This window comes from Callithrix jacchus, chromosome 11, assembly GCF_049354715.1.
Source record: "Callithrix jacchus isolate 240 chromosome 11, calJac240_pri, whole genome shotgun sequence".
Taxonomy (NCBI): domain Eukaryota; kingdom Metazoa; phylum Chordata; class Mammalia; order Primates; family Cebidae; genus Callithrix; species Callithrix jacchus.
Window position 1 is genome coordinate 97,826,608 of NC_133512.1, and position 239,243 is coordinate 98,065,850.

General features: G+C 53.8%; 10 protein-coding genes, 2 long non-coding RNA genes and 1 pseudogene across 81 annotated transcripts; 5 read left to right on the top strand and 8 right to left on the bottom strand.

Moving 5' to 3' along the window:
* Positions 1 to 335: 335 nt before the first annotated feature.
* LOC100895615 (uncharacterized) lies at positions 336 to 33,506 on the bottom strand. 11 transcript variants are annotated; one of them, XM_054237567.2, is made up of 4 exons: positions 33,401 to 33,506; positions 24,869 to 24,948; positions 4,988 to 5,892; positions 336 to 2,697 (listed from the first exon to the last, which is right to left on the bottom strand). In XM_054237567.2, the coding sequence occupies exon 3, from the start codon at positions 5,862 to 5,864 to the stop codon at positions 5,253 to 5,255; it is 612 nt and encodes a 203-aa protein (XP_054093542.1). In that variant the 5' UTR covers positions 5,865 to 5,892; positions 24,869 to 24,948; positions 33,401 to 33,506; the 3' UTR covers positions 336 to 2,697; positions 4,988 to 5,252. The 11 variants fall into 11 exon arrangements, with proteins under 11 accessions (XP_054093542.1, XP_078199615.1, XP_078199614.1 ...); XM_078343489.1 differs by lacking the exon at positions 33,401 to 33,506 and adding an exon at positions 32,877 to 33,161; XM_078343488.1 differs by lacking the exon at positions 33,401 to 33,506 and adding an exon at positions 30,028 to 30,137.
* ZNF775 (zinc finger protein 775) lies at positions 14,164 to 33,506 on the bottom strand. Of its 5 annotated transcripts, XM_078343485.1 has the most exons (4): positions 33,401 to 33,506; positions 26,916 to 27,011; positions 24,869 to 24,948; positions 14,164 to 16,228 (listed from the first exon to the last, which is right to left on the bottom strand). In XM_078343485.1, exons 3-4 carry the CDS (start codon positions 24,897 to 24,899, stop codon positions 14,646 to 14,648), a joined length of 1,614 nt encoding a protein of 537 aa, XP_078199611.1. In that variant the 5' UTR covers positions 24,900 to 24,948; positions 26,916 to 27,011; positions 33,401 to 33,506; the 3' UTR covers positions 14,164 to 14,645. The 5 variants fall into 5 exon arrangements, with proteins under 5 accessions (XP_078199611.1, XP_009001094.2, XP_009001096.2 ...); XM_009002846.5 differs by lacking the exon at positions 26,916 to 27,011; XM_009002848.5 differs by lacking the exon at positions 26,916 to 27,011 and having other exon boundaries at positions 32,877 to 33,506.
* Positions 33,507 to 37,771: 4,265 nt separating this feature from the next.
* Positions 37,772 to 43,690, bottom strand: REPIN1 (replication initiator 1). 6 transcript variants are annotated; one of them, XM_078343479.1, is made up of 3 exons: positions 43,491 to 43,690; positions 41,953 to 42,150; positions 37,772 to 40,604 (listed from the first exon to the last, which is right to left on the bottom strand). In XM_078343479.1, exons 2-3 carry the CDS (start codon positions 42,107 to 42,109, stop codon positions 38,887 to 38,889), a joined length of 1,875 nt encoding a protein of 624 aa, XP_078199605.1. In that variant the 5' UTR covers positions 42,110 to 42,150; positions 43,491 to 43,690; the 3' UTR covers positions 37,772 to 38,886. The 6 variants fall into 6 exon arrangements, with proteins under 6 accessions (XP_078199605.1, XP_078199604.1, XP_035110299.1 ...); XM_078343478.1 differs by having other exon boundaries at positions 43,151 to 43,690; XM_035254408.2 differs by lacking the exon at positions 43,491 to 43,690 and adding an exon at positions 42,866 to 42,985 and having other exon boundaries at positions 41,953 to 42,079.
* Positions 42,515 to 43,711, top strand: LOC144578413 (uncharacterized). The gene is made up of 2 exons (XM_078343487.1): positions 42,515 to 43,052; positions 43,585 to 43,711. Exons 1-2 carry the CDS (start codon positions 42,526 to 42,528, stop codon positions 43,589 to 43,591), a joined length of 534 nt encoding a protein of 177 aa, XP_078199613.1. The 5' UTR covers positions 42,515 to 42,525; the 3' UTR covers positions 43,592 to 43,711.
* Positions 43,712 to 63,841: 20,130 nt separating this feature from the next.
* On the top strand, positions 63,842 to 67,156 carry RARRES2 (retinoic acid receptor responder 2). 3 transcript variants are annotated; one of them, XM_035254413.3, is made up of 6 exons: positions 63,842 to 63,899; positions 65,045 to 65,238; positions 65,462 to 65,566; positions 66,396 to 66,491; positions 66,768 to 66,883; positions 67,040 to 67,156. In XM_035254413.3, coding segments are annotated over exons 2-6 (492 nt in total). In that variant the 5' UTR covers positions 63,842 to 63,899; positions 65,045 to 65,064; the 3' UTR covers positions 67,041 to 67,156. The 3 variants fall into 3 exon arrangements, with proteins under 3 accessions (XP_035110304.1, XP_002751938.2, XP_035110305.1); XM_002751892.6 differs by lacking the exon at positions 63,842 to 63,899 and adding an exon at positions 64,068 to 64,151; XM_035254414.3 differs by lacking the exon at positions 63,842 to 63,899 and adding an exon at positions 64,108 to 64,322.
* Positions 67,157 to 67,315: 159 nt separating this feature from the next.
* On the bottom strand, positions 67,316 to 86,693 carry LRRC61 (leucine rich repeat containing 61). 2 transcript variants are annotated; one of them, XM_002751855.6, is made up of 3 exons: positions 86,443 to 86,693; positions 84,013 to 84,182; positions 67,316 to 68,755 (listed from the first exon to the last, which is right to left on the bottom strand). In XM_002751855.6, the coding sequence occupies exon 3, from the start codon at positions 68,595 to 68,597 to the stop codon at positions 67,818 to 67,820; it is 780 nt and encodes a 259-aa protein (XP_002751901.2). In that variant the 5' UTR covers positions 68,598 to 68,755; positions 84,013 to 84,182; positions 86,443 to 86,693; the 3' UTR covers positions 67,316 to 67,817. The 2 variants fall into 2 exon arrangements, with proteins under 2 accessions (XP_002751901.2, XP_078199601.1); XM_078343475.1 differs by lacking the exon at positions 67,316 to 68,755 and adding an exon at positions 73,007 to 77,619.
* Positions 86,694 to 101,234: 14,541 nt separating this feature from the next.
* LOC100407218 (V-type proton ATPase subunit e 2) lies at positions 101,235 to 107,737 on the bottom strand. The gene is made up of 4 exons (XM_009002854.5): positions 107,538 to 107,737; positions 105,830 to 105,877; positions 102,937 to 103,047; positions 101,235 to 102,572 (listed from the first exon to the last, which is right to left on the bottom strand). Exons 1-3 carry the CDS (start codon positions 107,729 to 107,731, stop codon positions 102,954 to 102,956), a joined length of 336 nt encoding a protein of 111 aa, XP_009001102.1. The 5' UTR covers positions 107,732 to 107,737; the 3' UTR covers positions 101,235 to 102,572; positions 102,937 to 102,953.
* On the bottom strand, positions 102,180 to 107,727 carry LOC144578414 (uncharacterized; annotated as a pseudogene). The gene is made up of 3 exons (XR_013524154.1): positions 107,538 to 107,727; positions 102,937 to 103,047; positions 102,180 to 102,572 (listed from the first exon to the last, which is right to left on the bottom strand). The product of XR_013524154.1 is annotated as an uncharacterized LOC144578414 (transcript).
* A 1,301-nt stretch (positions 107,738 to 109,038) lies between the features above and the next one.
* Positions 109,039 to 144,290, bottom strand: ZNF862 (zinc finger protein 862). 9 transcript variants are annotated; one of them, XM_078343474.1, is made up of 10 exons: positions 144,101 to 144,290; positions 142,672 to 142,857; positions 137,775 to 137,886; positions 136,260 to 136,364; positions 133,856 to 134,553; positions 131,933 to 132,110; positions 123,289 to 123,393; positions 120,361 to 122,475; positions 118,581 to 118,675; positions 114,852 to 117,700 (listed from the first exon to the last, which is right to left on the bottom strand). In XM_078343474.1, the coding sequence occupies exons 5-10, from the start codon at positions 134,531 to 134,533 to the stop codon at positions 117,686 to 117,688; spliced, it is 3,186 nt and encodes a 1,061-aa protein (XP_078199600.1). In that variant the 5' UTR covers positions 134,534 to 134,553; positions 136,260 to 136,364; positions 137,775 to 137,886; positions 142,672 to 142,857; positions 144,101 to 144,290; the 3' UTR covers positions 114,852 to 117,685. The 9 variants fall into 9 exon arrangements, 8 of the variants coding, with proteins under 8 accessions (XP_078199597.1, XP_078199600.1, XP_035110310.3 ...); XR_013524153.1 differs by lacking the exons at positions 114,852 to 117,700; positions 118,581 to 118,675; positions 142,672 to 142,857 and adding exons at positions 111,139 to 111,275; positions 112,228 to 112,474; XM_035254419.3 differs by lacking the exon at positions 142,672 to 142,857.
* LOC144578415 (uncharacterized) lies at positions 143,833 to 155,540 on the top strand. The gene is made up of 3 exons (XR_013524155.1): positions 143,833 to 143,908; positions 149,975 to 150,162; positions 155,281 to 155,540. It is a non-coding gene; the product is annotated as an uncharacterized LOC144578415 (long non-coding RNA).
* SSPOP (SCO-spondin) lies at positions 148,952 to 207,163 on the bottom strand. Of its 26 annotated transcripts, XM_078341968.1 has the most exons (104): positions 205,417 to 205,593; positions 204,978 to 205,160; positions 204,551 to 204,633; positions 204,205 to 204,384; positions 203,718 to 203,962; positions 203,526 to 203,625; positions 202,643 to 202,801; positions 202,476 to 202,555; positions 201,255 to 201,407; positions 200,813 to 200,984; positions 200,491 to 200,731; positions 200,050 to 200,194; positions 198,478 to 198,595; positions 197,777 to 197,952; positions 197,466 to 197,693; positions 197,122 to 197,287; positions 196,679 to 196,913; positions 195,763 to 195,952; positions 195,554 to 195,648; positions 195,039 to 195,295; positions 194,568 to 194,702; positions 193,293 to 193,489; positions 193,063 to 193,190; positions 192,870 to 192,979; positions 192,372 to 192,521; positions 192,182 to 192,275; positions 191,918 to 192,087; positions 191,461 to 191,694; positions 191,017 to 191,238; positions 190,313 to 190,549; positions 189,640 to 189,768; positions 189,451 to 189,542; positions 189,138 to 189,369; positions 188,876 to 189,028; positions 188,640 to 188,780; positions 188,363 to 188,545; positions 188,115 to 188,265; positions 187,388 to 187,541; positions 187,231 to 187,285; positions 186,064 to 186,165; positions 185,536 to 185,754; positions 185,308 to 185,435; positions 184,449 to 184,593; positions 184,218 to 184,368; positions 183,620 to 183,692; positions 182,805 to 182,859; positions 181,159 to 181,329; positions 180,734 to 180,877; positions 178,969 to 179,139; positions 178,720 to 178,884; positions 177,813 to 177,992; positions 177,610 to 177,732; positions 177,356 to 177,485; positions 177,146 to 177,271; positions 176,874 to 176,965; positions 175,498 to 175,671; positions 175,036 to 175,200; positions 173,574 to 173,826; positions 172,416 to 172,462; positions 172,089 to 172,259; positions 171,592 to 171,723; positions 171,233 to 171,378; positions 169,729 to 169,823; positions 169,080 to 169,132; positions 168,680 to 168,886; positions 168,364 to 168,534; positions 168,161 to 168,240; positions 166,954 to 167,123; positions 166,356 to 166,402; positions 166,082 to 166,273; positions 165,791 to 165,961; positions 165,361 to 165,561; positions 164,941 to 165,037; positions 164,637 to 164,836; positions 164,189 to 164,355; positions 162,957 to 163,087; positions 162,579 to 162,802; positions 162,233 to 162,274; positions 161,930 to 162,085; positions 161,245 to 161,454; positions 160,882 to 161,049; positions 159,953 to 160,084; positions 159,612 to 159,858; positions 159,182 to 159,334; positions 159,060 to 159,106; positions 158,537 to 158,881; positions 158,062 to 158,229; positions 157,299 to 157,429; positions 156,930 to 157,054; positions 156,684 to 156,730; positions 156,147 to 156,425; positions 155,722 to 155,880; positions 155,458 to 155,574; positions 154,908 to 155,046; positions 154,570 to 154,772; positions 154,273 to 154,400; positions 154,028 to 154,170; positions 153,875 to 153,921; positions 152,864 to 153,081; positions 152,490 to 152,585; positions 152,116 to 152,176; positions 151,586 to 151,716; positions 150,021 to 150,171; positions 148,954 to 149,126 (listed from the first exon to the last, which is right to left on the bottom strand). In XM_078341968.1, exons 1-104 carry the CDS (start codon positions 205,488 to 205,490, stop codon positions 149,104 to 149,106), a joined length of 15,582 nt encoding a protein of 5,193 aa, XP_078198094.1. In that variant the 5' UTR covers positions 205,491 to 205,593; the 3' UTR covers positions 148,954 to 149,103.
* On the top strand, positions 158,802 to 170,187 carry LOC128928444 (uncharacterized). The gene is made up of 2 exons (XR_008473444.2): positions 158,802 to 158,897; positions 169,313 to 170,187. It is a non-coding gene; the product is annotated as an uncharacterized LOC128928444 (long non-coding RNA).
* A 1,155-nt stretch (positions 207,164 to 208,318) lies between the features above and the next one.
* On the top strand, positions 208,319 to 217,394 carry ZNF467 (zinc finger protein 467). 14 transcript variants are annotated; one of them, XM_035254427.2, is made up of 6 exons: positions 208,629 to 208,764; positions 210,386 to 210,496; positions 210,793 to 210,865; positions 211,281 to 211,397; positions 212,621 to 212,731; positions 215,517 to 217,394. In XM_035254427.2, exons 3-6 carry the CDS (start codon positions 210,832 to 210,834, stop codon positions 217,043 to 217,045), a joined length of 1,791 nt encoding a protein of 596 aa, XP_035110318.1. In that variant the 5' UTR covers positions 208,629 to 208,764; positions 210,386 to 210,496; positions 210,793 to 210,831; the 3' UTR covers positions 217,046 to 217,394. The 14 variants fall into 14 exon arrangements, with proteins under 14 accessions (XP_035110321.1, XP_035110318.1, XP_078199606.1 ...); XM_078343480.1 differs by lacking the exon at positions 210,386 to 210,496 and adding an exon at positions 211,114 to 211,173; XM_035254426.3 differs by lacking the exon at positions 208,629 to 208,764 and adding an exon at positions 209,184 to 209,288.
* Positions 217,395 to 239,243: the final 21,849 nt, after the last annotated feature.

Below are 239,243 nucleotides of genomic sequence, written 5' to 3' on the forward strand. Positions count from 1 at the left end.
CATGGGGGTCCAGTCTCTGACTCCAGCACTCTTAGCTGCCCACTGCTAGGGCACTGAGGGAACCCTCTCGAAGCTTCTCCGCAAGTCTGGCCGCACCATGGGCTGAGCAGGCAGCAGGGACTGCAGCTTCTATATCTGTTAGTCAGATGCGAAGAGCAGTCACTATAGGGGCCGGAAGCCAACATTAGCTCATCACTGTGGCTTTGACATATGTCTTCGAGGCTTTGGCCACTAGGTAATCTTGAAGCATAATTCTTCAAGAGATGATGAAGGCAGAAATAGAGGCCACCACCCTGCTCCCCACTAAGCCCCAAATGACCACTCCTTACACCAGCTGATGTCAGAAACATTTATTCAACTCGGTCAGCTCCCACAGGTGTCAACAACCTGTAGAAACGTCCACTCTGGACAACCACTTCCGTGCAGTCCTGCAGACCAGGGGGTCCCTGCTGCTCCCACCGCCCCAAGGAGGTAAGAGCTTGAGGCCTCCAACATCCACTTTTGACTCAGGGGAGCCAGCCCACAGCCCAGTAAAAGGCACCCTCGAGTGAACTCACACAGCCTCTCCCCACACGCACTGCCCATTACCGTCCACCCTACAAGCTCCAGCACTGGAGGCACCAGTCAGCTGACAAGTGTTTCCTGAGAGTTAGGAGCCCAACCCTGTGCTAGACTTTGGTAGGGCTCAAGAGGAAATGACAGTCCCTTGCCCTCAGGGAGCTCACTGTCTTGTTGGGGGCTCAAGACACACACAGAGACTGGAGCATTCAGTGGCGCAGCACGCGGTTGCGGGGTGGGAGCTCACACAGGACCTGTTCGACAGGGAAGGAGGAATGTGGGCTGGGTGGTTTGGGAAACCAGGCCCTCTGGATCAGAAGGGCTTAGTAGGGTAGAGGAGGGGAAAGGGGTCATGTTCGAGCAATATAGGGAAGGCACAGAGGCAGGAATGAGCGCAGCACAGTGACGGGCAGAGGGGGACACAAACTGCACCATTAGCAGAGAAGGGGTGTGTGGAGGCTTCCTCTGGGTTGGCCAAGGATCAGAGCCAGAGTGGAAGCTGCCGGGGCTGGGATCCCCCCCAAGCCCTGTACTATCCCAGGGCGAGGCATACAGTAGGAGGTAAGAACAAATGACCCAAAGTGCATCAAAGACAACAAGACTCCAGGGCAGGAATCCACAGGCTGCCCTCCAACCACCTTGACCCAAACCCATCCCAGCCCTGGTCAGTTTCGCCTTTTCTGGGGAAGCAGGTGAGAACTTGTGGGTTCCCCAGGAGGCGGAGGTTGTGGTGAGCTGAGATCGCGCCATTGCACTCCAGCCTGGGCAATAAGAGCGTAACTCCATCTCAAAAAAAAAAAAAAGAGAGCTGTGGATTCCAGGCTGACCAGTTAAGTTATGAAGATGGGAGGTGTCCTTGCCCTGCTGCCAGCCTGGGCCCTGTTCCCTTCAACTGCACTGCTGCACACTCAGAGAACACACAGAAAGCTCCTCTACCGACCTCTCCCCCTGCCCAGAGCTACAGGGACCAGGAGTGAGACCCTCATCCTCTTCCTCCCCAGCCCGCTGGGCTGAACACTTAGCTAGGTGGGAGGCACCGCTGACTGGGCTTGGTTGGTGGAAGCAGGATTCTTTCTTCCTGGGATAGACTCAGACCAAATTGAAGCTCCCACAGGCGTCCACAGCAGTCCAGCTTCCCCTGAGACCACACAATGAAATCAGAGCCCAGCAAGGAGCAAAGGGCTCCTTTGTGGAAGCCAGTGACCAGTCAGGCAGAACAAGAAACAAAAAATCAGAGAAAAAAATCTAGCCCAGGGGACCTCTGCCAACATCTACGGAAGGGAAATGAGGTTCCAGAAACCTGATGCATCACTCGCTAGGTCTGGGAGAAGGGACTGACTACAAAGGTCCCCTCCTTGGAATTCTCTATTCCTGAACAAGAGAAGGAGGCTTGGTCAGGGGAGCGAGGGGCACTACTTGCACAGTGGCCTTGACTCGGGGCTTAGTGTGTGACAGGTAATGAACGGGCAGCAGGTGAAGCCCCTGGGGCTGAGAGTCTTAGCCTGGAGTCCAGGGGTGGGTTTCATTCAGGGAGTCCGTGGCTCCTGAAATTGCTTAGGGTTTTTGAGTCTACGTGAGTTGTCTGTTTTTCAAGAGAAGGTCCGTAACCTTCCTCAGATTTTCCAAGGGCTTCGTGTCCCCAGAGGGCTAAGAAGCCCTGCTCAGAAAGGAAAAGGAAGCTGCAGGTTTCCTTTACATCCGGCAGGTTTTGCCTCTAGAACCACATCTGCCACCAACTTGCTGTGTCAGCTTAGACCAGTCACTTCCCGTCTCTGAACTCTAGCCAAGTGGCGGGCCAGGCAGGAACAGAGAAGCCAGCTCTCCACACAGCCGTCGAACTACCACCAGTGGCAGAGAGTGGCCTGTGGCCAGGCAGCCAGGATGAGGTCGGCCCCAGATGTGGCTCCCACCAGGCCTGGGGAGTTTGTCCACCAGAGCTTGGGATCTGCCTCCAATTCCAGGCTCCAACCAGTCACCTCCACTGGTCACCACAGGGCAGCCCTCCAAGCAGGTCTTCTTAGTGGATGTGTCCTCATGCGGGGGTGCAGTGCCAGCCAGGCCCCCGTGGAACCCCATTCCTGGTCTCCATGTCCAGATGGGCCCTGCATCTACTGGTCATAAGGTCCTCCCACTCCGCATCTGTCCACAGAAACAAAGACATCAGGATCAGGTGTGGTGCCACCACATGGCCCTGCCCAGCCACCCCTATGGGGCTAGGAGGGAATGATCAGCTGGCCTACCCTGAGTCTGTCCTAGGGTTTGAATTAATCCTCTTTGTCCGTCACTAAGCACTGCAAGGATTATTAATCCCATTTACAGATGACACACCTTGGGTTCGGGGCATTTTGGTGACTGACTCCAGGTGTCCCCAGCCCCTGTTTAATTTCTTCATCTTTGCATCAGTGCTAGTCTACAGCACCTGGAAGTGGTAGGCAAAGAAAAACAGCCTCCCAGGAGCCACAGCCACACAGCACTGAGGAAGGGCAGAGGGGTAGTGGGGAGGGACGAGTCTCCAGCACTCGGTACAGGACTGAACATGGGTTAGGCTCTGAGAGTGCAGGTCCCCCGAAGCCCCAGCTCCCTTCCTCCCAAACCACTCCCAAGGATGCCATGTCCCCTCCAAACACCCTTATCAACCCAAACCCCCTGCCCCAGCTCCTATCACATGGCCCCACATCCTCCCAGCTCCATCGCCCATGTTTCAGCAGTGGAGCTAAAAGGTCCTGGGATCCACCCATTGTACCACTAAGTACCAACTGTGGTGTAGGCAAGCTTGGCAAACCTGCTTCCTCATCTGCCAAAAGGCTGAAGAGACCAATGCCTCTGAGCGCCAGCTTGGAAGCAGAGATCCTGGAGCAGAGTCCTGGCCGCCCCCTTTCTCACTACCAGACCTTGGCCAGGGCTCTTAGCTGGGGGCCTCATGTTCTCTTGCCCAGATGACCCAAGCATCTCGAGGCTCTAGCTCTTCCCACGTCAGTCTGCCCTCACAATGCCTCTGGTTCTCCTTCTAAAGTATAAGTCTGAGATCAGAGCACTCATCTCATTAAAAATCTCAGTGTCAGCCGGGCGCAGTGGCTCAGGCCTGTAATCCCAGCACTTTGGGAGGCCGAGGCGGGAGGATCACGAGGTCAAGAGATTGAGACCATCCTGGTCAACATGGTGAAACCCTGACTCTACTAAAAATACAAAAATTAGCTGGGCGTGGTGGCGCACGTCTGTAATCCCAGCTACTCGGGAGGCTGAGGCAGGAGAATTGCCTGAACCCAGGAGGCGGAGGCTGCGGTGAGCCGAGATCGCGCCATTGCACTCCAGCCTGGGTAACAAGAGTAAAACTCCGTCTAAAAAAAAAAAAAATCTCAGTGTCCCAGGCCAGGTGCAGTGGCTCACGCCTGTAATCCCAGCACTTTCGGAGGCCAAGGTGGGCGGATCACAAGGTTAGGAGTTTGACACCAGCCTGGCCAATATGGTGAAACCCCGTCTCTACTAAAAATACAAAAATTAGCCAGGAGTGATGGCACACCCCTGTAGTCCCAGCTACTCTGGAGGCTGAAGCAGGAGAACTGCTTGAACCCAGGAGGTGGAGGTTGCAGTGAGCCGAGATTGTGCCATTGCACTCCAGCCTGGGCAACAAAGCGAGACTCCATCTCAAAAAAATAAAAATAAAAAAACCTCAGTATTCTTGCCCCCTGACCATGAAGTCTTTGTAGGGCAAACCTCCCCTTAGGACACCTGGAGTCACTCACCAAACTATCAGGAACCCCCCACAAAAAACACCCTTCTACACAATTGCTCTTCCTAGAACAATTTTATTTGTCCCCAAGACCTGGTTCAAAGCCATCAAACTCCCCTGGGTGACACAGAGAAGCCAGTCACCATCCTCCGTCTTTTGCCAGAGCGCTTTGTAGGCTGGCCCCAACTATCGTCCACATCACACACCAAGTGTGAACAGCCAGTGACACGGCCTGCGGTCCTCATCTGTCTCTGGGAGAGCCCAGCGCGGGGCAGTCAGTGGCACATGGAGTGGCAGAATCCACTAAGGCTCTGTGCAACAGTGACCTCATCCTCTCTCATCCAATAGCTGCAATTACAATCCTAACATCCCAGCGAAGAGGCGCCCCTCATCTATATCCGCACCTTACAGATGAGCAAACTGAGACATGAAGTGAAATGACATCTCAAGGACAGCAGAGAGTGTGGACAGGAGCCAGGAGGCCTGGGGGCGGAGGGTGGGCGTGGGGATTGTGGAAAGTGGCCCTCTCCAAGTTTCCTTCAACTCTGACATTCTGGGGATGAAGATCCAGTAAGCAGCTCATTACAGAGAGACCTACAGACCGGTGCCCCCATAACTCCACCTGCCCTCAAGGATCAACACCACCTCACCCCACAACCAGCCCTGAAAGGGACTCTGGCCAGCCCCCGCAGGTCTCACCTGCTCTAGGCCGGATGGGCCAGGGAAGGAGAACCATGGCAGGAGCCCGAAGCAGCTGAGTGCAGCCAGCTGGAGGGTCCCGAGGGAGGAACGCAAGGGGGCGGCCGGAGCCTAGGGGCGGCCCACACCATCAAGAGCCCAAGCCAGCCCTGCCCCTGCACCAGGATCCCATCCAGAGAGGGGGCTGCAGCCCAGGACCATCTCCAGGGGTCGGGGACGCACGTGAGGGACAGGAAGCAGCAGTCGGCAGCAGGCTCTGGACGCATCATAGCACGCGGCCTAAGTGCGAGGCCTGGCCCTCCGGCCCGTGGCCGTGGCTGCGCTGGTGGGTCTTGAGCGAGCCCTCGCGCGCGAAGCTCTTGCCGCAGCGGGGGCAGAAGTAGGGCCGCCGCTCCCCAAAGACGCCGGGGCGGCGTGGGTGCGGCGCGGGCATGCGCGCGTGGGTGCGCTGGTGGTTGAGCAGGAAGCGCGGCTCGCGGAAGCAGCGGCCGCACTGGGCGCACTGGTGCGGCTTCTCGCCGCTGTGGATGCGCTGGTGCGTGAGCAGGTTCTGCTTGAGGCTGAAGCAGCGGCCGCACTCGGGGCAGGGGAAGGGCCGCTCTCCGGTGTGCGTGCGCTGGTGCACCTCGAGGTTGTGCTTGACGCTGAAGGCCTTGCCACACTCGGGGCACACGAAGGCGGCCGCGCGGCCCGCCCCGGCGTGCGCCTTCTGGTGCCGCACTAGGCTGGGCTGCTGCGAGAAGGTCTGGCCGCACAGTGGGCAGCTGTAGGGCTGCTCCTCCGCCGGGTGGTGGATGACCAGGCCTCGCTCGTCCCCTAGACCCTCCTCCCCGTCCCCGGCAGGGGACCCGCCCCCGGAGGACGCCAGCTCGGTCATGGGCACTTCCAGCTGCAATCACCAGTCCCTAGGGAGACAGAAGCGGAGAGAAGGGTTGAGGGACCCGAGGGTTAGCCAACCCCCAGCCTGGCGGGGGACACTTGTCTCCCACAACTTCACCTTTTGCCCCGTTTTGTTCAAGCTCAAGTTCCCCTGCTGGGAATCGGTGTTTTTCCTCCATTGCCCTTTACTCACAGCCTATACTCCTTCCAGGCCCTTCTCAAGGGCACCTCCTCCTGGAAGCCTTCCCCGACCCTTCCATCCCAGTCTTACACCGTGTGACACAACCCTGTGGCCCTCACTCAACCCGCTGCACAATAGTCAGTCATGTCACCTTTGACCCCCAACTCCCAGCACCTTAAGGACAGAGCTGCCTTCTTTTAACCCCAGCATCAAGCACCACGCCAGCCACACGAAACACTGGATAGATGCCGATGCGTAATATTCGGGGAATCCTAGGATTTTCAGTTACCTTCCTCTAAATATCTCTTATCCCTCAACCAGATTCTCAAGGACGGGGGAGGTAGGTAAGTGCATCCCAAACTTGGAGAGAAGGGTGGGACTATCGGTGATTTAAAGATATTTTTGCGAAGCTTCAAACTAGAAACAAAAACACAACCCTGTAAACCCGAAAGTGACCTCAGTCAAACATTAAAGGCAGCAGCTCTTTGTTTATCAAAACGAGGCATGTGTTCAAAAGGTTTCCAAGTCATTGAAGCAGGTGTGAGCTCCCAGGGGGACTGGTCTCAGCATGATTCCTCCTGGTATCCTCAGAGCAAAGCCAGGCCCCAAACCCGGCTCACTTCATGCTGGTTCTTCTAAGATTCCTCTTAAATTGTTTCCCATTGTCCTCATAAAAGCCCCGAAAAAGAGGCAGAACAGAGTTATGGAGCCCCACTTGAAGATGGGGAAACCGAGGCTCAGTGAGGTCAACATACTTGCCAAGGTCACAGAGCAAGGTGAGCCTGGACTAGGCCTTAAGTCTCCTGCCTCACTGTTGAAAGCTCTATTCAATGTACTAGCTGCTCAACAACTAAACACTCCCCAAAACACACACACACGCACACACACACACATACACACACGCACACACCCCACTGCCACCATCCCAGGTCACAGAGCCATGCACTCCAAAGGGCCACTTCTCCTGTGGGGGCACACACACACACACACACCCCACTGCCACCATCCCAGGTCACAGAGCCATGCACTCCAAAGGGCCACTTCTCCTGTGGGGGCCAGGAGTCTACTGCTACCACTCCCATGACCCCCCAAAAATTGGGCTCCTGCAGGGCCCTGAGGCCTGCTTCATCCGTTCTCCCCAACCCCATCAGGGAGGCCGGCTGGATGTTCCACTGGACCTCCCCGAAGGCCTATCTTCACTTACAGCCTCAGTCAACCTATCTGCAGAGTGGGGTCTCAGGGCCACCTCCCCTGTTTTCCCTACCCTCGAGGCCAGGGTGGAACTGATACCCTGGGGAAGGAGACAAGTCCTACTTGCAAAAGACCCCACCCACAAATCTTTTCCACAGGCAGCTGCACTGACATCTGCAAAGACAGATCATCAAAGTCCCCTTGGCCAATCTCAGCCTGGCCCTGTCACTGGGCAGCCTCCTCAATCTTCCCTGCTGTACCTCTGACCGAGGCCCCGCCTGCATGCCGAGAGGCCCCCAGTCTCTCCCCCAAGTTCTTCCATCCCATGCCACACTCACAGCCCAGCTGAGCCCCTGCTCCTCCGGTCTCCGGTGGCAGCTCTTTGCTCTACAGTCTGCGCTGCTCAACGCAAATACGGTAACTCTCCCGCAGCGACTCCCGCGCCCCTTCTCCCCGCCCCCATAAAGACGGCAAGCCTCCCGCGACGTTGCTCTTATCAAATAGCTGCATTAATCAGAAGAGCTGACCCCACCCCACCCGACCCTACGCACAACCTTGCCAACTTCGGCGGCCGCAGCAACCCCAGAGAAATATGGTAAACTCTGCGTCGCAACCCCACCCCCACGAAAATACGTAGGCCTCCACCCTGCTGCCGCAACCCACCCCGCCAGGCTGCAAGCCCCAGCTCCCAGAGGGAATGAATGCAGCCCACTCCCCGCGGCCGCAGCTCCCCCCGCGGAACCACGCAATCCTGGATAAATACGTAATTAAGTCGCGGCGCTCGCACTCCCGGAAAGGACCTGCGCGGCTCCGGACAAATACGGTAGCGCGCCCGCAGTGACCCGCCCCCAAGGGTCTGCCTCCGGCCTCGGTAAATACGGTAACCTCCAGCCGCGGCCCCAGCACGGCCCCAGCGCGGCCCCGCGCGGACTCACGTGGCGCCGCCTCCCCAGCCCTTCGTCTCCGCCGCAGCGCCGCAGTCGCCGGCGTCGCCGCAGCCGCACAGCAGCCCCGTGAGGCTGGGAGGTCTAACTCGCCGGCAGCCCGGCTGGCGGAAAAGGGGGCTGCGAGCTCTGCGCCCGCCCGGGCCGGAGCGGCGACTGTGCGGGGGCCGGTTCCGGGTCCTGAATATCCCACGGGCGGGTCTCCCCAAGCCCCTAGATTCGCCAACCCAGACATTTCCCGTTTCAGGGTTTCCCGAGGCCCACATTCGGCCGTTATAGCACCATCCCTATTTCCCTAATCCCAAGGCCAGGCCCACAAACCGCCCACAGCGACCAGGAAAGAGGGTCGGACGGAGGCGCTGGCCTTTCCCTGGGTGAAGTGGGATGAGCGCAGGAGCCGGCGGCGGAGCGGCCCTGGGCGAGGGTTTCAGGGCTGGAGACAACAGTCAAAGGGGCCGAATCCGGGAGCTGCCCTCGCTAACAGTTTTCCCAGAGTCCGCCTGACTATGTGGCCTGGGTTATATCACTAGAGTGACCAGAGGGAAAGGAAGAAGACATCGGGCCCTGATTGATCCCACCTCCTCGGAACGGAGCCCACAGTCAAGCCAAAGATATCCCATAAAAGAGCAGCTTATAACGTCTGGAGTAGCAGCTGGCATGAGAGGGCAGAGCCAAATTACAGCTTCCAGCTGCCGTTTAATGATCATGCCCCTACTCGGACATGACTTCGCCTTGCACAAAGCCCTTTTGCATGTATGATCTCGTGGGAACCTTCCAATAACCAGGTGCAGCCTAGCTTGTGCAGGTATTATTAATATCCCATTTTACAGATGGGAAAATAAAATGGAAACAGAGTGGCTTCCTCCAACACCCACAGCTCTAAGTAGCAGAGCCCAGATGGGTACAGGCACTGTGACCCAGCTTGCACCACTCTGGGACTGAGACCCTCAGACATAAATAGGGTGTGACAACAAGGAAATAAAAACCTGACCCCAGTGAGAAAGTGCCTGAGGGCGTACATTTGACAGACAAAGAAACGGGGGCCTGAGAGGAAAAGTGATTTTAAAAGTCACAACAGGTAGAAGAACATTAAATAGGCTTTTTTCTCTGTGGCCTCTCTGTAGCTACCAGGTGGAGAAATGAGATTCTCGCCCCAAGGCCCAGGCAGGGATCCTTGCAGCAGTGGATGTGGCAGTTGGGGCAGCACTGTCCCTGATGGAGGGCGTTGGGAGACTCAGGCCTCCCGATATCATGAGGGTCCTCCCCGCAGCTCTGCAGGTGCCCACTGTGCCTTCTGAAGCCTGGGAACTGAAGAATTCCAGGGGGGAGCCCCTACGCTGTAAAATAAGTCCCTTCCTCCCAACACCAGGCCCGGAGGTCAGGCCTGCCTGCTTTCACAGCTCACTTGGAGGACCAGTCTGTCCCAGCAGGCCCCACCCAGCTTGCCCATGGCCTCTGGGGCACCCACTCCTACCCCAGGCCCCACCCCATCCCTTCACTGCCCCTGGAGACACTCGCTGCTGGATGTGGGACTTGAGGAGTTCCACATCCCAAGAAACTTGGTATTTTAAAATAGAGACCACAGGAAGGGAATACTGGGAAGACAAAGAAACGAGTCCACAAGACAGACGTTGAATTCCCCTGCATCAAGACCAGCACCCCAGGCACTGATGACCACCCTACCCGCGCCTCCACTCTCCAGCCCCTGCCGTCACCTGCCCAGGCACCCAGCGTTTACCTCCTCTGCAGACCATAAGAGAAATGGGGACACTTGGTGAAGACCACATTTTCAAAAGCAAAATCAATAATATGCCTGAGGATGTCTCCCATATTTTTAGCAGCATTTTCTAGGTAAGATGAACCAAAATAGAAAGGAAAAGAACATAGCTAGGGGATGGGGGTGCACACAGACACAGGAAATACCACCTCAAACCTGCCCTGCCTCAGCGGGGAAGCCAAGGCCCAGGGGCTCACGGAGGCTATTCTCTGCTCTGCCACAGTGGTTTGGGCTTCACTTCTCTAGTTTCATGCACATACACCCCTGCCCTGTCTCCCCTCACCCCATTGGTAGGTGCTGCGGTGAGCACAATAGAGTGCCAGTGTGGAAACACCTGCAAACACAGCCATGCTTCATGCTTCCTCATACAGGCAGCACAGCTGCTGGCACAGGAATCACCAGTCCTGACAGGTCCATGTGGCAGCTGGCCTCTGGACCCTAACAAAGGCCTGGACTGCCTGCTACCAAGGCGTCCTGGAAAACAGCAGACCATGGCTCCCATGTGGGTAGACTTGTAGCTCAGGTGAACTCTGTCCAGACCCTGCACTGTAGTTACCCTGAACAGGGGGACAAACAGATCAACCCCTGTCCCTCCTTGGGGGCAGCTGCAGACCCTGATCCCCACATCCTCCAGCACCTCCTGTGGGGCTGGCCTACATCAATTCAAACACCTTTACACTTGCAGCAGGCCTGCTTCACACTGGAGTTGGTTAATTCTTTATGTGGGTTAAGCTAAACAAGGGAAAACCCTTTCTTTCCCTTTCCATAGGCACAATTGCTCTGCAAGTAGCCACTCAGGTTTATTAAAACAACAATAGCTACCATTTACTGAGTGCTTGCTGTGTGCCAGGCACTATACCATATACTTTACATAAGTTACTTGTCCAAGGACCTGTGGTTTAAATGACAAAGCCAGAATTTAACCCCAGAACTGTCTGGCTCTTACCGGGATGGTGAGCAGAGGGAAGAAAGTGAAGGGAAAAGAAACAATGTTTCTAGCTTCTTATCAATAGTAGCTTCATCCTGTCACCCCTGGGGCTGTGCTGTTCAGTAGCCCTGTGAGGCTATTTAATTAAAATTGAATAAAGTTCAGTTCCTCAGCCCCACCAGCCACATTTAAATACTCAATAGCCACATGTGGCTAATGGCTATGGAATGGACAGCGCAGATAGAGAGTGCTGTCATCATCAGGAAATGTTCTTTGTTGAACAGCCTGTCTAGGACACCTCCTTCAAACCCAAGCAACCCAAGAGAGGCTGTTTTCTTTTTAGCCTAAGGGAGTTCATTCATTTCCCTCTCTCAGTGCCCCTGCCATGATCCAGGAAGACCAGAACACACTATTTTTGGCCCCAATATTCCTCCTCCTGCCAAAAGGTCAAAGATGTTTCTTTACCAAATTCAAACCATTTAAAATTTAATAGCAAAAGGTTTCAGGGGCATCCCCCACTCCCGCCAGTTTCTCTCTGCCAAGTCCCCGAGGGGTCTGCCCTCTCCCTCGGCCTGTGCTATCTCAGGGCTGAGTGGCAGCTTCTGGTCACTGCAGTCTACCTTCCGTCAGGCAGCTCCCCTGGGGCTGGGCAGTGGGACACCAAACCCTCCCAAAGAGTTTGCTACTTAGAGCTGTGGGTGTTGGAGGAAGCCATTCTGTTTAAATTTTATTTTCCTATCTGTAAAATGGGATATTAATGAGGCTGACAGCCTTACCGGACAACTTGAAGCTCCTGTCCCTTGCCAAAAAAACAACCATTTTTCAAGAACCTATACCATTTTTCTTAGCTCCAGCCTTGCTCCTAACAAAGAAATCCAAGGATGATGCAGGCAGTTCCAGAAGCCCCAACACCACCAAGCTGGTTCCAGAAGCCCCAACACCACTCACCTGGCTCCCCATGCCAGCCACTGCACCACCTGAACAAAGCAGCAGGCTACATCTGCGGGATGTTTCCACATCTGTGGCCACGTGGCCACAGATCCCCACTGCAGAGCTGCACTTACCTGGCCTTGGACAGGCTTCAAAGGTCTGCACTTACCTGGCCATAGACCCCACAGAAATCTTTAAAGTCTTGATTTACCCATGGCTGTTTTCTGTTCCCTTTGCACGCTCCAGAGTATTCTGGATTGTAAACCACGAGGATAACAAATCTGACCTCTGTCTTGGACTTAATGACAATGCCTCTTCCTAAACATTCTCTGACCCAGGTTTATCGTTTTTAAAGGAAAGAAAATGAAAACAGGTTGACAGTGCCACCCCATCCTTGCAGAAGGCTGCGATGTGACAGGAGAAGCAGCTTGGCCTAACAGGAGGCCTGAGATCTGCTGTCAATTTGCAACAGGACCTCGTGGACAAGTCACATTACCCCACTCCCACCCTCCTTTCCCATGTGTTACTGCCATGCCTGACTCATAGTGAGATTAAAAGAGATAATGAATTAGAAAGTCTTGCTAAGACAGCTGGAAATAGGAACTGTTTTTTTAAAGAATTGAACATATAGATGGTCCCAAGCCCTGTGTGTAACAAAATGATTTTCCATGAACGTCCTTGAGCGTCTCAAAAGTAGGGGTTGTCTTGGGTAGCATCCCAGCATGATGCCTGACCCACTGCAGGCTTGTTTAGTGAATCAATGCCAGGCAGTCCCGACCTGGTCAGTGGGTCATACATTCTTTGCTCTGAGGGATTTGACCGTGTTCCCTTGGTGACCCAAAGCACCCATTTGTGGGAGGGAGTCTCAGTCACCTGGGGTCAGTGAGCAGACATTCTCATGAATTGGTGCTGGAGAAAAAAGCTGCAATTAGGCCTCATTTTTTAACCCCAAGTCCTACCAGCATAGCTATTTGACCGATTTGATCATTAAACAGGCCACTTACGGAAAATAACACGTTCTGTTGTAAAGATGCTCCTGCAGGACTGCTCTGTCAGCGTCTGCCAGCCCTGCACCCTCAGGCACCTGAATCACAGGACCCAGGGTTTCCACAGCTCTCTCCTTGCAGGCGCTGTCTCTCTAACCCAGGAATGAAAGACGGGACTCAGTGAGGCCTAAAGTGGATGGGCTTGCTCAACTTGATTTCAGAACGTGGCAAAGGCACTCGGCTCTCCCTGGGGCAGTGCAGGGTGGAACAGCAGTTCCAGGAGAGTGGCAGGAGTCAGGGGAGCACCTAGGGCTGGTGTCCGGTGGAGAGTGCCCAGGAAAACCCTTCTGGTTTGGTTTCCTGTGGTCCTAAGCACTGAATGCACAAGTAGGTGGTAGCAGCCCTGGCTCACATCACCCCATGTAATCACACTGCATGGTTTGTGATCAGAGAACTGGACCAGGACGCAGCAGCCCTGCTGAGTGCTAACCATCATCAGCACTGTTACCCGGGTAAGCCGTAACAGTCAGGGCAGTCCTCCTTGTCCACCCATCACCTTCAGATGTCCTTCTACAGATCTACAACTGGAGCTTTCTCCAGATACAGAGGATTAAAGAACAGTGACCAAAAGCCAGGCTGAACCGCAGCAGCTCCCAGAAGGTAACACTTCTCTGCATACAGAGAAGGATGTGGGCCTGGGAGAAGTGGGCAAGTACACGTCTTCCTTCTCCAGAGCCACGTTGGGGTCCTTTCTTCCTCCTACCTCCCAGCTACCCAACACTGGCACCCCAATACCCATCTCTCCACCCTCTCCAGTTCCCTCCTCTCCTCGGGGAAGATACCATTGAGGTCACAGCCTAGCCTGGAGCCCTGGGTTCTTTTTCAGCACCAGGGACGCAGCCAACCCTGCTTTGGAAGGGCATGACGGGTGCCATCTTGGGGAAAGGAGGCTGAGGAGCGTATGTGGGAAGAAACACTAAATTGACTTGAAGGAGAGGGAAAGAGAGAAAACACCCACAGCAAGAACTGGGCATGGGGAGTGTGTGCTCCTAGCCTGGGGCAAATCGATCTCTGAGCACACGCAGACCCAGGCTTCAGTGAAGGTGGTTCGGAAAGGACAGTGAGACCACATGGAATATTCTGTCCATGTTCTCTTCTGCAACGCCAGACTGATAAGGATCCAAGCCAGTCAAGTCAGCCAGCCCACTTCAGACATGCCCCAGACAGGAGTAGGAGCAGTGTGCTTGGTTCTCTCCTGCACAGCCACCTCCTCAGGTAGCCAAGCCTGAGTGGAGCCCACCCTGCTTGTGCCCATCTGACCATCACAAACATACCAGTGAGAAGGATATCAAACCACTCATTCCTTCCAAAAATATTTATTGGATGCCTACGACGTGCCAGCACTGGCCCTGGTGCTGGGAATATGCTTGGCTCTCCCTTGCCACGGCCTCTGGCTTCCATCCTTGGTATCACCGAGTCTGTGGCGATTCTCCCACAGGGGCAACCCCCGGCCATCCTGCAGCCTGGGTGGGGCGGTGCCACAGCTGACCAGTCCAGACCCGAGCCACTTCACACCAGGAGCCTCTCCCCGTGTTCCCAACAGAACCTTCACTCGGTGCTTGAAGCCTGAGGTCCAACCTCTGAAGAGGGTGGTCATATCCAGGCCTGCAGTGGGAAACTCGGATCTTCCCTCCTCCTTCAACCCACACTGGACCTTTCCCGGCACCCTTTGGGATGCTTCTGGAACTGTTCTGAGGCCTTGAGAGCTTTGAGGAATTCACCAGTCCCGCTGTGGCATCCCCCGCCACCACCACCACCACCGGTCCGCGGGGGTCCTGCCCACTAGCGCGCCTCTTCCTTGGCGCTGGGCGCAGGGGCCGCGCGGTGCACGCGCTGGTGCTTGACCAGGTGCTGCTTCTGGCTGAAGCCACGGCCGCAGGCGGGACACAGATAGGGCCGCTCGCCCGTGTGGTTACGCCGGTGCCGCGTCAGGTTGGGCTTCTGGCTGAAGCGGCGGCCGCACTCGGGGCACGGGTAGGGCCGCTCGCCCGTGTGGATGCGCTGGTGGATGGTGAGCGCCGACCACCACGAGAAGCTCTTGCCGCACTCATTGCAGATGAACTGGCGCGGCTCGCCAGGCCCAGCCAGGGCTGCGCGTCCCCGGCCCCACAGTGCGTCCCGGGCTCCCGGGGGCCGTTGGGGGCTCCGCGGCTGCGTGGCTAAGCCCGGGATGACCTCGGCTTGCGGCTGGTCGCCCATTTCCCCGGCTGGGACGGCGGGCTGGGCGGTGGCATGGGCGCGCTGGTGGGCGCGCAGCGCTGCGCGGCTGCGGCAGCTCTTACCACAGCTGGGGCAGGGCGCTGCCTGGGCGCCCGGCAGGTGCGTGCGCAGGTGCTTGAGCAGGTGCTGCTTCTGGCGGAAGCCGCGGCCGCAGTGCGGGCAGGGGTGCGGGCGCTCGCCGGTGTGGTTGCGCAGGTGCCGCGTCAGGTTGGGCTTCTGGCTGAAGCAGCGGCCGCACTCTGGGCACGCATAGGGCCGCTCCCCCGTGTGGATGCGCTGGTGGATGTTCAGTGACGACCACCAGGTGAAGCTCTTGCCACATTCGTTGCAAATGAACTGGCGCGGCTCGCCCGGCCCTGAGGGGCGGGAGACCGCAGTCCCGGCCCCGGGCTGGCCCCACCAGCCCTGGCAGAGTCCTAGCCAGGCCCACTCGGGGCGCCCCCGCGGCGGCCCAGGCCGCAGGCGACAGGCCCGGTGCGACGCCGCATCCCGGAGCAGCTCGTGCAGGCCGGCGCGAGTACCCTGGCGGTCCCGGGCATGCGCGCGCTGGTGGATGCGGAGGCCCACCTGGTGGCGGAAGCAGCGCTCGCACTCGGGGCACGAGTGGGTGGCGGGCCGGGAGTGGGTTTTCTGGTGCTTGAGCAGGTGCTGCTTCTGGCTGAAGCGCCGCGCGCACTCGGGGCAGCAGAAGGGCCGCTCGCCCGTGTGGTGCCGCTGGTGGCGCGCCAGGTTTGGCTTCTGGCTGAAGCTCTTGCCGCACTTGCCGCAGAGGTACGGCTTCTCCCCGGTGTGGGTGCGCTGGTGGATCTTCAGGGACGACCACCAGCTGAACCTCTTCCCGCAGTCCAGGCACACGAAATGACCCTCACTGGCGGAAAGCGCGGGGCTCAGAGGGCCAGAGGCTGCCCCGGGAGCCCGGCCTGCCAGCCCCGCATCCTGCTCAGCCGGAGGGGCCCACCTGGGACTCCCAGACTCCTCCTGTGCCCCTAGGGCTCGAGACCACCCCAAGGTCTGGCGTGGAGGGAGGCCCGGGTGCTGCTGGAAGATGTTCTCCTTGTCCTTCTCCGCAAGCATGGCCTGCGGCACCAGCGTCTGCAGCAGCCACTCCGGCTTCTCCTGCTTGACCTTCATCACCAGCCCGGCTCCTGCCAGAGGCAAGCGGGAGAGAGGTCACCACTGCTCTGCGTGCTTGTCGGATGGAGAGAAGGGGCAAGAGAGAGGGACGGGGTGCAGGAGGGCAGTGAAGGGATGAAAAGCGGGCACGACTAAAGGCAGAAGGAAGATTTTTAAACGAACAGAAGAAAACGGGGTCAAGAGAAGAAAAAAGGGTAGGGCAGGCAGAAAGGACAAGGGCAGGTTAAGATATGGAAAGAAGTGAAGGAGAAAAATACAAGAAAGAAACCATAAGTGAATCACTCGGCTGCCGAGGCCACAGGATCCCCAAGGCACAGGCTGCTCTGCCTTCTCCACCCTGAGGCCCAGGAGATGCAGAGGTTGAAGAAACCAATCCAGTGCAATTCGCTGGCCCAGTGGACAGCTGCGAAATATACAATTCTTTTTATAAGAGCATCAGCGTGCTGGGAGCTTTCTAAGTAAAGGCATGCCCAGTCCCTCAGCGGTCAGAGAGACCAACCCCTGGGTCACTGCAGCACCGTCTGTATTGGTGGGGTCCCTGCTCCAAGGCAGAAACCATGGTGGCAGAACACTTCACCCGCTGGGATCTTGGCTGTTTGGCAACTCAGCTTCCTTCAACAAAATCAAGGACAAGAAAGTAGGCGGGAAAGGCCACAGCACCCAAAAGAGGTGTTGCCTCGCCTAACCCACTTTACTCATGATCGTCCCACACCCACTGCTCCCAGCCCACACCTTGTGCCATACACAAGTCTACAGAGGCACTTTGTTTTCCCAGCTCACAGAATAGAAGCCATAATAGAAACCATCTGCCACAGACACTAAAGAATGCATACTGTGTGATTCCATTTATGTGAAGAGGAGAAGCTGGCAAAACGAACCCATGAGTTAGAAGTCAGGATAATGGCCCTATTACAGGGGCACTGTGGGTGGAAGGCAGCATGGGGTCCAAGGTTCTGCTCATGTTTCCATTGATGTGGGTGCTGGTTACAGGAGAATGTTTGCTGTGTAAGAATTTATAGTTTATGATCTATGCACCTTTCCAAAAACGTTTACACGTAATAAAAAGTAGGTGGAATAAAATAGCTGTGAACAAAGAAAAGAGAAAAATCTTTAAACAGATGTCGACGTTACAAACACAACAAAATAAACCCAGGAAGAAGAAGAAGAGTACTAACGAAGATAAAAACAGATTATAGATAAGGGACATGTAGCTGCAAAAAGGATTCTGAAAATCCCCAAATACTGTACATGGACTTTATATACATAAAGTTGAAAACTTATATAAAATAGAAAATTTTGCATAAAATGTAAATTAAAACTGACCCAAGAATAGGTAGAAAATCTGACTACATTAACAACTAAAAGAAATGAGAAGAACATCTTGGTCTACCTCAAAAATGAGTGACAGGCTATATAACTGTATGAACAGGTGCCACTAAAACCTCAAGGGAAGGACTATTTCCACCTTATATACGCAATTGCAGTGAATAGGAGCAAAGGGAAAGAGAAGTCTACAAGGTTAGCATAACTCCAATTTCAAAATAAGAACGGAGGTGGGAAAAAGGTTTATTATTCTTTGAACACAGACACAAACATTAGCAAAGCAAGTTCAGTGGAATTAAAACAATAACATACCCTAACCTTGCTGAGATTTCCCCAGGAAAGCAAAGACGGCCCAATACAATTTATAGCATTACCTCATTAAAAGTGAAAAAACTCAGGGGGCCGTGGTGGCTCTGGCCAGTTGTCCTGGCGCTTGAGGAGGCGAGTCCATGAGTTCAAGGCCAACCTGAGCAACGTTACAAGCTCTCATTGATTGACAAAAAAAAAAAAAAAAAAAAAAAAACCCACAAAAAAAAAAAAACCTACAAAAAAAAAAAGTGAAAAAACTCATAAGAGATGTGAAAAAGTCATATGATAAAATTCAACATTATTTCTGGAGGGAGGGATCAAAAGGAGAAGGGAGGGAGAGAGAGAAGAAATCTCCTAGCAAACAAAGAATAGAGAAACGAAGTGCACAAAGAATGTACTCTAGAAATTACAGCAAACATTATAACCAAAGCAAAGATTAGAAGACCATTACAATTAGCAACAAAACCCGATGCTCACCATTCCTAAAATCAGTCAGCTATCCTTGACGAACTAGCCAAGACATAGGGGAAAACAAAGAGAAACGCGTGAACATTGGAAAGGAGAGGAAGCTGCCATTTGCTTATGATTATTAACCACCTGGAATGTGCAAGAGAATCCACTGATACATATAAGCAAGAGCTCAGCCACACTGCCCAGTACAAAAACATACAAAAATAACATTTTAAAAGACGGCAATACAAGTAACTAGGAATACACCTAATAAACATGCAACACTTATATACAGAAAACTATTAACCTTACTAAAGAGCTAAAGGTAAATAAAAGGACCAAGGTACCATATTCTTAGATGAGGAGCCAAAGATGTGCTTCACTCTGAAATAACGTTGAAACTCAGTGTCATCCTATTTAAGTAAATTTTAAAATGTATCATGTATACAAATTGCCCAGAAAAATCCTAAAAATGAACAAAGAAGAATTTGGCTTATATGACATTAAAGCAAAAATGCTACCACTGTACACATATGAATGGCTAGAATCTGCTGGGAGTGGTGGCTTACGCCTGTAATCCCAGCACTTTGGGAGGCCAAGGTGGGTGGATCAACTGAGGTCAGGAGTACGAAACCAGCAGGTCCAACAGCGTGAAACCCCATCTCCACTAAAAATACAAAAAATTAGCCAGGCATGGTGGCAGGCACCTGTAATCCTAGCTACTGGGAAGCTGAGGCAGGAGAATTGCTTAAACCCAGGAGCGGGAGGCTGCAGCAAGCCAAGATCACAGCGTTGTACTCTAGCCTGGGTAACAAGAGCAAAACTCTGTCTCAAAAACAAACAAACAAAAAAAAGAGTGGCTAGAATCCAGATGGCTGCCATGTGCACAGTGAGGCTGAGCAGCAATGGGGACTCTCCTTGCTGGTGGAAATGCGAAGTGGTGCCACCACTCTGGAAGGTGATTCAGCAGTTTCTTACAAAGCTAAATACAGGCTTGCCATCCAATCCAGCAGTCACTCGACTAGGTATTTACCCAAAAGAGTTGAAAACCTTTGTCACACAAAAAAACCACACGTGGATTTTTATAGCTTTATTCCCAACTGCCAGAACTTGACAGCAAACAAGATGTCCTTCAGTGGGTGAATAGATAACTCTGCATGATGGAATATTAGCCATAAAAAGAGATAAGCTATGAAGTCACAAAAAGCCAGGGAGTTACCTTACATGCAGACTTCTGGGTGAATGATACCAACGTAAAAGGCTACACACTGTATGACTCCAACTATATGACATTCTGAAAAGGGCAAAACTGCAGAGATAACTGAAGGTGGTTGCCAGGAGTTGGGGGGTAGGGGGAGATAAACAGGTGGAGCACAGTGGATTTGGGGGGAGTGAAATATTCTGTATGATACTGTAATAGTGATACCAGACATTATGCCTTTGTCAAAACCCAGATAAGGTACAAGACCAAGAGAGAACCCTAATGTCAACTATAGACTTTAGGTAATAAAAATGTACCTATATGGGTTCATCAATTATAACAAACGTGCCACATGAATGCAAAATGTTAATAATAAAAGAAGCTGGAGCTGAGGTATAGGGGACTCTGCTTTCTTCACAATTTTTCTGTAAACCTAAAAGTGCTGTAAAATATAAAGTCTAAGTCAGGCACAGTGGCTCATGCCCGTAATCCCAGCACTTTGGGAGGCTAAGGTAGGAGGACCATTTGCCCAGGAGTTGAAGACCAGCCTAAGCAACAGAGCAACACCCTGTGTGTACCAGCACACCTGTAGTCCCAGCTACTCTGGAGGCTGAGGTAAGAGGATTGCTTAAACCCACGACACTCCAGCCTAGGTTAGAGAGTGTGACTGTGTCGAGGACGAGGACGGGCGGGCAGGGGTGGGGAGGGAGGGAGGGAGAGAGAGAGAGAGATCCATTTGAGAAAAAAAAGAAAAGAAAACCCAACTCTTGACTGACAACAGCCTAGGTTAGAGAGTGTGACTGTGTTGAGGACGAGGACAGGTGGCGGGCAGGGGTGGGGAGGGAGGGAGGGAGGGAGGGAGGGAGGGAGGGAGGGAGGGAGAGAGATCCATTTGGGAAAAAAAAGAAAAGAAAACCCAACTCTTGACTGACACAGTTGTTATTGGCATGGCTGTTCCATGGTGGGCCTGGTGACATATGGCTGCGAGTCAGATTCCCTTTCACAAAATAGATAAATACATAAATAAAAGTAAAAAAGCTAAATACAAGTATTACAATAACGTACAGTACACAAAATGGACATAGGCCAATGGAACAGAATCATATGAAACATGATACAAAAGACATTTCAAGTCAATGGAAAAGGCTATTCATCAGCTTAGAACCAACTCTCTCTTTGGAGAAAATATTTAAGTTAGATTCCTAGTGCAAACTGTTTATAAAAATCAGTTCCAGATGGACTTAAGCACCAGCTTTAAAAAAAGAAGTATTAGAATAATTAAGAGAATCTGCTTAGAATCCAGAGGTAATTAAAAGCCCTCTTAAATAAGAAACAAAAGATAAAAACTAAATTTAAAACATCTGTATGACAAAAGATACTATAAAAATAAGTCCAATAGAAATGGGAATTTAGGCCAAGTGCAGTGGCTCATGCCAGTAATCCCAGCACTTTGGGAGGCCAAAGCGGGAGGATCACCTGAGGTCAGGAGTTTAAGACCAGCCTGGCCAACATGGTGAAACCCTGTCTCTACTAAAAATACAAAAAAATTAGCCAGGCGTGGTGGGGCATGCCTGCAATCCCAGCTACTCAGGAGGCTGAGGTAGGAGAATCACTTGAACCAGGGAGGCAGAGGTTGCAGTGAGCCAACATCACACACTAATATCCAGCCTGGGCAACAAAAGCAAAAACAAGAAAAGAAGGGGAGGAGAGAGGAGAGGAGGGGAGGGCAGGGCAGGGGAGGGCAGGGCAGGGCAGGGCAGGGGAGGGGAGAGTTAGAGTGAATTTACAGCAGCATTTTCCCATAGAACTTTCTCCAATAGTGAAAACGGTTTACATCCGAGCTCTCAAGCCACATATGGTTACTGAACACTTGAAATATGACTAGGACAATTAAGAAATGACATTCTTAATTGTATTTAAGAAATTAATTTTTATTTATTTATTTTTGAGACACAGTCTTTCTCAGTCACCCAGGCTGGAGTACAGTGGTACGATCTCAGCTCACTGCAGCCTCTGCCTCCGGGGTTCAAGTAATTCTTCTGCCTCAGCTCCAGGAGTAGCTGGAATTATAGGCACCTGCCACCATGCCCAGCTAATTTTGTATTTTTAGTAGAGATGGGGTTTCACCATGTTGGCCAGGCTAGTCTCAAACTCCTGACCTCAGGTGATCCTCCCACCTCAGCCTCCCAAAGTTCTGTGGGATTACAGGAATGAGCCACCTCGCCTGGCCATACTTTAATTTAAATCTAAACTTCAAGTAGAAGAGTCCTATGTGGCTAGGCCACATGCTGGACAGTGCAGGTCTAGGAAAAAATATGTGCAGATATAGAATAGGCAAACGCTTAGTATCCAGACTATAAAACAGACTCCTATACATATGATAAAAAGAGGTTCAACCCCACTAGTCATCAACAAAATGTAAACTAAAAGTGTAGCATCTTTCAATCCCTCATACAAGCAAAAATTTTAAAAATCAATAATACCTCTACAATATGTGTGGATACTACATAGGAGAACAGGTATACACATGGGTATTCTGAGAGCATAAACTGAGGCAGAATTTCTGAAGAACAATCCGACAGTGTTTATTAAAGTTAGAAGTGTAGAGAGCCTTCTGACCCTTTCCAGCCAGCAAGTCCATTCCACATGTTCACCTAAGAAATATTGACATATGAGTATAAAGAAAAATGTCCAAGAATGTTCACTGAAGTGCTCTTTGTAATTAGCACACAATGGAAAATAACTAAATTATCCTAAAAATAGTTTAAGAAAAGGATCGCTCCCTTTGTAATATGGAATACTATGCATTAAATAAAAAGAATGGAAAAGAACTATGTATGCCAATATGAAAAGATTCTCAACACATTTTTAAAATAAGCTGAAAAACTGTGTGAATCATCTGATTAAATTCATTAGAAATGTTATGTCTCAGCCGAGCTCGGTGGCTCAAGCCTGTAATCCCAGCACTTTGGGAGGCCGAGGCGGGTGGATGAGGAGGTCAAGAGATCGAGACCTTCCTGGTTAACAAGATGAAACCCCGTCTCTACTAAAAATACAAAAATTAGCTGGGCATGGTGGTGCGTGCCTGTAGTCCCTGCTACTCGGGAGGCTGAGGTGGGAGAACTGCTTGAACCCAGGAGGCGGAGGTTGCGGTGAGCTGAAAACGCACCATTGCACTCCAGTCTGGGTAACAAGAGCGAAACTCCGTCTCAAAAAAAAAAAAAAATTATGTCTCTATGTATATAGACATGCATGATCTAGGATGAGTCACACCAATCCGAGACCGATGGTTGTGCCGTGTCCATCAGGTGGCTGATGGCTGGTCCCCTCTCAGCCCTCCCAGCCAGAAAGATGACTATAGGCCAGAAAGCCCCAGGATGCCGAGACAGTGCTGTCACATCTGCCTGCCGAAGGGCACCTGGCGGATTTAAATGACTGGGTTGGGTGGGGTGCTAAGCCCAGCACTCATGTCCCTGGAGGCCCTGGAGTTGAGGTGGAGTGTGCTGGAGCTCCAGCAGCCCCAGGCACACTCCCATTTTTTGAGCTCCCGTAGCCTCTGTCATTGTTCCATTCTTTGACATGGCTGTCCCCAGCCCTGGTCCCCACCCTGAAATTCTGCATCAGTGGGATGTACCAGTTACTGGCTGAAGGCACTGGCTCACACCTGGCTTCAGAAAAGATAAAGGCATGCAGCCCAAGCAGAGGAGACCTTGGCTCCATATGAGGAGCGCAGGCCACTGGCCGCCCGTAGAGAGTCCTGAAATAACAGCTCCACTCCTCAGTCATCATGAAAAGGATCATGTTTTAGGTTTTAATTGTTCAGATAAAATTAAAAGGTGCAAAGTACAGATTATTGCTTAACAAGTAGAGTTTCCCAGGTGATGAAAATGTTCTGGAAATAGATGGGGCGGTGATGGCTACACAACACTGTGAATGTACTGAGGCCACTAAATCATACACTTAAAAATGGTTACAATGGTAAATGTTCTGTTATGTGTATTTTGCCACAATAAAAAAACACACACAAATAAAAATTAAAAGTTGCTTAAAAGAGGTAAGCTGTCAATTGTCTGAAAAATGGGGACCTCCAGATGAGCGGTTCCCTCAGTCTAGCCAGAGGCCAGTCCCATGTGCCTCCATGTCTCCAGGAGTCTCGGCTGGAGAGTTTTTCACACTTTTCCCTAAAACCACAGGGTTCCCCAGAAGCTACCATAGGGAGGAGAGAGGGCCCCAGCAGACCCCACAGCTGACATCAACCAGAGCTACCTCACAGTAACTCGGGATCCTAGGTATGAGTCTATCTGGAACAAGGGCCTCTGTAACATGCTGTGCGCATGCGCTCTGGTTCCACTGGAATTTCCAAAACAAACATGCAGCTAGGGCGCTTCTGCCACCCCCCTGGCTCCGTGGACAGAGGTGCAGCTGCACAACTAGGCTCCCTGAGGGTCTGTGTCCACACACCACACGCCATGCTTTGCACTGGCCACGTTTCTCTTTCACCCTGCTGCCTGATTTTTGTCTGTCTTGGGTCTGCTGACATGATTTTCCTGGGAGGGGAGGCAGCTCTTCCCCAGCGGCAATGAGGCAGAGGCCCTGGGGTCTATGGGGCAACTCCCCTGGGAGGGGAGAGGGAGGTAAAGAAACCCGAGTCACACTGTGCTGAAGGTTGGACTCCCAAGGGTGCTGGGCGTGCTCTGGACTCAACTCCACCGAGGGGCCTAGAGCCCTTCTGCAGCCGGACCATTGGCCACAGGCCACATGCGCCAGGCGCCAGGAAGGGCTGCAAGTGCTGCTCCCGGACGCCAGGGGCCGCTCCACCCCAGGCTCAGGGATGCTGGGCAGGGGTTCCAGCCAAGAGCACATGATCATGCCGGGAAACTGTCCACCGGCAGCCAGTATTTCATCACAACCAGCTCTAAGCGGCTTAGCTAATAAGGACCCTGAACTTTGAGTGACCCCAGAAAGTGTTAGTTGTCTGAACTGAATACAGCGTCCTAACGGATGAGCCATGGGGTTTGTTCCAACCAACTGTCCTACCTAGAGTGCTAGTTTTCCATGTCTAATTAATATGACCCCACAAAATCCCTATTCCAGCACATAAATAACCCTCAGTTTCCTCAAGGCATGGGTGCGCATGTGTCCCCTTGCTGAACAAGTTAAGGGACCGGGCTTTGCCGTTTTTGAGCTTCCATAGCCTCTGTCACTGTTCCATTCTTCGACATGGCTGTTCAAGCCCTGAATTCTGCATCTGTGGGATGTACCAGCTACTGCTGAAGGCACTGGCTCGCACCTGGCTTCAGAAAAGGTAAAGGCGCGCGGCCTGGGTGGCGGGAACCCCTGCTGTCCTGCCTCCTCTCTTCTTCCTTACCTGTGCCATCGCCAGCCAGGCCACTCTCCATCCCTGGAGACCTCCGAGCATCAGCGCCAGCTGCATCCCTTCCCTGCCATCTGTCAGAAATAAAAGCAGAAGAAAGAGAATGTGCCTGTGGGACAAGGACAAAACTCAGGGTCCCCAGCCCCCCTCCCATCCCAGAGAATACTGTCTTGTCCAAAGAATTTTGCTATCCATGGCCACACTGGAAATGGGCAGAGGCTCTTTATGTACGCATACCTGCTGAGCCATAATTCCCATTTTACCAAAGAGGAAACTGAAGCCACAGAGGGTCCCTGAGGTGCCCCAAGTCATGGAGGTGATGAATGGCAGAGCTGGACAAAAACCCAGGTCTAACTCCCACACCAGAGCCTCACACCCCACACCTTCAACATCCGCAGGGCAGCGAGTGACAGACCCACACCTAAAAAGCAGGAGCCTCAAGTAAGGTTAGAGACATGTCTGTGACACCACGGTCAGGAATGCACCTGGAAGGCAGAACGGCCCTACACGTTTCCTCAGTCACCGCCACCCCCTCTCAAAGCCCCCATCCATGTTCTAGCACAAACCCTTCCAGAGAGCTTTGGGGCCAGCGTCTCCATACAAGAGCCCATGCCCAGTTCACTGAACTGGGATTCATCTTTTTTTGTTTTTATGCCCAAGTCTTCTGAGCTTTTCCTGACATGCCTGGAATATGAGCGGGATTGATCACACTGCTATGTGGATGCCCCAGGCCTTTGCCCTGGCTGTCCCTTTGTCCCAGATCCCCGTCTGGCTCACCAGCTCACCATCTTGCTTCTGTCAGCTCTTGGCATAAATGTCCCTTTCTCAGAGTGGGCATCCCTGGCACTTCTTTTTTGAGATGGAGTCTTGCTGTCGCCAGGCTGAAGTGCAGTGGCACAATCTTGGCCCACTGCAACCTCCACCTCCTAGGTTCAAGTGATTCTCCTGCCTCAGCTTCCCACGTGGCTGGGACTACAGGCGTGCGCCACCACACCCAGCTAATTTTTGTATTTTTAGTAGAGACGGGTTTCACCGTATTGGCCAAGCTGATCTCAAACTACTGACCTTGTGATCCACCCACCTCGGCCTCCCAAAGTGCTGGGATTACAGGCGTGAGCTATCGCGCCCGGACCCTGGCTCACCAGCCTAACCACCTCCCATTTCCTCTTGAACATTTTAGCCACCTGACATGATCTTGTCTGTTCCCCACCACGGCAAGGCCAGGCACACTTCACGCTTGCCGCCAGATCCCCAGGGCCCAGAGCAGAGCCAGGCATACAGAGGGCCAGTAACAAACATGGGTGGCAGGAGTATGCTGCTCCAACTGGCCAGGAGCTTGCAGCCTGAAGACTCAGCTCGTCCTCACAGGGGATGCCCGTCTCCTAAGGACAGGGATGTGGTCCCACGCGCCTGTACCCGCTAGCAGAGCAAAAGCATGGCTGCCCACGGAGATGCACGGCTCACACTTCCTGCTGCCTCAAGGGAGGGGCTCTTCCAGGTTTTAGTCAGCCCGTCCTCCCAGGTACCATGGCTCGGCCACCCTCACAGAAACAGCCACCCCAGGCCCTCAGAGCCTCGCAGAGACCCAGCCTCCCTCCCCCACAACTCCTTCAGAGCCCAGACACTGGGGGCACACGCAGACTGGGAACTTGGAGCCTGACGAGAGGCAGAGAAGGAGTGACTATGAATCTAGAAAACGCAAAAAATCATTTTTCCTGGTGCAAAGAGGGGAAGAGAAGAAACACCCCCTTTTTTCCAGAGCATTTTGTTTAGAAACTTCTAATTAATAAGCTCTATCTCTGTCTTTTTGAGATGTATGTAAATCTTCTTTTATTTTTTATTTTTGCAGTAAATGTTCCTCAAGTAGAAATAAATGTTTTCAAAAGCTAAATAAGGCCAGGCAAGGTGGGTAATCCCAGCATTTCGGGAGGCTAAGTGGGTAGATCATCTGAGGTCAGGAATTCGAGACCAGCCTGGCCAACATGGGGAAACCCTGTCTCTACTAAAAATATAAAAATTACCCAGGCGTGGTGGCACACACCTGTAATTGCAGCTACTCGGGAGGCTGAGGCAGGATAATCACTGGAACCTGGGAGGTGGAGGTTGCAGTCAGCCAAGACTGGGACATAGTGAGACTCTGTCTCAAAAGAAAAAAAAAAAGCAGCAAAATAAGCCTCTGCCAGCGTTACAACTCAGGACTGTCTTTCCCACGGTCCTGGGGGCCATATCTTTGAAATTTAAACATTAAGGAAGACTCCACCCCTACTTCCCAGTCTCCACAGGAGGGTAGGGGTCTAACTTCAGCAGGCACCTGGCTCCAAATCACAAACCCATCTCCTATCATAAAAATAGGAGAAGTTTATTTTTCCTGTGGGTAAAGGCAATTAGCTAACACAGGCAGTCACACCAATTACCAGGTGAATTTAGGACGACCTGCATGTGACAAATGGTGCTGCCCCGTCCTCTTGCTGGAAGCTGGTTGCTGTTCATCCTGAGAGCATGTCTGAGTGAGCCACACCTGCCTGGCTCTAGCAGGCAGAGACACTGGTCTTTGATCTCTCGGGATTGCCCGTGATATGTTTCACATTCCGGTTTCACACACATTCAATTTTTTAAAAGCTTTTTTCTTTTCTACTTTTGCAAAGAGCTTTTCTGGGTTAGCAAGAGATTTTGTTTTCAATTCTATTTCCCCAACAGGGGTCTATAAGCACGCCTACTACAGTTTCTTACAGATACTCTAACCTGGTTGTGGTTCAGAGAAAATGTGAGCGGTGGAGGAGGCGCAGGTGGGCCCTGGTGGGGCTCTGATAGGTGCTGGGGGTGTTCTCCCTCCATGCCACCCTCCTCCCTCTGGGCCACTCTGTGAGCTTCCGCATGCCACACCTTGGGAAACCTCTCACCAACTGGACTTAACCTCTAACTAAAAAGGCACAGAGGGGCTGGCGGACAGAGAAGCCACCTTGAGGAAGAAACTCAGACTGAGGCGGGCAGAGCCTGGGCCAGAAATCCAGGAGGACAGAGGGATGGGCCTGGGTTTATACAACGTGTGAGACACCCCCCAAGCCAAATCAAAGACAGTCCTACTGCATCCACCCTGCCTCCCAAGAGGTATTAAAACCTAACAGCCACCCCGCAGTAGCAGGCCTTCCACTGTCCAGCTCCTCCCTCGAGCCTTGGGGCCTGTCTCAGGCCCCACACCAGGGTTCGAGGGGAAGCAGCCTGTGGTTTTTGTAAGAACAGAAGCAGAGACGGAAGGAAGAGGACCTCTGAGAGCCCAAGAGGAAGGAGTGAGAAATTCAAGGGGGAGACAGAGGACAGCAGTAAGGGGAAGCCAAGTCTTTGGGGACTTGCCTCTACTGGTATGCTCCGGTGGGCTATGTCTGGGAAACCGCACAGCAGGTTTCCTACAGACAAAATCCAGGAAAACCCTCCACGTGACACATTCCAGCCTGGCCCACCCTAAGCTTCTCTCCTATTCTGCCTCTCACTCTGTGAGAGTTAGGTCCCCTCCTAACTCACCATCCTAACACATCCTTGGCCACCTGGAAACACCCAGAAGCCAGATGAGCAGGCTGCCCAGCAAACTGCCCTGGCCAGAAGACAGGCGTCAAGGGGTAGATGTGCCATCTGCCACCAGTGCCCACATTGAGTCTTGGAAGGCCACTTTGTCTATTGTACAAGTAGACCCCGACCGATACTGGACCACCTTTCCTCTCCGCGGTTCCTCGGGCTCTGAGGAGAGCAGGATACACAGAGGTCCCCTTTCCACGCCTGGCTCTGGCCTGGCCCTCCCCACAAAGGGTCAGGCTGCAGTTCAGTAAGAGCCCCCCGTGGGCAGGCCTCAGCCTGTGCCCAGCTGCCATGACAACTGCGGACCAACCGCACAAAGAGGGGATTGAGCTAGCAGCAGGTGGAGAGGCCAGGGCAGGGGAAGGCAACAAAGGAGCTTTGCTTGTGGCAGAAACTTGGGGGTGGGGAGGCCAGGCAGCAGCTGGGGTAGGAGGAAGGCCACAAGCCAGAAAGAGGCACCTTGGGGACCTGTGCTGCTCTCCATGCCAGGAGAGGTCCTCCCCATCTCTGCCCTGGAACCTCCCACCAGCCCAGCACAGCTCTCAGACCCAGTACCCCAGGTCAGACAGTCAGCATCAGACCATGCCGCAGATATCACCTGCTGCAGATATAACCTGCTGCCAGTGGAGCAGAAGCAGGATCCACCACCAGGCACTAAGGCTTTCGGTGGTGGGGGCAGCTCCCCAAACCCCAGCCAAAGGCCCAGCATCAGGCCCTCTCAGCCCTGAGGTCCCAGCAGGTCCTCACTTGCCGGGCACTGCTCAGCTGCTCTTCCGTAGGAGAACCCCGAAGAAACTGGCCTCCCCAGGCCCAGCCCATGCCCAGCCAATGCCTCCACGCCCATGCTGCCCCTCTCTACAGCCTCATCCTTCCCAACTCCACCTGGTCCCCAGAGCAATCCTGCCCTCTCCCGGAGCCCACACCTGACTGCTATGTCCTCAACTAGTTCTGTCTCCCTGCGAGACCCCTCATTCAGGTTAGCCCCAGGGAGCGGGGACTTGGTCCCGTGCCTGCCTGCCCCTCACAGGCAGAAGGTGTGTAATGTGTATTGAATGAATGAGTGAATGAAACAATGGAGGACTCAAGAGCTGGCTCCTCAGGCTCCAGTCTTCTGTCACTATCAACAGATCCCTCAGGACCAGCCAGTGGTATTCTCTGCCTCTGATTTCAGTTAATAGCAGTAAATGTTTTTAAATTAAATATATGATCATAGGGACATGAGAAAGTGATGTAAATGCTAAACCACACACGAACACACCCAGACACAATCATATCAAAATATAGCTAAGTAAACAAAAGTTCAAAGACACAAAATTAAATGAGAACACCTGCAAAACTGTCTATGCAAATATTAATAATGTGAGATGGTTTTTTAAACTCAGACACACCTACAGATCCACAGACACACACACAAATGTGCCACTGTGAACCAGGTCAGCACAAATCACTGCACAGCATACTTAGGAACAGAGAAACGCAAAGCCACCCATGACACAAGTATCCTTGCACACCCGCGGCCATCCCATCGGGCCCACTTGCTCCAAGGGAAAGAACTCAGAGAGGCAGAAACAGAAGCAACATACCCTCACCGAGCCAGGAAGCTGGGGGCCATGAGTCACCGTTGGATGACCTGCACTGGGGTGGCATAGGTCAGCAGGAGCTGCAGCTGGCTGGAGAGAAGGCAGAGCAAGACACAAAGCCCTAGAAAGACAATGAGCCTGTGTCCAGCAAGCCTGGTACAGCCTGAGATCCTCCAGGGCCTGGCCTGTGCGCTCTGGCCCAACGGGATGCAGCAGGCCTCTCCTCTTCAGCCAGCTTTGGGTGACCCTGGGCCGCCACCTGGCTGGCTCCTTACCCTAGTCTCCCCCTAGAAGCCTACTGCCTGAGACTGGCAGGGATGTCCTTCTCAAGGCCACCCTTCCTGGTCCCTCCCCTCAGGACCCTGTGTCTTAATCAGGAGCCCCAAGTCCCAGCCCACCTGTCACTCCCCCGCTGCTAGTCCCTGGCTAATCTCTGCGGCACTGTGGGCTCAGGTTCCTGATGGCGCAGGTGAACGGCTACCTGCTTCCCGAGTTTGGGAGCATCACCGGCGGCAAGCCTAAGCCGGGTGCGCCAGGCATTGTCTGTATGAGCCTCTGCCAGTGGTCCTGCTGCCACTCGCTCTTCCTAAGCTATCACTCCTTCCAGCCACTTGGGAATCTCAGAGGCCCCCAGCACCACACAGGTGCCTCCACACTCCACCTCGCAGGAGAAGTAGGGTTTGCCATGGCTCTGGTTGTGGCACTGTCTGCAGAGGCCTCCATTTACCAGGGCAGTTCTGCCCGCCCCTCCTAGAGCTCCCAGCCCAGACCAAGTACGCATCCCCTCCTGGACCTGGAGGCCTCCATCCCTACACCCAGTATCAGGCACCCTGCACCCTCCCACAGTGCCCCATTCCAACCCCATGACCCTGTTCCTCTCCAACTTCCCAGATCCCCTCAGCACAAGACCACCCCACTGTGACCTGTCTCCAGCCCTGACCCTTTCCCTCTTCCTAACCACCATCTTCAGACCTCAGTCTCCCAAACACCCCAGTCCTCAATCTGGCTAGGGGGCAGAGGAGGGGAGGCAGGGGTAAGGGCAGGACACTGTCCCACCCAAAGAGCAGGCCACAGTGGAAAAAGCTGTCGAGAGGCCCCCACACAGGGACTGGGATTAGGTTTGCTTCTGGTTAGCCACTTGATCCCAGGCAAACCACTTTCCTTCTCTGGGCCTCAGTCACCCCACCTGCAAATGGAAATAAAGCTTGCTCGTGGTATAGAATTGTTATATCGAGGGGTGGGAACAAGAACCACGTGAGAGGACTCTGAGAGATATTCCCAGAGCTCAAGACAAATTCTATTTAGGTCACTGCTGTTGCCATCACCTGCTCCCCACGCAGGGTTATAAGAACTGTACCTCGGGGGATGAACAGCCAGCCTAGTTTCAAGGCTTCAGTGTGCTCCCAACATTCCCAGACCTGATCCGAATCCAGCCAGGTCACTTGCCTTACTTCCAGAGGTCCCAATTCCACCCCAGCCATGATCCTGAGGTACCTCCTTCCAAGACTTCCTTCACGGGCCGGAGGTGCACACCCTTACTGGAACTGTCCACCCGCACCTCCCATGCCCCATACCCATGGCCCCCTCCTTGAAGCCTCTGCTTACCCACCTTCGGAGGTGGGAGCTGTCCTCGGCCCCAAGTCTAACACTCAGGAACCTGTCAGGGCCCAGATCTGAGCTGAAGGCCAAGGACTAACCCAGCTACTAACGATCTTTAATCAGGTGTCACAGTTTAATTAATAAACACTTTTCCATCCCTTGCTGCCTTCAAAGGACCTTGGGAAAGGAAAGTGAAGTGGAGCAAGGATCCATTCAGGGACCTGCTGCACCCTCCGAATCATGAAAATAAAGGAAAATCTTGAGTTCTCTCCAGGGAAATTCCAGGCACCTAGCTGGTCCTGAAAAGTAAAGGAGCAACCTGATAAGGTAATCATAGCGAAAACAGCAGGGAAGTCAGACCGTAGGAGACTAGGAGACGTGTGGTTGCCTATAGAAACCAAAGACAACATCTCAGCATACGGCCCTGAGTTGTTTTTCAGAAACTCAGACCCCCACCAAATGGACATGCTGGCACACAGACCTCAGATAAGGGGGAACTGAGAACTCAGCTCTGCTGATCACTCCCCACTGCACCCTGACATGCCCCACCCTCTCACAGCTCCTGAAGGTGCCATGTTCTGGCACCGTGTGACCAATCTTGGAAGACCCTTGCTCAACTCTCCCCTTCCCAGCCCGATCAGGGATCACTTTGACCAGGAAGCCTTTTTGGAGATGCCAGGCTCGGCCAGGAACCTCTTCTCTGTTTCACCTGTGCACCCAGGACCATCAACATGGAATCATCATCATCAATATTTTGTCAGTCTGTGACAAGACTACATGCATCTTAACACAGGCTCCCTCTCTCTCTCCTGCACCCAGTACAGTACCCACACACAGTAATCCATTACTAAAAACTATCATAAGGGAACATTTAAATAAAAGAAATTTCAGTACAAAAAAGATTTGAAGCTCAGAAGCATGAAACCTTCAAGCTGAAAGGAGACAACTGCCATCTAATCTCTTCATTTATGGATGAACATGGCAACAGTTAGCTGTGAAGCCTCGGACTGTCCTCCACCTTTAGCCCCACACCCAGCCCCAGCTCAGATCAACTCGCTCAAAGGGCTGAAGGAGGCCCCATTTCCACACCTTCCACAGGTAGACATCCCTCTACATTCTTCACAGAGGGGATGCCCCCACCCCACCCCACTGAGTTCGCGGTTGCTGTGCCCATCACACAAGTGTGTGCGTGTTCTCCACCACACCCTACACGCACACACTTCGAACTTCTGCGGTGCTTCCCTCTCACTCACCTCCACCACCAACCCTTATCCCGGCTCGTTTAATCACACATTTATTGAGCACCTACGATGTGTCTGTCACTCTGCAGCGAACACTGGGGGTCCTGCCCCCAGAAGCTGATCTATCAGGGAGGCTGACAGGGACAGGGAACTCGGAAGAACGGGACAGCCCAGGAGGGGCTGCGCGCGGGCGACCCTCTATTCGTCACCGCATCCTCCCTCCGTCCTCACTAGCCTCCCTCCTGACCTCGCTGCCTTGGCCTGGGGCCCTCCCCACCCCGGCCGCGCCCCCTTCCCCTCCATTGTGTGGGGGCAGGGGGAACGCTTGAGACCCGGGGCTCGGGGGTCGCGCGGGCTCGAGGGGGGCGCGCGGGGCTCAGGGCAGCCCAGGCCCCCGCCCTATCCCTCAGTCCCAGCCCGGGCTGGGCGGAGGCAGCTCGGGAAGAGCGGGGCCGGGCGCTAGTCCTTCCCTCGCACCGCCCCTCCCCGCCCAAAATGCAGAGGGACTCCGAGGGAGGCGACAGGGAAATAAATACCTTTGACTTTGTGGCTAAGGTTAACGGGAACTGCCACCCCGAGGGCGACTTGGGCACCGGGCTCCAGGCCCTGGCCATTCCCGGGGCAGGCGGGGCGGGCACGAGTGTCTGATTGGCTGGCGGGCCTGGCCATCCCTGGGGCCGCCCAGCCGCCCCATTGGCTGCGCCGCTCAGATGACCTGCCCGGCCCTATCGGAGCAGCCCGCGGGGCGGCCCCTTTGTTCTCTGGAGCCAATAGCCGAGGGAGGAGGGCTGACCTCGCCCCCGCGGGCGAGCAGGGCCCGGGCGCGGTGAACGCGCTCGCAGCCGGCCGCCGGGCCGCTGGGAGGAGACCTGGAGAGTCCGGGCCCCGGATGGCCGATGGGGTCCCGGCACCCCTGCCAGGCCCGCGCGCCCGTTGTTACGCTTGCACTAAGTGCAGGCTCGCCGAGCAACACAGCTCTCCGGGGGCTGTTTCTCCCTACTGCGGACCCCTAAGGGCCCGGACAGAAACCCCGGCTGAGTCTGTGGCTGCTCTCAAGCCGCGACAGCCCCACCGTGGGATGCGATAACTTTTAGGGTTCACTGCGAGGGACCTTAGAAATCGCTACACTCGACCTCTTCGTTTTCTGTTTCGGGGAGGGGGTCTCGCTCTGTTCCCAGTGGCGCGATCATGGCTTAGTGCAGCCTCGAACCCCTGGCTCAAGCAATCCTCCCGCCAAGCTAACTTTTTTAATTTTTTGCAGAGACGGGGGTCTCGCTGGGTTGTCAGGCTGGTGTCGAACTCTTGAGCTTAAATGACCTCCCGCCTCGGGCCTCCCAAAGTGTTGGGATTACAGGCCGGTGCCCGGCCCAATCGCTTTGTTTTCTAGCTGAGGAACCGCTGTGAGGTTACGTTACTAGGTCGGGTTACTAGGTAGGGCTCCCAGGAGCGGAATCATCCCCTCCCAGCTGCTAACCCGGTCCAGACTGTGAAGGGGAGACCTTCAGGAAGGAGTATCTTCTCAACTACCCACCCCGATTGTAAGGAAATGCCTCACGCTTCTCCCTTAAAGGGGGCGCAGCTGGGTCAACTCCCACTGGCAGGATCCTCTCCAGAGCTGCTGGAAGCTGCGTTTGAGGCATGAGGAAGATACAGAAGATGGACCTCTCGGACTTTCTACAAACCGTTGCTGTTTGGCAGGCGGACCTTGTTTTCTTCCGTCAACAGCTGATTAAACATTTGCCACAGGCCCAGCTGCGATTTAGCCTCAGTAGCACAGCAGGAACTGGGGACTGAGTTTCGATTTTGTCACTAACTTCATGTGTACTTTTTATAAAAGATCCTTTTCTGTTTCTGGACTTTGACTTATTCATGTATAAAACAGGGTTAATAATTTTCTAGTTGCCTGCATACCTTACTGAGTTGTTACCGTTATTTTGGTTATATTATCTATAGAATAATCTGTAAAATACAAAATCATACACACCCTATAAAGAGACCACACATCACTAGCTATGGACACTTTAGAGTCTCATTCTCGTTTATTTTTTTTTTTTAGTCACCCATTCAATGCACGAAAATAAAGAAACATTTGAGTCCCTTCAAGGGAAATTCCAGGCACCTAGCAAGCCCTGCACCCAGCAGTTAGGGAAGTGAATGAACGGCCTGGTAAGCAAGAAAGTGATAATAATTAGCTTAAGTCACCCGAAACAGAGTCACCAGTGTTAGCTTCCTCACAGAAACTGAGATAACATCTTGACATACGTCCTTGAGTTGTTTTTCAGAAATCAGGACCCCCACCAGTGGGCATCACTTCCACTCTCTGGGCCTGTTTCCTCCTTACAGGGGAGGCTTCCTCCAGACTGGCATCCCATGGCCAAGGGTATTTCAGAGGTAGAAAAAATGGAGAACCTCTGGGATCCTATCCATTAAGCAAAAAGGGGGGTGGGGCAGGAAGACTGCATATGCACGTTCTCAAATACACAGGAAAAAATGTTAGAATACTCCTCAAACTCTTCCCGGTTTGAGGGGTAGAAAGGATTTGGGGGGCGGGATGGGGAATGAAAGGGGACTCACATTAAATAGATCTGAATTATTTACTTTTAAAGATAATTTAATACTTTTGTAATTACAGAAGAAAACAAATAAAAACTGTGGATTCTTCAGAAAAGAAGGGCAGCTCCTGCCAGCAGACCCCTCCAACCCAGGCAGTCCTCCCCAAGGATGCTGTGGCGATGAACCAGGCAGAGCAAAGGCCGGAGAACCACCGGGCCACCCACCAAGGGACTTGGGAAGGAACCTGTACAAGTTCACTCTGTTTCTGCTTTACCAGCCCTCTCAAGGCCACTCGTGTGACCTTTCTGTCCTTTGGACCTCTTTCCCATCCCCTCAACAAGCAGTGGGCAGTGAAGCACTAAGGACACCCACACCCCACTCTCCCCATACCCTAGACTATTTCCTTTAAACAGGATTTTCCAAAAGGTAAGGACCCCTGGTCAGACCTGCTCTCACCCTCATCCTTGCCTCCAGTGCCTCTAATACTAACCTAGATGCCCACCCAAGGACCTGCCCCTGCTCCCTGACCATCATTCCCAGACATCCACCTACTCTTTCCTGGCCATCTCCCCTTCCCTGGAAAACCTGTGTTCCCTCCAAGAGAAAAAATGTGACTGGGGCTTTGAGACCACGCCCTCTGCTTCCAGGCTTTGACAGATAATTTGCCATCAATTACACAGGTTTTTAAGTGGCCCCATAACCCTATAAACCAAAATGAAGCTTGGAAGCTGTTCTTTCCATCCTACACACTTTAAGCCCCACCCACGCAGTTAGCATTTAATACTTTCTTTACCAAGAACTACAGCACCAGCATTCATCCACTAAGCACACAGCAGTCGCCAAGAGCACAGGTTTCAGGAGTTTGGATTTGAATTTGCCTCTGGTGATTGCCAGCTACAGGACGGTGCCTCCCGCACAAGGCCACATGAGATGATTTAGGTAAACTTCATCAGGTGCCACGCATGTAAACAAATTGTGGTTATCTATGTGCTTTGTGCTAAATGCAGCAGATATATGCAGAAATTACTAAGCAGCAAGAAAAGAGCTTATTCATGCCTTGTAAAAATAGGCACTCAAATTTATATGAAACCACCAACTCAGGGGCATGTACCTAATGACGGCTCACAGAGTCTGGGGGTCCTGCAGCAGGCCAGCCAGGAGGCACTGCAGGACAGAATCAACTCAGCCCCACTTTCCTGCCTAGTAAATGGCACCTGAAAAGTCTGACGTGACCCCGAGATGGAGCAGAGACCCCTCTTAGGAGCCTGCTGGGTTCTGCCCCCACTTGAAAAGCATGAGAATAAACAAAAATGTGAGTCCCTTCAAGGGAAATTCTAGGCACCTAGCTAGCTCAACCAGCAACTGGGGATATCAGTGAATAACCTGCTAAGCAAGAAAGTAATAATAGGTTAAACAATGGTCACTCAAGTCAGAGTCACAGAATGTTAGTTTCTGCATAGAAACTAAAGATAACATCTTGACATATGTCCTTGTTTTTCAGAAGCCAGGACCCCCACCAGATGGACAATGCCAGCACGTAGACCTCAGACATACTGGAACCAGAAAATGAATAAGGAAGTTCCAGAAATTCTTCAGCCCCTAACTCACTTTGGAACAACCCCCCACCCCCACCACCCCTCTCACCCCACCACCCTCCTCCCCACATCCCGCCTTAAAAACCCTTGCTTATATGCCTTCAGGGAGCTTGAGCCTTAGCTGCCCATTCTCCTCACCTGGCGCTCTACAAAAACCCCTTGCTTTCTCTAGCTGCAAATCTCACTGTTGACATTAGGCTTTGCAAACACTGGGCAAGTGAACCCAGGTTGGGTTTGACAACTTCAAAGAAGGCTGACCCCCTGGGGTGTGGAGTGTGGAAGCTGAGTGCTGTCTTAGCTGCTCGAACCACCTTCCCTCCCAGAGGCTCCTTCATCTGTCCAGCCTCTGAAGGGCTACTGGAGGCAGAGTCCAGGTATAACCAAAGTCTATTTAACACCCAGCACCCCTCAAAAGAACTCACAGTGCTAGCTGGAGTTTCATGAAGGCCCAGATGATTAGGTGTCCCTTGGACCACCTAAGAGGTCAAGTGGCCAGGAAGAGAAATCTTGGTAACAAGCTGAGCACCTCCCACCCACCACAGTTCTCTAGAGCCTCGGCCCACCACCCAGAGAATTAGCCCAACTGTCTGGTTGTGCTCAGGAAGAGCTGAGGCAGGGTGCCAGAGCTCAGCAAACTGGGCATGAGGCCTGTGGCCAGAGCCCCACCCACAGCCCCCTGTCCTTCTAGGGAGGAGAGCATGCTGCTCCTCCTCACATGTCACAGCTCCCCAGGAAAAAGGAACACTCCCCAGCCACCAGTTCTAAAACCAAATCTTTATTCTCTAGTTTGAAAAGGGGGGTAAATGGTTGTTCTGTTTAGTTCCAGAGAACAGAACAAGGCCCAATAGGTAGAAATTATAGGAAAGCAGAATTCATTCATTATCAGGAAGGATTTCTAACAATTAGAATGTCTAACAATTAGAATCATCCAGGGCCTTAGGAGGTGAGGAAGTCCCTGTGACCTAAGTGCTCAAGCAGAGCCCACGTGTCCATATGCTAGAAATGGTGAAAAGGAAATTCATCGGAAACTTCCCTTCAGCTGGCCCTCCACCACCAATGGGGCAGTCCTTTCCACAACATGCTGAGCTCTGGAAGGAGTGGAGGGGCTGGGGTGTTCAGACACGAGTCTGAGCCTGGACACAGCGCCACAGACTGCCAGGGGAGGCTCTCAGCGCTGGGAGGGGCAACAGATATAGCAAGACAGACCAAGGAGGAAACGCCTTGGGGGTTTGCTCTTTGGGAAGGAAGAGGATGGAAGTGCTAACAGCAGATGGTTCTCTCCAAGTCTGAGTGCCTATGCAGGAGGCAGGAGGGAGGGGATGGGAGAGGTAAGAGTGGCTCGGCTTCACTTCTTGCTGCTGGCAAAGGCCCAAGTGCTGTCTAACAAGGCCAGCAGGTTCTCCAAGCTGTCTGTAGCCCAGAGCATTCATATACCAATGCTCTGGTACAGGACTGTACCAAGCCTACTTCCAAAAATGATCTGAAGTAACTTACAGTAAAAGACAGGGAAATTAAGGCGTTAACACCAGAGGATGGAGGGTCTTCCTTTCCACTGGGGGCTCCTCTAGCCAGAAGGCTCTAAGGGGCAGATGCTATTGCTACTTTTCCAGGGCACAGGGCAGTCAAGAAGGAACCTTAGCACACACACACCAGATGGAGGGCGGCATCCCTGAACTTGGAAGTGGGTTCCCTGGCTACCAGGACTGACCTCTCTGGCTAACAGGGCCCACCCAGCTCACTCCTCGCCCCTTCTATTCCCTCTGGGATTCCCACTGTACCCTAACCCAGCAGGAGGCAGGTATCCCCAGCCCACTGTGACTCCCGCCACGAGGAACCCCAGGCCTCTCTCAGCCTCCCCGGCCCCGCCCACCGTCTCAGACATCGTGCTTCTTCTGGTGGGCCAGAAGCCTTTCCTCATCATCGAAGGTCTGGCCACAGATGGCACAGCAGAAGGCGCCGTCCCGGATGTGGCTCTTGCGGTGGGTGATGAGGTTGGACTTCTGGCTGAAGCTGCGGTCGCAGTCGGGGCAAGCGTAGGGCCGCTCGCCCGTGTGGATTCGTCGGTGAGACACCAGGTTGGACTTCTGGCTGAAGGCTTTGCCACAGTCGGGGCAGACGTAAGGCTTCTCACCGGTGTGGATGCGCCGGTGCGCCGCCAGGTAGGGCTTGTGGCGGAAGGCCTTGCCGCAGTCGGGGCACACGAAGGGCCGGTCGGGGGCGTGGTCGCGCCGGTGCGCCGCCAGGTGGCTGCCCTGGGAGAAGCGGCGGCCGCACTCCTCGCAGGCGAAGGGCCGCTCGCCCGAGTGCACGCGCGAGTGCGCCACCAGGTGCGTCTTCTTGCCGAAGTTCTTCCCGCACTCGGCGCAGGCGAAGGGCCGCTCCCCGGTGTGCTGCCGCTGGTGGGCCCGCAGGAAGCGCTCCAGCCGGAAGCTCCTGCCGCAGTCGTCACAGCTGTAGAGGGACGGGGCCGCCTCGGCCCGGTCCTGCGCGGGCTCTGGCGGGGCCGCCGGCGGCGCCTCCTGGACGGGTTTCAGCGGGGCCTCTGGGGTGGGCCTGGCTGCGCACTCCTGGGGGCCGGCTGGCCGCTGGGGGCTCCCCGGGCCCGGGCCGGCCTGGGCCGACCCCTCGGATCGCTTGTGAATCTTGCTGTGAGACAGCAGGTTGGGTTTGTGCCGGAAGCGGCGGCCGCACTCCTTGCATGGGTAGGGCTTCTCGCCGGTGTGGATGCGCCGGTGGGAAGTCAGGTAGGGCTTATTGGTGAAGCGCTTCCCGCACTCGGGGCACTGGTGGGGCCGCTCGCCCGTGTGCACGCGGCGGTGGGCGATCAAGTTGGGCTTGTGCCGGAAGCGCTTGCCACAGCAGGCACACTGGAAGGGGCGGTCGACCGCATCTCCACCGGGCCGGGGGGCGGTCACTGCGGGGCGGCCCCTGGGCCGGGGCCCCAGAGCCTTGGCTGCAGCCTCCTCCAGCGCCTCGGCTACATGCACCCGCTTGTGGGCAACTAGCTGGTCCCACTGGGCGAAGCTCCGGCCACAGTTGCCACATATGAAGGGCCGGGCCTCCGGGGCAGGAGGGTGGCATCGCCGCAGATGAGCTCGAAGCTGCTTTCGTCGCCAGAAGCGTCTCTCGCATTTGGGACAAGCGATGGGCCGCTTTGCAGCCGAATGGGCCTGCAGATGCAGAACCAGGGCCACCCAGCCTCGGAAGCTCTGCCCACAGAGATGGCAGGCGAAGCCCAGGTCTGGGGTGGCAGCAGCATGGACCTGGTGGTGCAGTGCTAAGAAGGGGGCATGGCGGAAGCGACGGCCACACTCAGGGCAGGGCAAGGGCAGCCGGGCCTGGCACCGGCGGGCGTGAAGCCACAGAGCCACCCAGCCAGGGAAGTGCCTTCGACAGTGGGCACAGCGATGGGCCCTGCCCGGGGCTTGGGCACCAGACTGGGCCACTGATATGCCTTGTAGCCTCAGCCTGCGGGGCTCCTTCTCCAGGGTCTGGAGTGACTCCTGGGAGGGCCCAGAAAGGAGTCGGGGCTGGGCCAGGCCCATGGCCAGGGGGCCCCTGCAACGACGTTCCAGCATCGGTTCTTCCTCGGCTGAGGGTGGAAAAGCACAGTCACTCCAGAGACCAACTCACCGTACCCCGATCCTGCCCATTCCTCCCCTCCCAACCTCAGCCCCAGACGGGAACTGCCATCTGTGAATCCCTAGAGCCCTGGGCATGCAGCTGCACTACTCTCCGATTTCTTTATGTGATATGTATTATTTCAATTTTGGGTTTTTAGATAACATTTCAAGGATATTTGTCTTATGTCTTTATTGCCCTGGAAACTTCCAGAAGGGAGAGACTCTGAGACTAGAATCCCCCCCATGGCAGCTACCCCAATGTCGGACAAAGTAAATGCTCCAGTGCTGAATGCACACGCATTCCTGCCGCAGGACTCACCAGAAAAACGTTGCCACTGCTCCCTACAGTGCCTTATGCTTTTCCAAGTGCGTTCCTGCTGCCCTCTCCCTGTGTCTGCTATTTCCTATACCACACTGAGCTGCACAGCAACTCTGTGAAGCTGGACAAGCAGACACTGAGCTCCCTGTTTCACAGGTGAAGCAACTGTAAGGCATCAAAAGAGGACAAGACCTGCCCGAGGTGACATGGTAAGCCAACAGCAGAACCAAGACTAGGGAACAGGTCTCTAAACTCCAGGCCAGTGTTCTTTCCTCTAAAACACCTGGGTTTGCAAAGATCTCAGAAAAAAAAAAAAAAGTTTCTAGAGCCTTTCATTCATAGCTCTAGTGTCTCTACCTGCAGTCTCTGTAAGAGCCTGGAGGACAAGTAAGAACAGTCCTTCTCCGGGAACAGGAGGGGGCCCTGGGTGCTACTCCCAGCAGTCTAATGCCAGACCACTGCCTGTCCAGACTGTGCCCACACTCTGCCCGTCTGCCCTCTTCAACCCACACAAATTAGGACACTGCAGGAAGGAATGCTATCCCTGAATCCAAGGAACACCCACAGCCTGCTGCCCTCAGGGCCTGATCACTGGCTCTGCCTCCCTTGGGGTGCTAGAGATTACTGGGGCAAGAGAAGGGGAGGGAAGATGAGATTGTAATCTCAGTCCCCTGCCTGGTCCTGCCCCGTGTTCATCTGTTCCACAGCTCAGGGGAGCCCAGATTCCTGCACAGGAGCCTCCTCCGTGGGAAAGCAGGCTGCTAGGCTCCTAAGGGCCCTTCTGTGCCTGCTCACCAGGTCCGGACACATCCTTCTAAATTCCCTAGAGCCCACTCTCTTCTCAGGGAACACAGAGGTCACTCATTCCCAGTGTCAGACTGTGCACAGGGAAGACCCCCCCAGGATGTGAGAAAGGGCCCTTTCCTTCCGCGGAATAAGGACGCCTGTGCACCCCAGTTGTGGAGTGGTTTGCGAGCACAGCAAAGGCCAGACTCTACCCTGGAGACTGCAGAGCTGGGGATCAGGCTTTCTCCAGCTCCTCCTGGGGATGTTCCTGGGGATACTCCTGCGGCTGCAGCGCCTGCTTCGGCCCACACTCCGGCAGCCCCCAGGTGTCAGAGAAAACTGCAGCAACAAAGACACCCCTACCCCCATGGCAGAGCTCAGACCTCTGACTGCGGAGAGGCCAGCCTTACCTGTGGGGAGGGGAGAGAAAACAGGAGTGAGGCTCTGAGCTCCTCTAGGGCAGGAAGCTTTGTGTCCTCACGAGCCACAACCCCTCCCCCCACAAAGCCACACGCTCCAGCGTAAGCCCCACACCCTGCCTGGCAGAGTGACCCTAATGGACACTGGATTAATAAATGAATGTGCCCCTTCAACAAGGAAGCACACTGCTGTCTTTGGGGATCACTTCCTTCCCTGGTAAGGTCACAGAACGAATTCTCCATTCTGTGGCCAGGGTCTGGGCTTTCCCTGACGGCCAAAGGCCGGCCTATGGCAGGAACTCTGGAATCCCTGCTGGCTCCCCTTCCCCCACCCTCCTCCCGACAGGAATTCCAGGCCTATTTCCCATGGGGCTGCGCAGGGCCAGCTGGTGTGACCAGGACTCGGTCAGAACCCCCTTCCGCATCGTGGCTGGCCGCGGGTGGGAGAAGCCCCACACCGCCCTTTTGTACTGGTGCGTGTCCTCCGTCCACGCTCCCGGCCACACGGGTCCCGCTCCCGCGAGTGAGCCATTTCGGGTCCCGCGTACGGCGCAGCTCACAGATCCTGTGCGCAGGTGCGCTCCCCCACCCCCGCAGATCCAGCAGCGTCCCCCCACCACACCGCGCACTCACACACGGTCGCGCACACTCACGGTCACGCGCCCCGCAGGTGGAACGCCCCCCCGCGCCCCTGCCCTGGCCGTACCTCTGCGGCGGGCTGTGCAGGGGCGCGGCGCCCGTCCATGGAGCCCGAAGGCCGGCCTCCGCGGCCCGCTACCGCTCCCCGCCCCGCCGCGGCGACAGCGGCAGGTTCGAGTTCACAACTGCCAGGCCCGTCCCCAACCTCCCCCCGCCGGGTTCCCAGCGCCACGTGACTACAGGAGCTGCGGAGGGTCAGTCGCCGGCTCCCGCGGCCGCGGTCTGGGGGCGGGGCGGGGTGGGACAGCCAGGGCCAGGGTGCAGGCCCTCCCCCCAGAGCGGGCCGGGTCACCTTCGCAGCTGCAGCGCCTGGGCGGCCGGCCCAGAAGGCCCTACTCAGTTGCCATGGCTACCACCAGCCTGGGTCTCTGGGGACCGGTCGGAGCTCAAGTTTCCCGACCCTTTGTCCCTGCGGAGGATGCGCGTCCCCAGGCGACCGCGTGGCCGGCCTCTGGTCACCGGGGCTGGTCGGTCGTTGTTGGCTTATGAGAGGCTCAGAGCCCGTCGGGAGACTTCAAAGAGGGCGCCAGCTGCCCCGGGAGCGTCGTGCCCGGGGCCTTTCCCAGGCCGCGCACCCGGGCCGCAGTGGGGACGCTCTCAGGCGCTGCAGGCCCGGGACGGCAGTGGCGCACCTGGAAGTCTCTAGCTTCCGATTTGTTCCAAAGTGGAGCACGAAAAGGCCCGATCCTGCGAACTTTGAAAAGGCCTCTCTTCCCTCTTTTCCAGAAATTAAGAAAGAGCAGAAGTTGCCGGACTTCCTCCGGCTACGGGCCAGGCGGAGCCACGGCTGAGGTGGCCGTTGGCGCACGTGGGGCATTTCGCTTGGAAACGCGCAGCAGCCTGTGTGGCGTCTGCGGTGGCAGGTGCGAGCCTGTGCCCGTGACTCACCCACTAGCAGGTGGCCCTGGCTTTCCAAACTAAACACTTCCTGGGGTTTCCAGAGTAGTACAATTAATTTCATGTACTTTCATGCTTTTCAACACAGGCAATTTTTGAATTGTCGTAAAACACTTTTTTAAATCTGTTGCATAAATGGGATATAGGAGAACATAAAACTCAGTTTTACCTCCCAGAGTCAATTACAGTTAATATTTTGGTATGTTGCCTGCCGTGTTTCTCTCTGCATACCATGGCATGGCTAGCATAATTGGAATAATGCCCAGCAAAACTGTATTCTGCCTTCTTCACTTAAGATCTTGTGAATTTTCTTCTATTTTATTAGATATTCTTCTATAACATGATTCTTTGTGGCTATATAAAAGTAGACTGTTTACAAATATTCTATGTGTGCCCTTATAGGTTCATCTTTCATTGCACATGCCTGCGTTAAAAATTCTGGAAGTGGGAAGCTGATGTATCAAAGGCAAAGCATATTTTTTAAAGGTTTTCTCAATTATCTTCCAGGAAAACTTATTAGTTTTCCATTTTTTAAATGGAAATTTTTTAAAAAACAGTCTGTGATGTCAAGTATATGAAAAATAACCGGCCGGGCACGGTGGCTCACGTCTATAATCCCAGCACTTTGGGAGGCTGAGGCGGGTGGATCACGAAGTCAAGAGATCGAGACCATCCTGGTCAACATGGTGAAACCCCGTCTCTACTAAAAATACAAAAAATGAGCTGGGCACGGTGGCGCGTGCCTGTAATCCCAGCTACTCAGGAGGCTGAGGCAGGAGAATTGCTTGAACCCAGAAGGCAGAGGTTGCAGTGAGCCGAGATCGCGCCATTGCACTCCAGCCTGGGTAACAAGAGCGAAACTCCGTCTCAAAAAAAAAAAAAAAAGAAAAATGACCATTTCCATATACTTGACATCACAGACTGTTTTTTAAAAAAAATTTAGTTTAAAATGGTTATTTCTCATCTTCTGTACTTTGTTAGAGGACTAGTTAGCTGGATTGTTTTTTCACATGATTATTTTTTGCCAGTTTTATTTTCTGTTGATTTGTTTATATCCATTTGCCCACTTTTCTATTTGCCCATTTTAAAAGTTGGGGAGTTGGTTTTATTGTTTGAGAGGCACTCATCAAGTACAGGTATGAAAGACTTGTCATGTTTGTTGCAGACGTGTTTCCTCCATGTGTGCTTTAACTTGGTAACTTTTTTTTTTTTTTTTTTTGAGACAGGGTCTCACTCTGTTGCCCTAGCTGGAGTGCAGTAGCACAATCATGGCTCACTGAAGCCTGGACTTCCTGAGCGTAAGCAATCCTCCCTACCTCGGCCTCTGAGTAACGGGGACTACCAGGTCACACTACCACATCCAGCTAATTATTTTTTTTTTTTTTCTTTTGGAGAGATGGTGTCTCACAATGTTGCCCAGGCTGGTCTCAAATTCCTGGGCTCCACTGATCCTCCCGCTTCAGCCTCCCAAAGTGTTGGGATTACAGATGTGAGCCTCTGCCTTTTCAATTGTAGGTGTGAGATCGTTTTGTTTTAGCATATGTGCTGCTGAAGTGAGCATGAGAACGTTTTGTTTGAATGTGCCGAAACTGACCAGTTTTCCTTTACAGTTTTTGCCTGTAGTTATGTTTAGAGAGGCCACCCCCAACCTAAAACTACATTGAATGTTTGTAGTTTTATCACAGGAAAGAAATTTTGGTAGCTAGTAATGTAAGTATTTCCCCTACACACAGACTCTGGGTTTTTTGGTTCATTGTAACTTCTTAGCTAGAATCACTTCATTTATTCTTCCAAATGGATGTGGAACAGCTGTCCCTCTCCGAGGCCTGCAGGAAGTGGGTAGGGGGCAAGCATGGAAATAAAGGAAAATCTTGAATTCCCTCAAGGGAAATTCCAGGCACCCGGCTAGCAGCCTAATAAACAAGAAGGTAACCATAGCTTAAAACAAGGAAGTTAGAGTCACAAAATGTTTGGTTCCCTATAGATACTAACGATAATATCTTTTTTTTTTTTTTCTGAGGCAGTCTCACTCTGTCGCCAGGCACCGGGCTACAGTGACTGCAGCCTTCACCTCCCAGGTTCAAGCAATTCTCCTGCCTCAGCCTCTTGAGTAGCTGGGACTACAGGCACGTACCACCATGCCCAGATAATTTTTGTATTTTTTTTTGTAGTACAGATGGAGTTTCACCATGTTGGCCAGGATAGTCTTGATCTCTTGACCTCGTGATCCGCCAGCCTCAGCCTCCCAAAGTGCTGGGATTACAGGCATGAGCCACCGCACCCAGCCCACATATGACCTTTAAGTCTCTTCCTTTATCCCACCCTTTAAGGCCAGACCAGTGCATCACCTTTGTGTATCAATTCATGATATTGCCCATAACTTCTCCTTTCCTGGAATTTACCCCTGCCTTTAAAAATTCTTGCTCATAAGCCATTGAGGAGGTCAGGTCTTAAGTATGAGCCGCCCTGGCTGGGCGCGGTGGCTCAAGCCTGTAATCCCAGCACTTTGGGAGGCCGAGGCGGGTGGATCACAGGGTCAAGAGATCGAGACCATCCTGGTCAACATGGTGAAACCCCGTCTCTACTAAAAATACAAAAAATTAGCTGGACAAGGTGGCGCGTGCCTGTAATCCCAGCTACTCAGGAGGCTGAGGCAGGAGAATTGCCTGAACCCAAGAGGCAGAGGTTGCGGTGAGCCGAGATCTCGCCATTGCACTCCAGCCTAGGTAACAAGAGCGAAACTCCGTCTCAAACAAAAAAAAAGTGTGAGCTGCCCCATTCTCCTTGCCTGGTGCCCTGCAAATAAATGCGCTCTTTTCTCCAGACGCAAAATCTCAGTGTTGGAGTTTCCTCTTAACTGCACTGGGCAGGTAGACCTCACTTCAGTTTTGTGACAAAATTAACTTTAGAATTTCTTGTCAATGTTTTAAAAACCTGATTGTCTTTCAGATTCTTGTCTCTTCACTCTATTTATTCAGGTCTTATTTTACCTATCCCAGTCAAGTTGACTAATTTGTACATTCACTACTTAACTTTTCTACTTTTTTTTTTTTTGAGACAGTGTCTCACTCTGTCACCCAGGCTGGAGTGCAATGAATGACGTGATATCGGCTCACTGCAACCTCCACCTCCCAGGTTCGAGGGATTCTCCTGCCTCAGCCTCCTCAATAGCTGGGATTACAGACACGCACCACCATGCCTGGCTAATTTTTGTATTTTTAGTCAAGCCAGGGTTTCACCATGTTGGCCAGGCTAGTCTCGAACTCCTGACCTCAGGTGATCGACCCACCTCAGCCTCCCAAAGTGCTGGGATTACAGATGTGAGCCACCGCACCCGGCCCAACTCTTATATTTTATAAAATAAAATTCACAAATATGAGAAAAACTTTGTCATATCATGTAGTTTGTGGGTTCTGAAAATATGGTCAAAGCATATCATAGGATATAGGCCAAGTTTAGTGGTTACAGAGGAATGATTTTTTTTCTACCAATGGTGTGATAAGAAGATGCTCCAGTTTTTACCTACTCAGTAATAATAGCTAACATTTAGGGAGGCTTCACTTTGTGTCAGGCTTGGTGATAAACTCTTCACAGACATATCTCATTTAATGCACTCAACAACCCTATGCAATATTCTTCTGATCCTTATCTTACAAATGAAACAACCGAGCCTCCGAAATGTTCAAGAACCTACCCAAGGCCACTCAGCTGGATAGTGGCTGATCTGAACCCAGTAGCGCCCCTCTGCCCTCACTGTTAACCTCTAAAGTTGCACGTATGCTGGCCCAGGCACAGAGGGGCCGTGGGGTCCCCGGGGTTAGTGAGTGAGTTTGGACTTGATCCCTAACTTCCTGCAAGAGCCTTGAAAGGAGAATTCCCTCATAGACTCACAAAGCATCTTCTTTTCTATAATCTGTCTTTCATAGCAGAAAGATTCTTCATTGAAACAAGGCCCTAACCTCCCTCACTCCCCAGCCTCCAGTAGAAGAAGTGTCTCTTCTCCCAGTCAGGAGTTAACCACCTGCCGTAACTTCCTCTTTAGGCATAGCTAGAGGAAACTGAGTATGACTGTGCCTTAGCACTACAGAAAGAAAATGAGTGGCAGAGGAGCTGTGGAGGGATTCCTGAGCCTTCATGCCAGCTGGAAACTTAAGGCCTTGGTATTCGGGACTTCACCCTTCAAAATATCTTAGAGGGTGGCCCAGCAACCAGCCAAATGGCCCAGTGGCCTGGCCCAGTGGAGACGGTCTCAGCTTTCGACAAGCCAGCTGGAGAAAGGGCTGGACAGGAAGGGGCTCACAGACAACAGATATTGATAGGGCGCCCTGGGAAGATCCAGTTTCCCTCCAACAGTGCCTGGCTCCCATTATCAGATTAGATGCAAAGTAGGCTGGCCTGCCAGGGGGTGAGGGGAGCAGTGTCTCCAGAAATCCTCTGTGAAGACAGCCAAGTATTGTTTAGAAGTGCCCCTGTATCTGGAAGATGGAAAACTGCACCCACTGCTTGTAGGCATACCGTTCCAGTTCTCCCCACAGGACTTGCTCATACATCCAGCAAATATTTAATCAGTGCCCACCATCTGCCACTATGCCGGGTGCCGGGCCTCTTCATGAGTCAGGCAGAGGTGGTCCCTGTAGTTTTTCCACAATGTGAGAGAGTGTTGAGAAGACTTTTAACTCTCATTTCACTATGGAACTATCTCTTGGTTTAGTACCTACCACAAAATAAAACCAAGCGTTTGTTGATGATTGCTGAATGGATGATTGTGGAAAAGCCGGAGAAGACTGGGGATCAAGCAGGAGAGATGGAATAATGAACCTTCCCTTAACTATCATCACTGCTACCTCCTGCCTCTGACAGCATCCCTACGGCAAACATGCAAGACTCACACAGCTCTTTTCCAGGGGGTTGCAGCTTGTGGGGGAAGCAGAAAGCACATCCCTCACTGACCCTGATGGGGGCAGATTCGCTGGCAGCAGTCACAAGTACGTGCTGTACACACCCCCGGGCCTTTGACCCTTCCTAGCTGGAGGGCACCAAGATAACCAGTGTTGGGGGCAGTATGAAGGGCTGTTGAGCTGAAGGCAGTGAGAAACTGAACGGAAGGAAGCTCTCTGCACTCCACCTGCCTATGCAGCATATAATTTAGAAGGATAAAAGATGTCCGCTCCCTCTCTCTCCCAGGGAAAACAGGTTAACCACTGAAGACAACCTTAGACTGCCATGGGCCTGGAGCTGGAACCAGAGGAATCGACACGAACGTGCTTTACTAACTGTTTATCTGCCAGTTAATTACCTTTCTACAAGTTCCCCGCTTTAGATACTCAAAGTCCTTTTCCTTTGTCTGTCACTTCTCTAAAACTTGGCTTTTCTTTGTTGAAGGTGCTGTGCAAGCTGGAATTCAAAGCTACCTCTCTGAGAACTACTCAGTTCCTGTGTGTCTCCCATGCAGATGTGAAATATACATGTGAATAAACTTCCACTGGTTTTTCTCTTGTTAATCTGTCTTTTGTAGCAGGAGTTCGTTCCAGCCACAAACCTAGGGGTGTGAGGAAAAACCCCTACAGTGACCTTGGCATGTACTGAAGAAGGCCCCCTCACTTTCCAAGCTTTCCCATCTCAGGTGGAAGGAGGCTGCTAAGTCATGTGGCAATTCTTCAGGAAAAGATCAGAGTGCTTCTACTTCTGCAGTTCTAAAAATATCTTTAAGTGCATGAAAACATCCATAATGCATGGCAGGGACACAGGCTGTAAGAGAAGCCCTGGGCTGAGATCAAATGTCAGTCCCCAAATTCCACCACAAAAGATGGTTTCCTGCTGCAAAGCTGCTTCCCAGAGTCTCCAGCTAAAAGAAAAAGAATCCAGCTGGTAAAATGAGCATCAGGTAGAAGGCTCAGATTTCCTGCAGAGGAAACTGGTATATATGCATGCCCCATAACAGTAGAGCCTGCTTCCCACCCTTATCCCCTTACCCATCCCTGCACCGTGGTCTCCCTCACCAGGATGCTGCAGCAGTGGCCAGCCCCTCCTCACCCCTGCACCGTGGTCTCCCTCACCGGGACGCTGCAGCAGTGGCCAGCCCATCCTCCTGCCTCGGCTCTGGCTCCATAAAGTCCTGTCGCCACTTAACCAGCTTGACCCTTTAAACATGAATCAGATCAAGCAACTCCCTTGCTGGGGAACTCCAGGGCCTCCCACTGACATTTGGACTAACATCCCAGCCGTTCCTCCAGACTTCGATGCACCTGCCAGACACTGCCCCAGCGGCCGTCACTCATTTCCACCTTAGGAACTTTGAAGTTGCTGCTGCATCTGCCTGCAGGACCCTGCTCCAGGACTGCATGGGCTTCCATTCTGCCCTGTATTCAGATTTTGGCTCAAGTCTCCTCTTCTCAAAACACACTTCCCAACGAACCCCTCTAAAGCAGCTTCGCACCTAGATGAGATTCCTAGGACTGCTCTAACAAATGACCCCCAGCTCCACCTGAAACAACTGGTATTTATTCTCTTTCAGGGCTGGAAGTCAGAAGCCCAGAATGTTTCCATGGGCCAAGTCGAGGTGTCGGCAGGGCCCTATTCTCACCAAAGCCTGTAGGGGAGAATCCTTCCTTGCCAGTTCTGGTTCCGGCTGGAAGAGCTGCTTCCCTGGCATTCCCGGGCTCAAGGCCCCTCCCCCGTCTCCCAAGCCTGCAGGGTAGCATCTTGTCACTTGTCACTTTGCCAGCTTGTGCTGCAGCCGAATCTCCCCCTGCACCCCAACCAACGCAAAGACACGTGCCATTACCCAGATAGCCAGGAGATTTGTAAGAGTAAATACAAATCAAAAACAAGAAAAATAGGTTTTCTTTCTCCCTGGTGAAAAAAGGCAGAGACGCTCCTCACCAACACCCACTTTCCTGGGCACACTTACATTAGAAAACTCGTGATTATGAATTTTTCTCTGCCCTTGTGAGATGCATGTAAATCTTTGTTTTATTTCATATTTTTATTTTTTAAAGACAGAGTCTTAGTCTGCCACCCAGGCTGGAGTACAGTGATGCTTGCTGCAGCCTCGAACTCCTGGGTTCAAGTGGTTCTCCTACTTCAGCCTCCCGAGTGGCGGGGAATACAAGCGTGCACCACCACACCTGGCTAATTTTTAAAAAGCTTTTTGTAGAGACAAGGTCTCGTTATGCTGCCCAGGATAGTCTCAAACTCCTGGCTTCAAGTGATCCTCCTGCCTTGACCTCCCAAAGTACTGGGATTATAGGCGTGAGCCACCACACTGGGCAGAGATATACATAAATGTTTTCTAAAGCTAAGAAAAAACCTTTTGCCAGCTAGCTCTGCAACTCAGAACTGTTTTTCTCTAGGACCTCTCTCAAAGAAGAGCCATCTCTTTGAAATGTAAACATCAGTAATCCAGCACTTTGGGAGGCTGAGATGGGAGAATTGCTTAAGGCCAGGAGTTCGAGGCCAGTCTGGGCAACACAGTGAGATCCCATCTCTACAAAAAAATAAAAATAAAAATAAATAAATTAGCCAGGCATGGTGGTGCACACCTATAATCCCAGCTACTCAGGAGACTTTGGTGGGAGGATTGCCTAAGCCCGGGGGTTTGAGGTTACAGATAGCCATAATTGTGTCACTGCACTCCAGCCTGGGCAACAGAATAAGACCCTGTCTCATATATATATATATATATATATATATATATATATATATATATATAAATGTAAACATCAAGGACTGTCTCCCAGTCTCCATGGGAGGGAGAGGGTTAGTCTCCTAATTTTGGCTCTAAATTACAAACCTATTTTCTGTCATATGAGCAATTAGAAAGCATAGGTGGTTACCCCAATTACTAAGTGAATTTAGAACAAACTATGTGTGACAAATAGTATGTTCCAGTCCACTCACTGAGGGTGAGTCACTTATCTTTGTGTGTGTGGTGTTTGTGTGTGTGTGATGTTTGTGTGTCTGTGCATGATGGGTTGTGTGTGTGTGGTGTTTATGTGTCTGTGTGTGGTGAGTTGTATGTGTGTGTGGTGGGTTGTGTGTGTGTGGTGTTTGTGTGTCTGTGTGTGGTGGGTTGTGTGTGTGTGGTGTTTGTGTGTCTGTGTGTGGTGAGTTGTATGTGTATGTGGTGGGTTGTGTGTGGTGTTTGTATGTGTGTGGTGTTTGTGTGTGTGTGATGGGTTGTGTGGTGGGTTGTGTGTGGTGGGTTGTGTGTGGTGTTTGTGTGTCTGTGTGTGGTGGGTTGTGTGTGTGATGGGTTGTGTGGTGGACTGTGTGTGTGGTGGGTTGTGTGTATGTGTGGTGTTTGTGTGTGGTGAGTTGTATGTGTCTGTGGTGGGTTGTGTGTGGTGGGGGTGTGTGTGGTGGGTTGTGTGTGTGATGGGTGTGTGCAGTGGGTTGTGTGGTGTTTGTGTGTGTGTGGTGTTTGTGTGTGTATGTGGTGTTTGTGTGTCTGTGTGTGATGGGGTGTGTGGTGAGTTGTGTGTGTGATGGGTGTGTGCAGTGGGTTGTGTGGTGTTTGTGTGTGTATGTGGTGTTTGTGTGTCTGTGTGTGATGGGTTGTGTGTGTGATGGGGGTGTGTGGTGAGTTGTGTGTGATGGGTTGTGTGTATGGTGGGGTGTGTGGTGGGTTGTGTGTGTGATGGGTGTGTGCAGTGGGTTGTGTGGTGTTTGTGTGTGTGTGGTGTTTGTGTGTGTATGTGGTGTTTGTGTGTCTGTGTGTGATGGGTTGTGTGTGTGATGGGGGTGTGTGGTGAGTTGTGTGTGATGGGTTGTGTGTGTGGTGGGGTGTGTGGTGGGTTGTGTGTGTGATGGGTGTGTGCAGTGGGTTGTGTGGTGTTTGTGTGTGTATGTGGTGTTTGTGTGTCTGTGTGTGATGGGTTGTGTGTGTGATGGGGGTGTGTGGTGAGTTGTGTGTGATGGGTTGTGTGTGTGGTGGGTTGTGTGTGTGATGGGTGTGTGCAGTGGGTTGTGTGTGGTGTTTGTGTGTGTGTGTTTGTGGGTCTGTGTGTGATGGGTTGTGTGTGTGGTGAGTTGTATGTGTGTGTGGTGGGTTGTGTGTGGTGTTCGTGTGTCTGTGTGTGGTGGGTTGTGTGTGTGGTGTTCGTGTGTCTGTGTGTGGTGAGTTGTATGTGTGTGTGGTGGGTTGTATGTGTGTGTGGTGTTTGTGTGTCTGTGTGATGGGTTGTGTGTGTGGTGGGGGGTGTGTGGTGGGTGGTTGTATAAAAGAGTTTCTTTTCATCTTTGCCATCTCTTAGTGGGTTTCCTGTAATGTGCATCTCATTCTGGTTTAATGCTTATTCCAGAATAAAACTTTAATATCTCTTCTACTTTTGTGCAGAGGTTTTCTGGCTTAACAGGAGATTTTGTTTTTCATTATATTTCCCCAGCGTAATATCCATACCTCAAAATCCTTAGCTTAATCACATCTGCAAAGTGCATTTTGCCATGCAGGGTTAGGTTCACAAGTTCCAGAGATTAGGACCCAGATATCTGGGAGCCTCTGTTGAGCCTATGAAGCCCCTTTGCTTACCCCATCACCTTCCAGCCCCTACTCAGCTGTATTCATAGCATTCTCACCTACCTGAAATTAGCGATCTTTTATTCACTTGGACAGTTTTTGTCTAGTTCCCACCACAATAGAAGCCACATGAAGGCAGGGATTCGGCCTGTCTTTTCACTACTATACAGCCAGTCTCTAGAAAGGTGTCTGGGCCGTGGTATGTATTCAGTGTTTGAGGTTAAAATGAATGAGCAAATGTAAGCACAATCTCATGGTCAAGCTAATTTGATTAGACCACACTGAATTGTCAATGCAGTATGCAGTGTGTGAAACACTTTTTTTTAAGAGACAGGGTCTCACAATGTTGCCTGGGCTGGACTTAACCTTTTGGGCTCAAGCAATCCTCCAGCCTCAGCCTCCTGAGTAGCTGGGAATACAGGCAAGGGTCCCCCCATACCCGGTATGTGAATCAATTGTTAGCAGTAAATTTCCAACTGTTTTCAGTTGGCTGCTGCTTGGCAAGCAGGTGGTGAGAGTCTGCTAGAACCTGCAGTGAGAGAAAATACCACCTCTTCTTAGAGAACGATTTAAATCAGCTCATTAGTGAGGCAAAGAACAGGATCTTGGAAGAAAGGTTGTTTATAATTCTCTTCCTTGAAGGACTGACTATAGGTAGCAAGACCTTAAATATACTCTTTTTTGGGGGAACATATTCCGGTTAGGATAACTGGGATGCAAGAATCTTTAGGGCACTTCTCACTACAAGGAGGACAGGACATGACCAGAGTCACCCACTGGTGTGAGGAAGGCGCTCCGCTCCTGGCTGACCACACTTCCCACTGTACCTCTTGGTGATTTGGTCTTGGAGACCGAACATTGCCAGCAACAATCTGCAGCAGATCACCTTGGTGCCTCCGTCAAGACAGAACGTGCCCCACTTTATTTTTATTTTTTAAATTTTAATTAATTAATTTGAGATGGAGTCTTGCTCAGCAGCCCAGGCTGGAGTGCAATGGTGCGTTCTTGGCTCACTGCAACCTCCACTTCTCAGGTTCAAGCAATTATCCTGCCTCAGCCTCCTGAGGAGCTGGGATTACAGGTGTGCACCACTGCATCTGGCTAATTTTTTTGTATTTTTAGTAGAGACAGGGTTTCACCATGTGGGCCCAGCTGGTCTCAAACTCCTGACCTCAGATGATCCGCCCACCTCGGCCTCCGAAAGTGCTGGGATTACAGGCGTGAGCCACCACTCCTGGCCCACACTCCACTTTAATCAGAAATCTGCTCTGTTACTCTTTCAAGGTCAAATCTCATTTATGATTACAATTCTGTGTCTCTCTACTCCAAACTGATATCAGGTTTTATCTTCAACTTAATTCAGCACATGAATTTAGAGCCCAGGTATACCTGTTCTTGGGTTTACTGTCTGCTAAAATCCAAGCTTGATTTGGAAATTCAAGGAGATTCTGAACAGACTCTGCGAAGTCTGTGATGTGGCAGAAGCAAGTGTATCGTCAAGTGTTAGTTGCCTGTGGTTGTCATGTGCGGCGGTTTATGAGCCATCTGTGCATATTTACCAAATCGCTGAAATACCACTGTTAACCTCAGCTCACTCCTGCCCAGACCCCTTTCACATGAAACCACTCAGTGACTTGGAGGAATGAGTGTAGACCTGGCTTCAACTCTCTACCCTCTGATCTGCTTCCAAGACCAAATCTGGGTCATGGTTAAACTTGATGCCTTCAGAGTTGTCCAGGAAAGTCCCAGATGCCTCATAACTGGGTTGCCTTCACTTTCTGAAGACAAGAGAAGAGAATATCCTCTTAACGGGATTTAAGAGGGCTTATTTTTGGAAATTAGCACAATGTAACATGTTTACTACATACATTTTTTTTTTTTTTTTTTTTTTTTTGAGACAGAATCTTGCTCAGCTGCCTAGGCTGGAGCACAGTGGCTCAATCTCGTCTCGCTGCAACCGCCATTTCCCGAGTTCAAGCCATTCTCCCGTCTCAGCCTCCCAAGTAGCTGGGATTACAGGCACCCATCATCATGCCTGGCTAATTTTTGTATTTTAGTAGAGATGGGGTTTCCCCATGTTGGCCAAGCTAGTCGTGAACTTTTACCTCAGGTGATCCGCCTGCCTCAGCCTCCCAAAGTACTAGGATTACAGGCGTGAGCCACCATGCCCAGCCACGTGTTTACTACATAACAACGTTCTATTAAATTACCATATTCTAGAAATAATATACTAAAATTAAATTTTAATATAATAAATCTTAGCATATTATTACATATACTATATTATGTGTAATAGTATAATATACAATATATTATCGATATATTCAGTGATAGATTTAAATTAATTTAAAAAGAACACTCAAAAAGTATTTAATTTCACAGCATCTAAACTACCCTAAATGCCTCCCACTGGCTGAAATGCCACTCACTTTCTATGCCCTGAGCTGGTTTACGGTTCTAACAGATACGTATATGGCATATAAAATCGGTGCAACAGATTGGCATGATTTCTGGTTAGAATGAAATTAGAAGTTCTTTTTACTTTTAAATAATTTTTAAAGCCAGTCAAATTTAGCAGTGGAGGGTTGTATACCAACTTTAGTGACACTAATGTGAATCAGTCCTGGTAACTCACTACCAGCCAAGAAGTGCTGAGGATGAGACCACAAATCAATAGGGGATGATGTAATTAGGTAAGAAAAATAACTCCACAGCCTGTTTACTTGAAAATCTATAGAACCCCTTAAGTTTAAAGAGTAATGGACATAGGTTGTGCTCAGCGTCTCCATCTAGTGGTAGTTTTTTTGTTGGTTTTTTTTTTTTTTTTTTTTTTTTTTTGAGACAGTCTCTCTTGCCTTGCCCTGGGGTGCAGTGGTGCAATCATAGCTCACTGTAGCCTCCAACTCCTGGGCTGGAATCCTCCTGCCTCAGCCTCCCAAGTAGCATGCACCACTATGCCCAGATAAGCTTTTTTTTTTTTTCTCCCCAGAGATGGAGGTCTCACTATGTTGCCAAGGCTGGTCTCGAACTCCTGGTCTCAAGTAATCCTCTCGCCTCCACCTCCCAAAGTGCTGGGATTACAGGTATGAGCCACAGGCCCTGTTTATAGCAGTGTTCATCCATTCATGAGGGCAGAGTCCTCATGACCTAAACACCTCCCATTAGGCCCCAACTCCCAACACAGTTGCATTGGGAATTAAATGTCCAACATATGAATTTTAGAGGACACAGACCATAGCTGGGTTTAAACATATGAATTTGGGAAGGATATAGTTATGGGCTAAATTATGTCCTCCCCCCAAAAATTGTGTGTGTGTGTGTGTGTGTGTGTATATATATATACATGTATGTATTTTAAGGTAGTATTTGTCTTTCTTCCTCCTGGGTGGCACACGCCTGCCTGCATCCAACCCCACTGTTGGCTGTTTTCCCCTGCAGTGCCCCCCTTACTATCTGCTTTCCTGTTGATTACTTTTCTCTTCTCTAAGTAAGACAAAGTACAACACACCACTGTCTTAGCCCATTTGTGTTGCCACAACAGAATACCTGAGACTGGGTAGTTTATAATGAGCAGAAGGGTATTTCTCTTGGTTCTGGAGGCTGGGAAGTCCAAGGCTGAAGGTCTAACATCTGGTGAGGGTCTTCTTGCTGCGTTACCCCATGGTGTAAGGGCAAAGAGAGAGCAAGACAGAGAAAGAGATTGAACTTGCAGCCTCAAACCCTTTTTATTTATTTATTTATTCATCCTTTTTTTTTTTTTTTTTTTTGAGACAGGGTCTTACTTTGTCACCCAGGCTGGAGTGCAGTGGCGTGATCTCAGCTCACTAAGCCTTGAGCTCCTGAGGGTCAAGGGATCCTCTTGCCCCAGCCCCCCATGTAGCTGGGACTACCACTATGCCCAGCTAGTGTTTTTGTATTTTTTGTAGAGATGGGGTTTCATCATGTTGCCCAGGGTGGTCTCAAACTCCTAGGTTCAAGTGATTTGCCTGCCTTGCTTCTCAAAGTGCTGGGATTACAGGCATGAGCCACTGCTTTATAATAGAATTAATCCAGTCATGAGCAGGGAGCCCTTGTGATCTAAACACCTCCCACTAGGCCCCACCTCCCAACACTGCTGCACTGGGGATTAACTTTCCAAAACATAGGCCAGGAACACTGGCTCATGTCTGTAATCCCAGCACTTTGGGAGGCCAAGGCAGACGGATCACTTGAGGCCAGGAGACAAGCCTGGTCAACATGGTGAAACCCTAACTCTACTAAAAATACGAAGATTAGCTGGGCATGGTGGTGTGTGCCTATAATCCCAGCTACTGGAGAGGCTGAGGCAGGAGAATTGCTTGCACCTGGGAGACAAAGGTTGCAGTGAACCAAGATCACACCACCAGTGCACTCCAGCCTGGGTGACAACACAGGACTTTGCCTCAGAAATAAAATGAAATAAAATAAAAAAGTTTCCAAAGCATGCTTTCTGGGGAGCACATGGAAACCACAGCACTCCCCCTGGCCCTGGCTTCTCCCCGGACCAACCTACTCTAACTTCTTCCTTCTTTCCCTCTGCCCTCTGTCTGCTTCTACATTCACTCCACACTGAGACAGTTCTTGCTAAAGTCACCCCTGGCCTCGCTAGTTTCAGTGCTTCCTGGTGTCACCTTCCTAAACCTCTGGCCACACACATTGCCAGCCCTGCCTCCTCCTCCCAACATCTCCTCCCCCACCTCTGTGACACCACATGCTCCTGACTTGCCACTGAGTGCCTATCAGCTCATCTTCATCCACTCACCCCTCTTACTCCGTACTGGATCCCCTCCCAGTGAGACCCTAGCCTCTTCCCTCCTCACTCTCCTGCCCAGGGCCAGCTACTTCCTGCTCCAATCCCCAGTCTCATCTCTGCTCTGATTCACCCTGCATGCAGAGAACACAGTTTCCCATCTGCAGCCAGACCACCACGAGCCCTGCTCACTCAGCATCTCCACTTGCATGTCCCACAGACACCTCACACTTCCCTCCTCACTGCCCTCCTGAGTCTCCCCTCCCTGAGGATCATCACCATATCTACAGCTGTTCAAGCCAGAAACCTGGGATTCACTCATGCTACCCCTCTCTGTGAACCTCGACCCCAACATTGACCAATAACCAAACTCTGGTGCTTTAGTCCTGACTCTTTTCCTCATCTTCACTGCCCCCAGTTTTGTCCCAGCCACATCTCTCTCAGCTGGACAATTACAGTTGTCTCCTGCTGAGATCTGTTCCCTCTTATCCACTCTCCACACCACAGCCAGAGTGAGCTTTCAGAAATGTTTTTGGGACCAGGCACAGTGGCTCACACCTATAATCCCAGCAGTTTGGAAGGCCGAGGTAGGAGGATCACTTGAGCTCAGAAGTTCAAGACCAGCCTGGGCAAACTATGAGTGGGAGACCCCACAGGTCCCGAGGCAGGAGTCAGAAGCCTCAGCCTGTTCCCATATAAATAATGAAGAAGAAAATAACTAGAGATATAACCATAGTAGTTATTCATAAGTCATCATTAAGATACATACACACACACTCAGCGTAATCTTTTACTAATGCCTCTCAGGTTGCAAAGTGTGAACCTAAGGTGACCCTGTGAAAGAAGTGACCCTAAGACAAGATGCTTTAAGCCCTCTGTCACGCCCGCGTAAGGGCTGCTGGAGGACACTTCGGCTATGTGGCAGCGCCAGCACTGGGAAAGCGCCTGCCGTTTAGCAAGCTGTGGAAGGAGATGTGGGAGATGTCTCCTTCCCTGAGGAGTGAGGAGAAAATTCCGATACCCCAAGCTCTTGCGGTGGGCCTGATGGCTGTCAGGGAGGCCCGCAGACATCTGGGGAGTTAATTGTCTCTATGTGGGACTGTGCTTCAGCGGTCACGTTCCATGTCTACTTTCATGTTCCACTTCTGCACCTGGTTCCTCTTTTTCTTAGAAGATGGAATCAGTAAAAGTAACATAAATCTTAATGTCTTTGTTCTGTCTTGACAAGTGTGGAAAAGTGCTGACGCAGTATCGCCTTCCCTCATCTCGGCTTGAAAGTCCTGGGCCCCCATTCCTATGACACGTGATGCACTTGACCCTATCACTGACCACCAATGCCTCACCCTGTCTACCCTGCCCCCGCTTTGTGCTCAATAAGTCAGAGTGTGCGGACACTCGGGGCTACCACCGGACTCTGCGCTTTGGCTGGCAGCAGACCCCTGGGCCCAAACTCTCTTTCTTTTGATCTCGGTGTCTTGCGTCTTTATTTCCACAGTTTCTCATCTCTGCACCAGTAGAGAGGGGCTCACAGGACCCTGTAAGGCGGGACCCTACCAGCAACATAACAAGACCTCCTCTCCTTGAGCATAAAAAAACCTAGCTGGGTGAGTGGTCCTGTAGTCTTAGCTACCGGGAGGCTGAGGGAGGAGGATCAGTTGAGCCAAGAAGACAGAGGCTGCAGTGAGCTCTGATTGTGCCACTGCACTCCAGCCTAGGCAACAAAGTAAGACTTTGTCAAAAAAAAAAAAAAAAAGAAAGAAAGAAAGAAGAGAAGAGAAAAGAAAATGCTATTGGCTTGTTTTCTGATTTTAAAAGTTTTAAGGCCAGGCAAGGTGGCTCAAGCCTGTAATTGCAGTACTTTCAGAGTCCAAGGTGGGTGGATTGCTGAACCCAGAACAAGCTTGAGACCAGTCTGGGCAATGTGACAAAATCCTGTCTCTCCAAAAAAAAAAAAAAAACTTAGCCTAGGATGGTGGCATGCACCTGTGGTCTAAGCTACTTGGGAGGCTGAGGTGGGAGGATTGCTTGAGCACAGGAGGTCAAGGCTGCAATGAGCCAGATAGTGCCACTGCTCTCCAGCCTGAGTGACAGAGCAAGACCCTGTCTCAAAAAAAATTTTTTTAATCATTTTTATGTTTTAATAGACAAATTATCCACAAGTTATAAAAAATGTAAAAGTACAAAGGGAATACAGTTTCCTGCCTGTTTTCCCCAGCTGGAAAGATCCTCTCCTCGAGGGCACTGTTACAGGCTTTCTGCTTTTCCCTTCTGGAAATATTCCATGCATTTACAAACACATACATTTGTTCATTTTTGGTTTTAGCTTTACTCACATAATTGGTAACACACGCTCTACCTGCACTATCCAGTATGGTAGCCCCAGCCACAGGCTTAGGAATGAATACTTGCCACGTGGCTGGTGTGACTGACATACTTACTGGAATGCTGAAAGAGGAAATTGACCCTTCCCGTATTGCCTTATTTCACTTCAGGGCACCTATGGAAGATATTCGTGCTCAATTTTATGAAATTAACTCTATTACAAGTCTCATGACTACAGCTGTTAAAACTAATTCAGTATTTAAGTGGAAATGCTATGAGTCATTGCTGGCTTTATGGAACCGTTGAAAGCCATGAAAGGTAATGAACTTAATGTCTTTTCTTGGTCAAAGCTCATTGCCGGGGTTGTGGAAGAGTTATTCTAAGATCTACTGTACTTTTAACTAACTCCAAGATTTTCCTGAAACAGGAGCCATGATTGCCAAATATACAATAGTAAGTATTATTATTATTTGTTTTGTGGACAAGGTCTTGCTCTGTGGCCAAGGCTGAGAGTGGTGACTTGAGCCTATAATCCCAGCACTTTGGGAGGCCGAGATGGGAGGGTCATGCAGTGTGTGATCATAACTCAGTGCAACCTTGACTTCCTGGACTCAAGCAATCCTCCCACCCCAGCCTCCTGAGTAGCTGAGACCACAGACTTGTGCCACCACACTCAGCTAATTTTTTAAACTTTTTTTGTAAAGATAGGATCTCTCTATGTTGCCCAGGCTGGTCTTGAACTCCTGGGCTCAGTGATCTACCCACCTTGGACTCCCAAAGTGGTGGGATTATGGGCATGAGTCACTACTTTCAGCCCAAATACTTAATAATTAAAAACAAAAAGATCAGTGTTTTCTCACCAATATCACACTACATATAACTGGGCTAAACTTTAATCTCCAAGGAAGGGAAATTTCATTGTGACCTAGCCAGAAAACATAAGTGTTTCAAATTAAATATTTTCATAATAGTAACAAATAATTACAATTTACATACTTTTGTCACAAGAATCAACATAGAGGTTTTAATTACACAGCATTATGTAAATTGGCTATATTTCAAGAAAAATTTGAAGAATACTTAGTTGATGTTGATAAATTTAGAGTGGCTTTTGAATTTATGCAATATCCATCTTCAGTTTGTGTTAATGGTACCAAAATGGCACAAGTTGGCAAACGCACTTGACTTGGACAGGTGTCGTTTTGCAACTGATATGCTCTTGCTTCAAAGTCAAATCACTTCTTCCAAAAGAAATAAACTACTTTTGTCAATGTGTTTGCAAATATTAAAGGACAATGTTTTTTGGTACTCAGTTCAGTTACTGGAAAACTAAACTTGGAACAACTTGGATATGTGAGTCTCCATTTTTAGCTGTGATGACTGGGAAGATCATTAACCATCATTAAATGGTTAAATCCTGTTGTTGCTCCCCTGGACCAGGACGTGTTACCTGGAGCTGAGCTCATGAATATGCTTAAGTAGTCCTTTCACACGTCTACACTCGTGAGTGCTCTGCAGTAGGACTCTCCACCTCCTTGGGGTGTACCTCACATACCTACACCCACAGTGAATTTTGTGTGGCCACTGAAGTACAGCCAGACTGGCTCCTCCCTCACCATCTCCCACCAACCTGCTCCCAACCTAACCTCCCCACCTCAACCACCTCACCTCCCCTGCAATAGGTGTGATGCAACTTTCCCCCCAGCCCCCAGGCAGGATGACCTGCTTTGCTCAGCTCAAGTCCCACCTTGTCTTGGAAGATTTCTCTCCTCACCCATCCTCAGGACGTCCCCCAATATCGGTCTGTGGGGAGCAAAGGAAAACTTCCCCTTTGCCTTCTGAAGCTTTGCTGAAAAATCAACTGATGAAAGGCAGATTAATAAATTATTTATATTTTAGAGACAGGGTCTTGTTCTGTCCAGACAGGCTGAAGTACAGTTTCCCAATCATAGCTGACTGCACCCTTGAACTCCTGGGCTCAAGGGATCCTCCTGCCTCAGCTTTAATAGGAAATATTCATTGACATGCATGAGAAAGAACCACAGAGTGATTACCCCAACCCCTCAATGGGATACAGAAGCTTATTCGCCATCTTGAGTTTATACAAAGATGGGGACTTAAATAGTGGCAAGACAGGTTATGGATGGGAGGGAAGACAAAGCCTGGTTAGCAAAGGCAGTCTTGTTATGTAACGACACCTCATAGGTAGCAGTCCTTGGAAAGAAGGGACAGTAAATGTTTCTTTCAGACCTGAAAAGGTGTCAGACTCTCAGTTCATCTTTCCTAGAACCAGACAAGGAAGGGCCTCAGAGAAAGCGTAGCTACATCAATGCAGATTTCCTCTATAGATGCCGATCTCTCCACAAATCAGCTTTTGGTTATTCTATTTCCAGCCATTCTGAACAGCCACCTTGAAATGTGTCAAATAAGTATATTTTGGGGTGAAATACTTTGGTTTTCTTCAAGTTCTTGGGCTGGGAAACGTCTTTCGGTGCATCTCTTCTCTCTAACCCCATCTAAAGCTTTCAGTGAACATGGATCCCCTCTCTTATCTCTGCTTAAGGACAGCCGAGGAGCTCATAGCTGGGGAGTGAAATGTCAGTGGTGGTATTTCAGGCACCCGGAAGTGGCTAATGGAAGCCGAGTTTCCTTCTGGTGCGCCCAGAGCATGCTGTAAAGGAAGCTCTCAGCTCTAAGTGGAGAATCCTGGCCGGGAGTGCGTAAGGAGGGGACAAAAGCCTGTGCCCCACACTGGGCACCAGTTGCTTTTCATGTTTTCTCATTTAATCCTCAAAACAACTCCTCAAGACAGAGTTTCTGATGCCCATCTTACAGATAAAGAATCAGAAGCTCAGAGAGAGCCTTGAAGTTACATGAGCTCCTCTACTGGAGGCCATCAGTGCAGTGTGGGAACTAGAGGCATGGTGGTGGTGGTTACTGACGTGCAAAGTCCCAGAGCTTCCTCGTCCTTGCTCCAGCGTACCAGGGAATCAAGCCGGTATTAGGACAGTTTTCCCTGAGTTTCCGTTTACCTTATGAATTCCATCATGCCGCTCTGCCACACGCAAAAGCTCCCCGACTCCCCATGAGAGTCTATCCCACGGAAAATGGGACACAGGAAAGGTCAGGAAAGACAGATGCGGGATCCACACTGGACATCTTTGCTGTCGATCAAGGCTGCAGGCAACAGAGTCTTCCCTAAAGGAGAGACCTTCCCTCTCAGTGTGGCTCAAGGAGTGGGAGGTGGGAACAGGGGGAGGGACCTCTTCGAGGTCTCCTTTAGTTTGAGGATGTCTGTATTTCGGGAAAGAATTCCCAGGATGAGTGTCTCAGGGACGCTACGGAATGGTCCCCCATAAAGGACCCAAGATAGGGCAGCCCTGCCTGGGCAGGAGTGGGGTGCAGAAAGCCCTTGAGGGAGCACGGCCGCAGAGAAGAGGCCCAGGCCGGCCAAGACCGCGGAATGCGGGACCCGAGCCAGGGGGAGGTGGGACCGAGGACTGCGCGCCCTGCCGAGCCGCCTGCAGCCTCGGCCAGGTTCAGGGTCATGAGGGGAGGGAGGCGGGTGGGATGGGGAAGGAGGGCGCGGGAGGGCGCGGGAGGGCTTCCCGCCCCGAGGAGGCCAGTCCACGTCGGGTGGGGAGGAGCCGGAGTTGCTGGAGGGGGCCCAGGAGGTGGGGGTGGGAGGAGGTGGGGACCGCCCGCGAGAAGAGCGGGAAGAGGCGGACAGCGAGGCCAAAATTTCAGCTGCGGGACGGCCAGGGGAGACCTCCAGACACAAGGAAGGACGTGAGAAGGGGAAGTGGGCTGGGGCGGCCGCCGGGCAGAGGGGCAGCTGCGCGGGTGGAATGAGGAACGCCTTTGCACTAAGGCAACGACCCTGGCAGCTCTTCACTGAGGGACCTCGGTTTCCACATCTGTGGCCTTCGGGTCCCAGGACGGACGGGGCTCTCCAGGATGGTCAGCCCCTCCGGGTGGCCTCAGTCATGCATCAGGGAACGGATCAGAAAGGCTGGGAGAGGGGTCGTAGGGAAGGCCCAGAAAAAAGAGAAAGGAGGGAAGATTTTGCCTGAAGCGGGAAAGCTAAGGGCCGGGGGGATGGGGGGTGGGGGTGGTCTAACCACCCCCACCCCCATTCCTAAGGACTGGGGTAGGCTGGTGGCCACGGCAGCCCTGGCGCCGGAGGGTTAGGACTCCAGCGGCCTCCACCCAGCCGGGCCCTCCCACGTGTTTGGGTCCAGGCTCTTGCCCTTTCCCCACCGCTGTCTAGGCCGGGAGAATGGGGCACCCCATGGGAGCAGGGGGATTCTAGAGGGGGGAGAAGCTGAGCCGGGAAAGCAGAAAGGGGGTCCGGGGACTGCAGGGAGGAGAGGGGGTCGTGCCGGAGACCCAGGGAGAGACAGTGAGCCAGATGAGGAGTGGAGGGTGGGAGTGGGCAGAGGATTGATTCCAGGCGTGGCAGGGAACTTTGCTAAAACTGCAGGCCCCAGGGAACAGCGCAGGCAGGGTGGGAGGGAATAGAGAGGACCAGGCAGACCCCAAGGCCAATTTGGACAAAGAGCCATTTCCCAGCTCCTTCGCCTCCGCCCAGGGTTCTGCTGGCCTGGCTCTCCGGGGCAGGGCGTGGGAGGAGGCGGCTTGGGCTGGCTCCGAGAACTGAGGGGCGCACACCCGCTCCGCAGGACCGGGGTGACACGGAAGCATGCGACGACTGCTGATCCCGCTGGCCCTGTGGCTGGGTGCGGTGGGCGCGAGCAGCACCGGGCTCACAGAAGCCCAGCAGCGGGGCCTGCAGGTGGCCCTGGAGGAATTCCATAAGCACCCGCCCGTGCAGTGGACCTTCCAGAAGATCTGCGTGTACAGCGCCGAGGACACGGTGAGTAGCATGGCCCCTGCAGAAGGGGAGGGTCGCACCAGGGAGACAGGCCCATTCCCAGAAGCAGGACAGAAATGCATGGGCTCTGAGCGCGGGGCCCTCTGGAGAAAGGCCCCAGGATAGTCTGCTGAGATGTGACTGTGTGAGGGAGGCACGGGTCACACCAGGGCTTGCTCTGGACACTCAGCTGGCCACTAGCCATCCTCTGCCTGCCTGTCCACAGCCCTTCCCAGCTGGAATATTTGTGAGGCTGGAATTTAAGCTCCAGCAGACAGACTGCCGGAAGGAGGACTGGAAGAAACCCCACTGCAAAGTCAAGCCCAATGGGGTGAGTGAAGGGGTATGAGTGATGAGCCTCCTAAGAGGTGGAATGGCTCAGCCTGAGCCCCAGGCTGTGAGGGTGGTCGAGCTGGGGCCTGGCAGGCAGGGAAAGGGTTTGGTTACCCCTGGACTTACCTTCATCATAGCAGGGCTCACCTGAGTTCCTCTCTCAAGCTTCAGGGCCTGGGTGGAAGGAGCCCGCTGTGTAAGGGTGTGTCTGGTGCCCTTGTAGACTAGCCAGGCTCCAGTCATCAGCCACGGTGGGGGCAAACCCACCACCATGGGGGCGATGCCTGGGCAGGGACTGCAGTGACTGTGTTCTAGTTCCTGCCCTGTGAGCACCACCTGGGCTCTGTATTACAGGTTCTGTAAAGGCCCCAGTTCTCTGTCGGCTAAAGGAGGGTGCTGGATTATAGCAATGATTCACCAACCTCAAATCAAATCTTACAAGAAAATGTAAATAGAATAGGTGACAGTTGAGCTGCTCTGGAGGAGTTGGGTGGGAAGAGCCCATCGGAGGAGGATTCTTGCCTTTGCAGAGCACAGGCACACCCATCCCCCACACTCCTGCACACAAACCACAGACAACCTATCTGGGAAGGACTCCTGCCTGCACACACACGAAATTTCCATAGTTTGAAAGCTGCATGGTCCCGGCTTCCAACATTCTGGGGTGGGCTGTGCCTGAAACCCGCTGGCCTGCATGACTCCTTACCCCTGGGCTCGAGGGCCTAGCTGGGAGCTGGTCCCATAATAGGCAGCCTTGGCTCCCACCCTCATGATGCCCAGGCCTCCCTCACCCCTTTCCTCTGCTCATTCTTTGCTCCCCTCCCCAGAGGAAGCGGAAATGCCTGGCCTGCATCAAACTGGGCTCTGAGAATGAGGTTCTGGGCCGGATGATCCACTGCCCCACAAAGACACAGGTTCTGCGGGTAAGAAGGGGCAAAGCTGCAGAGAGGCTGGGACGGGTCTGGGAAGACAGATGGAATCTTGACCTATGCGCCAGTCACGAGACCGAAGCTTGGCTGGATGGGGAGAGGGGGAAGTGGGGGCTAGAAGGTGCTGTGCCTGGTCCGGACAGTCTCCAGGGGATATAGAGGTGGTCCCTGCCCAGGATGCTGGCAACCCTCCACCAGCACTGCCTGCCCCACTCCCCTGGACACAGCCCACCCCTCCCACACTGCCTGAACAGTTGTGGGCACTGGCAGGAGCCTAAGGAGTACCAGGAGAACCAGTGCATCAAGGTGCAGCGGGCTGGCGAGGACCCCAACAGCCTCGGCTTCCCTGGAAATGCTGCTCTTCTCCAAGGGCTTGGCCGGCACTGGTAGGCATCAGGGGCAGGGGGCACTGTGTGGATGGGGCCAGCCCTGGGAATGCTGGGGGGCTGCGCTGGGCTGGGCTTCGGGAGCCTGGGAGGAAAGCTGGGACTGGGGCCAAGGCAGCCTCCCTCACCCTCAAACCCACTTCCCCTTTTGTCTAGAGCTGTATGCCGCCTCCAGGACCGCTGCCGGTGCTAAACAGTGGAAGACCCCAGCTCCCAGAGAGAAGACCCCATTCTATCCCCAGCTATGATAATAAAGCTGCTCTCCCAGCTGTCTCTTGGCTCCTTGCATTACATACCTTCCTCCTTGGAGGCAGCCAGAGAAGGCAGAGGGACAGGACCCTTCCCGTGAGACCCCAGGAAGCCACAGGCAGGGTGATCAGAGCCTCCTGTGCTCCAGAGGCAGAGATGCCCCCATGAAATGCCAGGCAGGGATGCAAATGAAAACAGAAGCATTTAATAGATGTGCGGGTGAGAACGGGCAGAGAAGGTGCCCAGGAAATACAGGACCAGCCTGGATAGGCATATTTGCAAGGCAGGAGAGTTCTGCTTCCAGGAATGCTCTGGCCACTCAGCCTGCCTACTCTCCCAGCAGCTGGGAGTGGCGGCTGGCCCATCCCTGCCTTTCTCGCCTGTAGCCTCAGGAGGAAGTAATTCCCTCCACTAAGTCTCAGGCTGGAGCAGCCCCGAGTGGCAGCAGCAGTGGACACAGACTCACAGGCGGTGGGAGCCTTTACACCTTTCAAGGCCCCTCTGTGCATCCTTGCAGCACATGGAGGGAGGGTGGGGAGGGGCTTTCCTCAAGACAGGGATAAAGGAATAGCCCAGTAGGCAGGGCCAGTGGCCAGTGTGAAGAAACCAAGACAAGTGTGGAGGCAGGAAGGGGAGCTGTGGGCAGCAAGGTCACCTGCCAGTCTGTCCTGGGTCACAGCTGCGTTCAGAAGACTAAAGAAGAGGTGGGGCCCACGGAGCCAAGTGCCTGCTCGGCCTGGGCCAAGCTGTCGCTGGCCTGGCGGTCCAGGTCCCGGCACTCCTGCAGCGTGTCCTGGAACTGCCTGCAGGCCTCTTCCAGGATGGAGCCGCTCCGGCTGGGCCAGGACTCCCAGTAGCCCGGCTCCACCCAGGGCTGGGCCTCGGTGGCTCTGGGGCCTGGACTGGAGCTGGAACGTAAGGAGCTGTCCAGGTCTCGGCACAGCTGGTAGAATTCACTACCCCGCCCCATCACACGCTCACCATCGATGACTTTCAGGCCAGGCAGCAGCTCCCGGACTGCAGCCCAGTAGGAAGGGCTGGCACAGAGCGGGTTGCTGAGCCGGGTCAGAGGGTCTCGGAGCCGCAGGTACTCAAGGCACTGCAGCCCAGCCAGACACTGCAGCTGGTCCGGGGTGGCCAGTAGGTTGCCCGAGGCATTGAGACTCTGCAGGTTCTCACAGGCAGCCAGTGGCTCCAGGCCCGTCAGCCGATTGTTAGAGACATTGAGCACGGCCAGCTGGCGCAAGGAGGCCAGCGGGCCCAGGTGGGTGAGCGCGTTCCCTGATAGGTCCAGCCACTCCAGGCCCAGGCACTCTCCCAGGCACCCCAGGTCCGCCAGCCCCAAGCCACGCAGCTTCAGCAGCAGGATGGACTCCAGGGAGAACTCCCCTGTGCGTGACTTCAGCAGCTGGGGTGTGATTTGCAGCCCGCCAGCCTCTCCTGGCTTCTCCCCTGAAGGCTCCATGAGATGGAAGTCGGTTGGGATGGCCTGGGCCCTGGCAGGACTGTCAGGGTTCCACTGGGGATCAGCTGGTGCTCGCCCCGAAGCAGGCACCTTCCACTCTCCCCGGGGGCAGTGCCAGGAGACCTGGTTCTGATGCCCTGCTCAAAGCCAGCCAGTCCCTGAAGAGAGAAAAACAGTCAGCAGGCAGCACTTTGTGTCCCACGCAGCAGGTGACCGCAGGGAGTCTGACCCTGCTTTTACCATGAGAACCAACAATCTCAGCCAGGCAAGACCTAAAGACCAAGGTCTGGGACACAGATCACAAAAGCCAACCCAAGGGGGGCAGCCCAGACTGGCACCAGCTGGTCAGGGCCATGCTGGATGGATTCAGGCCTAATGTTACCAATTCTTTCTGTCAAATGCAGAGTAGGGGCAAAACATCATGATTTTACTTTTTCAGTAACACTCACAATGTCTCCTTATTAATTTTGCGGTGTTTCTTTTTTAAACAGTTATTTTTGAATAGACAATAGGTAACCAACATCACGAGTCTCTTTTGTATTCTTCATGGGATAACCAATGTATATGCAATACAAAGAAGAGTACACAGTGCCTTGTCTGAGTCACTCAGTATTACTGCAATTCTTTCTAACAGCAATGAGTTCAAACTTGTTTCCAGATTATTTGGGCCAACTGGTGCCTCTTGCTGGAGCTGTAGACCCTAAGAAGTTGACCTTTAGTCCTAAAGGATGAAACTGAGGTCAAGGTAGCAAATGGACAGGGAAGGCTGGGGTAAGTGGCCTGGCCAGGCCCCACACCACCTCACTGCCCGCCAAAGCAAGCTCTTCTGCTCTGGCCTCAACTGGACAGAGATCAACAAACAACAGCATGGTGCCAGCTGCAAATACAACATAAATTCCCCAAAGGGCAGCCCATCTCAGAGGGAGGAGACGGTGGCTCCAGAAAGCCAGGGGAGGGGCACATCAAATAGCCAGGGGCTGCAGGAGTGTGGCGCCAAGCAGAGGTGGCCTAGTAGAGGGACCTCAAGATTTAAGCAGTGAGAAAAACAACAGACGTCTCTCAAGCACAGCTTTCCCAGCCTGGCAGCCTTTGGCCAAGCCCAGCCCCGGGAGTCTCACCCAGGCTGGTGGGGTGACGCCTGCCCTGCAAATCCATGGATACAGGGTGGATACAGGGTGTCGGAGACTCCGGAGTCGGGAGTTTACATGTCAGCACTTGCATTTTCCCTCTCCAAGGAAACCAGGCCCAGAGCCTGGTCTACTTAGCTCCTCCTCCCACCCCGTCAACAAAGATATTTACTGTGTTCCCAGCCAGGGAGCTGTTGAGGATGTAAATGGGTCTTGCCATCCTTATGCCCTCTCCACCCCACCTAGGAAGTGGGTCCTTGTGCTTGTGGTCCCCATTTCCTTATCTAGCTCCCCTCTAGTCTGCAAGACTCCAGTTCATTCTTTTTTTTTTTTTTTTGAGATGGAGTTTTGCTCTTGTTACCCAGACTGGAGTACAATGGCACGATCTCGGCTCACCACAACCTCTGCCTTCTGGGTTCAAGCAATTCTCCTGCCTCAGCCTCCTGAGTAGCTGGGATTACAGGCATGCGCCACCATGCCCAGCTAATTTTTATATTTTTAGTAGAGACGGGGTTTCACCTTGTTGACCAGGATGGTCTCGATCTCTTGACCTCGTGATCCACCTGCCTCGGCCTCCCAAAGTGCTAGGATTACAGGCTTGAGCCAGCGCGCCCGGCCTAGTTCATTCTCCTTATACCTCATTTCTTTTCAAAAGGGACTGGAAGCATCTGCTGAGAAGTGTGGATTCCCACAATGGGAATGGAATCTTCTGGGGTTTGTAAACAGGGAGTGATGCAATCGACTTTGCATTTAATTAAAGCTGCTCTGCTGCTCTGGCCCCTAGGGTTGGTGGGGGGGTGGTGCAGGAGGAGCACCAGGCGCTAGATACCTGTCTGCTATGAAAACAAGCAAAAGATACAGGCCCTAAGGAGGGCAGGAAGTGATAGGGAGGAGAAAAAAGAGCCTAGGACAACTGGGGATGGGGCTGGGTGACCGTATGCAAGGGGCTCCCCCTTTTTTTTTTTTATTGAAACAGAGTTTCACTCTTGCTCCCCAGGCTGGAGTGCAATGGAGTGATCTCAGCTCACCGCAACCTCTGCCTCCCAGGTTCAAGCAATTCTGCCTCAGCCTCCCAGGTAGCTGCGATTGTAGGCATGGGCCACCATGCCCAGCTAATTTTTGTATTTTTAGTAGAGACAGGGTTTCACTATGTTGGTCAGGCTGGTCTCGAACTCCTGACCTCAGGTTATCCGCCCGTCTTGGCCTCCCAAAGTGCTGGGATTACAGGTGTAAGCCACTGTACCCGGCCTGAGGCTTCCTTCTCAGATATGTGAAATGCAGGTGGGACAGGTTGGAGACAAGAAGACATCTTGCTACACAGCACTGAGCTTGATTGACAGTGTGGCACAGGGCTCAGGAGGCAGCTGGAGCTCTAGGCTAGAGGGATGCAGGCACCATCAGCAGGGTGATGGCAGTTGGCATCAAGAAGGGCATGCAGCACATGGGGCCACCGTGCTGGGGATACAAAGCTAAGAACCCAAAGGCCTCTCTCTAGGAGCAGGCACCCCTCCCATATACCTGCTACTTCAGGAGTGAATGTAGAAGGTGCCCTGTGCACAGTGAGCAGCAGAGGTGCAGGCTGACCTATGAGGCTGAACGAATGAGTCCATGAAGGATCCTGCCAAGCAGCCAGAGGAAGGAGAACACGGGAGACTTTTAAGGAGCGAGACCAATACTGCTAGGACACCCCACTGGACTCAGATGAGATGAGGCCTCAAACACAGCCACTGGATGAGCAGTCCTGGGCACAGGTGAGGCCAGAGCAGGACGGCAGAGGTTAAGAAGTGAATGCTCTGAGGGTCAGTGCCTTTTTAGATGGAGATGATGGCTCAGCAAAGGGAGAGACCAGAGGAGCAGGCAGACAGGGGCAGACAGGCGGACAACTGTGCATGCTCACATCAGGAACATGGATCACAGAAGAGGAAACAGAGTGGAAAGACCCCACCGGGACAGAAATTGGCCCTTTCCTGCTGCCCTCCAGCACACAGTCCTGCACCAGTGTGGCCCCGTCCTGCCCTCACCACGATGCAGGCCGCCTGGGTCTTGCTAATGGGTCATACAACACCCTCATTCTCTTGGGGGTCAGTGACCTCTGCTGTGTTCCTGGTCCATCATCTGCACACTGTAAGCAGGTGGCCTGGGAGGACTGAGAACCAGCTGGTGCCCACCTGCGCAGACTCAACTAACGTCAGGCCGCCCACAGCCACAAGGAGGATGGCTTTCCACACGTCCGCCTGCTTCGGCACTCCTCTACAATGGGAGCCATTCTTGTCCGAACTGTGGAAATACAGGGAACAGAGACTTCCTGGCCCAGCAAGAGTCTGGAAAGAGGACTGGTGACAAGGATGACACTTGGGCCCCTTCAGAGGGAGGCTGACTGAGAACCAGGGAAGATGGTCCCAGGCCTTGTTGAGTGTCATCTACCTGGGAAATGATGCCTGCAGGGCACAGCTAAGTCTAGGGGGAGGAACACTTCAATCCAGAGCAGACTCGGGTGGACTGGAGGCTCTAACTAGCGCTCCAGAAGAGGTCTTCTCAACCCTGGCGTTACTGCCACCTGGGTGGGCTAAGCCTCGGTGTGGAGGCCGTCCTGTGCATTGGAGAGTGCTGAGCAGCAACCCTGGCCTTTGTCCACTAGACACCAACAGAACCATTCCCCTTACCCCACTTGGAACAACTACAAACGCCTCCGACATTGTCAGTGTCCACTGTGGGACACACTGCCCCTAGATCACAGTGAAGGCTCTAGAGTCCAAGCCCCGCAGCTCAGTGCCATCAAGCTCTCTCCCCCTCTTCTTTCACCCCCCCACCCAATCCTCTCACGTGTTTCCCCCGAGCCTCGCTGCCTCACCGTCCTAGGCCTCCCAGTCCTCTCCTGGAACACAAGCCCACTCGGTGATGCCGACAGCAGAGGGACGACACCATTTCCAAGAACAGCTCAGACTGCTCAAGGATGGCAGCACAGATATGCCAGCCAACCTGAGGATGCATCACATCCCCAGATCCTCTCCGCCCTGACAAGTGAACCAGGATCCTGGGGGCGAGGTGCAGGACACTGCAGGGAGATCCAGCAAGCCCTGCCCCTACTATCCAAATGCTGGCTTCAGAGCCAGGGACAGCAGTGAGGCCCCTCCCAGACAAACCTGGCCTCCTACCACCCAGGAGCCTGTGAATTTGTCTTCACCATCCCACTCCCACACCGAGTGTTACAGGTAGGGGAGTGATCTAAGCAATTTGGAGGCCAGACTTTCATCCAAATCATGCTACTCCAGACATTAAAAATGATGCTCACAAAGCTTTATTTAAAAGGTGCAACTATTATGCTGTGAAAACGAAAATACTGCATACTAAATAGTATCTAGGGTATCATCTCAATGTAAAAAAGAGAAAAATGTCAAACTATTGACAGAGGCCATCTCTGAATGAAAGGAATATAATTTTTCCTGCTTTTACATCTTCAGCAGTGTGCAAATGTCATAATGAATTGGTCACAGTGAAACACAGGGCCGACAACCCGTCCAGGAGAGGTGAGGGAACAGGCTCCTGGGGCTGCCAGCCAGTGAGGGGAAGTCTGTCCCCTCACCCCAAGGCCAGTGACATGCTCCAAGTTAGGCCTGGAGCCTTCCCCTGCCTCTTCCAACCTGCATCTCAGCAGCCACCGTGCCCAGTGACCAGGAACCCTCAGGCTACCTGGATACAAGTCTTGTGGGGGTAACGAGCCTCTCCCCATCCTCCTTTTCCTGTCCAGTCCCACTGGTCCCTGGATCCCAGGTCCTCAGCTCTACCCTAAAGGAACTCTGAGCAATCCAGGATGAGTGTGTGCTACACACATCGTTTCTCTTCTTCAATAAGGGACCTTTAAAAATGGCCCAGGACAAGCAGGGGCAAGGGTGATGGCCGGCAGGGTGTACAGCCACCAGGAGCCCAGGAAAGAGACTGAGGCTGCTGTTACTGGAGGGAGAAACCCCAAGGTTTCCAGTAGTCTGGAAATAGACTATTGGTAAGCAGGCCATTTGAGGATTGGTATCTCAGCTCTCCTGGCTAGCTGGCCACTCTGAAATTCCCAAAAAGACTGGTGTATGGGGCTATGTGTGCACTTCCCTCTGGAAATGGCTATTCTACCTTGGGATTTCCTTCCCCTACAGTGAAAGCCTCAGAAAGCGCTGCAATAGCTCACCCAGGTCCCCAGAGGCTGAGGATATATCCCACCTGCCAGGAAATGCCCATTCCACGTCCTTGGCCACTGAGAAAAGCAAGCCTCTCAAGGGCACCTATCCACTTACCTGCACAGGTAAGGTGTATGCAAGGTCCTTCACACCCACTTATGTTTTAACAAAGCATCACATGTACAAAGCCATGCAGTACAAAATTCAGTCACCTACGAAGAGAGTAAGCCTCTTCTCGGCACATACCACTAGACATCAAGGAGGCAATGGGGAGATGGAAAATGACATCTCCCAGGAAAAAAAATATGGCTATCCATCAAGAAGTGAGAAACTGACCCATTCTTACCACATAGGTTAAAGATTCTGGCCATCAGCATGTGACATTCAGGATGCAACACGCTGCTCTCTGCTTTGACCTACTAAAGGCAGGGGATCTCTAGGAGTTCATGGCAGGGTGGGCACTGGCACCCGCCATGTCTGCCATCCTACCCTGAGCAGACTGCAGACTCTGCCCCCCCCTCGGCTAGGTCACCACCGGAGCAGACAAGGGGAGGCGGGGTGTAGTTTGGGAAGTACTCCAGGTTGGTCTTCAGAAAGAGGAGATGCTCAATGGCTTCCACCTCGAGAGAAGAGTTTTGTTCTACAAGGGTGGGGCTGTTCAGGGAGGCAAAGACGCTTTCAGAGAAGGCTCTTGTCGGGGGGCAAGACAGATAGATGGTGGCCAGTCTGGCCAGGGCTGGCCAGGCTTCTCGCTTCTTCTCCCAGTAACCCAGGGGGTCATCCTGGGCTCCAATGGTCTCATTCTCCCGCAGGTACTTCTTGACGATGACGCTGGCCAAGTGGTTCTCAGTGGACAGTGAGCCCCCGCTGCTCTTGGAGGCCAGCAGCCCCACGCTCTCCAGTCGCTCCAGCAAGCCCTTCTCCCTCTGAGCCAGCAGAAAGGCCCCAGAGCGGCCGCTGCTCTGTAGATGCTCTCCCTGGCTCTTCCCTGCCACCTTGGGGCTCTTGGCTACCCTGGGGCTTTGCAAGGGGCTTGGGGTGGTCAAAGAGTATTCAGACACCATCATCTCCTTCACCTTGTACACGAGGACATGCTTCCAGTGGTCAATGTCGGCCCCCACAGGCAGGATGGCCTCAATCTTGCCCTTGAAGCGGGGATCCAGCAAGGTGGCCAGCACGAACTCCTCGCGGTAGAAGAGCTCATTGAGCTGACAGTCAGTGCAGAGCTGCAGGGCCAGCCCCTCAGCCAGCCGGACAGCTGTGCCCGCCTCCCCGACACTCTGCTCCTGAAAGTGTCCCTGAACCTGCTCCAGGAAGATGTGCAGGTAGCGCAGCTGGGGCAGTACCTGGCTCAGAGACGCCTGCGCCGCACTCGCCTCACAGACCGCCATCTGGAAGGGCTGCAGAAGCTTGACAAGACTGTCTGCCAGGCTCCAGAATGTAGCCGACAAGGCAGTACCAGCCTCCCCTAGCTGGTGCCTGCCCTCGTACTCTTGAAGGGGCTGTTGCTGCTCCACCAGCCACTCCAGCAGGTGGCAGGCTGAGGCCCAGTGATCCGAGAGCTCCTCAAAGGGCTGGTGGGCTGGGAGGCCACACTGACGCTGGAGCTGGGTGAGGAGCCCCCGGGCCTCTGCGGAGCCCTGGAAATGGCTGCAGATGGTCCTGGCAGTGTCCAGGATGATCTGGACACTGTGGTGGTGACACAGAAAGTTTCTCACCAGGGAGTCAAGGCAGTGGGCGAAACAAGGAATGTGAGTATAGCCCTCGTCCCTGGCCGCCCGCTCCAGGCTGGGGCAGCCACTCGATACCAGGAAGCCTGCCCGCAGGGAGCCACGACCAAGCCACAGGCCGGCCTGCTCCAGCACCTCCAGCTGCTGGTCCTCCACGGTTCCCTCCAGGGGCAGGCTGCGCACCAAGAGCACGGCTCGCTTTCGCAGTTCCCCTGCCAGCCCGCTGCCCGGTGGTGCTACCCCCCAGTGGGCAGTGATGGTCATGTACTTCACAAGGGAGTCCCGGGCCACCATGGTGATGGCGAGGTGCACACGGCCCCCCTCGGCCCACTGCATCTCCTGAAGCACCTGCTCGCCCACAGCGTCGTGCAGCAGAGGCAAGGCTTTGCAGGAGAAGAAGGCTGGAGAGGGCAGGCAGTAGCAAGGATCCACCTGGGCCATAAACCTCCTGAAGGGCCGGGACGAAACAACAGAGAGCGGCAAGGCCAGGCTGCAGAGCAGCTCTGTGATGCTATGGTTCCAGGCCTGTGCGCCGGGCTGCCTAGGGGTACAGGTGCCACCTCCGTTGTCCCCGACTGCTGTGGGGGAAGCAGGCAGGGGCGGTGGGGCCAGCAACAGCTGCTCTGGCCTGCCCGGGGCCGGCTCCCTGTCACTGCCTTCTGGGCAGTGTCTTGGAGACGGGAGGCCCCCCAGGGCAAGGCTGGTGGGATCCATGGACAAGCCCTTCTGCTGCATCTCCTGTGCCCTCCTCGTGCCCTCCCCTTGGCTGGCAGGGGTTGCCCTTCTCGCCCACTCTAGCCCATGCTTACTTGCCAAGTGGCGGATGAGGCCCAAGGTTTGGGACCGCCGCTTCGTTTTGCCCTGTCTGACACTGGCATGACACAAAGTGCAGATGGCACGGCCCACATTCTTGCAGTCGGTAGTAAAGAACTGCCCCATGTCCTGTGGGGCCTGTGATTCTGCAGCATGCAGAGAGCCTGGGAAACGCTGGGTGGGACTCAGGCCTTGGGGCTCAGCCTTTACAGCTCTGGCCAACTTTTCCAACCAGGGGGACTTCCAGAGGCTGGGCTGGGGCCCTGACTTCTCCCGCACGCCTGGAAGCAAATGCTTTTTCTTCCACTTCTGGAGGTGTCGCGCCTCTCTGGCCAAACAAGCTGTCAGGATGTCCACCTGCTTCACTCTCTCACTCTCACTGGACTGGTTCCCCTCCAACCTGTCAAGACTGGGCATCTGGTGGGGGCCTGAGAGGGTGTGGGCCAGGGTTGGAAGAGAAGGGGCCTGGCCAGAGCCAAGTGACAGGGACCTCCGCTTCTTTCCTGTCTGCTTCCCTTCCTTTCTCCATCCCCGTGGCTTCTGCCGGTGTACCTTCTTCTTCTCAGGCGGCACAGGGGGCTCCTGCTCACACACAGGTTTGAGGCCGCAGACTCCAGGGTCTCGGCTTGGCTTATTTGGCCCAGGGATGGACCTGCGCTCTGCACGGGAGGTGGGCGGGTGAAGCCTAGGCCTCCCCATGGAGCGGGTTTTTCTCTTTTCACTGCAAACAGGTGGGCCAAGAACACTTTCTACCTGCTTTTCCAGGAAAACTTGGTCCAGGTTAGGCGAAAGGATTGATGTGCCACTGGGTAGGGGGCAGGGGCTGCTCCTTTGCAGGGACAGGACCCTGTTCAGCTCCTTTCGGGAGCCAGAGGGTCTGATTTTCCTCCTACGGTCACTACCAATCTTCTTTCTGTCTACAAGCTTAAGTTTGGCCTCAGTCTTTGGCAGTCCCTCCCTGGTCGCCCACTCAAGTCCTTGAGATGTGCTGGTAGCTTTGGTGCTGAGCTCAGGGGCGGGACAAGCCAGGGTGGCAGCTGAACTCTTGGGCCTGGTCACAGGGGAGTCGGCACACACAAGGGGCTCCTGGCCCACTGATCCTGAGGGAGGCAGTCTTTTGGGGGTCTTTTTTATTTCTTCCACTTCCACCATGCTTGGGAACTTGGGGAAATGAGATGGACCCACGCTGCAAAGCAAGATGAAAAGAATGGCTCTCAGCTGCCCTACTGAGATCTGTGGAACATGGAGGGGAAGGAGAGGACCAGCTGGGAAAGGAGAGAGGAGGTGTAAGGTGCAGCAAGATAACATAAAGTCAGCCCCAGGACAGAGCTCTCCAGACCCAATCTCCCTGGTGGTGCCTTTCACTCCCACAGCTGAATGGGGCAGCCCCCCAACAGGATCCCCACAGCCCTCTGCACAGGAGTAGTTTCTGAGGGTGTCTTCTTTGCCAAACTGACTGATTTTTCTCTTTCAAGGTTTATTGTAAACCTAGGACACGTGGCACCTTTTCTGTGTGTCGTGGAAGTCACTGCCAAGTAGGCAAGGACCCTGTGTCCACATGGCCTTGGGCTGGTGGGAGATAGATGAAAATAAAGAATCCACATTTACACAAAGAACTAAAGCCACGGTGAAGCTGCAGGGAGGGGACTGACCTCACCACGATGTCACCAAGGTTTCCCAAGAGAGAGGTCAGTGCTGGCTGCTGTGGGTGCTGGCCAGGAAGGAGTGGAGCACCTCCATCACTGTGTCCTGAGTACCTGGGCTGCATCTGGCACCTGTCAGCTGCTTTCAGAGAACACAGGAAGGGGCAGCCCCCTAACTGCATCCCCACAGGCCCCCAGGATCCTCTCACTTTCCATTCTGTGGCACAGGGAAATTCCTGGAAGGGCTCAGACATTCTCACCTCCTATTCCCCTCAAAACCCACTCTTCTATGGCTCCTGCAAAGGCCCCCAGTGACCACTCTGTCACTCAAATAGACTTTTCTCCATCACCTGAAGGCCCTGCCTCTCCCTCCCTTTGAGAGCTCTCTTCCCCGGCCAGGATGCCACTTGCCTGGATCTCCCCTCACCTCTGCTCCTTTCCAGTCTCTTCTGGCCCCTTTCACCCTGCCTGCCCCTCAACTGATGCTCCTTGGGCTGCCTTCCCAAGGCCCTTTGCCCTCATCCAACCCAGTCTCCAATGACTTCCCTTCTCCCTCGGCTTGATCACCACCTGCATCCTGACCACTGCCAGGCCACACTCGGCTCTCCCACCAGTTCTTCTCAGTCAACTCAAGCTGGGGAAGTGGGATGCCCTTCCACCCGGGTGCTCAAGCCCCAAACCTAGGATAACCCTTAATTCCTTTCCCCATAATTCATTTCCCAGAGATTAGGTTAAATTCAGGGCTCTAAAGAGAACAGAGACACAGAGAAGCCAGAAGAAAAATAGAGGGAAGAAGAGAAAATGATAGGAAAGGAAAAATCCAGTGAACTAGGATGTGCTTCCTTGGCAGAGAGAAGACTCAGAGGAAGATGACTTAATAATCCTTCCACAAACATCTGAAAGGAAGCAGACTCCATCCCTTCAAATCAGGAAGATGCAGATGGAAAACCTGGCCCTCCTGCCTCTGCACTTCTCTGGCCAACAGCTGTTGACCAAGGGCCTGGGGTTGCAGGCTCCGCCCAAGAACATGGGCTCTGGGTCCCACCAGCAGGTTGCAGGTGGCTGTGCCAAGGCAGCAGAGGACAGGCAGCGAGCGAGTTGCAGCTGTGGCACAATGCTGGCACCTGCATGGGGTTTAATGTGTGCATAAGGTTGGGCATCCTGCCCATGACTGCCAGCACCGGGGCTGCACTCACACCTGATGGATGTCTTTGTGCACCAGAGCAAGCTGCACACAGAGGGCTTCTGGAACCTGATGGAGGGTGAGGCAGTGGGGCTCACCTTGAAGAAGTCCACCCAGGGCCTGGCAGGGTGTTCTGCATTGAGAGTGAGAGGCAGTCACAGGGGAAGAACATGCAGGAGTGCAGATTACGGGGAGACAGCGCTACAGCTGGAAAGGCCTAGACCGTCACAAGCTGCCATCCCAGCCCTAGAAGCTCCCCTTCTGCCAGAGTTTCAGCCACCTGGTGGCCTCATGTCCACTGAAGGCCCAGGCAGCTCCCAGTGCACAGGAAAAGCCAACCCATTTCTGGAAGGAAGAAGAGATCCGCAGCCCTGTCCCACTCCTGGAGGCCAAGACTTGAGTCACAGGGCTGTGGGCTATTCCTCTGCTACCATGAAGTTTCAAGGAGCAGGCATCTGTCAGTAGAGTGGAGAAAGTGGGGCTGGGGTGGGTTGGGGCTGGCTGGCACTACCTACCATGTATCTCAGGCCAGGGTTCACAGCACCAGCCCTTCTACCCTCTTGGTTGGGGAATTGGGAAGGCAAAGGAACTCCAACTGAGCTCTATCCAAATGCAAAGGAGGGGAGCTAGGGGAAATTGCCCTGGAGCCTACATGCTTTGTCTGAGGCACCGCCTCTAGAATCTCCAGCTTTCAAAAGTGGCCTGGTCAGAGAAGTTGTTTTCCCTTTTAAGAAGGATGGGTAGGCCAGGAACTGGGGCTCACGTTTATAATCCCAGCACTTTGGAAGCCCAAAGCAGATGGATCACGAGGTCAAGAGATCGAGACCATCCTGGTTAACATGATGAAACCCCATCTCTACTAAAAATACAAAATATTAGCTGGGCATGGTGGCACGCGCCTGTAGTCCCAGCTACTCGCAAGGCTGAGGCAGGAGAATTGCTTGAACCCAGGAGGCGGAGATTGCACTCCAGCCTGGGTAACAAGAGCAAAACTGTCTCCAAAAAAAAAAGGATGGGTAATCATAATATTTCCCATGCCAGAGTGAAATGGTCAAGCATGAGACCAGATTAATTAATTAACTAACGGACCTGACCCACAGCCACTACCTTCTGAGGGGGATCCCTCATGGCAGGCAGGCTTTATTCACATCTTGTTTCCTTACAGCCCACTCTTGGGAAAGGGTCCTGGGAACGGTCCCAAGCAGTGGGTGGCAGAGACAGGCAGATAGGGTGGCTGGGGGACCCACCGAAGACCTGCTGCTCCCACAGTCACCCCACCCCGCTCCGGGCCAGCGCGATGGGACTGATTCACTCCTTTGGATGCTGTACCTCGGTCCCGTCTCCTGGGTGCTCAGAGCGCCAGCTGTGCTACTGATGTATCCTGCGCATCTCAGCGTCTATTCCCTTTAGTGTTCTGTTGCTATTGTTGTCTGTTTTAATCTAGGACTCTCATTCCTGCACTGTTCTCAGGTACTGAGCAACCTCAGGGATAAGTCGGCAGCAGCTCCAGGTCCGCACAGCTGGAATACTTTCAGTTATTTTTCTCACCACGAAGAGCAACTATGTGGAGAACCCAGCCTATTGAACTACCTCATTCCTGCCAATGAGAGCCGGCTTTTCTGCCAATGTCCTCCTGAAGCCCCCTCCACCTTGAAAACGTTTCACGGGAGACTAGGTTCAACTGGATTGCCCAAGACTTGATCTCTGGTTACTGGAAGATTGAAAATTAGACTAAGGTACAGAGACACCAAGGGACACCAAGGTTAGACAGGGGTTTCCTAATCCTAGGGCATGGGACTTGCTTCACACACCAGATCCATCCTTCACTGGATTGGGCTGGGCCTACCATCCATAACGGGGTATGCGTGTGTATTTGTAAACAGGTGACTTGGTAAGGCTAAGTTTTAAGACCAGTGCCTTGTACTCATCCTGTGCGGTCCAGAGGATAAATGAGGCAAGGACTACCATTCTTAACCTTTCTAAACTCTTGGGTTCAAGGGAGGGCCTCCCCATGTGGTACGCATAGCCAGCGACCTGCCCTGCTGCAGCATGAATTCAGTATGACAGTAACTCAGGGGAAAAGGGAGCTTCATTTACATGCTGTAGGATCACTGCAAACCTCCCTTGCTGGACTGAGACAAGCGCGACAGAACGTGTTTGGGGGTGCACATCTGACCCTGGGTTTGTTTCTCCTGATGCTGCCCCCTTGATTCCTGTTATTTGTCTGGACTTTGTAGGACTTCACTGTGTCTCAGCTGGTGACTGCTAGGTGGCCTAGTCTGTGTAAATATAATGTGTTGGTCTTTCTCCACGTTCTTTTGGGGTTTCCTGCTTACAAACTTTTTTGTATTGAGAAAAATGGCCAAAGCATCTTTACAGAAGGTTCTGAACCAGGCAAAAGGGATCTGAAACATTAGTGTGGGGACCTCTTCCTGAAGCAGGGATCTTGAACTATCCTTTCTTTGGTTCCCCTACCTCTATTTCCTGTTTTGGACCAGATCTTCTAAAACTTGACTTCTACTCTCCCCTCTTCTCCATTCACCTCCCCCAAAAGAAAACCTACATACCCACAAACGCGTGTATTTAATTCTCAGGTTGTCTCTGCAACTCTTAAATGATTTATGCAAACACCCTGAAGAAGTCCAGAGCCCTCCACCTTTTGTTCCCAACCGGAGTCAACGTGGTTCACCCAAACACTCACGACACTGCTTTATGTGGATGGATTAGACTGATTTAATCTATAATCTCAAAGGAAAGAGAAGCAACTGGGGGCCTTCCACCTACAAGTGGGGTCAGGAGACCAGGCAAAGGAATATGAGTATATACAAGTCACTTAGGAACTTTTATGCGGGTACAAGAAACTTTTTTTTTTTTTTGAGACAAGGTCTTGCTCTGTCGCCCAGACTGGAGTGTAGGGGTACAATCTTGGCTCACTGCAGCCTCAATCCTCCAGGCTTAAGTGATCCTCCCACCTCAGCCTCCCAAGTAGTTGGAACTACAGGTGTGTACCAACACGCCTGACTAATTCTTTTTATTTTTGTGTAGAGACAAGGTCTCAAACTCCTGGGCTCAAGCAATCTTCTTCCCCTGGCCTCTTAAAGTGCTGGGATTACAGGCATGAGCCACCACACCTGGCCCAGTGCAACAACTTATGCCAAAGTGGCCACAAGATTGTTTACAAGGAGACAGATGAATATAACCTCCATGTTTACTGCTAGAAACCAAAGCTGTATGTAAAATCTTGAATGTAGGGGCAGGGAGGGAGGGTAGAAAGGCTTGTACCTTCCCTGATCCCTTCCCCTCATTCCTGAATTGCAGGAGGCCAAGGCCCCTTGGGCTTTGGTGACCCCCCTCTGCGGTGCATCTATTGGATGGTTGATTTTTCTGTACCAGGTACTTCCTTTCCCTTTGTAACACACATGCTGACCCTTTTCACTTCCCTTCTCCTTTCCCTGGAAAGAGACAAATAAATGAAGACTTACTGGTATTGAAACTCAAAAAAGATAAAAAAGATCTGACAATGAGTGATGTTAAACATTACTCACCAGGCTAATGTTTCAAAAGGGTCACCAGAGATAGCAGGGCTGCCTCTAACAGGTGACAAGATGGCTAAGGAGGCTCAAGCAAGACTATGGCCAGAAAGCGGAGCTCCTTCCAGTCAGAAGAGCCTCAGAAAGGTTAAGTGGCAACAGCTTCAGGCCCATCTTGCAAGAACTTTCAGCCACTAATAAATCCAAGAACTGAAGGCCTATTGCGAGACGGCACTTGTGGGGGGCTCGGTAAAGCTGCAGAGGAAACACAGGCTACGATCTTGGGCCCACAACTGCTCTCGGATGTCACACTGGAGGGGACTTAACTCAGCTCTCACTTCATGACTGAGGAAACTGCAATCCCAGAGTATGAACATCCAGGCCTTCACAGGCCGTCTGCAGAACAGGGTCACACTCCAAAATCTTTTTTCTTTTTTTTTGCCAGTCAATGAGAACTTGTAAGGTTGCTCAGGTTGGCCTTGAACTCATGGCCTCGCCTCCGCAAGTGCCACAACATCTGGCCAGAGCCACTGGGCCCCCCCACCTTTATTTTTTTTTTTTAGATCTAGTCTTGCTCTGTCACCCAGGCTGGAGTGCAATGGCATGATCTTAGCTTGTGGCAACCTCTGCCTCCTGGGCTCAAGTAATCCTCCCACCTCAGTCACCCAAGTAGCTGGGACTACAGGCATGCACCACCCAGCTAACTTTTGTATTTTTTGTAGAGACGGGATTTTGCCATGTTGCCCAAGCTGGTCTTGAACTCCTGGGCTCAAGTGATCCCCCTGCCTCAGCCTCCCGAAGTGCTGGGATTAAAGGTGAGCCACTGCGCCCAGCACACCCCAACATCTTCATCTTAAGACCTACCCAGTTACTCCAGAACACCAATCTTGTTCTGTCTCCCAGTTAGCCTTGTCTTATCATAAATGCTATACTCTGTAGATACTCTTGATTCACTCAATCATTTAACAGAAATTCATCAAATGTCTACTATGAGCCAGCACTGTGCCTTCAAGATATGAATAGAGGACAGTAGCTGCCTGGCTGGCACGTAAGACTCAGGGTGAGATGACAGCCTGGAAAAGGGTTCATCACGAGACCAGGGGAAAGTGGGGTACGGTGCTGAGGTGGGGAGGTATCCCTGGGGGGGCCCTCAGGCTGACCTACTGAGGAACAGGGTCTATTGCATTGAAGAGCTTGGACCTGTCTTTCAAGGGTTTTTTTACCTTAGGCTATTGCTGCACGATCTTCAGTCCCCAACAGACCCGTCAGGTGGGTCTGGGATCTTGTGTATCACCAGCACAACAGGAGCACCATCACGTTCTCTTCCACAGGAGTATTTCAGGATGACAGTGCAGCTGACACTGCTGAGAGCCAACTTTGAATCCGAATGAATCTAAAATGTAAATTTTAAAAAGAAAGTCATTGACAAGCCCTAGTACTTTATTACTAAGAAGTTACTTGTGGCCGGGTGTGGTGGCTCACACCTGTAATCCTAGCTCTTTGGAAAGCCAAGGTGGGTAGATTACTTTGAACTCAGGAGGTTGAGACCAACCAGCCTGGGCAACATGGCGAATCTTGTCTCTACAAAAAATACAAAAAAATCAGCCGGGTATGATGGTTCGTGCCTGTGGTCCCAGCTTCTTGGCAGGCTGAGGCTAGAAGATGGCTTGAGCAGGGAAGAGGAGGTTGCAGTGAGCCGAGACTGCACCACTGCATGACAGCCTGAGCGATAGAGTAAGACTGTTTCAAAAGAAAGAGAAATTACTTGTGACACACATCACCACAGCTGACAACACACACTGGAGGCCTACAACCACGGCAAGACAAGATTCCAAGGGCTTCGAAGCTGAGGCACGGCCTTTTGGGCTGCACACCTGCCCACAGTCAACCACAAGGGCAGCAGTTGGGAAAGTGCCCTGGCCAGGCCACACGGGAAAAAGGCACATAACTGGGAGGCAAAAGGGAAAGAGGGCCAGGGCCGGGTAACGGCAGAGCGAGTGGAGATGGTTCGGAGAGCTGTTCATGGGGTAGCCCATGCCTGAGTGGAAGAGAAGGAACGCTAGACAGACTCCATACTGATCCTCTTTACTCCATACAGGTCCATTTGGGCTATTTTGGGACAAATCTTCAGGCAAGTTTCTAGAGAAACTGAGGGAAAACACAAGAAGGGGGTTGCCCAGGTAACACTGACAATAAGGGGAGGTGAAAGGATAAGCAGATCTCAAAGGTGACTGAGAGGCAGAGGGGAGAGACAAAGAAAAACCAAAGTAAAGTGAAGTTAGGGAAACCAAGAAAAGATTTTCCAGAAAGCAGTCGTTCATGGAGTCAAAGTTCCCTTCGGTGGGTGGTACAGCAGGAAGTGGGGGAGAAGCAGGATCGGGGAATGCTGGAGGTGGGGATAAGAGGGAAAAGACTTGGTTTCGTCCCTAAACAGAAAGAGGGTGCCATTGGAAGACGGGGGAGGCTAACTACACAGGGAAGAGAAGCTTCCTGGAGAAAGGGATCCAGGGCACAGGAGGCAGAAGAGATCAGCCTCCGAGACCAGGAAGGAACCTTATTTTTCCTGGCAGAGGAAGTAGGATGGGTCTGGTGGCAGGCAAGTCCTAGAGTGCAGTACAGGAGGGAAGTGAGGCAGTTTATGCTTGAGAGCCAGGTTGTCGATTCCTGATGGGGAGCCGTACATCTGTAAAGGCAGCCAGCGGCTGACTGAGTGATCTGGCTTAGCCTGGGATGGGAAGCATCTCCGCACAAACTTATACTGGCTCAAGAAATTAGAGACGTTCTTCTCACTACTCATATCAGGCCTTTTCCCAAGTGCATGCCCAGAAGGACAGGGGCCACTTTTCTACTTCTCTAGTGCCTACAAGAGAAGTAGAATCCCACCCTGGGTATACCATGATTAAGCCAGGCCTTTCTCACCCTCACTCCGTCCAGGTCCAACAGTCCCTCTGCTCTCACTCCAGCACTGCGGGAAGAGGGAGTGTCTACTCCACCCCCAACCAGGTAGGGGATTTTAAGCACCTGCTGGGGCCGCAAGTGTCACCTTCCCCCACAACATCCGTGAGAAGACTGAAAGGTAGTGAGAGAAAGGGATTGGAAGAGAGGAACGTGTGAAAGGAAAAGAGGAGAGCAAGCTATCCCATCTTTTGGGGTTTTGTCCCATATGCAAATTTGCCTTCTTATAAAGCCTAAGCAAGATGTTTTAAATAATCATGCATCATTAGTTTTCATACTGTGCACAAGAGACGCAAAGTGAGATCTGTTTCAAACTACACAACAGCACTCTGCTCTTTTCTGGAAGCTTAGGGCTAAAAATAGACTCAGAACGTGGCATCCAGAGCCCCTCTCCGCGCAAGGCCGTGATGGTGCTCGGCTTCCTCGTCTACACCGTGAGAGCAGTAACAGCACCCGCCTCATGAGATTGTTAGGGTTAAACGAGTTAATTAATATAACAGTATTTCAGGGCAGTTCTTGGCACAGAGGGAGCGATGGTTAAGGGCCGGCTGTTCCGAAAGATCTTGGCCTCGCCCAGTGTTTGGGCGCGGCGGCAAGGGTAGAGAGGCGCGGCTTGGCCTAGGAGGGGGCCCCCGGGGTCGGCACGGTCCCAGCAGCCGCCCCTTCCCCTGAACCTCTGCGGCCCAGTCCCCTCTTACCTGAAAGGGTGGGGCCTGCAGCCCGCGGAAACCACGCAGGCCAAGCTGGGAAGAGGCCCGCTGCCCACCGGACCCTGACCCCAGCGCCCACCACCCGAGAAAGCCAACGTGCTCCCCAGCGCCAAGGAGCTGGCAAAAGTCCGGGGTGGGCTTCCGGAACGCGACAAGTTGCTGGCAAAAGTCCGGGGTGGGCGCTCTGGATTCCGGGACGCACCAGGGGTCACTTCCGGGAGCGCAGCCCGCGTCTCCTCGCGCACCCCTGCCCCACAGTTGGTACGTTCCTCCTGCAGGCAGCGCCTGAGTGCGCAGGCGCGGGCCACGCGGCGCGATGAGGAGGGGCCATGAGGTAAACAGTTGGTAATCGTTTATCTGTGTGGCCTTAGATGAAGGACTTCCAAGTCCTTATTGAATTACATGTTGGGTGGTGGTCACATGTGCCGGCCTTCGGGCACGTGGCGGCCTAGATTTCCTCCCCGACTCCGTGGCACCCAAGGCCCCTTGCACGCCGGCGCTGCGCATGCCAGACTGACAGTTCGAGTGCGGCCCGGGCCTCCTCTGCACCACAGGCAATAAGGATCCAGGTCTCCCCACGTGGAAGGCTCATCTATCGGTTCAGGAAACCCACCCAGGGTGGCTCCTGGTGTTACCATAAAGGGGTCCCGATCCAGGCCCCAAGAGAGGGTTCTTGGATCTCATGCAAGAAAGAACTCAGGGCAAGTCCATAGAGTAAAGTGAAAGCAAGTTTATTTATTTTGAGACGGAGTTTCGCTCTTGTTACCCAGGCTGGAGTGCAGTGGCGCGATCTTGAGTCACCACAACCTCCGCCTCCTGGGTTCAAGCAATTCTCCTGCCTCAGCCTCCCGAGTAGCTGGGACTACAGGCGCGCGCCACCATGCCCAGCTAATTTTTGTATTTTTAGTAGAGACGGGGTTTCACCATGTTGACCATGATGGTCTCCATCTCTTGACCTTGTGATCCACCTACCTCGGCCTCCCAAAGTGCTGGGATTACAGGTGTGAGCCACCACGCCCAGGCCAAAGCAAGTTTATTAAGAAAGCAAAGGAATAAAAGGATGGCTAAACAAGGGTTGGATTATTCATGAGTTTTAGAGAAAGGGGTGGGCAATTCCCGGAACTGAGGGTTCCTCCCCTTTTTAGACCACATAGGGTGTTTCATGACGTTGCCATGGCATCTGTAAACTGTCATAGTGCTGGTGGGAGTGTCTTTTAGCATACTACTGTATTATAATTAGTGCATAATAAGCAGTGAGGATGAGCAGAGGTCCCTCCCACCGCCATCTTGGTTTTGGTGGGTTTTAGCCAGCTTCTTTACTGCAAACTGTTTCATCAGCAAGGGCTTAATGACCTATATCTTGTGCCAACCTTCTATCTCATCCTGTGACTTAGAATTCGTAACCTCCTGTGAACGCAAACCAGTGGGTCTTAGCCTCATTTTACCCAGCCCTTATTCAAGATGGAGTCACTCTGGTTTAAACATCTCCGACACTGGGGCAAATGCCTGCTATCTAATGACTCCCAGAAGTCCTTACACCCAACCCAGAGAACATCTGGGCCTGCATCCACTGGGGTGCTCTGCCACTCCTGCAGACTACAAATTGTGCAGCAGTCAAAGAAGCTGCGTTCCCTGGGTGAGAGCAGAATGCCTCTTTCTCCCGTGTTGGATCCACATGTGCATCAAAGTGAACAACTTTTGTCTCCCTGGGTACCTTGAGCTTCTTTCCACCTGCTGAGTTGGACATATTCAAGGGCCTGGCCTGGGGGCAGGCTTCCCTATTCTTCCCAGGGGCAGCCTCAGCTTTGCCCATCTCTTTCAGGTGACCCTTCTCCTGCCCCAAGCAAATTAACTCCAAGCTAGTCTAGTTCTCCAGCTTGGGCCACAGCTGGGACCCCTGCCCAAGAATGGTGATTTTTATCTTTACACTTTAAGTTTTTTATTTTAATTTTTTTGAGATGGAGTCTCCATTGCCCAGGCTGGAGTGCAGTGGTGCAATCTCAGCTCATTGCAACCTTCTCCTCCTGGATTCAAGTGATTCTCCTGTCTCAGCCTCCCAAGTAGCTGGGACTACAGGCATAAACCACCACACCTGGCTAATTTTTGTATTTTTAGTACAGACAGGGTTTCACCATATTGGCCAGGATGGTCTTGAACTCCTGACCTCAAGTGATCTGCCTGCCTTGGCCTCCCAAAGTGCTGGGATTACAGGTGTGAGCCACCCTGCCCAGCCATACTTTTAATCTCACTTGATCTTTTCCATGCCTCAGAGATGGAGGTATTAGTTTTTCCCATTATACAGATGAGAAAATTGAGATTCACACAGCATGTTACAGTGGGAAATGGGACTAAAAGAAAAATTATTCAAACAATTATTAAAGAAGGTAAGAGACTTTATTCAAGAAGAGCTGCAATGGGGGTTTTGCAGCAGGGGCGAAAGATCAGGCTTAACATCAAATACCAGAACAGGTGGAGATTTATAGTCAAGCAACAGGGTGGAGGTCAGTAGATGGAAAATTACTTAGAGGACACATAAAGGCTAGGGGGATGTTTGCTGAGCGTGAGCCAAGATGATCAGATACCAAGTGTAGGGGATTTTTGCCAAACTGACTCAGCAGGATTCTTGCTAAAACTGAACTAAGTAAGCTAAGGACAAGCCCAAGGTCAGAGCCTAGTCCAAAAGAGGACTGAGAGGAGCCTGACTCAAGTGTCGTCAAGGAGTGAGTCCTTTTCTTGAGCCGCCAATGATTTGAGGTGTATTGTCAGAGGCCTCCTAACCAGAGTGACTCCATCTTAAAGAAATGCTGGAGAAAGCAAGACCTGCTGGGCTGCACTCCCAGAAAGTTAGCTCTCTTGATCACAAAATATTTATGGTTGAGGAAACAAGTTAACTGAAAAAGGTGTTCTCGTTTTTGTTTTGGAGATGGAGTCTTGCTCTGTTGCCCAGGCTGGAGTGCAGTGCCACCATCTTGGCTCACTGCAACCTCTGCTTCCCAGATTCAAGTGATTCTTGTGCCTCAGCTTCCCAAGTAGCTGGAATTACAGGTGTGCGCCACTGCACCTGGCTAATTTTTCTATTTTTAGTAGAGATGGGTTTTTGCCATGTTGGCCAGGCTGGTCTCAAACTCCTGACCTCAAGTGATCTGCCCGCCTCAGCCTCCCAAAGGGCTGTGATTACAGGTGTGAGCCATGGTGGCTGGCCTGGAAAAAGGTATTCTTAATTTAAAATATGTTTTGCTCTGAAGATAATAGACCACTCATAAATTCTTGCTGAAATTAGTTGCACAAGATAATGATAATACAAATAGTTTGTCATGAGCTGATCACAAGCCTTTATGGTAAAATATACTATTCTTATTCCAATGTCTTACACAAGCAAGTATTGCATTTGAAGTAGGGGTTCCCCCTCTTGCTTTCTGAGGACACCCTACTCTAATAGATTAGGTTCTAACAAACCATCTTAACTTTACTCAGCCACTCACCCTAAATTCTTTGCTGTGCAAGATCCAAGAATCTGTCCTTGGGGTCTGGGACAACACCCCTTTTCTGGTAATAGTATTGTTACATAGGATCCACATATGGGCTCAGAGCTGGTCCCTTTCCAGCGTTAATCCAGAAACACTCCAAAACAAGTTTCTTACGCAAAAGAGGGCGAAAGACCAGTCAGGGATGGATTGGGAGAGAAAGGATGGAAGGAAATTCTGATCTTCCTGTAGGTGCAAAACTTGTCCCTGCAGCCAAGCCAAATTTCAGGAGGGTGTACCTAATACCATCTTCTCGTTTTGGCAGGTGTTTTACAAAAGGATAAGTCGGACTGGCTCCTGCCCCTAGAGCTTTCAGATACAGCATCCCTGTTTGCCTTGTTTGCAGGGGTAACAGAAAGTGGGAATTAGCTACATTAGTTGCTAACTGTCTCGGTACAGGGGAGAGGCTGGTGGGGTTAGCCCCAACAGTGTTTTAAAATGCAGAGTAGGCCGGCGGTGGCTCAAGCCTGTAATCCCAGCACTTTGGGAGGCCGAGGCGGGTGGATCACGAGGTCAAGAGATCGAGACTATCCTGGTCAACATGGTGAAACCCTGTCTCTACTAAAAATACAAAAATTAGCTGGGCATGGTGGCGCGTGCCTGTGATCCCAGCTACTCAGGAGGCTGAGGCAGGAGAATTGCCCGAACCCAGGAGGCAGAGGTTGAGGTGAGCCTAGATCGCGCCATTGCACTCCGGCCTGGGTAACAAGAGCAAAACTCCGCCTGAAAACAAAAATGCAGAGTAATTGTTAAGACTGGAGTCAAGGCGAACAAGCAAACAATAAATGTAAAGTAATTGGATGGACAAAGTGCTTTGCCTCCATCTCCCCAAAGTCAAAGGCATCTGAATTTGCTATCCTGTCCTAATGCTTCCTGGACCATTTCATAGCCTTGTGGAATGTCAGAGCTTCACTCTTGTTACCCAGGCTGGAGTGCAATGGCGCCATCTCAGCTCACCACAACCTTCACCTCCCAGGTTCAAGTGATTCTCCTGCCTTAGCCTCCCGAGAAGCTGGGATTACAGGCATGTGCCACCACACCTGGCTAATTTTGTATTTTTCGTAGAGAGGAGGTTTCTTCATGTTGGTCAGGCTGGTCTTGAACTTCTGACCTCAGGTGACCTGCCCTCCTGAGGCTCCTAAAGTGCTGTGATTACAGGGGTAGCCCACCACCCCCGGCCTGGACAGACGCTTAAGAATTCTATTCTACTCTCCCAATTATACAAATACTGTGCAGTGAATAAGTGTCAAGAGTCACTCAACTGGAACCGGGGATTTTCCCACTAGAGCGTATACTTTAACTCTTAAATTGCCTAAATTGACAAGACTTGCTCAGTAATAGACCAGGTGAAGATTAAATCCAAATTTTTGTCTACAGCCCAGGTATCTTCCTACTTCAGCGGTGGTTTGGGATGTAGAAGAACCTGGGAAACTTGTTTGAAAATGCAGAATCCAGGGCCCACACCCATTTTGTGGGGCTGGAAGGAGCCCAGAAAATGACTTAAACTCCCAAGGGAGTGAAATACCTCAGAATCACATGGTATATGCACACTTTTGAAAAACACTGACCTAGGCCAGGCGTGGTGGTTCACACCTGTAATCCCAGCACTATGGGAGGCTGAGGTGGGCAGATCACAAGGTCAGAAGTTTGAAACCAGCCTGGCCAATATGGCAAAATCCTGTCTCTACTAAAAATACAAAAGTTAGGTGGGTGTGGTGGCGTGCGCCTATTATTTCCAGCTACTTGGGAGGCTGAGGCAGGATAATTGCTTGAACCTGGGAGGCAGAGTTTGCAGTCAGCCGAGATCGTGCCACTACACTCCAGCCTGCGCCACAGAGCAAGACTCCATCTCAAAAAAACAAAAAAAGAAAAGAAAAACACTGATCTAAAGTGAATTTTTGGGCTCACAGACCCCCTGAAACAATCTTGAAAAACTCTGTACATTTTAAAGTTGACATCTGTATTAGTACTAGTTTTACAGGACTACGGTGAGAAAATACCACAGTGTAGCCTAAAACAGCAGAAACGTATTGTCTCTTGGTTCTGGAGGGTAGAATCCGAAATCAAGGTCTTGCCAGGGCTGGACTCTGAAAGCTCTAGGAAAGAATCTGTTCCGTGTCTTTGTCTTAGCTTGTGGTGCTCTCAGAAATCTTTTGTGTCTTTTGACAGAAATAAGACCACTCCATAATGATGTCTGAGCACACACAGAACAAGAACATTATCCAAACCACAGGAGGCCTACCTATCCTGGATGATACAAATGACGACTGCTTTTTACATCATAGCTTTGGCCTCTCTCTATTCTTCGAGTCTTTTCGAAGATACACAATCACAGAATTACCCACACTTGCTGACATCATCCCATTGAGAGGAAATCCCCACTTTTTGTACCCTCCCCCAAATCTACTAAAGCAAGCCCTGTCCTATAAAAAGTCCTTCTTAACACCCTCTTGTGAGACACCCCATAGTTCCTCTTGGTTGACGTTCTTCCTCCTTGCAAGGAACCAATAACCCCAACCCCATTCAACTGCAGGTGTATTGTTGGTGGCCACAGATTTAAGGAGAAAAGTCATAATCCATTTCCTCGGCTGCTGGAATGGATTCAACAAAATTCAGTATCCCTTCTGGATAATAATTAGATTGTAGTGAAATATAAATAATCTCTATTTCCTTAGCATGATCAAATATATCCACCCCAACCTCAAAGGTAGTCTAATGCTTAAATGGAAAACATGAAATGTATTCCTGTTGAAGTCAAGAATAAGAAATCACATATACTATTACCAGTATCATTTAACATCGTTCTGGTGGTTTTAATCGACACCACTAGATAACAGAGAGAAATTAGAGGCTTATTAACTGGAAAACAAGAGGTAAAATTATCATCACTTCGGGTGACCTGACTACATAAATGAGAAACACAAGATAATTAACTGACAAAAATTACTACAAATAATAAAATAATTCAGTAAGGTGGCTGGGTTTAATATTAATAAATGGAAATAAAAAGCCACCATCTATGCAAGCAACAACCAGCTAGAAAATATAAAGGAAGGCCGGGCGTGGTGGCCTACGCCTGTAATCCCAGCACTTCGGAAGGCCAAGGCAGGCAGATCACTTGAGCCTAGGCGTTTGAAACCAGCCTGGCCAACTTGGAGAAACTCTGTCTCTGCTAAAAATACAAAAAATTAGCTGGGCATGATGGTGTGTACCTGTAATCCCAGCTACTTGGGAGGCTGAGACACAAGAATCACTTGAGCCCAGGAGGCAGAGGTTGCTAGAATAGCTAGAAAATTTCAGATAAAGAATAGTAATGACTGGGGGTTGGTAGGAACAAGACTTGCCACAGATCAACATCTATTTAAAATCACTACAGTCGAAACACTAGGTATTTGTGCAATGTGTTGACAGCCAGATTAATGGAATGGAATGAAAAGTCTAAAAACAGGTCCAATGTATTGCTTACAGACAGCATGGTGGCCAGCCGTGGTGGCTCATGCCTTGTAATCCCAGCACTTTGGGAGCCCGAGGCGGGCGGATCACCTGAGGTCAGGAATTTGAGAACAGCCTGACCAACATGGTAAAACCCTGTCTCTACTAAAAGTACAAAATTAGCTGGGGGTGGTGGTGCATGCCTGGAATTCCAGCTACTCGGGAGGCTGAGGCAGGAGAATTGCTTGAACCTGGGAGGTGGAGGTTGCAGTGAGCCAAGATCGTACCATTATACTCCAGCCTGGGCAACAAGAGTGAAACTCCATCTAAAAAAAAAAAAGAATGCATAATATTCCATACCATATCATGATATGGAATATTATGCATTCATTTAAAAAAATAAGAAAACTGTACTGATAGGGGCTGACTTTTCAAGATACATCGTTAAGTGAAAAAAAAAAAGTAAAATGTGGGGAGTGTTTGTGTCTGTGTTTTAGAAAGGGGCAAATACATGTACGTATGAATATACATAAGCATATATATGTTTACTTCTACAGGCTAGAGTCTCTGGAAAAGGCATACAATAACTTGTAACAGTGATCCAGGGAGGGGAAGGGGAACTGTGTTGCTGACGAGAAAGAGGGCATTTTCACTGTGAGCTCCTTTGCACCTTTTGAATTTTATTCCATAGGAATGCTTCCTATTCAAAAACTGCAATAAAATATGTTGAATGCTAACAAGGAATTAGTATATAAAATGTACAACATATTTTCCTTATGATTTTTTACTCCTTGAGCATCTATTTATTTTTTATTTTTTTTTTGAGATGGAGTTTTGCTCGTTGCCCAGGTTGGAGTGCAATGGCGCAATCTTGGCTCATTGCAAACTCTGCCTTCCGGTTTCAGCAATTCTCCTGTCTCAGCCTCCCAAGTAGCTTGGATTACAGGTGCGTGCCACTGTGCCCAGCTAATTTTTGTATTTTTAGTATTTTGCTTTTTTTAAAAAAAGCTAAGCATTCTATTTTTTTAGTTCTCACTATGTTGGCACATGCAGTTCCAGTTCATCATTTTAATTATCTTATAATATAGTACTCCCTTGTGTGAATAAACCACCGTTTGTCATCCATCTTCCTATGAAGGAGCCATTACATTGTTTTCATTTATTTTGCTACACAAATATCATTGTCTATGTCTCCTCACACATCTGTACAAGAAGTGTTCTAGGATAGACACCTAGAAGTGAAGCTGCTTGTCTTTGGGTCTGAGGTGTTCACCTTGGTGAGCTATTGCTAAATTCTTTTTCCAAACTGGTTCCCTCCATTCGCACCCCTACTTACATTTCCCCTATTCTCCCAGACTTTCGTGCTAGCAGACATAACTTTTGCCCATCTGATGAGTTGAAATGATGTCTCATTGTGACCGTAATGTGCATTTCCCTGATTACTAATGGGGCTAAGTACATTTTTCACCTACCAATTGGCCACTCAAGTTTCCTCCTTGTGAGTTACTGGGAATATACATGTCAATTTTTCCATTGTATTTTTTGGATTAATTTGTCAGTGTTGTATATATAATCTGGATGCTAATCTTTCATAGGTAGTATGTACCACAACTATGTTTTCCCAGCCTTATTTAGAAAATTATTCCCTTTACCGATGTCAGAAAGTCATTCTCTTATGATTTACTTTAAACACTTTGACGTTTTGCTCTTTGGGGTTAGGTCTTTGACGTTACTGTACTTTATTTTTGGCTAGTATGTCTCTGCATTAGCTGGGATGTATTAGTCTCTTTTCACACTGCTGATAAAAACACACCTGAATCTGGGAAAAAAGAGATTTTATCGGACTTACAGTTCCACAAGGTTGGGGAGGCATCAGAATCATGGCAGGGGGGAAAAGGCACTTCTTACATGGTGGCAGCAAGAGAAAAACGGCAGGAGGCAAAAGGCACTTCTTACGTGGCAGCAGCAAGAGAAGCAGCAAAAGCAGATGCTCCTGATAAACCCATCAGATCTCTTGAGACTTAGTCACTGTCATGAGAATAGCATGGGAAAGACTGGCCCCCATGATTCAGTTGCCTCCCCCTGGGTCCCTCCCACAACATGGGGGAATTCTGGGAAATATAATTCAAGTTGAGATTTGAGTGGGGACACAGCCAAACCATATCATGGGGTTTGGCCAATCTAGCCTAGGGTTGGCTTGACTTGGCTCAGGTCATTTTGTGATTATTGTGCTCCTCATGTTTCACCTGCTCTGAGGCCAGTAGGCCACCCAGGACATGTGCAAGCCAGCGACACTACAGGCAGCTCTGGGAACCAGTTTATATACCAAATCCTGATGGCCTGTCCAGCCTGCTGCCCAGGAACGAAGCCAGTGCTGGCAGCTGGAAGGCACCTGGTATGCATGGGAGCATGAAGAGCATGGGGAGATGCACCACAGCAGCCACCACAGACTCCCCTACTATGGTCTGTTCTCACAGTCTTGCTCTCTGATAATATGGTAGGTAACAAGGAGGTTACATTGCTGATTGTTTTGTTTTGTTTTGAGATGGAATCTGGCTCTTGTTGCTCAGGCTGCAGTGCAATGGTGTGATCTCAGCTCACCAGAACCTCCGCCTCCCAGGTTCAAGCAATTCTCCTGCCTAAGTCTCCCCAGTAGCTGGGATTACAGGCATGTGCCACCACGCCGGCTAATTTTGTATTTTTTTAGTAGAGACGGGGTTTCCCCATGTTGGTCAGGCTGGTCTCGAATTCCCGACCTCAGATGATCCACCTGCCTCAGCCTCCCAAAGTGCTGGGATTACAGGCGTGAGCCACCACGCCCAACCACATTGCTGTTTTAATTTGCTTTCCTTGATGAAATTATGTTTAACATCTCTTGATGCTCAAAAGTCTTTCCTATGTCTCTGTGAATTATTTTGCGTCGTTTGCTCATTTATCTACTTGTGTGCTTTTTGCCTTGAAGAAAATGCAAATTTTAACTTAGTTAAATGTATAAAGGTTTATCTTCGTGGCCTCTGGATTTCTTTTTTTCTTTCCCTGAGATAGACCTTCCCTATAACATGATAAATTTTAAAAATTCTCCAGTGTTTTTTTCTAGTACATTTATGGTTTGCTTCCATCTGTATTTGTTTTGTTGCTGGGACTCTGGACACTGTTCATTCCCCTACTCATCTCTTCCTTATGGATCTGGTTTGCCATGTTTATCATATTTTTTTGTTGAGCCAGTCTCGCTCTGTCTCCAGGCCAGAGTGCAGGAGCACAGTCTCTACTCACCGCAGCCTCAACCTCCTGGGCTCAAGTATTCCTCCTACCTCACCTTGCTGAGTTGCTGGGACTAAATAATCCAGGCTCACACCTCCACGCTTGGATAATTTTTGTATTTTTAGTGGAGACAGAGTTCCACTATGATGCCCAGCCTGGTCTGGAACTCCTGGGCTCAAGGGATCCACCCACCTTGGCCTCCCAAAGTGCTGGGATTACAGGTGTGAGATGCTGTGTCTGGCTGTTTAATTCCTGATTGTAAATTTAAGTTTATTTCTGTACTCACTTTTTCCCATTGAGTTGTCTGTGTGTTCATGTGCCAACCCCACTGTTTTCATTTCTCTAGCCTTGCAAATTGTATCTTTATCTTAGTCTTTTTAGTATCTGGAAGTGCCAGTGTCCCTCTCAATGCTCTGCTTTTCCAGGAATATCTCGGTTATTTCTTCCATGTTTGTTTTTCCCAGAGGGCTTTTGTAACAGCATGACCATTCTAGTAGCCACTTCCTCCAAAAGCATTGGTGTTTTTACTGAGCAGATGCTACATTTCTGCATTAAAGCCATTGACAGGAAACAGAAATAAAGCTACATATTTTTTGTAAAAAAAAGACACTTATTTGTCAGCTCTATCTCACATATATAAGCACGCAGGGCACTTGCCACCTCCTCTTCCACAAAGTGCATCAGTGTGGTGACCATGACGGCAACAGGAAAGGGGAAGGAAGCTGAGATCCTGGCAGAATAAAATGTGGCATGTAATTAAATAGTTAATATGTAAATATAACGAAATTAATAGCTAGCATTTATCGACCAGATAAGCACTTTAGTCTGTTATCTCAGTTCATAGTCACAACTTCTCGGAGGCAGGTGCTACTAATATTATCCTGATTCATCAATAAAAATGAAGCTCAGAAAGATTAAGTCACTTTCACTCAACTAATCCTCAGTAGAGCTGGAATTTGATCCAGCTGTACACTCTGCACTCTGAATGTCCAGGCTGAGCTGAGCTGCTAAGAGAAGGTAATCTGCTTCTAGGAGGCTGGATAGAGAAAAACAGAGAAATATGTTTGTTCAATCAATTGCTGCTGACCAAGGGCAAGGCCTTTGCACCTGGCATCACAGCTGATTGAAGCAGTAGAATCCACAGGAATTCAGAGCCGAGGGCTCCTGCTGTATAGGACACAGAATGAGAAGATGAAGTCACCACCCTGTATGTCCCAGGTCTTTGTCACAGGATGAAACCCTGACATTTCAGGAGGGAGGAAGACCCTTGCTGCTATCATGGCCCTTAATCCTGAGGTTAGGGAGACAAGATGGGGTTCCTGTAGGGGTCTGAGAATATCCAGCCCAACCATGTCCACCCACCCTGCTCAGGAAGCCTCCTGGAGGGAAAGCACAAAGTTCAGCTGGGCTCGGGGCAGTGCCAGGGCTCCCTGCCCCCGGCCTCCCGGGAAGCACCAGCTCGCAGAGAGACCAGCTCATGCCTGCTCTGACACCTGGTAGTCCCTGGCAGCTTGGGGGCTTCCTTCTTTCTGGGGTGTGGTCTCCTGGTCAGAAGTTCCAGTCCTGCTGGGGAAGCCAGGTGAAGGCTCCCGGCTCCCCTCAGGGCCTCCCAGCCTCCTTTCCCGAGGGTCTGGGTTGATAACTAAGTTTGGAAATCCCTTGAGGGGTTGAGGTTCTAGAGTAGTGGTTTCAATGGTAGGGGTGCTTCCCTAGGGAGTATTTCCAAATGGCTGCAGACATTTATAGTTGTCATGGCCAGGAGCAGGGAGAGGGGTTCTGCCAGTATCTGGTGGGCAAAGGGAAGGGTGCTGCCAAGCATCGTAGGATGCACAGAACAGTGCCCTCCCTTGCTCCCCCTCCCCCACAAAAACCCCAAAGAATTATCTAGCCCAAATTGGCAGCGGTGCCAAGGCTTGGACATCCTGTCCTCGAGGGCTTCAGTTAGCATCGAAACCCTTGGGAGCTGGTTTAAAATGTGAAGTCTAGAACCTCCCATGTGACACTAAACCCACTGGGTGAAGTGTGGGACCCAGGAACTGAGGTCCCACACTTCAAGCCTTCCAGATTATTCTATGACAGGAGACCGTACTCCACATTGAGAAGTAGCACTGCAGGCTGCACCCAGAGCATGAAGCCCGAACGCTGGTCCTGGGTGGGTCTGCCTGCGGGAGAGGCACCTGGAGAGTTGGCAGAAGTCTCAGCCTCCTTCACCCCTGGAAATTCTGTCATAATAGACATGGCTTCCATCCCAGTATTCCATGGGTTGTTTGGTTTGGTTTGAGTGATTCTTTTTTTTTTCCAATTATTTTTAAGTTGACAAAAATTGCACACATGTAGGTATAGAACACGTTTTGGAAATGTATGTGGAATGGCTAAATTCAGCTAACAATAGATGCGTTACCTCCCTTTTCATTTTGTGAAATCAACTCTCATCGATTTCCAAGCATAAATACACTGTTGTGCGCGTTGTCACCATGGGTTGCACATTACATTTGTTGGATTTATTCTTCTTGTGTAACTGAAATTCTCTTACCTTTTGACCAATATCTCCCCAAAGAGATTCGCATTTAGATTTGCTAATCCAGTGTGTGGCCTGAATCTACACAGGACTCTGGCCATCTGCCCTCACATTCCCGTGTTACAGGTCAAGCAAAACTGTGGTGGCCACCAAGTGATTCCAATCCTGGAAGCCCAGAGGTTTGTCCACAGGTCACTTCCAGCACACAGATAAGGCCATTAGCCACTCGTCTCATTCCACCTCTGGCTCCTCACTTTTCCAGAATTATCAACTACCCTATTTCTGTTCAATGCAGCCAAAATTAACTGAGGGCTGTTTTCTGGGGGCTTCGGCAGGGAGCGTGGACCCCATGGTCAGCAGGACCTCCCTCCCCGCAGCAAGAATCTGTGGCGTCCCTGTGATGGAATGTGCTAGATCTCTCAGGGGTGTTGAGGTAGGAAACAGTTCGGGAAGATGGAACCAGAAGACGGTTCCAGAAGCCTGGGATTGGAGTGGAGAATGGCCGGGCTCTTGGCATGGCCCTTTGGTTTCCGAAGCAGCACCTGGCACCTGTAACTGCTCAGTGCTCGTAGCCATTGCCACTATGAAATATTCCTGAAGGGCGTTTCCTCCAGCCTGCATTATTGTCTGGAGAATTACTGTGGCTCCCTGCCCAAGCCTATGGCTCTAGGACCACCATCTCTGACTCAGCACCATCCACCCCCAGCGATGCCTAAATTGGACAAGGTCTTGCTGGAGACTTCATCCTGCACACAGGTGCTGCCCTCTATCGGCCACACACCGTGTGTAGCTTCATTTTTCTTGGCTACCTTCACTTTTTGTTCTCAGTGGCTTTGTCCTCTGTCCCAGGGTGGCCTCCACAGCCACTTCCCGCTCTGCCACTTAGTATGGTTCAGGGTGGCCCTACTCTCAGTTACGGCCCATTTCCAGAGCTGGCATCGTGTAGGTTCATGGTCATCTGTGTCAGAGGCTGACATTTACTGATGTGTCTCCCATATTGGGGGTGGTGTCGGGCGGGTGGGGTTTGAAACTGAGAACTGTAAAAGAAGTTGGGTACATAGTGACTGTGTCCAAACCCCAGCACCAAGAGAATGGACCAACCCTAGCACAGCTTCTGGCAGCCAAAGCGGCATCCCTGGACCTCTCCAACTCTGCATCCTGCAGCCTCCTCTTCCCCCTGACCATCCACCCCACCCATTGAACCACTACCAACACTTCTACTGGGTGTCCTGGACACACACGACTCAGCAGGAAGCAAAGGGAAACCTAGCTCCTGCACCTGCTCAGACCTGCCCCTGCCGCGCTCCCTACCACTGTGCAGCCTCGGTCTCTGGGTCACGACCATGTAGCTCCCTCACTTCTCTGTCCTCACCACATCCACCAGGGAACCTAATAAAGATGTCAAACCAGCCTGCCATCCACTGTGCAGCTTGTAGAGATCATGCTAGAGATCCAGCTGGCCATGTCACGGCCCTGCTTTAAATCTCTTTCATGGCCTCCATGGCCCTTGGGATCCATCCAAGCTCCTCAGCTGGCTTTCGGCCCTCAGTGATCGGGAGCCTCCACTGTGCGCCTCCCAGTCCCGCCCCATCCTCCAGTCCCTCCTGGGAAGTTCTTCCAGCTCTGCCCATGAGCTGCAGACTGGGCTGGAGTGCTGGGCTCCCTCTGCCCACCTCCCCACTGACCCTGCAGGCACATCCCAGCCCTAGGATATTTAATGAGGCAGGCCTTGGAGCCACTGGGGACCTGCTTCACTGCAGAGCCCCAGGAGTCCTGCACTCTATCCTCTGGGGCCCAGATAAGTGGTGCTCTAAGCTGCACTTGAACAAGTCCTCTGTCTTCCTGCCAGGCCTGCTTGGTTCTCTGCCAAATCTGGGCAGTCAGCAGGGGCCCAAATTTTCCTCCAGATCCCAGGAGAGTAGACCGGCAGCTGCTGGAACACTTTCCTGCTCCCCATACCCACCCACCGAAGAAACAAGAATCAGGTGGGGGTGGGGGCGGCGGCACACAGGCAGAGGCCAGGGCTTTGTCACCAAACAGTAATCTTTTCATCACTGTTATTTATTAGACATGAACCAGGTTTATCAGCACAAGTCACACTGAGCACCGTCACCCCAACAGGAGTGGCTACAGAGGCCAGGAGAGGGAGTTTTGGGGGAGGATGTCAAATGGGTGGCCCTAGCCTGAGCCCTGAGCAGCTGGCCAGCCTGGACCCAGGATGAGTGAGATGCATCCTCTTCTCCTCCTGCTCCAAAGACAATGCCCGCTAAACAGGATGGCAGGCCTCATCAGCAGTCCATACAGAAGTGAGGCTGGTGTTTCTTCCCCTGGAGCGGCAGTGAGGACAGGCCCCCGGTGGGGGGTGAACTCTTTGTTAACCACACCAGGACCTTAGGTAAGCATGAGGGCAAGGCTGGAGAGGCCCGGGACCCCTGCGTGCTGCTTCCCACTCCTGCCAGGCTGGTACGCCCCCATTCTTTACCATCCCTGGCACAGAGCCCAGGGCTGGGGGGGCAGAGGGTGGGGCTGGCTCAGGAGCAGGGCTAGGCAGCCCTGCAGAGCTGCTCACACTGCCCCTTCCCCGTCTCTCATCCCAGCTCTGGTCACTTAGCTGCTGCCATGAGGCTCTGAAATCCACCCCTGCTGCAACCCGAGGCCGAGGCCGAGCCCAAACCTGCACAGACTGACAAGCTAGGGTCAGGGAGGGGAGAGATCTACCAAGGGGAGGCCCAGGTGGGAGGAGGCGGGACAGGATATTCTAAGGAGAGGCAGCAAAGGACGCCACATCTAGGGCTGAGGCCATCTGGACCCACATGACTATGTTGCTTTTGTGTGCGAATGTTTCTCTACTTCAACATTTGTAAAAATTTCACATCTAGATGTGTCAGAAAATCAACAAATAATTCCATGCCAGAGGAAAGGCATTGCCTTTAACCCAGTAGAGGCCCCCAGTGCCCAGCAGGCTGGTGGCAGAGCTGCTGACTGGGCACTGACTCCCTGGCCTGGGCTGGAGCACCCTCTCCATGAGGACACATGTCCTCCTCAGGCTGGGCCGAGTCTTGGCATCTGCCCCATCTGTAAAGGGAAAGACCCCACCCCTACCAGCTCCCCAGCAGCATCTCCTCGGGAGAGAGGGCAAACCCCAGAGCAGTGTGGGTATTGGAGCAGGACGTCCCCTCAGCCGCTGCTGTGCGCAGGGCTCCCCAGGGCCCAGGCTGGCTGGGAAGACTGGTAAGACTTCCAAGAACCAGGCAGACCCTGCAGGCCGGGCCCCTGGGTGCCAGCAGGAGGGAGCTGAAGACCAGACACAGCTGTGCGAGGGAGGGTCCAGACGAAGGGTCAGTCAGGGACAGTGGAGCCACGGTCATGCCGAGAGCTTGCACCTGGAAAGCACATCACATGGAAGGGTCCTGGCCTCGCTGTGGAGACCCCGCTCCCCTCGCCCCTCCCTGGAGAGCACCCACGCCCCTGCCCGGAGAGTCCTCAGCTTACCCTCTCCCTCCATCCAGGTTAGGGCCCAGGTTAGGGCCTCGCCTTGGGGTGAAGCACTGTGAGGATGGGGGGCTCTGGGAGTGTGGTCCCCATTTCATTCCTGGCAGCCAATGCAGTGCCAAGCAGGAAGGGAGTCGATGCTCAGTCCCCTCCCCGCCATTTTTCCCACAAAATAGATGCCTGAACTCCAACAAGAACTCACACCACAGCCTTGTCTTTCCCCTTACCCACCCACACCCCTCACCCAAACGGTACCTGGGTTGGGTGGCAGGTCACTCCCACAGGAAGCGGACATACCAGATGGTCTCATTCTTCAGCTGGGGCCCGAACAGGGGGTTCAGCTGTGCCAGGATGGCAATGAGCCAGCTGCCGGGGACAGTAAAGCACAGTGAGCCCAGCACAGGAGGGTCCTCCCTTACCCACAGGGCAGGCCTCAGTCTCACTCTTTTGGATGCGACCAGCCCAGCGGATGGCAGGGCCTGTGTTCTCAGGGCAGAGGGACCCAGGGAACCATCCACACTCTGGCAGGTGCGTGGGGGTGGTATGGCACTGTGGGTTTGGTTTGATGTGATGTTCAGTAGATCTGTAGGTCAGCCCTGAGCTGAGGCTGGACCTGGAATTAGGGAAGAGGGGAGGCAGCTTCGGGGACACTTTGGGAGAGACTCCCAGCTATGCCCTCAGACATCTCCGTCCAGGTCCCCAGACTCCACAAACCAGGGAGTGATCAGGGCGGGCCTGGCAGGCAGCACATCAGAATCACCTTCTCTTAGGAGGGAGGTGAAGGAACTATCCCAAGACATGAGGAGCTGAAGGGTCAGGGGCCTCCTGCCCAGGCTGCTGCCAGGCCACCTCTGTTCTTCAGGCCAGGAAACCCTCAGGGACTTGACCTCCCTGTCACCACTGCTGGACATCTGGGTGGCTGTCTGGCCCCGTCATTCATGACAAACCTCCCAACTTCATTTACCACAGTAGTTAGTACATCTCCACGCTCTGCCAGTGCCTGACTTGGAAGGGCCCCTAAGACCACATTCACACGGCTTTGTCTGTTTCTGTAGGAAGGGTTGATATTTTTCCCTTTGAATCCCCCACAGTAGCTAGGAGGGCCTATTGCCCAGGAAGCCATCAGAATCATGACCTGCTTTACATCAGCATTCTCTCCAAGTTTATGTTTTGGAAATACAATTTCTAGGCGTGACGTTTTCTTAGGATGGCCCACCTTTCTACCTGTACGCATCCAATTCGCAGCATGGTTTCTGTTTCCCATATGTTGATTTGGTTGGTATTTGGAATTACCCCACATCTTGTGTAGACCCTGTCTCCCCCACCCTCCCAGCCACCAAACCCAAGCGCCCCTGAGGCCTGGCCATGGGCAGATGAGGAGATTTTGTCAACCTCTGAAGGACCTAGAAATAGCATTAGAGAAAGGGCCTTAGAGATGCTCTGTCCAGGGGGAGCTTTGAACAAACCATGTGTTTAAGTTAAACCATGTTTTAAGCGTCATCATTATTTCTCACACATTTGGTTTTTGTCGGTAGGAGGTATTATACATTTCTGGGTGCAGTGGCATGTGCCTGGAATCCTAGCTACTCAGGAGGCCGAGGCGGAAGGATCCGTTACACCAAGGAGTTCAAGTACAGCCTTAGCAACATGGCAAGACCCTGTCCCTATAGAAAATGTAAAAATCAGCCAGGCGTGGTGGCGCACGGCTATGGTCAGAGCTAGGCTGAGATGGGAGGATGGCTTGAGCCCAGAAGGTTGAGGCTGCAGTGAGCTGTGATCCCACCACTGCACTCCAGGCTGGGCAACAGGGCAAGACCCTGTTGACTAATTAATTAACAGCCAGGTGCAGTTGATAGACCTATCATCCCAGCTACTTGGGGAGGCTGAGGCAGAGGATCATTTGAGCCCAGGAGTTGGAAACCATACTAGCCTCATCGCAAGACCCCATTTCAATCAATCAATCAACGAAACATAAGGTAAAATAAGAGAATTGATTAATAGGAATAAAGAATCCATGACCTAATCAGATAAAAGTTTTAACTATAATATGCATCAAATTTGAAATCAATCAAGTAAAGTTTTTAAAAGTGGGTTTTGTCTATGCATTTTGAAAAATTTGGCAGCTCTAAGAAATATTCCAGTTGCTTTCAAAATAATCTGTTACCTCTTAAAGAATCAGCATCTCATCACTTTACCTGGCCTGTTTTGATTGTTCTGAATTAAGAACACCCAACCACGCCAAGCTTAACCCATAAAAATAACGTACAAGACATAGGAAGATGGGATACCCCACAGCCTTAATGAAGCTTGATTAATCACAAGACAGGCGTCCCCACAAATTAGAACTTGAAATTATCTCTTGGTTGGCAACCAGGATCATCCAATCACGGAGCAGTGTGACAGCAGAATTGGGATGGATGTGGGGGCAGTTTTTTTTTTTTTTTTTGAGACAGAGTCTTGCTCTGTTGCCAGGCTGCAGTGCAGTGGTATGATCTTGGCTCACTGCAACCTCTGCCTCCTGGGTTCAAGAGAGTTTCCTGCCTCAGCCTCCAGAGTAGCTGGGACTACAGGTGGGTGCCACCATGCCCAGCTAATTTTTGTATTTTTAGTAGAGACAGGATTTCACCATGTTGGCCAGGCTGGTCTCAAACTCCTGACCTTGCGATCCACCCACTTCGGCTTCCCAAGGTGCTGGGATTACAGGCATGAGCCAGCGTACCCGGCCTCTCACCTAGTGGTTCTAAGCTGGCTGCACTCCAGTCAACTGAGGCCATTCATGAACAGGAATTCCCCAGTACAGATCTCAAGAGTTGTAATTTCATGGGTCTAGGGTGCAGCCTGAAAACTGTGTTTGAACAATCACTTCAGGGACCCAGTCAGGCACAGACTCCTTCCTTGCCCAGGTGAGAAAACTGCAGCCCATGGGGGCCAGAACACTGGGGTAGGGCCAGATCCAGAGCCCAGGGTTCATGACTGCTGACCTGCTCTCTTTCCCATTCCACACTACCTCCACTCCTGTTGTTTTATAGGTTCAGCCTTTCAAGAGGCGTTCACTATCAGGACAGATGGAAGAGCAGGCTAGGGTGAGGAGGAAAGGAGGGAGGACAAAGGAACTGGCTGATTTTGAGCTGGAGAGAGTAGTACTTACAAGAGGTAACAGCAGACGGCGGTGGCGACCAGCATGGTGATGATCACTCTGTAGCAGAAGAGGACACGGGTCAGGGCAGATGCTGACAGCACCCTCACAAGGCCTGGCCAGGGCCAGGGCCAGAGCTCCTGGTGTCAGCTCTTCTCCATTGGCCTTCCTGATGCCTCCTGGACACAGGAGGCTGAATTCTACTCAGGGTAAGAATGGCAAGCCAGAAAATAAAAACTGAAAAGTGTCAACTCATGGAGAGGCCAACCTTGACCACATCCAAGTTGCCTGAAGAGTCCTTCCCTCCAGCCAGGTGTGATGTCTCATGCCTCTAATCCCAACACTTTGGGAGGCCGAGGCGGGCATATCACGAGGTCAAGAGATCGACACCATTCTGCCCAACATGGTGAAACCCTGTCTCTACTAAAAATACAAAAATTAGCCAGGCCATGTGGCACACACCTGTAATCCCAGCTACTTGGAGGCTGAGGCAGGAGAATCGCTTGAACCTGGGAGGCAGAGGTTGCAATGAGCCGAGATCCCGCCATTGCACTCTAGCCTGGTGACACAGTGAGACTCCATCTCAAAAAAAAAGAGTCCTTCCTTTCATCTCCCTTCTCCACCACCTACTGTTTCTCCATCTTAACGCAGACATACAGCAGAAAGGCACTGCAGAGCTGCGTTTGTAATGACCCACCGGGAGTGGTCTGTGGAATTCAAAATCCATGGGGCAAGGAGAAAAAAAAAGGCTAGAATACAGAGCGAAAAGCAGGGAGACTGTGAGCCACTTCTGAGGCACAGTAAGTTGTTACAAAGAGAACAGGGACTAGCCACTTTGTGTCTACTCAAAGAAGACCAGAGACAGAAGCTTCTTCAAGTGCAGCAAGAGAAATTTCAGTCAAACGGAAGCAAGAACTCACCAAGATTAGCAGGAGAGGAAACACAGGAAAATGTTTCACAAAGTGAAGCTGTGGGATGCCAAGCCCTGCATGTCTTTAAGAACAAAGGCAGCACTCATATGTCCAAGCAGCCTTTGGGCAACGCGAACTCTAATCCAAACCAGGCCCTTGATTTCTGATCTAAAGCCCTGCAAGCTGCTGCTGGAGACGGGGGCACTCGATCCCTTTTTCAACATTACTAAGCAGCTTGTGCCAGTCCTGGCTGGGCACTGGGTAGACAATGGTGAATTGGACAAACTCCAGCCTCCGATAAGCAGAAACTGAAGAATGGCGTAGCTATCTGCTAGAGGACCTTCGAAAAATAACGCCAGCTAAACTATGTGCGATGCACTCCTAGGTGTTTTAAATCGTTACCGCAGGTCATCCTCATAGCAGCCTTTTAAGGCAGGGGTCGACATTATCTCCTTTTACCCATGAAAAAACTCAGGCTTGATATTGGCTCCAGGTCACGCAGCTAGCAAGGCGTGAAGAAACGGCGTCAGTGCCTACGCATGCCCTTTACTGGCTGCAGGAGAGGTGACAGTCATTTCCAATGTCACTCTCCTCTTTACCTTCTGTATCTGCCCTCTCGCCCCACCTCCTGCGTGTTTCCGGCTGTCTGAGACCCAGGTGCAGAGACCTCAGAGGAGGCGTCCGGGATCCTGGCATCCCTCCTGCGGATGCTCGCTGCAGAGCAGGAAGCCAGCGCACCAAGGCAGAGGGGCAAGTCTGGCCAGGGGCCCGGGATAGAGAGGTCTCCAGGGCCTGCGAGCCTTCCTTACCCGCGGTTGGGTCCCTTCGGCACGAACCAGGGCCCAGCGATGCCGATGAGGCCCCAGAACGTGGTGAAGATGATGACCGGGAGGGCGAAGGAGTGTGCCGTCATGGCCGGGCGCGGGATGCCCAGGCGGGATGCAGGGCCGAGCGGCGGGCGCTGCAGATTCTCTGGTCCGCGGCTGGGCAGGGCGCTGCGCATGCGCACAGGAGTCGCGCCCCCAAGGTCGTCAGCCGGGCCGGTCTGCGCACGCGCACCTCCTCACCCAGCCCGCGGAGCTGTCACTCATGGCCTGCCTAGGAGCCCACTCGCTGATTGGCGGAGCTGGGCCACCGACCAAGAGAAATGCAGAGGTTGAGGGGCGCGGCCTTCGCGAGTCTGCGATGTTGTTCTATGGTCCCCGTCGGTCCCGCGCCCGCATTGCCAACGTCACGCAGCGTTATTTTCAAAGGCCCCTGTAGCTTGGGGTCCCACCCTAGAGGTCCTCCGGGGCGCCCTCTGCCCGTCACGCGCCGCGCCGCTTGGCCCGAAGCGCCCTGGGTACCCGGAGCCTGGGCCGCTTCGAACTTGACGGCCCCATGGGGGTCGGACGCGGGAGGAAAGGCCTCGCCCTTGGAGACGCAGCAGGAGGGCCGTCCCCGCCGTCTCTCTGGCCGGGTCCTGAGCCCGAGTTCTCCTCACACCGGGGACTGGCGGGGCGGCGGGCGGCGCAGCCGGAAAGGCGCGAACGCGCGGAGACGTTTGGGGGAAGGCGGGACTTCGCCGGGACCGGAGGGTCTCGGTGGCTGGAAGGGGAATGAGGTTGGGCCGACCGCGCCGGCGTTCAGAGCCCCGGCGGGAGGCAAGAGTGCTGGCGTCCTCGCGGACATCCATGTGCAGCGAACCCGCAGAGGCTTTGGGATTAGATCCCTGCCTCCTTGGGTCAGTAGCTACAGTTTGTTTAACTGTAAAAATGGGATGGTCGTTCTTTTTTTTTTTTTGGAGACGGAGTTTCGCTCTTGTTACCCAGGCTGGAGTGCAATGGCGCGATCTCGGCTCACCGCAACCTCCGCCTCCTGGGTTCAGGCAATTCTCCTGCCTCAGCCTCCTGAGTAGCTGGGATTACAGGCACACGCCACCATGCCCAGCTAATTTTTGTATTTTTAGTAGAGACTGGGTTTCACCATGTTGACCACGTTGGTCTCGATCTCTTGATCTCGTGATCCACCCGCCTCGGCCTCCCAAAGTGCTGGGATTACAGGCTGGTCGTTCTCACAAGGTTGCTGAGGGGTTACATGAATAGGCATGTGGAAAGCACCTGGCATAATAAGGCTCGGTAGTTTCTTCCATCAGGGCTGGAAGAGACCTCGGAGCCTGGATTCCTTCTTGGGCGTTTGGATCTCACATATCCCTTTGAGATAGGAGCCGGTACAGGGACACACGGCCACAGACCTAGGCACCGACATCTTGCAGTGACCTAGGTGCAGCCATCTCAGAGTAAGACCCTGAAACAACAACCTAGGCGCAACTGTAATTCTCAGAAGTGTAATTTTCCATTGCTTCTATTTCCCCATAAACCGCTGACCTTGGCTTCTGTACAGACCGCCTGCTTGCATAACCCCCATGCTCCTGGAAACAGGATGTGGGTTTTCAGCTTAAAAACCCTGCTCCCCCTGAGTATGGGGCCACGGGTTGGAGAGACCTGAGTCCTCCGTGGTCGCCGGCAATAAAGACCCTGTAATTGATTAGGCCCTCTTTTGTCTTGGGGGTGATTTCTTGCTCACTCGGTTACAACACCTTCTTCTGTGGCAATCAAAAATCTCCATCTTCTGTAGAGATCTCTTTTACACATCAGTGGCCTCCAGGCAGCATCTCTAGCAGGAAGTGCTACCCCAAGCAGCCGGCCACACATATTCCCTGGCTTAATGACATGGGAAGGAGCAGCCCCCACGTGATGTAGAAGGGAAATCTGCCTGTCCTTGCACTGACCCTGTCAGAGATGTGTGCTCCTGGCTGTTTTCTGAAAGCAAGAACCAGTCACATCTGCCCTTCCCTGCTCCCTAGCTGAGACCTCCGAATCTATCCTTTCAACATTCATGCAAGTTGGAGCCGGGTGTGGGGTGACACCAAAATATTAGGTATAAAATACCATCCTAGACTTCAAGGGGTTTCTGAAGTAGTTGAGGAGTGATATATTCCGGTAAAATCGTAATGCTGGCCAGCTCATTTCTAAGAGCCCTGTGATCAAAGTAGCCAAATGCCCATTATGAGAATTCAGAGGGTGGAGAAATCAGGGAAGACTCCCTAGAGGAGGTGAGATTTTAGCTGGATTGTAAACAATGGTTATCACTGTCATCCAGAGTGTGCCTTGTTGAGAACACTGGCCTAGGATAAGGTGCACTTGGCATCCAGGAGATAGAGTTAACAGGATGTCCACACAGGCCTTCAAAAAATCACCACAAAAGTTCGTAGTTCAAAAAAGATGAACTTTTCTGAATTTTGTTCAGGAAAAAAAAAAAATTCCTGTTTAAAATGACAGCTGTAGAGTGAAATGTATCTCTGTCTTGCCTCTACTCCTTTGTCTTGGCTTTGGCCAGAATCAAAACCAGTGCTGAGTCTGAGCAGCCATTCCTGTTAGCCGCCTGTAGCTCTTACTGTTTTCCTTTAATGTCTTTGAAGTTTGATTTCTGTCCAATTTGCATGTGATTGCTAGTGTCATTTGTTTGGCAGCCTTGTGATAGTCTGAGGTCCATGAAGGGACTGAAACCAGGAACTGGCTCCTTTTCCAACCGCTAAAGCCTCATCTGGGCCACAAGCTACGGCTGTTCCCTGCAGCATGCCTGGAAGACGTGAGCAGCTCAGGGCTGGAGCCCCATTTCCAGCTGCAAACTATTCACCTGTCCAAACGGCTCCCCACAATAGAGTTCCACAGTACCACCTATTGATTTTCTTCTCCTTTTTTTTTTTAGACGGAGTTTCGCTCTCGTTGCCCAGGCTGGAGTGCAGTGGCATGATCTCGGCTCACTGCAACCTCCACCTCCTGGGTTCAAGCGATTCTCCTGCCTCAACCTCCCCAGTAGCTGGGATTACAGGTGTGTGCCACCACACCCAGCTAATTTTTATATTTTTAGTAGAGATGGGGTTTCACTGTGTTGGCCAGTGAACTCCTGACCTTAGGGGATCTGCCCACCATGGCCTCCCAAAGTGCTGGGATTACAGGCGTGCGCCACTGCGCCTGGCCTCACTTATTTATTTTCTTACAACTTTGCTTTTAGCTGAAAGGGATCTTAGAAGCTTTCTAAGGCAATCTGCTCACTTTACAGGTGATAAAACTGAGACCCAGAGAAGTGAAGCAACTTGCCTAGGCCCACACAGCTTATGGGTTAAAGAGCCAGAACATATGGCCGAGGCTTCTCCTTCCTAATCCAGTGACTCCTCCACACCCCAGCTCTCCCCTAGGGCTTGTGCCCAGGCTGAGGACGATATTTTCAGAGGCACTAATGTGAGGCAAAGGGCATGTTATCAGACACACCCCTGCCTACCCCAGGCTGCTGAAGTGGTGCTGTGCATTCCACCGGCTTCATGGTTCCCCTCTGCCCTGGTGGCTTCTGGTTGGTATTGGCGCCACTGGCTGTACTGCCAGCTCCTCAGTGGGTGCTTCGGGGTGTGATTGACAAGTTTCCATGACATCTCCCAGGGAGTGAGGTTTGTATGGTGCTGACATCTCCATTATTCATCTTTTCATAAATTTGGGACTGACGAATTCCTAGAAAGGGTAGAAGCAGAAGGAGCCACTGGAAGAGGCTCTTTAAAACCTCCCTAAATCTCCCCCAGTGCAAATGAACAGCAGCCTGGCACACTTGAGGCCCTAGGAAATCACACCTCAGAGCCACAGACTATCCCAGTACTCTCTGCAGACAAGGCCTGTGTTGGAGTGAGGACAACAGCTCCGGATGTCTCTGTGTTTGCAAATAAGGCCTGTGACATTGAAGGATGTGACCACCTACCTTCCACCCACTGTTCTGGTAACCATAAGGAGCAGAAGGAACTGTATCAGGATGTGATAAGAAGGAATTGGGAACTGGGAGCCTCCCTGGGTGAGGACGTTGGCCCCTTGCTCATTTGCCATCTAATAGGGCTGTCCCTGACCTGTGGGGTCAGGGAGAACTAGACCCAGAGCATGGTTGTCTCTGCCATTGGTTGAGCCTGTTTTTCCTTCAAGAGCCCCTGGCCATGGGAAAATGTATCATGACAATCACACTGTTTTATCAGCCCTTGGCACTCCCGAAGTTGCCCTGAAATAAACATTCCTGCTCGTATGCCAGGCCCTGCCTGTTTCAGAGCTCTCAGATTTACAACTTACCCCCCACCCCGTCCCAAATCGGTGGGGTGAGCCCAGAGCAATAAATGGGTGGCACAAGTCAGGCTTCAGGACTGATGCAGGTCTATGTGCACTCAATGTGGGTTAAGGGGTGGTCAGCTCTTTCTCCTTCTGGTGCGTGCTGCTGCCAAACCAGAGATCACCTGTAGACTTGAAAGGGAACACGAGCTTTGGGTGAAGGATCCCAGCCTCCAACAGAAGCCAAAAGCTACCACTGAGCCAGGTAGGTCTTGATGGAACACCTCTTGCACAAAGACCACCATGTTCACTGAGCCTTTGGTGCCTGCGGGGCTCTGATCAACCCATGAATCGGTATCTGATCAACCTCAGCACTTACGTAGTTGATTCAGGTTCTGCATTTCTCTTTGTTTCCCGCCTTTGTGACAGGAGTTTGGGTGACCTGTGAGAAACACAGCCATACTGTAAACCTCTTGAGACAAGCTACACTGACGGGACAGTCGGGTGAGGGCACTCAGGCGTGGCTCCTTCAGGAGGGTATGTCTCACAGCCACAGATCTTCGGCTCTGACATGTTCCATCTCACAAGCCCTTTTCTGAAATCTCCATCGTGTCCTTTCTGATTCTCTATGCAGGAGGAAAATAAAGTATGGATTTTATGAAATAGCCCAGCTTGGAGGGATGAAGCAGAAGGTTCTCACTGCACCTCATGGCAGGCTGCTGACAGCAGATATTTGACCAGGCTCACTGAACTGGGCGGTCAGGGAAGGGTTGGCTCCTCCGCTGTCCAGCTCTCGTCATAAGGGACTCTGTGACACTTTTATAAACATAACTTTGATTTCTGCATAAGAAGGCTTCCCAAGTTTGCTGTCTAGTAGTGGCTGCTGCCGGGAATTAGTAAAGTGGCAGGAAGAGAGCCCTGGCTCCCTGGGCCAGGACATTCCCTGTGCATGTGTTGGAACGAGAGTGGGAAGAGCGCTGGTCAGGAGTCCCTCCCCAGTGCTCTAGGACTTCAGTGTTCTCAGACCAACTGGGCTGCTCCTTTGAGCTGGGACACTGACCCATATGGCCCTGGCTGTGGCATCCACAGGATGATGCCCTTAGCAGTAATCTCACTCGGGCTGGGGACTAGGGGCTGAGCCTAGGCCACACTGAACAAAAGGAGTGTGTCCCCATCACTAGGCTAACGTCTGAGTTTTCTTTCATAGAATTTGGTAACAAAGTCAGAAATGAGACTGAAGATGATTCTGGAGGCAACTGGGTCACACGCTCAATTAGAATGGTCACACATTAATTCCAGAAGCTGAAAAACTCCAAGGCCAGACTGGCCTCTGAGAATGTCTGAGTCCTTTAGATTCCACTTGGAAAAGCCATTGATCTGTGCCAAGAGTGTGGAGAGCTTCAAGAGCCATATAGCCCTGGCCACCAGTGAGCACAGTCACATGGGGGAATAGCCCTGAAAGTGTCCTGGTGTGGCAAAGGCTTTCCACTAAGTGCAGCTCAGATGGCACAGGAAGGCCCTCCTGGGGATGTGGGAGGACACTGCCCAGTAGGTGAGGACTGCTCTTTCAGGTGTGCACATCAAATGTAGAGACACCCTCTCCTGGCTGCCAAGAAGCCTGTGCATGGCCCAGGACCACAAAACACTGTCAAACCGTCACCACCCAGAGGCCCTGTGCCTGTCTGGAGTGTGCTCCGTGTGTCTGCGCCCCACAGCTTTTCCTGGCCCGTTGGAGGAACCATAGCACTGCAGGGCTCTTCTGTTGTCATGAGTGCCAGTGCCCTTGGTGGCTGTCCTGAGCGTGACAAAAGGTTCAAAACAGGACATCTCTGGGCAGCCATTCCCAGGGGTAGAGGGGAGCAGCAGCCATGTGGGTGTGAGTGTGGCAGGAGCTGCAGTCAGAGGCAGCATCTCAAGAGCCCTGGGAGCTGGGGCCGGCCATGTGAACCCCACCAGTGTCACTGGCATGGGAAAGGGACACAAAGATCATACTGACCCAAAAGAAGGCCCACAGTGAGGGGGCCCCATTGAAGCATCCCCAGCAATGGGGCTGAGGCATCTGAGGCAGCCAGCCCAGTCAGAAAGGCCTGCTGACTGCACTCTGGATGTCAGGAGCACTCTTGGGAAAAAGACAGGCAGGAGTGCAACACCTTTCAGGGCCTCAGATGGCTCCCCTCCTTCTGTCTCCAGCTGGAGTGATGGAAGAGGCTGCGCTGAGAGCTGCCTCCCTGGGAACCTACCCTGCCTAGCTTGAGATGGAAGCTACCGGCATCATGCTTCCCTAGTGAAATCCATCTGTCTTGAAGGGAACCCAGGAGAGGATCAAGGAAACCCCGTTCAACCGCACCACAGGGTCAGGTCTTCACTGCATGGGGGCCGCACTGATTCCCAGTTCCAAACCTGAAGTCTTGCTGCCTGTGCCTCTGCTTCGATAGTTGTTTCCATGTCTTTTTAAAAAATCATGTACACTCAAGTAAGGCTGAGTCTCCTTACCAAAGAGAGCTGGTGGTATCCCACGTCTCTGCAAACCTTTGCTGCAATTCCACTGGAGCATGCCGCCCCGAGGATGTGGAGGGAGCTGCGAGGCTGGCGGGGAAGGCTCTCAGAAGCCAGGCCTTACGGACTGCTGCAGCCTAAAAGGTCTGATGCAGCAGCTTTCACTACTGGTGGAAATCGATGTTTTTTTCCTTGAAAGTCTAGCTTTTTAATTTCAGTAAACCAAATGAGATCGTGTACCTAAAAGCACTTTGTAAACTGCCGTGCTCCAGAAAAGGCACGAATGGCCCACTCTCATCTCTACCTTCTAACTGGCAAAAACGATTGAGCTCACTTTCAAGAATTAGAGAGAAAAGAAATCAAAAAACAAAAATAAGGTGAGCACACAGGCACTTCCCCTGTGCGCCTCTGTTACTGGCCCTGTCCGCTCTCGAGCAAGGGTAGATCTCGTTCCGTTAGCTTCTCTAAGCTCCTGCTCCTCTCTTAGGGACACACAGGACAAACATGTGTTGAAATAGACTCTGCTTTATTCAGGTAGCGAAACGTTAGGAATCACACATGGTTTTTAAAACCCCCTTTCATCTTTGAAAACGTAGGAGAGAACATCCCCGGGCCAGTCACACTTAGTGCACCTGGCTAAGCAGACAACTGCATGAGGAGCTGCCCCTCCACGCTATCCTGATAGGTACTTAGCACCCTAGAAACTCACCCTCTGCAGGAGAGAGAAGCAAAGGTCTGGAGCGAGGTCACACACTCTAAGGTATCTTCCAGGATAGGGGGCTCCCTCACTCCCACCTGGAGTCGCTATGGCTATCGGGATCAAACTACCAGTTACATGCTGGTAACTTGGAGTGTCAGACCTAGCGGGCACCAGTCATCAGAGAGAAGGAGGGGAAATGCCAGGACATGTACATAAGGATGCTGTCAAGACCACAGGGAAGGAGGAGGGTGGTGACAGCGCTGTGACTCTAGCCAATGCCAGAGTGTGTGCTCCCTCTACCCCTAGAGCCCTTGTGAGACATAAGCAGGAAGCCTCTCCAACAAGGAGGTCTCCAGGCAGCCTCCAAACCATGCAAAGGGGCCGGCCCGGGCCAGGGGCGTCCGGTAAGGATGCTCACTGTGTTTCCATGGGGGTCCTGAATGGGGAAGTTCAGGAATGAGACGGCAGTCACTTTCTTCCTTCTTTGCCATTAGCTGACAAAGGGGAATGAGGCAGGCCCACGCCTCCTCGAGAAATTGGGCAGTGCAAATTCTATGACAAACAGCATTCTCAGTGGCCCCGCTATAAGGGGACCCACTTTCCCACCACCTAAGGCAGGCATTGGACGGTGTCCTCGGAGCACGTGGATGCTGACGTGGAGAGGGCAGTGGTCCCCCGGCTTCCACCTCGGCTCCAGAACTGCTCCCACAGAGACCCACCCACGGCTGCTCACAGGATGGCCTCGTGCTCTGGGGGATTCTTCAAGGATGAAGAGGCCGCAGGAAGCATGTGTGTTGGAATAGCACCTTGGTGTGGAATAAAAAAGCCTTTCTCCTTCCCCTTCCACGAATTCACATCCACAGTGCCTGACCTGGGCAAGCTCCTGAACTCCCATGGAGACGGTGATGGGGAGAGGAAGACGTGGACGCCTCGGCCACACACACACTAACACCACCCAGAGCTCCTGCACCACAGGCCTGTGGGATCCCTCTTACCGCCAGACCCAAAGGGCTGGGAGACATTGCCACAGGTCAAAGGCAGAAAGCAAGAAAGGAATTACTGACTAGAGCCAAAAACGACAGGAAAGCAACAGTGCTAGGGCTCAGTGCTGGGACGGGGATGGAAGGGCATGTTGGGTACTAGGGGGTGCCCGCGGCACGGGGGAGGTGCTTGGATGCCAGCACTGGCCCTGGGAATGGGAAGGGTACTCGGGTACTTAGATGCCAGCACTGGCCCTGGGAATGGGAAGGGTACTCGGGTACTTAGATGCCAGCATCTACCCTGGGAATGGGAAGGGTACTCGGGTACTTGGACGCCAACATCTACCCTCGGAATGGGAAGAGTACTTGGGTACTTAGATGCCAGCATCTACCCTGGGAATGGGAAGGGTACTTGGGTACTTAGATGCCAGCACTGGCCCTGGGAATGGGAAGGGTACTTGGGTACTTAGATGCCAGCACTGGCCCTGGGAATGGGAAGGGTACTCAGGTACTTAGATGCCAGCACTGGCCCTGGGAATGGGAAGGGTACTCGGGTACTTGGACGCCAGCATCTACCCTGGGAATGGGAAGAGTACTTGGGTACTTAGATGCCAGCATCTACCCTGGGAATGGGCAGGGTACTCGGGTACTTGGACGCCAGCATCTACCCTGGGAATGGGAAGAGTACTTGGGTACTTAGATGCCAGTAGCTACCCTGGGAATGGGAAGGGTACTCGGGTACTTGGATGCCAGCATCTACCCTGGGAATGGGAAGGGTACTCGGGTACTTAGATGCCAGCACTGGCCCTGGGAATGGGAAGGGTACTCGGGTACTTGGATGCCAGCACTGGCCCTGGGAATGGGAAGGGTACTCGGGTACTTGGATGCCAGCACTGGCCCTGGGAATGGGAAGGGTACTCAGGTACTTGGATGCCAGCACTGGCCCTGGGAATGGGAAGGGTACTCGGGTACTTGGACGCCAGCATCTACCCTGGGAATGGGAAGAGTACTTGGGTACTTGGATGCCAGCACCAGCCCTAGGAATGGAAAAGGTACTCAGGTACTTAGATGCCAGCATCAACCCTGGGAATGGGTACTCGGACACCAGCATCTACCCTGGAAATGGGAAGCAGCAGACTATGGAGAAGGCCCCACCCACAGGGGCCTGCAGCAGGGCACAGGACCTGCCTGAGCCAGGCAGCAAGCTGGGATGGATGGCGCCTACTTCCTGGCTGTTTAAAACAAGGTGAGGAGGGTGTGAACCTCACAGTGCCAGGAGCCCCTCTGTCCCTCTAGGGCAGTAGTTCTGCGGTTCTGAAGCTGGAGCAGGCCCACAGACCCCAGAGGAGCTTGTTCAAAGACCCTGTCCCTGAACTCCCATCTGGGGATGCCTCAGTGGGCCCTGGTGATCCTGGTGCAGAGTCCCCAGGGCAACTTGGAGAAGAATGGACTAGCCTGTTGTGCAGACAGTATATTCAGAGAGCAACTCCTACAAGGTCTTTGGAGACAAATTCCTACCTGTCCCACTAAGGACAAGGGTGGGGTGGAAGGCAGCTAAGTCCACACTGCAGCCAGAGGTCTTTCAGGGAGCTCGAGGATCTCGCTCACTAATCCTAGGGCAGATGGGGAGTCAGCAGGCACTTGGATTCTCTGCTGCCACTTCATGGGGAAGGAAACTGAGGCACAGAAAAGAGGAAGGGATTAATCAGACCACTGCCTGCAGCAGAGCTGGGGCTGCATCCCAAGCATCCCAGCTCCAACTTGGACCCATCCTCTCATGAGGAAACCCGGCCAGGCACGATTCGGGTCAGACGGGGCTCAGCAATATGGGAAGTGCCGGGCTCCCTGCCTGGAGAGCCCCCGCTCCACCATCTGGAGCTGCAGGAAGAGAACCTTTCTTGGGTGTTGTGTGCAAAGGGTTTGTGATTGTTTCAACCTAAAGGAAGCCCTGGAAAGAGGTAGAGTTCCCCACCAGATGGAGGCCTCACTGCTTCTGCTGTGGGAGCCAGGGTGGGAAGTCGCAGAACTAAGCCTCTGGGGGTGCTTGCAGCTGGGCCAGCTGTCTCTAGAGCAGGGTCAGCCTCCACCTCAAACAAACTGGCCTTTCCCTCCTCTCACTTAGGCTGTGGGCAGCCTCCCTGGAATACTCCCCAGGGATGTCCAGTAGTCTCCCCAGCACAGCAGTCCTCTTGCCACCCCACAGGGGTTGAAACCTCTCATGATGGGGTTATTTTGGGTTATTTTCTGGAGCACCTTAAAAACGAACTTGTGATAAGAACCTTCTGGCACACTTGCGTGAGGCATGGCTGTGCTGAGCGGGGCCTCAGGAAACAGGCCATGCACCTCCTAATGTCCCCGCCACTCCAGACGCCACTGCCCACTTCCTACTGCTCAGAGAGCATCCCTACTGGTGGGAGAGCCGAGGGCAGTCTAGACCCTGCAGAACTGTCCCAGTGACCAAGGACTCTCTGTCCCTCAGGACATGCCAGGGGCCTTATGGTTGCTGTGGGGGTACAGGAGGCTCTCGGGAGGCGCCGTGATGCAGTCCTTCAGTACCTCCACTGCTTCCCTGGAAGGCAGGGTGGGTGGCTTCTGGGTCCCGGACCCCTCCACATACAGGGCTCCCATCTCCCCCTTCCTGAGCCTGGCGCCTGTGACGGAGGAAGGAGAAGGCAATTAGACCGACCTACAGAGACCACCTTCCACATCCAACTTCTCCTGGGGCTGTTTGGTGAAGGCAGCTTGGCAGAATAGACTGGAGACAGGACTGCGACTGCTCACTGCAGCTCCCTTCTGTTCCTACTCTGCTCATTCTTTCCTCCTAAGACAAGGGGTCTCAGCTGGGGGCAATTTTGTCCCCCAGGGGCCACCTGGAAATGTCTAGGGATGATTTTCGTTGTTACAAGTCGGGGGTATGCTACTGGTATCCAGTGGGTATCTAACAGGTAGAGGCCAGGGATGCTGCTCAGGTTCCCACAGTGAACGGGAGGGGCCCCAGCCGAAAATCCCCCAGCCCCAATGGCAGCGGTGCCAAGGCTGAGAGCTCTGCCTGGAAGGAGGCCTCAGCATGCAGTCAGGTAGGGTTTGGACCTATCTGTGCTGGGCCCATTGTCCCTGTGGAAAGAGTAACTCGCACAAGCGCACACCTGTCATCCTCTTTTTCTCCTTGACACCCACAGGGCTGGACACAGAGCAGTTCCTCAACAAACGCCCGGGTGATGGGCTCGCCCAGCCCTCCCTCTTGGCTCTCCCTGTCTCTTGTCTGTGAGGGGTCTCTTTTCCTCCCCACCTGCCCTGCTGTGGCTCCAGGGCCACTCTGCTTCCTACAGAGAGCCCCTGTCAACCCTGAGACCCAGTCCCATTTCTGATGGCCACAGACTCAGAGGTGAAAGCTGGAGCAGCATCAGCTGGAAGGAGACCAGCCAGAGATGCCAGGAGTCCTTGGTACTGTACAGACGCCAGGTACTGAAGATGCCAGACTGCTCTGTCCTTGTCTAGTGGCTGCGAGTGGTCTGCAGAACCCCAACAACTAGCATATTTGCTTTGGTTTTCCTTTATTATTATTATTATTTTCCCCAACCGCAAAAAAAGAATGTGTTTCATCTTTGGTTTTCAAAAGACTACTTGAAGAGAGAAAATTTCCTGTCTATGGCTTTCAGTAACTTGCCCTCCCTTCTAATACAGCTTCCCCCTCAAGCAAATCCCTGGCCCAAACCCCCTACTCCATCGAGGCTGTTTTTGTTCTCCCCTGCCCTGTGCAATTCCTGCCTGAAGCCTCACCATCCATCTCCTCTGCATCTCAGCTCCTCCACAGCCACGCTGACCTCTTCCCTCTTGAGAGTCCCACACAGCCGAGTCTACAGCCCACTTAGAATGCAATGGCGCTGCCCAGGGCTTGTCACCCTCTCCTATTCCCAGCAGTGGTCTTGACCTTTAGTACCATCTGCACCACCTGCCAGGCACTGTCCTGACTGCTTTCCAGGTATAACTCACTCAGCGGATAAGAAACCTGAGGCATAAAGGGACAGATTTGCTGAAGGCCACACAGCTAGGTAGGGGCAGAGCCAGCACAGCACTGTGACCGGGGCAGACAGGCTCTGGAAATGCACGCTCTCTGCACTAAGCCCTGCTACCTAGAGCACATGTGTGTCGTCTCCCCGGCAGAGGCACAAACTCCTGGAGGGTGGGTGTCACGCGTCTAGTACCCACTGACCTAGCAAATGGGTGGGCTCGTGACAGAAGCTCCACAGGGACCCGCAGTTCTGTCTTGTTGGCCTGTGGCTCAGCATGGGCTGGAGGGCAAGATTCCCTGACTTGGGGGAGCTTGGCTACTTACTTGCATTGGAGTGGGCTGGCACCTGGGTGCAGGCATAGACGTGGCTGAAACGCCGGCCTGAGGAGGTCAGGTACCAGTGCTGGATGGCGGGCTGGGGGTTGTACTCCGTGACGGCCACACCGTTCACAGCTGTCATCATGAGCATGTTGAGCACCTCGTTGGAGAGCTTGGTCCTCTCATCAGTCCTGATCCGGTTCATGGCCTTGAACCCCCGCTCACAGCAGGAGGTGGAGACAGGCACACAGACCACCACAGCCATGAGCTTGCTCAGCAGGGGGAAGCGGTAGTGCTGGGTCAGGGTATTTTTGCAGAGCATGGAGAATGGGAGGTGCTGGGTGATGGTTTTCAGGCCCAGCCACTCCTCCAGCAGAGCCTCCTCACTGTATCCCGCTGGGAGGGAGCGCTCGAAATACCTGGCCAGGGTGAGAATGTCATCATTCCCAAAACTGGCAAGTTCGATCCCACTCGGCCAGGCCATGGTATCAAACACCTCCATGTTCTTGAGCTGTGGCGGTCGATCTGCACTGAACCTCTGCTGAAGGTACTCGATCCCCGTCAGGACCGTCCTCTCCCTATCTACCTGGAACCGCTGTTCCGCTACCTCCAGTCTGTCCAAGCAGATGCCGTGGAGCCGCCCATCCTTGAAGCTGGTGTTGAATTCTTCCTCTTTGGGCCCTGCCTGGTGACGGAGGCTCTCCAGGGCCATGTAGGCCTGGCCCAGCGTGGCGTTCACCTCTGTAATCAGCACAATCTCCCTCTGGCACACCTCAGACAGAGGCCTGTAGATGCTCAGGAAGTCCAACAGGAAGTGGCAGAACTTGATGAAGTGGAAACCACGCATGAGCTTCAGCATCCCCTTGGCCCGGTGCCCAATCTGGCCCCCAGCCTCCGCCACGCTCTGGAGGTGCCTGGCCAGCGCGGGCCAGCTCGCGAGCAGGGCGTGCAGCGTGCGTCTCCTGCTGGCCACCCACCGCACGGCGTTCAGGTCCTTCAGGCGGAGGATCTCCTGCTCCAGAGCTGCTGCACCTTCCTGTAGCTCGTTCAGCCTCTTGTTTGAGGACTGATAAAACTTGAAGACTGTGCGGATGTGCCGGTCGCACTTCCTCACCAGATCGATGCTCCCACAGGCGTCCACCACGGCCAGGTGCAGCCGGTGGGCCACGCAGTGGACAGGCAACAGTTGTGGGATGACCTCCTGGAACTTCTCCACAAGGCCTCCTCTGCAGCTTAACATGGCTGAGCCATCCGTTCCCAGCCCCACCACCCAGCCAGGCTTCCGGAAGGGGATGTCCAGCTCATCCAGCGCAGAAACGATGGTCTCGAAGTACCCATCTGCTGTCTCACTGTAGAGAGGGGCCAGAGTGATGTAGGACTCCTTCACCTCCATCTGCTTAAAGTAGCGGATATAAATCCCCACGCAGGCCTGCTCAGAGGCGTCGGTGGAGCAGTCCAGCAGCACACTCACGCAGGGAGACTTGCGCACATCCTCCAGGATCTCCCTCTTCAGCGTCTCGGAGATGTACTTGATGAACTGAGTGCACGCTGTGCGATTGCGGTACTTGCCCAGTATCATGGTCCCAGTGCTCTGGAGGAGCTTTAGGATCTTCTCAAAGTCATTCAGGGGCCTTGAGTGGTATGCGATAGAGTAGGCAGCATTGAAAAAGTGCTCCATGTTGGCCATGAGGTCACTGGAGAGCTCCGGAATGAGGGCAGTCTGAGGGGCATCTTCCTTGATTTCAACCGTGTTGACACAGAGCCTGTGTGCTTTGCTGACTTCATGGTATTTTAAAGTCTCCACTTTGAAAGGCCCGGTGTAACCTCTGACTAACCGAGATGATTTGTCGTGGAGATTAGGTCTTTCTTTGCAGGCTGAGCAGAAAAGCTTGGTCTCTTTGGGGTCAACCACCAACCATGGGAACTGCCCAAACCATGCCCTCTGAATGGAGCGGGGCCTGTACGTCCTCTTGATTCTCCTGGGTCCATCTCCTTCTCCTTCACAAAAGCCGGCACTGCAGCAGGAGGCACGGGCCTCCACGGGAGAGGCTGGAAGCAGCGCGGAGTCTGCAGCCAAGGCCTGTGTGTCCACCTCTGTCACTGCCACCATCTTCTTGTTCCCTTTGGGGAAAATTCAGTCATGCTTGGCTCTGCCACCCAGAACTCTGCAGTCTTCTATCAGCTAAGACACCCCCAAATTTAGTAAGTACCAATTAAGCAAAGCAGAGAGGATGAATGCAGTCCTTCTTTCTAGAGATCATTAGTGGCGTCCACTTAAACCCTCCCCCATTCTTACCTGGAAAAGTCAATCTGGCTCCCCCAGAGTTGTTGCTAATCCTTGTGGGTTCTTTCACCAGCGCCCTGACCACCCTATCCACGTAGCTACCCTGGGATCATGTGATGCCAGATGCCAATAAGCTAATTAACCCCCTTGGGGACATAGAGGCTGTCGGATAAGCAGGTGGCTTTCAGCCTCGTGTGAGGTTCCACAATGGAACAAGTTAAACACCTGCCAAGGCTTCTTACGCACCTCAGAAAGAAGTAGGTCCAGAAGCATGTGCTACAAGTGAAGACGTTACTGATTGAGACACAAGACAACGAATTCTCACAAACCAACAGTGCTGTCACTGAGCACAGAAGAGGAGAGAGAAGGGATGAGAGGCTCACAGACCTCTGGGTCCCCTGGCTCCTCGAGACTGGTGTCCCCAAGGACCTGCTCCCACCAGCTCTGCCACAGCCTCCATCAGCCCTTCTGCTTACAAAAGGACCTGTTGTTTTCCAGTTTCACAGACTACTCTGCACTCTGTGGGCAGGGTTCGCTGCTTATTCATCTTGTCTGCCCAGGGCCTTATCGGCCCGTTGGTGAGCACAGCTGAACTCATGCTGTGTGACTCATCATAGCCGCCCTGCAGAACGCCATAGGTTTAGACTCACCTGGAGGACGACCTTTCCCCCATTTTGGCCCATTTGGGTGCTTGATCCAGGGTGCAGCCCTCCGCTCCAGTTTGGAGATCAAGTCCGGCTTGGCAGCAGCAGGTCCTGTTGCAGAGATGAAGAATCATGCTGATGTCACTGCTGAGGCCAAGTCGAGTAGCCCCCTCAAGCTAGACTCAGCCCCTGAAATACAGAGAGGTGTCTCTGCGTTCTGTCCTTATAAAGTCTGGTGGGCTGGGGCAGGTTGAGCGTTTACCCAGAGTGCCAAAGAGGCAGTCAGGGGAGGGGCATTCCTCTGCTAGGATGGGACTTCCTATTGGAACACAGGCCAGCCCTAGGAGCCATAGTCCAGCCATACACAGCAGAGTGGGAAGGGTGGGAACAGGAAGAAACACAGGGACTAAGCAGGAGGGAGAAGGCGGCGTGGGGAGGGGGAAGGTGCAGCCACATGAGCAGTGGAGGGTGCCACCCACAGCTGGCCCACGCATGTGCCCCTCTACCTCACAGCTGGCCTTTGTGCAGGTGACCAACTACATAGGTTTTTGAAATGGGCACATGGGGGGCCCCCCAAAATATCTACCACCTGCAATGGAGCCTGAAATCTGACTAAAAGAGTTTTGTGTCTTTGGATTAAGCACTTTACTTAAATAGGAATATTGTTCAGGGGTATGCAAATTAACCGTTTCCTCTATTGCAAATAAAATCCATCACTATCTACATCATGCTTTTGTGTGTGTCTGTGTGAATATGTGCATAAACTTTCTGTGGAAGGCCACACAAGCAGCTATGGGTGCTCTGGGTGCTCCCGGGAGGAAGTGAAGGACAAAGGGAAAGGGAGGGTGGTTTCCACTACGTATCTTTGGATCACTTGAAGATCTTTATATATATAAAATGATATGTGTGTGTGTGAATATCTACATATTTATTACTAATAAAAATAAAAAGGAAATTACTAAAGTGTGTTAGATTGAACATATATCCTCCTTAAAATATCTCTAAATGAGATATTTAGAGATATTTTAAGGAGGATATATGCAAAGGAATAATAACAACAAAATGAGGCATAAGCCCAAGAGAAATATTGGAACTAGGAATGCAAATCCATTTTTGGAAGAAGGAAAGGAGACAAAAGAGAAATGAACATAGCTGAACACCAAGTGCCTGCGGAGGGGTTAACAAGGAGAAGCAAGTTGGTTGGTACCACAGAATCCCAGAAAGATTCAGAAACTGCAGGCACCAGATGCGGGAGAAGGTGGTGGGTGGGGAATGGGCAGGAGCATGGGACTGGCTCAAAGTCTGCACAGAAATCTGCTGAATCGCCGGTCCCCTCACCTGTTCCAGGAAACACCACCGCCACACCCCAGAGGAGAAGAGAGGCTTAGTCTACAGCAAAACTTACCCAGAAAAGCTCCAGATCCCAGAAACCACATACTGGGAAAGGTGAAGGGGCGGTGTGTTACTGAAAGCAGGGAGATCAAGCCACGTCTGTGGACTGAGGGGTGCACTGCTCCACTCCAAGAATGCTGGCTGGGCTTATCACACCCTCCAAACAGGAGACGGGAAGTGTTTTCTTTAGAACAATGGAACTGCCCTTCTCTCTCCCCTCAAAAGATCTATGGATACTGACTTTTGTGGGTTCTTCAGTAAGACATCTTGGTTTACAGCTGATCACCCTAAAGTGAAGAGTGGAACCTACTCTTGATCTTCCCAGCCACACACAGAGCTTCCAGTCAGTTTTTAAAGGCTTACTCTTACACAGGAATGAACCTAGAAATAATTATTTAAGAAAACCTTCTAACATAAAAGAGAGAAACCAAAACAAGCAGGAAAAAGTTTGGAAGAACTTGAGATTGAGCAAGGAGCAAAACAAAACTTCCAAATAATGAAAATTAATATTGCCAGTGAGAAAAGTCATGATAGCCATTCATGAAAGAGGCAAAAAGAGTTTTAGAAACGAAAAAACTCAATAGCATAAAAAATTAAAAACTCAATTATAAATAGCATTGTTAGAAAATAAAATGGAGGAGAGGTCCAAGAAAGTAGTATTAAAAAGATAAAAGCAGGAAATAGGAGAAAAAGAAACAGACAGCAAACCAGAGGCTCGGTCCAGGAGTCCAACATCAAACTAATCAAAAGGAGTTTCTGGAAGAAAGAAAAGAGAAAATAGGAAGAAATCACACAAGAAAATTTCCCCAAACAGGAAAAGACAAGTTTCTACATGGAAGGGAAATACTAGATACCCAAAACAAAAGACTTAAAACACACTTTATGTAAAACATCAAGGCATATCATTACAAATTTGAGAAAATCAGAATCAATTTCAAAAGCTTTCAGAGTAAAACAAATAGGTCATATTCAAAGATTCTGGAATAAGAAGGCACTAGAGCTCTCAACAGCACCAGTAAAACCTAAAGGGGCAATGCTTTCAAAATGCTGAGGAAAAGTATTTCCAACCCAGAATCCTATGCCCAACCAAGTTATCACTGAATCCTGAGGGAAGAATATGGGTGCTTTTGAGGGAATGTGTTCTCTTTCCAGGTCCACAAGGGGGCGTAGTTTCTAGGGCAAGAACTTCCTAGCACCGTGCCCCTCTCCCATCTCTCTCTATCAAAGAGATTTAACAGTTTATGCTTAAATGTCGAGGGCAGGGGGAGAAACTAAGAGTCAATCACCCCAGTGGAAGTTCTAAGGAACTCCTTTCATTGGCCAGGCGTCTTAGAGAAGTGGGGGGCTCCTCCTAGGTTAAAAGTCCCCTTCTTCCACACCCCTTTGGACTCCATGTTTGGGTCCCCTTCCACAAACACTCTCTCGTGGAAGCTGCTTTTCCTCTCCTAAGCTCCATGTCTCTCTCTCAGTTCCCTTCCACTCGGTGTGGAAGCTGCTTTCCTCTCCTGGGTTCCATCTTTCTGGATTCTCTCACTCAGTGTGAGAGGAGCTTTCCTTCTCTGGTTTTCCAGCTCTGGGAACCCTTCTCACTCAGCGTGGGAGAGGCTTTCTTTCTCCCATTCAGTGTGAGAGTTGGCTGTTTCTTTCTCTCTCCTTCTCCTTTCTCTCTCTACCTAAATAAAATCACTTTCTACAACACTTAAGTCTGGCATTTACTACGCACTGTGCTGTGGTCTCCTCACCCATTCTTGGGGAGTGACTGACCAGAAACCTGGAGAAATGTCCTCTCAGGGAACTGAGGGGGTACCCCGAACCCCAATGTTACATTTTTAGATAGGATGCATCACAGAAGAAGGCCTCCCCTGCACCCTTCCTTAGGAAGCCACTGGAAAATGTGCACTAACAAAATGAAGATGTCAACCACGAAAGAAGGGACAGACTCAGGAAATGGGCACGTCTCAGGCCACAGGTGTGCTGCAGACCTAGAGGGCACCTGGGTTAGACAGAGCAGGGGAGGGGAAGGCCCTGTGAGCAAAGTCTCCAGAGAAAGAATGAAATGGAGAGGTCACAGGATGTCCCGTCACGGGGAAGAGCCTCTTCAGAGGAGTTTTATCATTCCACTGGAGAGTCTGGAAGGAACTGACGAGGGCACAGTAAGTGAGAAAAATAAAATAGAAGAAAAGATTTTCCAATTCCAGGGGAAAGAGCTTTACAGTGAAGCAAATATCATCACACTACACCCCCTTGTTCAACAGCAAATCATACATCATCATAACTGGGCAAATAATTTATACTAATTTAACCAAAAAAGTGTGATGCACCTGTTCTGAGAGGATGGAGAGAAGTGGGGCCCAGGTGATGTAACAGGGCCGTATCTCCATCTTCCACAGTAGGAATCAATACAGAATATCTAAAATCAATAAAGCGGGAATACAATAGACACAAGCAACAGGCGGTGAAAGTGTGATTCTGGCTGTCTGCTCTGGCAAAGGCCCCCAAAGTAGGAGCCAGCTCTTCCGTGTTCCAAAGCCAGACACGGACATCTGACCTGGAAAGAGAATGGCTGAGGGCCCAGTGCGGGAGTGGGGTGGCGTGGCTGTGGCCCACACCCATAAAGAAGAGTCACATAGCTGAGACTGAGCAAGCCAGGAAGTTGGGCACCTGGGATGTTTCTGGAAAGTGTTGTCAAGGGTATTGTGAGCCTCTCTCCCTGACTATGGGGAGCAGTGGGTGCACCCTTTCCCCTAATCTGACCTGTATCTCTGGGAGCTGTGAGCAGCCATGAGTCCAGGCCTAGGTAAGACTAAAGGCTGCCGGTGCCTTGGAGGTGGCCGTATTGGGAATGGCCCACATTCCCAGGTCTATCAGAGCACAGGGTCTGAAAGTGCTTTCACAGTTCAGATGTGGGCTACGCAGGGAATGAGAAGAGGCCTGGTGGTGTCTGCGGGGCCTGCTCGTGGCAGCTGGCTACTGCCCTGATGCTCCCCTGTGAAGGAATCTACATGGGACAGGCTGCCAGGGCAGACATTTACCCATGTCCAGGCAACTGCGAGTGAGAGGACCCCAGGGCCTATGGGGGGTATTGCGGAACCCACAAACACGCCCAAAGAACCAGCTTTAAAGGACCACAGCCTCTTCAGAGGCTGGTGTCAGATCACATGTCAAGTGAAACCTTTCTTTCACCTCTCCCACTCACACACCACGCCATTCCCACCAAGGAAGAGTCAGAAATTCTGAAACCAGCAGCGGGTGGGAGAAGAGGAGCCCTTCCTCCTGCGGCATGGGTCCAGACTCTATAGCTGCAGCAGGTTGGGGCGGGTAAGGCAAGAATTGAGTGTTAAAATCTGGAGTCCAGATTTTCTACTACCACACACAGACTGCGCTTTTGTTTCCTAAATTTTCATTTTGGTAAATTTTAGATACAATGTCAAATTTGCAGAGAAGATCAAATAATACAAGGAACTCCAACCACCGACATCTTGCCCCATGTGTTCCAGCAGGCTTGTGGGCTCACAGGCATGAGCTCTTGCTGGGTCTACACATATTGCTACAATATTTTTCTGAACCATTTGAGAGTAAATTCCTTGCATGCCCTTTTATTCCTAAATACTTCGTGCGTATTACCCAACAAAAAGGACCCTTGCATAGGTGGTAGGCGGGATTCGAACATGGGCTCCAGGGCCCTTGCCCTGGCCTGACCCCTTTCCCTTGAGGTGAGGAGATGCTGAACAGGATGAGAGGTCACGCTGTCATCATGTTACCTTGCACAGCAAAGGGAGATTAGCAGGTGGACCCGACCTAATTACACAGCTCTTTCAAAGGAGGGGCTGTTCTCAGCTGGCAAGTCAGAGCTTCAAGGCACATGACAATTCCACACTGCGGCCAGGCTGGGCACGGAGGGGCCACAGGGAAGCACCCAAGGGCAGCCCCTCGGCTGAAAATGCTCCCGCTGACAGGCAGCAGGGGAACTGCAAGGAGCTAGATTCTGGCAACAGTGTAAGTGAGCTCGGAGTCTCCAGACAGGAGCCTACCTGGCCAGCCCCTTGGTTTGGGCTAAGACCCTAAGCAGAGAACCTGATGAGGCCCACCTGGACTCCCGACCTGCAGCGCAGTGAGGTAATACGTAAGTCTACAGTCATTTGAAATGGGGCAGCAGAAAGCAAAGGTGTCTTATACAACCAGAGTTACAATAATCAAAACCAGGAAGCTCAACACTGATTTCATAGTATTATCTAATCTACGGTCCACACTAAATTTCTCCCCTTGTCCCCAAAATGTCTCTACAGCCCAGCATCTGCCCCAGCAGCATGCAGTCAAGTTGTCACACCTCTTCGGGCTCCTTGAATGGCAGCAGTTTGCCAGCCTTTCTCTGTCGTTTTTGGATCAGGACACTTTTGAAGAGCTTTGTACTGGGCATTACACTCACTGAAATTAGACCAGGAAGATTTTATATTATCTGAGTGTGACAAGAAAAAGTTCTGGGCCCTGCCCAGATTTAACCCAGAGGGTGAGAAAGGAAGGGGCCCCAGGGCTGACATGCTCAGATGTGAGCTGGAGGATGCAGCTGTTTCATGAGCACAGCCTGTGGAGTCCATCCCTTCTAAGATTATGTCCACATACGTTATTTAGAAATAATGCAGCAAATTACTGAAAGAAACAGCTACAAGCTTCTGGGGAAGAGGACTTCGTAAAAGAGAAAGGTGGGACAGGGGACTGTCACTTTTCTTTTTTTGAGATGGTGTCTCACTCTGTTGTCCAGGTTGGAGTGCAGTGGCGCAATCTCGGCTTACTACAACCTCCACCTCCCGGGTTCAAGAGATTCTCCTCCCTCAGTCTCCCGAGTAGCTGGAACTACAGGCACACGCCACCATGCCCAGCTAATTTTTGTATTTTTAGTAGAGACGGGGTTTCACCATGTTGGCCAAGCTGGTCTTGAGCTCCTGACCTCATGATCCACCCACCTCAGCCTCCCAAAGTACTGGGATTACAGGTGTGGGCCACCGTACATGGCCAATTTTGTGTTCTATTTACAAAAAAGAATTAAATGGTAATGCAAAATCATATTTGGTTTTCAACTCTTAAAGCATTTCTTACGGAGGGTAAAGTGTAGGAAATTAAAAAAAAAACTAGCCAAAGTAAAAATAATAACAATTAGAGAATCTCCACTATGTTTCAATACTACTTTATTCCCAGTTGTTGGCTTGATGCCTTTTAAAAGGTTACTTTCAAACATACAAATAGCTTATGCCAGGCCCTGCCTATAGTCTCCAGGCTCCTCAAGATGCTTTTATACCTCAAACATGAAGAACTGATGAAACTGGGGGATAAAGGATAACCAGAGACCCCATTAAAGTAACTGAAAGGAATCATACACGTGCAACTCAATTTCTAGACTCCTACACTGGTCTCAATTTCACAGACAACCCGAGACACCAGGCCCACCCCTAGAAAGCCTGTCTGATTCCTGCCTCTGACCCTCAAGGAAAACGAGTTCCCTTCCCTCTGATGACATTTTATGTTCATCCAAATAAAACTTAAAGACTTTAATTCCCCTAGTTAGCTAAGATTTCCCTACTGCCTAATTTATGTACATGAAAAAGAAAATGATAAAATGTTGAGAGCATGCTCTGTCAGAACACACAGCCTGAAGGAACGGGCACAGGCTAAACAACCCTGGCCAGCCCTCCCTGCGTGCCTGGTACTTTCACCATCATCCGGGGGCTTCAGAGGGAAACAGAGTCGCCAGTGCCCATTACTTTAAAGGAAAACCCAACCTTTTGTAAGAGGGTACCCATTTATAAAAGAGGTATGAATTTCACCCTCACTCTCACTGCTTTTCAGCACGGCAGGGGCAGTGATGCTCTTTGAACAGAAACTCTGAACCTAGGGCACCATAACAAAACCTGTCATCACAAAATAAATAATTTAAGTCCCTTCTGAACGTTTGGGGAGCCATTTAAAAATTATCAACAATGGCAAAAGCATGTATGTAAGTCAAGAATGTTTAGAAAATAATCCGGATCATAGCTGCACCCAAAAGAGCGGTAACACAAGGGGCTATGACATCAATCAAGCCACAAACTTTCTTATTTCCTTTTTTGCAGAAGTTACAACACAGGCTGCTGCTGGAACTCCTAAGGCACCTACAACAGCCTGTTCTACACGGTTTCTGTTATAATGCATGTTATTAAAGAAATACATAAAAGCTGTATAAGATGAAGAGATGGCCAGGTGTGCTGGCTCACGCCTATAATCCTGGCACTTTGGGAGGCTGGGGAGGGATGGGGGTGGATCACCTGAGGTCAGAAGTTGGAGACCAGCTTGGCCAACATAGTGAAACCCCATCTGTACTAAAAATACAAAAATTAGCCAGGTGTGGTGGCGCATACCTGTAGTCTCAGCTACTTGGGAGGCTGAGGCAGGGTAATTGCTTAAACCCGGGAGGCAGAGGTTGCAGCGAACCAGGATCGTGCCACTGTACTCCAGCTTGGGTGACAGAGTGAGACCCTGTCTCCAAATAAAAAGCTTCGTAAGAACCTCGCTCATCTGCCAGAAGAGGCAAAGAGAAGATCAAACGGCAGATGCAGGAGAGGAGAGCACTATCCTGAGTAATAAGCACTGCCCTCTTCCTACTCCAAGGTCCAAACCCATGCCCCCCATCCTGAAGGCTGCCAGCCCTTGCTGGCACCTGGCCGGAATGTAGGAGCATCAGCCCTGAGCTACACAGATAGGGGTGGCTCTGCCAGGCCATCCCTGCCATCATGGTTCAATGCCCTTCCTCCTTCTGGTCCACCTGGTTTTGAACTCAAGTAGAACATTTCCTACTCTCTAAAGGCTTCCTGATCCCTCCTGCCAACACCCAGCAAATCAAATCTCTCTTTTTCAGTAGCTCTGGCTACTCTTCTGGAAGCTCTTTTGTGGGAGACTGTATTATTTTGTGTTTCTTATTAAAATGTCTGTCTGTCCCACAAATGTGCTAGGTCCCTGAAAGCAGAGATGTGGCTCAGCCGTGCTCATCTGGCACATAGGAGGTACTCCAAAATGTCTGGTGGGGCACGAATGGATGGGCAGGTGGGTGGATGAGAAGGCGATAAAGCACAGTTACCGCATGCAGGGGAGTTCTGAGGTGCAAAGACAGGATTGGTCTCTGCCTACACATGGGAGGGCAGGAATGGGAAGATAACCACAAGCCCAGCTGCCTTTGTGGGCTTCCCGAGTCAAATAAGGATGGCAAATAAGTGTCTCAGTGCGTCTTTACCCAGGGATGCCAACAGCTCGTAGTTCATCCGCATCACGTCCCTGTACAGCTCCTTCTGCCGCTTGTCTAGCATGCCCCACTCCTCCCGAGTGAAATACACCGCCACATCCTCGAACACCACTGGCAGCTCCTCAAACACCACAGGAACCTCCTCCATCAGCCGCTCTGCAGAAGGGTCCTGGAACAAAGAGCAGCGGCCGCTCAGCACCACCTGACGAGCCAGGCGCCCACGCAACACTTCCGGGGCCTTCGGAGCCCCATTTCTCCTGGGAAGCTCACCAAGAGGCCCAGATGAACTCAGATGAATTAATTTATCCATTGAAAGTCAAAGAATCAAATTCAGGAGGCCCAGAATCAGTAGGTAAAAACCAACTGAGACTCGGTCAGACCTCAGAATCCCCTGGGCGGAAATGAAAGTGTATGGAAAGAATGGGCGCCCGGGCAGAGCGTCTGACTGCATGCTGTCGTCAGTCCTGAGAGCTGCCCTCTGTTCACCTACAACTAAAAGGTGACCGTCCCAGTCACCTGCCTCTAGGAGCACCTCTAAGATTTCCCAATGGGATGTGAATGAAGAGGTGGTCAAAAAAGGCTAACGATGCTTACGAGCAGCGACTGGTTTACAATGCCTCACTGCGAAAGGAGTTCAGATAAGAAAAGGTTACATCTGTTCATTAGCTTCTAATACCAAAAAATATCAGGAACAGGAAAAGAAATGAGCTATGCTGTTTTTCTAGATTTCGGAAAAATGAGAGTTTACGGACTTGAACTGGATTCCTTATGATGTCAGCTCGAGGAGGAACCTCCGAGCTATTCTCACGGGACTCCTGGAGGGGAGTTAAAAATGATTTGTTGTAAAATTCTACTTCTACGCAACAGGTGAGAAATGGAGAAGCTTCCAGTGAACGTAGTTTCCTTAGAGGACAACTTCCCAAAACATTCAACAAGTAGAAAGGAACCGTTAGGTGGGGCTAGAGTCCTTTAGTGCCCAGCAGCACTGCAGGAAATGGAAGGAAAGCACTGGGCTGGGAGCTCAGGACTCTGGGCAGATTCTGGCACTGACTACAGGAGCGCTAGGACCCCGGACATGTCACTTCCTCCAAAGCCTCAGTTTTCTTCCAACATGATGAGTTTCATAGCACTTGCTCTACCGGCCTCACAGCAACATTAGAAACATTACATGAAACAACATATGTGAAAAACTGCAATGTTTAAAAGTGCAACATGACTCCAAAGTGAAAGTTAACGTTTTTAAAAACACTAGCCAGGTGTGGTATATCATACCCATAATCCTAGCATTTTGGGAGGCTGAGGTGGGAGTTTTGATTGAGCCCAAGAGTTCGAGACCAGCCTGGGCAATATAGTGAGATTCCCATCTCTACAAAAACTAAAAAATTATCCAGGTGTGGTGGCATACACCTGTAGTCCCAGTGACTTGGGAGGCTGAGTGGGAACGATCGCTTGAGCCTCAGAGGTCAAGGCTGCAGTGAGCTATGATCACACCATAGTCCAGCCTGGGTGACAGAGCGATACCCTGACTCTTAAAAAAAGTTAAATACTGACTAAGAGCTCTGTGATTGTTTTGTGGTTGCAGGCTATTTCTTGAGATCTATGTTTATTTTAGATTCTGAATAAAGATCATTGTTTCCTTGATACCAGCGGTAGAAATGTTCTATCTCACAAAGTATGTTTTGTTATTTGCAAAAAGAAGATGATAATAATAGGGTTGTTGTCCAAATTAAATAATACTGTAAAGCATCTAAAGCAATGCCTCGTCCATGACACGCACATTAGCGTATGCTAACGTTATGATGTAAGCAGTGGGTTATCCCTGTTAAGCTTTTGTTCATCATCTCCACGGATACACATTGTTCTCAGTATAGAATCCTTCTCTGTAAGATACAGCAATCAGCATAGACGTATTACCTGAATGCAGGATTCTACTGCATCATTACATAAAATACTAATGTCTGAGGAGCTGTGGATGCCATCAGTGGTTTCTTTTTGCCTCAAATCTGAAATGCAGTCTAGATACATTGCAGGAATTGCTCCACTCCCCCCAGGGTCCTCTAGTTCAGCTCTTGAGCTTGGCAGGAGCTCAGCCATGCTATCAAAGCCTCCCAGAGGCCCTGGTGGGTAGAACATGGGGTAATCTGCAGTGAAGAGCTGCTCCGGGCTGGCCAGGACATCTCCAGGTGGGTCTCTGATGCTCCGGAACCGGGTTGCCCAGACAGGGTCCCTTGCTGCCAAGGCATTGATGCAGAACACATGGGCCTTGCTCTTGGCATGGTACTTGAGAGTCTCCACCTTGAATGGTCCTGTATAACCTTCTATCAGTCTTGACCGCTTGTCCCTGATGGAGGGGTATTTTCGGCATGCAGAGCAGAACAGAGCCGTCTGCTCCTCATTCGCAATCAGCCACGGAAACTGCGTAAACCATGACTTCTGTATGGACCGGGGCTTCAGGAGTCTCCTGCTTCTTCCTGCCCAGTCTCCCTCGATGTGCCCACTCTCCGTACTGAGGCGGGAAAGGCAGGCTTTCTTCTGAGGTGGCAGGCACTGTCCACTCTCCTTGGTGGGACCTTGCACGTCCATTTCTTCCATGTAGCCCAGCTGTTTTTTTCCTTTAGAGAAAAGGGACAGAAGAGATCTGCTTTAAAATCCTACAGTTGGAGCCACCGCTACTCATGGGGACTCTGAGGTACATCAAACATGAAAGGCAGAAAGCATACACACACACCTGAATTTTCTAGTCCCGGCCAAGTCTGCAGACCTTCCCTCACCTAATCCAGAAGAAAGCCAAAGAGATGGCTTTACGGAACCCTCCCCATCCCTTTTGCTTTTTGAATTTAAAGGACAGATACAACTGGCCAAAATCTTTGCAATTTAATCTATGAAATGTAAGACAATGGTACAATCTTCAGGAGTCAAAGTTTATTTATGGATAAGAACATTGACATAATGGAACATAGGATTTAAAAAAGATCATTAAAGCCACACACCGTGACTCCAGGGGAAGAGAGTTACCTGCCTCCTGGGCAGGCAGTTTTGGTCCCCGGGTAGCTCTCCTTAAGCTGTAATCTATCTTCCAATACTTTTTCACCAAAGTGCTGGATGCTGACTCAGTCCTCAAGAGAAACTTAAGCCTAATAATTCCTCTTATACTACAACCCTTCAGAGAGATGAGGACTCTCATGACCTCACTAAGATCTTTCTTCTTCTTTATTCACTTCTTAGATGAAATGCAACTCAAAATACTGTTAACTCCTGTGGAACCATTTCTTATGCACCAAGATAAGTTCCAATGCCCAGTGGCCAAGGACTCAACATGTTTCGTGCCAGGCCAACAGACTGGTCTATAAAACTGTAAGGGCATGAAGTGGTTAATAGGAGTCAGAAGGCTCAAAATAAGAGCCAAGCAAGGAGAAATGAAACGAAACACATTTGTCTCTATGATACTTTACAGAGTCACAAAGCTGTCTAGAGTGTCTTGTCGTCTATCTGAGAGAAATCATAGGGGAAAACAAACTTCTGTGATTTGATTCATATGAGATCTTGTTCTCCACCTCTCTCTTCTCCCACAGGAGGGGCTGGGTTAAGTCAGTTATCTTACATAATGACAAGATTGTAAAGGGCTAAGCCAATCCCTGAACAGGAGGGTCTTATCAAAAGAGGAAAGAAAAGATAACCCCCCCAGCACTTTGAGAGGCCTAGGGGTGCCTATCATGAGATCAGGAGAACGAGACCAGTCTAGCCAACATGGTGAAACCCCATCTCTACTAAAAACACAAAAATTGGCCGGCCGTGGTGGCAGGCACCTGTAACCTCAGCTATTCAGAAAGCTGAGGCAGGAGAATTGCTTGAACCCGGGTGGTGGAGTTTGCAGTGAGCTGAGACCATGCCATTGCACTCCAGCTTGGGCGACAGATCGAGGCTCTGTCTCAAAAAAAAAAAGAAAAGATAAATCCCTAGAAATTAGCAGACAGTTGTTCATTCATTCAGTGATTATCTATTGTGCAACCGCTGGGTGCCAGGTATTGTTCTAAACGATAGGAGTTCAGTAGTAAATAAGACAAAGTCATGTCTTCATGGAACTTACACTAATTATAAACAAATTCTCTTGGGGAGAAATAAGATGATGGGGGATGAGAGGCTGGAGAAGGACACTGGGGCAGTGTGTACATTTAGATATTAATAAGCTGACTCCTGGGAGAACAGCCGTGTCAGTTGGTGGAGGACAGGAAGGGCAGAGGATGAGCCTGGAGTCCTGGGGCCGCCCCTGCTCCCTCTCCAGCCAAGTGCCCGCCCCTGGGTGCAGGTCCACACTCACCTGGGTGATGCTCCAGAAGACTCCTCTGGCCCTGGACGCTGCCAAGCCATGGCTCTGGCCCTCGCCTGAACTTACGGAACAGCTCAGGGTTGGCAACAGTTGGTCCTGAGTTTAAAAAAAAGAGAGAGAGAAAAGCACTATGAGGGTCTGGCTCCAGGTCACAACACAAAGGAGGTATCTGTGCGACTTTCCCTCAGCATGGTGAGGTAAGGGGCCAAGGAGGAGGTAGGAGTCTTGATGGTTCAGCACAGTGGTTCAGTGGTTTAGCAACTCAGATATCTATGAGGCCCCTAACAGAACAGGGGACTAGGAGAAAGGACTGAGGGCACAAGGAAGGCTAAACAGGTATAAAAACTATGGGTCAGAAACCCAAATGCTGAGAGGGGCCAGCCTGATAATATAACAGGGGAAACCAGGCCAGGTACAGGGGCTGTGGCGACCTGGAAGGCGTAACCCTGTGTAAGGGAACAGTGGCTGCTCAACTGCAGAAGGACTGCCACACAGGATGCAGGCTCAGCCCTGCCACACCATCCCGTTTGTCAAGAGATGCCAGAAATCCATATTCTTACGTGAAAACTCCCAATGACTAAATATTGGCAATTTACTTAAATATTTTTAAGAAGCCAAACAAAAGCAACAAAAGCCAAAACACCAAACAGAACTCCAAGCAGCGAGCCATATCTGACCCATGAGCTGCTACTTTGCAACTTCTGGTTTGGAAGAACCAGTGGTTTTCAAACGCTTTTAGCAGACACAAGACGACTCACCCCAGCTGCAATCCTTCTACCCACAGAAGATTGGTAGGAGATTGTTGCCCCTACCATGACTTACACAGGGGCCAAGGTGAAATAAGAAAGGCATGGTAGACAGTCACCACCTTGCAATCGGCAAACAGCGCATATGTGCACACACGTGCTGAAACACAACCAACCACTTTTGTCCTTGGCGCAGAAAATCTACCCCAAGAATCAGAGGAAAGAGCATTCAAAAATTAGAAGAGATGAAAAATACCTATACTTACGCAAAGTTTTAACTGTTTTATCTCACTAAATCACTACAACAACCCTAAGAAGATGGAAATTAAGGCTGAAAAAAGCCAAAGGCACTCAAGTATCCAGAGGAGAGCTGGGATTGAGACCAGATTCCACATTGCAAATGCAGTGCTTTTCCACTACTGCTTCTACCTCCAGCGGCCTACAGGATTCACAGATTCGAAAGCCAAGTTTCCCTCCTGGCCCCCTGGGGCATCCCGAGGCACCAGGAGACAGATCCAGGAGTCTAGCCCAGGTCTGCCAGATTGCCCCACTTCTCTTGACCATTTTAAGGGGAGAAGAGAAAGGGTGATGTGTGGATTAGCATGCAATTACGGTAGATACGGGATGGAGCAGATAGGTGGTGAAGATGCCTAGACAAATGCTTGGATTCCGGAAAACGGTCTCCGTATTCCTGACCCAGATGAGGTTGGGAATGCTGATCTAGACTGATAGCGGCAGGAATGTGGATGGGCCTCCATACCCAGTGGTGGCACCAGCTTGTCGGAACCACAGAGCTCCTTCTGCTGCTGGCTCAGCAGCACCCATTCCTCCTGGAGTAAGTACACAGTGATGTCGTCAAACGTCACAGGAGCCTGAAAGGAAAATGACAGCTGCTAAGTACCACCCTCTTCCTTAGATTTATCTTCCACAAGTGTTCCTGCCCACCTGAGGGCTCCCCTGCATGGAGCGGGGTGTCGTCAATTCATGTGCATGGCCCGCACCACACCTCTCACCACCTGGGTACACTTCACAGTGCGAACAAGACTCGTTTCTTCTGGGAAGTGCCATGCACGGAAACGAAAGCGACCCATGAAGGAAGCTGGCCTAGGAGCCTCTCTGTCCTCTCCCCTCATGCTGTTCATCTGCCTCTCACACACCCGTTACTTCTCAGCCAGGGGCTGGGTAACAGTTCACGGCATATTCTTTCATGGAACTTTAAACATGGTAAATCTTCACTTAGGAAGATGTGGCTGATTTCTGGAAACAGCTGAAAGTCATTTAGAACTACGTCTGTGAATGAAGTCGATGATGAAAACAGGCAACACTTTGGGGCTGAGATCTACAGCCCTCGCGGCTTGTAAAGGAGCTCCGTGGGGCTGGAGAGTTCAGAACGTGTTTGGAGGAGTTCCAGATTGAACAAGCCCATTCAATTTTGTTTATTCCCCGTGAACTTAAAAGACCCCCTTCCCAAAACAAAGCCCACATTATAACAGGAGGCACAACAAAGAGCCAACAGTAATACGATCTTGAAAACCAAGAAGCAGAAGAAAAAGCAGTCACTCAGCAGATCCAAGAAAACCAAATCCTCGCCTGGCAGAGGGCCAAGTGGAAAACCGCCCAAGGTATACCCTGCATCCTCCAAGGCTCGGCATCTTCCAGCAAGGGAACACTCTAACAGGAGGGCAGGCAGGCACCCCAACAAAACAAGAACTAGGGGAGGGCTGTGCCCCAACAAATGCCTCCCCAGGTTCCTTTACACGAGGCTCCAGCTGATAAGCCCCGCCCCCATGAGCACAGAGCTGTTAGATTTTCCGTCTTTGCTAAATGTTAGCAGACTGGACTACCAGATGCTTGGGGAAAGGATCTGACAGGGACTATAGAGACCAAAACAGATGGGAGGTGTCGGGGGAAGTGGGGGTTGACAAGGAAATGGTGGGGAGGCATGGAGAAAAAACTTAAAAACTAACATCAAGCTATACCATTAAAGAGGAAAGATCCTGCAGCCACGAAAAAAAATGTTATAAAAGAAATCATCAGGGTGGGCCCTGTGGCTCACGCCTGTAATCCCAACACTTTTGGAGGCCCAGGAGGGTGAATCACCTGAGGTCAGGAGTTCGAGACCAGCCTGACCAATGTGGTGAAACCCTGTCTTTACTAAAAATACAAAATTAGCCAGGCTTGGTGGCACATGCCTGTAATCCCAGCTACTTAGGAGGCTGAGGCAGGAGAATCGCTTGAACCCGAGAGGTGGGGGTTGAGGTGAGCTGAAATCTCACCATTGCACTTCAGCCTGGGCAACAAGAGCAAAACTGTCTCAAAAAAAAAGAAATAATCAGAAAAAGGAGAAATGTTTATCCTTTTAAGTTTTGTACCATGAAAAATCACCTAAAGAAATAAAAAATAAATCAATAAAATTATCAACAAAAAACAAATTTCTCACTCCAAAGAAATATAATGTTGGGAAATAGCAGCATGCCATTTAAAATAGGTGAAATGTCTATTTTAACCTCAATAGTAGACATTTCTTGAGGAAAATGATATAAACCATTCTCACTGGTCACTATTACAGTGGATTTTTCTCTCGTTGACTGCAGAAAATTTGGGCAATAGAAATAAGCAGAAAAAAAATGTATTCAGATCACCCACATTCCCTTTATTGAAAAAGAACTGCTTTTCATTACCGTTCTTTCCTGAGAACCTGTTAACATTTGGTATATAACCTCCCAGTCTTTAGTCTATGAATATGTATGAACAGCTTTAAAAACAAAAATGGAATTGTACTGCCAAATACGTGTGTTTAAATAACTATTTGCTCTGGAGTGTCTTCCAAAACAAAATGAAGTATTTCCAAAAGGCTATTGGAAGACAGCCTCCCCTAAAAGAAAGGGGTCAAGCAGGAAAGGAGTCTCCATGAGATATAGTCTAGGGACAGCCAATGTGGGGAAGCATCAAAGAGAACCCCAAGATTAAGCTGAAGGCAGATTCGGGGTAACTGCTGTATCCCAGGACTGGAAGGCAACCTGGCTAGACTGGGACAGGTGAAAACACTTGTGATGGACAGCCAGGCTCCCTATTCATGCCCATCCTTCCTGGGCGTGCACAGGTGTGCATAATAAAGGCCAAGGGTCCCACCACATTAGCTCCACTGCAGGGTCCAGCTCTGCTGGGTCTAGAGGGTATTCCCTACGCATTCCATAGTGTCCCCTAGCAGTCCCTGGTCACAGCAACCCGAAGTTCCTCGATCGTCATGCATAAAGTATAAGGCGGCTTTAATCAAGGCTTAATATTCAATAAGACTAATATCTAATTACTCACGCTACTTATTCCTAACTATATTCTTCTTTCTATACTCTATTTGCTAAGCAGGAACTGGCCTAGGCTTCAATCTCCTGCTTCTGCACTTCTGAGACTTTCCACCCACACTCCACCTGAGGAGCACAGAAGACCATGATAAAGTGCCTTCCCAGCAAGAGTGCTAACCCTAACACCTGGTACTTCTGTTAAGCAGTATTATGGCAAGAGCCTTCTGATTCCAGGTGACTGCAATATGAAAACACAAATCTGCAAAAATAAGAGGAATTCCTCATCTATGTGTAAAGAATATCTCCCGATGTTCTATTTTAGCGGTTCCCACTCTCTACAGGGTAAAGCTGTCTGACTTCCCAGTCTAGCACCAAAGTCCCCTCAGTCTGAATCTGACCCACTTTCTAACTTCAGCTCTACGCATCGCCTCGCTTGGAATGTCTCCTCCAGCCAGGTTCGTTATCACTGCAATCACCCAACCTATCCCACCTTTCCTCTCTCTACACTCCCAATCTTTAGATCCTGACTGACTGCCCACTTCCTCCCACCAACTTAGGATCCACCCACCCATAAAGTCGCAATTCACATTCTCTTTCCGGCAAGACTTCCTAACCATCTGGTCCAAGCGTTTATCCTTCTCCTGAGCTAGGAAGGCTTTATATCCCTCTTAGAGTCCAGGCTTCAGGCAGCCTATGCTGGTTGGTTGATTTTACAACCTCCTTCATCAACACCACCCTTCTCTCCACCACCATGTTATATGGAAAGTATTTTATGGGCACTTAATTCATTTTTTCATTCAAAACACATTTATTACTTAAGTATTTGTGCGTGGTGCATGGTGATTCAAAGATACAAGATTAAAATCTATCAGGAGGTGACACACAACTAAGATGTAAGTGCAATAACAGAACCATGTTCAGAGGAAAGTGAAAAAGGAGTATCAGTCACTTGTACAGGAAAAACACAGAGGGCCAGGAACCAGAAACGCTGAGGCAATGAATACATACAGAAACAAGTACACACAGAAACTTCCCTCTGGGGGCATCAACAGCACAGTCTCCTAGGAGGCGAGGGAGGTGTCGGGCTACAGTGTTCCTTAGAACACCCACCCACGCCTTGCAGCAAAAGGCTCCAGGAATGATGCTCTTTTATAAGCATTCCTTCCTGAGAACCTATTAAGTACCAGGAACTGCTCCACTGTTTAACTGGGGGTATAATAGTAAAGTCAACAAATATGTAAATAAATAAATCAACCTGAGAATTTTTAGCGATAAGTGTCGGGAAGAAAATAAAACAGGATCATGGGACAGAACATGATGGGGAAAAGTCTGACCGTTATCCATTATTCTGTCAATAACAGGCAAGATATCCTACACTCAATGTGGGATATCAATCCAATGGCTCAAGATGGCTTTTAGTTACCAAAGACCACAAAACAGCTCTGAGGGGGTGAGTGAATCAGTGAGTGGGCAAGTGGGTGGGTGGTGAGAGAATGTGAGTGAGTGGTGAGAGAATGTGAAGGCGTAGGACATGACTGAATACTTCTGTAGACTTTATAAACACTGCACACTGAGGCTATGCCGAATTTATTAAACATTTTTCTTTCTTCAATAATTAACTAGCTTACTGTAATTTACTTTATAAACTCAATTTTTCAAGCTTCTGACTTTTGTAATAACACTTAGCTTAACACACTTTGTACATCTGTACAAAAATATTTTTCCTTGAATATTTTTGTATTTTTATTTATTTTCTAACAAACCATTCTGCCAACAAAAAGTACTTTCCTTGATATTCTAATGACATGGGGTTTTGTTTTTTAAATCTTTTTTATTTTTTACTTTTTAAGCTTTGTTAAAAACTAAGACAGAAACACACACATTAGCCTAAGCCTACACAGGGTCGGGATCATGAAGATGTTACCAGGTGACAGGAATTTCTCAGCCTGACTGTAGTCTCAGGGGGACTGTCCATGAGAGCCGTGCTGATGGAGACCTTGTTATGCAGCGCGTGACTGTATTTCTCTCTTCTCCCATTAAAGGCTAGGAGAACCCACGACGGAACAGAATAGCTTGGAAATCAACCTCAAATCACTAATTCCAGTATCAATCCCAGTATTTTATAAGCCTTCTTCCCCCTACATTTTGCTCCTCTTTATTCAAATCCAGGTTCAATGTAAACCAATCTGGGGATATCTCTAAAGGGTAAGGGCCACAAGCTCCATCTTCGCTTGGGTTCTGTTGAGCATTTATGGTCTTGGACTGTGTACCCTGTAGGTGCCGTGTCTGGAAAATGCATCACTGTAGCTTGTGGAGTGGAGGGGGGATGGAAGAGACGCTCATGCGAGAAATCACCTCTTCTGAAATTCAGAGTCCTTCCTAGTCTTCCCAGGAAAAACTACAGCATCAAAAGAACCTCATTATCAGCCGGGTGTGGTGGCTCACACCTGTAATCCCAGTACTTTGGGGGGGCCAAGGCGGGCGGATCACGAGGTCAAGAGATCGAGACCATTCTAGCCAACATGGTGAAACCCGTCTCTACTAAAAAATAAAAAAACAGAAATTAGCTGGGCGTGGTGGCACGTGCCTGTAACCCCAGCTACTCCGGAGGCTGAGGCAGGAGAATTGGTTGAACCCGGAGGCGGAGGTTGCAGTGAGCCGAGACTGCGCCACTGCACTCGTCTGGTGACACAGCGAGACTCCATCACAAAAAAGAAAAAAAAAAGAACCTCATTACCCTTTCTCTCTTTTGGTGGGACAACCATTCCAGGCGTGTCCAAGTTATCGAAGTGAAAACTGCAGGACAGCTCCCTGAGAAAGGTGGTGATTTCCTACTTATCCTCAGACTTCTACCGTCTCGTTCAATGCAAATCATAGATCACAAATGTTTATTAAATGGACATTTTTTTAAAGGACTCAATAACGGTCAAAAATGTTCGTTGAGAGAATTCTCCTCAGGACTCAATAACGGTCAAAAATGTTCGTTGAGAGAATTCTCCTCTGTGCCAAATAAAAAACAATCCTCGAGAAACTGGCAGCAAACAACATCCAGAAAGATGTTAGTCCCAAGAGGCTGCCAGTGTCTCCAAGCTAATGTGCGCACAACCACACTGACACGGCCTGGTAGCGCTGGCAATCCCGTCCAACCCACTGAATTCTACCCACCAAGCACTTTCTCTCCACTTTTTCTTCCAGCTCAAAGCCAATTTATGACACATGCTTCTAAGCAATGCCCAGATATTCCACGAAGTACATAACCTAGAAAGAGAAGTGGCAAAAAGCATGCCAGATGCCCGCTCTTTTCAGGGCAGAAAAAAAGAGGGAAGGAGGGATCTAGGGAAGAAGATCCCTTCCCAATATCTTGGGAAGGAGGATCTAGGCAGGCCCAAGCCCTCAAGCGTCCCACCCTGCGGCTCCCGCTAGCGTCCAATCCAGACTCCAAGCCTTTAAACAAGCCAGGCCTCTTGAAAACGCCGGCGGGGGTGGGGGGAACAGGAAGCACCCCCGCATCGCTTCACTCGGGGGTCACCCAACCCAGCATCGACCCAGCGGCCGCTCGCCAGCGCGGGGAGGACGCGAAGACACCAAACGGGTGCGTCTGCTCCTCTCCGTCACCCTCCCAGGGGCGGGCGCCGAAATGCGGGGAGAGGGGGCGGGCCGGTGATTCCTTCCCTGCAAGCCTGGCTCGTCTGCTGGGCCTCGGCCCGAGCCGCCCCGCCTCGCCCGAGCCCGGCTCTGGGATCCTCGGGAGGGAGCGGGCGGCCCCGGGGCCTTCCAGTCCTACCTTCCCCGACTCTCTGGGCTCCATGGCCCGGCTTTCGGAGTCCCGTGCCGCCCCCTCCCCCCGCGGCCTGGCCTGAGGAAGCAGCCGCCGCGACCGCCCCGGGGACCCGGGCTCCCGGAGCGGGAGGGCGCCCAGGCGGGGAGGGAGCGCGGCCCCAGAACTTCGCTCTTTCACGTCGCGGGGCGGTAACGCCCGCGGCCCCGGGAGGGGCGCTGAGTTGGGACTCGCGTCGTACAGAGCGAACAGCTTTACGGCCGCTGCCCTGTCCCAGGCAGCGGGGCGTGACGGGAAGCGTAGTCCGCTCTATCTGTTTGGACGCCGGCGGCGCGCTTGTGACCCTCCCCGCTTCCCTCTGGTGATGGTTACTAGGCAACAGCCGCGTGGCGTCCTTTGGACCTCTGCAGCAAGGGCAAAGCGCCCTGATTGGGCTACGCGAAGGCCAATGTCAGCCTTGAAGGTTCTAGGTTTTCTTTTATTAAGGAGGTCAATACTTTTTGTTCTAGTCACTCAAAAAGTATCGTTGTTTGCCTACCACGGGTCAAGCCGTGTTCGAGGGTTTGGGAGTACACCGTTGAATAAGACAAAGCCCTTGCCGTCAAGGAACTCACAGTCTATTAGGGAAACAGACCAGAAACAGATAATTAAAAAACAGAGACAAGTGCCGTGAAAGAGGTAAACACAAAATATGAATTCAAGCTCGCGTTGTCACCTTAGAGTGAAGCAGTGGGGGATATGAGGTGCTTAATCAAGGATTTCCTGAGGAAATGATGCCTGAGCAGAATCAGAGAGGTAAGGGTTCGCCAGGTAAAGGAGGCGCAATGGACTGACCGGTGTTCCCCTCCCAGGAGGTGGGGCCTTTGGGAGGTTTAGTCGTGAGGATAAGGCCCTCAGTATGGGATTAGTGTCCTTATAAGAAGTTTTGGCCGAGTGTGGTGTCTCACACCTCTAATCCTAACTCTTTGGGAGGCTGAAACAGGAGGATCACTTGAGCTCAGTAGTTTAAGACCAGCTTGTGCAACATAGTGAGAGATCCTGCCTCTGTAAAAATAAAATGATTTTGTGAGGTGGGAGGATCACTTGAGCCTGGTTAGTCGAGGCTGCAGTGAGCTAGGATGGTGCTCTGCACTCTAGCCTGGGTGACAGAGCGAGATCATGCCTCAAAAAAAAAAAAGACTTTGAGGGGGCCAAGGCAGGGATGTGCCCTCATGAAGGTAATAGTGACCATATGGGTGCTGGGGGAACTAGCTACGCCCTTTGCCCTTCTGTCCCTCTCTCTGCCTTCGGCCATGTGAGGACACAGCAACCAGGTACCCTCCTGAAAGCAGAGACCAGGCCCTCGCCAGACAGAGACACTGCTGGCACTGTGATCTTGGATTTTCCAGCCTCCAGAACCATAAGAAATAAATATCCATAGTTTATAAATTACCTAGTTCCAGGGATTTTGGTATAGCAGTGTATGCATATCAAGACAAAGACCAACTCATTTTTTTTTTTTTGAGACGGAGTTTCGCTCCCAGGCTGGAGTGCAATGGTGCGATCTCGGCTCACTGCAACCTCAGCCTCCTGGGTTCAGGCAATTCTCCTGCCTCAGCCTCCTGAGTAGCTGGGATTACAGGCATGCACCACCATGCCCAGCTAATTTTTTGTATTTTTAGTAGAGACGGGGTTTCACCATGTTGACCAGGATGATCTCGATCTGTTGACCTCGTGATCCACCCGCCTCGGCCTCCCAAAGTGCTGGGATTACAGGCGTGAGCCACCGCGCCTGGCCCATTTTTTTGAATTTTTAGTAGAGACGGGGTTTCGCCATGTTACACAGGCTTCAAGTAACTATTTTCCATTATCCAATTCTGCTCTTCTGGCTAAGGTTGAAGAGACCTAAACTTTGTTCGAGGAGTGTAGGGGAGTCTACATTACTGAAAAAGAATGAGACACAAGAACTGTGGAGGAGAAGGCAGAGTGAGAACTGTGGATTCCAAGTGGCCTGCCAGTTGCCACCTCAGCTGCATCACTACGTTGGAGAGCTATATTTCTGCCCATGACTTATCCCTGTCTTTGTAACAGATTCTCTTTTGAGGGTTAAAAAACTGGAGAACAGCTAGAGTAAATCATTCTTTTGACACGGTTTTCCGTAAAAGGTTTTCCATTTTTCCCCAGAAAAATGGAGCAGTATCTAGGGGGAAATGGGGAGTAAAAGCAACAGGCCTAAGATATGAGTCACAAGATCTTGTTTCTATGTTGATAGGAAGGAAACTGATAATCCAAGAGGGGATAGTTCAGGGACCCAAGTCCTTGAGAAAGCAGGAGGGTCTAGGAACAGAGTATCAAGGGCCCTGCCTAGGGATAGGAACACTTTTTTATTTTTTGAGACAGAGTCTCACTCTGTCACCTAGGCTGAGTGCAGTGGCTTGATCTTGGCTCACTGCAACCTCCACCTTCCAGGTTCGAAAAATTCCCCTGCCTCAGCCTCCTGAGTAGCAGGGACTACAGGTGTGCGCCACCACACCCAGCTAATTTTTGTATTTTTAGTAGAGATGGGGTTTCACCATGTTGGCCAGGCTGGTCTCAAACTCCTGGCCTCAAGTGATTCACCCGCCTTGGCCTCCCAAAGTACTGGGATTACAGGCATGAACCACTGTGTCTGGCCAGGATAGGAACACTTGATTCTGCCAGGAGGAAAGAAGGAGATGGAGTAGAAGTAGGTTTGTTTGTAGATTTACTGAGGGAATTTCCATCTGATGATGTCTCTTTGAGACAAGATCATCTCACGAAAATGAAGTGAAGGAAGAGGTCATATACCAAGTCCTCCTGGGGAATGGGAAATAGAGCTTACCTCAAACCTTGAATTAAAGGCCAAATTGAAGTTTATGATCACAAATTGAAGGTTTAAAAAAGCCTAGCTGGGAAATTCTGTTTAGAAGCAGAAAGTTGGGCAGATACTTGGGTTCATCCTGGCCTGGAGTAGTGCCAGGTGGGTATGAATGAGGCACAGAAAAGCTAGGGAATGAACAGTACTTGCCCTAGAGTAATAACGGTAGGAAAGTGATTCTCAATTCCAGCTGCACATTGGAGTCACCCATGGACCTTTCAGACATCCCGATTTAATAGGCTTAGGATGGAGCATGGGCACTGATTTTTAAGTTTTATTTTTAATTTTTTTTTAGAGCAGGGTTTCACTCTCACCCAGACTAGAGTTCAGTGGTGTGATCTTGGATCACTGCAGTCTTGACCTCCTGGGCTTAAGGGATCCTCCCACCTCAGCCTTCCGAGTAGCTAGGACTACGGGAGTGCGCCACCACGCCTGGCTAGTTGTTTTTTATTTTTTGTAGAGATGGATCTCACTGTGTTACCCAGGCTGGCCTCAAACTTCCGGGCTCAAGTATCCACCTGCCTCAGCCTCTCAAAGTGCTGGGATTACTGGCGTTAGCCACCATACCCAGCTGGCTTTGATATTTTTTAAGAGCTCCTCATGTGCTTCTAATGTGCAGCTCGTGTTAAGAATTACTATATAGACCATGAATCTAAGCTGCATCACGAAGGATGATAGGAGACTAATGAAAAAGTGAGAAAGTGATGTGATCAGTGAAATTGAAATCCCCAAAGCAGCCATAAATTATAGCAGAGGAGTACTAGAGCAAGGCAGCTGGAGGGTTGGTAAGGTATGATTGGTAAGTAAATATTTGCAAGATTTTGAAAATAGCATAGCCGTGGGAGTGGATTCCCAAGACAGAGTGAATAAGATCATTGTAGGTGGGCAGGCAAAGAATGTGAGGCCAGAATTTTGAGAGAAGTATCCACATGGACACTGAAAATGGTTGGAAAGGAACACTGGGCCATGAGTTAATTTCTTCTGTGGATGATGTGGAGCAACCAGGGTGGCAGTTGGGAGTCAAGGAGGGTTATGTACCTACATAGTGGCTCAGACAACCCGGGAAGAGGGCTCTTTGCAGGAGGAACAGGGAGAACTGGACCAGCAGAAACATTAAACATGAACATCATAGAAGACAAGTATCTCTTTTCCTGGCCCAGAGGTGGGATGTGGGAGAAGTCTCAGCTTCCAGTGAAGTGAAGACTTCAAGGGATGGGCAACCTAGTGTCAGTCATGACATGATGGTCAAAGAAATCTTTGGAGATGGGGGCAATGGAGCAGAGTCTATGGAAGACAGATGCGGAGTTTCAGAGGCCCCAGTGGGTATCTGGGAGAGAGAGGAGGTGTGGGGGACCAGGGGAGACTGTGGGACTTACAAGGAGGATGGCATAAGAGGCGTTGGCGCCGAGGGATGAATGGGGAGGCTTGGTCTCCTGAAGAGGAATGAAGACCATGTGGACACAGAACAAGCTGAGCTAATCTCTTGTAGCTCAGTAGGCCTCTTTTGGTTTTTGTCCCCAGTATTTATCTCAATAGTGTGCCTTCTAGCTAGCTGTTGTCTGTGGCTTCACAGGGTAGGACAGGACTTTGGGGTGAATAAAACAAGGAAAGCAGTTGGGAGTGGGCAGAGTGGTGTAAAAAAAAAGAGGGAGAAGCAGACATCAGCCCACACGTAGGGGACTGTCGGCCACAGCTGCAGCTAAAATCACACTGGGTAGAGGAATGTGACCTGGGACACTAGAGACGTCTAATACGGGAGGTCTTCAGGTGCCATTCAACCCTGTCCTACTAACGATGGAACCGAGGCTCAGATATGGGAATAATTTGTCCAGGTTCACCAGTCACGGGGAATGCCGTGGTGAGTCCATAGCAGATGCACAGAGGTCTCCAGGAGACAAAGTCGTCACGTGGGTCCAGGCCAGGGATCGGGCCCACCCTCCCTCTTCCCTCTGGGCTCCAGGATGGAGACACTACACAGAAACTTGTTGCCAATGTCCCTTTATTCAGAAGATGCTAATATCAGGTCATGGACCCCCAGTTGGGGGCAGGTAGGAGGGTGTGGAAGGACGTGGTCAGTGCCACTGAGTCCCACAATCATAAGAGGGACGGCCATGGACTCACCCAGCGTAGCCTGTTAGCGCTTTGAGAAGTCACCTCCTAGAGGACACATGATGGGGAGATGGGTTAGTAAGACAGGCAGAGAAGTCAGGCTGGTGGCAGGAGGAAGCCCAGAGCCGATGTCAGGCTTCCGACTGTGTTCCACCCAGGCAGCATCGGTGCCTTCCACCTCTGTTTCTCCCTCAACTGCCACATCATGGGACCTCAGGTTATCATATGGCAGGTACTTAACAGAACCAGGCACCTGCCAGCCACCTCACACGGGTGCTCTCAACACGTCCACCCAACAAGCCTGCACAGTGATGACAGCCCCGCTCAGAAGATGAGGTCAGGGGCTGGGTGCAGTAGCTCCTGCCTGAAACCCCAGCACTTGGGAGGCTGAGGCAGATGGATCACTTGAGCCCAGGAGTTCAAGATCAGCCTGGGCAACGTGGTGAAACCCTGTCTACAAAAAAAAAAAAAAAAAGAAAAGAAAAAACAGAGAGAAAGAGAGAAAGCAAGAGAGAAATTAGCTGGGCATGGTGGCTCACACCTGTGGTCCCACCTACTTGGGAGGCTGAGGCAGAAGGATCATTTGAGCCCAGGAGTTCCAGGCTGCAGTAAGCCAAGGTCACGCTACTGCATTACAGCCTGGGCAACAGAGTGTGACCCCATTAAAAAAAAAAAAAAGATGAGGTCAGGGAGGCTGAGCAAGGAAGCAGGTGAGTTGGGGTTTGAACTAGGTACAGTTACTCCAGACACCCACGCTCACACACGATAGAAGACAAAATGAACAGGAATATTGAGAAGGGAAAAAACAGACTGGAAGGACTTAAGGAAGAAGGGTGGAGTGAGGAGCCATGCGTGTGTTCCTGGGTCTGGTTTACAACACTGGGTCCTTTGCCCAGGCTCCTGCCCCATCCCCTCCCTGGCCAGAGCCCCACCCAGACCCACCCTGGCAGGAGCTGCACTGGCAGCTGTGAATGACTGGCAGCACCACGGGCTCCACGTGGCCACCCGGACAGCGCAGGCTCAGGATCCGCACGGGACTCTCTGGATCTAGGCGGTAGCTGCAGCAATCACACTGGCTCTGCAGGTATGGCTCCTGGGTGAGAGGGAGTGGCTGAACTGGGGCCAAATGGAGTTGCCTCCCTTCCCTTGGCCTTTCCCATCCTAGGCGGGGTGGGGTGGCGGGAGGCACAGGTCCCACCCTCTTCACCAAGCAGGGTGGCCGGGCCACCGCGAGGCCCCTTCTGTAAGAAGCCCACCTCCTTCACGCCCACGTCTGAATGTCCAACAATCTACAGGTTAAATGAATACTTCTAATGCTCCCATTGGTGCCCCTGGCTGCAGGGGAGACATACTTCTGCCTCAGAGAGCTCAGAGTCTCATTGGAGAGGCAGACTTAGAATACATGAAGCTGCAAATAAGCCCGTTCTAACTGCACAGTTCTGAGCCCAAGTGCAAAGTGAGTTCTCACTCCAACGCAGGTCCCTGTGCGCTGTGGTTAAAGCACCTCCATAGGCGTCCTCTGAGAATATCATTTAATTTTATGTATAATTATAATTTTACTTTGAAATGGGCAATACATCCATACAATACCAAGTCCAAAAACTACAAGCAGTTATTCAGTGAAAAAAAATCCCTCCAATTCCTACCCCACTGTCAAATTTCTTTCCTCAGAAAAAAAGCATCTCTTAATTACTTTCTCTCTTTTCTCACTCTATGTTTTAAAAATTCCAAAACTGTAAAAAAAAAAAAACAACCCTAAAGTGATTTGGGAAAGTATTTCCAGCAAGTGCACGGGCACCTGGGGGCCGTAGAGCGGCCCAGGGTTGAGGGGACCAGGGAGGAAAGCATCCTTGTCTTCCAGGATAGGGTAAACTAAGTGGGCCGAGGTGGGTCCGGGGGCAGCGTGAGTGCGGGGAGTGGAGCTGGAGAGGGGACCCGGGCTGAAGGCAGCTCAAGTCAGCGCGCCAGGCTCAGGCTGAGGGGAGTCAGGGTGGGCAGGAGCCCCTTGGAATATCCTAAGAAGGATCAGGGTTTCTGAGTCCACAGAGGGCAAAGCAGAGCCACCTGCCCAAGACTCAGAGCCAGCCTGGCTTGGACACCTTTCGGGAAATGTGTGCAGTGATCCTATCTGCAGAGAGTGCATTCCCGTGATGGGTTCTGATTTCAGAGGCTAGCTTAGCTCCTCCATTCCTTTCTTTGCTGGGCCCCTGGCTCATTGCCTTGAGGGGCACAGCGTTCACGCTTTGGGAGTGGTATGGGGCCAAAAAGACCTCCGTGGGAGGGAGGAGTTGGGCACCCAGAGAGACCTGTGAGCCACCCGCAGGTGCATGCCACTGCCTGGGGCAAAGCGCTGACCATCTGACTCCCTGACTCCACTGTTACCTCCGTGAAAAGCACTTCGTGCCTCTTGGACTCTGGCTCTGCCCAGGTTCCAGGCTCAGGGCAGGCCCTCAGCGGCCACAGGCTACCTTGACTCCCCTGGCCTGGATGGCAGGCCCCTGGCTCACCTCTGGCATGACGTGGGTGCTGGATGGGCAGTGCCCACTGCAGTAGTTCACTTCTACCTGGTCCAGGTAGCAGGGCCCCTTGGTGAGGTTTCGAAGCTCCGTAAGGAGGTGGCAGGAGGGCATTTGCTCCTCTGTGGGGAGGGGCATTGAGTGGCAGGAGGTGGGGGCAGGGCACTGGAGAAGGAGGTGACTGAGGGGACTGTGGGGGGACACAGGAGGAGAAGGTGACTGAGGGGACTGTGGGGGCACAGGAGGAGGGGGTGACTGAGGGGACTGTGGGGGCACAGGAGGAAGAGGTAACTAAGGGAACTGTGGGGGTGGAGCAGGGCCTAGGTCTGAGGGACATCTGGGCAGGGTGGCCAGGTGCTATGATATGTGCTGGGGTCTTCATTCCCCAAATCCCCTTTGCGGGTTGGCTTGAGGGAGGCAGGCACCTGCCAGGCTGAAAAGGCCGAATGTGGGGTGGGGCTGGAGAGAAGTGTCTAGACCAGAGAGAGGCACCCCACAATGTGCCCAGGGTCCCTCCATACCCAGAGTCTCCCGGTGGCAAGTGGGACAGCAGCTCCCTGGCTCCAGCACCATCTCCTCACCCTGCAGAGGGAGAGAGCCCCAAGATGGTCCTGACACCTGGCCCCAGTCCACGGTGCCCAGGGACACCAGGGAGGGTAGCAGGGCTGCAGGGGGTACCTGAGCACAGGTGAGGAGGAACCACCCCGGAGAGTAGCAGGAATGCAGGGGGTGCCTGAGCACAGGTGAGGGGGAACCACCCCAGAGAGTAGCAGGAATGCGGGGGTACCTGGGCACAGGTGAGGGGGAACCACCCCAGAGAGTAGCAGGAATGTGGGGGTACCTGAGCACAGGTGAGGGGGAACCACCCCAGAGAGTAGCAGGAATGCGGGGGTACCTGGGCACAGGTGAGCGGGGAGCAGCGCTGGGTGCAGAAAGGCCTCCCACTGAGGCAGACGCAGCTCTCACAGGCCTCCTGCCATTCAGATCCAGGCTGGGGAGAGGAAGGAGAGCCTCCTTTTGGTCTCTCCCAACTTGTAGACTCTTCTACAATAGTACCCTGGTCCCCCAGCCCAGCCTGCGAGTGCCTAGCTGGGGCAATGGGCTTGGATGGAGTTGGGCAACAGGAGACCGAGGAGGGAGATGGGCTTTTGGGGTGACCGTGGAGCCCTGCTGCCTACTGCAGGGCCTGGAGTAGGGGGAGGAGCCAGTGGACGGGGAGGCCTGAAGTCAGAAAGGGGTGGGGGTAGCAGAGGGGATTCGGTGTCTCACCAGGTGGGGCCGCCCCAGGTGCCAGCACTCGCAGCGGTCTTTGGGGACGCAGGAGCCCACCTGGCTTCGGAAGTGCCCAGGCTGGCACACACAGCCTGAAGCTCGAGCCGAGCTGCAGTTGCCTGGGGTCTCTGTGGCGGTCATCTCCTGGCATGTCTGCTCGCAGAGCCCCAGCTCCCCCGGGGCCACCTGCTGCCATGCTTCCCCAGGGGGGCACTCTGCCAGGGAATACAATCCAACCCACCTTTCTGGCCAGCGCCGAATCCAGACTGGATTCCGCCCCCAAGCTGAGCACCCCATGTCCCCGTGCTGCCTTCTCAGCAGCAGCGGCCTCCCACCACACCTCCTGCTCTCTCCTATCCACCCTCTCAAACATTAGCTGGGCCCAGGCCAGGTCTCGCCTCCTCCAGAAAAGCCTCCGCTGACCAATCCTGTCCACCCAGCCTCTCTCTTCTCTCTGCGGTGCTACCTGCTTGTCAGGGACCTAGAGACTGTCCCATCTCTGCCCGTTCTAGGGGGTGGTCTGCCCGAAGGCTGGCTGTGCTGCATGTCTGCATTCGGAGCCCAGCATGGCGGAGCTGGGCACCTGGTGGGTGGGCTGACGCTCTTGATCAGACAGGGGCAACCCTGCACTGTGCAGGGCAAATGCCACCAGCCTGGAGGCTGCCAGGCCAGGCCCCTCATTTCCACTCTCCCCTCCAGCCCTCAGTTTCCCCACTGGCAGGGAAAGAGCCTTCTACTTCCTGGCATCACTCACAGCCCTGGCTCTGTGTACACCGTATGCTAGAGAATGCCCCCACACATGGGTCAGACCACACTGAGTGCCCAGGAGCCCTGGGCAGAGGGCACTGGGTGTCCGGTTAGAGAGAGGTCAGTGTGGACAGGCAGGGGAGGAGGGGAGGGCTTCCTGAAGCTCTGTCTAGGCTGGGAGCAGGGCCCTCCTCCCCTCCTCAGTGCCAGTCCCTGGCCTTGACTTTGGAGGTGCAGCAGGGCATGGAAGCCACATCTCACCCTGACAGTCGACAAGGGAGCAGCTGAAGACTCCACTGCGGCAGACGCTAGGAAGACAGAAGCCTGCTCAGAGGCCGCCCATGGCCTCCTCCTGCCCCATGCTCAGCACCCCCTTCCTCCATCCCTGCTCCCCACCCCACGACCAGGCCTCACCAGCGGGTGCAGTTCTGGGTGAGCACAGTCCCTGGGGGCAGCTCCTGGGCCTGCTCTTCTGGGGTCAGGGTGAAGCCCCAGGGCAGAGAATGCTGGGTGCAGGGGCAGGCAGCAGGGGGAACGCATGTGCCGTGGTGCAGCAGCTGCAGTGGGGCGGGCTCAGTGACACTCGGACCACCGCCTCTTCCCTCCTCACCTGCCAGCTTTGCCCACATGGGAGTCAGGACACAGCAACCAGTACCCACCTGCCCTCCAGGGCAGCCACAGCCAGGCTGGCAGGGCTCCTGCACACAGATGGCGCCAGGCTGCAGATGCCAGCAGAGGTGTGGGCAGGAGGTGGCACAGGCGCTAAGCACCTGGCCAGGGGGGCACTCTGTGGGGAGCACACAAATAGGGAGTTGGGAGGGACCCAGCATCTCCAGTCCCAGGCGGGGGCTGCCCTGGGTCTGACCTCTCCCCACACTGACCCCCCAACAGCTGGGGCAGGGCCTGGGCCCAGGAGTAATGGAGGGGGTCAGACACCCACCGCCCAGGGCACTCACCAGGGCAGGGCTTCAGGTTACACTCCTGCCACTGTTCCGTGTCCTGGGCCTGGCATGCTGCCACCCCAGGACCCCCCTTGCAGCTCCGATGTCGTGCCATAGTGCCCCCACCACAGGGGGCTGAGCAGCTGCTCCAAGCTGACCAAGGCCCAAGGACTGGACACTCCTGGCGTGGGCACACCAGGGACCCGTTGACACAGGTGCTGTGGACGGGGGTAGCACAAAGGGCTCCAGTCAGGGTGAACAGAACCCTCGCTCCCCGGCAATACCTGCGAAGGCTGACCTGCCCCATGCCTCCACCCGAAGCTCCCTCCGCCCTGGCGTGGCTGCTGCCATACCAGTTTTTGCAGTCCAGCTGCACCACGTGGCCTGGGGCCAGCTCCCAAGAGGCATTGGCACTGGGGAGGCCACAGCGGCAAGAGGAGATCGGCACACAGCGCCCGTCCTGGACCAGCTGGCCCGGGGGACAGCGGCAGCCTAGGGGTTTGAGTAAGGAGGCCAAATGAGATGGGGTGCTCAGGCAGGGCTTACAAATGGATCCTCCCCGGCAACCAGACTGAGTCCAAAGCCTGGTTTCCATAGTATCTCCCACTGCCCACGCACAGAAAGGGGCCACTCCAGCCCACCCTGTGTGGGCACCACCAGTAACCCTGACGGCCACCGGCACATTCACATGAGACAGTGGCCCTGAGTGAACTTCACTCCATGCAGGACGCAGAGCTGGCTGCTGAAAGTGACCACGTTCCTGCCCCATCATTCAGGCCCCAGCCAGTCTGAGCCTCCCCCACCTCTGCCTGAGATCACACACTCTCTGGGAGCAGGAGGCAGCTGGGAGAGGCCCCGGGCTTTCCTGGAACTCCCAGCCGGGTGGTGGGGCCTGCCAGCTACCTGGGTGGCAGGGTCCCTGCAGACACTGAACACGGTCCCAGAGGTCGACACAGCTGCGTGGGCACCGGTTGGCACAGTCGCTGGTGAGTACAGTGTCTCGGGCCTCACAGCTCTTGCCTGAGGGCCAGATATTGGGAGTCTGTTGGGGACACTCTTGGGCCCTCCCTTCCACGGCACACCTCGGGGGCAGAGCCAACTCTCCCTCAGGTTTGGTCTCTGATGTTCCTGTCCCAGGCCCTCCTCTGGATGGGGGATGGGAATTACCTGGGCAGGGCCCTCTGTTGCAGCTTTCTGTCTGAGCCCATGGTCCCCGGCAGCCTCCTCCATGGGGGGCCCCTGCCTCTCTCCAGCGTAGCCTGAATCCCCCACTGCAGGGGACCTGGCAGGAGCTCCATGGCCCCCACGGACTCCACTGGCATGAGTCTGGGAAAGGTACGGCAAGGTCAGTACCCAGGCCCACCTCCTGCCCCCCCTTGAGGCTTGAGCTCTGCTGCTGCCCCTCTAGGCTCTCCCGCTCCTCTTTCTAGCTGCTGCCTGGACCTCACCCAGCTTCAAATCCTGCAGGCCCTAGAGGCAAGCACGAGGGGTAGCAGGTCACTGCGCTCCATAGCCCAGCCCCTTCTGGCCAGCTCCCTGCAACCTACACTACAGGCCCCTCCTGTCCTGTGGCCTCTGCCTCTCCCCATTACCAGGGCAGACTCTAGGGTCAGGGCACAGGCGCTGCTGGCTGAGGGGCGCAGTGCAGAGGTGAGGGGCCCCGGTCCAGGGTCCTCCTGTTGCAGGATCCAGACAGAGCCGGTGACGGTGTTGCTCTGAGGCCAGCAGCAGGGCAGAGGTCGGGGAGAGGCCAGTTGGGTCCTGGAGCCAGCGTTCCTGTAGTGCAGTTCTGGAGGCAGGGGCCAGGGTGCTGGGCGGCAGGCAGGGCCCACACGGCGACCACTCGGACCACTCACTCAGAGGCAGAAGACCTAGAAGGGCAGCATGTGACCACCTTCCCAGTGACCATCCCCAACCCAGAGACCCTGGTGGACAGGCAGGAGGGGCTCAGTGTCATGACCAGGAAGTGCTGGAAACAGGGAAGGCTGAGAGAGGTGTGGGGGCAGGGTAGGGTGCCCATCATCCCGGTTTGCCTGGGACTGTCCCCATCTTAGCACTGAAAGATCTGCAGCCCAGAAACCCCCCAGTCCCAAGCGATGGGGACAGCAGTCTCCATAGGTCAGGGTTACCTTGGCAGCCCTGGCTGGTGCACTGCAGCTCCCCACGCCGGCATTCACTGCGGGAGGGGATGGTCAAGGTGGACTATGGGACGCAGGACCCAGCCCAGGACCCCCGGAGGTAACCTGCAAGGGTACCTGAGCCCTCGGTACATTTGGGGCAAGATGAGAGAGTTGTGAACTCTGGCATCTCCGGGCCCTCTGTCCTGAGGATGGACTGGGCTCCCTGCCCTCTGCCTCCCCTCCCCCATCACTCACCACTCCTTACAGCCCAGCTGCAGGCGGTCTCCAGGGGCCAGGGTCACCCGGGCTCCCTTTGCTGAGGTATGCCAGCAGTTACACTGCTCTGGAGGAATGCAGCCCCCAGCCTGCTCCAGCAGCCCCTGGGTGGAAGGAGAGACGGGGTGGTGATCATCATGTCACCCCAGCACCCAGCACTGTGCCCAGCCTGTGGCAGGTGCTCACGCGTGGTGCCGAGTGAATGGCATGGGCACAAGCTGGGAGGAGGCACCAAGTTCCAAGGGGTAGGAGGTGGGGTTGCCATGGCCATCACAGAGAGAAGGGAGAGCCGGAGTGTGGGCAGAGGACCCCCTTCTCCTTGGAAGAAGGAGAGCTCCCAGCTCTCACCTTGGGGCAGTAGCAGCCCGGCTGGCAGGGCGGCAGGTCCTGGCAGAGCTGACGGCTCAGGTGTGTGGCACAGAGCCCAGCACAGGGGGAGCCGCAGGCCTGGAACTCAAAGGGAGGCGTGCAGCTGTCCTCTGGGGGAAGCGGGGAGAGGCAGGCTGATGGGGGACAGCCCAGAGACACCACTCCCAAAGCCAGAGCACATGCTGCATGGTTCCTCTGAGGCCCCTTGGGGTCACCTGGCAAGAATACAAGATGCCTGCCCCCCACATGTTGGAACAGACCAGTGTCCTCCATCTGGCACCCACTCAGCACCTGTGGGCACCTCCAGGGAAAGATCAGGACAGGTTGGGCCTTGGAGAGCCAGGAAGCTGCCTGGAGGAGGCAACTGAGGAGGGGGCTGCAGGAGTGAGGGGCCTGGCAGGTGCGCCAGGGATTTGCAGATGGGAGACAGAGGGGCAGAGGTGGAGGGCAGCCGCAGCAGGAGGTGGATAGGACACCCTCCTAAATAGCCAAAGCCACAGGCAGGCTGGCAGCTGCAGCGTGGATAAATTGTGGTGAGGAATTGGGGGTGCAGCTGTGACGAGGGAGTAGCTAGGGGAGCAGCTGGGTTTGCAGGCAGGTGCGGGCAGGTGCAGGCACAGGCAACTGCTCTGAGGTCTTGGGGGCGCTACGTTGACTGCGAGGGGAGCAGGGGGTTCCAGTGGGGACCCTTGGCGGCTGCTGCCCTGCTCAGCTCCCCAGCTTCTTGCTCCTGGAGCCTTACCAGAGCAGTTGCCAATGGGGCAAGGCCGGAGGTGGCCATCCAGTCGCGTGCAGGGGGCTCCCGCCCTGGCCCCTTGAGACGCTGGGCCCTGGTGTCGGTAGCGCTGCTGCACCAGCACCTGGCAAGAGCATCGAGTCCAGCTGCTCCAGCTGCTCCACACGCACACCTCTGGGGACGGGAGGGATGTGTCAGCTCACCTTTCCCCTGCCTGCCTCCGTCTCACCCCAGGCCTGCCGAGACCCTGCACAGGACACAGGCGAAAGGGGCCTGGAAGGCCTGGCCACTGGACACCCTCTCACTGCACAAGGAGGGCTCCAAGGGAAGAGATGGTGGGAAGAGGAACTGAGCAAACCATGGGGGCAGGACAGGCGCAGGCTTATTTGGAGGGATCATCTGGGAACCGGGAGCTATTTATTTTCTGAATCTCCCAAGGTAGGAAAAGCGGCGAGGTGACGTCACTCCCCCACACACTCACCCGGGCAGGGCCCTGGGTAGCAGCCCCGCGTGTCCAGGTGGAGGAAGGTGCCATTGCAGGTGGGGTCAGCCTCGGCCAGCAGGCAGGGGCAGGAACCAGAGCGAGAGGCCAAGCCCAGGCCACAGCTGCGGGAACAGGGCCCCCATGGGCCCCAGGTACAGGCCCCCAGCAATTCCGGGCAAGGCTGCTGCCCGCAGGGCTGGGTCTGGGTATCGGGGCCCGGGCAGGGTGAGCTCCCATGGGGAGGAGCTGCAGCCCTGCAAGCCCGGATTCGGACCTGGTTTCCACCTCCACAGGAGACAGGGCAGCTGGACCAGGGAGACCACAGCGTCCAGGCCTCGGGCACTGTGGGAAGGCACAGGTGAGGTCAAAGGAGGCAGAGGGAGCAAAGGCTGGGTCGGGACCTGCATGGCCCAGGGCATGAGAGATAAGTAAGGTGGGAGAGAATTAGACACAGGACACATGAGGCTAGGAGGGTGGCTGAGGCGGGGACATGGAGGCGGGGACATGGAGGCGCCCAGACCTGCACACTCGGTGTCTTCGCAGATCACGCCCTCCGGGGTGCAGGAGCTGGGAAAGAGCCGGGACTCAGGACTCTGCTCTCCAGCAGGGCAGTCCCAGCCCCACTCCCTGCCCTGCACTCACCACTGCTGGCACTCCCCCTGAAGCCAGCTGTCCCCCAGGGTGCGGGGGCGAGTGCCCTGCAGACACAGGGGCGGGCACGGGGACTGAGGGCAGGGCTGGCTCTGGGACTGCTCCTCCCGACACTCCGGAGCCCACGAGCCCGATGAGGAGGACCTGGGTGGGGCCCGAGGAGAGGAGGTGAGAGATAGTCCAGGCCCCCATCACTCTGTCTCCTGGTGACACCTCCTGACAGGACCAGGACACTTAGGGTGGGCATGGGGGTAACTAAGGAAAAGCCAGGGTAACCAGAGACAGAGCTGACCTAGGGCCTGAGGTGGTACTGTCACTGGTGACAGCGGGACCTAGGAACTCTCCGTCAGAAGGAAGACTGTGCCACGCAGAGGGAGGCCCTGGGTGGCAGATGGGACATCTAGCCCTGTCAACCCCATACCGGAAGCGGCTCTGCTGCCCTCCGGGCCCACATGAGTGGCTACAGGGACTCCAGGCTGACCAGCGGCCCCAGGCACAGTGGGTGGGAGGCGGGCAGGGCTGAGCCGTGCAGGAGAGCCGCCCAGCTTGACATGAGCAGTTGTTGCAGGCATCCTGGTGCTGGCTCCCTGGGGCCCAGCGGTGGCCTTGGGCATCGGTACAGTCACAGTGCCCAATTGGCACACAGCCGCCATCCTGCTCCAGGGATCCTGTGGGGCAAGGGCTGACACTGGCACCCCTGACCCCACCCACACCCTCCCATTCAGCCACCCTGACACTCCTGAAGGGCAGGGCGGCACCTACCCTTGAGGCAGCGGCAGCCCCTCTGGCAGACCTGGTCATCCTGACACACAATTCCCTCCTGGAGGTCTGAGCAGCGGTGGGGGCAGCGGTTGGCACAGGTGACCACCTCCATGCCTTCTGGGCAGCCGGTCTCTGAGCAGAGAGTGGGGGGTGGGGGTGCCCAGCGTCAGGAGGGCCTGGGCCCCAGGGCTCAGAAACCCTCCTTCTGCCCTACTGGGGACCCCTTACCTCCATGAAGCTACAGGGCCCATCCCATCCCCCATGTTGGTGCCCACTGAAACACGGGGGACTCGGGGAGACTCTGGGAGTGGGTCATGCTAAATAGACAGTGAGTTTCTCTCACCGCCTGTGAGTTCTCAGCACCTAGCCTGGCACTCAATAAATGTTTGTAGAGCTAGACTGGATTTGTGGGTCTCAGAAGAAAACATTGTCACCTGGAGCCTCTTTTGTGTCCAGGGTGGGTGGGGATAGAGGAGGGGGTTCCTAGGGGAACCCAGGCCATGGGGCTGGTGAGCTGGGCAGGGCCAATTAAAGAAGGAGTTGAAGCTTGAGGGTGAGAGGAGGGGGCCCAGGCTCAGCTACAGCCGCTGGCTCCATCCACCCCCCGCCCGAGTGCCACATCCGCTCCTGACGGTGCCACTGTCAAAGCCTCCAAAAATTGTGACAGAATGGGTGGCTCTTTCCCACCTGTCACAGGTGGGAGGGTGGGAAAGCTGAGGGGAGGAGCTCTCCTGCTGGTTAGGGTGGCCAGGATGGATCCCTGGGCCTTGGCACAGCCCACAGACACACGCTCAGGGCATCCTTGCTGACTGTCAGGCCCCATCATCCAACCCAGCGGGCTGTTTCCAAACCGGCCCACGAGTTAGCAGCTGGGCCCCATGCTGAGTGGAGCCCAATAAGGTGGGACAGGACTGTCACCATCACCATACCACAAGGCATGGAATTGCAGAGCCGGGCCTGGTGCCGCTCCCCAGCACAGGCGGCACCCCCATTCTTGGGTGGGGGGCTGGAGCAGCTGCGGCTCCTCAGGGATCGACCTCCCCCACAGCTGCGGTCGCACCAGGACCAGGGGCTCCAGCGTGACCAGCCCCCAGGCACTGTGTGGGAAAGAGAACGGCCACTTGAGGGGGGCTCAGGCATAGGGCCCCCACCTATCCCGCAAGCCTGGGTCAAGGTCTGGTTCGAGAGACAGAAGTGCCACACTTGGGTAGGTTGGGTGCCTGGGAGGGGGCACTGACACCAGGGGCCTTCCAGGGGCAGGGCTTGACCTGGTCTCCCCCAGCCCGCCTCACCTGGGCAGGCTCGCAGATTGCAGAAGCGGCGCTCTTGGTAGGCAGTAAGGATGTCGGGGCACCAGTGCCCGCCAGGCCCAGGGGGACGGTATGCCCGCAGGCGGCGCTGCTGGCCCACCCCGCAGCTGCGGGAGCAAGGTTCCCACGGGGCCCAGGAGGTCCAGGAACAGTTCCCAGCCCCACAGCCAGGGCCGGGGCACAGGGGCAGCTCTGTGACACAAAGCGGAGCTGGAGCCATCCCAGCTGCCTGGCACCTGCCCAACCTCTCCCTGCTCCCAGCTCAAGGGCAGACCTCCACCATGCAGACCAGCAGTGGCCTCACCCAGAGCTCTGGGATCCCGTTCTGGATCTGACACTGACTGCTGTGTGGCTTTGACAACTGGGCCTCACTATCCCCTATTCTCATTGGGACAGTAATCTCAGACTCACAGGGCTGTGGAGGGGTTTGGGTGGAGAGTTCAGTGCACACGCGTGAGAGTAAGGGATGTGCTGGAAGTCAGGCTCCCCAGCAGCTGCTGGGGTTGGCAAAGAGGACCCAGAGCCCAGAGTCAGACAACTGATTTGAAATGAGATGTCGACACTAGAACTGATGATTGCTTGAGGGGTGTTAGATGCTGGGACTTGGGGGTTACAGTGAGTTGTCTGAGGGTGGCAGCTGGGGTCAGAGTGAGGCTGGAAGGTGCACCTGTGCAGGAGGGCAGGTTGCAGGGGCGCTCCTGTGATGGGTCTCCCACGGTGCAGTTAGCCAGGCAGAGGCGGGTGCGGCTCCGCCATGCAGGGCGAGCAGGGTCTGTACAGCTTCGGGAGCAGGGGGACCACGGGGACCATGGGCCCCAGCCGCCTGGGGGAGGAAGTGGGGAGGACGCCTCCTGATGAGTCAGATCTGAGTTTCAACATCTCCAGGAAGCAGGGAAGGGAGGAGGGGTCCCTGGGTTTGCTCTTCCCACAGGGAGGCCACAAGGCAGAGGTGCAAGGAGTGTGGAGCTACCTGGAAGGTGTGTCACTGCCTCCACCGTGGACCCTTCAGCCCCTATGTCAAAGGAAACCCCACTCAGAAATGCTTCAGAACCCACAGCACCCCAGGACCATGCCTAAAGCTGGTCCAGCCTTCCTCCACGTGAGCTCCTGCGGACACCAGGCCCCAAGCACAGCACTTCCTTGCGGGATTAAAACCTTTGCTCAAGCCATTCCTTTCCTGACAGTGATGGTCAAAGTTCCCTCCTTCCCTCAAGACCCCTCCTCCGAGATACTGCCTCCTCCGAGAAGCCTTCCTAGATGTCTCCCCAGTGCCATCCTAACCCCAGCCCTGTCCACCACCTTCCTGCTTTCCTTACCAGGGCAGTCTGGGCTGGGGCAGTACTCGAGGTCCTGACGGGGCCCACGGCAACCCTGACCACTGGGGGCAGCCATGGGAAGCACACACTGGCGGCTGCGGGTACGGGTGCCCAGCCCGCCACAGGAGCGGGAGCATCGGCCCCAGGGGCTCCAGGGACCAAAACCGCCACCGGCCTCGAAGCAGTCCTCCAGGGAGCAAGACAGCTTCCCATGTGCACAGGAGCTGGGGGAAGAGCCAGGTTAGCCGAGGCCAGGTAGGGGCAGAGGGCAGATTGGGATTCCCGGTCCCTGTCTTCTTACTCTCTCTCACCCCTCCCTCCACTGAAAATCTCCCTGACTCTCCCCAGCCCAGCCCCCACCCTCTCTGTCCCCCTCACCAGTTGCCACAGCCTGTATGAAGTGTCTGGCCCGAGCCCAGCTCATCTCCAGGCCCGAGGGACTGACCAGGGTCACCTCTGGTGGCTCCCAGCTCCTGCAGCAGCCAGGCTGTCAGCACACAAGGGCACTCCTGGGGGAGTGGGGCAGAGGAGACAGCATCATAACTCAGCCAGCCACCCACCCAGGGCTGCGCACATCCACTGGAGAGACTTGGGGGAGGAGGAACTTGGGGGAGGACGGTGAGGACCCGGAGGAGGGCTCTAGGCTCCAGGAAAGCATTTCCAGGAGCAGGGGGCTGTTTACCCATGTCAGGGGCATGAATGCAGCATGAGAGAGGCATGTTCTGGGCTTGGCCAAGCTGGCATCCCCCTGCAGAGCGCCTAGCAGGACACAAGCAGGTGCCAACACAGGACCTCACAGGCACGGACGCAGTGGGGGCAGAAAGAGCCTCAGCCAGGAATCCAGACATTAGGTTTGGGTCTGGCCCTGCTGCTGTGTGTGACCTTGGTGTGTCCCCTTCCGTCTCTGGGGCTCACTGTCACCATCTCTAGGTCTAGGAGGTGGGACCAGGTGGCTGCTCAAGTCCCTCCTGGCCATGGCATCCTGGAACTCTGGCTCAGGAGTGGCCATGGGTCGGCCAGTTTAGAATGAGGAAAGGGTCCCTGTGTGCCAGTCAGACTCAGCAGAGCAGAGATGGCACCTGGCTGCCATTGGGATGCACAGCAGACCAGCTGGGTCCGGGGGGAGTGAAGGTGAGGGGCGCTGTCCCCAGGAGTGTGTGACAGGGAAGAGAGGGGCAGTGAAGACCCATGCCCCACAGTGGAGGACAGGGAGGTGAGGCTGGACCAGTGAGGTTGGGGGACATAGGGGCCTGGCAGGAAACTGCCCCTCCCTGCCAGGGTGAGGGGTAAGCGGGGCACACAGACAGCACTCGGTCAGGGGTGGGTGAGAGCCCCCGGCAGGGCTGGGAGATGTGCCAGTGAGGAGCAGCGGCCAGCCAAGTCCAGAGGCGGCAGGGGGTGCCCATTCCCAGGTAACCAGAGACCTGGGGAGGCTGCGTCTAACTCTGCCTCCCTCCGAAGCTGGCAGCAGAGGCCCCAGCCGGCCTCATGAGTCTGTATGCTGCTTAGGGGCCTGCCCAGGGGGGACACGGTCTGCAGGAGTGACAGATATGGCAGAAGAGACAGGTGAAGGGAGGACAGGGAGGGCTGTGGGCTGGACGGGTTCTGACCTGTACACAGGCCAGGCGGTGCTGGAAGGTGCCCTCGGGGCAGTGGCAGCCCTCCTCGCAGCCCTCGGAGAAGCAGCCCACCTGCTGCGTGACGTGGGCACAGGAGAAGGGGCATCCCTCGCCGGGCTGGCACTCTCGATACAGGCGGCCGGCCGGGCAGCCTACCTCTGAGGCAGCAGCTACATCAGCACCTGCTCCAGCCCTAGCCCTCACTGCCCACCTCAGGGAGCCCCTTTCACTTGCCCATACTCTGCGCTGGGCAGTGACCCCTCCCACAGGCCCCCACAGCCTGGCTGAGTCCTCCTGCACTTGCCCACCGCTGGGGGGAGGGTGCTGAGGGACAGGTCAGGGTGGAGAGGGAGAGGCCAAAATGCACCCATGAGTCAGGGTCAAAGGCCAGGATGGGACTCAAAGGTCAGAAGGGGTCAGGTCCTGGGCTGGCGCTCACCTCTGCACACCTGTGTGCTGCATATGCGGCTCTGGCGGGCAGGCCCTGGGCAGGGGGGACGGGCACAGCGCCGGGAGCGCAGCTGCTCCCCGCCCCCACATGAAACACTGCAGTCCTCCCAGGGGCCCCAAGAACTCCACACCCCAGGATCCGGGCAGCCAGGCACCTCCTGGCATTGCAGAATGCCTGCCACACAGGTGCTGGGGACAAGGGAGGGGGCTTCAGAGACAGGGCCAGCTCCATCCCCTGAGGGCTCCACTGCTGGGCTCTGCATGCCTCCCAGCCCCCACTTCTCTTGGCTTACCAGTTGTCACACGGCCCAGTGACCATCTCGCCAGGTTCCAGGCTCTCCCAGGAGCTAAGCCTAGACCCTGCTGACCGGCTCTGGTTCTCAGGGATCCCTGAGGGGCAGAGGAGTGGGGGCAGGTACTCCAGACAGCCCAGTACCCCCATCCGTCCCTCCTCCCACCCCATGGCCATCTACTCCCCACTCTCTTGGCCTCCACCCCATGGCACTCGGTGTCCTGAACAAGGGAGGTGGACGCTCAGACCAGACAAGCCCTGGGATTGGGGAGTGGGGTGGGTGGAGGGACACGGAATCCTGGAGAGCTGGCAATTGCTCATTTTTGTCCTGCAGTCTCAGGCTGGGCCCCCGGGACAGTGACACAGGGCCGGGCAGGGAGCTCTGCAGTGCTGGGGGCTAGGGTTGAGGGGAGGCACTGACCTATGGCTCCAGGTTGGTACTGGCAGCGGCAGTGGGCCGGGGGCACGCACAGCCCATCCTGGGAGAGCTGGCCCGGGGGGCACCCGCAGCTGGGCTGGCAGCCCGCAGAGCCTGGCTGGCACACACTCCCGGGGGACAGGTCCTGGCAGGAGCGGGGGCAGGGCTGCCCACAGGGGAGCAGGCTTTGGCCACCCCCACAGTCTGGCAGGAAGAAAGCAGAGAGGGCAGCCACTGAAGGGCATCCTGAGGGGTTCCCAGCCCTCCTGCCATGCCACCCCCCACCACTGAGACCCGCCACTTTGACCAGTCCATGACTGAGTGACCTGGAAACTGTCCCTTGAGAGAGTGACACGATGTGTGTGGAGGCTGGAGTCAGAGTCAGCATCTCCCTAGACTTAGAGGGGCCTCCCAGACCTCAGTGAAGCCTCACCTGTGCACCGGGTGGAATTGTCCTGGCAAGGGCGACTCTGCGTGTGGCCCCCAGGGCAGGGCCTCCCTCCCACAGGGGTGGGGGGCCGGCTGCACGCCCGGCTCCTGTGGGACTGCCCCAGGCACGTGTCGCAGGGAGACCACGGTCCCCATGGGCCCCAGGCTCCGTCCACTGTGCCAGGAAGACAGAGCATCTGCATGAGGAAGCCCTGGAGGCCTCAGGTTAGCGGGGTTGGAGCAGGGGTTTAGGGCCTTTTGGGGGAGGGACACAGGCCTCATGGGGGCATCACACCTGGGCACATGGCGGAGCTGGGGCAGGCCTCTCTCTGATGTTGGGCTCCTGCCTCCCCAGTCTGCCCGGGGCACGGGGAACCCCCATGCTGGGGAGCAGGGCAGGTGCAGGCCCTGGAGCGGCTCCTGGTCTGGCCCCTGCAGGGCTGGGAGCATGCTGTCCACTCCGACCATGGGCACCAGCCTCCGGGCACTTCAAGAAGAATGGTGGGCACTGGGGTACAGCCCGTCCCTTTCCTGGTCCCTCCTCACCTCCCTCCAAGCTGGGCACATACCTGGGCAGGGCAGGTCTGTGCAGTTCAGCCTCCCCTCCAGGCAGGTGCTGGGCAGGGAGGGGGTGCAGACAAAGAAGGAGGAGGCAGCAGCTCAGTCCCACCACAACCTTCACTCTGCACCCACCCCCACACTGCGTCTCCCCTCCAGTCATCCTTATGATCCGTCCCTGATTTTCTCCCTGACAGCAGCCCATCTCCCAGCTCTCCAGCGCCTCCCCATCCTGCTCCCTGTCCCTCCTAGCTGGCCCCCTCAGGGTCACCAGCTGATGTCTTCTCCTCGGGAAGGACAGCAGGTATCCTGAAGCCAACTGTGTGGCCACACAGTTTGCAAAAGCCGTATCTGTTGCTCGCTCCTCCTGCCCGGGCCCCTCGTGCCCCTGAGCACACACCCAGCCCCTGCAGACACGTGGGCTCTGCTTCAGCATCCTCGCCCATCGTCAGACGCTGGTCATGGTGCCAGCCCCACATCTGCTCAGGGATTATGGGGGGGCGAACGTGACCATCCCTCTGCAGAGACTCTGGAGCGTTCAAGAGCATGGGACGAAGTGGGGCGACTCCTGCCGGCATCCCTACCTCCTGCCATGGCGAGGGCCCTTACCAGTGGTTGCAACCGTCGGGCCTTGCCAGCCAAGTGCCCGGATGGTGCCGCTGCCCGGTCAGCAGGTCCAGGCAGCCGCAGTGACCTGGCTGCACGCAGATGGCCCCATTGGAACTCAGCACCTGGCCTGGTGGGCAGTAGCAGCCAGGCTGGCAACGCCACACACAGTGCTGGGGGACAGCAAGTGGGGGTCATCAGCAGAAAAAAGGAAGCTGTGCAGGGAAGATGACGGAGTAAGGGGCTGGGGAGGAAATGTGACAGAGGCTTCATGTTCTCAACACAGAGTCCGCCGTGAAGTGCCTTTGAGAACTGAAACCTGGAGGAAGGGGACCTGGCCAGCCTTGCAGCTTCCACTGAAATCTCTGAGTAGCCCATCCCTGGGGGTGGAGGGGAGGGAGGAGTCGCTGAGGAGGTTCCCTTAGGTTCCTCTGGGGCAGGGATTTGGAGCTAGGTGCTCCCAAATGTAAAACCCCAATTCCAGTGGGTGACCTGGACTGATGGCTGGGAGCTGGGGCATGCCCCAGACCTCTCTAGAACTTGGAAGCTGGCTGGGTGAGGGGCAGTTTGGGAAGGAGCTGGGGGGGAGCAAGCAAGGCAGGCAACCACCTTCTCATCTCCTCTTCTAGCTCCACCTCCTTCTCTTCCCTCTCCCCACCTCCCTTAGCACCTCCACACTACACCCCACTGGAAGCCCCACCTCTTTCCTCACGGCCCCTGGTACATCCATTCCTTCATGCACGTCTGTCTTGCTCAGCCCAGAATGTGGGCTCCGTGGCGACCCTGTCTGTGTTTGCTTCCCTCTGTGTCCCGGGTTCCCCGGGGCGGCGGGGAGCACACAGTGGACACCCACTCCCCAACCCATACACAGACGCAAGCAAGGCCCGGATATCAACATGTTCATGGCATTCAAGAGATGATTGCCCCCTTCCTTTGTTGTTTATGCCATTTTTGTCATAAAGTTTTAATCTGAGAAATGTCGATCTACAGACAAGGGCTGGCAGGCAAGGCTGGTGGGCGAGGCTGGCTCCCTCTGGGGGGAAGCTGGCTCTCTCTGGGATGGCCTGGCATACACTGTGAACTGAAGCCAGGGCCCCCACCCATGCCCTCCCATGCTAGGCTGTCCAGGCCATGAGCCCAAAGCCACATCCTGCCCTCCCACAAAGTAGCCCTTGGGTCAGGTGGCAGTGCCAAGGGAGCTGGGACTCACCACTAGGTCATCACAGGAGCGAGGGCACGGAGGGCCACAGGGGCTAAACTCAGCCCCCTCAATAGCAGTGCAGTTGGTCACTGAGGGCAGACAGGATGGGCTGAGAGCTGCATGGGGTCATCCACCCTGGCCTATCTCTCTGGAATGCACCTCTATCTCCCCTTCCTCTGTCCCTCATCCCCACCCCCATCCCTGGCAGGTACCTGGGCAGGGCAGAGCCTGGCAGGCCTCCCCCTGGACCCGTGGCCCCTCGCAGTAATCCCCCAGGCCTTGGGGTGGGGGCTGGTCACAGGCCCGGGTCCGGCTCCGCAGGCCTCCCCCACAGCTCCGGCTACAGTGGGACCAGGGCCCCCACGGACCCCAGCCCCCAGCTCCTGGGGAGACAGCAGAGGAATGAGTGGAGAGAAGCTTGGCTGGGGCTGGGGGCAACTGGCACAAGGCAGCAGCATCCACAGGGTACAGTGGGCACCACCTGGGCTCCCCAGGATGGTGCAGGCGGGAGGGCAGGCAGGCACTCACCATCGCACCCTGGCAGATCACATGGCTCCTCCTCAGCCTCAGGCCCCGGGCAGAGAGGTGTGGGGGTGGTTGGCAGAGGCAGCAGAGCCACGGTGGCTGGTGCTGCACTGGGGGACCTGGCACAGAATCGGTGTCTATGGCGTCGGGCAGGGCTGCAGGAGGCTGAGCACTGGCTCCATGGGGTCCAGGGTGACCACGCGGGCTGACCTAGGGGATGCCCGGGAGGCAGGCAGGCAGAAGGGGGACAGGCGAAGTCTGAGCAGGCTGCAGGTGGAGCTCAGTGCCCCTGCCCTCCGCCTCTCCTGATGGCCTTCCTCCCCCATTCTCAGTCCTGGCCCACTCCTGCAGCGGAGGGGTGAGGGACCCGGGGTGCAAGTCAGAAGTGGGGACATTTCCTTACCCTCCGCACAAGGCCAGGAGCTGCAGTTGGCGATGAGCCCGGAGACACAGGAGCTGGGGGAGCAGCAGAGGGTCGGGTGGTCTATGAGCTGCATGGTGACCCCAGATCCTCATGTTCAGCCCCCGCCCTGGGAATGGGAGCTTATCTGGAGATCAGGTCTACAGAGAGGTGATCAAGTTAAAAGGAGGTTGCTGAGATGGCCCTAGTTTTAATGCATATTGTGTCCTTCTAAGAAGAGAAAATGTGGGAAGATGACGTGAAGAGACAGGGAGAAGGCCACCTATGAGCCAAGAAGCACTAAGGATTTCTGGCAAGAAAAAGAAGAGGAGAGAGGCCTGAACAGTCTCCGGCGCAGCCCTCAGAAGGAGCCCACCCCCAACACCTGGAGCCTAGGCTTCCAAGATTGCTGCTCAAGCCCCCCAGCGTGTGGCACTCAGTGGCAGCAGCCCCAGGAGGCTAATACAGGAGGGGAGAGGGAAGACAGGTGGGGGACGGGGGGAGGGATACAGGCAGGTGCAGGCTCAGAGGGGCTGGAGGTGGGGGGCCATGTGTCTCTGTCCACAACTGGAGCCAAGGTCCCTGCCACTGAGGAGGGACAGTGGGTCCTTGGAGGTCACAGGGCCATAATGGGGTGGGAGCAGTGTCTCACCAGTTTTCACATGGACGAACCACCGTGCTGCCCGGGGGGTGGAGGTGCCCCTCGTGGGCACAGGGGCAGTCCTGGGTGGGCACACACACGTTGTTCTGGAATCAAAATCCTCTATCATCTTCTGTTTCCAGATGGGCTGGGCCTGGCCTCCCCAGCCCTCATCAGAGCCAGCATGCCATCCTCAGGCTCCCCCTAAGAGCCACCCGCCCTCTTTCCACAGACATGCAGCTCTCCCCACCGCCCTCCCGCCAGGCAAACACAGACCATCTGCTTGGGGGCCATGGGGGCATGGACCCTCTAAGTTCTAGGAGAAAAAGACCATCTGAAACTGCAAGACATAAGACTGAACTGTCAAATCCCTAAGAAGTCAGCCATGAAGACATGAACTGTGCCATTCGTACAGCAAAGATAGGAAAAATCACATTTTCATCAATGAAATAAAAACAGAAAAACACTGTGCACAGGGACGTGGACAGAAGTCCTTCAGAGTTAAAAGAAATGGCCGTTTAGTGGCGCACGGTTCAAAGTCAAACGCACTGAAGTTTATGCACCAGGCCCCGGGAAGCACTTTTCCTGCACCGTCTCTCTGATTCCTATGACTCGCTGTAATTTTCCCCCAATTTTACAAAGGAAGGGACTGAGGCATGAGAATGCTCCCCCCAAGCTCACAGAGCTACTAGCAGAAGAGCCTGATTTGACTCAGATTTGCTTACAACGTATGCCTTAACCACACCCCACGGCTCAGCAGAGGCTGCCACCCTTTGTTCAATCCCACAATGCAGCTGGCATTTCCTACCCCCAAGTCCCACCACCCTCTGACTGGAGTGGCCACCTCTCTGCTCTCCAATCTTGGATCTTCAAGTGTAAAACCACTTCCTCCAGGAAGCCCTCCATGCCTCCCTGCTCTCCACATCCTCCAATCTTTGATGTTCAAGTTCTGAACTTGAACTCCACACCCTCCAATCTCTGATGTTCAAGGGCTCTTCCTACAGGGAGCCCTCCATGACTGACCCAGCCCACTCCGCAATGTGCAAAGCTCACTTCCTGCCCATCTGATGGTTCTATCTTCATTCTAGGAGCCCCAGGTCTGGTTTCCCCAGACTGGATGCTTCTTGAGGGCAGAGACTGCTCCTTCTCCACAGAGTAGCTCAGCCAGAGACTGAACATACAGTAGGTGCTCAATAAATAACTGGTGATAACACAGTGGACAGAGCACTTGAGCAGGGACCATTCACAAAGACCTTCCAGAGCGATCACCATTTTCACAAGTGAGGAAACAGGTCGGGAGAGGGATGAGACCTGCCAGGGTCCCCCATTGGTTCCTGCCAGAGCAGAATCGTAACCCATGAGTTGAGTGCCCTTCCTCAACCTTGCAGGGTCTCCCTGCCTCCAGCCCCATACCCTTGGCTCTTCGCTGCCCAGGTCCTGCCTGTCCCTTCCTTGCCACCCCAGGGTCCCCAGGCTCTGCAGCAGCCCTGCTGGGGCCAGGCAGGGGGACACTCACCAGCAGAAGCATCCCGGAGGGGCAGTAGCAGCCAGGATGGCAGGTCTGGTTAGTCCCTCTTGGGGCACTGAGCTCTGCACAGGAGGCAGGGCCCTGGGCACAGTCCAGCCACTGCTTGCCCCTGGGACACAGGCCAGGCACAGGCCCTGCAGACACAGAAATTGACAGCCTTGCCCCAGAGCACTCAGCTCTCCCCTGACCTCCCAACCTGAGAGTGGCACCAGCTCTGGGTATGGCCGGGGTGGTCGTGGGGGCTGCACAAGGGCTGAGGGACAGCGCTGAGCCAGGGTGGCAGACGGGTTTGACAGTGCCCTGGGTTGGTGAGAATGAGAGTGTAGGGTCCTCAGGGCAACCCTTACCTGCACAGGGCTGCAGGCCACAGGGGGAGAACTCCACAGGGCTGTGCAGGCCACTGCCGCGGGTGCGGTTCCTGTAGCCGCCACCACAGGGCACGGAGCACAGAGACCAAGGGCCCCACTCCCCACCAGGACCTGGGGGTGGCACCCAGGTCACTGCAGGCCCTGCCTCCCATAGCCACCCTATCTCCTCCTCCTCCCACCCCGACACCCCTGGGCCTTCACCTGCAGTGTCATATCCCCTAAGGCGCCTCACACCTGCTCAGTGGGCTCCAGGATTTGCCTAGAAGGGGCCTGGCCTCTAGGGAGAAGCTGAGGCTACTTCCTCTGTTAGGGAACAGACCCTCAAGGAGTCTCTGGGGACCACCTCTTAGTGGCATCTCTTAGCGAAGTCTCTTGTACTTCTCTGGAGGTCCAGGGTGGGGGGTGATGGGAGTCTTCTAGGCTTCTCTCTAGAAGGTTCTTTAAGGAGGTCTCAGGACCTCAGTCCTAGCTCTCACCTCGACATGGCCACAGGCTGCAGAATTCAGCCTCCATGGAGGGGCCCTGGCACTCAGCACCCCCAAAGGCAGCTGGAGGTGCGGTGCCTGCGCGGAAGCGGCGCCGAATGCCCACGTTGCAGCTGCGGCTGCAGAGACTCCATGGGGTCCAGGGACTCCAGCCACAGGCCACTGCCAGTGTGTGTGAAACCAGGTCAGTCTTCTCATACCCTGACTTCCCTGGGCACCACCAAGCTCCCAGGAGTTGATCTCAGAAGGGGTCCAAACCCCCTATGGTCCCTGAGGACCCACAGCCACCCAATTCCCGTGCCCCAAGTGTGGGGGTACCTGGGCAGTGCTCCGAGGTGCACGCCATTGCGCCAGAGACACAGGTGCTGCAGGGACAGGGGACAGTGAGTCTCCACCTGGCCATCATGGCCACAGGCAGCCCCTGCCCCCGGGGAAGCAGCTGAGACCACCACAGAAGAGAAATCCGAGGGTCCGGGGCATGAAGCTTGCTGCCCGTGTCCCTCAAAAAGTTCATGATGCACTCTCAGTGGGCCCCTTGACGCCCAGGCACTGTTCTGTCCTGTGTCCCAGTGTTCCATTTGTATTTATTGGGAAATGACCTCGAGGGCCAGGGCCAGGTAGGAGGGACTTAGAGAGAGCCAGAGTTCCTAGAAGGGAAAACTGGGTCCTTTTCCACACTGGCTGTTCTCTCCAATATGTGTTTTAAAGCCTGTTTATTAAATACTGGAGGTCCCAGAAAAAGACTGGAGAGATGAACAGTGAGAAAGGACAGGAGGGAGGAAGAAGGAAGGAGGAGAAAATTGAAGGAGGGGCAGGAGGCTGAGGTGGGTGGATCATCTGAGGTCAGGAGTTGGAGACCAGCTTGGCCAACATGGTGAAATCCTGTCTCTACTAAAAATACAAAAATTACCCAGGCATGGTGGTAGGCGCCTGTAATCCCAGCTACTAGGGAGGCTGAGGCAAGAGAATTGCTTGAACCCAGGAGGTGGAGGTTGCAGTGAGCCAACATCACACCACTGCACTCCAGCCTGGGCGACAGAGCGAGACTCCATCTCAAAAAAAAAAAAAAAAGAAGAGGGAAATGGCTTAGAGCACCCTCTGCTGGCAGATCCTGGTGTTAGCTTTAGGTTCTGGGCACTTGAATGTTTCTGAGCAGAAATCAAGTGGATCCCAGGTAGGAAATTATATTCAGGAAAGAGAACTAGAGAAAGCTGTGATGAGAGGCAGAAGACCCTCTCCCATCTCTAGTTCTATCATAAATCTCTCCATCGATCTGAGACCCAATCTTCCCATAAGTCAAATGGGGATGACCATTCACTCCAGTATTCCCAGGGCCCTGCCTGGCACCTGTGGCTGCTGTGTTGTGTTTGGGGAACGGAGTACCCTCCACGAAGTGTGTGTGTGAAAGGGAGTCCATGCCTGCCCACCTCTAGAGCCCTGGCCCCTCCCCTCCCCTGCCCCCATGCTGTGACCCACCAGTTGTTGCAGGAGTCTAGGCGAGCCATCGCTCCTGGTGCATAGAGCTGCCCATGCAGCTGGCAGGGGCACTGACTGCGGGGCAGGCAGCTAGCGTTGTGTAGGAAGAGACCAGGGGGGCAGGTGCAGCCAGGGGCACAGAAGCCTGTACACTCTATCCCGGGGCCCTGCGTCAGGCACAGCCGAGGGCAAGGACCCCCCTCCTGGCGACACTGCTCTGCTGAGCGGAACACCATGTTCTCTGGGCACTGGGCTGGATAGGAAGACAAAGCAGGTCTCAGCAGGGGCAGGAGGGGAGGGAAGGGAAGGGAGGCAGAGGGCAGAAGGGAACTTGCAAGCCGGGCATGTGGTGGCAGCCTGCCAGGAGGGACTGTGCCCGAGAAGCCATCCCTCCTGCCCCTACCCTCACGGCTTTGCTCCAATGTCTGGGATGGCACCAGTACACAGTCACGGCTTTGATCCACTTTAATACAAATATTCTTGAGAATAGATCATGAGGACTCTAGTCATCTGGGATAGGAGGAGCGCTCAGAAGACAAGGGAGAGTGAGGAAGGGGCCAGGGGCTTCAAAGTGTGAGCTCTGCTCCCCCATGATTCTGGCCCTGAGTGTGTTCTGCCCTGAGGAAGCCCCGTCTGACTCCTATGAAGAGCCTGTTCTCTGGGGAAGGAGGCTTGCTTCCACCAGAGTGTCAGGCCTCCAAGTCCAACCCTGGCCCTTATAGCCTTGGTGACCTGCCTGTACACCTCTGGATGGTCTCCAGGAACCAGAAAGTCTGAAGTAACCAGATGCCCATAAAGAGAAGTGAAACAAGTAGCTCCAGCCTCAACTGATTGCTCTCCCCCTGCAACCTCCAACCATTGTTCCTGCCCAGCCTTGCAAGAATTCCCCCCAGACATGAGGTTTCTCAAAACCCCCACCCCAGTAACTATGTAACTTACTGCATCCTCCCCCCTGCTTGCAACCAATAACCCCACCCTTATGACTATGCCTGTTTGTAATAGATAACCATGCTCCCCGTGACACCCTCCTCTTCCCTAAAATAGATGCCCACCTTTAACTGACCATTTGCCCCAACCTGTATAACCAGTCCCCTTTCCTACTCCCTTCTCCTAACTCCCTTCTCGGACTTGGCCCACTTGCACCCAAGCTCTAAATAAAACGGCCTCATTGCCCACACGAAGCCTGCCTGGTGGTTTCTTTATGCAAGTGACATGCATAACATGGGAAAGAGCGAAGAGCCTGAGGGGTGATAGCTGCTGGGACCTGTTTCCCGCCAGCGGCAGGCAGGAGAGGCAGGGAGCTAGAGGAGACACAGGAAATCCCAGGCTCCCTTAGCTGTAGACGTCATCTGGCCTGTAGTCAGAGGGCAGTGACAAGTGAAGGTGAGGGTGGGGAAAAGGTCAAAGTCCCCAGGAGCTGGGCCAAGGAGACCCGCTGGACAACAGGCAGGGAATCTGGTACCTGTGCAGGGCTGCGTATTGCAGTCCCTGGTCTGACTGTGGGGTCCTGGGCAAGCGGTGTCTCCCGGAGTCGTGCTGGAGCAGCTGCGCCCGCGTGTCTGGATGCCACCATCACAGGGAGCTGAGCAGGTGGACCAGGGGGCCCACAGACCCCAGACGCTTGGCACTGCCGGAAGAACCAAGTCCAGGGTTGTAGGCAAAGACAGGCCGGGATAGCGCATGGTGGGTCTGGAGCTGTGTGGCTTGAGGAATCTTAACTGCAGCCTCCAGCCCCCACCAACATCTACTACTCAGGCTGGCTTACTGGGCGATGCTGTGGCAGGGAGAGGCTTAAGGACAACAACCAGGTTTGCTCCAACCCTTGGACCCTCCCAGGTGTTTAGAACTGGCTCAAGGGGGCATTCGTCTTTGCTCCTCATCCCTCCCCCATGTCCAAGCCACACCTGGGCCCAAGGGGGAATACCTGGGCATACAGGGGGGCTGCAGGGCTCCTCCTGGGTGGCGTCTCCTGGGCAGGATGTGTCCCCAGGGCTGGAGCAGAGTCGGGAACGACTGCGCCAGCCAGGGCGCCCTCCGGGAGCAAGGCAGCTCTGGGAGCAGGAGGACCAGGAAGTCCAGGGCGTCCAGCCCAGCACCTCTGCGGAGGGGGACAGGACAAGCCATTTGTGCAAAGGCATTTCCTGGCAGGGCTGGGGAGGGTTGGAGAGCCTGGGTGAGGTCAGAGAAACCAGGGGGCAGGAGAGGGCTCACAAGGAGGAGGGAGGCTGCTCTGGACTCGGTGCAGCCTCTGCCCCTTCTCAGCTCACTTGCTGGGACCCCCACTCTTCAGCCCCACCTTGTTTTCTGCTTTTTGGGGGGTTGGGACAGGATCTGTCAGCTGGAATGCAGTGGGGTGCTCATAGCGTGCTGCAGCCCCTACCTCCTAAGCTCAGTGGTCTCCCATCTCAGCCTCCCAAGGAGCTGGGACCATGGGCATGCGCCACCATGCCCAGCTACATTTTAATTTTTAATTTTTTAGAGATGGGGTCTCTCTATGTTGCCCAGGCTGGTCTTAAACTCCTGGCCTTAAGCAATCCTCCCATCTTGACCACTGCACCTGGCCTCCAGCCCCACTCCTCACTCTTAGGAGCCCGGCACAGAGCCTCCTGCGAACCTGGGCCCAGGTACGTTTCCACACCTCTCTCCTGGACTTGGCCAGCGCCTCAGCAGGACCACCACCAATCCTGGGTCTCCCCCAGATAATGCTTCCTGATCCTTCTATGCTGGAAGCTTCAGAGTCCCTGCGGACACTGTCACTGTCCCACCAGCCACTCCCCACTGGCCCCTCTTTCCCTCCTACTGCAAGAGCCTGGCCCAGACCTCCTGGATGCACCCTGCCTCTCTTCCTTCCCCTTCGCCACCTCTCCCTTACCCACCTTGTCCCATTGCCCTGCACACCAGCGAGGCTCAGCCTGCTCTACGGAGACCTCCACTAGCATAGGCACGGCCTGAGGAGCACCCGGTGCATGGAAAGAGGGAAACCACCTGGCACCTTCATCTGGCCTCTAAATGCTGCTGCCAGCCTCCCTCAACCCAGCCAGCCTCGCCTCTCTTGACTGGCTCTGCAGTTGCCTGCTCTGTCCAGGCCAGCCTCCTCCTGGCACCAAGGCAGTCTGGGCGGAAGCCTCTGCCTCTCCTGTCAAAGCCCCCTCTGCCAAGGCCAATTCAAGGACTGCCTCTCAGACTTCAGAGGCATTACCAATCCCCCACATAGTGGTCAGTGGGTCCCATCCCATGTGTTCTCAGGGCACAGAACTGGGAGGAGGAAGGAGCTCCTATGCCCGGGGCTCCCAGCTATACCTGTCCCACACTCTGTATGGCAGCCCTGCAGTTCCTGCCTGTTGCCTTCACACGGGGCACCCCCCCAGGCTGCCGGAGGGTTGGAGGGAGACCTGGGGAGAGAGGCAGCCCTGAGCACCTTCTCTGCTCTCTCCCCACCCTCACTCCTGCCTTCTCATCCTTCAGCCCCTGTCCACCATCTATCCCCTCCCGCCCCCTCAGGGCTGGCCTGGATCCTCCCTCCCTGCCCCCAGCACTCCTTCTCACACTGGGCCCACCCCGTCATCACACACCTGAACCTGGCCCTCACTCCAGAGCCACAGGAGTGGTCGCAGGGAGTCCAGGAGGACCAGGCAGACCAGCCACAGGCCAGGGGGCAGCCCCCTGGCTGGCACAGCAAATCCCCCTTCTCACACATGCTGCAGGGGAGGGATAGGCTGAGGAATTGGTCAGGGCTGGGGAGACCCCCAGCACTGTGCCCTCCCTGGCGCAGCCACCCTCACCATTGGCTGCAGTTGGCCAGGAGGAAGGACACTCCTGGCCACTTCAGCTCTTCACCCACCACGCAGGGGCACTCAGAGAGAGGCAGACAGCGAGTGTCATGCAGGAGGAGCCCTGGGGGGCAGCGGCATCCTGGGAGGGTGTGGAAGAGGGCACTCAGCCCCAAGGGGCACAGCAGGGAGGGGAAGCTGGAGACTGGGAGCCAGTGGGCCTGGTGGTCTCCCCACACTCCCCCTGCAGGCCAGGTCTACCTCACCTGCCACACAGTGCCCACTGCAGCTTCTGTTGGCCTTGGGATCCAGGCAGGAGGGTGGGCATGGGGGCACCAGCCCCTTCTGGCACAGATCAGCACTCACATACACACGGCCCAGCTCGCAGTCTGCTGGGAGGTGGGTGCCAGGTGAGCATGGGTGCTGGGAGGCCCAACCTCTCCCTGCCCCCAGCCCAGCTTCCCATTACCTGTGCTGCCTGAGCAGGGTTGCAGGCCGCAGGGTGCCCTCTCTTGGGAGGGCCCAGGGCAGGGGGCACCACCATTCTTGGGTGGGGGGTCCACACAGCTCCTCCGGCGACTCTGATGGCCACCCCCGCAGGAGGCGCTGCAGGGTCCCCAGGCCTCCCACATGGCCCATGCCCCAGCCACTGTTGGGGAAGGAAGGACATGGTTCTACCAGGAGAGGCCCAGGAGACACAGGCTATGAGAGAGTGGCCGTAGCCAGGACTCCCTGCCTCCCCAGGCCTGGGCAGTGGCCAGCAAAGCAGCCAAGGGCTCTCCCCTGGGCACTCCACAGCTCCTCTTCTGTCCCAGGAAACTTCCCATAGGAGGCAGGTGCCTGGGGAAAGGGCTCCAGGTGCCTCCCAGGACAAAACTCTGCTCCCTGGGAAGGGGCTGGGCCCACCAGAAGCCTGGAGAGAGCTGCCCTGATGGCAGCGGCAACTGTAGGGCCACCCCAGCCGGGGAGGAGCCAGGGTGGGGCTGAGGAGGCCCCCGTGTGGGGATCCCCTCTCTGCCAAGCACGGAGATGAGTGGGGGCCCCTCCCTCAGATGAAAGGAACAAAAGAGCGACAAGGCCTTCAGCATGCAGCCCAAGGACAAGTGGCATAGCCACTTCAAACACCCTCACACACCATCTCCCTGAATCCTTGCAGTGCCTTCGGAGGCAAAATTGACTGTTATTCCCAGGAGATACACGAGAACCTGAGTCTCGACTCAGGCAGGAAGAGAGAGGTAGGGCCAGCTGGGAGGGTCTCGGATAGAAACCCACCCCAGGTTTCCCACCTAAGTTTCCTGAGGAGACTGGGCAGGGGTCTTCCCCATTCGCCTCTGGGAGCAGGGGCTTTCCTGAGGAAGGCTGGGGTTCAGGGTTACCTGGGCAGGCCTGCACGAAGCAAGACTGGCTTCGGAACCGGTCTTGAGGGCAGCTGCCCCCTGGTAGAGGAGGCCGCAGCAGCTCCTGGCGCTGGAAAGTGAGGCCCAGGCCACAGGTGCGACTGCAGGTGCTCCAGCCAGACCAGGGGGCCAGCACGCAGTCCACTGCAGGGTCATGGGGGCCAGGGCTCAGAGTGGCTCATGCAGGAGAGGGCCCCCAGGGCTGCTCCTGTCCCGGCTGGCACATACCACAGTCATCCTCATCAGAGCCGTCCTGGCAGTCGGGCCGCAGGTCACAGCGCCGCTCAGCAGACAGACACTCCCCACTGCCACAGCTCAGCTGGCTCGGGGAACAGAGGGCTCTTGAGGCTGGAAGCCCAGGCAGGGCTGTGGTGGGCACGGTGAAGGGCACAGTGCTTGCTGTCCACAAGGCAGGGAGAGAAGGGAGCCACAAGAGTAGATTCCTGGCTGGACGATACACTCAGCCCCTTCAACTCAGGCCAAAAGCTGAAATGAACTTTCTGACTAGAGGCCCTTGCCTTCACTTCCTCCTGATGCCTCTTGCATGCCATGCCCAGAGCAGACTTCCTTCCACTATGTGTTGGTGAGGTCATGGAGCCTTTGGTGTACACAGACTCTCACACAGAGATTCTAGATGCTTGGGTACCTTCTTCCTGAATGCATACGCCCTGGCGGCGGCGGGTGGGGGGGCGCTTCTTGTGACTGATTAACACTTGATTTCTTTTGCCATGTTTGGAAGACTAAGCTTTGGTCATAGTGATCTACTTTGCATGGATGGTTGGATGGATGGATGGATAAATGAATGGATGGACATGTGGGTGGGTAGATGGATGGATAGGTGGATAGATGGGTAGGTGGGTGGATGAGTAGCTTAATGGATGGGTGGATGGGTAGGTGAGTGAACAGACGGATGGGTGGATGGGTGGATAAATGGACGGGTAGATGAGTGAGTAGATGGATGCCTGGGTAGCTAATGAATGGATGAATAGCAGGGGGTAGATGAATTGATGGATGAATGCATGAGTGGCTGATAGATGCATGGGTGGTTGTCAGATGGATGAATGGATGGATGGATGGATGGGTGGGTGGGTGGGTGGCTGATAGATGAATGGATAGAGGGGTGGGGAGATGGATGAATGGATGGATGGGTAGATGGATGGATGGATGGATGGGTGGCTGATGGACAGATGGATGGGTGAATTGATGGATAGATAGGTGAATTGATGGGTAGATGGACAAATGAGTGGCTCAATGGATGGGTGGCTGGCTGATGAATACATGGATAGAGGGGTAGGTAGTTGGATTTAGATGGATGAATTCGTGGATAATGAATGGATGGATGGAAGGATGGATGAATGGACTGATGGATGGATGGGTAGATCGATGCATGGTGGCTGGCTGATGGGTGGGTGGATCGATGGATGGGTGGGTAGACAGATGGGTGGCTGATGGATGGATGAATGGATTGATGGATGGATGGGTGAACAGATGGATGGATGGATGGGCACAGATGCATGGTGGCTAGCTAGCTGGATAGGTGGATGGATGGATGGATGGATGGATGGATGGATGGATGGATGGATGGATGTGTGGGTAGACAGATGATGGGTGGCTGAAGAATACATAACTAGAGGGGTAGGTAGATGGATGGATGAATGGGTGGGTTAATGTGTGGAAGGGTGGGTAGACAAATGGATAGATGGATAGAGGGGTGGGTAGACTGTTGAATGGGTGAGTGAGTAGATGAGTCTCTTCAAAGGTCAAACAGGTTTCATAAAACAGGCTGAGACCCAAGGCCTATCCTATTCCCCCTATTGACCAACCCCAAAGACAAACAGAATCCTGCTTTTACTCATTCTCTCCAATCCCTGCTGCCCAAGCCTCTCCCAGAGCCTTTTCAATATGAGCTAGAAATGGGGGCAGAGACTTTCTTACCCTGAAGATCCTCTTGCCACCCCCTGCCTATAGGACAGCAGGCCCTCTGGGAGCTCACCACAGTGCCTCTCATCGGAGCCGTCGAGGCAATCCTCCCTGCCATCACACACCTGCACCTGTTCCACGCAGCCCAGCACCTCGCAGGGCATCTGGCCGGGGCCACACTGCACAGGTGGGAAGGGCCCTGGGGCGACGCTCTGGCCTGTGGGCACACCACCACCAGCTGACCAGTCACTCAGCCTGCCCTGCCCTTTCTCCTTTGTCACCTCCCCGAAGCCCCCAACCTCGCTCCTCTTGACATCTTCTGTGCCCCATTCTGCCTATCCTGGGATAATAGAAAAAGGGTAAACTGGGCTAGGAAGCTTGGGTCCTCCCCAAAATGACCTTGAGCTGTGTGACCTTGAACAAAGGCCTCTGTCCCCCTCACAGGGAAGGTAGGCTCACAGAGCCTTTGCACACAGGTAGAAGGGGTTGGCGTCTTACCAGCAGGGGTCACTGGAGTCACTGCAGGTGGGGGCAGAATCGTCACAGCTGCCATTCCTGGTGGCAGGGTCCTGGCCTCCATCTGGGACACGGGGGTGGTGGTCACTGTCTGCATGGATTCCCCATGGTCAGGCACTCTGAAGGCTGGGCCAGGACTCACGGGCCTTGTCTCTGTGGGTGGAGGTGCAGGGAAGTGAGGCTTGCCCAGCTCCCCTTCCTAGAAAAGGAAGCCGTGGGTCCTCAGGAGGGTATCCCAGGGTTCTGGGTGGTGCAGAGTAATCACAGGTACTACAGACCACACCCCACTTTCTGAGAGGAGCACAAGAAGAGCTTTGGCTGAAAGTAGAAGACTTGTTTTGATCTGAGATTTTATTCTACTCCCAAGAAGAAACACATGGCAACTTCCAAGTTCAAACCCTATAAAACAAGGTCTTTAGGGAGAAAAAGAACTGAGGTTGTTTTAACACAGCAGCAGCAGGAGTCAACGCTACCAGAGACTCAGGAAGAGTTCATTGCTTCTGTCGTAAGCAAACAACCAAACAAATAATGACAATGACAAAAAACTGATTTTGGGCTTCCTGGCAGCTGCAGTGAAAACGGTTTAGAGTTTCATTTTCTGGCAAGAGACTCGGTCAAAGACAGCCTTTTTTTTCTTTTTCTTTTTCTTTTTTTGCTAGAACCAGACTTAGAATGAAATCAGAATGTGTCCCATGGGTCCGCATGTTATGGATCTGAGGGGTGGCATCAATTGCTTTGTCTGCTTTTTTACAAGACACAGAAACAGTCCGGCCAGGCTTCTGAATAACTTTCATCAGCACTCACAGGGAGGGGCCACGGAAGTTGTCTATAAGTTCTCCTAGTGTCACAGATGGGGAAAAGCAGGTGGCATAGTGAGGCCCAGGGGAGGGCCAGCTGGAAGGAAAGAGCAACTCTGGCATCCTCACCCTCCTTTCTCTCCAGCCCCTGCTGCCCCAAGCCTCACCCAGGTCCTTCCCTTAGGAGCTAGAAATGAGGGCAGAAACCCCCCCTACACTAAAGCCCTCTTACCACCTCCAATCCCCACAGGGCAGGCCCTCCAGGAGGCAGCTCTCTCCTGGCTAACAGGCAGGTGAATGATCGGCTAGCTCCAGGTAGCTCAAGGGAGGCTGGTTCATGACCAGGCAGAACCCCTGCCTTATCTGACATAGGAGCATGCTAACTTGGTGATGGCATCCAACCCTCTTGCCCACTTAAGAGACATCTGCTGCCAGCAAACGCTTCAGAAAGGAGGGCCTGGCTGCATGGATGGTGAGCAGAGGGAGTGTGGGCTGGACCAGGTAGCCTCCCACTCCCATGGGGGAGACCTGTCCTGACCAGGCCTCTGGGGAGGCAGCCACATGGCAGAGCACAGGCTCAGTCCTGAGAGCTGGCCTGGAGCCACCTGCCCCGAAGACCTACAGCCCTCATATCTTTGGAATCCCAAGCGGCGGGCAGGGGCAGGACCTGGCCATGTCCAAAGTGACCAGTGTCTCCTCCCTGAGACAAGCCTGTGGTTGTGGGGAAGTCAGGGGTCAGGGGATTTGAACCCCTGAGTTGTAACTGCTCTGGCTCTGGAAGAACAGGTGGGACAAGGGTTTGGGGAAGGGGCCTGGAGTCTGTGCACACACCTGTTGGGGCTGTGGACTCCTGCCCGGGAGGCCAGTGCTCAGTCTCTGCCAGTCCCTGCGGAGGGAGACGGCTCAGCACCCCACACAGTTCCAGGCCCCGAGGGCAGCTCCCGTCCACTGAGGATGCAGCCTGGGTGCTCACAGTCCCAGCACTGCCTCCTGTCCACCTTCCTCCCCACAGCCCAGTGCAGAGCTGAGAATGCGATTGCACCTCCAGGCACCAGCCCACTGCCCTCCAGGAGCTCAGGGACCTTTTTCTCACCAGCCCACCAGGGCAATCTATTTTGGCTCTTGCCCCCAAACTCCCCTTCCCCACACTCAATGCACGTGTTCCCTCCACCTCCTACCCCACCCTCACATTCTAGGTTCCTGACCAGGCCGTTCCAGGTGGGAAGGTTCTCCGCCCCATCTTCTCCACACTACAGGCCCCCCTCTCCATCCCTCAAGTCTTGTCCAGGAAGCCCCTGGGGACCTGGGCATAGTGCTCTTTTCGGCTCTGAGCACCAGATGCTCTGGTACCTGCCCCGTGGGCATAAGCTCCCTACCAGGGGTGCAGGCCTCTCTTGTCCCCAAATCCCTCTAGGCCCTTGCTCTGCTTGCACGTCTGTGCCTGTGTCGCCCCAGCTCCCAGCCCTCTGCATGGCACTGGGGAGGCTCCTGAGGGCCTGGCTGAGAGCAGCACCAGGGAACGCACAGGCAGAAATGCTGCAGAGAGGGGAGATGCCACGGCCGGCGCAGGAGCAGGGCTGGTGAGGCCATGAAGCGGGGTCCCTATCACCTCACTCCACCTTCCCAGTCCAAAGCTCTGCACTCACCTCCCTGGGCCAGTGCGGCAGCTGCCCTGGCTGGGTGGAGGAGAGGGCCAGGGTCTTGGCTGTGGAATGGACTCTGGGGAGAAAAATAGCCAAAAGGGCTCTAGAGGCCCTCCCAGTGCCAGTGTCCCCATCCAGGCAGGGGCATCGGTGTTCTCTGGTCAGGCTTGGGGGTTTTGCTGGGCTGGGCATTCAGGAAGGACTCTGTCCGCCGAGGCTGGACCAAGATGATGTTCCTCCCAACAGTGGCTTCCAACTTGACTGTGGGTTAGAATCTCCTGGGGGGCTTGTAAGACGCACATTACTGCGCCCCACCCCTGCAGACCTGGGCGGCTCAAGAACCTGTGCTTCTAACAAGCTCCAGGTGCTGCCAAGGATGCTGGTCCAGGGTCCATACTTGGAGAACCCCTGAATCAACTATGAGAAAGGCAGGGAATCACAGAATCCAGGCGAGACAGGGCCTCGAAGGCACCTGGCTGCAGCTCCTCGGCACACAGAGTCTGGGCACCTGGGGGTGAAGGCAATGCCTGGCCCCTCCCACATGGCTGTCCCCTGGAAGGCCAGGCCAAGGGTGTGAGCGGCACAGCTGGGCACAGCATACCTGCTAGTGCCCTCAGATGGCAGCACACAGCCCTCCTCGTCTGAGCCATCCTCACAGTCCAAAACTCCATTGCACGGGCCCCCTCTCAGGGCACACTCACCACTGGCACAGCGGAGCCCAACCCCTGGGCACGGAGGTGCCAGCGGAGACCCTGCATGGGGTACATATGGCTGAGGGCTCCAGCTGTGAGCCCTCTTTCTCCTGCCCCACCCACCCCTGAGCCACCTGTACCTGGCTCGCAGCCCAGTAGCTCCACCGGCAGGGCGACATTGCTGTGGTGGTCATCATGGGGCCGAACCCTGACAAACCTCGCCTCCACCATCCGGCCGAAGGTCCATACGGTGGGGTCCAGGTTGTCCCAGTTTCTGGGGAGAAGCTGCCAGCAGAGGATGCTGCTGACGGAGCTCCACGTCTTGCTCAGGCTGACCCTGTGACTTTCTGAGTGATGCCACTTTTCCCCTAGCTTTCATGGCCCCTCCCAGAGCCATGCCCCCCACCCTGGCAGTAGGCATTTGGGTCTTTCAAGGCTGGAGGGGCTGGTCCCAGACGGAGTTCCTCCTGAAGGGCTGGAGGTGCCCCCAGGGCAGGGGCCAGGTCCTGTTCACTGCTGTGTCCCCAGGGCCTGGCCCAGCACCTGGAACAGAGCAGGTGCTCCTGAAATAGTTAAGACTTAACACACAGCATGGACTGATGCCTGCTGCTTCACAGGACGCATCGGTTTGTCTCGGGGAAGGATACAAACTCCCTGAGGGCAGGGCTGTGCCCAGGGTGCTCTCCACAAAGACCTGTCTGGTTCTGGACTCCTAGAGGCCCTCTGTAAACTTGGCGTCTCCTCACCCTTTCTCCCTTGTGGACCTCACATACCTGTCCCGAGTCTGAGCCACTTGGAAGGTTTCCAGCATCCATGTGACACTGGCGCCTAAGCCTCGGCTCCGCAGAGCACAGTCCCAGCTACTCCCCAGGTGCTCAACCAGCATCGAATGCAGGAAATGCCCCTGGGGAGACTGGAAGGCCCTTGGGGACAGAGACTATGGAACCCGCAAAAGGGTATGGTGAGCCACTGGCCCCGTGGGCCTTGGGTGGGTAGTACCTTGGGCAGGGGCAAGATGCCAGGCAGGATGTCATGATAGTCATGCCAGTGTAGACCACTGCTGCTGAACTGGAGTGAGAAGCTGGTGGCAGAAGCGTTGGAGGAGCCAGTCTCTGGCACTATGATGCCTGGGGAGGGGCCAGGGCAAGAGCAGAGGTCAGAGCTCAAGAAGCGCCACCCACCCCCACTCACCACTGCCTTCCCCTCAAGCACTGCCCCCTCACTGACCAGTGAGGTTCCGGGGCCGAAACAGGTCCAGCTGCAGGAAATGGGGCTGGGTGTGCCACTTGGCATAAGCATCCTCTCCAGGGCGCCATCCCTGAGGGCCGGGCCGCTGGGTGGGAGCCCCCAGGAGGACAGCCCATGTGGGGTGTTCCAGCTGCTGGGACGATGCATGCAGACTCCCCTTGGCCAGTCTGGCCAGCCCCAGAGGAGAATAGCAGGGGTCTGGGTGCGGAAGAGAGAGAGGCTGGAGCAGGGGAAGACAGAGGGTGGCAGGAGCCTGCAGGGACATGGTTAGGAAGTCACATGGGGACCTGGGGGATGTGAAAGACCCACACAGGTGACCTTGACCCAGGGAGGGAAGAATAGAGAGAGGCAACTTAAGACGAGATGACTTCCAGATCCTTAGGATGGCCATCCACTGTTTGAAGGGCAAGTAGGATGTCCCCAAGGTCCTGTTCCCCTCCCAGGTTGGACAACCCCTGGGCAGTGTGGCCCCTCTCAGCACCGCACTGCACAGCACGTGGCTCTTACCTCCCAGTGGAGGCAGAATGTAAGTGGCCAAACGGAATCCGATCTGGGGACTGAGGACCGGAGCTGCGGTGGGAGTGGCCATGGGCTGGACTGTCCGGTTCTCTACAGTGGGAGGCGACTTCAGGGTCAGGAGGGAGAGACTGAGAGGCTCACAGATCTTGGCCAGCACTCAGGCCTTTCCCTTCCTCCTAGAGCACTTTCTCAATGCTGACTTCCCAGGAGCAACCTCCTAGCTTGGAAAGGTCCCTCCTCCTTCCCTTGGTGTGAATTGGGGGCTTTCACTTCCACCAAACATTTAGAGAACATAGAGTAAAACTGCCGGGGTGGAATGACTTCAGGCCCAGGACCCAGCAACTGCAGTTCCTCATCCAGGGATGCTGTCACCAAAAAGACACCTTTGTGGGTGTCAGAAAGGGGCTGCCTCAGCATGGAAGCAGCTCTGGGGGCTGAAGTCCAGGCCCCAATCAGCAGTTAACTTGCACAGTGAGCAACATGTGCAACCGAGCATGCTGGCTCTGTTTTCACCTCCGCAACCTGCAGAGGCACTTTTAGGACAAGAAAGCTGCAGCCTGGTCAACATGGCGAAACTCTCTCTACTAAAAATATGAAAATTAGCTGGGCATGGTGGCACACATCTAGCCCCAGCTACTCGGGACGCTGAGGCACAAGAATCGCTTGAAGCGGGGAGGCAGAGGTTGCAGTGCATTGAGATCACACCATTGCACTCCAGCCTGGGCGTCAGAGCAAGACCCTGTTTCAAAGAAAAAAAGGAAGAAAGCTGGACCCATAAATGCATCTGTTTCAAGTCTTTGCATTTTCCTGTTTCATTTATAACTCATTTCCAGTCAAAGACACTTTGCAAAGTCCAACTTAACATCTTGGCTGCTCTGAGGGGAAAAGCAAAGCAACCAGACCTGGCCGAGCAGAACCAGAGGAAAGAGGGCACCTCAAGGTGGCAGCATGGGGGACAGAAAGCTCCCAGAGCACAGGGAGGTGGGCGGAGAGGGAGGGCAGAGAGGAGCCTTCCCACCTGATGGCCCCCACTTCCCTCAGCATGCAGAACTCGGGCTTCCCGCCACCCACGCTCAGTGCCCCTGGTTCCCTCTGAGACTCCACCGTTTGATCTTCCTCCCTGGGGCTTCTCTGACACTTCCCAGGCACACTCACCAGGTAGGGCACAGTGGCAGCATGATTCTCCTGTCCCCTCCACCAAGACCCAGCCCTGTGGAGGCGCGGAGGTCAGGGCGCCTGCCCATCCCCAACCCACTCTCCCGGCCTCCACACGCCCTCTGGCTCTGCCCACCACACACCCCACTGCCCTCACCTGGGGACAGCCGCCCAGTGGGCAGTAGGTTGAGCAGCGTGTGGTGAGGTTGTGCAGACACTGGCACACCCTGCAGGGGCCCCCACGCCAGCGTTCCCCGACACGGTGGACCTGGCCCCGGTGCTCACATCCCTCACAGGGCTCCGTCTGGCACCTGAGAAGGGAGGGGTGGCCCTGGCCTGGTGAGGGGCTTGCTGAGGGTCAGCAACCCTCCTGGTTTGCCTGTATTGATGGCATTCCCAGGACTTGGGACTTTCTGTGATAAAACTGAGAAAGTCCTGGGCAAACTGGGACATTTGGCCACCCTATAAGTCCACTCTGCCCCTGCACCTGAGGCACTGCAACTGGCCCAGAAGGCCAGGGAAGTAATTTGGGCTAGAACTGCAGCCAGGGAGCAGGTCCCAGAGGGGGCTGGGGAGGCAGATACGGCAACAGCCCCCTGCAAGCCTCAGCCCAGGAATTCAAGCTGAGTTTGTCAAGCTGCAGCTATGGGCTCTGTCCAGCCACCTTCAGAACCCAGAGGGTATAAAACTAAAGAAGGAGCTCAGGGCTCCCCAAAGAGGTGCTGGGACTCCTGGGGTTTAGACAGGTAGAGGAACACGGCAGGGGTTCTGAACTGGGGGTGTGTGTGGTGCATGTGGAGGGGGCAGGAAGGAAGCTCCCTAAGTGGGAGGTGGGGTGCGGGTCAAGGTCCCTGCAGGTCCCCCCATAGGTGGGGACAGAGCACCTGCGTGCCTTGCGGTGGATGCCACGGCACTGGTGACCTCGGCCAGAGGGGCGGGGGTTGTTAGGGCTCCGGAAGGACCACTGGATGCTCTGGCTTCCACAGGGGCCCAGGCACTCAGCCCAGGGTGACCAGGAGGACCAACCGCAGTGCACTGAGGGAAGGCCAAGAGTCAGGGCCTGCAGGAGGTGGCGGATGCGCAGCCAGGCAGCCCAGGGAGGGGACTAGGGACCCCGAGGGAAGGGCCTCACCAGCACAGTCTGGGTTGAGTCGGCAGCGCCGGGGCCGCCCGTCTTGGCAGATGCAGAGCTGGCAGTCGGCCTTGATGCGCTGCCCAGGCCAGTAGTGGGCGCCATCCACCCGGCAGGGGCACTGCCGGGGCCACACACACCACCCCTCGCTGCCCAGCACCTGCCCTTCTGGGCACCAGCAGCCTAGAGGAGGTCCAGGGTGAGGCTTCCATGCAGAGAGCTCAGTTGCCATAGACCCTCCACGTGGACCCAGAGCCGGGACCCAGAGCCCCCTTACCTGGGCTGCCGCAGGGCCGGTCAGATGGGCACACGACCTGACCAGAGATGTCATCACAGGTCAGGGGGCAGGGGGCACAGGGCCGGAACACCAGCTCCCCAGAGCAGGTGGCATTGAGGCAGCCGTCCTGAGGGCAAGGCTCTGAGAGAAGCCGGAAGCGGAAGTCAGAGGTCAGGGAAGGAGCTCTGTGGAGGGGATGGCCTCCCACCAGCAGGGCGGTCCTCTCTTCCACTCACTGGTCTGGCGGGTGCTGTGCGGGCCTCCGGGCAGTGCGGCACAGGTGAGGCCTCCGTTCTGGGGTGGGTGGCACTGCCGCTGCCGTGTTATGGTGCCCTTGCACGGCTCAGAGCACAGAGACCAGGGGGACCAGGCGCTCCATTCACCATCCACTGTGAAGCAGGGGGATGGGGGGATGGGGGGGACCATGGGGGAGGGCTGAAGGCCTAGTGACCTCCTTCTCCCTTCCTCTACCCAGGCGCCACTGCCCCAGCCCCTCACCTGGGCAGGCTGCCATAAAGCAGGCCTGAGACTGCTGCTCCGGCCCTGGGCAGTGCTGCAGCACCATGAGGCCGGGTGGGGTGCAGCGGCGGCTCCGGGCCTGCACCCCCGGCCCGCATGTGTGGCTGCAGGTTCCCCACGGGCTCCAGGGGCCCCAGGCCCCACAACCCTGCTCTTCTGGAGAGGAGCCCGCCTGCCCTGGCCCTCCACAGTCAGGCTGCCCGTCACACACCTGGGGAGGGAGTGGGGTCAGGGCTCCCGTGCTGGGGGGCACTATGGTGCTGCCACCTCCACCACCTAGTCCCACCCTCACCAGCTGGAAGCCTATGCAGGTGCCATTGGGGCAGGTGTATTCTGGGCAAGGAAGCCCTGTCCTGTTGGGGCCTCCTGGGGCTGGCAGGCCCCCTGGGGAAGAAGAGGAGAAAAGACACAGTGAGCAGGGGGTGCGAACTGGGGCCTGGGGCCAGCCAGCCGGGCCTCCCTCAAGGAACAGCATCCTTACCACAGTCCAGCTCGTCCTCACCCTGGGGACAGTCTGGGATCCCATCGCAGAGTTGCTTGGGGGTCAGGCACAACCCTGGAGCCACACCACAGGGAAAGAGGCCAGGGCACGGAGGCAACTGGGTGGAGCCTGCGGGCACCACGAGAAGTGTCCTGCTAACTCCTGTCCCCTCCTGCCCCCTCCTGCCCCCTCCCTGCAGAGGGGCAGGAAGGCCGGTGGAAGGCAGCTGGGCAGGCCAGCCTGGGAGGAGCTGGGGCCTCTGGACAGCTCCCTCTAGGGGGAGGTAGGCAGGACCCCAGGGCTGGCTTGCAGGGACACAAAGGGTATGCTCAGGTCTGGTGGGAAAACGCTGAGGGCCAGGACCCCTCCAAACAGATCCACTCCCCACCCCGGCAGAGCCTCTGCCCACTCTCTTATCCCTTCTTGCCCAAGTGTGGGCAAAGACAAAAGCCCCTTTCTTCTCTCCCCTGGGCTTAGGTAGGAGAGCAAAAAGTTTTCAAATAAAGTTTCACGCAAAAGATCAAAGGAACACAAACGTGGCCCAGCCTCGGATGCCCCCAAGCCTACATCGTTCTAGCTGCCGCGCCCGCGCCCAGGTGCTCCGGGAGAGGTGGGGTCCCTGCTTGGCCAGCGGGGGGTGGGGGGCGCACGAGCGGGGGCGCGGAAGCCTCACCGCAGGCGTCGGGGCCCTCGTCCGAGCCGTCGGGACACTGCCACACGCCGTCGCACAGCTGCTCGGGGGACACGCAGTGCGGGCCGCGGGCGCAGGGCGCCAGGTGCGGCGCGCATGGCCCTCCGCAGTCGCGCTCGTCGCTGCCGTCAGCGCAGTCCTCCTCCTGGTCGCAGCGCCAGCCCAGCGGGGTGCACTCGCCACTGCCGCACGGAAACTCGAAGGGGCCGCAGGGCGGCGCTGCGGGGTGCGTCCGCGCTGGACCCTCAGCGGGTGAGCACCTTCCCGCCTCCAATCGCGCCCAGGCCCGCCTCGCCCTTCCGCCTCCACCACCGCTCCCCTCCCTGCTCCAAGTCCCTCGGCCCTTTCCTGGGCCCCCGCCCTAACCCACCTGCAGCCCCTTCCCAAGAACAATCCCTCCTGCATGTTGCTGCCCTGTTGGTTTTCCCAAAGCTCTCCTCTGGGCCAAGAATTTCCACGCGACTCCCTGCAGCTGGGAGGGAGGCCTCGAACGCCGGGAAATCGCGTGGACTCTTTCAAACGCCCTCCACTTCATTCGTTCCAGGGTTTTCGGGAGTCTCCCGCTGTGCCCTGCTCCTTTCCATCCCAGAGCAGCGCCACAAATGCCTCTCTCCACGGCTCCTACGGCCCTCTCCCCCAGGATTCCGGCCACCAGCTTTCCCACCCCTTCCCTCCAGGATACTCACCAGGGCTGGCGCTAGCCAGGGGACGTGGCATAGTGTCCAGGGAGCCAGGGGAGGGGCTTGGCACCGTGCCGGCAGGAGGCATGGGCAGAGAAGGGAGGGGGCAGTGTCCCGGCCCCTCATCGGCTCCATCTGGGCAGTCCCAGATTCCGTCACACAGCTGTATGGCCCCCAGGCAGGTGCCATCAACACAGGACACTTCCCCGGGGACGCAGGTCACCTGCCCTGCAGCCAGAAAAGAAGAGCTGGCCCTCAGGCACTGCCCTGTACTCTTACTGTTTGGAGTGCCCAAACTCCCACACCCTCAGGGCCAACTTCATAGCACGAACCTGGCAGAGGAGAGGTAAGACGAAGTCGGGGCTCATGAGGAGATGGGCCTTGCAGGAGAGGGTGCTGGGTAGGCTGGCGTCCAGGGCAGGGACAACTCACCCAGGCGGGACAACTCACCCAGGCAGGACTCCTCGTCGGCGGCATCCAGACAGTCGGGATGCCCATCGCAGAGCAGGGCTGGGGGCAGGCAGCGTCCATCAGCACAGGCCAGCAAGCCCTGTGGGCATGGGCAGCCCTGCTCATCCGTGCCATCTCCACAGTCATCCCGGCCATCACAGAGCAGGTCCAGGGGCAGGCAGTGACCAGACCTGCAAGCCATCTGCCCCTCCCCACAGCCTGGGGTGGCACAACCTAGCACAGGGCAAGCAGGCAGGCTCAGGATGATGCTGGAGGGGCCCAGAGAAGCCCTCAACCCCAGAGGGACCAGAATACCCTCCCTTCCCCCATCCCTTCAAGTCACAGATAGCCCCTGACAATGGGAGCAGCAGCTAAGGAAGCCACCCCCGGACCCAGGAAACTTCCATGTGCAAGTACCGACACACCCTGTTGCTTCCACACATGGGCAGACACTCACCCTCCTCGTCAGAGCCATCGCCACAGTCGTCCTGGTTGTCACAAAGCCACTCATGGGGCACACAGTGCCCACTCACTTGGCACATGACCTCTCCCTCTGCACAGCCAGACACCAGCTCTTCACAGTGGGCACCATCACCCCCACAATGCCACTGACCTTCCTGGCACGTGCTGAGTACACAGTGTCCTGGGATTAGCCACAGGCTGGGCTTGGCCCAGGGCTCCCTTCTATAGGTCCCCCACTTCAGGTGACCCCCCCACTCACCAGTTCCCACAGTCCTTCTGCAGCACAGACCCCGGTGGGAAGGAGTTGCTGCCCCACTCACAGGGGCAGGAAGCTGGCTCCAAGCAGGCTCCTCCTGAGGTCACAGAGTACAGGGCTCGGAGTAAAAGGGCACAGTGGCCCCTTCCCAGTCTCAGTGCCCCTCCCCTCCACCCTTTCTCACTCTACGCACCATGCAACAGAGTCCCCTCGGGGCAGAAACAACCCTCCACGCAGGCCACCACCTGGCAGTGCCTCCCGGGCTCAGGATGGTGCTCATGGCAGGTGGGGGGACACGTGGGGCCACAGGCCTCATACACCTGTCCCCCTTCACACTGCAGGGCTGGGTGGAGAGAAGAGAGGCTTGGATCACGGAGGCACAAGGGCACTAGGATGTAGCCACACCAGGCTGGCTGGCCAGCCAAGGTGACCACCATGGAGGGCACAGGGTGTTTGGTGTAGACCTTGCCCAAGACCCTCCTGGGCCAATGTGTGCCATGTCAGCTCTACTTGGCTGCTGTTCTTGCATATAGGGCTCATCTAGAAAAGTGTCTGGCACAGAGTGAGCACTCAGTGCTCAACTCGACCTTGAATGAATGAACAGCCACCTCATGGGACAGGAGAAGCTCTTTCAAGAAGCTGAGCCTGCAGCAGGGTTGACCATCGGGGCCTGAGAGCGGGGCACACTCACGGCAGAGCTCCTGGCTACGCCAGCGCACATGGTGCCCATGCCGGGCGCACTCGTCTGCATAGGTGGCAATGGCCGAGCAGAGGCACTCACAGTCACCCCCTGAGTCGCAGCTGTGGGAGGAAGCATTCAGTCCCAGCACCCTCACACCCTGGCACCCCCACCTCCACCCCTCTCCAGGTTGGCGCCTCCTCACCCGCAGGCATCGTACAGGCACCACTCATAGTGCTGCTGTGGGGGCACCTCCACGTGGCATGATTTGAAGAGCGGCTGCAGCAGCACCCCGCAGCGGGCCCGGGCCCAGCCAGCCCGGTGTGAGTTCACCTGCAGGCACAGGTGGCGTCTCCAGCACAGGGGACCAGCGGGCGCCCTCCCCAGCCCTCAGCCTCTAGGAAGCTCCCTTCCTGCTTTCCTGCCCGCACTCACTGTGCAGGGGTGTGGCAGATCTCCTGGCTCAGGGCAGAGGGGGCTGAGGCGCCAGGAGTGGGCAGCCAGTTCAGCCGTGGGCTCCAGGACGCCCTGGCGGCTTCGAAGATCATTACTGGCATCTCCATCAAAGTCGCCACACAGCCCAGCCACACGACCACGGAACTGAGGGGACAGCTGCACCAGGACCCGAGTCCCTGGTAGCAGCATGGTTAAAAGTGACCCCACCGGCCCTCATCTGGGCCAGAAGACCCAGGGTCTGTTTTATCCCCACGGGGTACCACCTACACCAGGGGGTGTGGGTACTTCAATGAAGAGACCTACATTTGGGGGACTCAAGGTGGGAAGTAGAGCCTATTTTCCTAATTAACACCAGACCAAGGGCTCAGGGAAGGGATATTCTCCATCAGGTCAGATTCCGATGGAAACCACGCTCCAGGAAGGACTGTGAGACCCAGCAGCACTGGCCTCGGTGGCCGCAGGCTGGGAGGGTGGTCCAGCGGCTCAGAGCCAGGTCCATATGGGGTTTTCTGGGTTTCCCTGTGTTCTGTAATAGCAGTGACATTTCTAAAACGCCAACTGCTTGTGTCTGGGTGATGGGAAGTTAGATTTATTTTCATTTCGCCTTTCTAAAACTTAGTATTTTCTCAATGTTTTCTTGGTGTGGAAGGATTGCTTTCATAATGATGAAAAAGATAATTATGAAAATCTAATTAAAAAAAATTTTTCTCTTGCTCTGTTGTCCAGGCTAAGTGCAGTGGGGTGATCCTGGCTTACTGCAGCCTCGACCTCCCAGGCTGAAGCAATCCTCCCACCTTAGCCTCCCAAGCACCTGTGACTTCAGATGCCCACCATCGTGCCCAGCTAATTTGTGTATTTTTTATAGACGAGAAGTCTCTGCCATGTTCAACTCAGGCTGGTCTTGAAGTCCTGGGCTCAAGGGAATCCCAAAGTGCTGGGATTACAGGTGTGAGCCACTGCACCTGGCCAAAACCTGATTTGGAAACTCTAACCTCTTGCATGGGCTGGGAGGTAAGGGTGGCACTGGCCTGGGTGTGGGACCAAGCGAGTACCAGCCAGGCAGGGAGGTCAGGTGAGAGCTCAGGGTCCCGGCCTGGCTGTCAGCCTGGAAATCTGCCCTGGGGAGGTGTCAGGGGCTCAGTGGAGGGAGACCACGAGGAGGGAGGGTCAGGTATTGGGAGAAAGAACTTGGGGTGAGTCCAACCCCATGGTGCTAAGGTGGGTCAGAAGGTTGGGAGAGGACAGGGGCCTGACCTCCGTCCCAGAGCAGCGTGAGGCCCAGGCGGGTCGAGAGCAGCAGGAAGAGGCCAGCATGACGCAGGCTCAGCCCAGGGCCCGTGTAGACCTTGGGGAGCGTCACGCTCACCCCATTCACTGTCACTGCCCGGCCTATGGAACAAGAGAGGCATTCAGGCCCAGCCTGGAAGAAAGGGCCCCCCAGGTCCTCATGAGGCTCTCTAGCTCCCCACTCCAGCCCTTTTACTTCTCTACCTATGTGACCCTGGTGTGTCATTAGACTTCGCTGAAAGCCTAATTTCTGGAAGTCTTCCTGGATTATGAGTCCCAGCCAAAAGGAGAGGCACCAACCCCATGGCATGGAGGGCAGCCAAGCCCAGTAAGGAGTGGGCAAACACAGGGAACCACGTCCCTGCCCACCCTGTGCAGCTGGGAAGCCACACAGCTGTGCCCCTCCCTGGCAATGTCACCCTTCAGTACTGCAGCCACCTCTGAGCATGTGCACAGCAGTGCCCTCCAGACGCACGGCCAACGCTTTGGTGCAGGTGAGACCGCTGGCCCCACAGGGCAGGTTCTGGGCAGAGACTGTGAACAGGCCACTGGCCTCTCGCACCAGCAGATATTCGCAGGCCCCGGGAAAGGTGAAGGCCAGTCCGTCAAATGTCACATAGTGCGGGGCGCCTGACGCCTGGCATCGCCCACTGCAACGCTGACCTGTGCAGTGCCACTGCCGGCCCCGGCACACACTGTGGGCAAGGTGGGTGAAACAGAGTCACTGAGGACAGGGCCCTGGGGGCTGGATCCAGGCGGGGCAGCTGGTCCTGGATCCAGGCAATTTCAGTAGCCCCCAGTGTGGAGGGGTCCTGCAGGGTTCCCCTGGCCCAGGCCAGTCTGGATACCCCAGCCCCCACCACCCCAACCCCTTCTGCTGGAGGAAAGGATGATGTGTGGGGAGCTGTGGGTCACAAGGTCAAAGGGTTGGAGGTCACTGCAGTTGGGCATACCAAACGTTGCAGTCTTCCTGGATGGTGGCATTGGGCAGGTACCACTGCCCACTGTGACGGCAGGGACACAGGTCAGGAGGCACACAGCGCTCATCCTGGGCAGAGGGCAGGGACAAAGGGCACCGTGTAGGGGTGCAAGGGGAGCAGGGCAGCGCCCTGGCTTAGGGAAGGCCATCCTGCTTCCCCACACAGCTCCTTCTTGGACTCACCAGCAGCACCATGCCTGATGGACAGACACAGCCATCAGCCCTGCCTGCAGGGCAGGAGTGATTGGCGCTGGGGCTGTCACAGGTGAGGAGACAGGCACCAGGGGCATAGACAAGCTCCCTGGGGCAGAATGCCTGCTGTGGGGGGCAATGGTGTCCCGTGCAATTCCAGAGGCCCCTTTCCTGGCAGATGCTGTAGAAGGTTGAGGAGTAAGAGCCAAGTCCAAGCCACCAGGGACCTGGTCTGACATGGTGAGAGTCTCTGGAACCCAGACGCTGGGTTCCCAGGTGTCCAGATCCCATCATGTTGAGTGAAAACCCAGCCCTGATGCTGAAGACCTGAGCATCTCAGCTCCCAGCACCCAGTCACCAGCACAGGCTGTTTCCAGCACCCTGACATTCTTGGGATAGACATTGTCACCCTTTCTGTCCCAGCTCCAGTAGGGCCATCCTCCAGGCTCTGGAGCAGAACAGAGACATTGAACCACTCCACTCCCAGCCCAATAGGAGAGGGATTGCACCGAAGCCTGCACCCTCAGCCCCCACCCTTACCAAGCCCTGGATCCTGGCCCTGCCTGCCCAGGTCCACAACCTGCCTTCACTTCTCATGAACGAGCTGTGTGACTCTGCATGCTGTTTAGTTTATCTGAGCCTCAGTTTCCTCATCTGTGAAATGGGTACAATTTTTCCACTTCTTACTTGACTAAGTTATGGTAGGAAAGTAAAACTAAAGAAAATGATGCACATGAAAGTGCTTTATGGACCCTGACGTGCCCAGTGACCTGGGGGAAGTGATCGGCACTCTGTCACCCAAAGCATGCATGCTTCGACTAACAATGCTGCACAGCCCACCCATTGTCTTCCAAGCTACCTCTTCACCCCACATTCTTTCTCTTGCCCCAAAGGTCGCTGCCCTCACCAGCGGTTGCAGTCCTTCATGGCAGCACTTCCAGGGGCATAGCGACGGGCTCCAAGCTGGCAGGGGCACAAGCTAGGGGGCACACACTGGCCCTCAAGGTCCCACAGCAGCCCCGGAGGACAGTTACAACCGGCCACACAGCTGCCCAGTTCCCCACAGTCCTCCGGCTCCCCGCAGTGTTGACCGCATACTGGGGTACACTCTCGGTACTCCTGACCACCAGGACACAGAACAGCTGGGCACAGGGACACACACAGGTCAGGGGCATAGCCACCGCCGGCTCTCTCCACTCCCTGTGAACCCCATAACCCACACCCCCTGTGCCTCTGCAATCTGCCAAGGCTAGAGGTGCAGCCCGGGCCCCCAGCCATTCCTGGAAGGGGAATGGACAAGGCAGGAGGGGAGGGGCCTAGGGTAGGGCTGGCTGGGCTGAGCGAACTCACGGCAGAGGGTCTGGTTCCTCCAGGGAGGTGAGGCACCTTCCTGGGCACAACGATGTGCATAGGCAGACAGCACCGGGCACAGGCAGTTGCTGCCGGGGTCACAGCCACACATGGCGGCCAGGCAGCGCAGATGGAATGGCTCCCTGTCCACCAGCCCATGGCATTCCTTGGGAGGAGATGGGGAAATGGGTCAAATTCTCTTCCACGGAGTCTACATCCCCTTGGTCCCCAATACCCCCTCTCTGGGCTTGTCTGTTCTCCCTTGATCGTCCCAAGAGCCCAGGTGGAGGGCAGAGCAGGTGTTGGCCCATCTTATGGATGTGGGAGGAGCCCAGCTCAGCTACCTGGAAGACAGGGCTATGCAGGACGGCACAGGTCGCTTCTGCGAAGGCGTGGCGCTGGGAGTGGGTGGTGCATGGGGAGAGCAGGGCATGGTCCCCAGAGGGGCATCTTCCCTTGCTGGCCACCTGGAACTTGCTAGCAAAGGCGGCAATGCTAGTTTCCACATCCCCGGCTGGTGTCAGGAAGTCATCCTGCTGGTTCTGGGTGAAGGTGCCACACAGACCCTGCACCTGGCCACAGGCGTGCATGTAAGACAGCTGAATGCAGTCCCACCGCAGCCTTGTGCAGCCATCCACCCACCTCATTGGCACACCTGGTGGGCATGGCGGGGGTCCAGGGTGATGTAGGCTGCAGGGTCAGACAGACCCCAGAGCACCTGGGCCCCAGGCCAGCGCAGCAGCAGGAAGGAGGAGGAAGCTCGGCGCACACTGAGGCCCTCAGTGCCAATCCAGGGCAAGCCCACGTCCTGCCCGTTGACCAGCACAGCTCCTGGAACAGGGGGGCCTGGTGATGGGGGTGAGGCAGGTGGAAGGACAGGGCTGCAAGAAGGGAAGGAGCTCAGGTGGGAAGTAGGAGGTCCTGTGTCAGGGTGGGCTGCTGGGAACAACTAGAGTTCCACCTGAGCTTCCTCCCCGAGCAGCCCAAGGACTACCCTCAGCGCACAGATGTGCCAATCCATCACCCTCATGGTCAGTGTGTTGGGGAGCTGGATGGGGAGGGTTGGAGGGACCCTGCTGAGGGTGGCCTGCCCGGTATGGTCATGCCTTGAGGCCTTTCAAGCTCTGATAGCTGTGTGGCTCGTATTTGACCCCAGGACAGGGCAGACAATGCCCTGGAACATCTCCTCAGGACTCTGTCTGCTTCAGAGATGGGAGGGCTGGGGAAGTTGAGGCAGTGTACTCAGGTGCAGGAGTCTGGGGGAGAGTGTTTGGACTGCAAAGCCACAGGGCAATGTGGAGGGGGAGCAGTGACAGGAGGCCTGGGACTGCCCCAGGAGCACAGAGCAGAGGCTACCTGAGTCCCTGAGCTGGATGTGGGTGTCCTTCAGGGAGACGGAGATGGCGTGGAGGCAGCTCCCAGCCTCGCAGGCCCCGTGCTCCAGCAGGATCAGTAGCTGTCCCTTCACATAGTCCTGGGGCGGGCAGGAGGAATTCAGTGGGGCTGGGTGGGCCGACCATCTCTGGGGAGGGTCTCAGGGAGGATACTGGAGACCTTCCCTACAGAACACCTTCAGCACGCGCCTGGAGGCAGCTGCCCACCTTCCAGCCAGCCAGACGCTCTGCCAGGTCAGGGGCTTCACCTTCACCATGGGCCAGCATGCATGGATGTGTGTGTGTATGTGTGTGTAGGGCCATGGATGTGCACATGGGTGTCATGTGGAGGTATGTGTGCGCATGTTTGTGTGTGCACCCGTGTGTGTATGTAAGTGCATGTCTGCATGTTGGGGTGAGATGACTCCTCTCTTTCCTCCCCATGGGTATGTATGTTCTTCCATATGTGTGTGCATGTGTACACATGAGAGTGTGTCAGGTGTGTATGTCTGTGTCTCTGTGTAAGTCTGAACATGGGTGCATGTATATGTGTATGTGTGCATACAAGTCTGTGTTGGTATGCAGCCTGTGTGTGTGTGTGCATACAAATCTCTGTGTGTTGGTGTGCAGCCTGTGTGTGTGTGTGCATACAAATCTCTGTGTGTTGGTGTGTAGCCTGTGTGTGTGTGCACATGCAGATCTCTGTGTGTTGGTGTGCAGCCTGTGTGTGTGTGTGCACATGCAGATCTCCATGTGTTGGTGTGCAGCCTGTGTGTGTGTGCACATGCAGATCTCTGTGTGTTGGTGTGCAGCCTGTGTGTGTGTATGCACATGCAGATCTCCATGTGTTGGTGTGCAGCCTGTGTGTGTGTGCACATGCAGATCTCTGTATGTTGGTGTGTAGCCTGTGTGCATGCAGATCTCTGCATGTTGGTGTGCAGCGTGTATGTGTACACACATGCATCTTTGGCCGTGTGCATTGGGGGAGATGGCTGTCTTCTTCCTTCCCTAGGGACAGGCACAGCCTCTCTGAGGATTGTGCTCCCAGGACCTCCTCACCCATCGCTACTTATGAGAGGAGTGGGAATGGTCCAATCGCTTGATGGAGCAATCCCTCAGAGGACCCCAGGTGATTGGAAAAATTGTGGCCTGAACCTAAACTTGAGAAGTGGCCTCACTTTATTGAGGAAGGTTTAGGGTGGGGAGTAGGGCCTCTTATTTCCCCTGGGGTTGTTCTGCATGAAGTAGCCTGTGATGAGCCCAGCCAGTCCCATTGGTGAGAGAGCACTGAGGATGGGTTTTGGTTAGCAGCCATAGACTGGTCGTGATGACAGAGGGACCTTCACAGGGAAGCTGGGGGGAGGTGAAAACCCAGCAGGAGGCCTCCAGGCCTGTGGTAGCTGCCCTCAGGGTTGGTTCTCCCTCGGCCTTTCCTGAGAAGACTCTGGGTTTCGCTTACTTATTTGGGGGTTTCCTTACAGTCTGCCCCACTGCCCCCTCTAGGAGGGCCCCTACTCTAGCAGAGTGTCGCCTCTGCAGATTGCCCTCTGCCCACCTGTACCAGGCTGTAGCGGCAACCTTGACCGCCCCGGAAGGAGAAGCTCCGCCCGTCGAAGGTGAGGTAGTGCCCATCCCCGCCCAAGGCACACTCAGCGGGGCACAGGGCCTGGGCGCAGTGCCAGCGGCCATCCTTGCACACGCTGTGGACATGGTGAGACAGTGAGCTCTGGCATCAGCTCCACCCTGAGGGGGAGTCTGAGCTGGATGTGACCCTCCAAAACCTTTGTTCCTCCCCTCCTGTGAGAGCCTCTCCCGCTGAAAGGGGTAGAGGTCAGCTGGCAAGGCCATCAGCCATGACAGCATCAGTCCCAGGTCTCTGAGAGGAAGGCTCGGAGTGGGCTGGAGACTTGGGGGAAGCAGGTTGAGGAGAGGGCATAAAGGGAAGGATCCAAGGGCACCGAGCAGCCACCACCCCCAGCACGGCCAAAGGACCCACCAGGGGTTACACAGCTGGTACACAGTGTCACGGGGTGCATAGCGCTGGCGGCGGTAGTAGCAGGGGCACTGGGCGGCAGGCACACAGAGGGTACCGTTCCAGAAGAGGCCTCGAGGGCACTCACAGCCACTCACACACTCTTCCCCGCAGGACTCCTCCTCTCCCTGACCCACTGTCTCACAGCTGGGTGGGCAGAGGGAGATGCACTCGGAGTAGAGCTGGCCCCCGGGGCACAGGCGCTCTGTGGGGACAGGAGTGAGCTGTGGTTCCCCCCCACCCAGACCCCAGCCAATCCTGCAGGGTGGGGAGGCCCAAGTAGTACCACAGAAGTCAGGCTTCCTCCAGCGAATGTGGATGTGCCGCCTGGCACAGGCCTGGGCATAGTTGGCAAAGGTGGCGCACACAGCCTGCCGCCACCCCTCTTGCCTGCCGCCCACCAGGGCCCCTGCACAGTAGGCAAAGAGGCAGGCCTCATGGTACTCAGCAGGGGAAACCTGCAAGAAAAGAGGGCCCCTCAGCAAACAGCCTCAGCAAACACCCGCAGCCTCCTGCTTCCATGAATTGTAACCAAATGGATGGGCCCCAGAAGGGATCTCAGAGATCACACACATGAGCTGGCCATTTCCCAGAGATAAAGCTGAGGATGGGGAAGTGGAGGTTGACAGATGGCCCAAAGTAACCCACAGGCAGGGTCAGACCAGCTGGCTGCCACCTCTCTAGCACCCACCCTTGGATACCAGATACCACCCCCACCCCATCCATACCTGGGCATGGCACTGCCTGAATGGACCTTCCAGCAGCTGATGGCACATGTCCTGGGCTTCAGCCCGCAAATGGCCAGGCTCCACATCTGCCTCTGTGAGCCTCAAGGGGCCGTCACAGCCCTTGGCCACCTCCACTGCATCCAGACACCCAGGCTGGGGACAAAGGACATCAGGCCAGGCGGTAGTGATGAGGGACGTTAACCAGGACCCCAGAAACATGCCTGGTGCTCTCACACTGCATCAAGGCCTCACCTCCAGCCTGTTGGTGTGCAGCCTGTGTGTGTGTGTGTGTGCACATGCAGATCTCTGTGTGTTGGTGTGTAGCTTCTGTATGTGTGTGTACACATGCAGATCTCTGTGTGTTGGTGTGTAGCCTGTGTGTGTTTGTGTGCACTGAAGATCTCTGTGTGTTGGTGTGTAGCTTCTGTGTGTGTGTGTACACATGCAGATCTCTGTGTCTTGGTGTGTAGCCTGTGTGTGTGTGCACATGCAGATCTCTGTGTGTTGGTGTGCAGCCTGTGTGTGTTTGTGTGCACATGCAGATCTCTGTGTGTTGGTGTGCAGCTTCTGTGTGTGTACACATGCAGATCTCTGTGTGTTGGTGTGCAGCCTGTGTGTGTGTACGCACATGCAGATCTCTGTGTGTTGGTGTGTAGCCTGTGTGTGCGTGTAGACAAGCAAATCTCTGTGTGTTGATGTGCAGCCTGTGTATGTGTGTGTGTGCACATGCAGATTTCTGTGTGTTGGTGTGTAGCCTGTGTGTGTGTGTGTGTGTGTGTACACAAGCAAATCTCCGTGTGTTGGTGTGCAGCCTGTGTGTGTGTATGTGTGTGTGCACATGCAGATCTCTGTGTGTTGGTGTGTAGCTTCTGTGTGTGTGTGTACACATGCAGATCTCTGTGTGTTGGTGTGCAGCTGTGGCTGGGGAGACAGGCAAGGTGGTAGCCCCAGGCTGGGCTGCAGTGGTCGGGATAAATGACCGACTGATTCACCAGTGCTGGCCTCTGATGGCTATTTCACAGCAGGCAGCCAGGCTTCCTGTGGGACCCCAGGGCCTGCCCTCTGCCCCTGAGGACCTAGAAGAGGGCCAGGCCCTGTCCTAGGGAACAGGCCAGCAATGAAACTGTGATAAGAGCTTGGAGGTACAGGAGTCAGGAGCAAGGCTGAAAAGCTGGGAATGGGCAGGCAGCTGGGAGGGAGGGGCCCCCAAGGCAGCCTCACCTCCGTGTCAGGGAACCTCCAGGAATTTCCAAAGGTGGCTGCCAACATGGCCAGCTCTCCACCTGGCTCCATGAAGTCATCTGAGAAGGGGTGAGGCAGAGTGCTGGGTCTGGGGCCTCCAGTCTTCCCTTCCCTGCTACACCAGCAACCAACCACACCCCACTTACCCTCTGGCCGGCCATTGTAGAGCCCACAGAGGCCTTGCGTCTGTCCCCAGAGCTCGTGGTCCACAGAGATGGAGATGGAGCCAGCCCTGTCCAGCCGCACCACAACCCCCAGGCCCCCTGACAGCACCAGCCAGTCCCCCAGCCACTGCAGGCTCAGCCCTGGGCACAGGAAGCAGTCACTTGCTCCCTGCAGCCACAATTCTCACCCATCCCCCCACCACAGCAGGGCTCAGCTGCCCAGGGAAGGAAAGGAGAGGGAAACAACTCACACAATTCTCAAATTCTAGATAGCTCTGTGCTTTATACCAAAAGTATATACTTTAAAGCAGAGTAATTGATTTCCATCACAGCTCTCTTTGAGAAGCTCATGAAAGCTGCGGATGCTCTCTGGAGAGAGTAAACTACAAGTGAACTACGAAACACATGTGTACGTGCACACATACATGCACACACACATGCACACAGGCACGCACAGGCCTACACGCAGGAAGCTTGCCCCCACCTCACCCTGCAGCCCAGCCAGGACAAAGGTTCTGTTAGGAGAGCTTCCCATCTCTTAGCACCCAAGTGCTACCTCACAGCACTCCTTTGAGGCTGGTAGGGAAACTGAAGTGTGGGCAGTTAGGTAGAAGGACATGCCTGAGCTTGTGCTGCAAGAGTTCGGTGGGGGTAGTTGCAGAGGGTGGAGACTAGGCCTGGTTCCTCCTGGCCCCTCACTAGATCTGCGCTTCAGTGGCTCCCATCAGCAATGGTTGGGGGCCCACAGTGGACTTGATCCCAAACTGCCCCCTGCTCCTTTTCTGACTCTGCCTGGAGGGTGGAGAGACTGTCCCAGAGGAGCACGTGGGGGCTCAGCAACCTCTTGCTCCCCCAGCACCCTCACCGTGGAGCAGCCAAGACTGCCCTTCAGGTACCAGCTGCCCCTTCACAGACACAGTTCCAGCCTGGATCAGCACCTCCTCGCGTCCCATCGTCACCTGGACCTTGGGGAGATGCACAGTGGAAAACGGGGTCTGGGCTCTCTTCCTCCCCTGTCCAGCCTCCTCTCTGTGGCTGCCCCATCTCCTTCCCTCACCAGCTGACAGTGTCCCAGCTGGGGGCAGCGGTCCCCAGGTCTGAGGTGGACAGCCCAGGTGGAGTCTGCAGCACCCGCCAGCAGGTAGGTGCAGCGGCCCAGGAAGTGGTAGTGGCGTCCATCAAAGGTGCGGTAGTGGAAGCCCGACCAGGAGGCGCAGGTGGCCGAGGGATGCTGGTGCTGGCTCCACAGCTGGCCCACAGCCCCTGCCAGGGGCTGCAGGGGGGCTGGAGAAGAGGCACTGCCTGCGAGAGACACATCAACTGTGAGCCTCTGAGTGTGAGGCAGAGGTGGAAGGCAAGGACACAGGGTGCCCGGCACAGCGGGAGGCAGGTGGGCAGGGCGTAGTCATCCTAGTGGCCTAGGGAGCCGGTACGGGCCCTGTAGAAGGGCCCAGAGCAGAACTCCACATGAGAGTGCCTGGGAAGGCAGGAGGGGTGATGGCCAGGACTGTGCCTGTCTGGCAGGCTGGAGTCTGCAGACCCACCTGGCAGGTGTCGGCTAGGGCAGCTGAGGCAGGCCTGGGAGCTGCCATCCTGCCAGCTTCGTCCCCAGGGCCTGGCGCAGCACTCCTCCAGGCTTCCTGCCGAGGCATTGGCTGAACCTGCCTGTAGCTGGCACTGCCACATGGCAAAGCAGTGGCCTTCACGACTGGCTTCTGTGAGGGCTGCAGTAGGTGGGGAGAATGGGACAGACCCAGGCAGTGAGCATGGGGCAGCCTGGAGCTCTCAGCCCAGCCCTGTTTGCCTGCCCAAAACCACACATCTGATCGAACATCCCCCGCCCAGGACTCCCAGAAGGTACTGCTTCCTCGAAGGCACTCAGGCGCTTACCCTCAGTGCAGTGGGCACCCCCCCAGCCTGGGCAGCAAGCCCTCACTGTCCGGTTCCATGTGGCAGGCCGGGTTTCTGGGGGTCTGCACACACCGAGCAGGTGGAAATGGGAGGAGATGTTAGCATTCAGTCCAGTCCCACCCTGCGGAGGGCATTATTTCCCCTGGCCTTAATTTCCCCACATGCAAAGTGAGAATAATGTTGGGAAGGAGACCGTGGGGGTTGAGGGGCAGAGGGAACAGGCTTTGGGCCTCTCCCTGTCCTGTCCACCCCCCACCCTAATCTCACATTCTCCACGCTTCTCCAAGCCCACTCCCCATCTACTTCCCAAATGCCTGCTTCTGCCAGGGCCTCCCCATTCTCAGGATGTCCGGCCTGTCACTCCTTTCCTGCCCAGCAGACAGCCCAGGCTCTCACCCTTACTCACTTGTAGATAGGACAGAGCCCAGGTGCTGGGGACCGGGTAAACCCCACGCGACCACTCCAGGGCAGGTCCAGTCGCCAGCCCAGGCGGCTGTAATGGTCGAGGCTGGCACAGGGCACCAGTTCCTCCTGACGGGGTGCTAATTCCTCCTCCACACGGATGCTCTCCGTCCACTCACACCACCGCCTGCCCATGATGGGGAACCACCGCTGCTGCCACCATTCCCTCTGCCACCAAAAGCCCTGTCCTATGACCCCACTCCCAGGGGTGGTTACTGAAGTAAGGAGGATGCTGAGGTAGGGGGAAACACTCATGAGAAGTGGGGGGGGGGGTGAAGGGAGGACCCCGGGGGTGGGGGCGCGAAGTCTGATGCCCCAGAGGGTCCCTGGGCATGGGGCAGGAAGAGGACTCTTGTCAGAAAGGTCCAGGGTGGGCTGCTTACCCATCAGCCAGGGCCCACGCCATCCCAAAGAGGAGGGCAAGGAGCAGCATGATGCCCTCACCCCCGGGGCACATTTGGGGAATGTGAGGCTTGGGCTCGAGAGAGGCGACGCTGCAGAGAGCACGGAGAGGCCAGTGCCGCTCTCTCCTGCCCCACGCAGCCTCCCTGAAGCCCAGTGGCCAGTCCTGAGGGCTGGGGAGGCTTTATTCTAGCCTCATGCTCCAGGGCACCAGCTGCCCACAACTGGATTGGACCTGCCACACCAGCCCCTCAGAGGCCAGCTCTCCCTGGAAACGGTGTCCTTCCCACCCACTCCCAGGGCGTCTGTTTCTCTCTCTCTCTCTCTCTCTCTCTGTGTGTGTGTGTATTTTCACATTCTCCGGCACTACCACAGATTAACAAGGGGCTCTGGGCAAGCCACCCCCTCTTTCTGGGCCCCAATTTCCTTCCCAGTAAAAATTTCAGGGACTTCCCAGGAGTGCACAGATGGGACTCAGACTCCAGTCATTCTTTGAAATTGTATGTGCACATTTTTCTGAAGACAGTTCCGTAAGTTTTATTATTAGATCCTCAAGAGGGCCATGACCCCATAAAAAGGTTAAGAGCTCCTGGACTAAATGACTGATGGGGTCTTCCAGCCTTGAACTGCCTGGATGGTGCTGCCCTGACTCCCACCCCTCTCTTACCCAAACTTAAGAGTGAGGGCCAGGCCGGGCGGCGCTGCCCTGCCTCCCACCCCTCTCTTACCCAAACTTAAGAGTGAGGGCCAGGCCGGGCGCGGTGGCTCAAGCCTGTAATCCCAGGAATTTGGGAGGCTGAGGCAGGTGGATCATGAGGTCAAGAGATTGAGACCATCCTGGTCAACATGGTGAAACCCCGTCTCTACTAAAAATACAAAAAATTAGCTGGGCATGGTGGCGCGTGCCTGTAATCCCAGCTACTCAGGAGGCTGAGGCAGGAGAATTGCCTGAACCCAGGAGGCGGAGGTTGTGGTGAGCCGAGACCGCGCCATTCATTGCACTCCAGCCTGGGTAACAAGAGCGAAACTGTCTCAAAAAAAAAAAAAAAAAAAAAATGGAGTGAGGGGGCCAGTGAGCGGGAGCCTTTCCAGGGTAGCTGGGGTTCCTGAGTGTTTGGAGATGGGGGGGCAACATGTACCCTTTTCTCCAGGGTCCGGATTCTTGCTGGGGATGATTATGTGCGGCTGGTTGGGCCCATCCTGTCTCCTTCTTCAAGGGACTTCTAGAGTCTTTGGGGTCTAGAACTGGGAAACCTGTGCTGAGGAATGAGAGGAACCTCTGGAAAGAGGGGGCGGGGGAGCCAGCCCTCCCCCACCAAGCCCTGGGCCAGAGCCAAGCCGGATGAAATAATCCGAGAGTCAGGCTGGGAGGGGCAGTGACAGGCTCCACGGGGGAATCCGGGGTCCATCCTGGTTCCAGCAGAGCTCGGAGCACACCCGGACGCCCGGGCTGGAATGCGGCCTAGACCTCGGATTCCACGCCCCTCTGTCTCCTAAACCTGATATCCCTCCGAGCATCCTATAGAGTCGTTCCACCTGGGGGAGGAAGGGGAATACTGAAGACCAGAGCTGGGCCGGGCTCTCATTCTGCCGGGTTCACATTGATCCTGGGGCCAAAAAGAGTCCAGAGTGAGTCTCTTAGGCGGTCGGTCACTGTCACGGATGGCTGGAATCAACCCCCATCACTCCTCAGCAAGGGCCACACTCACACCCAGACACCCCCTTTCCTGTTAACACACACGCACATTCTCGCTTTACGTCTCACAGCCCCGACACAGGTGCTCGGCCACACCCCAGGATGAACGGTGACACCAGCCGCTCCAGGGGCTCCCTTCAGCCTGGAGTCAGAGGAGCCTTCACAGCTGAGCCTGGGGATTGGGTGCTCTTCCAGGGACTCACCCCTGTGGTGGGCTACGGTAGCAGGAGCTCAATGGCCATGCACCCCCTCCCCTTTCCAGCCTCATTCTCAGCTCCGGAATCAAACTGGGGCTGATCCGCCAGCACCTGGATTGAGAAGCGACCCAAGTCGCAGTCACCCTTTCCCCTAAAGGGGCAGGAGGGAGTAAGCTGGAACCCAGGGGAGTCTGGAGAAAGCTCACTGAGAGGAGACCGGGACTAACAGTTCAGACTTCAGCATCTGTGGAGCTTTCAGGAGCGGGGTGCAGCGGGGACGAGGCCGAGGAGACTCGTCATAACCCAGGCTGGGAGGGCGAGGGGAGTCCCCTGAGGAGCTGGCGCTGGGACTCACCCCTGCCCTCCACATCTAACTCCAGGTGGTGTCCGGGCCAGCAGGGCCTCCTCCCCGCCAGCGTCTCCGGCCCAAAGAGCCCTCCCCTCTCTGCAGCCCCCAAGCAGACCCTCCCCGGACCCCGCCCTCAGAGTCTCCGCCCAGCCAGTCCTAGCCTCGCCCCCCGGAGCTCCAGACTCGGACCGGCCTTCTCCCAGGGGACCCGGCTCAAAGTCCTCTCCCCAGTTTCTACTTCGAAGGGCCGGTTCTCGCAGGCACTGGCCCAGCCCTCTCTCCCGTCTCCCCCAGCGGCTCCCGCGGCTGGTTTCGAAGCGGGTCCTCGGGACTCCGGACGAGGGGCTGTGGGTCTGGGTGGATCCGGGTGGAATCCGGGTGGAGAACTGGGGCGGGACCGGAGCTTCCCATACCGACCACCCCCCCCCCCACGGCCGTCCTCCCGCGGGAGTGCGGCGCTGCACACCCGGCTAGAACCGGCGACTTAGAGACCGCAGCGCACGACTCTCTGGCTCCCCCGACACGCCCCCTCCTCGTCCCCCCAACTCCTCCTCGCCCCCCCACCCGCTCGCGCTCCACCTTTCTCCGGCTCCTCCCTCCGCGCCCGGAGCACCCTCCCTCGGCACCCTTCCCCGCAGCCCGAGTGCCCTTCCTCCCCAGCTTCCTCGCCCTCCTCCACCCGCTCTCCCATCAGCCTCCCCTCCCCTCCCCGGTCCCGAGCTCCCACTCCAGCACCTACTCCGGACAAGGGGACTCAGGACCATCACCTGCCCACCTAAGCCTGCCGTGCTCCCTCCTGGGACCCCACTCCTGAAGCCTCCTGCCCCTGTCTCCCCCAGCTCGGTGCGCCGGGGCTCCCCTCCCGCTCCTCGGTCCCTCCTCCCTCGCGGGCGCGGCTTCCCGGCTCTCGCTCCCCGCGCGTCTATCCCTCTCCTCCCCGCGAAGTTTCGGGGCTGTCAGTCTGTCAGTCTTTCGGGCCGTCAGCACCCGAGCGCAGGCGGCGGGCGCCATTGTGAGCAGAGCCGGCGGGGCCGGAGGCCCGGGCGCCTGGGTCCCCGTGGCGCGGGCGGAGAGGCCGGCCCGCCAGGTAAGGGCCAGGGAGGCTCCGCTGCAGGCGGCCCCGCCCGCGTCTCCCTCCTCGCAGCGCTCGGGTCGCGGCGGGCTCCGCGCAGGTGACAGTCCCGGGGGTGGGGGCGCGGCCGGCCGGCGTGGGGGAGGGGCAGGGTCAGGGGAGCTTAGGGTCCGGGGGGCGGGAGGGCAAGCCAGGCGCGGGCGGGGTGAGGCTGTGGGGGTCGAGGGGACGGAGGGGGGCTGGAAGGAAGGGCGGCGACTGGGAGGGGGCCGGGCGGGAGGCAGGTGGGAAGGGGCCGGCGGGCCCCGAGGGGAGGGGAAAGGGAGTGTGGGAGGGGGCCGAGGGGGAAAGGGAGGAAGAAGCGGGCGCTGGGGACCGGGCCGCTAGGGAGGGGAGGGAGAGGAGGGCGCTGACAGGTGAGCCCTGGAGCCGGGGAGGAGGCCGGGACCCGAGTGACGTCGGCGATCGGAGCTGCTCGGGAGAACGGCGGGGCAGGGAGGTGGAACTGAGGGTCCGGTCCGGAGGAAAACTTGGGAGGGGTGAGGAGAAGTCCGAAGGGAGCAGGAATGGGGAAGGGGCGCTGCGGGGGAGGGGAGAGGCGCGGAGGGGTGTTCCGAGGGGAAGCGGGGTAGGAAGGACAGGACCCACGGGAAGGTCCGGAGCGAGCGGGTCAGTCCTAGACCCCCACGCTTGGAGGCCGGAGGACCCGGGAGCTGGAGAGCGGCCCGGGAGGGGGAGGGGAAGAGCGGTTCTGGGGACTGGGGACGGGGAGGGAAGCGAAGCTGGAGACTGCTGGGGAGACGGAGGGGGAAGGGAGGCGGGGGCCTCGGAGGGGAAGGAGAGCTGCAGAAAGGAGGGAGGGAGGGAGGGGGAGGGCGGCGGGGAGATGGGGGGGAGGGCTGGAAAGGGGGAGGGGAAGGGAACCGAGGTGAGGCGAGGGAAGGAGAAGGAAGGGAAACCGGGGTGGGGGAGGAGAGGAGGGAGGGGAGGGGAGCGGAGGGGAAAGGAGAACGGGGTTGGGGAGAAGAGCTGAGAGGAGGAGGGCGGGTGTTGGGGAGGAAGGAAAAGAGGAGGGGGAAAGGAAGGGAGAGGGTGTGCAGCCAGGGAGGGAGATGGAGCGGGGGAGAACGGGGAGGGCAGGGAAAGGCAGCCCGGAGTCTGGGAGGGGGAGGGGAGCGCTGCCGCCGAGACGGACGGGAGCGGAGGGTCGGGGAGGCGGTGGCAGAGGAGGGCCGACCCCGAGGGGGCCTCGAGGGGTTGGCCCTGCCGGGCGCGGGCGGGCGGAGCCGGAGGGACGGGGGCGGGGCCGGGGCGGCGGCCCGATTCGCGGGGAGAGAGGGCGGAAGGCAGAGGGAGCGGGAGGGGCGGGGCAGAGGGAAGGCTGCTGGGGAGGTGGGGGAGGGGAGCCTGCTGGGGGAAGGGCGAAGGAGCCGCGGGAGGAAGAGGAGGGAAGGGGCAGCCCGGGCGGTGTCCGGGCCTGGGGCAGCCCCTCGCGGATAAGCGGTGGTGTTGCGGTAGGGATTTAGGTAGAGGAGGTCATTTTCTACCTACAAGAATCTCCTCTGGAGGACCTACCCTAGCAGTAGCCCTAAAGTGACACTCACCTCCGCCCCTGGGCTGGCTCCTATTTCACCAGCTCCAGCAGTGACAGCTGGAGGGCCTAAGAGATGAAGTTTCCCACTCCCCATCCTGGGCCCTCACCCTGCAGCCTCTCTCCAGAGAATCAAATCTTTCTGCACTTCCCCAGGCAAGGACACTGGGGCGTGGAGTTGGGGTGCTGATGGGCTGGGGCTGGCGCAGAGACCTGCCAGGTGAGGGGTGGTGCGGCGGTGCAGCTGGTTTCCAGAGCCGAACAGAACTGGCAGAAATGGCTTCAAGGCCTTCTTGTGCCACCTTCAAAGATCTTGGTTTTCTGAAATCCATTTTCCCTAATTTCTCCCTCCTGTACCTAGAGATGTCCCCTTTGGAGCTCCTGGGCAGAGCCAGGCCTCAGGTGGAAGCTGGCGTGGGAAAAATCTGAACATGGCTGTCTTTTCTCCACAGGGTCTGTGCTGATCCCAGGAGGTGCTACTCTGGGTTGCCATGAGGGAGACCTTGGAGGCCCTCAGCTCCCTGGGTGAGCTGGCAGAAATGAAGGGACTTGAGGAAGGGCTTAGGAGGATTCAGGGGCATCTACAACTCATCCAGCAGAGCCACCCTCAGGAGCCTGCAACCCCAAGGCCCCTTTTCTGTAGCGTGGGTTCTCAATGCCTGGGACACGGTGGAGGCTGCGCTCTAGTATGCACACTCCCGCACTCACAGAGCACAGTGATATTTACATCTGTGATATCTCTTCCTTCTGTCCTTTTTGACTCTACTCAAAAGGACTGAGCTTGATACCTGTCCGTGTCCATGCTGGTGAGAGAGCCTGTCCTTCCTGAGCAGGTTGGGAAAAGCCTCTTGGGCAGGCTGGGAAGGGGAAGAGCCCCTGCCTCTGATTACTTGTTCTGTACTGGATGCTTTACTTGGACCCATCCTTCTGCCTGTAACAGGATTCTCTGTGGGACAGCCAGAGATGGCCCCCCAAAGTGAGCCCAGGGAAGGATCCCATAATGCCCAGGAGCAGATGTCCTCTTCCAGGGAAGAGAGAGCACTGGGCGGGTGCTCAGGTAGGTAACAGGAACAGGGAGAGGCTCAGGGAGGAGTCTGCCTGCTTCCCTCTCTCCCTCCCTTCTTCCCTCCTGTCCTTCCTCCCTCCCTCCCTCCCTTCTTCCCTTCCATCTCTCCTCCCTGCCATTCCCTCCCTCCCTCCCTCCCTCCCCTCCTTCCATTCATTAAATATTTATTAAGTACCTACTATGTGTGGGGTGCTATTCTAAATATTTGGAATGCCTCAGTAACCAGTCAAAGATTCCTACCTTCAAGAGCTTAATCCTAGTGAGTGCAGAGTTAGCAAACAATAAATATAAAATAAGGACATTTATCAACTATGTTCAAAGATGATAATAGCTCTGGGGGAGGGAATAATGTCTGGTGAGGGGGTTGAAGGGGGCTGGGAGTGGGTGAGGCATGCTATAGGATTAAATAGGGTGGTGAGAGTAGGTGTCTTTGGGAAGATAAGATTTGTGCAGGATTTGAAGGAGCTGAGGGAAGCCGGGCATGGTGGCTCATTGGGAGGCCAAGGTGGAAGGACTGCTTGAGGCCAGGAGTTCAAGACCAGCCTGGGCTACATGGTGAGATCCCCTCTCCACAAAAAATTAAAACTTAGGGATGTAGTGTCTTATGCCTGTGCTCCTAGCTACTGGGGAGACTGGGACAGCAGCATCCCTTGAAGCCCAGGCTGCAGTGAGGTATGATGGTGCCACTGCATTCCAGTCTGGGTGACAAAGAGGACATTTCTCTAGAAAAAGAAAAATAAAAGAGGTGAAGGAGGCAGCTCAGCAGATTTGGGAAACGTGCTTCAGGGAAGAGTATAGCCAGAACAGAGCACTAAGGCAGGAATGTGCCTAGACTTGGACATCCTGATCCTCCCCAGTGATTTGCTTGGAACTAGGGTATATCTGGGGGCTGGGAAGGCCCCAGCCCTTCTCCTAGGGGCCTCAGATCAGGAGCCTTCCTTGCTTCCACTGTCTTACATACGCATATTCCAGAAACTCCTCACAGTGGTGGCTCTTGCAACCTACATACCCTTAGCAGCTGCCCTGCTTGAAGGAGGCTGAGCAGTCCCAGGGAAGCTGGGAACTCAGCCCCTGAATTCAGGTAGGATGTGGGAGGAACCCTGTGGGCTGGGCGGGAGCCAGGATTTCAAATGCTCCTGCTTCCCAGCACCAGTGGGGCCCTTTGCCCATCTGTGATGTCTCCGGAGCCCTTGAGGTATCCTATTCTCTCCCAGGGCAAGAGGCCCCCACACTGGAGGAAGGTGCCAGCACAGAACAAGCCAAGGCCCCCTGCAGAGGCCAGGCATGCACAGCACAGAAGGCTCAGCCTGTGGGCCCCTGCCCAGGTGAGTCTTCCCATCACTTCATCCCACGATGGGTTCAGGCTAAGGGAACAGGGGCCCCGCAAGCTCCAGAGCTGCTATCTCATGAAGCAGGTAATCCCCCGAGACAGGCAGTCCAGGGCCTTCCAACCCAGGATGAGTTCAGGCCCTGGTACCTTTCTGCTGTAGAGCTTCAGTGTCCAAAGGGAATTTCACATCTGTAGATGGCAGGAGTCAGAGAGCCTGGTCACCAAAGAGAAACACAGCCTCCCTTCAAATGCCTTCTAGAAATCCTACCTCCCCCTCCATATTTCCCCCAGCCCAAGTCTAATTACAGTTGCCATGAAAATAAATGGCTTTGACCAACCTTTTTACTACCTCTCCCCTGACACGCCCCCCTCCTCTGACAGGCTCCCGTCCCAGCTTCCACGGATCGTGAGGGCACCCAGATCCTCCACAACTGCCATATCCAACTCATCTCCCCATACCCAGGGTGATCAAACTGCTCATTCTCTCTCAAAAATCCCACCAGTGCTTCCTTCCACTGGCACCATCCTTATTACCTTTTGCCTGAGGGATGTCATTTCTCTAGCAAGGATTTGTTGAGTGCCTACCACGCACAGGCTATGTGAAGCATACAGTGGAAAGAGATGAGCCGTAGAGTTACCGGGACCTGGTTTGAATCTTTGCTCTGCATCTCCTAGCTGAGTGGTCTCAGATAGGCTACCTTGTCACCGGGAGCTTCGGTTTGTGAAGATTTGTGACAGTGTGTGTACACTTCATCTACCATTGGTCCTCAGTAAGTGGTGGCTGTCCCCATTTTTATCAGATACATAAAGACACCTTTCTTATCAGACATAGAAGAAATGGAACACAAAATGTCTGCTCCCCAGAAGATAAAATCTGTTTGTGATGACATTAATATGAGCCAGAACAAAGAATGAAAAGAACAGTATAAAGGCAAGTTAGAAATAAGTACAAAAGTGTTAACAGAAGGTGCTATAGGCGTTTATGCTAAAAGATCCGCATGCACTGGGAATTTGTCAAAAAACATTAATTTGTGCTGCATTTTGAGAAAGGTGTAGATGTCAGTTCTGAAGAGGGTGGGGTGGAGGATGGGAAGATGTTCTAGGCTGAGAAGACCTTGCAGCAGGAAAAGGGAGGAGAGCAACTTGGCTGAAGTGGAAGGTCCATGCCTGGGGGAAAGAAAGCTGGACTAGGTTGGGGTGAGCCTCAGATGCAGCTAGAACCCGTTTTATCTTATAAATAATAGGGTGCTGGGCTGGGCACTGTGGCTCATGCCTGTAATCCCAGTGGCTCAGGAAGCTGGGTGGGAGAATTGCTTGAGGCCAGGAGTTCAAGACCAGCCTGGGCAACACAGCAAGACCCTATCTCTGAAAACATAAAAAAATATTAGTCAGGCACGGCGGTGCACACCTGTAGTCCTGGCTGCTTGGAAGTCTGAGGTGAGAGAATCACTTGAGCCCAGGAGTTTGAGGCTGCAGTGATCACGCCATTGCACTCCAGCCTGGGAGACGGAGCAAACCCCTGACTCAACTAAAAATAAATAAGAGCTATTGATGGTTCTTGAGTAGAAAAGTGAAGAGTGGCACAATGAAGGTGAAAGCAATATCACAGTAGGATAAGTAGACAGGTGTTTGAAGTCAATGGGCTGATGGAAACTGGGAGTACCTCTGATTGTGGAAGTCCACGTGTGATGGAATCAAGGCTCAGACCAGACAGGAACTCAGATCACCTGGTTCAGTGTCTCACAGATGAGAATCACTTAGGGAGCTTTAAAGATGTGCGCACATTCATGGGCCTTGCCCTGTTTGTGCATTTTCTCCAAGTTCCCCAGGAGCCGATGGTGTCGCACCAGGCATAGCAGCTTTAAACTAGTCCAACTCTTACACAAAAGCCGAACTTTCTGAGCAGACTAAGAAACGTAACTCAAAGAGGGTAAGTGACTGAACCAAAGTCACACTCCTAGTTAGTGACAGATGAGAACCTAAGTGGGACACTCCTGTCTGGACCCCGGGCTCCTTCCTCTTGGCTGGACCATTGCAGCACCTGAGAGGGGCGACACTCCAGCAGAACCCCCTGCAACCTGCCCTTGGGCTGAGGGTCCCCCAGAGCACCCTCCCTGCTTCTCTGGATTCAGTGTTCACTAGTTCCCCAGGCCCTGTGGACTCCACCCTGGTCTTCCTAAATGGGGATTTATCTTCAGGCTGTCACAGCAGGAAGAAGGAAGTAGCAGGAACATGAGGGCACCCTGGTTCCGTGGCCACTAGAGGCAGGGTGGGCTGCGGGTGGTGGTCAGAAAGCAAGAGAAGCAGCCCAGGGGAGGTGTCCAGGGAAGGAGGCTCTAGTCCTAAGCTTAAAGTCAGCCAGGGCTGGGTTTGGGAAGCTCAGGCATCAAGGAGAGCTGTTGGACAGGTGAGACTGAGGTCCCAGAAAGGCAGTGCTGGAGCAGGGAGATCTGGGCCAGCCACCAAAGGGATGTGAACCTGGAGTGAAGCAGGGGACTGAAGCTCTGACGACCTTCCTCTTCAGGGGTGCAGGAGGGCTCCTGGGCACATGCAGGCCGGGAGGAAGCCCCCAGGAGGGATGTGGTGTTCACAGGCATCCCAGGCTGTAGAGAGTGCAGGAGGAGAACTGCGAAGATTTGCGGATTTGGTCACTCCAGGAACTGCTAGGTAGAGTGGACAGCAGAGCCAGACCGCAGGGCTCCAGGAAGTGGAGATCCTATAGTTAAATAAACGTTGCCTCATGTGGAGCTCAATACACAATTCTTGTTTTTACTTTTCAGGAGACGAGTGGATGATTCGGAAGGTGAAGGTGGAGGATGAGGATCAGGAGGCAGAAGAGGAGGTCGAATGGCCCCAGCATCTATCATTACTTCCCAGCCCCTTTCCTGCGCCTGACCTGGGGCATCTGGCTGTCGCTTACAAACTGGAGCCGGGGGCCCCAGGGCCGCTGGGTGGGCTCGCGCTGTCCGGGTGGCCTCCGATCCCCGAGAAGCCCTACGGCTGCGGAGAGTGTGAGCGGCGCTTCCGGGACCAGCTGACATTGCGACTGCACCAGCGGCTGCACCGGGGCGAGGGCCCCTGCGCCTGCCCGGACTGCGGCCGCAGCTTCACGCAGCGGGCCCACATGCTGCTGCACCAGCGCAGCCACCGCGGCGAGCGGCCTTTCCCGTGCTCCGAGTGCGACAAGCGCTTCAGCAAGAAGGCCCACCTGACCCGCCACCTGCGCACGCACACTGGCGAGCGGCCCTACCCTTGCGCGGAGTGCGGCAAGCGCTTCAGCCAGAAGATCCACCTGGGCTCGCACCAGAAGACCCACACCGGCGAGCGGCCCTTCCCCTGCACGGAATGCGAGAAGCGCTTTCGCAAGAAGACTCACTTGATTCGGCACCAGCGCATCCACACGGGCGAGAGGCCCTACCAGTGCGCGCAGTGCGCACGCAGCTTCACGCACAAGCAGCACTTAGTACGGCACCAACGGGTGCACGAGGCGGCCGGCTCGGCCCGGCCCTCTCCTGACGCTCCCGCTTCTCCCCATCCCACCGCCCAGTCCTCCACCCCATCCCCTCCCGAGCCAAAGCCTTTCGCCTGCTCGGACTGCGGCTTGAGCTTCGGCTGGAAAAAGAACCTCGCCACGCACCAGTGTCTGCACCGCAGCGAGAGTCGCCCCTTCGGGTGCGACGTGTGCGCACTGGGCGCCACCGTGGATCCCGCCGCCGCCGCCGAGCCCCTGGCTAGCGCGCCTGGCGGACCAAGCTGCGTCCCGGTATCCGATCCTGCGACGCCCCAGCGCGACCCCTCGGGCGAGCGGTCCTTTTTCTGCCCGGACTGCGGGCGCGGCTTCGCCCACGGGCAGCACTTGGCGCGGCACCGGCGGGTGCACACGGGCGAACGGCCCTTCGCCTGCACGCAGTGTGGCCGCCGCTTCGGCTCGCGGCCCAATCTGGTCGCCCACTCCAGGGCCCACAGCGGCGCCAGGCCTTTCGCCTGCGCTCAGTGCGGCCGCCGCTTCAGCCGCAAGTCGCACCTGGGCCGCCACCAGGCGGTGCACACCGGCAGCCGCCCCCACTCCTGCGCCGTCTGCGCCCGCAGCTTCAGCTCCAAAACCAACCTGGTCCGCCACCAGGCGATCCACACGGGCTCCCGCCCCTTCTCCTGCCCGCAGTGCGGAAAGAGCTTCAGCCGCAAGACCCACCTAGTGCGGCATCAGCTCATTCACCGCGAAGCCGCCCCGGCGGCCCCGGACACCGCCCTCGCGCCCCCAGCCTGGCCGGCTTCCCCAGAGGTGGCGCCGCCCCCGCTCTTCTTCTGAGCTTTGTTCTCACCAGGACCCTTTGCCCACAGTTCCGAGAGGCCCGGACCATGAGAACGCCTGGGTTGTCCACTGCGGCCTGGGCTGCTGCCAGAGGCTCGGCCTCCGCGGGACTCCTGTTTCCTTCCCGCAGTGTCTGAGTCCGCACTGCACTCCCATCTCGGACCTCCTAGGACAGAGACGCAAGCGAACCCATGCTGGGAACAGTTGAGGCTGAAGTCCTTGCAAGGCTCCCACCCAGGTACCCCATCGGAAAGCAGATGTTTCCCAGATCCAGCGCGGCCTCGACTGGGGAGGGAAGGCGTGGTTATCTATGTACTTAAAGTTTCATAAAAATTAAAATCACAAAGTTCCAGGACTGTTACATGAGTCGGGGGAGGGAACCCCTGACTCTCCTTGGCCACTGTCCCACCTCCATCCAGACACAGACTACCCCCCTTCCCTTTCTGTCCTGAGTAAGTTACATTTAGCCAGATGCTGTTAATTGGTTCTCCCAAATCAAAATGTAATATACTTACTCACCAAATTACCGCGGTGACTCCTGCTTCTAGCTCTGAAGTATAAGGAAGGATGTACATGAGGGTGCATTTCTGTTGTGCCAGGTGTCACAGGCTGGAGCCGAAGCGGGGCAGGCCGTCCTTTGGCGTGGGCTTGGGAACTCTGTGAGGCCTCAGTTTGCAGCTTTCTCCGGGGTTTCGGAGCTCAGGGCGTGAGGAAGGAGGTGTTGCGTCCGCTGCAGGTGAAGGTTGCTTCCACATCACACTTGCAGCAAGTCCTCTCTTAAGGTTGCTGGGTCCAGAAGTCTCTGCATTGCCTGTCTCTAGCCTAGGCAGGTACGAGAGCTGGGGCTGCCTGACGGTGAGCAGAAAGGGAAGGATAATGGAGCTGGCAGTGATTATCTTGGGTTTGACCCCCCTCTGCCTCTCATGGGACTTGGAGCGGAGCATTACTCATTTCCCAGTGAGCCGGGAAAAGAGGCCAGAGCAGTGGCCTGAGGGATGGAAGGGCCTTTCACACCTGAAGTTTAGACCAGTCCCAGGGAGGGGGAGCCCGGCAGTGTTATGTGGGGAAGGAACAGGGCCACACTTACATTCCTGCATTTTGGAAAGATGTCTGGCTAGACAACTCAGGAGCTAGACTGGAGGCCTGCACATCAGTCCTCCTGGTGACAGGTGGTGGTGACCTGGGACCATAGTTTTGTCAGAAGAAACAGAGAAGTAATGGATTCAAGAGACACTTAATAGGCAGAGGACACAGGACCTGTTGACTAGTGTGGGTGGGGAATCAATGAGCTCAGCCCTATTTTTTCTGCTTGATGCTGACTGGATGGCAGTGGCATACTCCCAGAAGGGGGATGCAGGAGGGGAAGGACAGCTTCATAGTAGGGGTGCAGTCCTGGGTCTGCTGAGTTGTGAGCAGTTTGTGGCCAGCAGGGAATAGGCTGTGTGGGTGGAGAGCTCAGGAGAGGGCTGGGCTGCAGACACAGACCTGAGAACCATCCACCCATTCACATGTGCTCCTGAAGCCACAGGGGAGTGGATGATCTTCCCAAAGAACCGAGTGTGGCATGAGAAAGTGGGGGCCTGGGACAGCAGCCTCTGGGACACCACTAGGGGATGTAGAGAGAGGTCATCAAGGCAAAAGACTTCCCACCCCTTTGGATTTTGTGGCAAGCCAAATCCAGTCTTGGTGAGAGCAGCATCTGGAGCAGTTGAGTTCAAATTCAGATCACAATGGTGAATTACAAAAGCAAAGTCCCAGAGAAGGTGGGCAACAATGAGACCTGATCTCAGGTGAGGGAGGGACGTTGGCTGGGAAGCCTGTCAGAGGAGGCATGAATGTAGGTGTGTTAAGTTTTATGGCCAAGAATGAGTAGGTGATTCCAGGTTATTTTAAATATCTTGAAATGGCACATAAAAATCTAGACTTGCATCTTCTGTTGCGAAAAAAGCAAAAGATTTGGTAACTGGTGTCTGGAGCTGAGCAGAAGGAAGTTGGCCTCTTTGGACCAAGGGATGGGAGTCCTCAGCACTCGCCCTCATCTTAAAGCCCAGCTGGGCTTCTCCGAGGTCCCCTACCCTGACTCTTAGGCACAGAGCTTGTGATTCCAGCTAAAAAAGTCATTTCACAGACTTTTAAAATCGAACACATAAAAACAATGTTTGTGTTGGTTAGAGCAATGTTTTCCCTTCTTCAAACATTCAGGAATTCGTGTGTAAGAACAGCTTTGAATCTTGCAGCATATTTGGTGAGGCCTACCATGTGCCAGACACTTTCGGGATTTCACATTCTTTTAAAGATTCTCCACCAGGCATGCATATCTTTGTCTTTATTTTTGAGCTTGTTTGCAAATAGTCAAAATTTGTTTAGCATCCAGTCTGGCAGTAGCCAACTCAGAAGACGTCTGCTCGACAAATGCACCGTGACTGCGATGGCAGGATGAGGTTTCCGAAAGCTGTTCCCAAGGAGGAGTACCAGACTCAGAAAGCGGTGGCCGCACTGAAATCAATCCCTTACTAAAATCCTTACCACCCCCATGCTCCCTCAGGTCTGAGCCACCCCCAGGTATGACTACCTTGATAAAGCACCAGACTTTTGACCTTAGAACCACATCCTGGTGTATGAAAATGCTCAGAGAAGTGAAGCACTCATTAACTAGTTCTATAGAAAGAAGAGAAAGGTCTTATTAATTAGCTAAATTGACTTCTCCCCAATCCTGATCAAAAAAGGAGACTTACTGTATAACGGGTACCGAGTACCCAGTATGTGCCCAGAATGTTCATAGTATGTGCCAGTCCCTGTAACTAGCACAGAGATGTTTAGCACATGCCACCTGTTCATAAAGAACCTGCAGTCTGACTGGAGATGAGACACTGAGGTCCATGAAGCAGAGAATGTAAGTGTTAGGTGGCATTCTGTGGGCTCTAAAGACCTGAGGGGACAGAACGCTGTGGAGAGGAGGCGGGGGTGAACACGGAGCTACATAGACAGGCTTTGTGGATGGCTGGGGGAGGAGGAAAGAAGGCCTCAGACTCCCCTTCTCACAACACATTTCTTCCTCGATTCTCTGTCCTCCCAGTTCTTATCTGCTCCTAGTCAGTGGCCCCTCCTCCTCCTCTAATCTCCATGGAGCCTGTGCCTCCCAATCTTTTTTTTTTTTTTTTTTGAGACAGAGTCTTACTTTGTCACCCAGGCTGGAGTGCAATGGCACTATCTCAGCTCACTGCAACCTCCACCTCCCGGGTTCAAGCAATTCTCCTGCCTCAGCCTCCTGAGTAGCCAGGACTACTGGCACGTGCCACCACATCCAGCTAATTTTTGTATTTTTAGTAGAGACGGGGTTTTGCCAAGTTGGCCAGGCTAATCTCAAACTCCTGACCTTGTGATCTGCCTGGCTCAGCCTCCTAAAGTGCTGGGATTACAGGCATGAGCCACTGAGCCCGGCCCCCAATCTTTAAATTTTTTTGTATTGTGGTAAAAGATGAACAACATGAAATTTACCATTCTCACCATGCTTAAGTATGCAACTCAGTGGCTTAAGCATCCTCCCAGCGTTGCATCACCATTACCACCGTCTGTATCCAGGGCTTTTTCCTCATCTCAAACAGAAACTGTTCCCAGTCTTTTTAGTGGGATGACACACTTAGGTAAGGATAATATTAGAGTCACTGGGGAGTCCACTCAAGGCCTGTGATGATGGCTGGGGTCCTGGTAGCCGAGAGGCAACCTCCATCTCTGGAACTCCCAGAACATTGGAGAGCTCTGTTCCATGTCACAGACCTGAATTCTTGTTTGTGAGGGAGATGGCACACATTCACTTGTCACCAGAATGATAATATCCAAGTTCTCTGGATTGTGATCGTTAATAGAAGAAACGCCATGGAGGCCTTAACCCCACAAGGTATCAACCTAGCGATGCCTGAGTCTTCTTCATGGCTTAGTCTTTATCAGAGCCCCCAGTTCTCTGTACCCCACCTCTACCCCATCTCAAAGGTTTGAGCTTTTGAGCTCAAACTATCTCATTCCAGAATTTTTGGCAGCCATTGACTCAGATGGTCTTTACAAGCTTGTGTTTGGCTAACCCTTCATCTTCCTCTCAGCCCTTTCTGTGGGTTCTTATCTCCTCCCTCCACTGCTAACCTAGACCAGTCTTTAGAACCTCTAACCAATTTAGATACCTGAGACCTGGGAAATCTCTTTCTTTCTTTTTTAGACGGAGTCTCACTCTGTCACCAAAGCTGGAATGCAGTGGCATGATCTCGGCTCACTGCAACCTCCGCCTCCCAGGTTCAAGCGATTCTCCTGCCTCAGGAGTAGCTGGAATTATAGGCTCACACCACCATGCCTGGCTAATTTTTGCATTTTTAGTAGAGACAGGGTTTCACCATGTTGGTGAGGCTGGTCTCAATCTCCTGACCTCGTGATCTGCCCGCCTTGACCTCCCAAAGTGCTGGGATTACAGGCATGAGCTACTGCGCCCAGCCAACCTGGAGAGTCTTAAATGGAACCCAGACCACAGCCATTCTGATGACACTCTTGCTGGAAGGAGGTGGAGAAAAACAAAGAACAGGGCTGCCCTCCCATGGGCACCCCAGAGGAGAGCAGAGCAGTGGTTAAAGAGGGCAGGGTTTCTCATCTGCTTAGGATTTCAAGCCTAACCCCAAGACTCAGCTCCTTAGAGCACAAGCACCAATTCACAAGTACCCAATGTGTCCAGGCGCTTAGTTCCCAAGTTGCTGCTGCCTTTTCAATTTGAGAAGCAGGGGAAATGGTCAGTTCACAGCCAGTGTGCCACATGGCCAGTATATTGCTTTATACTGCAAGATACTCAGGTGCCTGGACTGTTTCTCTTTTCCATGCTAGGGAAATGAAATTACTCGTCAAGACTGGGTTTGGCAGGGCGAAGTCAGAGCAAAGTGAAGTGAGGGGACTAAAGCCATACTTATTCGGGCTTTCGTGAAGCCTGCCTATCACAGGACTAGCAAGACACAAGAATCTTTTCTGCAGCCCGGCCTCCTGTATCTTCTCCCTCTCCATCTGCAGGGTTGGACGACAAGAATTGCTGGTAGAGTGATCTGGAGATGTTCCCCAGGCTTGACTGCCTCAGGCATTCAGGGCCAGTCTGGCATTTTAATCCTCCATAAACATTGGCTGAGCTTTAAAACCTACCCAGCCCTTGGATCACAAGGTCAGGAGATTGAGACCATCCTGGCCAACATGGTGAAACCCCGTCTCTACTAAAAATACAAAAATTAGCTGGGCGTAGTGGCGGGCATCTGTAATCCCAGCAACTCAGGAGGCTCAGATAGGAAAAATGCTTAAACCAGGGAGTTGGAGCTTGCAGTGAGCAGAGATTGCACCACTGCACTCCAGCCTGGCGAAAGAGCAAGACTGTCTCACAAAAAAAAAAAAAACTACCCAGCCTTGTGCAAACATGGTAGGAATAGAATGAAAGCTCTTGCCCTCATGGAGTTGATAGTTCAGATGTAAGACAAGTTTAAGGATCACTCATGGCCCTGGATGCTGGGTGCTCTGGGAGACTCCAGAGAAACAAATATCACTCATGGTTCCTGACCCACAAACCTAACCCTTAGCTAAGAGAGAAGGCTGGAGTTTCATGACATGCCTAAAATTCAACCCGGGTATAGTATCCTATTCTTCAGTAGAGGGCGTGGGCTGGAGCAGTCAGGGGGTTTCTGTGGGAGGAGGGTCCTGGTTGAGTTTTGACTGGAGCTGGGACTGGAACAAAGAGGAGGCAGAGAAACAAGAGATAATGCAAGACACAGAAGTGCAAGTGATACTAAACTGTGCTGGCCACGGGAGGTCAGCGATCTGCAATACTAGGTCAGAGGTGAGAAGGGCTCATCTTGCTTAACGTGAGTTCAGGGAAACCCATCTGTGCTGCGTTCCCTATTCTAGTTCCTGGGCCATTGAGGCACTGGATGAGCAGAACTCGTCCTTCTTCCATAACCCTTCACAGAGCCACAGCTGCATGACGTCTGTGCCAGTCAGTGCTCCAAAGAAAGAGGTGGCCAGTGGGAAAAGTGTTTGCCATTATTACTACTACTAATAATGGTAGCCAATATTTGTCTAATACTTGCTGTATCAGACTCCCAACCTGACATATACACACACATATATATATACACATGTATATACATATACACACATACATATATATGTATATATATGTGTGATGTGACATGTGCACGCACACACACACACACACACACACACAGGTCATATATATTTCCACAATCAATCTTCATGGTAATCATTATTATCCTCAAATTTTTTAGATGAGGAAACTGAGACACAGAGCAATTAAGTCATTTAAACAAGGTCGTTCATTCGGTCACTTATTCAACAAGCATGCACTGAGTACCAGCAGGCATTGTCAGATGCTGGGAATAATAATGCTAATAAACCAGACCAGGCGCGGTGGCTCATGCCTGCAATCCCAGCACTTTGGGAGGCTGAGACAGGCAGATCACTTGAGGTCAGGAGTTGGAGACCAACATGGCGAAACCTTGTCTCTACTAAAAGTACAAAAAAAATTAGCCAAGCGTGGTGGCACATGCCTGTAATCCCAGCTACTCGAGTGGCTGAGATATGAGAATCGCTTGAACCTGGGAGGCAAAGGTTGCAGTGAGCCAAGATTTTGCCACTGCATTCCAGCCTGGGCGACAGAGTGAGACTCTGTTTCAAATAATAATCAACTAAAATATATCAAACACCTACTTTGGGCTAGATACAATTGTATATTGTGGCAAAATACACATAACTTAAAATGTAACCGCTTTACCATTTTTAAGTTTGCAGTTTAGTGGCATAAAGTACATTCACATCATGTGACCGTCGCCACCATCCATCTCCAGAACTCTTTTCATCTTGTGTGATGGTTAATTTTCTGCGTCAACTTGGTTAGACTATGGTGCCCAGACATGTGATCAAACATTATCTTGGATGTTTATGTGCGGGTGTTTATGGACAATATTAACATTTAAATTGGTGGACTTGGAGTAAACAGATTACCCTTTATAATGTGGGTAGGTGTCGCCCAATCAGTTGAACAGAAGACTGACCCCCCACAAAGAAGAGAGAACTTACCCAGCAGAAGCCTCTGGACGTGCACAGCAGCATCAGCTCTTCCCTGGGTCTCCGGCCAGCCAGGCCACCCTACAGATGTTGGACTTGCCAGTCCCTGGAATCATATGAGCCAGTTCCTTAAAACAAATCTCTTTCTATATGTATATACACACCCCCATGGCTCTCTTTTTCTGGAGAATCCTGACTAACATACCTTGCAGAGCTGAAACTCTGTGCCTATTAAACCCTATTCTCTCCTCTCCCAACCCCTGGCAACCACCATTCTACTTTCTATCTCTGTGAATTTGACTACTCTAGGGACCTCTGATAAGTGGAATAACAGAGAATTTGTCTTCGTGACTGGCTTATTTCACTTAGCATGATGTTCTCAAGGTTCATCCACGCTGTAGCAGACGTCAGAATTTCCTTCCTTCTCAAGGCTGAACGTTCCGTGGCATGTCTACACAGCATTGTTTATCCAATCATCTGTCAATGAGCCCTTGGGTGCCTCCAGTTTACGGTATTGTGAATCACGCTCCTGTGAACAGGGGTGCACATATAGCTGGTTTTGTTGTTGTTGTTTTGAATACCTGCTTTCAGTTCCTTTTTTTTTTTTTTTTTCAAGATGAAGTCTCGCTCTGTCACCCAGGCTGGAGTGCAGTGGAGTGATCTTAGCTCACTGAAACCTTCACCTCCTGGGTTCAAGCAATTATCCTGCCTCAGCCTCCTGAGTAGCTGGGATTACAGGTGCACCCCACCACACCTGGCTAATTTTTGTATTTTTAGTAGAGACGGGGTTTCACTGTGTTGGTCAGTCTGGTCTCCAACTCCTGACCTGGTGTTCTCCCTGTCTCAGGCTCCCAAAGTGCTGGGATTACAGGCATGAGCCACAGCGCCCGGCCCTGTTTTCAGTTCTCTTGTGTATATACCCAGATATGGAATTGCTGGATCATATGGTGACTCTATTTTTAATTCCCCGAGGAGCTGTCATGCTGTCCCCCACCGTGGCTGCACCGTTCTGCATTCTCACCAGCAGTGCATGAGGTTACCAGTCGCTCCACATTCTTGACAACCATCAATCATTTCCTGGTTTTCCATGGTGACCACTCTCATGGCTTTGAGGTGGCATCTCAGAGTGATTTTGATTTGCATTTCCCTAGGGCCTGGGCTTTTAAACACCAAGCTCCACTGTCCCCTTGCAGAGAGGTGTCTTGAGGGCACACACTCAAGGTCTTCAGGCCACTTACAGACTTGTGGATGGACCTAGGGGGTCGGTAAGAGATGTAAACCCAAAGGGTCATGGGACAAAGAGCAAGGAGCAGGGACTCACACCTAGAGGTCAGGAGAGCATCTCTGAGGAGGTGAATTAACTTGCCAAGACCATAAGCAACTGGGGACCAGGCTCCTGGCCAGACAGGAAACCTGTTACATGCACACGTGACATTAACAACCATCTGTCTCCTAGGAGAGGACAGTGCTGGATGGCAGAGACCTGGGAAGAAGCCCGAAGCAGTGGAAGTTGGGCTTGGGAATCTCATGCAAAATGTTCCTTTTCAGACGCAACCTTGAACCACGGAGGCACAGCCATGGGAACCTTTGTTGAGGTGTGAACATCAGCCGTGATTTAAACTAGGTAGGAATCAGCAGACAGAATGAAGCTTCGTTTTTGTGGAAAACATATGGTGGTGTCCTGAACTGAGGCACTGGGAAAGGGTGGCTGCTGTCCAAGCTGGTGAGGTACCAAGGAGACCAGGCGGCACAGAGAGGTGCAGCCCGAGAGAACACGGGAAAGAAAGGAAGGGGGAAAGGAAGGCGTAGAGTCTCAGGATGTGTTTATGGGGCAGGTGGGCAGCAACCTGGGAAGAGGGTCGAGACCTCGCAGACTCCATGACACTGGCCAGCCTGGGCCCAGCTCCAAGTCTCAGTCTCTGAGAATTGCCAGAAAGTTGTCCTCCTGACATTGCCTGCACACGGACAAGGGGAGAGCTGTGCCATGTGGCACTGTGTTCACCAAAGCCACTGTGTTCACGTCCTGAGGCCTTCTTCACAAAGTGCCACACACCACGTAGCTCATAACAGCAGAAATCTATCCCTTCGCGATCTGGAGGCTGTGAGTGTGACAACAGGTGTTAACGCTCCCTCTGAAGGCTGAGGGGATGCTCTGTTCCAGGCCTTTCTCCTGGCAACTTCTTGACGTACAGACGCATCACTTCAATCTCTACCTCCATCCTCCCATGAGCTTCCTCCTGGGTCTCCCCCAGTCTGGGCATGTCTGCGTCCCTTCTCTTCTTAAAAGGACATCAGTCATACTAAAGTAGGGCCACCTCAGTGACCTCATCCTGATTACATCTGCACAGACCCTGTGTTCAAGAGGCTATACGCAGAGGTTGGGACAAGGGCTGGTACTCAGCACATCTTTTTGGACTTCTTGGGGACACAATGCAATTCCTAACAGAGACCTTGAATACAATACTGTGTCAAAGTTGGGGAAGCAGAGGCTGAAATGAGGGCTCCTGCTATTGGGAGGGACTGGGGCAGTGCAGCTCTAATCGGAGCCTGTGAGAGTGGACCTGAGGGTCCGGGCAGCTTGCACCCCAGAAGCTCTTCAACCTACCCTGTGCTATGCTTTGGAGATGTGTCATATCATTCAAAAAAACCAAAAGAGGCTGGGCGCTGTGGCTTACACCCATAATCCCAGCACTTTGGGAGGCCGAGGTGGGAGAATCACTTGAGGCCAAGAGTTCAAGACCAGCCTGGGAAACACAGGGAGACTCCATTTCTACAACATTTTTCTTTAAAATTGCCCAAGCATGGTAGCCAGCCTGCAGTCCTAGCTACTCAGGAGGCTAAGGTAGGAGGATCCCTTGAACCCAGAAGTTTGAGGTTATACTGAACCAAGATTGTACCACTGCACTCCAGCCCTGGTGACAGAGCAAGACCTTGTCTAAAAAAAAAAAAAAAGATAAAAGATAAAAAGTTTTGCTTCATGTTACTTTATTCTTCGTGTGATTTTTTAATTTTTCTTACTCCTATAACAGTAAAATAGCTTTCCTAGGATGGTAAACAGTTTGACTACTAGGAGACTGTAGGAGCAACTGGGAACTCAGCCTTTTTCCATCAAACGTGACTGTTTTGTTTGGTGTTTCTGTAAACTGTGTTTGGGCGGGGGCAGGGGTGGACTGGAGGATTTACTTGCAGAAAGACGTAGATGAAGGAAGGAGACAGCCTCCCAGGGAAGAGGTTGCCTGTGGTGGGGAGAAGGCCTGAAGGGGAGCCGGGGTGGTGACTGGAGAGGTGGGCTGGGGTTGGGAGGGCTTCTGCTAGCATGTCCAGGGAGACAGATGAAGCGAGACGGCTCGGTGAGTACATTCAGGGGACTTGCTGGTTTCCAGTAGTGAAAGTTTTTTTCTATCTCTGGGACTCAAGAAAATTCTCATAGTTGTGAACTCCAGGGTCCTGGCGGAGGCCACCCACACCCCAGGGAAGAAAACCTCTTCACTCACTTATTGATTCTTGAAATTTCTTTTAACCAGAGACAAGTCTTGTATTTCAGTCAGAGTGAGTATGCGAGATCCCGCAAGAGTGTGCATGGCCACAGTTCCACGCTGGCAGAAGGACCGGAATCCTGCCCTTCCCCGGAGCCCTCACCTGGGGATGGATGAGTGAGTATCCTATGAGGCCTCACACAATGCAGAAGCAGCAACAGAGAAGGAGGCCCAGGAACCTTAAGGACAGAGATGTTGAGGTCAGGAGGGTTTGACAGAGGCTTTAGGAAGCAGATTTATCCAACTGCTCGACAAGGGACTGAGCCTTCAGGCGTGGGATTAGTTCAGCCTCGGGGCAGGGGACATTCTTGGTCAATAGCAGGACTTCGATTTATGTAATGGTCTTATGCAATGCCATTACATAACGTCATTAGGGGCATCGCAAATTGGATTCTATTTCAGGCTCTACAGGAGCCAGACCCAGGGCTCCCATCCAACCCAGCAAGACATGACTCCCATGGGCCAGCGCCCCTTTCCCTGACTGGGATTTTCTCTCTTGAGGTTTCACTGGGGGGCTTCCAAGAGACCTCCTAAGGCCTCGCCCTTGTCCCCCTCAGCTTCTCCCCAGAAGGGCTGTATTGCGGGTGGATGAAGCTCTTTAGAGTAGGCTGTGTCCTCAGGATCCTCTTTCTCCAGAATGACAGAGCTCGGCTCGTAACAGCTCCTCCTTTGCAGATGCCTGCCCCACTGCCCCTCTGCCCCTGCTGCCCCTGCTGCCCCGACCCTCCCAGTACTGTCTGCCCAAACCCAGGCCAGTGGGCAACCTTTTCCTATCGGGTCCTCCTCTGACTTCTCCCCAACTCCTGCTTCCTCATCTACCCTCCAACTGTCAGGCTGCTCTTCCCTGTAATTTATTACACCCCAGCTTGGAAACTTCTGCTCATCTGAATATCCAGACACCTTAGCAGTTGACACATGGTGCCACATTATGCGGTGTGCCCCTCTGGGGGTGGCAAGCTTCCCTGGCACAGAGCATGGTGCCCACCTAGCCAGTGTGCCATGCATGCCTGTTCTAACTCAAGGCTTTCTACGGTAGGCCCCAACAAACTTTTAAAACTTATTTTCCAAAACTCCTGGGTACATACACCCGCTTACACCAAGCAGTCTCGCTCCTGTCTCCCGGCATGCTGTGGTCCTCCTGCCTCCTGCCCCGGCCTCCCTGGGCTTCCCCATCACCAAGTGTCCACTGCCCTGACTTCCCTTTTCAATCATACCTATTCTTCTAGCACAGATGGAGACCACCTCCATCCTTCTCCAATGACCCCAGCACACAACGGTCTCCTCCTTTAAGCTGTCGTGGTTCCTCTGCTTCCCACCTTGCCAGACATCACCTGCAGTTGGTTGTGTCTGTGTGCACCGAAAATCTGTGAGTGCCTCCTGGGGCCGATGCTCCTATTTAATTCTCCTAAGGCCCCTTTGGTATGGTAAGGAAACTGGGGTTTAAAAATGTTATGTCCCTGTAGGAGCCTCATCTCTCCAGGCCCACTGGGAGCATCTTGAGGGCAGAAGCCATGTTTTTGTCTTGGTATTTCCAGGACCTGGCACATTTGGGCACTCACAATATGTTTGTTGAATTGTACAGTCGGAAGTTGAATTGTACCCACTTCACTATCTATCTCTCCCCTACCAGGTAATCTGAGTGCCTACAATCCACCCCTGCCGAGTTACAGCTGTGGACTAAGGGTGACAGCAAATACACATCCCAAAGTTGACACATTCAGCAGTCTATTCTTTTCACGGGGTTGCTGAGATGGTTAAAGCTAAACTCACTGCTCAAATGCAACAGTGTGAGTTAGACAGCTGGTATGTTTCATGTACTCTACACCTCCCATTCAGAGCCTCGCTGGAATATACCACCTTCGTTGGCTGTTACTGCAGTCGACGTATTAGATGAGAAGAGAGCTACGCAAACTGTGAAGAGAGCAGAAACTACTCTCAGGAAAGCAGACAGAAAGTGGAAACTAGGAACGTTAGTGTAGGAGGGGCCTGGAAACTGACGGTTCCTAACCTTTCCCAAACCACCAAGCCCTTAGCTGTTTAAAGCTCCCTTCAGAGTAATGTGCATAGAAATCATGATTTGCACATCATTTCAGAGAGTATGTGGACACTCTCTTTAAGTCCCTCCCTGGGCCCTCATAGTCCCCAGAGCTGGTTTAAGAACCTCTGCTCTCATCCTGCATGAGAGGCTGGGGGCCTGGAGGAGAGGCTCTGCTGGGGCCTGAAGGGTGGGAGGGAGGGAACGAGGAAATCCATGATTTTGCTGGGCAGGCCCTGCTGGCCGGTTTCCGGTTTTCTTTGTCATCCTGTGCCTGGGCCTCCCCTGGCACAGGAAGAGCCTGTGTGGCCAGAGGAACCTGCTTCCCCTCCACCCAGCTCTGCGTGCCCCTCCCTGCTCAGGGGGCTGGGAAGGGTGGAGGTCCCAGGGTCCCACAACTAAGGTGCGCCCACATTCTAGGACCAGATTAGGACTCACGATTACCCCACAGGAGCCTTCCACCCATCCTCCTCCCCAACCCAGATGGAAGAACACTTGCCTAGCTGGGCTGGAGGCAGATGACACATCTAGGGGGACTGCCTGGGGCCTGGGGCCTGGGGTGGGAGCAGAAGCCCCAACTCTGCACTGGGAGAGCTGCTCCTGAGTTATCCCCCGCCCCCACACCCTGTGCAAAGGATGCTAATGAGAAGCTTTTCATTTCGCAGCTGCAGCAGCACAGCGTGCACACACTTGTCTCATTTTGCTGTTTCAGTAAAGAAACAAAGCAGAGCTAGTTCACCCCAAACCCCTACTTCTATTCCCAGTCAAGGTCATGGCTTTTACTCGGTCCTGATTGACAGCCGCCTTCTGAGGGCCAATGCTGGTTACCAGCAGTCAGGCTGCAGAGAGGGGTCTTCTGAGCTTTCCACAGCTCTGTGAGGAGATGTCTGAAGGGAAACATTGCAGAGTGGGACAAGGGGAGAGTCCCAGAAATGGGAATTATCTATGTTTTTTTTTTTCTTTTTTGATACAGAGTTGCACTCTGTTGCCCAAGCTGGAGTGCAATGGCATGATCTCAGCTCACTGCGAGCTCCGCCTCCTGGGTTCAAGTGATTCTCCTCCTCAGCCTCCAAGTAGCTGGGATTACAGGCACCTGCCATCACGCCTAGCTAATTTTTTTTTTTTTTTGGTATTTTTAGTAGAGAGTTTTACTATGTTGGCCAGGCTGGTCTCAACCTCTTGACCTAAGTGATATGCCTGTCTTGGCCTCCCAAAGTGCTAGGATTACAGGCATGAGCCACTATGCCCAGCTAAGAAGTGTCTATTTTAAACAAGTAGGCATTTAGGCACTTGAGAATATTCACGGGAAAATCTCATATCGCTGCAGGGGTCTGCCTTTTGCAAATATTGTTTGTAAATTAAAGAAGCTGGACTTGGGAGATGGCAAGAAACAACTTTATTTTCTTCTTTCACCATCATATTCAAACCCATTCTGTTGTATCTGCCTTCTTTGCTATATCGCCTTTTTTTTTTTTTTTTTTTTTTGAGACAGAGTTTCGCTCTTGTTACCCAGGCTGGAGTGCAATGGCGCGATCTTGGCTCACCACCACCTGGGATCAGGCAACTCTCCTGCCTCAGCCTCCTGAGTAGCTGGGATTACAGGCATGCGCCACCACGCCCAGCTAATTTTTTGTATTTTTAGTAGAGACGGGGTTTCACCATGTTGACCAGGATGATCTCAATCTCTTGACCTCATGATCCACCCGCCTCAGCCTCCCAAAGTGCTGGGATTACAGGCATGAGCCACCGCGCCCGGCCTATATCACCTTTTTATTGTTGTGTAACAAGTCATCCAAAATTGAGCCAGTTAAAATAGCCTTTTATTTGCTTACAGTCCTGTGGGTTAGCAATTTGGACTGGGCTCAGCAGAGTGGTTTTTGGCCAGTCTTACCTGAGTTCCTCCATGCAGGTGTAGCTACCTTGTGGCTCTTGTGGCTCAACTGGATCTGGGTGGTCCAAAATGGTCCTGTTCTCATGTCCAGTGGTTGGTGCTAGCTATTGGCTATGCCTCCCTCCTCCTCCGCCAGGAGGCTTACCTGGGCCTCTGACATGCCAGCTCTATGTTCTAAGGGAGCTGGTGCAGAATCTGTAAGAGCTTCCTGAAAGCCATGGCTCCAGCACTCACACGATGTCACTTCAGCCATATACTCTTGATCAAATCAAATTACAAAGCCCCCTCAAGGTTTAAGAGGTGGGAAAACAGTTCTTTGGTGGGAATAATAGCCAAGACCCATGGCACAGTAGTGAGTGTACAGGAGCAGGAAAAGTTCTGGTCACATCCACTCCTGGACCATTTGTTAGGTGGATTCTAATATATCTTGGATATTAGAATATTAGAATAGTCTCATCTTGTTACTAAGAAGTCTAGCAACATCTAATCCACAACTTCAATGTCTCATCCGCTCTGAAGCGTCTCTCCAATCCCACTGGGGACTGACCTAGGCATCTGCTGTGATGGGAAAAGAGGCCCAGGTTTCAGTGATCTCCATCTTGTTCTTCCACTCCTCCTCCTCCTCACACCTTGGACCCTAGCTGGCTCCCCCAGGGGGATGACAGGAAGAAGGGGAGGGAGAATGCGTCCCATCTGACCTGTGTTGTTGTCACCCAGCCCGGGTGTCCTCTGTGTGGCAGGATGCTGCTGGAATATTGACTTTGTCTCTCATGACGTTCTTTGCTGAGTTATTCTAAGTCACTTGCTCATGGTGTGGGGCCATGTAGATTTCACTGCTCCCTAATGAGGGCAATGCACCCTCTGAGTGACCACTCTTCAGCTTCTGCTCTGCTGTGTACCCCACACAACTGCCAGGGTTACTCACCAGATGCACTGTTTTCTCCCCTGCTTCTCTGTGCATTCATTCCTTCCTTCTCTGTGGACCAGCTTTCCTGCTTCTTCACTCAGAGCACAGCAAAGGTGGCCTCTCCACAGCTTCCACATTGACCAGTTACTGGTATAGTCATTCAAACAATGGGCTGACTTTCTCACTTCCAGACTTCTGGAAGAAAGAATCTGGCTAAGCTAAAGTCATGCTGACCCCAGGGTTGTCCAGCGATGATCAAGGGCATAGAATGGCATCGTTGTCCTATGAATGTCATGACCCATCGTTTATGGAAGAAATGGGAGTTCCCAGGGAAATGCTGGCCCCCAGGCTGGACAGACAGGCCCAAGTATCTACTGCAGTGGAGACAATATCTAGAGCCAGTCCTGTCAGCAACTGTTATGTTGACAGCTCAAGAGAATAATCAAATTTAGTAACTATAAAATCATGGGCGGTCACTTAGAAAGCTGCTTCAGTAGAATGATGGTGGCCAAAGTCAGACTGCAAACGTCTGAAGGGTGAATTGGAGTGAGGAAATGGAGGCAAGATGTGTAGATCACTTGGGACAGATATCTAATTTTATGTAGGGAGTGCTTCTCTTTTTCTAAAAACAAACAAAAAAACACCCCCTCCTTCTTCCTGGCGAAGATGGAGCTGCTGTGTTTCTGCATAGTCCTGGCCCTGGCACCAGGTGATTGGTCCAGGAGTGGGAACCCAGCCCAAGCTGGGCAGGTTGGCACCCTTCCCCAGGATTTTGAACTTTGGACCTGAGACCTGAGACCGTGTGGGTCAGACCCTCTTGGGTTACAAAAGCTATAGGAAGTGACACATGGAAGCTTCCATAGGTCATATTTCTTATCATGTGGGTGAGGTTGGTCTTCAGTGAGGGAGAATGGAGCTGACCCCAGAGTAAAGTAGGAATGAGGAGTGAAGAAGATCTTTGTGTCAGATGAGCCACAGATTCTTGGCATTCCAGGCCAAACTGCATCCCTGGTTTCTGTGGCAACCATGCAGATGTGCCCTTGGAATTCCCTTCCAAAACCAAGGCCGCTCCTCTGTGAGCGGGTCCACCTCAGCTTGTCAGCCAAGGCCATGCTCCTCCCAGGAAGTCCCCAGCCAGTGACCATACCGGGCTATTTCTACCCAAAATGGAAATCATCTACGTATGTTTATTGCAGCACTGTTCACAATAACAAAGACTTGAAACCAGTCCACATGCCAATCAATGGTAGACTGGATAAAGAAAATGTGGCACATATACACCATGGAATAGTATGCGGCCATAAAAATGGATGAGTTCATGTCCTTTGCAGGGACATGGATATAGCTGGAAAACATCATTCTCAGCAGACTAACACAGGAACACAGCAGACTAACACAGGAACACAGCAGACTAACACAGGAAAGTCAGACACCACATGTTCTCACTCATGAGTGGAAGTTGAACAATGAGGACACATGGACATAGGCAGGGGAACGTTGCACACCAGAGCCTGTCAAGGGGCAGGGGGTTAGGGGAGGGACAGCATTAAGGGAAATGCCTATTGTAGATGATGGGGTGATGGATGCAGGAAACCGTCAAGTTATGTGTATACCTATGTAATAAACCTGCATGATCTGCACATGTACCCCAGAGCTTAAAGTATAATAAAAGTCATATATGTGCTTTAAAAATTAAAATGTTATAATTAATAAAGTTTAAATAAAAGTCATTGAAAAAAATCTCAGTAAGTGTGAGTTGCTGTTGCTGTAGTTAGTAAACAGAGCAGGTCAGGCAACATTGGGTCAAGTTAGGGACTCACCGCTGCCAAGAAGATGTAAGAAATCTGGCATAAAGTCAAGCCAATGTCAAGGAAACGTGCCTGGAAAACACATGAAATTTGCCTTAAGAGTCTAAATAAGAATCTGGTCTCTCCCTCCAAATATTTGCATGCATTGGCACAAAACGTCAACCTTTTACAATTATGCTTTCAATTATCTTATTTGAGGCACACACTCAAACAATATTATCTTTTCTTTTGAAACAGAGTTTTGCTCTTGTCACCCAGGCTGAAGTGCAATGGCGTGATCTTGGCTCACTGAAACCTGCACTTCCTGGGTTCAAGTGATTCTGCTGCCTCAGACTCCCGAGTAGCTGGGATTACAGGCATGTGCTAATTTTTGTACTTCTAGTAGAGACAAGGTTCCACCATGTTGGCCAGGTTGGTTTCGAACTCCTGACCTCAAGTGATCCGCCCACCTTGGCTTCCCAAAGTGCTGGGATTACAGGCGTGAGCCACCACACCTTGGCCACGACATTTTCAGTGTACAATTTCATCTTGGCCAGGCATGATGGCTCACACCTGTAATCCCAGCACTTTGGGAGGCAAAGGTGGAAGGATCACTTGAGCCCAGGAGTTCGAGTTCAAGATAGACCTGGGCAACATAGCAAGACCCTGTCTCAAAAAAAAAAAAAAAAGAGCTGTGCCTAATGGCACAAACCTGTAGTCCCAGCTACTTGGGAAGCTGAGGTGGAAATATTGTTTGAACCCAGGAGTTCAAGGCTGCAGTGAGGTATGACCATGTCACTGCACTCCAGCCTGGGTGACAGAGTGAGACACTGTCTCAAAAAAAAAAATCTCACATCAGACCTGACAGGTATATGAAGTCCTAAATCAGAGGGTGATGTTAAAGTTCGCCTGGCTCTCATCATTCACTCCCTCCAAGCAGGAGTCCCTTCCACAGCCCACACAGGTGATGTGCTCATCTGAGCCCAGCACTGTTGCCGGTGGCTACCTCCCTGGAAGGCTGTGCCAGGGTTAGGCACAAACCTGATTCTCTGGGCAGTGGGGAGCCTCTGAAGGAGGCTGCCCTGCTCCTACCTCCCAGCAAGGTGGCTGCAGAACCAAGCTCTGCTGTAGGAAGAGAGCTGGCAGCAAGGCGTCTCTTCATCCTCTATCCAGTAATGCACACAAGGTGGCTTCATACACAAGGCAGCGCGGGATCTCTGAAGAAGTCCTCAAGGTTATGTTCCGGAGTAGGAAGGTGGGCTTCACTGCTTCTGTTTTCCTTTCAGCCCCCTATGGGGACCAGTTGTAGCCCTGAATTGTCATTGCCTCTCCTTCCCCGCAGATGGCGTCGAGGCGCTGGAACGGAAGCCCCTTTCCTTGACCGGCTCTCCCCTCCAAAATAGGGATTCCAGAAATTCAGGTTCCCGACTCTGCCCTAGGTCTGGCAGAGCAGGTGATCTCAGGGTGGTCTGATGGATGAGCAAAGGCATTCCAGATTCAGAACAGCTTCCTGTTCTGCTCACAGCAGCCTCAAAGTTGACTGAAAGTTTCTGGCAAAATGCAAATTATTTCCTGGGAGGGGTTAAGAGAATAGATTAACTTACTTAATTTCCTAGTTAAGAATTTCCCAAGGGACTGGGACTCAGAGCAGCGGTTTCATTATTGGCAGGGAGGGGAGGTGAAGAAAAGTCTGGCAGGATTAGTTTCAGCTGGGACACCAACCCTGGAATCTGGAGGGGCTTCCACACACCCACAGCTCCTTCTGGAGACCTCTGCCCACTTATCCTTGGGGGCCTATGGTCCCTCCCTGTCCCACTGTTCTGGCGAAGTGCCACTAGCCTGCTGGGGGCCACGGCAGCTGCTCCACGGCTCCTGGCACTCTGAAATCTACAGGAAATGAACACATGCTGCCTGTGGAAAGCAGATAGATGCAGAAGTTCTCTGTGGTTAGCGGGGAGAATGGCTGGGAGGCGACAGTGGTAAACTCTGATTGTTCTACAGTTTTACCAACAAGAATGGTTCTCAGTACTGGCTGCATGGCAGAATCTCAGGCAACTTAAAAATATACCAATCGAATGTGTATTTTTTTTGTATGTTGTATTTTAACAAAGAGTTTACACATGCATACATATGGCTAGAGAGATGACAGATGTCAACTCCATCTATCATCTCACTCTATTATCTATCATCTCATTTTCCATGAATGAGAATCTGTGTAGGTGGGGCCTCAACCTGATTTTTAAAACTTTTCCCAAGAGACCCCAATTTGCACTCAGGGAAGAGAACTGTTGCTCTATGAACTCCTTCATCATCTTAAAGCTCCCAGTCCAGATTACCACCAAGCCAGAATCATTTTTTAAAATTTTAAATGGGGAAGATGAAGGAGTGTCTGAGGGCATGCAGGGTCAACAGAGATGCCCTAGGACAATGCTCTATCTTCTGTGGCAATGTGTGACTGGCCTGTTAACACAGGGAAACTGAGGCACAGTGCTGAGCCGGAGGTGTTGATGGTACCAGTTCATGGTTTCCATTAGAATCCAAGGGTCTAATAAATACTTGGAAAATTTCGATGAATTTATTTCAACATCTTCACTCTCTGTTTTTGTTTTGTTTTGTTTGAGACAGAGCCACACCCTGTTGCATGGGCTGGAGTGCAGTGGCACAATCTCGGCTCGCTGCAGCCTCCACCTCCTGGGTTCAAGCGATTCTCCTGCCTCAGTCTCCCAAGTAGCTGGGATTACAGATGCATGTCGCCACGCCCAGATAATTTTTTGTCTTTTAAGTAGAGACGGCGTTTCACCATGTTGGCCAGCCTGCTCTCAAACTCCTGGCCTCAAGTGATCACCCACCTCAGCTTCCCAAAGTGTTGGGATTACAGGTGTTAGCCACCGCACTTAGCCCACTGTCTGTCTTAAACCCAAATAAGAGAGTTATTCAGAAATTCAGTCCAGGTTTATTGAACCCCCACTATGTAGCCGATCCAGTGTTGATGCCAGAGATACCATATGTATCTGCCTCATCCACAGAGCTTACAACCGGGAGCTGGTGGGTGTAGGGGCCAGACATTCAACACAGTTAACACACAAACACATGCTGCGGGTTACTAATTCTCAAAACAATCTATTTATTTCTTCCTCCCTGATTTGCCTCAGACTCCGCCAAATCTGACGTGAAGGCCTGGTGTTCAGTGTGCCTCTTGCCCTGCATGTTTTGGGGCCTCCCTTAGCTCTGAAGGCAGAGAATCCCAGCTCGAACTCACCTAGCAACCATGTAGCTTTGAGCGTTTCTTAACTTTTGTGCTTCAAGGAAATCACAAAAAGTGCTCAATAGTTCTCTCCATATAGATTTTTTTTTTAGATTTATTCCTAGGCTCTTGAGTTTTTTGTTACTACAAATAAAATCTTTAAAGTAATATTATCTGACTGTTGGCTGTTGGTATATGTAACTATAACTTAGTTTTGGTATACCAGTTTTTAACACTTCAATATGTCACCATTAAGTATATTAGCTATTGATATGGTTTGGCTGTGTTCTCATGCAAATCTCATTTTGAATTGTAGCTCCCATAATCCCCACATGTTATGGGAGGGGCCTAGTGGGAGGTAACTGAATCATGGGTGTGGGTTTTTCCCTTGCTTTTCTCACAATAGTGAGTAAGTCTCATGAGACCTGATGGTTTTACAGAGGGCAGTTCCCCTGTACATGCTCTCTTGCCTGCCGCCATGGAAGGCATGCCTTTGCTCCTCCTTTGCTTTCTACCATGATTTTGCCTTCCCTGATGATTGTGAGGCATCCGCAGCCATGTGGAATTGTGAGTCCATTAAACCTCTTTTTCTTTATAAATTACCCAGTCTCAGGTATGTCTTTATTACTAGCACGACAACAGACTAATACAGTTATCATCTTTTTTTTTTTCTTTTTTTGAGACAGAGTCTCGCTCTGTCACCCAGGCTGGAGTGCAGTGGCATGATCTCCGCTCACTGCAACCTCCACCTCCTAGGTTCAGGTGATTCTCCTGCCTCAGCCTCCCAAGTAGTTGGGACTATAGGCATGTGCCACCATGCCCAGCTAATTTTTGTAATTTTAGTAGAGACAGGGTTTCACCATGTTGACCAGGATGGTCTTGATCTCTTGACCACGTGATCTGCCCACCTCGGCCTCCCAAAGTGCTCAGATTACACGCGTGAGCCACGGCACCCAGGCTCTTTTCCTTTATAAATTACCCAGTCTCAAATATGTTTTTATTAGCAGCATGAGCGCAGACTAATACAGCTATCATCCTTTTTTCTTTTTTGATATATAATCTTCATTAAATTAAGAAATTTCCTTTCTCTTCCCAGTTCACTTAGAATATCGGTGGGTGCTGGCCCTTATCAAGTGATCTTTCTGCAGCTATTGAAATGATCATGTGAATTTTCCCTTGTAATCTATTCTTGTGGTGCATTACCACTGGTGATTTTCAAATGTTGAAACCATTCTTGGTTCTAAAAGACGAAGCCAACCTGGTAATGACATTTTAATCAGTAAAACATTTAATATATTGCTAGAATCTCTTTGTTGAGTACTTTCCCTTCTATGCACATTTTTTGAGATTAGCCTGTAATTGAGGTCTCTTGTACTGTCCTCAAGTTTTGGAAATTTCAAGATGATGCCAGTCTTGTAAAATGAGTCAGAGAGTGTCCCATATTTTTCCATTCTTTGGAATAGTTTGCATATTACTGAAATAATTTCCTTTTTAAATGTGAGATAGAACTTATCAGTGACACCTTCTGATCCTACAGTTTTTCTTCCTTTCTCTTTCTTTTTCTACTCTCTCTCTTTCTTTCTTCAACAGAGTTTCACTCTTGTCACCCAGGCTGTAGTGTAATGGTGCCATCTCGGCTCACTGCAGCTTCTGCCTCCCGGGTTCAAGTGATTATCCTGCCTCATCCCCCAAGTAGCTGG

Excerpts from the sequence above, each read along its gene's own strand:
- LOC100895615 (XM_054237567.2), bottom strand. The coding sequence starts at position 5,864 with ATGACCGAGCTGGCGTCCTCCGGGGGCGGGTCCCCTGCCGGGGACGGG.
- ZNF775 (XM_009002846.5), bottom strand. The coding sequence starts at position 24,899 with ATGGAGAGTGGCCTGGCTGGCGATGGCACAG. Across the intron at positions 16,229-24,868 it reads CCTGGCTGGCGATGGCACAG|GAGCCGGGCTGGTGATGAAG; the intron begins GTAAGGAAGAAG and ends TGCCTCTGGCAG.
- LOC144578413 (XM_078343487.1), top strand. The coding sequence starts at position 42,526 with ATGGGGCTGCGCAGGGCCAGCTGGTGTGACCAGGACTCGGTCAGAACC.
- REPIN1 (XM_035254408.2), bottom strand. The coding sequence starts at position 42,904 with ATGGACGGGCGCCGCGCCCCTGCACAGCCCGCCGCAGAG. Across the intron at positions 42,080-42,865 it reads CTGCACAGCCCGCCGCAGAG|TTTTCTCTGACACCTGGGGG; the intron begins GTACGGCCAGGG and ends TTGTTGCTGCAG. Across the intron at positions 40,605-41,952 it reads CCAGCTCTGCAGTCTCCAGG|CCGAGGAAGAACCGATGCTG; the intron begins GTAGAGTCTGGC and ends TTCCACCCTCAG.
- RARRES2 (XM_035254413.3), top strand. The coding sequence starts at position 65,065 with ATGCGACGACTGCTGATCCCGCTGGCCCTGTGGCTGGGTGCGGTGGGC. Across the intron at positions 65,567-66,395 it reads GCAAAGTCAAGCCCAATGGG|AGGAAGCGGAAATGCCTGGC; the intron begins GTGAGTGAAGGG and ends TCCCCTCCCCAG. Across the intron at positions 66,492-66,767 it reads CAAAGACACAGGTTCTGCGG|GAGCCTAAGGAGTACCAGGA; the intron begins GTAAGAAGGGGC and ends GGGCACTGGCAG.
- LRRC61 (XM_078343475.1), bottom strand. The coding sequence starts at position 77,585 with ATGGTGGAAGTGGAAGAAATAAAAAAGACCCCCAAAAGACTGCCTCCC.
- LOC100407218 (XM_009002854.5), bottom strand. The coding sequence starts at position 107,731 with ATGCGCAGCGCCCTGCCCAGCCGCGGACCAGAGAATCTGCAGCGCCCG. Across the intron at positions 105,878-107,537 it reads CCGAAGGGACCCAACCGCGG|AGTGATCATCACCATGCTGG; the intron begins GTAAGGAAGGCT and ends CTTCTGCTACAG. Across the intron at positions 103,048-105,829 it reads GCCGTCTGCTGTTACCTCTT|CTGGCTCATTGCCATCCTGG; the intron begins GTAAGTACTACT and ends TGTCCCCGGCAG.
- ZNF862 (XM_035254416.3), bottom strand. The coding sequence starts at position 144,124 with ATGGAGCCCAGAGAGTCGGGGAAG. Across the intron at positions 136,365-137,774 it reads CAAGCTGGTGCCACCACTGG|GACCAACTGTTGCCAACCCT; the intron begins GTATGGAGGCCC and ends TTTTAAACTCAG. Across the intron at positions 122,476-123,288 it reads GGGGAAAGGTCGTCCTCCAG|GGAACAAGAAGATGGTGGCA; the intron begins GTGAGTCTAAAC and ends TTTTCCCCAAAG.
- SSPOP (XM_078341944.1), bottom strand. The coding sequence starts at position 205,420 with ATGGGTAAGCAGCCCACCCTGGACCTTTCTGACAAGAGTCCTCTTCCT. Across the intron at positions 177,736-177,812 it reads ACCCTGCTCAGGCAGCACAG|CAGACTGCGAGCTGGGCCGT; the intron begins GTAATGGGAAGC and ends CCCACCTCCCAG. Across the intron at positions 167,124-168,160 it reads GCTCCTGTGATGACCTAGTG|CACTGTGTGTGGCGTTGCCA; the intron begins GTGAGTCCCAGC and ends GCTGTCCCCCAG.
- ZNF467 (XM_035254430.3), top strand. The coding sequence starts at position 210,832 with ATGAGGGAGACCTTGGAGGCCCTCAGCTCCCTGG. Across the intron at positions 210,866-211,280 it reads GGAGGCCCTCAGCTCCCTGG|GATTCTCTGTGGGACAGCCA; the intron begins GTGAGCTGGCAG and ends TGCCTGTAACAG. Across the intron at positions 212,732-215,516 it reads GCCTGTGGGCCCCTGCCCAG|GAGACGAGTGGATGATTCGG; the intron begins GTGAGTCTTCCC and ends TTTACTTTTCAG.